This window comes from Pseudorca crassidens, chromosome 6, assembly GCF_039906515.1.
Source record: "Pseudorca crassidens isolate mPseCra1 chromosome 6, mPseCra1.hap1, whole genome shotgun sequence".
Taxonomy (NCBI): domain Eukaryota; kingdom Metazoa; phylum Chordata; class Mammalia; order Artiodactyla; family Delphinidae; genus Pseudorca; species Pseudorca crassidens.
Genome location: NC_090301.1, coordinates 58,914,275 through 59,202,632, shown reverse-complemented (window position 1 = coordinate 59,202,632; position 288,358 = coordinate 58,914,275). Strand labels below are relative to the sequence as shown.

The 288,358-nt window shown below is 42.6% G+C and overlaps 1 long non-coding RNA gene across 1 annotated transcript; it reads left to right on the top strand.

The window, feature by feature from the left end:
• The first annotated feature begins 127,653 nt into the window (after window positions 1–127,653).
• LOC137225844 (uncharacterized) lies at window positions 127,654–135,518 on the top strand. The gene is made up of 3 exons (XR_010944056.1): window positions 127,654–128,087; window positions 133,890–134,000; window positions 135,254–135,518. It is a non-coding gene; the product is annotated as an uncharacterized lncRNA (long non-coding RNA).
• The last annotated feature ends 152,840 nt before the right edge of the window (window positions 135,519–288,358 follow it).

Below are 288,358 nucleotides of genomic sequence, written 5' to 3'. Positions count from 1 at the left end.
ACAGGAGGAGGCAATATTCCTTTCTCTTTGTATTTGGTTTATAAACCGCACTAGTCCTGTGGCTACTTCTGTGTGTTTTTATCTGTCCGCTTTACTTAATCGATGGGTTAGCTGCATGCATGGTTCTCTGTGCTTTCCATGTGCAAAACTGCAAGGATCTTGTTTTTTTTTTTTTTTTTTTTTTTTGTGGCACGCAGGCCTCTCATTGTTGTGGCCTCTCCCGTTGCGGAGCACAGGCTCCGGACGCACAGGTTCAGCGGCCATGGCTCACGGGCCCAGCTTCTCCGCGGCATGTGGGATCTTCCCAGACCGGGGCAGGAACCCGTGTCCCCCGCATCGGCAGGCGGACTCCCAACCACTGTGCCACCAGGGAAGCCCAAGGGTCTTGTTTTGATTTAGTTTACGTAATGAATGAATTTTAATTGTTGAGGACATTTATCCGGAATCTTAACAGGGATTCCACAGATTGCAAGGACGTACAGGCTTCTCTGAGCAACAGCAGGAACCATAATGCCTGCTGGTGGTGGTTAGGGACTGGCGTTGATGAAACAGTGCAAGTTAGAAAGCATACAGCCAGAGGTTTTGCTAAAAGAGCTGTAAGGAACAGTGGTTGAAATATCGGGTCCTCTGGGACGAAAGGGCCTTTCTGCTCTTTCCCCAGATCCCTGCCTCTCCTTCTCTTGGAAGTAGAAATGGTATTACCATGAATGCCTTTCCTTGGAGATATTGGTGAGGTGAATCAGAAGGAAGATGGGGAAACGGGGGTTTGTGATATGTTACTGGACATCCATCTTGCGCATGCCCATCTGCAAGTCCTTGTTCAGCAATGTTGAAAGAATCCAGCAGATACTGGTTGAGCACCTACTATGTGCCAGGTGCTTATTCTCACCAAGTGGAAGGTCTTCTCTTCCAAGCTCTGGTGCAAATTCAGCCTCCTTTCTGGAGCCTTCACTGGTATTTGCAGCCTTTACTGATAGCTGTCAAGTGCTAAACGGTTTTGGTTGGCTCACGCAGCTTAGCACTCGTTATATCCTGCCTTGTTGCTGTAGTTTTATATGAATTCCTAACTAGGATGTAAGCTTCATGAGAGCAGGGACTACATCCTAACACTCTTTTCCTTGCCCATGGTACCTCTATAAATACAGCTCGCCAAATCACAGCAAATCACAGCAGAATCTGGGGAATCCTTCAGACAACAGGTCTCTGCACCTCAGAGTATTAAAACGTGTTTTTGAGCCAATGGTGTATGTTGCGTGTTAAGTACTCATAACTATCTGTTTTGTCTACTCTCTTTGTTTCAGTGGGTTTTTGTTAGTTTCCGAATTAGAGGGTCCGATTTGGGGTTTACTTCTCAGTATTGGTTGTTGATAACGTTGTGCACTAACATTTGTTGAACTCTGCAGAATTAAGTGCCTTTCTGGGTGGTCTGAATTCATCTCCAAAGGCAACTTCCACTGATGTGGTCTTTTCCCTGGCTTTCTGTTTTACAAGTTTGTGGCTAATTATGAGGGTTTCAGTCAGTTTGATGACCACAGATGGCACCAACGCTCCAGATGGCCCAGAAGGGGATTTGTGGGGCTGTGCGGTCTGGGCTCCTTCAGAGAGACCCGCAGGGAGATGAGCAATGCGATTGTGGGCGTTTGTCTCTGCCTTTCACACATCTCTCCTCCTGGCATCGTTGCCCACCTTCTGGAGCCATTCCCTCTACCTACTCTGGAACCCAATTTTTTTTTTTTTAATTTATTTTTGGCTGCGTTGGGTCTTCGTTGCTGCGCGTGGGCTTCCTCTAGTTGCGGCGAGTGGGGGTTACTCTTCATTGTGTTGCACGGGCTTCTCATTGCGGTGGCTTCTCTTGTTGCGGAGCACAGGCTCCAGGCGCGTGGGCTCAGTAGTTGTGGCTCGCAGGCTCTAGAGCGCAGGCTCAGTAGTTGTGGTGCACGGGCTTAGTTGCTCCATGGCATGTGGGATCTTCCTGGACCAGGGCTCGAACCTGTGTCCCCTGCGTTGGCAGGCGGATTCTTAACCACTGCGCCACCAGGGAAGTCCCTAGAACCCAACTTAGGTGTTCCCTGCTCTAGGGTTATTGCCTAAGTAGGGTGGGGGCTGATGAGCCTTTACAGCGGGGTCCCTTCCAAGTGTGCACTTGCATGAAAAGTCGATCTGGAATATCCAGAAGCCTTTCACAAAGCCTAACTCGACTGGTCTTTCCCAATTACCCTAATTTGTAACCTTTGCACAGTAGCTTTTAGAGTCCACAGAATGCTTCCATGCAGAGTCAGCTGTGCTGTAAACATCCAGGTGAAGTGAGGGGAGTGGTGGAGAGGCCGAGGGCAGGTGACTGACACAAAGAGGGAGGAAGAGGTGGCGGGGCTGGAACCGGGTTCTTCTGACCCTCCCCTGCCCTGTGTTTTGCCTTGTATTATGGTTATTGGCAGATACGTCTCTTATCCGCAGAGCCTGTAGTAAGATGTAGAGGACAAGTATGCAGTCTGCAAATCTGGGGCTAACAGTCGGCCTGCCCCCTCACACGCCAGTGGGCAGTAATGATGGTGATAATAACAGCTCCCATGATTCGGTACTCACCATGTACAAGGAATTGTACACATTTCACCTCGTTGTCTTAGTGTATTTGGGCTGCTAATGCCAGAGACTTGCTAACACCCTGCTAACAAACATTCATTCCTCACAGTTCTGGAGGCCGGGAAGTCGAAGTTCAGGGCAGTAGCAGCTTTGGTGTCTGGTGAGAGAATCTGTTTCCTGGTTCATAGACTGCTGCCTTCTCGCTGTGTCCTCACATGGCAGAAGCGGGGAGAGAGCTCTCTGGGGTCTCTTTTAAAGGGCACTAATCTCATTCACGAGGCTCTACCCTCATGACCTCATCACCTCCCAAAGGCCCCACTTCCAACTACCATCATATTGGGGATTAGGATTTAACATCTGAATTTAGGGGGGACACAGACATTCAGTCTGGAGCACTCATTTCCTACTCATGACAGCCTGAGAGGCATATATTCTTCTTTTATTTTTTGGCTGTGCCGTGCAGCCTGCAGGATCCCGACCAGTGATCAAACCTGGGCCCTCAGCGGCGAGAGCATGGAGTCCCAACCACTGGACCTCCAGGGAATTCCCGAGGCCTATATTCTTATCCTGTTCTACAGCGGAGATTAGAGCAAGGGTTCACGGTCACTTACTGATGCTGCTAGGATTGAAAGCCATGTTTTGTCTGTTTTTAGTCAGTGATTATTTATGGTTTCTGCATTGGTTGTTGAGAGGTTTAAATAAGATAAATAGCATGGTGCAAGCCTGACCCACAGTAAGCTCACAATAAACACTAGGTCTTTCTCTCCTTTCCCTTGAGTCTAGGGACCTAATCACCCCACCCTCTAACCCCTGCCAGATAGATAGTCCGTATGGTATAGTGCCATAATATCAACTTGTATAAGTTGATTCTCAGTAAAGGTTCATTGAGTTAAATGGAAATCAAAGCTGAGAATGAGGAAATCCTTTTGCTTTTCTAAGCAGGTGGAGGAAATATATGAAGACCCAAGCAACCATATTGCAAAGGTTGCTGGCATCTATGCTGGAGCATAATGACGCCAGAGTTGTGGCTTTGGTCCCCAAACTCCATCTCTGGTTCTTCACCCATCTCTCTGGCTTCTCTTTCTCTGTTCACCTTCCTGTTACGCAGTTATATTCCCAACACCCACTCAGCTTGGAGCCGAGGTGTGGACCTCATACGTAACGCATCTTGCACTGAATTCATTATTCCCTCATCCCGCTTAGCTGCTTTTCTTTTTAAGCTTATTCGTATCATTTCAGGTAATGATGGTTTTATTGTAAAAATACATACGTGAGAGCTGAAAAAACAAAAACAAAACCGGGCTTCAGGGGAAGAGAAACCACAGTGGGTCAGAATCCCAGAGCAGCTCTGGGAACATAAACAGCAGGATGTGGGATACTTTTAGTCTGGTCCCCACTGCTGACCTTACTCAGCTATCCTCCAGGGTCTGCCAGACTCTGTACTTGTTGCTGAGTGGCTGGTCCACCCTACATGCTGTGCATCCTTTTCTCTTTACCTCATCGCTTCTGTTAACCTTCCTCTTCCTCGCCTTGACTATAGAGTTTGCTCCTGCGTAGCTTTGGCTTGCCTTGCCCCCTCACAGCCCGACTCTAGCTCCTGGAAGTGCTGTGCATCCTGCCATCGTCAGCTCCCCCCTGCTTGTTGCCCCTGAATCCTACTGAATCATTCTCTCAGTACTTTTGCAGTTCAGATTGGAGAGAACCTGATTGCCAAGCACATCCTTTCTTGTCAGACCACCTTACTGGTTATTGACCAGTACATATGGATTTGCTTGAGTCGGATCCAATCCAATCAGCTGTGGCCAAGGGTAGGACCCCTGGGCTGCCTTTCTTCAAGGGTGTTTCTACAACCCAAATTCTCATGCTAAGTGAAAAAGCCAGTTGTAAAGGATCGTATACTGTATGATTCCACTTTTATGAAATGTCTAAAATAGAAAAATCTATAGAAACAGAAAGTAGATGAGTGATTGCCTAGGGCTGGGGGTGGGTAAGGAATTGGAAGATGATGGTTAAGGGGTGTGGTGTTTCTTTTGGGGTGATGAAAATGTTTTAAAATTGATTGTAGTGATGGTTGCAAAATTCTGTGCATGCACTAAAAGCCATTAAAGTGTACACTTTATTTATTTTTATTACCTTTTTTAGCTCAAAGGTTTTTAAAAATATCTTTATGGTAGTTGCTTAGGAGTCTTTTTCTTTTTTAAGTGAACATCCATCATCTCATATAAACATAATATTAAAGAAATAGAAAAATTTTTTCCTTGTGATGAGAACTCAGGATTTACTCTTAACAACTTTTGTACATAACATACAGCAGTGTTCCTTATATTGATCACATTGTACATGACATCCCTAGTACTTATTTATCTTATACTAACTGGAAGTTTGTACCTTTTGACCACCTTCATCCAATCTCCCCTCCCCTCACCCGCTGCCTCTGGTAACCACAAATCTGACCTTTTTTTCCTCTGAGTTTGTTTCTCTGTTTTTGAATTATAATTCACCTATAACACTGTGTTAGTTCCTGGTATACAAAATAGTGGTTTGATATTTCTATACGTTTCAAAATGATCACCATGATATCTAGTTATCGTTTAAAGTGCACACTTTAAATGGGTAAACTGTATGGTAAGTGAATTATATCTGAATAAAGGTGCTTTTTTAAAAAAAGTGTTTGTGGGGAGTGGGAAAGGTAAGCTGGGACAAAGTGACAGAGTGGCATGGACAGATATACACTACCAAATATAAAATCGGTAGCTAGTGGGAAGGAGCCACATAGCACAGGGAGATCAGCTCGGTGCTTTGTGACCACCTAGAGGGGTGGGTTACGGAGGGTGGGACGGAGGGATACGCAAGAGGGAGGAGATATGGGGATATATGTATATGCATAATTGATTCACTTGGTTATACAGCAGAAACTAACACACCATTGTAAAGCAATTATACTCCAATAAAGATGTTTTAAAAAATAAATAAATAAAATAAAAGATAAATAAAAAGTGTTTGGTGGGTAGTTTTCCATAGGAGGGGCTGAGGACATGGAAGGTACCATATCCTTCTTGTTGATTCTAATAAATGCCACACTCTCTACCCATTTTGCCAAATCCAAGCTCTGGAATTTATCCTGACATCTTCAACTCTTTCAGTTCACGGCTTACCTCCTTCCCTGATTCCAGCTCTTAGTGCAGGAGTTGGGCCTCAGTTTGGGTCAAGTGCCGCTCCTCTGTGCCCCAGAAGCATCTCGTACATGAGCATCTCTTTTATTATTCCATATCGTACTTGGTACCACACCAGCAAGTCTCTGGGGGTCTTTCAGCATTCCTAGCATGCTGCCTGATGCGCTAGGTACCTAAGAAGGTTTCTTGCGTGGATGGGATGGACGGATGGAATGGTTGCATGGGATAGAAGGAGGGAAAGGGCCAGTTATCGTCTCTGCCCATGACCACTGCCTTAGTAGTCCTACCAGTCACCTAAGACATGTGCGCCAATGGGAGAGTGGCTGCAGGATGGGTAGAGGCGTGCAGCCCCACCATTGTCATCTACCCAAGAATCCAAAACACAGATGTTGTCGATGCAGATTAGCCCATTTCTGTCAGAGCAGTTATCTGGGGCAACTGGCAAACTTCCAAGGACTCGGTCTCCACTCACTGTGATTTGTGTTGAGTTTCCAACGTTCTCTGGGGCATGATACGCTCCTTGGGGTGAGGGCAGACCCAGCACTAGCAACGCATTATAGACCCGATGTTTCCAGTCATTCCTGTGCCAAGCCCATTGGCTGGAAGCTTTGGGGCAGGGTGGAAAGGCAGGAGGGTGGGAGGAGAAGGAGGGGCGGGGGAATGGCCGCCTCAGAAAACAACGATTGATTGGAAATATGACATGTCTTATTGATAAAAGCAAAGGCTCGATGGAAGGAAGCAGTTTGGTATAGCGCACTATTTGAAAAAATCATGTGCGTCTGCTTGGCACAATATACAACATAATGACAGCAATCTTCCCTGTTTGTATCTATTCATCTGATTATACAGAGTAACAATTCTTTTAGTTACACATTTATTTACCCAGGGATTTTTTTAATGGATAATAAGTTAGTAAATCAGATAGCATGTGTTCTGGATAATACTTTAGTAAACTGTCTACCACACAAGACAGTGGCAATTCACATTTTATATAATATCCAACGTTCCATTAATACACAGCACAATGTGAGGCTATGAGCAGCTCTTCAAGAAGGACAAAGCGGATTTTAATGATTATTTAATACTGTTTGATCTAGACACATATTATGTTGAAAAGCTACAGATTTCAGTCCCGCAGTGCACCACAGATGTAACGAGGAATGCGGATTTATTTGAAGTAGAATCCAGTGGCCTTCTTTTTTTTACGGTACGCGGGCCTCTCACTGCTGTGGCCTCTCCCGCTACGGAGCGCAGGCTCCGGACGCGCAGGCTCAGCGGCCATGGCTCACGGGCCCAGCCGCTCCGCAGCATGTGGGATCTTCCCAGACCGGGGCACGAACCCGCGTCCCCTGCATCGGCAGGCGGACTCTCAACCACTGCGCCACCAGGGAAGCCCCAGTGGCCTTCTTTTGATGCAGTTGCCATCACTGTTTGTGCTGAAGTTTCCTGTCTTTGCCTCAAGGATACATTCTGGTTTTTTCTAAGTGGTGAAAATCCAAACTTGAACCCCCAAACATACATTGTTCCGTGGCAAAATAATGAACACTAAGGAAGAGTGGAGAGTATTTAATTTAGGCCAATGAAATATGATAATAAAAATAAGAATAATTCTTCCCCTCTTTCTGAAGTGAACACAGAAGTGAACAAAATTCCTGGTCCTTTCTAGAATGTCGAGTGGGCAGAAGTCTGCTGAAGACGAAGATGGAAAAAGAGCAGCGCTAAGGAGAAGGGCTTGTGGCTTTTTCCTGCTCACACACCCCTGGGTGGGGCTGTCAGGAGAATGAAGCTGCAGCACGCACTTGCAAACGTTCACTCCCTCTGTGCCTCCTGACAGAGCTCATGGGGCATCTCCAGGTCATTAAGAGGAGGTCTGTTGTGGACAGATATACATAATATATATACATAATATAATATAATATGTTGTGGACATATATACATAATACCACATTATGTATCGTATTTTAAAGAAAATGCCTTGCGTCAGATTCCCATTGCTCCACACGTTTGTAGGGTATCCCTGGAAATGGACACCCGAACCTTTACGACTCAGCAAGTCATCCAACAGGGAGCCTCCGGGCTGCTTCAAGGAGTCATTTCCTAAAGGGGGGAAAATCTACACATTATATCTGCGGCGATATAGTCAACAGCAGACCTTTCTGTTCCTCCTATGGTGTGGCATGGGACAGTGTTACTGCCTATGGATATGGTGTTCACACTTGCCTTGTTTTTGAACAGTCCCGCCAGACAAGCTCCTGAGCCAGGGACTCCACAGCTTCAACAAGCCAGTTCCTTGGGACAGAATGAAAAGACATTGGCTATGTGAGCTACTTTCTTGAAATAATTCAGCAAAATTAGATTTGTTTCAGAGTAGGACGAAATTTGAAGAGACCTGGCATTAATGAGGATCTCTTATTTACCAAGCATATTCCACATATTTTATCATCTAAGAGTTACAGTGGCTTTATAAAGTAGGTCTTATCATCCCCTTTTCCAGACAGGAAAACAAGATTCAAATTTGCACAGTTAATGAGGGGCAGGGCCAGTCTCTGCGCCCAGCACTAGCTGGCTTCAGAGCCTTTGTGGATTCTCTTTGTGCCTCAAACTGGGTTCCACAGTCCTATCCTCTGGGAGTTAAAAATACACCAATGCGGGCTTCCCTGGTGGCGCAGTGGCTGAGAGTCCGCCTGCCGATGCAGGGGACACGGGTTCGTGCTCCAGTCGGGGAAGATCCCACATGCCGCGGAGCGGCTGGGCCCGTGAGCCATGGCCGCTGAGCCTGTGCGTCCGGAGCCTGTGCTCCGCAACGGGAGAGGCCACAGCAGTGAGAGGCACGCGTACTGCAAAAAAAAAAAAAAACCAATGCTCCTGTTCCACACCCAGAAATTCTGAAGAAATTGGTCTGGGCTGGGGCCAGGGCATCAATATTTTTAAGAAACTCACCCAGCAATTCTACCAAGATGCTAGGGTTAGAAACCACTGGGTTACATCATACCACCCACCAACTTACATCCTCATGATGTCACATACATTTACCTGAATCACATGGATCACAGGTGACAAAGGTCATGCAATCTGTAATGGGGGACAGACAAGAAAAAAAGTGGATGTCCCTGGACACAATTATCAATCCATTCTATGAACGTCCCACACATTAGGCATTCCACAGGGAGATTTCAGACCGTACTGACCTCTTTTTTCCATGCCAATTCAACAAGCACCTTGAGATGTTTTAAATAAGTTCATCGAGCTATATATATTCTGCTGGTGGTTGTATTGTACCAAACCTATTCAAGGAACTCAAGAAAGGAAATGATCAAATTAAGCTGTATCTTTGACCACAGGCTCAAACATTGGTGTACAAGTTTAAAACTTAGACTTCCCCCATGGTTAATTGTTGTTCTTCAATTTCATGATCTCAGAGCTCTTGGTTGGATTTTTGTTTGTTTAATAACTGGAATCTAGCTATGTGCCTGGCAAGTTGTTGTGGTGCCACAGATGTTCATTCTGTGGGTGAGAAACAGTGAAATGTAAAGCATATTAAATGTGGACTTATTCTTGAATCAAAACTAACTTCTTCATGGAACTTTTTGCTTTTTTTGGTATTATAGGTACTTTCTTTTCACACATTAATACCATTACTTTCCCCCAAGGCTCTGGGGGCTATCTATAAGGCACAACAATCCTCCAAAACCCTCCCCCAAAACAAAAACAACCCACTCATAATCTGGAAGTTAAATTATGTAAGCAATATGGTTGTGATTAGAAATATTAATGCTTATTGGAGGAAATGCCCCAAAATGCTAACAATGACCATACTTGTTGATTAAAGGTAGAGGTCAAAACTATCCAAACTAGGGCTTCTCTGGTGGTGCAGTGGTTAAGAATCTGCCTGCCAGTGCAGGGGACACGGGTTCGAGCCCTGGTCCGGGAAGATCCCACATGCCGCGGAGCAACTAAGCCTGTGCGCCACAACTACTAAGCCTGCGCTCTAGAGCCTCCAAGCCACAACTACTGAGCCTGCGTGCTACAACTACTGAAGCCCGTGCACCTAGAGCCTGTGCTCTGCAACAAGAGAAGCCACCACAATGAGAAGCCTGTGCACCGCAACGAAGAGTAGCCCCTGCTCACCACAACTAGAGAAAGCCTGTGTGCAACAACAAAGACCCAACACAGCCAGAAAAAACAAAATAATAATAAAATAAAATAAAAAAACCTAGGGCTTCCCTGGTGGTGCAGTGGTTGAGAATCTGCCTGCCAATTCAGGGGACACGGGTTCGAGCCCTGGTCTGGGAAGATCCCACATGCCGTGGAGCAACTAGACCCATGAGCCACAACTACTGAGCCTGCGCATCTGGAGCCTGTGCCCCGCAACAAGAGAGGCCGCGATAGTGAAAGGCCCGTGCACCGCGATGAAGAGTTGCCCCCGCTTGCCGCAACTAGAGCAAGCCCTCGCATGAAACGAACACCCAACACAGCCAAAAATAAATTTTAAAAAACCCCCAAAAACTATCCAAACTAAATTCAAACGCTCTTTTGAGATTTTAAAAACTGTTGATATCTGTAGTCCTAGTTATCATTTTCTTCCAAGACAATGGCTCTGGGTCATTCAGGAGACCCAGAGCCATTCCTTCCTTCCTTCCTTCTTTTTTCTTTTTTTAAAAGTGTGTATCTTACTTCAATGACCTGCTCTAATAAAAACTTTTTATTTTAAACATATGGGAATAGAGATTAAAACACTAGCAATTTTTGCTGAAAGTCCTTCAAAATGACCAAATATACACTTCCAAAGCTTTCTTGGACTTGAATGTCTTTGAGCTACTCTGTATATTTACCTGATTCCAGATTTCATTGAAGAGATGAAGCATTCTGTATGGTTTACCAAGAAGACGATAAGCGAAAATAGGAGGCTTAATTCTTGCAAAAAGTTTTCAACCTCCTTGATTAGGAAAACAGACGCTGCAGCCAGAATGCCTATGGTTGATCCTGGCAAGTCATGGTTGATCCTGGCAAGTCATTCACCTCATTTGCCTCAATTTCTCCATCTGCAAAATAGGACTAATATTTGCTAACTTCCCTATGGAGTTGCATGTAGAGTGCTTAGAACACTACCTGGCACATGTTAAGTGCTTAATACATGATAGATATTATTATTATTATTTTAGATGGAATAGACACTTAGATCAATGGCAGAGCTAGTAAAATTGTGCAAAGTCTAATGCGGACTAACATAGGATTATGTTTTAAAAAAAGATTTTCTCTTTTTGTTGAGTTTTTCTAAGCAAGGAGGGGGCTCCCGGGAGGCAGGAAGTGGGGAGTGGAGAGTAGCAGAGGACTATTTCCTTGCTTTGCTTCAGTGCCACACAAAAACTTGGTTGTTTTGTTTTATGCCTGGATGCTGCCCTGGGAACTTCAACAGATATTAAAGAACAAGTTCAGAATTATGTTCTGGTGACCAGCAGTTTACTCTCCTGGCCAGGGCCACAGGCCAGGATTTTAGCGAGAAACCATACTCTGAGCCTGGACTTAGAAAACATGAAGCTTTTAACACAGGGGGACGGAAGGGTTGCAGCACATTTTCTTCCCTTCCTCCCTCCTTTCTTCCCTCCTCCTTTCTTTCCTTTTTCTTTCTTTCTCATTCTCTCTTAAAAAATGATCAATTCTAAAAAAGAAAAAAAAAATCCCCTTGAATAAACTTACCTGTTTTCCAACTGATCAATACAAAGTGTCAAATACAAACAGAGTAAGTTACGGGATTTGTCTGACGGTGGGTCCAGTGGGCATCCCTGGTCAGGGAACTAGATCCCACATGCCAAAACTAAAGATCCCACGTGCTGCAACTAAGACCTGGCACAGCCAAATAAATAAATAAATTAAAAAAAAAAAGAGTAAGTGCTTTTAAAAAAAAGTAAGTTCATTAAAAAGTAACTAAAGGGTTAATTATGTTGCTAATGTAGCAAATAGCATACACTACTCAATATTGGTGTTCTGCTGCATATGTACTAGTACTGTGGAGGCCTTTCTGGGAGATGTTCCCTGACTGTGCACAGACCCAGGTTTCTCCCCCCTGCTCCCACTCTGGTTTCCTTCTCCTCCCCCTAGTCCCCAGAGAGCTCTTCTTCACCCTGCTGGGGGCAAGGGTGTGCTGAGGGGAGAAGTTCCTGGTTCTTTTGCCAGGGGCTTCTCACCCTGCCCCAGCTTGGAGGGCCCTTAAGAGACCCTGGGCTCTGAAAGAATGCATTGCTTACATATGTACCAGCTTTAATTTAACTACTGTATTTGATTTACAACACTCTTTCTAGCAAAATTAAATATTAGAATAAAAATGTTCAAAAAGACCCCTCAATTCTTCTTTTTATAACTTGGACCACATTTTGAGTGCATGCAGTTAACTACAAGGCATTCTTCCCTTGGCCATAAATTCAGATGTCTTGTCTTCATTATAGAACAGTCCCATGCAAGCCCCAAATTGCTCGTGTTTCACTTTTATGTTTTTCGATTCACTTAGTATATTATTCTTAAATCATCGATTCAGATTCTTTTCTAAGTTTCCTTTAATTTTTGCCTCTACACCTTGGCATCCCCTCTGCCTTAAAGCTAATAGTTGTTTTCCCCTTAAAGAAGCACAGTAAGACTAAATCATCTAGTTTCTGCATATATCCCCCCGCCATTATGGGTTGTTCTTTGAGTGTCTTCCAGTCTTGGACTTGCCGCCTACCATAAGATAAAGAAACTTAAATGTCATTGCCTATGTTCGTGTAAGAGGACTGGTAAATCTGATTAGTCACAATTAAGTTATCAGACCAGGAACTCAGAAAAAGAGGTTAAGAATGTTGGATGAAATCCTTTTTTATTAGAATATAGATTTTTGGGTCTGGATGGGTCTCAGAAATACATTAGGTTTGACTAGACATTTTCTGGATGAAGAAACCAAAGACACAGAGGGTTACTTTTCTTGGTCAAGCGCTAACACAACTAGTTAAGCCTCCTGGACACCTCCTAGTATAGCACTTTCCTCCATTCACTCACTCATTCATATCTCCCTCCCTTCCTTTCCACAGTGTTTATTCTTGCCTACTATATACTTGTTTCATAATAAACAAGGGCCCATCTATTTTTGGAATAAAAAACCTGGGCAACAGATGGTCTGACAAGTAGGAGAGTCCCAAATAGATGCACAGAAACAGAATGTTTGAAATAGGAACTACCCTGGAAAATGTGATTTGTGTGGTCACTGTCACTAGCATAATGTTCTCATTATAACACATACCACCCCGCTTTTACTGTGATGCTATAGAATCCTAATCCAAGACAAGGCAAGAAGAACCAAAGGGTAACAAGAAAGTACACACACACTTTCAGACCCATACATAGAGATGGAGCTGCCTCAGATGGAGTTCAACATACAATTAGCACACTGACATTTTGGCAAAATTTCCAGGCATTTCCATAAATCCTTTTTAGATTCTTCTTCCCTCCAGCTCAGCAAGACAGTCACATTTTTCCGGGCCTCAGACACACAATAGCATCCAAATGATATTTAAGAACAAGCCCCCAGCATGACCAGGGAGACTCAACCAGCCTGGGAGAAGGGAAGGGCACCATATGCCGGGTGCTCTTTGTGTATGGCCTTGCTGCCATTTTCCAGCTGCCTTTGCCTCTTTAGTTTACTTTAGGAGACAAGAGCCCGACCGAAACGTACAAAGGGGATTTAGGATTAAGCATCATCTTCTCTCTCTCTAACCTGTAACGTCTTTCATCCTAACAAAGGTGGGAGGAGCCGCTGAGAAGGACGGGGCTACCCGAGGAGGTTGAAGAGGAAGCTAGGCGACAGTGGGGGAAGGGGACAGAGCCACCTTTTTAAACTTGCTGTCCCTCTGCTCTCAGTTTTTCTTCATCACACAGAAGCGCCATCTGTTCACAGACGTGCTGCGCGTCCATTTGGTTTCCATTCAGTAACAGCTTATGTAGGAAGCAGATTATGAAGTGAGCAAACATGTCACTGGCTGGACGAGGGCTGTACTTTGTTCACGTCCCTTAAAACTTTACAGAAACAGGGCAGCAGCGAGCTCTGCGCAGTCCTGACTGCTTCCCGGCCCTGGTGCGCGGGCCTGGATTACACCGCCTGCCTTTGATTAGCCCTTTTATGCGAAAGCCTCTCAGTGTTGATGAGTTTCATTTATACTATATTTTAAAGTACCCTGAAATGATGTTTTTCCAATGTTTACCATTAAAAAAAATTAGTGTGCTAACCTAACAGGAGCATAAACAATTTGAGAACAGGAAATTTACTACCTCTTTCTGTACTCCCTTTTCTCTGGTTAACTAGAGTCAGCTCTATAATACACTGACATTTTGGCAAAAGTTGCAGGCATTTTCTTAATTATGTAGACTTATTTGATTATGCTTTTAAAACTAACAAGTGGAATCAATCAGAGGTGGCTGTAGACATCAAAATATCACCTTTTGCTATCTCAAAAAAAGATATACTGTCTTTGACCTTTTTAAGCATCCTTGGAGAAATGACCCAGATCCCATGATCTTCACAGTGGGGCCTGGTACCTCCCAGTTATGTGACTCTGTTATGCAAGAACCCCTCACAAATCATCCCATAGCGCTGATATATTCAAGATGACATCCCCAAATATCACTGGACGTTTTAGTCATTTAACACTTTTAGATTATAAATAATGCTGGATCAACATCTATGAGCATGAAGCATCTTCTATTTTTAGAATTATTTTCTTAGACTACATGGTGGGAATTGGAATCACAGAATCAAATTTGTGCCATTTTGAATTTAATCTTCAAACTCTACCCCTTAAGAAAAGTTTAGTGTTCTGAGTAGGGATATAAGGATCAGGACCACTAATTCATCATTGCATTTAAACATTTTCACCCAAACTGTTGAATAGCGTTGTCATATCACTTAACTAGAGTTTTCATCTGTCAAACAAAATTTAATGTTTATTTACTTGAAACACTTTTTTTTTTTTTTTTTTTTTTAAGTGGTACGCAGGCCTCTCACTGTTGTGGCCTCTCCCGTTGCGGAGCACAGGCTCCGGACGCGCAGGCTCAGCGGCCATGGCTCACGGGCCCAGCCGCTCCGCGGCATGTGGGATCTCCCCGGACCGGGGCAGGAACCCGTGTCCCCCGCATCGGCAGGCGGACTCCCAACCACTGCGCCACCAGGGAAGCCCATACTTGAAACACCCTTAAAGTCCAGAAATAAGAATTGCTATTCTACTTATTCCTAATTTTCCTTAGGAACTCAATGAACATTTGAACACTGGTAGAAAATGTGAGTGAGTAGATTAGATTAACTTAAAACTTGGTGTGTTATTCTGGCATTATAATACATTTTGTACATACCATATGTTGCTTAGGCATCAAATAACAGAAGTGCAATAAAGAAATGTCAGATTGTCAACTCTAAATATCACGGATTATTAACTATCCACTGATTTTTTTTAAACAGTCAAATTTAACTCTGGTATAATTTTTGATCCAATTTCATACTTTCCTTGAAAATTTTTAGTGCATTTTTAAAATGTAAATTAAATTGGTGAAGGAGAAAATCTCAGACTGTCCATTTTAAATTGAAATAGCCATGTCGGTTTCAAGAGTTATTTTAAGTGAACTACCTGTGATATGCAAACTGTTTCTTGGGTTAATGCCCCAAATTGCCTTGTTTTAATAATGTCCACTTCCTGGCTAATAACTTCTTTTTTATCACTCTTGAACATAAACATTCTTTTGTTTGAAGAGAGCTTTTATTTTTCACTCAAAATTATCAGCACATAAAATACGTGCCTAGGACAACAATAGTGAAAAATTCCAGCAGCCGGGCCTGACCACAAACATGCTGCTCTGTCACTGGGTCTCAGTTCCTGTGTGTGCTGCGGGCACAAGAATTCGCTCTGACAATCGATTGATAAGCATAAAAATCCTTTCACTTCTCACAGAATGGCCTTGGCCGTTCCAATGTAAAGCTTATACTCATTCACGTAGTAGCTCCTAATTATCAGACTGAAGATGGTCCCTGGGAAGGACTGTGAACCTTCGTTAAACCTTGTATGATCCACAACTCAGCTTTTCTTGGTTCTGCTCTAATTTCTTTTGATTTCTGAGTCCACGCTAGTGTGCATGACTGAGATAGGGTTACATAGAGCTGGGTGAGTTGTGAGAAAAAGTTTGGAATATTGTCTGTATTGGGTAAGGGGGTGTAGACACTTTTCAACCATTCCTGCCAAAGGGTTACAGTGCTTAAGCACAGGAGGGCATCAGATGTGTCCCTTGAAAGTCTTGTCTGTATCACCTCCTTTCTCTGGTCTGTGCATGTGCACATTCCCAAGAGCATTCTCTTATTTCTGTCCCCTTGCAAAAGCTAAAGGCCAAAACCAAAACAATTCCCCAGAGAATTAAAGGTGATCGTAAACCAACTCGTCTTTATACTTCTTGTCTTTACTTAACTTCTTCTCCTCATCTGTACACTTTCCAGGTGTCATAGTAACAGACAGAAGAGATGAGATAGCAAGACAGGAGCTCCTCTCACCCCTGCCCTTAAGACAAAAGCATGAGAATTGGTTCTGGGTGACTCTTTTGGTATGTGTGTCCTCTGCAGAGGGGACCTGGGGCTGCTGTCTTGCGTGGAGGCCCCCTTCACTGTTTGCAGTCTCCAATTATCACTTCTACTGTTCCACCTGTGACGAGTCTGGGTGTTATACAGTGGTGTGCCAATATCTCTTTAACAGCCACCTCTTCAGAAAAAAGAAGCCCTGATATGTAGCATTTGCCAATTACCATGGTGTAAATACTCATACCACTGCTGATTTTAAGCTGCCAGTGTGATTTCACTGACACGCAGTTGGGAAGAGATGCAAAATCTACTCTTAGGAGCTAGTGTGAACTGGTTCCAGTGCAATTTCATCTCCCTTCGGACCACGAGCTTTCTCCTTTCATTCAGTGATGAATCCCCTCTTGGGCAGCTCAGATACTTTATCCAGTCTCGACCCCAGGGTCAGCCAGTCTCTCCTTCTTCGACTTTTCTCCATCCTTAGATGCTCCTTGCATGCTTCCTATCTGCCAGACATAGTACAAATCATCGTGGCTTCCATGTCAACTAAGACAGGGTCCCTTTCTCAAGGAGTTTATCATCTAGTGCAGGGGTCCCCAATCCACTGGTCTGTGGCCTGTTAGGAACCGGGCCACACAGCAGGAGGTGAGTGTCGGGTGAGCGAGCGAGGCTTCATCTGTATTTACAGCTGCTCCCCATCGCTCACATTACCACTTGAACTCCACCTCCTGTCAGCATTATGGTGAGTTGTATAATTATTTCATTATATATTACAGTGTAATAGTAATAGAAGTAAAGTGCACAATAAATGTAATGTGCCTGAATCATCCTGAAACCATCCCCAACCCCCATCCATGGAAAAATTGTCTTCCACGAAACCGGCCCCTGATGCCAAAAAGGTTGATCTAGTGGAGGCCAGAGAAGTTACCAGTCTAGCCAGGGATGTTGGTTCAGAGTGTAAATGATGCAGTGATACAGGCAGGCCTAGGGGGTTATGAGATCCCAGAATCATTCACAAACCCCTAGATCTCTTTTACTTTTCTGGAAGTTTGGGAAAACAAGACCCACTAATCACTACATCCATCCTGGACTGGAGAGCATTGCTCGTGAGGGTATCCTGCTGTTCAGCTTCACAGGCAAAGCATCTCCTGTTCCTCTTGGTGACGCCTCCTCTATCCCAGTGGACTGTTTCACCTCCTTGGCCAGTTAGATTGAGGCCAACCAGAGATTCCCACATTTACTCTCCTCTCTATCTCAGGATAATTCCCTCGAATTATCCCTCATTTTTGCTCACAGTCTTAGACAAGGAACTCTCCATTTCACCACACCTATGCCCTCATTTGCCCAGCCTCCCCACACCTCTCAGAACCCCTTATACTCAATGAGCTCTTTTTCTACTTGGCTTTTTCCAGTCTTTTCTTCACCCCTGATTTCTTCCCATAATTCCACAGACCTGTAAGTCACTCCTCCCCTTGCCTCTGCTCTCGTCCTGATTGTGATTCCTGGCTTGGGCTTCCGGAGCGTCTAAACACCTTATGTAACTCGCTGAATCTCAGTCTCCTCATCTGGGAAGTGCCAACACCTCACAGTGCTGTAGTGAGTGAATTAATGAAATAATAATTAAATGAGATAATCAAGTAACGTGTAATTTACTGATCCTTTACTCTTGAAGTTGCAGAATGTTCTTGCAGTGACCAAAGGTAAAGGGCTCTCTCCTTATAAACTCCTTTCTCCGCATGGGGAGATAGGAAGGAGGGAGCCTGAGTACAGAGCCCCACTCCTCCAGTTACCTCCTACCCGCCTGTCCCTTGTTGTGATAATGTGTGTGAGATAAGACAGGAAAGGGCACCTTGAAAACTGTAGAGCCTTAAGCACTGATAGGGTGTCATTGGTAACCCTGTTACAGGGAAAATTCCAGTGTCCTCTGACCTGCCTGCAAAGCCATCCATGCTCTAACTCTGGTTACCTAATTTCACTTCCTCCAGCTGTTTCCCAGAAACAATCCTTACTTCAGCCAAGCTGATGCCCTTCTGTGCCACCAACAGATCTTCTCTCGTGCTCTTTGGAGAATGCCTTTCACTTCCTGGATCGTCTTCTTGTCTAGACCCCTAGGCGTAGATAAAGTCCCAGTTCCAAACCCGTTAGCTCACAATCTGTCTTTCCCTCCTCTAAACAGCAGAGCTGTCCGTCTTATTCCCGTAATTGGACTTTGCTAGATACTGCCTTAGAACAGGGTTTCCCAAAGCGTGTTTCTGGGAATACTGGAGCTACCTGATGAAAAGGAGATCTTTCTCTGAGCCCTTAGTATGGTGATGAGCACCATGAATCTCCAAGAAGGGGATGTAAAATGCAGCACTTACCAAAACATAGTTGACCATAGAACAATTTTTTAAAAATATAGAAAATTAACAAAGACTGTTCTACGTATAGCCTGGGAAACACTATGTTAGAATGTTAAGTTGATGATATATGTTTGGTTATTTGAGGTCACAGATTCCTCGAGGTTAAGATCATAATCTTTATTTTGACCATGATCACCATATTGCCATTTATTAAAAGAAATCTAAGAAGCCGTGGACCATGAACTGAAAGACATTGATTTTGAACTCCAGTTCTTTCTCCTTTGAAAAGGGAGATCATGAACACATTATTTAGCCCCTAATATAGGCTTGATCTTATGAGGATAATAATAACTAGCTAACTGAATTGTTGTGAGGACTAAATAAAATACCACATGTAATGTGCTGAACATAGGGCCTAGAAAATATAAGAAGTTCAGTTAATTTTGTTTTTCTTCTCCTTTCTCTCTCTAGATAGTTCATCTTGATAGATTACCTTGGTCTAAAGCTTTGTTATTATTTGTAAGTAGATTTCTAAGAAAACCCTCTAAAAAAAACCCCTCTAAATCATCCAAATGGCTTTTGAAATTTAATGTTATAAATCTGGTTAACATACGTCAATAATCTTCACTATCAGAAGAAAGAAAAAAAGAGCCGCAATAAAATCAGCGTCATGATTCTTTTGTAACTATGATCTCCACACAGTTAAATTGCAAGCAACTGTCAAATTATTGTTGGTATTGCCTCTAATGTTTTATGTCTTCATGTTTTTCAATTTCTTTTTGTGTACCCATTATCTTTGATTTTTAACAATTTATTTATTTTTTAAAAAAATATATAGGGGGCTTCCCTGGTGGCGCAGTGGTTGAGAGTCCGCCTGCCGATGCAGGGGACACGGGTTCGTGCCCCGGTCCGGGAAGATCCCACATGCCGTGGAGCGGCTGGGCCCGTGAGCCATGGCCGCTGAGCCTGCGCGTCCAGAGCCTGTGCTCCGCAACGGGAGAGGCCACAACAGTGAGAGGTCAGCGTACCGCAAAAAAAAAAAAAAAAAAAAAATATATATATATATATATATATATATATATATATATATATTTATTTATTTATTTAGCTGCACCAGGTCTTAGTTGCAGCATGCAGGATCTTTGTTGCCACATGAGGGATCTTTAGTTGTGGCATAAGAACTCTTAATTGCAGCATGTGGGATCTGGTTTCCTGACCAGAGATCAAACCCAGGGCCCCTGCATTGGGAGTGCAGTCTTAACCACTGGACCACCAGGGAAGTCCCTCAAAACTTTATTTTAAAATAGGCTTTGTATTAGATGAATGTGCCCAACTGTAGGCTAATGTAAATGTTCTGAGCACGCTGAAGGTAGGCTAGACTAGGCTTTGATGCTTGGTAGGTAAGTGTGTTAAATGCATTTTGGACTTACAATATTTTCAATTCACGATGGGTTTACTGGGATGTAACCCCATCATAAGGCGAGGAAGAGTTCTACTTGAAGAAGTGATCAGTAAAATCAGCTGATCTTGTGCAGCTCTTGCTCCTGTGAAATAGATCAGTGTGTTAAAGTTGTGTGTTAAGCCCATTGGACAGGTCTGGCAACTGAGGCTCCAAAGAGTTAAAAGGCTTGCTGAAGATTATAGGACCAAGGAGAGTGGTAGTGGGGCCTGTCTCCAAAGTGCTGCTCTTTCAAGTGGCATTTTTCTCCCTAAACACTCAGTGAGGCAGATATTGAACACATTAAGTCTGGTGTTAAAACAGGAACGTAAAGCCTTAGATTGGTATGTGTATTAGTTTGCTAGAACTGCCATAACAAAATGCCATAGAATAGGTGGCTTAGAGAGAGGAATGTATTTCCTCGCAGTTCTGGAGGCTGGAAGTTGATGACCAAGATGTCGGTAGGTTTGGTTTCTCCTGAGGCCTCTCTCCTTGGCTTGCAGATGGCCACCTTCTTGCTGTGACCTTTCGTTTGTACACACGTATCCCTGGTGTGTGTTTCTCTTCCTATAAGGACACCAGTTATACTGGATGAGGGTCCTGCACTTATTACCTTATTTAAGCTTAATTACCTCTTTAATGGTCCCAATCTCCAAATATAGTCACTTTCTAAGATACTGGGGGTTAGGACTTCAGTGTATGAATTTTGAGGGGGCACAATTCAGTCTGTAGCAGCATGGGAAAAGGAGAATCAAAAACCTAAAAAAAAAAAAGAAAGAAAGAACTGTATTACTTTTATGACATTCATTGGAGAAACTAAGCCATAGTAGTTGTTGTAATGTGTGAAGACAGCTGGACACTCTCTGGGGTGAGGAGAACCTTCCAGCCAGCAAATCCTTCTTTACTCCTCTTTGGAGATGGAGGAGGGTAGAATCTGGAAACCCAACTCAAGGGATTTGCTTTGCACTTCCTGAGCCAGTGGAAGAAAGAAGCATTCTCCTTGACCCACCTGAAATTGCGTGCACGTGATGTCACTTGGGTGGTGTCTTCTGTCGCTCACTTTCCCCTTTACAGGCTTAAACTCAAAACTTTCTCTTCCCAGCCTCCCTCCCCACTCCGTATTGTAGCTAATGTGCCATTGTTGTCACACTCAGCATCATACAACAAAGTGGATGGTGTGGAGATGGACTCTGTGGTGCTCACAATGGACTCCCCCCTCCCAGGACCCAGAGTGTGCTGCTGCTGACTCCCAGCTGAGTTTTTCCTAGGGAATTACTCCCGGCCATGGTTATGCCCCCTGCCTGGAGGCTGTCCACCTCCCATGGTTGGTCAAGGAGAGGAAAAGGGTCATGGGCCCAGCAGCCCAAGTCTGCCCTAGAGCTCCGTGTAATTGTCTTAGGCTGCTACTGTATTGCAGTTCAATTTCCCTCCCTGTCCATCACTTCTTCTTAGGTGGTTGCTTCTGAGGTTAGTCTCTCCAAAACCTCTTGCATGCAAATCTCAGAGTCTTAAGGTCTGTTTCCCAGAGAATCTGATACTACTAGCACCTTTACTACTGAGAAAGCTGGTATTGGAAATAGAACCTATAGCTGCAGGGTTTAGAGGGCATTGTCTGTGCTCCTACCCGTCGCGGTGCTGGACCACAAGCCTGCTCCGTGGAAATCACAGAAAGTAGGAACAGAGCAGAAATTGTGCTTCCTGGGCGGCAGCTTGCTCCTGAGGGTGACGGGAGGCCTCGTTCCTTGTCCCAGATGCATCGATGAGTACATCACTCCATCTTCCCAGGGGAGGAGTGAATTGGAGAGGAGTGCCCAGGAATACTATGCTAGGTGGCTTGCTACACGTGGAAGAAGACATACGGAGCGGGGAAAAGTTCTCTCTCTAACAGATGGCAATCTCCCTTTTGAGACTGTGTCTCTTTCTTGGGAATTCAGTCCTTCAAAAATCAATCTCACAGGGCTTCCCTGGTGGCGCAGTGGTTGAGAGTCCGCCTGCCGATGCAGGGGACACGGGTTCGTGCCCCGGTCCGGGAAGATCCCACATGCCGCGGAGCGGCTAGGCCCATGAGCCATGGCCGCTGAGCCTGCGCGTCCAGAGCCTGTGCTCCGCAACGGGAGAGGCCACCACAGTGAGAGGCCCGCGTATCGCAAAAAAAAAAAAAAAAAGAAAAAAGAAACAGCAGTTGGGGACTTCCTTCGTGGTCCAGTGGTTAAGACTCCACGCTTCCAGTGCAGGGGGCCCGGGTTCGATCTCTGGTCAGGGAACTAGATCCCACGTGCTGCAACTAAGACCTGGCACAGCCAGATAAATAAAAACAAACAAAAACAGCAATTGGTGGGACTTGTGTTCTTCCTTGTGTGGATGGTCCAGCATTTTGACCCCTCCTTTTCCAAATGCCAGGAGGCCCCTCAGTCATTGTCACAAATAAAGAATGTCAGTATAGTTAAGTTCTAAAATATTAACTGCAAATGAATCTTTCAGATTCTTGAGATGCTTATCATTATTTGCTATTAAAAATGTTTGCCTCTCATTATTGTAAAAGTAATATACGCTCATTACAGAAAAGTTCAAAAGGATGGAGAAATAAAAATATCCCATTCTTCCACCCTCTCAAAGTTAACCACTTTAACACCTTGATGCATGTGATTCCACTTTTCAACCCACATATATATAAATAAAAATAGTATTGTGCTATTTGTTCTGCTTTGTAGTCTGTGTTTTCTCCTATGAATGTATCGTAAACAGCTCTCTACTGCTGATAAAGACATTTCTCCAACATTATTTTTGATGACTGGCAGATTATTTTATTGTCTAAATATACTATGATTTATTTTCTTAATCCCCTATTGCTGGAACTTTTGGTTGCCTTCCATGTTTATGATTATTAATAGTGCTGCCAAGAACCCCCTTGTTACATCTTTTCATAATCCTTCATTGTTTTCTTATGATAAACTCCTAGAGTGGAATGTGCATTTTAGGATCTTTTCACACTGACAAATGCCCTACCCCATAGCCTTCAATCTGGGTTGTTTTCATAGCTTTCCTTGCGGCCATTATTCAATCAATAGGTGCCATTGATAGACTTCAGTGGATGAAATCTCCTAGTTCTTTACTGTGATTATTCCTCGGAAATGACCTGTTTTGTCATTTAAGGACCACCCCGAAAAAATTGAGGTACAAAGACAAAAGAAATTTTTTAAACGTCAAGAAAAGTAAAAAAAATCCCTTAGAGACCCTCAGAGGTGTGCCGTAGAATCAATGTGGCTGATCGTTATGTCTCTTTATTTTATTTTTTTAAATTTATTTTTTATTGAAAAATCTAGAGCTCAGGCTCAGTAGTTGTGGCACACGGGCTTAGTTGCTCCGCGGCATGTGGGATCTTCCGGGACCAGGGCTTGAACCCGTGTCCCCTGCATTGACAAGCGGGTTCTTAACCACTGCACCACCAGGGAAGCCCTAAATTCGTATTTTTCCTAAAGGAAACAATCTGCAGAAGCATAGGTCTCATGAAAAGCCACATCCAACTGATATTATTGAAAAAGACTCTTAACTTCCCAGTCGGAATCCTGTGCATTCTGGTCTTTCCCAAGGACAGCTAGAATACTTGCTTTACATTTGCACATCTCTGAGTGATGGGTCTAGAAGCATGTGGAGATAGTACGAGAAAAGAGGCCTTATTACCCATTAGTCTATGCCAACGATTCCCCAAAAATTTCTGTGAATCAAGTAAATGTGAAATACTGGGTAAAACAAGATTTTTTTCAAATCAAATTTGTTTTAAGACTTTTGATTTGCTCTGTCCATTATCATCTTTTAGGGAAAGTAAAATGTGTTTCGCAAACTTTTTGACCATTAATTTTTTTCCCCACAAAGAGCTACTTCTCTAGAATTCTAGTCAAGATTGGATGGATAAAGATGAGACCCTTGCCTTCTTTGATTAAGGACACACAGTTTATATCCCATTACTAAGACAGCTTAGAGTTACATTTCTAGCTTGCCCCAGGGAATAGGAGGAAATCCCAGAAATCCTGTTATCTGGCAGCTTTCACAGCCTGGAACAATCTGTCCCACTCCAGATGACTTGCCCAGTGAGCCCACTGGACACAGCAGACCCAAGCATCCGGGATCTCCAGTTTCCTACCTTGTTCTCTCATTCTTTTCTTTCCTCATCCTGATAGTTCAGGCACGTACATTTGAGAAATTTTCCCCCTCTTACCTGTCACTTCAGAACCTTTCTTAATGGTTCACTGCATTAAAAAACTTTTTTTTCCAGAAGGCCTTTGAAGGACCACTGTGCCTACTACTTAACACTTGAGATTTGATCTTTTGGGATAAGGCAGTGACTGTGTAATGCCTGGGTTCCGGTGACGATCACACAGTAATTTATTAGTAGTCAATGATTCATTCATGCAAAATACAAACATATAAACATAGTCATACTACAAATGTTAATATATAATACCTGCTTCAGGATTCCCTCAATCATCCTACATCTTCAGATGATGAATCTTGTGTAGTGGCCATAGACTCTTCCTTTCTGGGTGAAAGGTAAACACTGGACCCTATAGGTCAAGTTAATTCTATGTCAGGAAGGCATGTGGTACTCAAAGTGCAATTTCTAATCCTAGCTGCTTTACTTTAACCTTTTGGAGACCTGCAGACTGACCTATCCTCAAGAAATATGGATGAAGGAGTAATGTGAGAGAACCAATCTGTACTAATAAAACATTGGGGTGTAGTGTCCCAGTTTCCTCTAGTAAATGTGTGCTCACACATGTCCTCTCATTTATCACATGTATTTTACTTAAAGGTGTGGGGAAACAAGATATCTACTGAGTGGGATGTATTTGTCTCAGTAGACCCCACGGGACAAAATGAAAGTCCAGCTGACCACTCATCCGTCAGGTTGTCGATCTTCTCTGTCACAATGTTGAAGGGTCCCATCTATGGTCTTGTTCTGTGGTGGGATTAAAGAGGAAGAGCTGTTGTGAGGAAGAAAGAGAGAGAAAAGTTGCAGGAAAGTCGGTGAATAGATTTCCCCTGGAGTAAATTAGCTGTTTACACAAACACTTTGATCTGCTCTTATTGAGTCAACTTGAATGAGAACTAATTTTTGGGGGGTCTTGAATTTATAAAGCTCACCCATGAGGAAATAGAACAATGGAGATTTTTTTTTTTTTTTTTGCGGTACGCGGGCCTCTCCCTGTTGTGGCCTCTCCCATTGCGGAGCACAGGCTCCGGACGTGCAGGCTCAGCGGCCATGGCTCACGGTCCCAGCCACTCCGCGGCACGTGGGATCCTCCCGGACCAGGGTACGAACCCACGTCCCCTGCATCGGCAGGCGGACTCTCAACCACTGCGCCACCGGGGAAGCCCAACAATGGGGACTTTATTTCACTTACTGGTCATTTCCCTAGTGACATTATTTCTAAAACTTGCCAATGACAGAAACCTAGTTAGAATAAGAGAGTTTGGCCTCCTCTGTCAGAACGAAACAGGAAGTGTCAGGAAAGCAAGGGGATGGGGATTTCCCCACTGCTGAAGATAAAGAATGCAGCACATTTAAGGTTGTTTAGTATTAGTAGCAATCTTTTTTTTTTTTGGTGCTTTATCAAAACTGTTATACAGCACTTAACACATTGCATTAAAATCTTTTATTTGCAGTCTTCAGACAGATTTGTGAACAACTGGGTCTCACCAAAAGACTTAATGTAGAAATTTATAGGTCTAGAAAAACCTCCAGTTTTCTGTCCCATGGACTGTGAAGTCTCTCAGTACCATGGAGATGCACCCACAAGAGACCTGTGGCTGAACACAGTACGTGGCAAGGAGGCAACAATGAAAAGAATATGATCCCCGTATCGGTAACAAAGCAACCTGACTAATGGTTACTTACATCAATAGAGGTTTGCTTTTCTCACATAGCAACGTGAATGGATGCTGGATGTTGGTTCAGCAGCTCAGTAGATATCTGGGATGCCCAGCCTCTCCTTCACTGTGGCAAGATGGCTGCTGCAGCACCAGCCATGAAATCCACATTCAAGGTGATGCCTGGGTAAGGTAGTGCAATTGTTGCCCCTAGTACTTATCCATTCATTCATTCCCTCATTCAGCAACTATTGACTGAGCCCCGGCTATGTGCCGATACTAAACTAGGCAAAGGGCATAGAAAGATGCTGAAGAAAAGGAGTAGAAAGAGGAACATCATATGTTCCTGTTCTTTTTATCAGGTCAGCAAATGCCTTCCTAGGAGCATTTCCCTTATGTTTCATGGCTATGGAATGGGTACATCCTGCCCTCTCCCCGGTTCAATCACTGGCAAAGAGTAGTTGGAAGATAGCAGGCTTACACCAGTCACAATTCATTTTCTGAGGCTAGGGGAGGGGCTGTTCTTCCCTAAGAACATGTAGCAATCATAATTCCTGAATTTTATCTGCAAATGTTGCCCCTAGTACCCATTCATTCATTCATTTATTCAACAAATACTTATTGAACACCTGCTAGGTACCAGATACAAGTTAGGTACTGGGGATAGAGAGATGCATAAGAGTTTCAGTTTTCTATAAAATAAAAACAATGCAAATGAATGTCTTGTAATGTAATGTGATAAGATGAATTAAGGTGATATTAGGAGTGGAGAAAAGCCCAGAAAGAGTTATGAATTTTTCAAGCACAGAATAGAGGGAGAGATTGAGATAAATGAAGACTTCCTAGAAAAGGGGATATTACAGCAGGCCCTTGGGGGTAAATGGGATTCCACAGAGCATAGACAGTTTGAAGGTAGAAGAGAGGTAGTGAGGGACTCAGGATGCTCTGAGCTAGTTGCAGTGATCGTGGGGTTTTCTGAGTCTTTATTTCCCCATGGAATTCAATCTTTTGCCTGAGTTTGTAGGTTGACAGTTCATACCACTGGTTCAAGGAGTGTGAAGCAAAGACTAGAGGGTAAAGGGGAAGGCTGACTTTACTTTGGAGTCTTCTCTCTGGACCAATAAAAAGGCTTCTATTAACAAAGTTGTAATCTCTTTAACCTTTCTCTTGTCCTGCCAAACTAAGAGACAGGAGAGTTAAAGTTCTCCATTTGGCACAGAAAAATCAAACCTTTTAAAGAATCAGAAGGGGGGGGCACCATTCGCCTCCTACATTTCTAACCTGTCACCCTCACTTCAGTAACTTTGTGGGCCTAGCAAAGCACATAAGGAGCTCAGTCTGTCTATACAGAGAGCTTTCCAGCTGCAGGCTCCACTGCTCACAAGAAACAGGAAGGCCTAAGGTTTCCCATCATATTCATGAGGGGGCTTCAGGGTAAGAAAAGGCCCAGGATCTGTCTACATTTTAGGGAAGTCCAAACAGTGCCAGACGAAGGCTTCCAAGTTCCCCCAACTGCTGCTCCACAAAGGACCTGGTTGGTCTTCTTTCGAAGCCTAATCCTTCTGTCAGTAGCGGTTAGGGATCTGAGCACACACTGCTTCAGAAGCACTGGGTTATACCAGCCCTTTTCTGAATTAGTCCATCCGCAAGCCCTTTAGAAAGCATGGGGTTATGACATCTGACCTTAGAGAAACCAAGTGACATCTGACCTTAGAGAAACCAACTCTACGTGACTCTATTTTGGGTCTGACTAATGAAAATCTTCTTTTGAGGGAGAAGAAGGATCTCTAGTTTTAGGATGTATCTGAGGGCCTAGGAAAAGATTAACTCTGACAGTCTTACTTTGACCTAAAGATGTAGCTTTAAAATATTCTTGATTTCTTTAAAAGGTAAATTAAAGGTGGTTTTGAGGAGCACCTTGAATTGGAGTCAATATTGGGTACTGTGGCCTGGTAGAATGATGCCACAGCTCAAAATCCCCACATGGCTTTCCTTGGGCTAAAAGAAAGGATGTCAAGTTCACCAGGATGGTCCTCAGCATCAGAGGTTATAGATGTCTGGCAACCTGGTGGGCAGGAGATTTCCTTGGAGACCAGAGAATCCAGAGGCACCAACTCTTCTCTCCAGCACAAGTCTGCATGAGGCCACATTCTCCTCCAGTGAACCCAGTTATCGTCATGGAAATTCAGCTGATAATAATAAGGGAGACAGAAAGAAGACCGGGCAGACTGAGAGACTGAAAATACGTCTTCCTTGAGAGAGTGAACAGTATTTAAAGGGATTTTAATGGTAGGATCAGACTAAGTTTTGAATGACATAAAACAAGAAGTTATTTTCCCCACCAACCATAAAGTGTGAGCTCAAAAGGAAGATAAGCTAGAGACAAAAGGACAAAATTATACTCCCTTCGCACAGTTGAGTTACCGCGTGAGTTACATTTGCAAACATGATACAAAAAGATGAACAAAATTCTATACAATTCCAAAATCTCCAGATCTAGTTTCCAAATTTTAAATAGGAAAACTGAGAATAACAGTGAAAGAACGTTAGTAGAAATCCAGTTTTATAAATCATAGACAATGAAGAACATTCTCTATTATAAAAATATTTTTATATAAGTTAAGCTATTTCATACCCTAAATAATTTTTTCCATTTTACTGTTTAATTATATATTTGGCATATTATTGAGTATTTTAAAATAAATTTTAAATTTCAGAATAGTTTTATATTTGCAAAATAGTTGCAAAGCTAGTACAGAGGGATCCCATATGCCCCTCATCATTTCCCCCATTATTCACATCTTACATTAGTGTGGTGCGTTTGTCATAACTAATGAACTGATACTGATACATTATTGTTATTAAATAAAGTCTATACTCTCTTCAGACTTCCTTACTTTTTACTTAATGTCTTTTTTCTCTTACAGTATATTATTTAGCGTGTCTTATTACATTTAGTGATCATGTCTCCTTAGGTTCCTCTAGACTATGATAGTTTTTCAGGTGGTTTTCCTTGTTTTTGATGACTTTGACAGTTTTAAGGAGTACGGTCAGGTATTTTATAGAATGCCCCTCAATTTGGGTTTGTCTGATGTCTTTCTCATGATTAGACTGGGGTTATAAGTTTTTTTGGAGAGGAGGGAAGACACAGGAAAAGCACCATTCTCATCACACCATATCAAGGACACATAATTTCAACATGACTTATCACTGCTGCTGCTGACCTTGGTCGTTGGGCTGAGGAAGTGTTTGTCAAGTTCCTCTACAGGTGTGTTATCCTTTCCTCTTCTTTGAGTACTGCACTCTTTGGGAAGGACTGTTTTTTCATAATCATTCTCTTGGGTGTTGTCTCACTCTCGTCATTTTATATCTCCTCTCTCTCTCAGTAGGAAGCTGGCATTCCGTGTAGGAATAAGAGAAATATTTGCCTTCTATGCTCTTTTACTTAGAAGTTATAGAAAAGTAAAGACAAGCTTTTTGTCACTTGCTAGAGGGTAATAGAAACAATTAGTTTCCATTTAGAGAAGTTCCTTTTTAGAGAAATATTTTAAAAATTTCTCTGTATATATAATAGGACATGTGGAATTTATTATAAAGGCTGGTAATTGGATCACCGTGAGGGTAGGTATTAATGGAAGTGCCAGTGGACCAGGTGATGAGGTCGTTACATCTCTCTACAAGAGTGTGGCCTTTCAGGACAGTGCTGGGGGATGTTTTATTGTGCTTTATCATTATTTGAGCATCCCTATAAACTAATGTTTCCACTTTTCCAAGAACCAACTGTAAGACCTTAAGTCAAACCATTTCACCTTTTTCAACCCTCAGTTCCACATTGTCATACAGGGAGGCTATTACCTGTGTTACCAACCTTAGTGCATCTTTGACAGATGATTGTGAAATTTGTGTGTAAGGCTGCATTGAAAAGCATAATGCAGGTGTACAATCCCTTAGCCACAATTCTGAAATTAAATTTTTTTCTAAAAACTGGATGTTATTTCATAACTCTCTTGGCAGCAAAACATGGCCTGACCTGATATGAGGCTATTGACACCTTTTATCTCACTTAGTACAAACATTTATACATTTAGCTGCATAAATGTGAATGTGTTTCATTATGGAGTGCTGCGCAGACTCCAGGGGGATATTATATATGACACACATATTCAATTATAAGTCTAAATTCCTAACATTTCTGAAACACATCTTGTGCAAAAGGGTTCAGATAAGCGACTGCAAATCTCTAAGTCTGGTATAATTATTATTTCCTTGTCATTAAGTAGGACCTTTCTCAAACTTTTCTCAAACCTCAGCTACTTACTTTTCTTCTTACACTGTAGAGAGAGTCACAGCAAACTCATTTATCACACTTTCATTTATGGTATAGTCTGAAAATTCTTAAATGACAAAGCTAAGAGGTGTATGGGAAATGTTCTAGATTATCAGATGGGTACTTTTCTGCTAGGGTGAACCAGGGCCCAGAGCCTATATAGAGAAGGTCAGTCAGCAGTAGAGCGCTGTCCAGCTAAGTCAAAAAGTCATCTGACACCACTCTCACATTCTGCCTCCTAGGGTGCACAGCCTCCGTTGCTCTCCTTTGTGATTAAATCCATTGGATGGTACATTTTATTTTATTATTTTATTTTTCTTTTGGACACGCTACGTGGCTTGTGGGGTCTTAGGACCCCAGCCAGGGTTCGAACCTGGGTCCTTGGCCGTGAAAGCGTGCAGTCCTATCTGCCGGACTGCCAGGGAATTCCCTGGTGGTACATTTTAAATTGAACACTTGCTGTGTTTTAAAAATACTACTCTTCCTTATCTATGGAATTTCTCTCTCAGCCCTATCACTTTGTTTAAGCAGAAGAATTTTTGTGCTTGTACATGTGAAAACAGTATGTAAATTTTTGGCTGGTTCATTACTATCTGGAGGCAAAATTTTTTTTTCCAGTTATTTGGTTAATTTCACCTGTTGATAGCCAGGGAAGCGTTATACATATATTTAAACCCTATGTAAAGAACTATCTTAATTAAATGCAATGCATCCCTTAGAACTTCAATGAGCTGTAAAATCAGCTCTTTAACTTCAAATGCCCGATAACTAATTTCACATGATATGCTAGCAACAGGCAGCTGTAAAGTTGAAACCTAAATAGAGTCCTAGAAGCAGATAGAGACATGTTGCTTTCTTAAAAAAATCTTTCCATCTTCATTCTCAACTTTATATGGCAAACTGGGTATGATTTGACCTTTGAATTTTATTCCTCTTGTTTTGTATTCTAGGTGGCCCCGGTTACAAATAACAGAAGCATGAAAGAGGCTACACTGATTAATAATTTGTGCCTTCCAGGGAACAAATGTATCAAAATGTGGCTGGAAATCTAAAGGCCACAGCAGACCTATTAGCACTGTGTGGTCACAGGAAGATTGATTGGAACTAACTCTATGAGTTATGTATAGAACATTATCCTTGAGAGTTACATGTGTGTCCTAAATATTATGCTTTGTTCCAGTTTATTGGCTTGGATTCTACTTGTGAGACTAGAACAGACTGCTGTTTTCTGGGGCGGGGGGCGTTAACTATTCCATTCTGCCCTGATGAAGCAGGGAAATACATAGCACTGTATTTTCTGAAACTTTTACCTACATCTTAGTACCCATTGCTTGAGTCTCTAAGGGGCCTTTGAATATTCAGAAATTGCCAAAGGACAAGGTAGAAATCACATAGGCGAGAGTGGCTGATTGGTTCCAGACAGTTCTCCAATCAACAACATCTAGCTGGAAACAAAACTCCTTCCCAAATATTTCTGGCCAACGTTTGGGTCAAGAGTAGAATTTTCATTTTTCACAGGTCACTTTTTTTTTTTTTTATAAACTCAGGTATTCCAGCCAGAGATGTTTTCGAAAGTATAATGTACTGTCTGTCATCGAAAAAGATGACGCTGGTGACCCTGTACCAGGAGGGCGTGCTCTTTGAGTCACTTTTGATGTGGTGAAGAGCGTCGTTTTTCTGATGTGTCCTCATATTCTCTTTCCATTGTCCTTGACCTACTGGAGACCGGGGCACGCAAAATGACACTGGGACTCTTTGAAGAGGTTCCTGGGGTGGAGGCATGGGTGATTCTTGAGAAATAAAAGGATGTTCAAGGAAGAAAAATTCAGAAGAAACCGCCGTTAGTAAGGAGCTGCCAGATCATGTTTAAAATCTTTATCACCTTTCCTCATCCAAGTATTAAAGATTTGGGCTTCCCTGGTGGCGCAGTGGTTGAGAGTCCGCCTGCCGATGCAGGGGACACGGGTTCGTGCCCCGGTCCGGGAAGATCCCACATGCCGCGGAGCGGCTGGGCCGGTGAGCCATGGCCGCTGAGCCTGCGCGTCCGGAGCCTGTGCTCCGCAGCGGGAGAGGCCACAACAGTGAGAGGCCCGCGTATCGCAAAAAGAAAAGATTATCCTACATCTTAAACCTATCTTTGGTCACTACGAAGAGTCCCTTTTGCATTTTGCTAAAGGCACCCTATTTTCCTTCATACATTTGTTACTCCTTCATACTGGAAACTGGAGGGTGAGGCAAAATGAATTCAGACAGGAGCTGGAGAAAGCTGAGAGTCCACAGAAGCAACAGGTGCTTTCTGCCTCTGAGCTGCTCATCTTCCCCTCATAGGTTTGCACTTAGGGGAATGTTCTGTGCAAACCTAGGGGCAGAATAATAATACAAGCTGATTTGTATCTGTCTTTAAATCTGGTGTTAAAACCACCCATAAATCTGATGTTAAGGATAAAGAGGAAAGTTACACTCCTCCCTGTACCTTCTACAGAATGTGCTCCCTTCTGAAATACAGAAGCTATATCTTAAAATATAAGGGTGGGATCCCTGTACTTAAGATGGGGCATAACTTGCATATATGTTGTACATATTTGCTTAGACTGCATGCTAAGATTAAGTGGCTTTAACTCCATGTTTGTAAAATAAAATTAGACATTAATACTGCAGCCAACTGCAAACTTCAATATCAGAAAAGATTAATAAAAGCACAGCCAACTTTTAAATAAGTTAGTTTGATTATATCACCACAAAAGACCTTCACACAGAAAGAAAAACAAATCTGGCTAATTTGACAGGAGTGATTTAAAATGGGGAGTTGCTAAAAATAATATAGATTTCTCCCAAATGAGAAAGAAAAGTGTTCAAAAGCTATATTTAGGTAACCATTTGAAAAGTAGTGTTAGGGTATTTTTTTAAATACTGAAGAAAAAACCCGCTTTTTTACGGAAAGAATTGGAAATCCTAAGTTTCCTGTGAGCAGTCTTGTCATTTAAAAAAGACCACACACACACACACACACTCATCTGCTCCAGCCAATTACTGTTCCCATCCACTTTCAGCAGAAGAGGACATTAGATCATAAGCACGAGCAGCAGCTTTTTGGCTCGGTCACCACAGTGAAACGCTGGTGGTGAAGGATGTCATGGGGACACGTTTCTGGACTTTGCAGAGATCAGTGTGGGTAGCAGTTCCTAGAGAGCTCTGGTTTGCTTCTAGGTCAAAATCCTCGTGCAGCTCTGATCATTCCTCTTTTTTTTTTTTTTTTTTTTTTGCGGTATGTGGGCCTCTCACTGTTGTGGCCTCTCCCGTTGCGGAGCACAGGCTCCGGACGCGCAGGCTCAATGGCCATGGCTCACGGGCCCAGCCGCATTTGGGATCTTCCCGGACCAGGGCACAAACCCGTGTCCCCTGCATCGGCAGGTGGACTCTCAACCACTGCGCCACCAGGGAAGCCCTGATCATTCCTGTTGTTTCAAACCTTGTGTAATTTGGAAAACCCTCGTGGGCTTAAGGGCAATAATGATGTATTGTTTGCTAAGGGCACTCAAAATCAATAAGAGAGAATCACTGTCTTCATTGTATCAGTTTCCTAAGACTGTAGCGGCTTAGAACCACAGAATTTATTGTCTCACAGTTCTGGAGGCCAAGTCCCACATCGAGCTGTCAGCGGGGCTATGCATCCTCAGAAGGTGCTAGAGAAGGGTCTGTTCTCGGGCCCTCTCCAAGCTTCTGGTGGTTCCTATAACTTCTTCTGGTTGTGCCTATAACTTCACCCATGGCCTTCGTTCTGTGTGTGTGTCCCTGTGTCCAAATTTCCCCTTTTTATAAGGACACTGATCATATTGGATTAGGGGCCCACCCTATTCCTAATATGAGCTCATCTTACTTTTCTAGTTATATCTGCAATGACTCTATTTCCAATTAAGGTCACATTCTGAGGTGCTTGGGGTTAGGACTTCAACACGTGCATTTGGTGTGTGCGTGGTGGACACAGTTCAACCCATAACACTCATTGAATAGGTTTCCTGCATGTTTAACCTCCATTCTAACCCCTGCTGCCGGATGGGGTTGTTTCTAGCTTTTCCAAGGGAAAAACACCCCCAAGAAAATGATCCTGTGCAGAGGGAAGGCAGGTGAGAAACTTATCTGCTAGTGAATTTTCAACTCGAGTTTGAAATCATCTTCCTTCTTGGAGAGTGCAGACTGAGACAACGATGAAGACTTTCAAATCTGTAATGTCAGTCTTGTCAGCAGAGGAAATATGCGTCACTGCCCTTCCAACTTGATCATTTCATGGGCTTTCACTGTGATTTCACGGCTTCTGTAGTCAATTACCAGTCAACTATCGAAAGGGAAATAAAGTGTTATTTTGCCTTATTCTTGACGTGGCTGTAGGAGACTAGAGAAATAACCACTTGCAGAGGGAACATTCAGAATTTAGTGGACCAGGATTACTACCTAGAAGGAAACGGGGATAAAAGCAACTCACTCGGAGGGCAGAGAAAGTCCTGCTGGAGGGTGGAATGTTCCATGGCCTCTTCCATCCACGGTGGCAATTTCTTCACTCTGGTGACATCATCTAAGTTCAAAGTGGTACAGACCAACCCCTTCTCTTCAGGACTTTCCAAATTCATTCTCCTCTATGAAGAGTTTACTTTCTCCTTCTCTGATAACTGGCAAAATCATTTAAAGTGATCTGGAACCAGGTTTCAAATACTCATTGAGGATTTGAAAGCTGATGGGCAAAATCATTTAAGGTTTCTGGTAAAATTTATACCTCTTATCTCCTACTCTTGGACAAATGGCCAAAAATAAGGAGAGTGGAAGAAAGTGGCTACAGAGAAAACCAAAAATAGAAGCAAAAAGTAATCAAATTAGAGAGATCATATTAGGAAGATAAGGGCAAAAGGACTATGAGTAGGGGCAGGGAGTTAATAGCAGGAGTAAAAAAAAAAAAACGTGGGCTTCCCTGGTGGCGCAGTGGTTTAGAGTCCGCCTGCCGATGCAGGGGACGTGGGTTCGCGCTCCGGTCTGGGAAGATCCCACATGCTGCGGAGCGGCTGGGCCCGTGAGCCATGGCCGCTGAGCCTGTGCGCCCGAAGCCTGTGCTCCACAACGGGAGAGGCCACAGCAGTGAGAGGCCCGCGTACCAAAAAAAAAAAAAAAAAAAAATGTTAGAAAACAGAAACGTGTTACTGAATAAGAGATTATTCAGTTTAAAAACTGTAACCAAAACAAAAAGTAGTTGTCATTTCCCAAGTCTTCGCTCACCCTGAAGTCACTCACTGTAATCAAATCTCCAAGGACTATGAATAAAGGGCAGTCCCAGTATCTCCAGCAATGAACGCATGACCTCTGATCCAGAACGTCGATCCATAATCCAGACTCTGCTAATGTTGGGAGTGTGGGCGTGCCTTTCCACAAAGACAAACACATCAATTTATCTCATAATTCCAAGGACTCTGTAGTCCCTCCAACGGACATTTTCATCTGTGTCGTTGGATCCCTAAGAATAGGGGTGGCCAGCGAGATCCAGTTGACTTGCTTTCTAGTTTCTTTATTTTCATTTGGAGGCTCTGGGGAAGAACACGCTTCCAGACTTGTCTAGGTTGTTGGCAGAATTCAGTTCCTTGTGGCTCTAGAAATGTGGTCCTTTTTGCCTTCCCGGCCATCAGCCGGAAGCTGCTTTCAGCCCCTGGAGAGTGCCCACACTCCCTGCCCCTTGGCCCCCTTCATCATCGAAGTCAGCAATGGAGAACTTTTCCATGTTGAGTTCCCCTTTTTCTTCCAATCTCTGACCTTCTCCTTTCTTGCAACCAACCAGAGAAAATCCTCTTCTTTTAAAGGACTCATATAATTAGGTCAGCCCCACCAGGATAATCTCCCTATTTTAAGGTCAACTGGTTTGGGACCTTAATTACATCAGCAAAACCCTCTCACTGCAGTGTTTGATTGAATAACTGGGAGAAGGCGTGTGCATGTCAAGGGCTGGGAAAGTTGAGAGACCATCTTAGAACTCTGCCTGCCACAGGACACTTCCTGCACTGAATTTTAGTGGTATTTCTGCTGAAACAGTAACAAGCCAATTTGCTATGTGTATAGACGTATATCTCTAAGTAGCAGAAGGCTGCTGGGAAATTGCATGATATGTTTGTCAAGATTGCTACAGTATTTTTAAAAATCATCTTACCACTTACAAAAATAGTTCTTAACACCTTTTCATCAACAGGGTGGCTTTAAAACCAGAGATGTAGTGGATCTCCAGGGTTGAGGGAGCCAATGGCGGTCACTGTAGGGCGGCCAGTTCTTAGAAGGAATTGTAGGACTTTGTGTGGCTATCAGGTCAGCTCCTTTCAGTTGGCTGATTGAATAGGCAGCTAAAGTGATCGTTTTGCTCTTTAGTCTGAATTTTGTAGCAAGAACATAAACTTGTATCGAGGCTTCACTTTTGCTAGCATAATAGTGAATTTTCGACATAGAAACTGAAATAAATAAATAAAAAGCTCCTTACAAAATATTTTGGAAAATATTGCGAATCACAAAGACCAAAATAAAAAGACCTATAATCACATCATCCAGACTCAGCTACTGTTAAGGTTTCGGCTTTTTGTCTCAGTCTTTTTTCTCTCCCTATACATAAACGTATGTATTAGTCAGGATCCAATCAGGATGCAGAAGCCACATAGTAATTTGAACAGGGAAAATTTATTATAAAGAACTATTAACTATGACATAGGCATAATTAGGAATGTGAAAAGAACACTCTGAGGAATACCCTAGGGCTCAGAAAGAGCGTCCAAGGGAGGAACAACTTCAAAGGGGGGCCCTCTTCCCAAGACAGATGGAGACCTTGCTGGAAATGAGGATGTGTCTGCAGCCCCACTGGATGGGGATGGTCTTTGGGCTGCCTGAGCCAGGACTGGTCCACAGCTGCCGGGCAAGCAGGAAACATACCTCTGCAGGACAGGCGTTCAGAGGCAGTCAGGACAGCGAGAATCAGCTTGCTGGCAGCGTGGGGTGATGGTGATGGTGGTCTCACCTGGAGGGCTGCTGCAAGTGCTCACTGGCTAGGGAGGGGCTAAGTGCTTGCTGAGGGACTGCACGCTCTGGGTGTGTGGCTGGCACAGAGGCCTCTGCCAGCGGTGTAGGAGCAAGAAGAGAAACAGGGAAGCATCTGAACCGAGAGAGGAAGCTTCTTCCTCCTGCATTGTCTCTCCGCTCCCTCTAGTAAGAAACCTAACATCATACTCTCTGCAAAGGAAAAATGTGTGAAGGGTCCAGCCCATCAAGGCAGAAGAGGTAATGAAGGTGGATTTGGAGCTGAGAGGCAATATATTGCCAAGCTGAGATCACAACATAGATCTCATTTTGTAACTTGCTTTGTTTGCTTAAAAACATACTAAAAACATTTTCCCATATGATAAAAATAGTCTTCTACAACGTAATTTTTAATGGGTATGTGATGTTCCACATTGTGGGTGACCCATAACTTATATTTAGGCAATACCCAGTTTGGGGACATTGAGGTTATGTTTAACCTATAGTGATTGTAAACAGTGCTGCAATAAATGTTCTATAGTAAGTCAATTCTTTAGGATGAAGTCCTAGCAGTGGGATTTCTGGGTCAAAGAGTATATGCACTCTTCATAGTTTTGATGCACACTCTGAAATTTTGCTCGAAAAAGATAACAGTATGTTTTAAAGGATTACATATTAGTAAAATTTCTGCATTTCATTTTTAATGTGTTCTAATTTTAAAAACATGCTAATTAAGTGAATCTCATGATGATAATGAAATAGTCTTGGATAAAACAGTTTTTATAACAACACTTAATAATGAGAAATACCGAAGACTTATTTAAGACGATAATGAAGTGGCTATTAGTACAGTACCAAAGAGAAAGAAATGCTCAGAACTTACAAATGAAGACCTTGATTATTCCAAACATAAATTTCAAACTGTAAACACTGAACTTATTGTAACCCACCATTTTTGTATTTTACAAAGGAAGAGACAGAAATTTAACAGTCTACTACAAAAGCTTTATATATATATAAATTAAAAAATATATTTTATATATAAATACATATATTTTAAATGTGTTTTAACTTTCATTTTTAAAGCATATTTCCTTTTTAAAATTAATTAACCAATTAATTTTTTTGTATTTTTTTCTGTGCTGAGCAGCATGCAGGATGGTTCCCTGACCAGGGATTGAACCCGGGCCTCAGCAGTGAAAGTGCCAAATCCTAACCACTAGGCCACCAGGGAACTCCCAAGGATTGCTTTTCTTAAAAAAAATCAGTGATAATTAGATTTCTAGTCTTCAGCCAGAAAAATACAATGGAAAAAAAATACCTAGGAAGAAAAGAGATACGAAATGAAGAAGGAAGGAAAGAAGAAAGGAAGGGAAGCAGGGAAGGAAGGAAGGAAGAATGAAAGAGAGTAAAAAAAGAAGGAAAGAAAGAGAACAAGAGATCAGGAAGATTAGAAAAAAAAGGCAGGGTGCAGTCACTATGGAAAACAGAATGGAAATTCCTCAAAAAATTAAAAATAGAAATACCATATGACCCAGCAATCTCACTTCTGGGTGTATATCCAAAGGAAATGAAAACAGAATATGGAAGGGATATCTGTACTTGAATGTTCACTGCAGTATTATTCACAGTAGCCAAGACATGGAAACAGCCTGAGTGTCCATCAATGGATACATATATATGTATATATATATAAAATATATTTATATACAAAATGTGATATTATGTAGCCATGGGAAAGAAAGAAATGCTGTTATTTGTGACTACATGGATAGACCTTGAGGGTATTTTGCTAAGGGAAATAAGCCAGACAGAGAAAGACAAATATTGTGTGGTATCACTTATATCTGGAATCAAAAAAAAAAGAAGTCAAACTCATCAAATCGGAGAGTAGAAAAGTGCTGCCAGGGAAGAGGGGTGGGGGAATAGGAAAAGGTTGGTAAAAGGGGACCAACTTTCAGCTGTAAGGTAAATAAGATCTGAGGATATAATGTAAAATATGGTAACTATAGTTGAGAACATGGTATTGTATAAATGAAATTTACAAGAGGCTAGAACTTAAATGTTCTCCAAAAAGAAAAAAAAAATAATTGAGATGATGGATATGTTAATTAATTTGATGGGGGAATCCTCTCACAATGTACATGTATATCAAATCACCATGATGTATGCTTACAGTTGTATCTTACAGTTGTATTTGTCAGTTATACCTCAATAAAGCTGAAATTTAAAAATTTTTTTAAAAAGAGGCAGGGAATTCCCTGGTGGTCCAGTGGTTAGGACTCGGCACTTTCACTGCTGGGGCCCTGGTTCAATCCCTGGTCGGGAACTAAGATCCCGCAAGCCTGTGTGGCAGAAAAAAAAAAAAAAGGCAGGAAGGAGAGAGTAATGAAGAAAAGAAGGAAAGCTAGAAGGAAAGAAAACATGAAAGAGTACAAAAACAGAACACAGGCAAAGAAAAGAAAAGATAAACAAGTTTAAGAGAACTCCATCTCTGGGATGGTAATATTTAGTCGGCTAAATATCAAAACATTTTAAGTCAAGGAATACACAGCTTAAGAAAGACATGCTTTCAGGAAATAAGCCTTAATTGCTCAATTTGCCAGAGTAGTGGAGATGGCAGTGTTTTTTTGGCACTTATGTGGTTGGGCCCTGTCCTCATGAAAGTTAACTGCAGAAGTGCACATACTTCTGCACTGCTACACTGTCTCCAGTGATTTTATTTGTTATTAAATGCTGCAAAATAAGTGGCACATGTATCTCAAGAAAGCTTTGGAGTCCACACAAGAAGTATTTCCACCAGGGGGTGGGAGAATTTACGTGCTGATGGGTTAGTTATGGCAACCTGGTTTCTCAACAGGTGGTATGCAGGCCTGGTTTGCAAAGGAGCCGGCACAATGTCAAGGCTGTTGAGGGGAGTCAGGTCTTCCCACAGGCGTCCTGCATCCCAGTCCTGGTAGAAAGGTTTCGGGAGGCCACAGATTCATTATGTCAGAAAGCGTAGAGCAGAAGACATGGAAAACATTGGGAGGTGCAACACTCTCTGGGTTTAGGATATAGTTATTGCCTTAAGCTTGTTCCGACAAATACTTTTTTGGCACAAAAAGCTCCATGAAATGGGGTGAAAGTAAGTCAGAAGGGCTCAGGCACGGATGTTCCTTCAGAATATGGGGTTCACACTACTCTTTGGAAAAAAAATCCATTGCTACTCCTCTACTGTTTCTCTGATCTATTTGGGAGCTGGCGAATTGATTTGATAAAACAGTGATAGATTTGTCAGATTAAGATAGTAATTTACTTCCATTAATTTGAGAGACATCAGCGTCTCACAGTGAGAAGAACTATGGCTACCCTGGTGGGATACATTTAAATTCATTACATTTCCCCGCTTTCATCTGAGACACTGAGACTTTTTCTTCTCAGCCGATAAATCCTTTCAATTTTTACTTCAAATGGCACTAAACAAGCACTCATCAATTTATATTTTAAATTCTCCTAACAATATCCAGTTGGATAAATCTGTTTAATTAGTGGTGGGTTGATGCTTTCTTGGCTCTCTGCAAGTCCAGTTACCAGAATAAAAGAAAAGGCATGGAAAGCCGCTGGTTGGGAAAACATGCCTCCTAGGATGGCGGGGAACAAGAAGAGACATTCTCCCAACAAATGTTAACCCAGGGAAAAAAAATTTGAATATATACAAAAGATTAAATTAACAATAGATGAATGGCAAATGAGAAAGCTGCCAGTGACCAGACTTTCTCAGGAGCCAACCTTTAACAATATGGATTATTTCGGATAATTCATGGTTTGCCACCCTTTATTCTTTGTCTCCTCTGTAATATCCAGGGCACATCTTAGATAATTAGGGCATTATCATATTCCTTAACTAAGTCAGACAAATTGCCTTGTGCTTCCTGGTAGACCAACCTAGGGCTCTGTCATTAGCCTCGTCTAGTTGTTCCAAATAACGTCTTTGCCTTTTTTTTTTTACCGCATCAACTTTATTTGTCAATACTCAAGCAAGAGAGACTGTTCCCTTTCCTGTCGGGCTGCGTGAATACACCAGTCACTAGGTAACCTTACAGTTAATCCAGGCCACAGCATGGTAAAATGTAAGAAAATGTAAAGGTCAAAAACATGTTTCTATTATGAAAAAAATGAATGATAATGACATAATTTTTTCAGCTCATCAGGCTCTTTGCTAAGTGCTGCTGTTATTGCCAGATCAGTAGTGTATAACAAAGAAGTGCTTTCTGTAGCCTGCTTCATTAGTCTGCCCTGTAGGACCTCACCTCCAGACCTTTCACTAATCTGTTGGCCAGCTCAATTGTCTTGTTAGTTCTATTCACTTCTTCCTGACAGCGGATTTTCTCAGCTGTAGCCCTCGCAGAGGCCGTGGTTAAGGCAGCCAGGTTTGTGTCTAGTTCCTTTAAATAAAAACAGTGAGAGACAACTTTGGATGTTGTCAGAACAAGGGAAAAGGTCGCCTCTGACTTATTTTATATTGCAGAAAGTTAAATTATACAGTGTGCCCCAGAAGTAAACCCGACCACGGACGGGAGGCTGTGCCGGTTCACACAATGAGAAGGTGCAGTAGGGAAAAATGGAAGAAAAGAACATTCAGCAGTTTATGTAATTTTTGTTGTTTGTTCAGAACAGCACCGCGGGGGCGGCGGGGTGGGGGGGAGAAAAGGAAACGTACACACAGATTCAAAATCCTGGGGGAAATGGAGAATGCCATTTTCTAGACAAATTACCTGAAGTCATGAAGATTTAATACAATTGATTCACGTGTACCGTTAGTGCCAATAACACACTTAATACAAAATGTCCCCAAACATTTTGCATTGAGAGCTGACGGCAAGATAAAACCCAGGGGAAGCTTTTAAGGTGGGATGGGAAGAGCTGTGAGGAATCGGACAGCTCATGCGGAGGGAGCTGGGGCTGGGGAGCTGGGGTATCACCAGGAAGAGCAGAATTTCCAGCTGAGGGTGTAATGGAGAAAGGGAGATGGGGAGACAGGGGGTCCCATGGAGCTGACTGCACTGGGAGGCAGAGCTCACCGAGAATAAGTGGAAATAACAGGTAGGAAAATGAAGGTTGTGAGCATAGTGTGTTCAAGAGACTTGGCTGGTTTTTTGCAGGATGTGGATGGTGCGAGGAGGGAGATTTGGAGGAGAAAAGGCAACGTTCAAAAAGAATCACGGTTCAAGTAGCAAAAGAACTGTGTGTGTGTATGTGTGTGTGTGATTTGCTCTTCTCTTTCAGCAAGTCATCTACTCACCGAATGTTTGGGAAGAACTTCCAGGGAGACAGGGAGATGGCTGATGCTCTGCACAGCATGTGGGGAAGGCATTTATAGTGGCAAAGGAGAAAGCTCATGGCATTGTGTAGAATTTTGTTCATGATAGTTTTATGAAAAAACGTTAACCCTGGAAATAATTAGTAAGAACCATGAAAACTCTCTTTGGATGTGTAACATATATGAGAATCTCAAAGTTCCTTTGGTATGACTACCTGTTACATTATCAGTCTTTTTTTAAATTTTTTTATTTTTTTGCGGTACGCGGGCCTCTCACTGTTGTGGCCTCTCCCGTTGCGGAGCACAGGCTCCGGACGCGCAGGCTCAGCGGCCATGGCTCACGGGCCCAGCCGCTCCGCGGCACGTGGGATCCTCCCGGACCGGGGCACAAACCCATGTCCCCTGCATCGGCAGGCGGACTCTCAGCCACTGCGCCACCAGGGAAGCCCAGTCTGTTTTATACTTAGGAAAACTGAGGCCAACAACCTGACGGGAAATGGGAAAAAACTGTTTACAGAACCTTAGGGAAGACCCTCAGTCAGTATTTCTTGGGCCTGTGGAATTCTTTCTCAGACCGCCCTGATTTAGTCACCACTTAAAATTCCTCAAGCCAGTGAAGCAACCCCCCTCCAACCTTCTGAGTTTTCTTCTCCTCTCCCTTCTTCCCAAACAGCTGGCTCATAGCTGTCCGCCTGCAAAACCAATGTAGACCATTAAACTGAACTAGGAGGAAAGACCAGATACGGCAAGGTCTACCTCATGTCTACCTCATGTCCATCTGCATTAATGATAACACAAATGGCGAAGTGGGCAATCTTTCATCAAGAAGAACATTATCGGGCTTCCCTGGTGGCGCAGTGGTTGAGAGCCTGCCTGCCGATGCAGGGGACACGGGTTCGTGCCCTGGTCTGGGAGGATCCCACATGCCGCGGAGCAACTGGGCCCGTGAGCCATGGCCGCTGAGCCTGCGCGTCTGGAGCCTGTGCTCCACAGCAGGAGAGGCCACAGCAGTGAGAGGCCTGCGTACCGCAAAAAAAAAAAAAAAAAAAAAAAAAAAGAACATTATCCCTTAGTTTCTAGAGCCCTCTGATTAATAATTTATTAGGCAAACGGTACTGTATTAGTTTGCTAGGGCTGCTATAACAAAGTTCCACAAACTGGGTGGCTTAAACAGCAGATGTTTATTGTCTCCTACTTCTCAAGACTAAGCCCAAGATCAAGTTGAGGGCAGGATTGGTTCCTTCTAAGGGCCAGGAGGGGGAATCTCCATGCCGCTCTCCTAGCTTCTGGGGGTTTGCTGGCCGTCCTCGGTGTTCCTTGGCTCATCCCCGAGGTCTGCTTTCATCTTCCCGTGGCATTCTCCCTGTGTGAATGTCTGCACATTTCCCATTTCTGTAAGGACACCAGTAATATTTGGCATCCTGCTTTTAAACCTGATTAACTCTCTAAAGACCCTATCTCCAAATTCAGTCACAGTCTGAGATGCTAAGAGTTAGCTCCTCAACATATGAATCTGCGGGGCACACAATTCAACCAGTAGCCGCTGCGAAGTGCCAGACACTGTGCTATGAACTTGAAGGGGAGGGGTGGTACCAAGATGAATAAGGTATGGCCCCTGACCTGACCCACTCGCAATTTAGTGAGAGAGGCGGGTTGATATGCAAACGAAGGCAAATAGAAAAGGGAATTTATAGCCAACTGCAGCCATGCTGAGCCTGAGGGGCTGCGGAGGCCAGGCCCTTTGTTTCTGGGGAGGGGAGGGAGGAGTGCCGTGCCCCAGGCTTTTACTCAAACTCTCCCTTTATTCATCCTGTATTATAATTATATATTTCTCATCCGTCTCCCCCAGGAGACCGTGAACTTCCACAGGAGAGAAGCTTGACTCATCTCAGAGGCCCCGGCACCCAGCACATGGCCCAGCGTGTAGCTGGTACATAGTCGGCCTCTGCTGAATGATCACCTATTTGCAACGCTTAGGAAAGAGAGGGGAAGACAGAAAACGAGAAAGAAAGGCAGACTAGACAAGGGGAAGGAAAAGACAGGGGAGGAAAAGCAGAAGCACTGTGATTCTTCACAGCTCTAAGTTCACTCATTCATTGGATAATTATGGCCTTACAGGGTTAGCCACTAGGTGCTACGCCAGGAACTGGGAAGGTGGAGATGAAGGATATAGTGTCTGTCCTCAAGATGCCCCCAGTGTAGATGGTGTTGGGAGGGGGGGTGCACAAGGAGGAGGTAACAGATGAAAGGACGACCAATGAGCAGATCGATTTTTACTGCACAGTGACCCGGGGGAGGGGCAGAGGGCAGCTCACCAGGCCTGCAGGGGTGGCGGTGTTTTGACAACTGAAGGTTTGCCAAACAAGAGTGATGGATGGAAAGCAAAGGAACGATAGTAAGAAAACTATGGATGTTGGATTTGTAAAGTTTTTTTTTTACATTTTATTGGAGTATAGTTGATTTACAGTGTTGCATTACTTCCTGCTGTACAGCAAAGTGAATCAGTTATACATATACAGATATCCACTCCTTTTAGATTCTTTTCCCATACAGGTCACTACAGAGTACTGAGCAGAGTTCCCTGTGCTATACAGTAGGTCCTTATTAGTTATCTATTTTATATATAGTAGCGTGTATATGTCAATCCAGCTCTCCCATTTATCCCTCTCCCTCTTCCCCCTGGTAACCATAAGATCGTTAGAGAAAAGTTTTTAAAATTTAGCTCTTTCAGTTTTTATTTTCGTATCTGAAACTAGCTGGACTTTGCACAGTGCTTCTTGAGGTATAGATCTGGTTGTCTCTAGAATATTTACAGAGGTAACTGAGATATTTGAGGTTGGCCAAGGCATATAGGATTCAGCCACCTGGGCAGTTTCTTAAGGTTTGATATTGTTCATCTTATCAGAAGGAAAAGGTTTATAGTTTTATTTTGGAAACTAACTTTTTTTTTTTTTTCTGGATTCATGTGGGTTTTTGTTAGTGAAGCAATGACTCACTCACTCCACTCCAGGGTCTGTATCCCCCAGTGCATGTTAGACACCGGATGTGTGGAGCTAGGTGCCTACACTCCCTATGTAGATAGCAGCATCAAGGGCTCATATCACTGTGTTTCCTTTAGAAGGATTGGAGACTTCAAGCTGGCATGGTTTTCTTTTAGGTCCTCTTTTCTGAGTCTGTTTTGTTTGACTAGAGTCTTTCCGGAAACTCTGAAAAGAAGTGCTAAACAGATAAAAGATAATGTTATTCTTCCTGCATTTTTCCATGTGGCTGATAACGAGACATACCCCTTCTCTTACAGGATGTGCATATCAATGTGATTAATATGAAAAAAAACTTAAAGTGTCCAAACCCCTTTCTTTTCCAGCCTCTCTCTCTTGTTTTCCTTCCTTCTTACTTTTTTTTTTTTTTTTTAAAGCATTGCCCTTTACAAAACAAGGGGAGACTCAGCATAGCTCCCGTGCCCGTGACCCAGTGGTGTCACATCACTGTGGCAATTGCTGTCCAGGGCGGGAATGCAGAGCAGCTGTAATTGTGCAACGCCTTATTGCTGGTGCATGTCAATCAGAACCTATGAATTGAGAAAAATTTGCTCTGTTCATTCTGTTAAATGATGTATCCAATTAAACCTGTTAGAATTCATGATCTTCAGTCAAGGTTAAATGAAAGTAGTTACTCCTGTCAGCTAGGTGATTAAATGCTGCCTACATCAGGCACATTTATGTGCAAAATTAAAATTTTGGTTTGAAGCATGAATCTTTATGCATGCCAGTTAATTATCTTGCGGTTCCTCCACTTATTAAATGCCCACTGCATTTCTTCTTAATCATCAGCTTCCTTTCAAAACTTATTTCATACTTCACATTACACCAGATTTCAATGTTTAAATGAAATGCCTTACCAATGAAAACTTCCTCTTTTTGAGGGCTTAGCTGTACTATGCTACTGAAAATAATCATTATTAACATTTTCTCATTATTACGTACAAGTATGTGTAGAAGCCAGGTTGACTGATGCCAAGGCACTCTGGAAGTGATCCCTGTTCAGACTCCACCAAGGCTTGGTTCTAACCTGGGTTCAGCTTCCTGCATGTCCTCTTACCTCAGCTACTGCAGGCTGCCAGTGTGCAAAGCATCTTGCTGAATGTAGGGTCTTGTTTCTTTCTCCTTTCTGGTCTACTTTGAGTAGACACAAAATGAGCACAAATGTAATCGTGAAATGAATTACTGCTCTACATCAAAAGTACATTAGAAATCTGTGGGGATGGGGTAGAGAATACGGCCTCTTCCTTTTTAAAAAATAAAAAGAGACCTCACCACCTCAGGTCTCAGGCATACACAAATGTTGCCTCTTCTGTTAGGTTTTAAAATGAATGAAAAATACAGTAGAAATGACACGATTCCATAGTACCTGTGGTTCCCAAATATAGCATTGTGGGAGCAGTAGGATACCACCAAAACCATTTCACACTATTAAAATCTACCTTTGGGGACTGTTATTTGTTTATTTTTCCCAAGAAAGACTCAATAATAGTTGCACAGACTTAAAAATTTTGCACCACACTTTCCTTTACTGATGTTATTATTAATTTCAGATGTTAATTTCTCTCCTCCTGAGGCAGATGATACGCTTATAAACTTTTAAAGTTAAAAATAAATTCCTACTACTTAATTACTTCACAGTAACTAATACCAACGAAGTCAATGTTACTGAAATCAATTTCCATTGTATTTATTCTCTGTGTCATGTTTCATAGTTTCTCAGTCTTTTCTACCCACAAAGAGCCACAAGAAAGATGTTTTTAAAGATCAAAGATATAAGTTCTCAATTTAGTTGTTGCAAGTATTTAAATAAAAATACTTCCCCTACTAGAAAGTTATGAAATGTTCTTCTTAAATGAACCTGAAAGGGGCTGATTTCCATGAGAATGAAAATAGATTTATTAACAAATGGAATGGAAGAAGTATCTTTCACTGAATAGTATTAGCGAATTAACCAGTGTTTAGTGGCGCTGAGCAACCACCTACATGGGAACGTGGGAGAAACTCATTTTTACTGCAAATGTGCCCTCAGACACGCCCCACGTCAATATCAACACCCTGTTATCCTTCTTGATTTTACAGCTTTCCATAATACATACCGCTATTCAATGTCCACTTTTTTTTTTTTAAAGGAACTCTAGCACCAGTGGGTTGAAGAAGTGATGAAACTCGAACACAAGCAAATGTCAGTCCTTCATTTGTTGCAAAAACCAGCCTCATCTGAGTGACGTGAGTGGACTGACCCAGACCTTGGGGGGTGGGGAGTGGGCTCTCTGTGTGGCAGGGGCAGTGATGGGGCCTGAGAGTGCGAGGTCACCTTAGGACCCTCTCGTGTCCGCAAGGCTGATCCCAGCCTTCAGAGAGGGGCAGGTGTAGATGGTGGCTTCTCACCCCGTTAATCCCCTTGCATCGGATCCTCGTTCACTCTGCGCGTCTGCTCTTCAGTAGCCGCTGTTCGGATCCCTCAGTTTTTTGCTGTGGAATCCACCCCTTGGGGCAGATCTCACTGTACTCAGATAAGTCCTGATAGATCATGGGAACTAGAGTCAGGCTTGAGCCAGGCAGGGGGTCCTGGAGGTACCCGCTCATAAGGGCTTTTTAAACATAATGGAAATGTGAGGGGGTGGAGAACGCTGAATTTAGGGTACATTTCTGGGAGAATAATGCACATAGTTAGAAGGAATCTCTTGCTGTTCTGTACCCTTAGGGTAGGGGAAAGGTTTGGAGAGATCTCCCGTGCAGAGGGTGCTTGAGTAACATGGTAATTGCAGTGCACCTGAGGTGGGGAGTTCCAGCTAAACTCCAGGCTGTGGCTTTACTCGGGGGCTGTCCCTGTGTCCTCTTAAGCTCTTCACCTGTTCAGGGCTCATCTTTTTTTCCACTACATGAATGCTGAAGATTCTTTAATGAATACTTATTTAAAGTGGTCCCAAATGATTACCCGGGGTGCCCACAGATCTCATTCTGGCTCCGAGGAGGCTGTTATGTGGGATCCAGTAAAGAAAGGTGGGAGTGAGAACTCTTCTGGGTCCTATGTTGAGGGCTAAGAGGCTGAGGGAGGATGCCTAGCACTGGTAGGTAAAAAACAAAGCCTGAGGACGAAGCGAACAGCAGGTGAAGAGCAGAGTAAGCAAGTACCCCTTTGAGTTAATTCTTAGCAACTGGTCTCTTTTTGTGTGACCATACGTGTGTTTTATGGGTTAGATGCCAGAAAAGCAGCATCTTTCCTGGGTCCTTTTTCTTTCCTTTCCTTTCTTTCTTTTAAAAAAAAAGTCATTTAGAAACAGGAACAATTTTCTGTTCAAATGGTCGCTGTCCCTAAGTGGCTTAAAAACTCCCAGTGGGAAGGACAACAGCCCTCTCAGAGGCAGAGTGGCCTCTGTCTGTGAGAAATTTTCACCTCTGGGTATGCTTTCCTGGCTTGCTTTATAGCTAGCTTTGCAACTTGGAGATGTAACGTAGCTTGAAAACCACTGTGTGTTTAGCCCGGCTTTGTCAGCCCACCTAGCAACAGATTGGGTTGTTTTGTAGCCCCGCTGCTTGCCCAGGTCACAGGATACCATGGCAAGTAGAAGGACTGGGTCCGATTTAATCAAAGGCTTTTGATTACACAAAGCTTAGAGCCTCGTTCCGACAGGGAAGCCTCTTCTGGGACAGGGAAAGAAGGGGTTTGGTGTGTAGCAGACACACTGGTTTAAAGCTCCATGCAGAGAGATTGATTCCCCTCAATCGGCCTGGCAGCAGCCTTCGCAGACCACCACCGTGGCAGATGCTCATACTGGGAAAGGCAGGAAACCGGAGGAAGGACCCCCGCTTCCTCTCAGGGCACTGCTGTCCGGAGTTTGGGGTCTGCTGCAAGCAAAGTCTCAGGCTGCCGCCATCCGTCCAGTTAACCTCCAGTCGGGGGTGAATTAAACAAGAATAGGTGGCATCACACTTCGGGCTGGTTTGCAGGTTGGCAGGGACAGGCTGGCTCACCACTTTATTCTGTGCGTCAGAAGAGGGAGAAATTCAAAGACATGCTCTGGTATTAGAGAGATGGATGTTTTCACGTTGTCATCTTCCTGACCTGAGGTTGGAAAGGTGATTTGACTAATAGGTGCCTCCCCTACTTAAAACAGAGATGAAAATATTTTCTACTTTTCAGTCTCTCAGGGTATAAATAGGATGACATCTCCAAAATAAAAACACCAAAGACTTGGTCCTAGAGACTGTCATACGGAGTGAAGTAAGTCAGAAACAGAAAAACAAATACCGTATGCTAACACATATATATGGAATCTAAAAAAAAAAAAAAAAAAGTTCTGAAGAACCTAGGGGCAGGACAGGAATAAAGACGCAGGCGTAGAGAATGGACTTGAGGACATGGGGAGGGGGAAGGGTAAGTTGGGATGAAGTGAGAGAGTGGCATGGACATATATACACTACCAAATGTAAAACAGATAGCTAGTGGGAAGCAGCCACATAGCACAGGGAGATCAGCTCGGTGCTTTGTGTCCACCTAGAGGGGTGGGATAGGGAGGGTGGGAGAGAGATGCAAGAGGGAGGAGATACGGGGGTATATGTATACATATAGCTGATTCACTTTGTTACACAGCAGAAACTAACACACCGTTGTAAAGCAATTATACTCCAATAAAGATTTTAAACAAAACAATAAAAACCCACCAAAAATGCCTTTATTGATCTGTGGTGAATAATTTTCCAGTGAAACAGAAATTTCCTTTGAACGCAATTGGAAAAGGAAAAGTCAAGTCCACACATAACAAAGCAGACATTGTAAAAGCTTGTAACTTTCTCTGGTGGTCTTCGATTCCTCTCATGAGCTCATGGGAACCTGCAATGATATTGGTGTGTGGGGTTATGTAGCTGGTGGGCAGATAAGACAGGCACGCGTCATCTTTATTCCTGTGTAAGGACGTTCTTAGTGCTCTTGAATTCGCCGTATTCGGGGGTGCTAGATATATGGAGACACAGAGAATAGCTGAATGTGAATTTGGTGAAATATTTTATACTTTATGTATTTTATATTTTATATTTTAAATATTTTATATCATAAAGATATTTACTAAAAATCCCCCCTCATTTAAAATGCTTACACTATGACAGGACCAACATCCAAATCTGCATTAAAGCTAAGGAAAAATACAGAAGGTCGCTTAAATTTTCTTAGGTTTTTTTCTTTTTTAATTGAAGTATAGTTGATTTACAATATTGTGTTAGTTTCAGGTGTACAGCAAAGCGATTCAGATATATATATAAAATAATACATACATGTATTTTTTCAGACTATTTTTCATTATAGGTTATTGCAGAATATTGAATATAGCTCCCTGTGCTATACAGTAAATCATTGTTTCTTATTTATTTTATGTGTAGTATTTTTTAATCTGTTAATTCCATACTCCTAAGTTATCCCTCCCCACCTCCCTTTCACCTTTGGTAACCATAAGTTTGTTTTCTGTCTGTGAGTCTGCTTCTGTTTTGCATATAGATTCATTTGTATTATTTTTTAGATTCCACATATAAGTGATATCATATGATATTTGTCTTTCTCTGTCTGTCTTATTTCTCTAAGTATGATAATCTCTAGGTCCATCCATGTTGCTGCAAATGGCACTATGTCATTCTTTTCTTATGGCTGAGTAACATTCCATTGTATAGATACTGCATCTTCTTAAACCAGTTGTCTCTTGATGGGCCCTTGCGTTTTCCCCATGTCTTGGCTCTTGTAAATAGTGCTGCTATGGACATTGGGGTGCATGTATCTTTTCAAATTAGAGTTTTCATCTTTTGGGGATATGTGCCAGGAGTGGGATTGCTGGGTCATATGGTAGTTCTATATTATTTATTTATTCTTCTGGCCGTGCGGTGCAACATGTGGGATCTTAGTTCCGCAACCAGGGATTGAATCTCTACCTGCCTCTTTGGAAATGTGGAGTCTTAATCACTGGACCACCAGGGAAGTCCCAGTCCTCAGGCATTTTTAAAGGCTTTTCAGCCAATATGGCCAGGCATGCCCCAGGGTAAGGGAGAACCAGTGTTTTAATCCAGTCTATAGTGGTTCCATATGTTCAAACAAAATCAGCATTGGATAACTGTTTGGAAAATAAATTGAGAAAAGAAGAAAAGGCAGAGAGCTGTTTTAAAGGAATGGATGAATATCAATACAGTAGCTAATAAACGCTAGGAAGGATTAAGAATCAACTTCAGGGCTATTAGAGAAGTGTTTAAAGAGCTGGGTGACATACTCAGTTGCTGATGCAGATTCCTCTTTTTCCACATAGTACTGTGACCGGGGTATCGGGGACTGGCATTTCCCTGTCCCGCATCCGCTCACGCCCATTTAGGCCCTTACACAGGAGGGCTTTCTTAGACCCCAGGGGAGGGGTGGTGAGGCTCAAAATCTTAGCCACAAGACCTAAGCCAAGGTCAGGGTATGAAACGGGAAATGTTTGAGAGAATACATGGAAGTGTGTGTGAGTGTGTGTGCACATGCACGCGTGTGACAGGCCCTCAGATAGATGACACGTCTGAGAGTAGAAGAACGCTGCTCCCTTCTGTTCTCTGGGCCCCATGGGGAGCAGCACAGAGCTGCCCGTGGAGCCCCACGGACCACGGTTACACTTTTACTACTGTGGAGCATGTGGGTAACGGGGCCTGAGCGGACACTGGAGCAGTGCAATACTTCGCTGCATGGCCCACCATGGCGTGGGTGTGATGACAAGAGTGGGCTGGCCTGGAGGTCCCCTGTAGCTGGTGTGAGGAGAGGCCAGCCAAGGATATGGGCTGTGTGGCTGGAGGCCCGGTAGGAGTATCACCACCCTGGGAGATACCAGCACGTGGAGGTGAAGATAACTGGGAACCAGGTAGGATACATCCATTTCTGAAGATGCCGAGGTAAGGTGGGCAGATGCAGGTTGAGGACCAGATGCCTCCCCTGGATGCCGTGATGCTACGTACTCCTGGGAACAGAGATGACAAGCCTCCTCTGGGAGAAAGGGAGATCCTAAATGGACCCGATTTACCCTGAATCAATTAGGCAAACCCTGATTTAATTATAAATTTGGAAACATTTTCCATTAGAGAGCAAAATGAAGGTTTGAGTTTCTTTGGAGATAGAAATATAGTTTAGTTATAGGAAAGTAAAGAGAGTTACAGTTTTTGAAAACCTAAATTGTGGATTAAGAAACAGACCTATTTCAATACCAAATAACTAGATTCTGAGACACATACAAATGCTTGACTGAATTTTAAAGTTGGATATTTGGAGTGGAGGAGACACAACCAAATGCTTGACTCTCCTCTGAAAACCTTTGGTATACCTGACTAGTAGAGCCTCAAAATTGTAATGTGTATAAAGCCCAAGTTTATCTCTCATTGTTTCTTGAACCCTAAATTTAAAAATCCATTTATTTGCTAAAATATCCATTGAACAGTTATTGTGTGCAGGTATTTGTCTAGATATGGGGAGTTATTTAAATTGCCTTCGCTGACCTCCAAGAGCTTAAGGTTTACTGTTTTACAAATAGTGTATAGATATTTCACTCAGCACATTTATGTCATTATTTATTTATTCATTTTTTTGCGGTACGCGGGCCTCTCACTGCCGTGGCCTCTCCTGTTGCGGAGCACAGGCTCCAGATGCGCAGGCCCAGTGGCCATAGCTCACAGGCCCAGCCGCTCCGCGGCATGTGGGATCCTCCTGGACCGGGGCACGAACCCGCATCCCCTGCATCGGCAGGCGGACTTTCAACCACTGCGCCACCAGGGAAGCCCCACATTTATTTCATTAGAGTGATATTAAAGCAAAATGATAAAAGTGATCTTTAAATATAATAAAATTCAGAGCCTTAGCTTAGACATCATGCATATTCAATGTACTATCATTAAATGAAGTTCCTCAGGAACCACGAAGATGAACGGCAGCACAGCAAGAGTAAGTGCACAAGCTAAGCTGCCTGGGCTTGGATCCCTGAGCCATCACCCACTAGCTGTGTGGTTTGGGGCAAGTTACTTAACCTCTCTGTCTTTCCATTTCCTCAGCTGTGAAATAGGAATACTAACAGTACCTACCCCATAGGGATGGTTATGAGGATGAAATGAGCTGTCATATACGTAGCACATTTTACAGGGTCTGGTGGAGAGAACGGTAGATATACATAGGTATTTTTGTGTTTAGTTATAAATGTGTGTGTGTTTTTTTTAACATCTTTATTGGAGTATAATTGCTTTACAATGGTGTGTTAGTTTCTGCTGTATAACAAAGTGAATCAGCTATACATATACATATATTCCCATATCTCTTCCTTCTTGCATCTTCCTCCCTCCCCCCTCCCTATCCTACCCCTCTAGGTGGTCACAAAGCACTGAGCTGACCTCCCTGTGCTATGCGGCTGCTTCCCAGTAGCTATCTATTTTACGTTTTGTAGTGTATATATGTCCATGCCACTCTCTCACTTTGTCCCAGCTTACCCTTCCCCCTCCCCGTGTCCTCAAGTCCATTCTCTAGTAGGTCTGCATCTTTACTCCCGTCCTGCTCCTAGGTTCTTCATGACTTTTTTTTTTTTTTAAGATTCCATATATATGTGTTAGCATACGGTATTTGTTTTTCTCTTTCCGACTTACTTCACTCTGTATGACACACTCTAGGTCCATCCACCTCACTACAAATAACTCAATTTTGTTTCTTTTTATGGCTGAGTAATATTCCATTGTATATATGTGCCACATCTTCTTTATCCATTCATCTGTCGATGGACACTTAGGTTGCTTCCATGTCCTGGCTATTGTAAATAGTGCTGTAGTGAACATTGTGATACGTGACTCTTTTTGAATTATGGTTTTCTCAGGGTATATGCCCAGTAGTGGGATTGCTAGGACGTATGGTAGTTCTATTTTTAGTTTTTTAAGGAACCTCCATACTGTTCTCCATAGTGGCTGTATCAATTTACATTCCCACCAACAGTGCAAGAGGGTTCCCTTTTCTCCACACCCTCTCCAGCATTTGTTGTTTGTAGATTTTTTGATGATGCTCATTCTAACCGGTGTGAGGTGAAACCTCATTGTAGTTTTGATTTAATGCTTGTAGCTTTGATTTAATGTTTTTAAAAAATGCTCTTTTTTTGCCAAAACCTAACAAACAATTCTATTCAGTTGCTGCTGTAGTGCGGAATATAAGAAAATCTCTTTCATAAGTTTAAACATTTAATTCAGCAAGTGAATGACATTAATCTTATACATTAAAAAATAGGATGGATCAGACAGTCCCTGTAATATTGTTTTTGCAGTTACTACAGCCAACATGAAGTCTCTCAGTGTGGGAACTACCACCAACATTAAGAAACATACATGTATAAAATACTTGAAAAATGAAGCACCAGATTTGGTTAAATATATGTCGTTTTGAACTGGCTGTGTGATACGAGGGAGCCGGTTGATAAAGGACAGGAGAAATGCTAAATATGTGTCGTGACAAACAGTGAAAAATTAAGGTTTGTAACTAACATTAATTACATTCTAGTAAGATGAATAGGCTGCTCATCATTAATGAGAACATACACCTTTGTCTAAGTTTCACATCCACCTGTGATGAATGTGCTAATGGGGATAAAATACATCATAGTAACATTTGAATTAACAGCACACTAATAGGTTGACATATGAGTATGAATAAAGCATTTAATCATATAAACTATACCACACCCAAGAGCAAATTTTTCTATATTGTCTATATCATATCCAAGTGAATGTAGAAAGCATTCGGGTCTTATTTTAAACAATATATTTAGGATACTGTCCGTATTGGGTAATGTTCTAGAAAAAAACATTGACTTAACTACATTCCAGAGAACTTAATTAAGGTGAATAAAAAGACTCTTCAGTCTAACTGATGAGATAAAGGGAATTCAAACACTGTATGTATTTCTCAAGCTATAATGTGTGTCTAATCTTTTAACTTAGATTCCTAGTGTATGTGCTGCTGATAAAATGTTATCAATCTAATACCAGACATAATATGTACTGAGTGAAATCAGGCTTCTGTTTCGAGGAGAGTTCTATGAAAAGTCAAATATATCCTTTTTGTTGATACTTGGTATCATTTCTATAGCAGTTGAATAGGACCTCATAAAGAAGGCAGTGCCACGTTATTTTGATGGATGTCAGATTCCTAATATATTAAGTAATATTATTTAAAGCCTCACCCACTGTGATTAAGTATTCTTGGAGGAGAGCAATTATGCATATATCACAACAATGGGGATAACAAGCGTACGTTTGTAAGCTAAATCCATCCCAGTTAGAGAAAATATATATGCTGTGTGATATTTTCAAGGAAATCCCAAGATCATGTATAAACTGCTCTAGTCCTTATACCTACATAAAAGTTGGGAGTTGAAAAACAATTCGATTGTATTATAATAATAATAACTAGAAGCCTTTTGAAAGATATTGTAAATCATCAACAGTTGATTCAATCACTGAGCTCCTAGGTGCCAGGTGAGATGGCAGTGCTCAGACAAACCTGTGGACACCAAGAACAAGATTCTGGCTCTCAGGGACTAGTTGTGGGGAGACAGAAGTACCAGCAAGTGTGCTGAAGACCTCAGCTACTGGCATAAGCTGGGTAGATCCTAGTATTGAGGAACCTATGGGGCTGATGTGTGGGGAGTGCTTGGCGGTAGGGTAATCACTTACCAAGGGAAAGGAAGATATTCTGGCAAAAAAAAAAACCAAACAAACCATCATGAGAGAAAGGGAGAATTTGAGGCTGTCACTCAGTTTTTCCTTCTTGCCAGCTCCCACAGACATATGCCCACTGGGCTGAAAAAAGACCAGTATTAAAAGTGGTTCTCTATAATGTGTTGAACCATAGGACCACGACAGTGTAGTCTGTGAAACAGAGCGCATCCGAAGTGCTTCGGGGGACTCATTGAAGTATGGAATGGGTAGAGTGGAAAATTGAATATGATAATCAAGTTTACACAAATAATTACCATGAATATGTTGCAGTAACAGAGGTAAATATGAAATGCTATGGAAGGGCTTCCCTGGTTGCGCAGTGGTTAAGAACCCGCCTGCCAATGCAGGGGACACGGGCTCGAGCCCTGTTCCGGGAAGATCCCACACGCCGCAGAGCAACTAAGCCCGTGCACCACAACTACTGAGCCTGTGCTCTAGAGCCTGCGAGTCACAACTACTGAGCCCGTGTGCCACAGCTACTGAAGCCCGCACACCTAGAGCCCGTGCTCCGCAACAAGAGAAGCCACCGCAATGAGAGCCTGCGCACCGCAATGATGAGTAGCCCCCGCCCTCTGCGACTAGAGAAAGTCTGTGTGCAGCAACGAAGACCCAACGCAGCCAAAAATAAATAAATAAAATAAATAAATTTATAAAATAATTTAAAGAAAAGAAATGCTATGGAGAGAGAAAAGAGAACAAAAAGAATCCTGTCCTTAACATTTGTAGATATTTTCACAAAAGAGGTAATGTGTTGCTCTTGAAAAAAGAATACGAGTTTTTCAGGTAGAGCAGAGGAGCAGAAAAATGCCTGGTAACGGAAGAGAAGGCACAAAGCCAAGGCATGGGAGTCAGAGAAGGGCACAGAGCGCGATGTGGCTGAGATACAGGCTGCATGAGGGTGTGAAAAAAGGAAATCCTTTTAGGAGCCAAATCCAAGAGAAGGAGAGCAAGATGGGATCCAGGGCATAAATTTCCCAGGGCATGTGACTACAGATATAGGCAAGTGTGTGGACTGGAAGGTGGGAAGTTGAAATGGTTTTCATCTGATTGCATCTATATTTCTCTATGAAATATACGACAAGGTCTTCAGCTGAGAGTTGAGGCGGAGGGGATGTTGGAGATTTGAGAATTGAAGAGAAAGTGCATAATAGTCATCTTGGGAGTAGGTTAATGAATTTACTAGGGAAGTTTAGTTGTCAGAGAGTGCTGAGTGCTTGTTGAAGATTTTGGTCATACATTTGAAATGGTTCCTAATAGCATGGTTGTGAGATTTTCGCCATCAACGTTCAGCTGCTTGGGTACAGGGATATAGCAAGCAGTTAGTTGAGTTTAAGAAGACTTGGATTATGGTTTTCTCAGGGTATATGCCCAGTAGTGGGATTGCTGGGTAGTATGGTAGTTCTATTTTTAGTTTATTAAGGAACCTCCATACTGTTCTCCATAGTGGCTGTATCAATTTACATTCCCACCAACAGTGCAAGAGGGTTCCTTTTTCTCCACACCCTCTCCAGCATTTATTGTTTGTAGATTTTAAAAAAAATTTGGCTGCTTTTGGGTCTTCATTGCTGCACACAGTCTTTCTCTAGTTGCAGTGAGCGGGGGCTACTCTTCGTTGTGGTGCGCGGGCTTCTCATTGCGGTGGCTTCTCTTGTTGTGGAGCATGGACTCTAGGCGCATGGACTTCAGTAGTTGTGGCACGTGGCCTCTAGAGCGCAGGCTCAGTAGTTGTGGTGCAGGGGATAATGGTGGTGAGGGGTGAGGGGCAGATCTCATGGAGCCTCCTCGTACCAGAATGTGGAGGGCTTTGTAGGTCATTGCAAAGGTTTGGCTTTTATCTTGAGTAAGATAGGAAACCATTGGATGGTTTGGAGCAGAGATGAGACTTACCCTTAAAAGGATCACTATGCCTGCTGTGTTGAGAGGATACAGAAGGGGACAAGGACAGAGGGAGGGAGAACAGCTGGGAAGTTAGGGTAATAATCCCGGTGAAAGATAGTAGTGGCTTGGATCTGGGTGGTAGTGTTGGAGATGATGAAGAGTGGTCATAATATGGATATATCATAAAAGTAGAACAAAAAGGGTTTGCCAGTGGGCTGGATGTGGGATGTGAGAGACAGAGAGGAGTCAAGGGAGACTCTAAGAATTTTGGACTAAACCACTGAAAGGTTGGAATGGGTATTTACTCAGGTGGAGAAAACTGAGAAAGAATCCAGTGTGGTTGAAGATCAGATTTTGGTTTTGACTATGTCAGTGTTGAGATATGGAACAAGCAGTTGGGTATATAGGACTAGAGTTCAGAATTCTGAACTCTAATTCAGTTCTCTTTTATACAGAAGATAAAAATTTGGAAGTTATCCCAAGCCATGAGACTGTATGAGGTCCCTGAGAGAATGTGTGTGGATAGAGGAGAGAAGAGGCTGAATAATCCGAGGGGCATTCCAATGCTTAGAGTCAGTGAGATAAGGAAGAACCAGCAAAGGTTACTGAGAAGAAGTGTCCAGCAATGTAGGAGGAAAATAAGGAGAGTGTGGTGTCTGGGAGACAAGGGTTGTAGTTACTGGCAATGACAAGGTCTAGGGTATGATGATGTAAGTGATTGAGGTGAGGTGGAGGGAAAGAACTTTGGAGCTAAGGAGGGCCGGGTGCTGAGCATCAGGATGTTGGATGACTCCTGGTCTGATGATAGGATTGTGGTGGAGAGGTAGGTAGTGCCCCGTGTGTTGACATCACCTGTGACTCCACTGACCAGGAGGCAGGGAGATGACTTCAGAGGTGGTAAAGTTTGATGATTCGCTTCCAAAAAGCTAGGATTTTTGAATGAGGAAGGACAGACATCTGAGACGTTGCAAAGGGGAGCCAGGAGAACGACTGCTCCTCCCCCTGGCCTTGAGGTACTTGAGGAATAGGAGAGACACAGTCTTCAGCTGAGAGGGCAGTGGGAAGTAGCATCCTGAGGGTACAGCCTGGCTTCCTTTAGCAGGAAGATACATTTAGAAGAGGAAGAAGATGTAGGTCAGTTTGCTGATGACAGTCAGCGCCTAAGAGCACAGCAGAAGGGTTTGGGAGGAGAGGAGGGTTTGGGTTTGGGGTTAGGTTGCGGAATAGCTATATGGTGAGGGATGATCTGTTGGTGACCAAGGCGAAGGTGTGTGCTGTGGGGCAGATTGCTGGTGTGTGGGTGGGGATGGTGGCTGTGAGGCATTTGGGGGTTGGTGCAGAGCAGTACAGGGCAAGAGGTCCAGCCTGAGGCTGGAGATGTTATAGCAGCCAAGAAGACAAAATGATTGAAGACCAGCGTGGGGCTGGTCACAGCCGGATGGGTAGTGTGCTGGAGAGTAGGGTAAATCTCTCTAGGATGGCTAATTATAATAATGCTATAGTCATCACAGTTGAGGGAAATTTATCAGCAACTAGGCCAAAGACCGAATAAAGTTTATCTGCAAGTGGGCCAAAGACTGATGAATTACTTTTCATCTCAACCCACTGACTATACTAATAAGTGTTGACAAACAAACACCAAACTTTTGCTGATAAAATGAACAGATGTTAGGGAAATCTGGAAAAGAAAGAGGTGAGCCTTCTATGAACTCCAGGAAATGGCCAAATCATCCTTTTTTTAAAATTAATTAATTAATTACTTAATTTTTGTCTGCATTGGGTCTTTGTTGCTGTGCGCAGGCTTTCTCTAGTTGCGGCGAGTGGGGGCTACTCTTTGTTGCGGTGCGTGGGCTTCTCACTGCGGTAGCTTCTCTCGTTGTGGAGCACAGGCTCTAGGTATGCGGGTTTCAGTAGTTGTGGCATGTGGGCTCAGTAGTTGTGGCTCGCAGGCTTAGTTGCTCTGCGGCATGTGGGATCTTCCCGGACCAGGGTTCGAACCTGTGTCCCCTGCATTGGCAGGCAGATTCTTAACCACTGAGCCACACAGGGAAGTCCCCAAATCATTCTTATATTTGGGAATGTGGAGTAAGAAGTCAGGGCACAAGGAGTCATTACCATAAACCCTGCTTGGGAAGCTTTGGCTGCCCCAAATCCACCCTTTTATGGAATGCGTGGATCTAAAAGTTGCAGATGATTTTCCTGTGCCATTAATTTGTTATTATTTTTTATGAGAATGAAAATCACTGTGATTCATAGTGAAATACTGACACATATGTTTCCACATACAAACCCACACTATAATCTGGCCGAATAACCACAGGCACAACCTCATTTGATGCATAAAAGAGTTGTTTTGAGGATGGAATGAGATAATGCGTTATCTCAAGAGCTGTCGCTAAGACTGTAATGAACATTTCCATATTACTTTCTTGCATCTTCAAATAGAACAAATGGCTTAATGACTTGAAGTGAGTCAGTTTAAGAAATTAGTGTCTTTCCCACTAACCATGGATTTCTCAGGGACGAATGTTCATCTTCGTATCTTCAGTGCCTAGGATAGTGCCTGGCACACAGTAGGCATTCAGTGAACGTTTCTTGGAATGACGTGGAGTCCTGTTCCCTGAGCATTGCTACAACTATTTCCCATGTTCACTTTCCAGTTAAGTTCCCAAACAAGTTAGGGAGGGATCCTACAGCAAATGAAACATACGTTTTACCAATTCCATTCATGAAAGAAAATCATCTTGGACATATGTCTTCCGTGAATTAGTGTTTAATGATCCAACATCTGAGCCAACATGCAAGCAAAAGCTCCAGTCTACACATAGTAATCTGATTAAATATAAAAATATTTTGTTGTGCTGACTTCTGTGTTGTTAGGAACATAAATACATATGGTGGGGGCTTCCCTGGTGGCGCAGTGGTTGAGAGTCCGCCTGCCGATGCAGGGGACATGGGTTCGTGCCCCGGTCCGGGAAGATCCCACATACCGTGGAGTGGCTGGGCCTGTGAGCCATGGCCGCTGAGCCTGCACGTCCGGAGGCCACAACAGTGAGAGGCCCGCATACCCCAAAAAAACAAAACAAACAAACAAACAAAACAACCATATGGTGTGGCTCACATGATATAGGGAGAGCAATGGTTAAATGGTAAGGCTCTTGGCTGCCCTAATGAGATTATGGATGGGGGGTGTGGGCCAGGAGGTGCTCATTGCGTGAAAGGTAATAACACTTCTGTTCAGAATCATAGGGCATCCATTTCAGCTCAGATTTCACTCTGGAAGTTCTTCTTCCAGGCAACTGTAGAGCACATACATTCAGAGAGAATGCTTAGAGAGAGAAGAAAGTTCCAAGCCCAAAGCAACAGGAAAAGAAGTCCTTCCTAGGGCAGTAACTGGCAGCAACGTCTAGCAAAGAGCATGCTATAGACTGAATGTTTCATCTCCCCAAAATGCATATGTTGAAACCTAATACCCAATGTGATGGTATTTGGAGGTGGGGCATATGGGAGGTGATTAGGTCAAGAGGGTAAAGCCTTCATGCATGGAATTAGTGCCCTTAAGAGGCCCCAGAGAGCTCCCTCGCCCCTTCGCCATCTGAGGATGCAGTGAAAAGACAGCCAACCGTGAACCAAGAAGTGGTCCCTCATCAGCGTCAAATCTGCTGATTGCTTGATCTTGGACTTCTCAGCCTCCAGAACTGTGAGAAATAAACGTTTGTTGTTTGTAAGCCACCCAGTCTATGGTATTCTTTTATAGCAGCCCAAACAGACTAAGACAGAGTATTAGAGCAAATCATATGCTTTAAGTGTAGTTGATAAATAGATGTCCTTTACTTGGACTTGAAGCCACTGCAGTCAGAGACTGAGAATTTCCTTCAGATCCTAATAGGGCTGTGGTGTAAGGGAACCTCAGGGCTGAGAGCAGCACTGGATGCCTAAGAGCGCTTCAAGGGAGCCTGATTTAATAGAGGCCTCAGTTGGTGACCACCTAGAGGGGTGGGATAGGGAGGGTGGGAGGGAGGGAGACGCAAGAGGGAAGAGATATGGGAACATATGTATATGTATAACTGATTCACTTTGTTATAAAGCAGAAACTAGCACACCATTGTAAAGCAATTATACTCCAACAAAGATGTTAAAAAAAAGAAGAAAACAAAAATAGAGGCCTCAGGACAGGACCAGACAAGAGTATTTCACAGATGCCAAGGATTTCCATTCATCTCTGGTGAGGAGGAACAGGGAACAACGATTAAAATCCCACCATTGAGTCTTGCTGATACACTTGGGCACAAAAGTTAATTGTTTATAGTTCTTATTTTAAGATTGTATCAGTCATTTCCCAAAAATCCTATTCTTTTATTTTTTTCCCTAAAATTTTCAGTTAAAGAACTCTATCAGATCATGTAGGAGAATGTGCTTAGGCTTAGGAGATAGATGCTGAACTATATAGAGGTGAAATGTCAGGATTTTTGCAGATTACTTCCAAGTCATGCACATACATTGAGGAAGCAAGTATGATCACTATCTTTTGAACTGTAACTCTCTTCTTCAAGCTTTTTTTAAAAAATAAATTTATTTATTTATTTATTTATTTATTTATTTATGGCTGCATTGGGTCCTCACTGCTACACATGGGCTTTCTCTAGTTGTGGCGAGCGGAGGCTACTCTTCGTTGCGGTGCATAGGCTTCTCATTGCGTTGGCTTCTCTTGTTGCGGAGCATGGGCTCTAGGCACGCGGGCTTCAGTAGTTGTGGCATGCGGGCTTCAGTAGTTGTGGCATGCGGGCTTCAGTAGTTGTGGCTCGCGGGCTGTAGAGTGCAGGCTCAGTAGTTGTGGCACACGGGCTTAGTTGGTCCACAGCATGCGGGATCTTCCCGCACCAGGGCTCGAACCCGTGTCCCCTGCATTGGCAGGTGGATTCTGAACCACTGCGCCACCAGGGAAGCCCGGGAGCTGAAGAGTTTTTGATTGAAGAATATGAAGAACAATGATTGCTGTGTTGGGCTTATATATTTTGTTTGCAAAATAATGGGTTTTAGGTTAAACTGAGGCAGATGTGCAAATGTTCTGGTGAAGTCCATGCCACCTACCCTCCCCCCCGCCCAACCGACAGCAAACCATAAAGAGTCTGATGATAGTTGTCTCCGGCATCAGTAATTGTAACAAGGGCCTGGAATATCAATCAAAGGAAAGACAAGCATTTTGATAGCATTAATCAGAGCTGGCTTCCTCCTGCAAATCATGCCAAAGCTCTTGGATTGCCGCCTGTTCCCATTGTTTTCTGTCTGGTGGTTTGGATGCAGATCCTTTTCCCCTTCCCTACTGTGGTCATAATGAAATTGGGGAATTAACTCGGAGCAGAGTCGTGCTAGTTTGGATGTGAAGGTAAACACAAATGGAGAAAGTTCAAATTATTAAGAAGAACAAACAGCCCTTGTTACTAAACATTAGCTGGCAGACGCGATAGACATGTACAATGGGCAGAAATCACAGATGATTTCCCGTACTGGCCAAAAGGAGAGATGGTCACAGGCTACAAGGCCTGTGTATGATACCCCCCTACACAGAGATTTTAGGTCTCTCCCTTTTCAGCAGCCAAGCCAAAATATCTAGTCTCGAGATTTTGAACAATAGTCTGCCATCACTCGTAAAAAGAGATTAAGGGAAACTATATGCTTGAATTTCTTCAGTTATCATCCTGAATTGTGCTGTGCAGCCGTAGAGATGCTGTAGGGACTGATTCAGTCTTTGTGCTTCGCTTTATTGCTGGATGGGTCTTCTTTCAGATACGCAATATATACAGGTCTGTTTATTTATCTGAGGTCCCACTTGGACAAATTACAAATGATAGTCAAGAGCATGGCTAGAAAGTTCAAACATTTCAAGATTGGAATTTTCCAAAAGAAGAAATGGCTTTAAATATCACTTGAATTCAAGTAAGGACATAATTTTATGTTAAGAGGAGGAAATGAAGTAATGGGGATAAGTTTTCAAAGGCTCACATGTCCGTGAAAGAAGATGGGTTAGAATAGAAAAATCTGCCCACTAAGTTGGTACCTTCACTCTGTCTCTGTCAAAATGCTACTTGCCTTGGCTCGATTCAAAGAGGATGATAAAGAGTCCATGAACCCGAGAAGCAAGAGCAGCACCTTTTACTCCCCCTCCCCTCACATCAAGTATAGTATATACAAAAAGTTCTAATATTATATACCTTACCACGGGATTAAAACCACTGAAACAGAAAAAAAAATCCATCTACCATAAGCACATGTATGCATATTTATGTATACCTACACAAAGCCAAAATAAATGGTTGAAAAATGAGAGATTCAAACAACTGGCTGATTTGTCTAAATGCTGTCAAACAATCATTTTGATTAATATTTTTTTCACTGAATTGACTGATTTTTTTTTTTTAGTGACTAGAATGAACTGCGACATTGTATAGACATCTCATAAATGGAATTGCTACAGCTCTTTGGAAAATTAATTGGTCAGCTTCTGCCATAATGGATAACACCTATGTCAGAGACATCTCACGTAAACAAATGATTATCCTGTATAGCATAAGGTGACTAATTAATTTTCCAGGGAACTCCAAGTCCTAGAAACTATTGTTAACTAGTGGTAAGTGGAAATGTGTTTGAGTTTCAAGTGTTTGAGTTTCTTATGTCTTTTATTTCATAAGAAGGGGCTCCTTTTCTCTAAATGCTAATAAATAATTGCTTTTGAGACAGAGTCTGAATTGAGCCCTTTCTCATGACTTTGCTTGTTGTTCTTTTCTGCACTAATAGAAGCCACTCTTTAGCTATGAAACACACACACACACACACACACACATTCTGGATTGACTTTAGAAAGGATAATTAAGTCGTTATGAAAAAAATACTGCCCCCAAATTATATTTACCTTAATTTGAAAAAGATAAGGAAAGTACAGAGGAAAACTAAAGAAGAGGTAGAAATGGCTAATTGGGTTTATAGTCCATAGTGATCATTATATGTAATCTTGTCTTCCTAAGGAATTGTAGGTTAAAAAAATTAACACGGCTCATGTATTAATATTAATGTTTTCTCTTCATGAGCCTCCCCGTCTCAGGACCCACATGGCTCCATCCTGACCAAGCTTTCACTGTCCTATTTGGGCAATCAGTGCCTGCATGTCTTTGTTTCTCTGATGAGGTTCTGTTTTCTGAATGGCAAGTTTAGACTTTAAATCTTCCACCTGAATTATTACAAGAGAGCTTTGGTAATTAAGTTCTAACAAGATTTAAATGATATTAGAAACAGTCAGTTAAAAGGAAACACAGCCTTGGGCTTTGTTGTAAATTTGTATAATTATTTTTAGTCCTCTAGAGGATGCATAATTATGTTTCTGTATTTATAAAAATAGTGCCTCTGCAGCACCAAAATGAATTTTACAGTATGCTGATTTGCATATTAATGATATTCTTTGTATATCAAAATTTCTTTGGCTGGAAAAAAAAAGATTTTCCAGGAAATTTTCAAAGTAACCCTGAGGAGCGTAAAGTCTCTCGATATGTACGTCTGTCAAAACCACTGCTCAGGAAGAAAGTTTGATAGTCTAAGAAAAAAAGAAACTTAAGAAAGCAGACCTATAACACTAAACCTCAAATTTAATTTGATCTTCACTTGGAAAGGGGTGCAGTGGCCTAGCCAGGAATAATAGTCAATAACATTGATTACTTATTATTGGCTAAGGGAGATCTAGTCAGTTCACATGATTCATGCAATGATCGTATGAGGTAGATACTATTATTTTTCCCATTTAAAAGATGGGAAACTGAGGCACAGAGAGACTAGGTTAATGGCTTAAGGACACATAGCCAGTATTTTAACCTAGGCAGGTTGATGCTAGGGCTTTAACGATTACACTGTATTGTCTTCCGAACAGAAGCGTAAGGAAGCACTAAGGGCCTCTTTCCGTTCTGATGGAGAAAACGTTTTCCTATGAAACACACACAAGACTGCCTTTGCCTCCTTCACACTGGGTCCACGTGCAAAGTTGGAAACACCACACATTTCAGGACTATGTGCCCACTTTTTCCTGCATGCATTTTCGTACCTGTTTTACAAGGAAGTACTCTCTCTACACCAGCTTTTAAGCTACTCCAGAGTAGGAGCTGTATTCATTGTTTCCTTTGCTGCTTTTCCTGCACTTAGCATTCAGAGTTAGAAGGGCTGCTCATTAAAATGAAATCAGGGAGTGAGTCTGTGTTTGTCCATTCAGGCTGCTGTAAGAAAAATACCACAGACTGGGTGGCTTAAACAACTAACATTTATTTCTCATAGTTCTGGAGGCTGGGAAGTCCAAGATCAAGGTACCAGAAGACTCCATGTCTGGTGAGAACACGTTTCCTGGCTCCTAGATGGCCATATTCTTGATGTGTCCTCACAGGGTGGAGTGGTGAGGAAGCTCTCCGAGGTCTCTTTTCTAAGGGCATGAATCCCATTCATGGGGGCTCCACCCTCAGGATCTCACCATCTCCCAAAGTCCCCACCTCCTGATAACATCCTATTAGGGATTAGATTTCAACATATGAATTTTGGGAGGACACAAACATTCAGTCCATAGCAGAGTCTCAGGGAACATCTGAGATCTTTCTTCTGTTAGATTAGTTATTTTTCAAATTGTGGTAAAATACACATAACATATAACTTACCATTTAGCCGTATTTAAGTATACTGTTTAGTGTCATTAAGTGCATTTACATTGCTGTGCAACCGTCACCACCATCTATCTCCAGAACCTCTTCATCTTTCCAAACTGAACCACCGTAAAAGAACTACTCCCCCCCGCCACCTCCAGCCCCTAACGACCACCATTCTACTTTCTGTCTCAATGAATTTGACTACTTAAGGTACCTCACAGAAGCGAATGGTGAGTTTTAAATCAAAGGTAACTTTTACTTGAGAGCCAATCTGGAATATTTTAATGCAGGAGAGTATGCTTCTGTTCTCTTATGTTCAGACCATGAACAGGAAGTGGTTGGAGCTAGGAAGGGTCCGAAGGTGGGTCTGAGCCGTGTGGGTGGGGTGTTGCCCACTTTGTAGGTTGAGGGGGCAGCATGTGGGAGCAGTGGGTGATCTGTGGCTTTTCTGAAGGCTCCTTTGGGGGAGAGATGCCCAGTGGATCAGGGCTCCCTGACTGCAGTACTCACCAGCATTGACCTGCTTGGAGAGACACATGTTCTAGCAATGGGTAAAGGGAAGGGGCATGTTCACCTAAGACGGACCTTGGGTCATCATTTGTACATGTAATAATGTGACTCTGGGTAAAATTTTATTCAACAATTAAAAAAAATTATTTGAGGAGGAAAATATAGAAAGGAACTGGGATAAGTGTGGTGGTATCCCACAGGCACCCAACTGTAGCCCATTAATCTGGACTTTGGGAAAGACAGAGAAGTTGGCTGTAGCTCAGGGCTGGACCACACCCCTGTGGGAGTGGAAGGAGTTTCCTCTCTAGGGAATGGTTGCTCCATTCATCTGAAAAGAGGCTAATCCTGAGGTTAAAAGTGAATCCTCAAGAAGGCTGAGGAGCCTCAGGTAGTTCACAGGAAGACGAACCTTCTTCTCTCTAAGGCCAGGGCTCAGTTTGGTCTCTCCCAAAGGCAGGGAGAGGCCTGGAGTTTTCTGGCCTTAGTGGGTCGATTGGGAATCAATTGGGGTTGAGGCAGTGAGAGGGCCTCTTAGAGACCCCGGGGTGGATCCGAGGGGCGTTGAAATGTTCTCTGAGTTGGAACTTCCCTTTCATTAATCGTTTTCATAAACTTCTGTAAATTTAGCCCAGACAAAGCTTATGGCCTGGTCTCTGCAGTGCCCTAGGCAATTGGGAGAGAGCCGGCCCAAACTGAGAGTAGAAGTGTCAGGGAGAGAGCCATTCCCACGCCTCCCTCATCAGAGCAGAAGTAGTGGTGATAGCCTAGGCCGTGGAGAGCAGGGCTATGGACAACCGATGGTTAGAATGGAGGCCAGACGGGGAGGCCAACGTGGAGGGCTCCAAGGGGCCTCTTTCTCACACAGTGAGGCTGCAGCCCAGGGCCCTGCTAGGAATAGCTGGGAAGTGCTTCCCGAGGGCTAAGCTGCAGCGTGATAGCTGTCAGGGCGAACCGTTATGATCTGGGTTTGCATATATTCCCCCATTTAATGCTCCTGACAAAACAGTGAGTTGGTTGGTTTATTGCTACTTTACAGGTGAGCATAACACTATTTAAAGAGGTCACTTCCCCAAAGTTATAGCTTCAAATGGCAGAGCAAGAATCTTAACCCAGGTCTAACTTCAAATCCAGGTTCTTTCCACTGTCACCCTGCTGCTTCCAGGATTAAGAAGGAAGCTGTGCATCATGTATCTACCCTACTAACTTTTCAGGTTGAGGTGAGAACAAGAGAACGGGTTTCTGAGGAATCTAAGGTTCTACCACATTTCTGTGGAGCTATACAGCCTTAGCCCAGAAGGGACCGCTCATAGCCATCATTTAGCCCAACCCCTTCATGTCTGCGGGATAGAGGCTGGCCAGAGTCACCCAGGGCTGGTTGCAGAACCGGAACCAGAACTCTACTCCTACGTCCTAATCCATGCCCTTTTGTTATGTAATAAAAGAAGAGCGTTCAATATTGGTTTCCTCTGTCTTTGAGAAACAAAGTTGATCTTTGACGTCTTCCCTTTCTGTTATCAACACCCCATATACACAAGGCACCTCTGCAGCATCCTGCTTTCAGCTGGTTGTCATTTAACATCTAAAAGGAGATCAGCTACTAAGAGAGAGGTTAGCTTATAATACTCTTAACCCTTCAAGTTCTCTTTATAGGGACCTTTGCCTTTCAATTGGAGGCTATTAAGATTTTCTGAATCCAAGAATATATATTTTATGATGAGAGAATTACAAGCAGTAGAGCAGTCTATTTGGGGCCCGGTTCCTCCTACAATTGTATCCATCAATCTGCATCTAAGGTTGCTAATAGGGAGCAGGAAGGCCTTTGTTCAAGTCGCTAATTTGCTACTTACATGGTCTTAGGAAAGTTACACAACCTCTCTCAGTCTCAGCGCTCTGCTCTGTAAAAAATCGTATTAACAACATTTACCTCAGGGTAGTGAGAATTATATGAATGTGTTAGGTAAAGTGCCTAAAATCACTGCTTAATAAATGTTATATCCCTTTCTCTTCTCTCTCAGAGCCTCTGTGAAGGCCCTTTGTGAAGAGCTGTGCCGACTGCAAACCCATTTTTTAACCTAGTTCCAGCTGTATCTTTCTCTGCATGACATTTTATTTCTTATTTGCACAGGAGGAAATAGTCTAGGGTTAGACAGATGGCCTGGTTTACGGCTTAATTATACTGTCCCCGAGTGTGCATTCCTGAGGCTCTACCGCTAGGGTGACCACCCGGCCTAGTTTGCCCAGCACTGAGGGGTTTCTAGGACAAGAACTTGCCATGCTAAACCTGGGAACGTCTCAGGCAAACTGGGACAGACTGCTCACCCCACCTAGTATAGCTATGTCAAAGATGTAGCCTTCACTGCTTTTCTAAGATAAGTACCCCGGGCTCCCATACTTCTTTTCTTGGTGGGGAGGTAAGAACGGTGATAATTCTGTGCTTGTGTAAACACGGGGGACTTTATTCCAACTGGCAGGTATGGGGAGAATAAACCTCAAACAAAATTGCTGGCTGGACATTTTAATTCCATCAGGGTGCCAAAAATTTTATCATGGATGTTCTACTTATGGAAATCATCATCATCATTATTTTTTGGCCATGTAGAGAGTAGGAAAGAACGAAGGATTTCTGAATCGAACGTTTCTGTACTATTTGGCTAGCTTTCCTTTTTATGCAAAATTAAACCTTTGTTGTTAAATAGATAGGATTCTAATCCTTGGGGAAATGTGAATCAAAACTACGAGATTGCCACCTCACACCTATGAGGATGGATACTGTAAAAAAACAAACAGAAAATCACAAGTGTGGAGAAGATGTGGGGAAAATGGAACCCTGTGCACTGTTGGTGGGAGTGTAAAATGGTACAGCTGCTGTGAAAAACAGAAAGGCAGTCCCTCCAAAAATTAAAAAGAGGATTACCATGTGATCTGGTAATTCCACTTCTGGGTATATGCCCAAAGGAACTGAAAGCAGTTCAGTTAAAGTCCCCCACTATTATTGTGTTACTGTCGATTTCCTCTTTTCTAGCTGTTAGCAGTTGCCTTATGTATTGAGGTGCTCCTGTGTTGGGTGCATATATATATTTAATTGTTATATCTTCTTCTTGGATTGATCCCTTGATTATTATGTAGTGTCCTGCCTTGTCTCTTGTAACATTCTTTATTTTAAAGTCTATTTTATCTGATATGAGGATTGCTACTCCAGCTTTCTTTTGATTTCCATTTGCACGTACAAATGTCTTGAAGAGACATTTGTACACCCACATTCATAGCAGGTTTATTCACAATAGCTAAAACGTGGAAGCAACTCAAGCGTCCATCGACGGACGAATGGATAAGCAAAACGTGGTACACATGTGCGACGGAATGTTACTCAGCCTCAGAAAGGAAGGACGTTCTGACACGTGCTACAGCATGGATGAACCTTGAGGACATTATGCTAAGTGCAGTCAGTCAGTCGCAAAAAAGACAAATACTGTAGGATTACCCTTTTATGAGGTACTAGGAGCAGTGAGATTCATAGACGGAAAGTAGAATGGTGATTTCCGGGAGCTGCAGGTGGAGGGAGTATTTAATGGCTACAGAGTTTCAGGTGGGGAAGACGAAACAGTTCGGGAGATGGATGGTGGTGATGGTTGTATAACATCGTGAATTTTTTAATATCATTGAACCGTGAACTTAAAAATGGTTAAGCTGGTAAATGTTATGTTATGTGCATTTTTCCACAATGAAAAAAGAAGAAATAGATAGGACTGTAAGATTACCAAAAGCCTTCCATTGCCTGTGCTGCCTCCTCCAATTCTAAGCGGCCGCCTCTTTTTGGCCACTACCATTGTGAATACATCTTTCATATTTTGCAGACGGGCAGATTTAGGTGCAAAGGGGTCCGTCTTGTGCCATTGGAGTCACAGCCAGGAAAATAGCTTTGAAAGATACTGGAGGAACAGAGGAATTGCTTATATATATGTGGCCTCTTTAGAAATGAGAGAGAAAACTATCTGAGAATCAACGGTTTGGAGTTTTTATAACTCGTTTTCAAATCTTATCATTTCCGGGTCAGTTCCGTCTTCAGACAGGCCAGTCCTGGTCAGGCTGGGTAAATAGGAGAGTGTGACTGAGGGGCAGCTCTACTTTCCTAGGTGTTTTGGGTCAGTGATTCAGGTAACTTCATTTGTGCTCTTGAGCACCAAGGCAGTGAAGGTACTGATTGTAAGTGTTCACTTGAGGAACAGAAAGCAAACTGGAAGTAGATGATTTCAGCAAATTCTCAGCAGTCAATATTTAAACAGTTCCTTTTTACACATCCCCTACTGGTGCCCTGATGTTGGACCAGCAGCCTATATCATTTGCTGAGTTGAAAGAAAGACTTGTGTAAAGACAATTCCAATCATCAACAATAAAGATTAAGATACATAAAATGCTGTCAGGAGGCTTCCCTGGTGGCGCAGTGGTTGAGAGTCCGCCTGCCGATGCAGGGGACACGGGTTCGTGCCCCGGTCCGGGAAGATCCCACATGCCGCGGAGCGGCTGGGCCCGTGAGCCATGGCCGCTGAGCCTGCGCGTCCGGAGCCTGTGCTCTGCAACGGGAGAGGCCACAACAGTGAGAGGCCCGCGTACAGCAAAAAAAAAAAAAAAAAAAAAAAAAAAATTGCTGTTGGGGATGACTTGGATTGTTCAGAAATACATTACTAAGAAACTGATGTCCTGAGTTGATCAATAACAGCAATATATGTGAATGCTTCTGTACCCCCTTATTAAAACCACTGAGTTGGGTCTTGGGAAAACAATCTATTTCAAACCACTCAATAACAGAAAAGTCTTTCTCAGCCCCGAGTAGGTCTCTGTCAAGTCTGCATGACGCTCCATGCGCCCCAGGACTATCTCTATTCTGGACAGTGCCATCTTGGAGTACTAGATCGTGGATGTCCTAGGCGTGGGTAATGCATTGCTCTGATGTGTCAGAACAACAGCTGGCTCGGTTTCTCTGTGCTGAGAGCACAGCTGACTGCTGTGATGGATGACATGCGCGCACAGCCTATCGCTGTAATACATCAAGACGCAGCACTGATCTGAAAGTGAATTAGTCAAAAGATGGAGTTCCTGCAAGTTCCGAACCCAAGAAGAGGAATCCTGTTTAATTATAGAATGAAAGACAAAGTAGCTGGCATGAGGTTTAGCGACTGTCAAATGCAGGGCTATTTCTAAGATATAATTCACATGAAGTGCTCAGCTCTCCCAGATGAGGTTTGATCATTGCTCTGTTTCTCAAGGTGTGATTCACATCCTCCATCAGCACACCGCCCCTGCCGAAGCAGCTGGACCACAGCTGGGACATATTTTTTCCATGCACCTTTATAGAGATTTTCTAAATCCAGCCCCACTATAAACAATCAGACTCCCTCTGTCCAAAGTGCAAGTATTCTTTCCATCTCTTTCTCTGCCCTGTACCCCTTTGCTCCAAATCCACACAGAACAGAATGAAACTATAAAATGATAAAATTTGTACCACTCTGCCTCACATGAGGTGGTTGAGCCCTTTGACATTCATTCATTCAATTATTCATTCAGTAAGTATTGATTGAGCATTGAACTTGTTAAGATATTTCAACTGTATATAATAATTAAAAACAAAAAACTGCAGTGGTTAAAAAATAAGGTCATTTTTTAGCTCACATAATGAGATGTCCGGAAAGGGCAGTTCCAGGGTGGAATAATGGATTGGCTCAGTGACACTGTTGAAGGTCCAGGTTTTTTTCCATCTTTATATTCTACCATCTGGTTTTTGTCTTTAGGCCTTTACCTTCATGGTTGCAAGATGGCTGCTGCAGTTCCAGCCATCACATGTAGACATAACAACATTGATCCAAGGAAGAGACAGGAGGGACATTCTCTCACATTCCTAAGAGTGAGGAAAGTTTTTTTTCAGAAGCCCACATCAGACTTCCCTTCAAGCCTCATTGGCCATAATTATGTCCTTTTACCGTGTCCAAATCATCACTAGTAAGGAGAATGAGACTATAATAAATGGAGGCTAGGTAGAGCCTATCCTCATTGAAGGCCATGAATGCTTGGCAGTGGGTGAATAAAATTGAGGTTTTGAAGCAAGGAAGAAGAAGGGTGAGCATTTGATGTTTGGAGGGTGATTTATGGTGTCAGCTACAGACTTCTAGCTCTGAAGACCAGGGGAAGCCTTTCCTATGATACTTGGGAGCCTCCAGAGGGCAGGTTGTGGTGGACAGAGTGACGCTCCACCCAGATCCCCCTTCAGAAATAAAAACCCTATTCCATCAGCTTCTGGACAGTCCCAGCGGTCATCTCCTTGCAGAAGAAAACGCTCTTGCTCAAGGTCATGCTCTTTCCAGGGTCACCCTCTATCTAGTACTGATCAACACAAGGATAGAAAGTCCTGGCCCCCTGGTTCCACTTGGGACAACTCTGAAGGGTCGTCCCAGCTTCAGGCCTCCTGGTGACAAGGACTTCCTTGTGTCTGCATCCTAGCTCAATGTCTGCTGCCCACTCCTGCGTCCTCTATCCACATGTGTCGATGCCAAGAACATACTGCTTGCTGATGTCCATGTCACAGTCTGCTTTCTGGGAAATCGGCAACACACGGTTCCTGACTTTAACTCTCCCTTCAGACTCTGTAACGTGGAACTACCCAGAGAGATGGCTGCTTTTCCACGCCAGACACTCAGAAATTTGGAGCTTCGCAAATAGGTAGATGAGTCCTGGATCCACTGAAGATTCTAATCTGCTAAGAAGACTCTCTCCCACCCCCAATAGTAACAATTTCTAATTCGCTTTAGCTTCCTGAGGAGGTATAAGATGTGAGAACATATTTGAGTTCGGATTGGTCAGCTGTATTTCTGCTGTTGTTATGAGCTGAAGTGGATCCACGAATAAGATATTGCCGACGTGCTCTGGGCCTTGCTGCTCAGAGCAGTGTCCACGGACTTACAGCATCCACATCACCGATGTCACCGGGCAGATAGTCAGAAATGCAGAATCCAGGCTACAGCCCTGGACCCTCTGAATCAGAATCTGCAATTTCAAAAGGTGAGTCATACGCACTACTTTACCTGCAAGAGAGGATGAGTACAGCCTTTTTTCTCTAGGTGGCCATGAGCCGATCAAAAATTAGAGGTACTATTATGTTGAGAAAGAAAGGGAAAAGTCTTATTGAGGGGCGGAGAGCAGCCACACCCGGTGCATTTCACAATAATAAGGCGGAAAAGAAACGACCGAAAGGGAAAAGAAAAGCACATCGTTCTCACCCCACAGCTCCTCTCCTCCAATAGCTCCTAACTAGGACCCAAATCTGGGTGACAAGCTTTGCTTTCATTTTGAGTCCAGATAAATTCCTCGGCAGAATTCATTCCTTTTTGTATTTAGAATGATGGAAAACCCCTACTCTTCAAACACAATGTTAACATCAAAGTAAGATTATTTCTAAACGGTAAGAGTGAAAAATTCCCAAGAGACAGGACAGGATGCTCTTCAAACTGAATTGGTGGTCAGTGAGGTTGGTTGAGAATTGGAAGGCCACTGCCACCTCTTCCTCTTTTAATGGCTCTCAGGGGGAGAGAAATGGAAATGAATGTTCTTCCAAGATCACACGTAAGCGATGAGCTTGTGGCAAGACCAACAGACGCCATTCTGGAGTTCCAAGACTCTAAAGTTTGGGAAGGGTTTGTGGTCTGTATAAACGCCTTATAGGTCCTGGTGAGAGACTTTCTAGGGAATGGCCATTTGGGGACTCTGACACTTGCCCGCAAGCAAGTGAAGGCGGCAGGATGAACACAGAGGTTCTAAAGAAGCTATTGACAGTTGGCTTTGAGACAGATGTCACTGGCATTGCTGTGCACAACAGGAAGGATGATACAACACCACATGGTTAACAGCCAGTGGGGCCTGAATCACTAAGGGGCCTTGCACTCACTTCATAGAGATGAACAAAAGCTCTCCCTGTAAGTAATGCAGATTTAGCTGTGAACGATACGTGGTGTGTCTTGCGCCGCGGCAACGCATTGCCTTATTGTTGTTGGAGATTTTACCGGGGAGATGAAGCAGGGAGAGAAACAAAAGAGATACAGAATGAGTATTCGAGTTTTTATGTTTGGCTCATAAAGACACGGCACACATGGGTCAAGCATGGAGGTATGCAAAGTAAGGATAAAGACACGGGGTTATTGGTGGGGAGGGAGAGAAGATGGTAATTACTGAAGCTATTTCATCTTCTTGGGCTATCTTTTAGGGCACCATTATGAATACTAAATGAATTTCTATGATACCCATAGTTTTCCCCTCTTCTCGTCAGTTTATATTTTATAAATCAGGGGACTTGTGAAGGATAAATATTGTACCAATGTAAAAAAGCAGTTATCGTGGAAACAGCAGAAAAAAACTGCAGGTCATTTGAGGAATTTCCAGGGGAATGATAGAAATGGGTTGCCCCTGAGCATTTAATCATACCTCTTGTTTATTTCTCATCACTGAGCGGCATCTTGACCTAAGAGTGAGTCCTGCTTATGTGACTATTTTGGGATCTCGTCTCAGCCCTTCCTGTCTTTCCAAGGTCCAAGGCACTTAAACAATTTAACATAAAGACCCTTGGAAGATGGAGGTGGGGCACTACTACTCCGGCTTCCATAGAAGAGAGGCTGATAAAATTGACACAAATGGTCCCAAAGCTTCTCCATCTCTTTTTACCCCTTTCCCTCCTCCCATACTTAAAGGGCACTGCCACGTGTCAGATACCCGGGAGATGGCGTCGAATAAGCTGTCGTTCACGTCCTCAGCATGCTCAGTCAGATGGAGAACACAGACCTATAAACAAACAAATTACAATATACTGAGCGACGGGTGGAAGGAACCACGTACAGAATGTTCTGAAAGCACAGAGGATGGACAGAATGACGGAACTAACTGTCCATGGGAGTGACCTTTGGCAGAATGTTCAAGTCCAAGTAGGAATTTTCTGGGTAACTAAAAGAGTGAGAGGCCCCTTCTGGGAAGAAGGAACAGCAAGAGAAAAGGTTTAGAGGCTTGAAATAGCAAGATGTATTTAGGGAGCAACAAATGGGTCAGTGTGAACCCAGGCAGGACATGAATGGAAGTTGAAGATGAGGCTGAAAAGGGACCTTCATACTCTGCTAAGGAATCTGGGTTTTTTTGTTTTGGTTGCGCAGCTTGTAGGATCTTAGTTCCCTGACCAGGGATTGAACCCGGGCCTCTGCAATGGAAGCGCACAGTCCTAACCACTGGACCGCCAGGGAAGTCCCTTGTTTTTTTAATCTTACATATGCTAGGGTTTGGGTGGAGGCAGATGGTCGGGCTGACAGGGTCAGTGGCTGGATGAGGCTGCTGCCTGCTTCTCATCTCCTCCCACTGCGGAGCTCAGCAAACCATAGCAGGGCAACCTTGAGGACAGAGAGGTGTGAGAGTGGCCAACAGTTTGGAGCTCTAGAGAGAGAAGTCCAAACTGGGAACTGGTAGGTGGCCGCTGGGCTGGTGACCCAGAGGGCAGCTGCTGTGTACATCATTCAGGGTCCAGCAGGAAGTGGAATCCATTCCAGAAGGTTCAGGTGAAGAGATTTATATGAAGGGACTACCTCGGAGGTGTGGGCAGGCAAGGGATATTGAAGCCCTCAGAGCCTACAGGAACTACTCCTTGGGTTGAGGAGATGAGAGAAGGACACCATTGCCAGAGCCCAGTGAGGGCAGAGGCCTCCCAGAGGGGCTGGGGAGGATCATAGTTACCGCCAGAAGTGTGATCCGGAGATCTGACTCCCAGGATGGAAATGGGGGAGGGAAAAATCTACCTCTCTTTTCTCCAGGGCTTTGACCTCCTGCTGGTACCTCCACTGGGCATCACCCAGTCAGAACTGTTTGATAAGGAAGTCCAGGTGATGGAGTTCCTAGGGTCCTCCTCCGAGAGCCCAGAGAAGGGCAAAGAAGGGTGAGGAAGGAGCTGGGTAGGGACTGGTAGAGAATAGCCAGTTCATTGTGTATCTGCTCTTCCCTCCAAGACCGCAGGGATGAGAAATTGAATCTGATACTCATCATGGCCCTTTTCTTCTGTTGTCGATTAATCCCGTATAATATCTGTTTTACATCTTTTTGTTTGACCGATCTCTTTGAGAATCTGATGAAAACAATAGGCCCTCTCACCATTAAAAAGAAATCACATATGGATGACATTTGCATTCAATTTATACACCCTCTAGGGCCTTATTACTCAAAGGGTGATCCATAGACCAGCAGAAACAGCCTCGCTTGACACCTTAGAATGCAGGCTCTCGGGCCCCGTCCCAAGCCTCCTGAGTCAGAGTCTGCATGTTAACAAAATTCCCAGGTGATTTATATGCCCATTACAGTTTGAGAAGCACTGCTCTAGAAGCCCATGGAACCCAGCTTCATCATGGCTGGTTGCATAGACATGGATATGTTGGTTAGAATGTAGATTCAGCTGCAAATAAAAGAAAACCCAATCAAACAGCAGCTTAAACAAAAGAGAGGAGTTATTTTGGTCATGTCACATGAAATCTAGAGATGCATCCGTGCAGGACTGGTGTCATGATTGCCTCACTCTCCATATCTGTTTCTACTCGGCCATCCTCAGTGTGTGGCTTTTTTCCTCATGGCTGTCACACGGGTCCTAGAACTCCAGACTTCATCTTTGCATTCTAGGCAAAGGGCAAAAGGGTGAATGAAATAGGCAAACCAATGAGTCCTTGTCAAGGTAATTTCCAGAGCTACCTCCCAGAAACTTCCACTGGCTGTAATTCAATATAACTGACTCTGGCTGCAAGAGAACCTGCAAGGGTGAGTTTGTTTTTAACCCTCAAATGAAATTGGGGTTACGTTAGCCAGAAAGAAGGAGAAGATTGATATTGAGGAGGCAGTTATCCAAATCTGTCATTGTCATTGTATGTAATAGCGAAAATGATTAGTTCTGAAAATCTCTCTCATTCCATCCCTCACCACTGAAGAGAACCTGTTACACGTGTTCTGCTCTTTGGAATCTCACTTTGTAAAATCTCGTGAATTTGGAACTTCTTAGCAGAGGGCTAAATAGAATTATAGAAATAGAAAAGTGGGAGATAAAATTAAAAACGAATCAATTTGGGTTTGGGTTACTCATTATTGGTAGTAATTTCTTTAGGTATTAGAACTGAAATATACTTTCGACCCATTGAGAAATAACTGCCTAAGTATACCTGAGAAGACAAAGAATACCTTAGATTTCTTAAAGAAATTGTGCCTAAATTTCATTTGTGTGGACACTTGCTCTTCTGGAAAGAAGGGCTACAGCTTTCAATATACCTCGTTAAGTTAAAAACCACTGATGTAGAATTATTATTCACAAGCAAATGACATCCTAATTCCATGTCTGTGTAACTGGGTTGTTAACGCAGGTATTTTCAGAGTTCTGCTGGCTCATTCAGGCTCATTCATACTACTTGAAATGAACAAAACTGTAATTTTAAAAATTCTGTATTTAATATTCTTCACTACTTCAGACAGGGTTTTTCCACTTAATCTAAATTAGTGATTTTTACTGGATTCAAGTAGCCAACATTCCTAGGATTTTTGAACTGTCTGCCCTAGTATGTATTATCTTAAATATCACCCAGCTAAAGACAACTGAATTCTAAGGAGGCATGAGACTTGGATTAATGTTCTGGGTTCCAAAAAAAAAAATTTCTCGCAGAATGCTATCAGAATACCTGCAGTCTTTTATGGGTCTCTGTTCAGGGACCTTTGAGAGTAGTTAGGGTCTCGTTTGGAAGGCTTTTCTTCTCCTGGAGTCAGAGCTCCCAGGAGAACACAAGGGGAGTGTTGAGCATGAGACCTCAAGCTTAGCTGACAGACACTGTCAGAATGGAACTCTGCAGCCAGGACTTAAAACGAGCTGCAGACCATCGGGTCTTGGAGCTGCAAGGACCAGTCATTACAATCTCATCAGACTTTGGGCAACAGATGTGTTCTGAGATATGTGTGGATTGTTATCTTTCTGTGGTTTACGTTGTCATCTTCTCTGACTAGGAATCTGGAGGAACATTTGATTGGGTGACTGCATCTGGGCTTGTAGTCTCTGTCCATTCATTCAGCCAACTCCACACCAACTATATTGTTTTCTCTCTACTTGAGACTTGTAGGAGGAGTAGAAGATAACAGGAGGAGCAGGAAATGGTTCCTGCCTTCAAGAGATACATGTATACGTAACTGGTCATAATAGGAAGCATACACCACATGCTAAAGATTTTGCAGATCTTGAGTTTTTCCACACTCCTGTGCAAACCTGCTTTGATGCTGAATATGTAGAATACAAAGCTGTGAGATTTTGATTTAGCTTTCTAGTGTATGGATATGTTGGAAAGAAATAGCCAGTATTTAATCCCCATTAGTAACAGCTAGTTTTAAAGAATCTGTACCAAGTATTTACCAAGGTATCTTTTCAAATCTAAGTAAGTTGTCAGCACCAAGTTTGTGCAGCCCTTGGTAAATCTACAGTCTCAATGCCTGTTCAACTGTGCCTGGACAACTGGATTACAATTTTTGAGAACTATACTCTTTTGCTTCTATAAAAGCCACTTCTTGTATTGGCTGAAACATACCCATTTCCACAAGTCAGTATATGCTCCTCAGGATTATTAAGACCCACGTGATGAGTATTAATACTCACGTAACATCTTCACCACACTTTTGGGAAGAGCCATTCTAACTACAGGGGCTGCCATGTTACATGCTCTTCAGACTTTCGGGCTTGATCCGTCCTATTTCCAAGGCGTCTGTAATGTTATTGGCATGTTAATTATTACAGCAAATGATAAAATGTGCAAAATGGTACCCCCCTTCTTAATGACATAAATAAATGAAGCAATTAATTTTACACAATAAAAACAAGCAATACAATAACTTACAAATTTGGAGTTTCTTCATTATTACATCAAATTGCAAAATGGAAACATGTAATTTCAAAAGGCTCATAAGTAAAAATGGAAACACAGCTGATGCCGCGTCAGCTTGTGGGCTGCAAAATAATGTGGGGCTTGCAGAGTGTGGAACAGTCAACGTCTTTTAGATACATCAGGCCACATACGATTCAGAAACTACCTAAATCTTCCTAGAACTGAACCATTCCAGTGATCCAAGCCATCTGTGCACTGTAATAAAAAAGAAAACAAAAAAAACCCACATTTTTTTTCTTGCTTTTCCGTCATATTATTAGTTTGGAATTCCAGCAGCTACTTTGCTTAGGGCCTTCATCTCCATTTATCTGCAGTTGCAGAAGCTGGAAGCCTATGATTGATCTTGTAACTTCAATATCTAGAGAGAGATAAGTAGGGAAGCAAATTTCCCAGAAGGCCTGACAACAGTTTTTAAGATGAAATGCGTATACAGCAAGCCTGAGATCCTATAGTGCCCACCATCTTCAAAACCGTCAGTTTCAGGGCTGACGTTGGGTTCTGAGTGTTTGTTTTGGTGAGCGAGAAAGTAACACATATTTTCTTTGACATCTTGTGCAATTTTGCCAGTATTCAGGGCACACTCCCTATTTTGCATGGAGAATATATTTGCACAGTTGTCGGAATGATGGACAGCGAGGCGAGTGACAGGATGGAGCGCTGATCTTTGCTTGTTATTACATACAATAGCCTGGTAGGAATCGTGAAGTGTTGGTGAGACAAACTGTGTCCCATTCTGGAACATATTAAGTTTGTCTCCAGGACACACATGACTTCGCTAGGGTGTCGAACCTCATTCATAATAGATGCTAATCTTTTCAGGGCTGACTGATGACAGCACTTCCTGCCCTTCACGGAATTAGAGCTGGGTTTTATCAAAGGACTCAAACTGCCTGCTAATTAGACTAATTCCCTTCATCATGAATTATTTATTTCCATTGGTAACCGATCACTGTGACATTAATGGGTTCTGCTCAACTTGGTTTCATACTAATACACACTAGGAGTTAAATGTTTAAAAATTCCTGATACTTTCACTCCATGTCAAGTGTATCTTTGGCTAACATTTGACAGATTTGATGAAGCCTCAATGGTTATGTTTTAGTTACAAATAAAATGGGACAAAGTTGCAGATTTGGTTTAGATGGGAAAACAAATCCATTTCTTGCTCTGCTCAGGTGTCTCCTGACTTAGCTGGAACAGGCCTTCTCATTCTAGGGCATGCATGCCACCTGTGCTGCGTAGTATTTTATCAAGGTCGAAACTTAATAAAAGGTCGAGCCTTGATAAAAGTGCTGGGGACCCTCTTTAGGGTAACAATATTTCAAAGTTGAGCTGGACAGAATGTCATCTAGTAAAATTGAAGTGATGCTTGACTCAATTATTGATAACCTTGATAAACTCAAGAGTGCGATATCTTGTTTACCCACCCGTAAAATGCACAATGCGCTTTTAAAAAATAGTTTATAGGTCAAGTCCAATGGTCCACTTGTCTGAGGTTGTATAGATCAGTGTGTCTCCAAGTACAATCCAGGCACCACCTATATCCTGGAAGCGTTTGTGAAAATGCAGATTCTTGGGCCATATACAAGGCCTGTTAGCTAGAATCTCTGAGAATGGGATCCCAGAATTTGCATTATTAACAAGCACCTCATGTGATCTTTTAAAAGTATGAGGATCATTGACATCAATTATGATGAAAACCCTATAAATAATCAATATTATTTCAGAAATACTGAATCATCTCGTCAAACAGGAACAGGACACGGCTTGACAAGGTTAGTATTGGCATCTGGAATTGGCTTCTGCAGCGGTTTCATCAACACACATAAACCGTACATCAGTTCTACTAACTGATAAGGCAGATAGTTAGGTCTGTGAATGGTATGCTGGGCATCACATCTTCACTCAGAGGACACGCATGAATCAGGTGTCAAAGCAGAGGCGTAAACAGTCACCGTTTGGCAGGGTAGCGCCTATCAGGTGGGAAGCCTTGCTGTGTGCACACGGTGAGGCACGTGTTTGTGCTAGGTAGTTTAGCTATTAACTATTGCATTTTGGAAAGTAGTAAAAGAAAAAGTAAAAAGAAGACAGTATAGTGAGTGGCAACTAGAGATGAGGGGACAAACACTGAACAAAGGCATTATGGAGTCCACGTGCAGTGAGGCAAAACTGCAAATAACAGGTTCTGTTAAAAGCAGCTGCAGTTCCAAACCGAACGTTGGTTTCACGTGACAGGTCAAAGATGCGTGGTCTCACATCACGTGTACCTGTGTGAGCAGAAAACAATGCCTTCAACAGAGTCAGAGTTAAATATAAGAAGCAATATATTGTGCACGCTCATTAACCCCCTAGTAAATTCTATCATACTTTTAATTTGAAGCATGAGTAATCTGTTCTTTCAGATTTTCTAATGAAGTGGTACTATTGCATCATATGAGTATTTTAATCCTCAAAGACATGAGATCTATGTAACTGAGAAAGCCAGGTTATATGGATTTGGTTTTTAGCTATGCAGCACACTGTACTGTTGTTGTTAGGAATTCATACATTAGACAGATATTTGTGAAGTACTTTCTAGGTTCTAGGTACTTACATCTGATAAAACTAGGCTTACAAAAATATACATGGTGAGATTATGGATTCATGAAGAGTTTATAGATGTTTTCTGAACTATTTATGAGTGCAAGTGACTCATTCTACCTGAAACCACAGATTATATATATATATATATATATATATATTTATTGGCCGCACTGTGCGGCTGTGCAACCTTAGTTCCCCAACCAGGGACTGAACCCCAGCCCCAGCAATGAAATCACCAAGTCCTAACCACTGGACCACCAGGGAATTCTCAGTATTTTTCTACTTAAGAAGAAGTTGGGAAATGTAAGGCTACCAGTGCAGTGGAGAAATATTTTTTATTTTGTTTTGTTTTCTTATGGAAACACCTAGATGACTTCAGCTTTATATTTCTCTCTCTCTCTCTCTTTCTCCCTCTCACACACACACACACGCACACACTTACATACATGTCCATGAACCTTGAATTTTATTTCACTGCCTTACATCTCTCCTTACATCCCTGTGGTTTTTCCTTCATTTCATTGATCTGCACTTGTTCTCTTACTAAATTGTTTCCTCTTTCCTCTGCTTCCCTTTCATCTCCTCTTACAAGTCACATTGCTGCTGGAGTGACGTAAACTTGAGAAGTTCATCCATGAGTTAATATTTGGTAATTTGAACAGATCCTACCCTCAAACCTTCTACAAAACATAGTATCAATTAACAAATCCCAGGAATGAAGATATTACAGAAAAAAAAAAAAAGACGTGGGAGTTCTGGCGAGGGATAACAAAGTGTCTCATGCAATGCTGGCCTGTTTGCTTCATGTTGGTTCTCACATAACCGGAGGAGATGAGCTATTGAGACTTCTTAAAAATATTTTATTGTGCACATACGACGCTTAACAAATACTTATTAAAATTGAACCAAAGTTTCCAATGGCTTCAGCAGATCATGTTTCAGCCTCTCCTTGTCTATATCTGGAGATTCTGCCTGACCCTCAAGGAACTCTTTTATTACTTTTTTTTTTTTTTTTTGCGGTACGCGGGCCTCTCACTGCCATGGCCTCTCCCGTTGCGGCGCACAGGCTCCGGAAGCACAGGCCCAGAGGCCATGGCTCACGGGCCCAGCCGCTCCGCGGCATGTGGGATCTTCCCGGACCGGGGCACGAACCCGTGTCCCCTGCATCGGCAGGTGGACTCTCAACCACTGCGCCACCAGGGAAGCCCCTTTTCACTAATTTTTATTGGAATTCTGTGTTTTGTTTTGTTTTGTTTCCAGAGAACAAAGGTCATCTCATGAAAGCAGTTGATACATTTTAGCCCTTTTTCCTTGGGCAGGACTAGAAGGAAGGTGAGACGGGTTTGGAATCCAGGAGAAGGACATGGATTAATGTTACAGGGCAAGTACAATAGAAGGTTTAATTGTTTAGGGGGCAGCCGTGGTGTGGTAGCCAGAGTGGACTCAGAATAGCCAGACCCATCTTTGTCTCTTACTTTCTATAAGATATTTGACAAATTACTTATAACTCTGAGCTGTGGTTTCCTTATTTATAAAATAAAAATATATACCTTGTATAAATATCCAAAGCACAATAGGCATTCACAAACACACATTTATCCATATAATTTCATCTCATTTACTTAATGAAATAATACATGTACAAAGCCTATTATTCCAAAGACATAGTAAGTGCACAATAAACAGGAGCTGCCATCACTGTTTCCAAAATCATGGTAATGGTTTAAAATAATGAATCCTGGTCTGTGAGCACAGAGCGCCTTCTGTAGAAGGAGGGATTCTGAAACAATCTGAGGGGGCTCTTTTATTTATATTTTTTTGTCTGCATCGAGTCTTTGTTGCTGTGTGCCGGCTTTCTCTAGCTGTGGCGAGCAGGGGCCACTCTTCGTTGTGGTGCGTGGGCTTCTCATTGTGGTGGCTTCTCTTGTTGTGGAACACGGGCTCTTGGTGCATGGGCTTCAGTAGTGTGGCACGCTGCCTCAGTAGTTGTGGCACGTTGGTTCAGTAGTTGTGGTGCAGGGGCTTAGTTGCTCCATGGCATGTAGGATCTTCCCAGACCAGAGCTCGAACCCGTGTCCCCTGCATTGGCAGGTGAATTCTTAACCACTGCGCCACCAGGGAAGTCCCTGACGGGGCTCTTTTAAAGCTTTTGTTTAGGATAGAGGTAGGGAAGAGAAATAATTTAAAACTCTTTAAGAAAAACTACAAGATATTCTACACTGTTTTCATAGGCAACCTGATCACACCTGGATTTTCTGGGAGAAGTAACTTCTTTATAGTGTTCTTTGCGTTCTGTGGTTTTAATAGAAAATCTGTTTTCTCTTAAAAGCAGCTGCTCCTCTGCTCCTATGTAATGGTGTCCCCTGAAGATAAACCCACCATTTAGAGCTCTCTATACGTTCTGTAGCCTGCATACGCTTTCTAAATATAGCAACCCAATGATTACTTAATTTAGCTAGAAACGGCAGATTGTTGACAAAGAATCCCTGCTGGGTTCCAATACCTTGAAATGCAGCTTTTATAAAGCAAATCATATCTGAAGAAAGGACTAAAAATGCCATTTCCTTCATATAGTGACATAATATTTAGCTCTGTCATGGAAGTATAATTGCCTTATTTTTACAATGTTCGTATTCATTGATAAATATAGATTACCTGGAACAAGTCAGAATTGCTGCAGGGGACAAAGCAGTTGCAAAGAGGGGAGCTTTTAGACGAGGAAACTATGTCATGCTCAGACACACCATCTGTTCTCCAACAGTTGTTTACTCAAATGACATAGATTCAGTTCCTATATAGGATCAGTTGGTTCCATACATCAACCAGAGATGAGAAGGGTCCTGCAAATATAAATCTTGCTGCCATTTTGCTCCTTGGTCGTAGTGTATGGAGGGAGTGGTAGGTATTAGAATTAACGTGGCCCTTACCTGCTCTTACCTATAGGAAGAGTATCTGCTCCCCTATGTCTCTTTCCTCCTGGACTTAGCCTTTGACTTTGATGAGAGCGTGCATCATCCCTCAAGAGCATGGGAACATAGTAGAGTGAAATGAACCCAACTCCGGCTGTTTAAGCAAAAATGGAATTGATTGGCTGATAGAACTGAATAGTCCAGGTGTTCAGTCAAAGCCATCCGTGTCTCTCTCCATCTCTCACGTCTGCTTTCCTCATAGGTGGTTCCTCCACGTGGATACAAGATGCCCATGGGTAGGACTCTTACAGCTTGGGGTCCTAAAGTTTAAACAGACATTGTAAATTGCCTGATTGGACCAAGGCAGATAATTAAAGAGCTATGTGCTCCGACTAAAGAGTGTGTGTTTTGTCCCCTAGAGCTGCTTTTGCTGAACAGGGCTTTGAGGTTATACCATCAGCTACGTTGACATGTTTTCCAGAATTTGTTCTTAGAGGCTCTCTGTAGCACAGTATCCCTTTAATAAATTACTGCAGGAGAAAGTTTTCTCAGGAAAACTATTCTTTCCTATGTAACTATTTTTGTTTCTTTTTTTAAAAAAAAATCTGCTGGACTTTGTGGTAAGTTTCTTTCTTTGCTTTGGTTAATTTGAGAGGTCAGAGGCAAATTTGTTGTCAGCCTAAAGCAACTGCATAGGATGTTATGAAGTCATTTTATATATTAACTTTACCCTATATTTATTTTATTTTCCTATCATTACTTTTATATTGTTTGATTTCATCTATTTACTTAACCTTATTTATCCTACATACTATTAAAGCCACCTCAAATCATTTTTGGAAGTAAGGCATAAATAAATAAATTTATTATTAAGGCAATATACCTGACACTCATTTAAAAGACTTTAAAAATACCTTGTGTGCACAGACTGACCCTGCAGGAATGTTTTCTTGGCTCTCTCGGTGGCTCTTCTCACAGATACCTCAGTGTAAAACTAAGGAGCTCTGTATCATGAATTGTTTTAACCAGCTGACCGGTAAATGCTCACTCGGCGCCTCTAGAAGCAGAAGGGCAAATTCGAGTTTGTGTAGGAAGTTGTCCTGATCCTGGCCAAACTCTTGTGTGACCAAGCCCTCTTCTTGGCAGTGGCCAGAATACATCGTTAGGTCCGATGACCCTAGGGAAGCTGGGGTGTTCTGGTGTCTCCTCCCCTCCACATAGTTGGGACATTGTTCAGTAAATACCAAGGACTCTAGAATTCAAATCCCAACCTAAAATTGTGTGCATAGGTTCCTGGAAGCGTTTTAAAGTCCCTAGGAATTAGGGTTATTTAGGAGTGGCCCCAACATTTCATTTTGTACTGTTGGAGATGAAATCTAGGGATTTGCATGGCAAGTAGCTAAACATCTATGGGGTGACACAATTTTGTCTTGGTCACTGTATCCATTAGCTTTTAGTTGTATATAAGAGAAATCTAACTCAAATCAGCTTAAAAAATGGAAAGGAATTTATTGGCAGAAAAATCCAGAGGCAGGGAGAATTTTATGCGAGAACTGATCCGGAAGCTCAACAATGTCACCCGTGTCATCCTGTCTGTTTTCTCTCTCCTCCTTGCGCTGTGTCAGCTTCTTTTTTTTTTTTTTTTTTTTTTTTTTTTGCGGTACGCGGGCCTCTCACTGTTGTGGCCTCTCCCGTTGCGGAGCACAGACTCCGGACGCGCAGGCTCAGCGGCCGTGGCTCACGGGCCCCGCTGCTCCGTGGCATGTGGGATCTTCCCGGACCGGGGCACAAACCCGTGTCCCCCGCATCGGCAGGCGGACTCTCAACCACTGCGCCACCAGGGAAGCCCTGTGTCCGCTTCTTTTAAGGCTGGTTCTCCTCATCGCTGCGGAATGGTTGGCAGCAACAACTAGGGTTAGATGGATCTTAATTCTCATCTACGCGGAGAAAGCATCAGCTTTTCCTCCCTATCAGAGCTTCCTTCTGCTTAGACTAACTTGTGTCATATGCTCACCTCTGAATCAATCAGAGGAGAGACGTGATTTAGGCCAATTAGTTTCACCTGGGGAAGGATCAAGGCCACCCAAATTACATAGCTAGAAATTTGGCGGCCCTAGTAGGAGCAAGGGAAGAAAGGAGATGAACTCTTGGAGAGTGGGAGGTGAGGGAAAACAAATAAAAAGCTCACGACCATCACTAGAGTCTTAGGGAAGCACTCTAGTTTGTTTATGGATCCATGAAGACCCTCTAGTGTCTACCTATAGAGTGTTGAAATGGTTCTGACAGGTTGAATTAACGGCATCATTGCTTTTTTTGAACTTCCTGCACAATATTATGCAGGAAGGAAATCTATAGTTAGAATCTGGACAATGTATTTTAGGGGAGTCACAGCAGATTATGTAAAGGGAAAAGGAAAATGGATCTGTTTCACTCATACTAAGTACGTTTAGCTCCTCAGTGAGAAGCCACAGTTAGAAAGACTGGTAACCAGCTAGGAACCAGGCTAGTACCGAGAAGTGGAGGAGAGCTGTGGCATCTGTACTGAGTGTAGACCAGTGGAAGAGATGCACAAAAGACCCTAAAAAAAGCAACATGCATGCTGCCTGGCAGGACCTACTGGACAGTTTCATCAGGCAATAGAATTTAAGGACCCTTAAATTCTAATCACAGCAGCCTGTGATTCAGTAGGTCTGGGACGGCTGTTAGACTTGGGTTTAAGCTGCAGGTATCCCACAGCCTGGAAGTTTCTGTTGGTACAAACAACACAGCCAACGGTAAAAAAAAGCCCTTAAAATAAACCTTCCTTCCATTTCTGTCTGATCACAAAGATCCTGACTGGGCTCAACTTTTGCTTGGGGTATGGAGCCTGGCTTTTTAATCTAAGGATTAAGAAACCCTTAGATTTTGCAAAATCATTTCTATTGAATCTCTCCTTGAGGTCTTTCTGGCTCATAAATAGTTTTGCAATGTATATCACAGCTTCTATATTTGACTAATAGTTTGCACAAATAATAAATTCCTCCAGGAGTAAACAAGCTCATATTTTTGCTGTTTGTAAACTTTATTGCTATTATAAAATCAATGTTTTGCAACCAGAACTCTTACGGATGTAGTGGGGGCTGTCCATAGGCACCGTGGACTTTTCTCCTTTTCGGGGTGATTTTCTTTTCATGTAAAATGTTAGTGTGATTTTATATATGTAATAATCACTCCTCATCATAAATATCTCAAGAGTTAGGCAAGCAGTGGTGTACTAATAATATGCAAAGCAGTGTCTATACTCATGGATGGATGGTCCTTCCCAACACAGACTACAGACCTGGCTGAAATATGGCCATCTCAGGGGTGATAAAGGCTTCAAATATGATGAAGCTTAGAAACGCGTAACCTCTGGTGGAGACTCTTTTCAAACACTTCAGCTTTCTTCCTTGACTCTCAGAATTGTCTAGATTAGAAACTCCCAGAATTACCTTATCCGTTTCCCAGTTTTGTCTTGGGCTGACTCTCATGTGAATCTTTGAGCTGTTCTCTAGTGCAGACATTCTTTTTTCTTTTTTAAAATTGGGGTATAGTTGTTTTACAATGTTGTGTTAGTTTCTACTGTACAGCGAAGTGAATCAGCCATATGTATACATATGTCCCCTCTTTTTTGGATTTCCTTCCCACTGAGGTCACCACAGAGCACTAAGTAGAGTTCCCTGTGCTACACAGCAGTAGTACATACATTCTAAAACACGTCTGTATGTCAGAATTACCTGATATTTTCTTTTTTCTTAGTGATTTAAAACAATCATGTATGGACATGAAAAATAAAATTTCAAACATTACAGAAGGGAACAAAATGAAAAGATAGGTTTCTCTTCCTGCCTGGCCTTATCTCCTAATAATTTTTAAAAATAATTTCTGTTTTATATTCTTTGTCTGGTATTTACCTCCATAATATTCAATAATATGCTTGCAATTTTTTTTGTGTGTGTGTGGTACACGGGCCTCTCACTGTTGTGGCCTCTCCTGTTGCGGAGCACAGCCTCCGGACGCGCAGGCTCAGCGGCCATGGCTCACGGGCCCAGCCGCTCCGCGGCATGTGGGATGTTCCCGGACCGGGGCACAAACCCGTGTCCCCTGCATCAGCAGGCAGACTCTCAACCACTGTGCCACCAGGGAAGCCCAATATGCTTGCACTTTTATTCAAGGTGTTCTTCAAAATATTTAACAAGTGGTAAGGCATATCCACCAACCCATCAAAACTGCTGCCAGTCCATGGTATTGGAACAATTTCCTGGAAACCCCTGCTACATCAGGGATTAACTTTTATTTGCAGGGTTATGGGGAGATCTGAACGGGGTATATTAGTTTCCTGTAGCTGCTGTAAAAAAACGGCCACAAACTTGATGGGTTAAAATAGTGCTTCACAGTTCTGGAGGCCAGAAGTCTGAAACCAAGGTGTCAGTGAGGCCTTACCCCCTCCCAAGGATCTGGAGTAGAATCCTTCCTCGCTCCTTCCACCTTCTGGTGGCTGCAGACGTTCCTTGGCCTGTGGCTGCATCACTCCCATCTCTGCTGCTGTCCTCACATGGCCTTCTTCTCTGTGTCTGACACTTGTCACTGAATTTAGGGCCCGTCCGGATAATCCAGGATGATATCATCTCGAGATTCTTAATTCACTTATTTCTGCAAGAGACCCCTTTCCCAAATAAGGTCACAGGTTCTGGGGGTTAGCATGTGGACATATCTTTTGGGGGGCCACCAGTCAACCCACTATACAGAGGAAGAGAAGGTTGTGAAAATGGCTCTTTGCCAACTAACAAGGAAGCATTGCAATATTTTAACCTATTTATGTTATAAATCTTGCTTTTATTTCTTGATTTATCCACTTTAAATAGTATCTAGTGATCTGGGACAGACTTTCAGACCCATTCAGATCTACTGAATCACCTGAATTTTTAAAATCTGGCTATTCAGATGAGGTTGTCTAACTGAGCACTGCTTTGGGAACTATTGCTTTAGAGCTGTGATTCTGGTTTTTTTTTTTTAATTAATTAATTAATTAATTTTTTTGGCTGTGTTGGGTGTTCGTTTTGTGCGAGGGCTTTCTCTAGTTGCGGCAAGTGGGGGCCACTCTTCATCGCGGTGTGTGGGCTTCTCACTATCGCGGCCTCTCTTGTTGCGGAGCACAGGCTCCAGACGTGCAGGCTCAGTAGTTGTGGCTCATGGGCCTAGTTGCTCCGCAGCATGTGGGATCTTCCCAGACCAGGGCTCGAACCCGTGTCCCCTGAATTGGCAGGCAGATTCTCAACCACTGCGCCACCAGGGAAGCCCTAGAGCTGTGATTCTTAAATCTGGGGAGAAAGGACCAGAATCTCCAAGGTGCACAAGAGAGGGTGATAAAGATGGAAATTTGTCTTGAAAAAGTGTGTTTACCTTTGAGGTTGTCTTATTAATGACATCAAGATTACTTGGTTCTTTCAAAGCCATTAGGGGGGCTTTTTTTTCTAGTTTTCCAAAAGAGGCTGTTTCAGAAGACATTTTCCAAAGAGCCACCAGTCTCACTCGTCCCCAGGTCTACAAAGATATGGCTTTACCCAGAGGTGGCTGGGCAGTCTCAAGCTGCTTTTCTATTTATTTATTTAGTCTCTATTATTGCTTTTCCTTCAAAGACAATTTCTTAAATACACGAAAGAGGCAGAAAGTGAGAGCAACATAAGGTGAGGCTCGCTGAAGCTCACACACTTTACTGTGAATCTGTTGGCTCCCCTTGTGGAGTGGGGCCGCTGCCCAGCCCCCAGCTCCTCCTGCGCCCATGGAAATGCCTCCTTCAGCTTCCTTGCCTCCTGGGCAGGTGCGTGGGTAGTTCCTGGTAACCTGTGCCAGTTCCCTGAAGGCTACCCCACTGTAGGAGTTGGAGGCTTTAAGGCACTGAGAGACTGGCATGGGTTCCCTCTCCTCCTCCAAAACCCCTTCTGTCCTCGCCTCTCTCCCACTTGACGTCATTGTCCCGCTCTGATCGCTGGCCTGCTAACTTCAGGTCCCCCATCAGACACAGGGACAGCAGACTCACATAACTGCTTACCACGCTCCAATGATCAGGCAAGGTCTAATCCCCAAAGCAATGCCTTAAACCACTCATTGTGGTTCCACTTCTAATACTGAATGGGACGTTATTTTATTATTCTGTTTTTCTTTTGTTGGAGGGGATTTATTTTGAGGACTTAACTTCCCTATTATATTTTCAACTAGAACTAGAAGCATGTTGGGGGAAATAGGGATTATTATTTTGTCTTGCTAAGGTGGCCTGTCACACATTCTGAATACCTTGGCGACCTCTCCAGCCCTGCCTCTCTTAGCTCTTGAGGTCCATCTTGACCTCTAGACCCTCAATTCCCTTTCACTGTGTCCATTTCCGGCTTTACTCATCTCCCCACTCAGGCTGGTCGATAGCTTTTGGCATCCCTGGCTTTCTCTGCTCCCACTTCCTTCACTGCCAAGCTTCTTGACATGGCAGCTTGCCCTGGCTGTCTCACTGTTTTCTCTTCTGACATCCTTTTGTCCCATAATCATTTCTCTTGCATTCTGCAAGGTCATAGATATTTCCTAAGCCTAAAACCCAACAGGTCTTTGCTTAGAACTTATCCTCCCTGACTTAGTCACAGAATGTACCATGGCTGCCGCACCTCTACCCAAGAAGCTTGTTTCCCTTCTCTTTCGTGGTATTATATTTCTGCCCCCACGTCTCTAACTGCTCCTGCTCTAACTCACTCTCTACCTTTTCTTTCTTTTTGTTTTTTAAATAAATTTATTTATTTATTTTTGGCTGTGTTGGGTCTTCATTGTGGTGCGCGGGCTTCTCATTGCCATGGCTTCTCTTGTTGCGGAGCATGGGCTCTAGGTGCGTGGGCTTCAGTAGTTGTGGCTCGCGGGCTCAGTAGTTGTGGCTCGCAGGCTCTAGAGCGCAGGCTCAGTAGTTGTGGCGCACGGGCTTAGTTGCTCTGAAGCAGGTGGGATCTTCCTGGACCAGGGCTTGAACCCATGTCCCCTGCATTGGCAGGTGGATTCTCAACCACTGCGCCACCAGGGAAGCCCTCTCTAGCTTTTCTTGTCATGCCTTCAAAGCAGCCATCCCCAAGGGAAGGAGCCTGCTATATGGTTATTTGTGAACTCGCAAGCTAGTCTGCATATATCTTAAAGCAGATATTTTGACTGACTTAACTTTGTAATCTCTCACAATTCTTGAATAATATTTTTATTAAAATTTTCAAATCCTCAAATTTTTAAAGTTAATTATCATGTTCCACCTCCCCCATCCACCTCCCCCCCATAGTGCCTTTCTGGTTTGAATACATAAGCCACTGGGGGAAAATAGCATTCAAAGTACTGTTGCAGAAATTTGCTTTACAGTTGGGTTTCCAGGAATATATCTATTCTTTTAAAGCAGAACTAAAGGAAAACAGTATAAATTAGTTTAAAACTGGTACTAATGCCTAGCTCTTTTTTTTTTTTAATAGAGGTTTTTTTCTCTTTTTATTTATTTATTGGCTGTGTTGGGTCTTCGTTGCTGCACGTGGGCTTTGTCTCGTTGTGGCGAGCAGGGGCTACTCTTCGTTGTGGTGCGCGGGCTTCTCATTGCGGTGGCTTCTCTTGTTGCACAGCACGGGCTCTAGGCGCATGGGCTTCAGTAGTTGTGGCTTGTGGGCTCTAGAGCGCAAGCTCAGTAGCTGTGGCGCACGGGCTTAGTTGCTCCGCGGCATGTGGGATCTTCCCGGAGCAGGGATTGAACCCGTGTTCCCTGAATTGGCAGGCAGATTCTTATCCACTGCACCACCGGGGAAGCCCTGTAGCTCTTTTGAGATAGACTGATGTTCTTTATTTTCTAAACCAACAAACTGTCCTGTCAATTCTGTATCAGTGCTTGAAATCTTACACATTCTTCCAGGTTAAGCTCAAATGAAGCCCCATGGAATCATGGATTCTTTTCTAAAGGCCCCTTAGTTGAAAACTTTCTCGTCTACTTTAAAATGCATACAGATATTCATTATTTTCTCTTTGATGGGCTTCTCACTGTTGTGGCCCCTCCCATTGCGGAGCGCAGGCTCAGCGGCCATGGCTCACGGGACCAGCCGCTCTGCAGCATGTGGGATCTTCCCGGACCGGGGCATGAACCCGTGTCCCCTGCATCGGCAGACGGACTCTCAACCACTGCACCACCAGGGAAGCCCCTAATTTCCTTTTTATTTATTTTTTCTTGTAGAGCTCCCTGTGCTATACAGTATGTTCCCATCAGTTGTCTATTTATACATAGTATCAATAATGTATACGTGTCAATCTCAGTCTCCCAATTCCTCCCTCCCCACCGCTCTTGCCCTTGGTGTCCATTACAGTTCTTTTCATACTTGTCTTGGTAAGTTCCTTGATGTCAAGGTCCCAAAGTCAAAAGTTCACCACCATCACTCTCTCTCTCTTTTTTTTTTTTTTGTTCTCTAGCTTCCTCCTGCTGGCTCTATACATTGTATATCTTAGGTCTTTGATAAGTGTTTTAACATTTAAATCGAATGGACAAATTTAGAAAGACAGGCCTGAAACTGAACCAATGTGGGAGGAGGAGACAACTAACTCTAAGCACAACCCCAAAGCCACCTGCAAAAGATGAAGTGAATCTGAGTGGAATCGATGGCATTTCTTTCCCTTCTTGAGGCTGAACGCTCAAGCACAAAGCTACCGAGGACCCACAAGGATGAGTAACCATGAGAAAAGCTTTAGAATTTCAGCGCGAGGCCTAATTTGGGTGTCTGAATGAAATCTCAGCTATTTCTTGAAATTTCAGTATTTCCTGAACCTGGAAGAAAAGCAGAAAATCATTTGATGAGAAAATTTTTAAAAGATATTTAGAAGTTCTGTTTATAGCCCTAGTTCAAGCCCCAGGAGGCTACTGCCTCCTGCCTTCCCTGCAGCCAGGTCCTTCCAGAATTTGGAACATCAACATAACCAAAGCAAAGAAAGACAATCTATTAACAGCTCTTCGAGGACTCCTTGAAACAAAACAGAACCAAATTCCATCTTTGTTCCCTCTTTGATCAAAAGATTTTCCTTCTTGTTTGAACAGAGGATCATCCGTGTTTCCTTAAAATATGGACATTTTTTTTAAGACTCTTAGGCTGAAGGTCAGTTTGGACTATCAGATGGAGACAGCAAACCAGCTCAGATAAGACTTTCCAAAGCGATCCATCACTGGAATAAAAGCGGAGCAGCAGGTATTGATCCTAATCCTGAGGACAGGTTGAAAGGAGGCGGTAAGGTCACAGCGTCGTGGTTACTCACTTGGGAATATGAAAGAGGTGAGATTGTGATGAAGATGCACTGCACGGGCAACAGGAACCATCACGGACCAGGTGGAAAAGGTGCTTACGAAACACGTCAAGCATGATCTGAAAAGCCCTGTGGGTGCCCTTATGTCACTCAAATCAGGGACCCCAAAATGGAAACTAGCGGGCTTGGATTTTCTTGGCAGAGAAGACAGGACTGATTGTTAACCAGGGTGAGTCAGAGAAGAGGATTACACTCTAAGGCCATGACAGTGATGGCACATTCACGACTCTGGCGCAACCAGATTGCAAGCCTCCTGATAATATGCAGATCATTGTGTTCCAGGCCAATACTCTCTCCTACATTTTGGGGTCTATATCTCCTTTTCTATTGATATTTCTATTGCTCCTACATTTTGGGGTCTATATCTCCTTTTCTATTGATATTTCTATTGCTTGCTCACTAAATTTTAGAGTTTCTACTAGCTCCACTATCCTCACTGTACATGCTTTCCTGGACCATTTTCAGGATTTCCTGGACTCCCCAAACTGTACAAAGCTCAAATCTCAGTACACATACTTGCATATGGAAAAAATGTCGCTTTCTTGATTTTTTTCTATAACTTAATTTGTTTTGCATCACCATTCTACTGAAGCAGCAGAAATGTAATCTCAGGCATTTATTCTCAGTCTAGGGTTTCTGCCACCACAGGCAGACAGCTTTGCCAAGCCAAGGGCCTGCCTGCCCTAAACTCACCCTACAGCCCCTGCCCTCATGGTTGCTGCAGGACGACCCTCTCCAGGGCCACCGACATCCGTATTCCTAAGGCTCCTCTTCCCTCCGCCTTTGATCCCTCAGTGCATCTGGGGCAAATCCTTTCCGGTCTCCATGCTGTTGGGGTAACAGATGGTGGGTGGGGGATGACCCCCTCTCCTTCAACTCTGAAATGCTGAGACTGAAACCTTGATCTCTTTGTGTTCCCTTCAGTATATGGGTTATGGAAATACAAAACCCAAGAAAATGCTCCCAGAATCTCCTTTGAGCCCAGGGCAAAACTCAAATGTGGGAGGGGCAGAGTCGGGCCTAGGGGAGCACATTGGTTAAGGGTTCCAAAGTGGTATCCTGGGCTTCCCTGGTGGCGCAGTGGTTAAGAATCCGCTTGCCAATGCCGGGGATGCGGGTTCGAGCCCTGGTCCGGGAAGATCCCACATGCCTTGGAGCAACTGGGCCCGTGCGTCACAACTACTGAGCCTGCGCTCTAGAGCCTGTGAGCCACAACTACTGAGCCTGCGCGTCTGAAGCCTGTGCTCCCCAACAAGAGAGGCCACGACTGTGAGAGGTCCGCGCACCACGATGAAGAGTGGCCCCCGCTTGCCGCAACTAGAGAAAGCCCTCGCACAGAAACGAAGACCCAGCACAGCCAAAAATAAATAAATTTTAAAAAAAAACAAAAACAAAGTGGTATCCTATAGCAACACCTGCAAAAGCCAACAGTTTGTGAACCCACCCCATGGATCGTTTTTGGTCTCCTGTCACACTGCAGTTCACGTCTTTTCTTATTATTAAGGCCCCCTTGCCTTCTTTTATCTTCACTTTTTTAAACTTTCCTGAGAGAAGCCACCCACTGTCCACCCCTCCAGTCTAATTCTCCTCTTCCTCTTTCTCCCTCCACAAACACTTTCAGTGACTGTATTCATCTTTATTATTGATCAGAATTTGAAATTATAGCCATAGAGGATGTCATTGTTGTTGTTTACTGAAACATTGATAACGAATAAATCTCACATCTCAGGTCCCCTTCCTATCAGACGGCAACGTTCCATACACGGGATTATTCTGGAGACCTGGAGCTTGCTCTCTTTAGGTTGTCCATTTTTTTTAAAGTACATTAAATAACCATTTTTAATAAAGTAGATGTAATAGCCATTTTTAGATTTTTTTATCTTTATAAAGCACTTTTTGTGGTGGTAAAATATACATCACGTAAAATTTACCATTTTAACCATTTTTAAATGTACAATTCAGTGGCATTAAGGATATAACATATTGTTGTTCAACATTTACCACTATCTTCAGAACTTTTTCATCATTCTAAACTGAAACACTGTACCCAGGTATTGTCTAATAACTCCTCATTTACCCCTCCCCAAGCCTCTGGTACCCACTATTCTACTTGCTGTCTCCATGGATTTGACTATTCTATGCACCTCACCTAAGTGGAATCATAAAGCACTTGTCCTTTTGTGTCTACCTTAGTTCACTAAGCATGTTTTTAAGGTTCATCCATGTTGTAGCAGGCTGAATAATATTCCATTGTACACATATACCACATTTTTGCTTATCCACTCTTCTATGTGCATTTAAGTTGTTTCCACCTTTTGGCTATTGTAAATAATTCTGCTATGAACATGGGTGTAAAAATATCTGTTCTCTAGTTCCTGCTTTCAGTTCTTTTCGGTGTATCCCAGGAAATGGAATTGCTGGATCATATGATAATTCCATGTTTAATTTTTTGAGAAACTGCCGTACTGTTTTCCATTGTGTCTGTGCCATTCTACATTCTCACCAGTAATGCACAAGGATTCCAATTTCTCTACATCCTCACCAACACTTCTTATTTTCTGTTTGGTTTTTTTTGTTGTTGTTTTTTATAATAGCCATTCTAATGGATGTGAAATGGTATCTTGTGTTTTTTTTTTTTTTGCGGTACGTGGGCCTCTCACTGTTGTGGCCTCTCCCGTTGTGGAGCACAGGCTCTGGACACGCAGGCTCAGCGGCCATGGCTCACGGGCCCAGCCGCTCCGCGGTATGCGGGATCCCCCCGGACCAGGGCACGAACCCGTGTCCCCTGCATCGGCAGGTGTACTCTCAACCACTGCGCCACCAGGGAAGCCCCGATCTTGTGGTTTTGATTTGCATTTTGTTAATGATAAGTCATCTTGAGCATCTTTTCAGGTGCCTGTTAGCCATTTGCATCTCTTCTCTGGAGAAATGTCTATTCAAGTCCTTTGCCAATTTTTGAAGTGGGTTGTTTATTTTTGTTGTTGTTGAGTTGTAGGAGTTCATTATATATTCTGGATAGCAATTCCTTATCAGCTATATAGTTTGAAAACACTGTCTCCCATTCCATGGGTTGCCTTTTCACTTTCTTTTTTTTTTTTTAACATCTTTATTGGAGTATAATTACTTTACAATGGTGTGTTAATTTCTGCTTTATAACAAAGTGAATCAGCTATACATATACATATCCCCTCCCTCTTGAGTCTCCCCACACCCTCCCTATCCTACCCCTCTAGGTGGTCACAAAGCACCGAGCTGATCTCCCTGGCCTTTTCACTTTCTTGATAGCATCCTTTGATGCACAAAGGTTTTTAATTTTTATGAAATCCATTTTTTTTGTTATTGTTGTTGCCTTTGCTTTCAGTGTCATATCCAAGAAATCGTTGCCTAATCCAAAGTGATGAAGATTTTCTCTTCTTTTCTTCTGAGAATTTTATAGTTTTAGCTCTTATGTTTAGGTCTTTAGATCCATTTTGAGTTAATTTTTCTATATGCCAGAAAGTAAGGATCCAAATCCGTTCTTTTGCATGTGGATATCCAGTTTCCCCAGCCCCTTTTGTTGAAATATTACACACTGTTCTTTCTTAAACAGTATATGGAAGACAGCAAACCTCTTCTTGAGGGCTCTTTGTCACCCTAAGGTCCTTAACTCTTATTCTGTGCTGTATTATAGTGACTGTCTCAGGGCTCTCCTATACTAGTGACCTCACACTACTGGGCTTTATTTGTTCCTCTCTAGGTTTTCATTGCTTTTATTTCTCCTCCTTTGTCATCAAACTGTTTACTGTCAAGATCTTAGCTGTCAAGTCTCCCTTATAACAGTGTGCCCTCCGCATTTGTTTCTGTAGACTAACAAGCCCGAGACCCAAACTTAATAAGAATTGTATATAAACTTAAAGTCAGTATTCCCTGAGGAAGGATCTAGTGGACTCATTAACAGAGTAAAGGAAATGATCTTTAGTTAAAGGACTTTATGAGAGCTTTTGACTTTGCTAAAAGATCACTGGCATTTATGCTGAAGTCTTCATCTTTGTCTGATGTCTACATAATCAGGCATGACTCACAGGTGTACTGATAAATGTTTAAAAGCCAGCTTTCAGGGTGGGGAGAGGGAAAGCTTCATTTTATAGTGGTTGCTGATTTCCATGGTGTAAATACTCCCAGTGTAGCCAATTTCAAGCTACCAGTTCAGTGATGTAACTGAATGTAGAGATGGGAAGAGATATACAGTAGTGCATCATTAGATAGTATTTTCACCATATAGATACAACAGTCATAAATAACTCCAAGAGCAGAGTTAATAACGAAATGTAGCAAAATAATTAGAATATGATGCATTTTGAGTATTTATTACATTTATTACCTTATTTTAAATATAATTCTTTCAAATGTAAGTTTATACACTTTAATTCTTAATAAAAACCATTTAACAAGCAGCTCACAAACCTCCTGAAAATTTAACAGTCAGCTCTTGTGAGCTGGGACAAGCCAGCTGCAGCACACTTTTGGCATCACTCAACTATTTTGCACTGAGGATAATAAAATCATAAAGTTTATTATCCCCAGAATTTGCACAGACTCAAAATGTTAATGAAGCTTTTAAAGGTTCAGATTAATTAATAAGTGACATGCATGACCAGTTACTAATGGAAACAGGAATATTTGGATGGTATTCTGCAGAATATTAGATAGCTAAAAATTTCTGGGTTCTTACTTTGTGCCAGGCACTATGATAATTTCTTTATTGTCAATATCTTGTTGAATCCTGATGAAAACCCTTGGGTAAGTGTTATTATTATCTCCACTCTATAGATGAGGAAACTGAGGTTTGGGGAGTTTCGTGTGTTCAGAGACATACCAGGTTTTGAACCCATAGCTGCGTGATTCCATGCATTCAAGAATTATTTATTGAAAGCCCACTGTTTACTAGATGATGAGCAGTAAGGTGGACTGAGAGGAGGGCAAGGTGGCCGGACAGAGATTGAAGGGGACCATGGTGCAAGACGAAGCTACAGGTACCTGAGTGGCTAGACCATGCAGAACCTCCTAGGCCACGTGAAAGAGTTTGGTCTTTATTCAAGAGCATTGAAAGCCACTGAAAGATTTTAATTGTAGGTTGTGAAATGTGTTCAACTCTGCCTTTTGATGGAATTTTCTGTGTGGGGTGGGGCTCAGTGTACATAGGAGACCGGTTAAAAAAGTCACTACGTCATCCTGGCAAGAGAAGATGAAAGCTTGGTCTAGGGTGGTGCTGGCTTTGGTTTCTGCAGCTGGATGCATGGAGGTGCCACTTACTGAGACAGGGAGCAGTGCAAGAGAGTTCGGACATGTTGATTTTGAGGTTTCTGTAAGAGTTTGAAGAAGAGAAGTTAAGTGAGACATTGGACACCAAAGTTGGGGAGATACAAGCCATTCCTTCAGTCTCTGTGCTACACTAATTATGTCATGAGTTGGACCAGATGAATCCTGAAAGCATTTGAGACCTTGGCATTTCATGATGTTACGTTCCCTGACATTTCAGGTAGGCATGAAAGAGAGCTGCTACCTCTTTCCACATGTGTCTCAGTGCGCTACTAGTGGAAAAAGAATCTTTCTTTGGGTGGACTTTGAGATTTATCTCCTGTGGCATTGCTCCATTTTTATTTGACCATTACAGAATGAACTCAGATGTGCTGGCAAAAGTAAATCTTGACTGGCTCACCAGCCCAGTGCAGCTTCTTGAGGAACTGGGCATGGGAAGGACAAGCCTGGCGAAGCAGGAAGGTCATGCAGAGCCAGGCACACCATCACCAGTGGTTCAGACTTGACCTTGTAAACCAGTCCTTAATGCCAAGCATACAGTAGCATCCAGAGCCACTTAATATGGTTGTGGAGAGAAGGGATGGAGGAGGAAAGTGATGGTGAAAAAAGATGCTATTTTTCTTTTGCTTCTCTTTTTCATTTTTTAAAAAATTAACTTTTTTTTTAAAAAAAATACATGCCAATAGTTTTAAAAAATCAATTAACTTTTAAAAGTCTTGTAGTAAAAACGGATCTCTTGCCCATCCTGTCCCCACCTTCAGTCTTATTTCTCAGAGCCTAATACTTTCAACTCTTTTAACTGTTTCTTCTGGAATACACCTCCATATTTCTAAATAGTATGCTTATACAGCTATATCGTCATGTATCCATTTTAATGACAAGAGTGTAGCACTTTTGAGCCAGACTGCCTGTTTTAGAATCCTGACTCTGAACAAACTAGCTGTGTGACCTTGGGCAAAGTACTTGAGCTCTCTGTGTCTCAGTTTCCTATTCTATAAAATAAGGATAACAATAGTCCCAATCTCATATGAATTAATCCTTAGAAAAGTGCCTCACAACATTGTAAATCAACTATACTCCAATAAAAATTAATTAAAGTGAGAGAGTGGCATGGACATATATACACTACCAAACGTAAAATCGATAGCTAGTGGGAAGCAGCTGCATAGCACAGGGAGATCAGCTCGGTGGTTTGTGACCACCTAGAGGGGTGGGATAGGGAGGGTGGGAGGGAGGGAGACGCAAGAGGGAAGAGATATGGGAACATATGTATATGTATAACTGATTCACTTTGTTATAAAGCAGAAACTAACACACCATTGTAAAGCAATTATACTCCAATAAAAATGTTAAAAAAAAAGAAAAAGAAAAAAGATTAATTAAAAAAAAAGAAAAGTGACTAACACTGGCATGTAAATATTTGTAAAATAAATTAATAATAGGAGAGACATTATCTTTTGACTTCCTGTGATGGTGTTTGAGGACCTAGCTCTATTACACCACCGCTGCCATCCAGACGGAGCATCCCTCCCACCCTCTGTGGCAAACATGGTTGTATCACAATTTTTGGCTAAAGCAAGGGTCAGTATTTCCATTATTATGACTATATGCAGATTATCACTGCTGAACCAAATGATATACTACATTTATCTTTCCTTTTTTTATGTAAATTTTTTGTTTATAATAGTGTTAATAGTTTCCTAATTTCCCCACAATCCTTCCTACTCCAAGATGGACTGGTTGGTGTTCTTTAACTTTGTGCATATCAATTGTCCTGGGATGTCTCCAATATCAGGTCCCTTTTTTTGGATCCCAATCCTCTTTCTGGGCCTTTCTCATTTTTCTGGAGCATATCCTTCAGAAGCTTCCCAAGATAGGATGAAAAATAGATTAATCATTTGAGCATGTACATTTGGAAATAGCCTTTGCTTACCTATTATAGACTGAATGTATGTGTTTCCCCATCAAATACATATGTTGAAGTCCAGTGTAGCTATATTTGGAATAGAGAAGTAATTAAGTTGAGGTCATAAGTGTGGGGCCCTGGTCCAGTAAGATTAGTATCCTTATAAGAAAAGACGCCAGAGAGCTCAATTGCCCTCATTTTCTCTGTGTAGTCACAAAGAAGAGAGCATGTGAACACCCAGCAAGGTGGCGGCTGCCTGTAAACAGAGGGAGAGCTGTCACCAGATGCCAATGCTGCTGGCACCTTGATCTTGGACTTCTACCCTTCAGACTGTGAGAAAATATATTTCTGTTGTTGAAGCCACCCAGTCTATGGTGTTTTGTCTGGCAGCCAGACTAATACACTCTCCTGTCTTGCTTGATTGATATTTTGGTAAATATAGAGCTCTAGTTTGAAAAGTCATTTTTCATCAGAACACAGAAGATGATAGCATTTGATTCCCATATCTTTGTATGTGACTTTTTTCTATTTAGAAGCTTTTAGGGACTTCTTTGAGTCTCCTACGTTCTGACATTTTACAACGATGTGGCTTTGACAATTGTGTTCTTCATTCATTCGTCATGCTGAGCACTTGGTGGTTCCTTTTGATCTGGAGACTCATGCCTTTAAGTTCTGGAACTTTTTCATATATCATTTCTTTGAAAATTTTGTTGTCTCCATTTTCTCTAGTCTCTGTTTCCAGGAACTTTATTAATCATGTTAAGAGCTTAGAGATTGATTTTCAATTTCATTTTTCAAAATCATTTCTCTGCTATCCTCCATACCTGTATTTTTTTTTTTTTTTTTTTTGCACTATGCGGGCCTCTCACTGTTGTGGCCTCTCCCGTTGCAGAGCACAGGTTCCGGACGCGCAGGCCCAGCGGCCATGGCTCACGGGCCCAGCTGCTCCGCGGCATGTGGGATCTTCCCGGACCGGGGCACGAACCTGTATCCCCTGCATCGGCAGGTGGACTCTCAACCACTGCGCCACCAGGGAAGCCCCATACCTGTATTTTTTATTTAGGTTTCTAGAAGAAATTAATTTTATAGAACAAAGCTTCTCCTAAATATTTTAATTCCAGGTACTGTATTTTTAATTTCTAATAGGTGTTTCTTGTCCTCTATATTTTTTCTCACAGTATCCTGCATTTGTTTTATGAATACATCATCTTGATCAGAGGTTGGTTTCTTTTCTTTGGTTAAGATTCCTTTGGGAGAAGAGGAACCAAGATGGCAGAGTAGAAGGACGTGCTCTCACTCCCTCCTGTGAGAACACCAGAATCACAACTAGCTACTGGACAGTCATCAACAGGAAGACACTGGAACTCACCAAAAAAGATACCCCACATCCAAAGATAAAGGAGAAGCCACAATGAGACAGTAGGAGAGGCGAAATCACAGTAAAATCAAATCCCATAACTGCTGGGTGGGTGACTCACAGACTGGAGAACACTTATACCACAGAAGTCCACCCACTGGAGTGAAGGTTCTAAGCTGCACGTCAGGCTTCCCAACCTGGGGGTCCGGCAACGGGAGGAAGAATTCCTAGAGAATCAGACTTTGAAGCCTAGTAGGATTTGATTGCAGCACTTCGACAGGACTGGGGGAAAGAGAGACTCCACTCTTGGAGGGCACACACAAAGTAGTGTATGCATAGGGACCCAGGGGAAGGAGCAGTGACCCCAGGGGAGACTGAACCACACCTACCTGCTAGTGTTGGAAGGTCTCCTGCAGAGGCGGCGGGGGCGGGGGGGAGCTGTGGCTCACCTTGGGGACAAGGACACTGGCAGCAGAAGTTCTGGGACGTATGCCTCCGCGTGAGCCCTCCCAGGGTCTGTCATTAGCCCCACCAAAGAGCCCAGGTAGGCTCCAGTGTTGGGTTGCCTCAGGCCAAACAACCAACAGGGAGGCAACCCAGCCCCACCCATCAGCAGCCAAGCGGATTAAAGCTTTACTGAGCTCTGCCCACCAGAGCAACAGTCAGCTCTACCCACCACCAGTCCCTCCCATCAGGAAACTCGCACAGGTCTCTTAGATAGCCTCATCCACCAGAGGGCAGACAGCAGAAGCAAGAAGAACTACAATCCTGCAGCCTGTGGAACAAAAACCACATTCACAGAAAGACAAGACAAGATAAAAAGGCAGAGGGCTATATACCAGATGAAGGAACAAGATAAAATCCCAGAAAAACAACCAAATGAAGTGGAGATAGGCAAACTTCCAGAAAAAGAATTCAGAATAATGATAGTGAAGATGATCCAGGACCTTGGAAAAAGAATGGAGGCAAAGATCGAGAAGATGCAAGAAATGTTTAACAAAGACCTAGAAGAATTAAAGAACAAACAAACAGAGATGAACAATACAATAACTGAAATGAAAACTACACTAGAAGGAATCAATAGCAGAATAATGGAGGCAGAAGAACGGATAAGTGACCTAGAAGACAGAATGGTGGAATTCACTGCTGTGGAACAGAATAAAGAAAAAAGAATGAAAAGAAATGTAGACAGCCTAAGAGACCTCTAGGACACCATTAGATGCAACAACATTCGCATTATAGGGGTCCCAGAAGGAGAAGGGAGAGAGAAAGGGCCAGAGAAAATATTTGAAGAGATTATAGTCGAAAACTTCCCTAATATGGGAAAGGAAATAGCCACCCAAGTCCAGGAAGCGCAGCAAGTCCCATACAGGGTAAACCCAAGGAGAAACACGCCGAGACACATAGTAATCAAATTGGCAAAAATTAAAGACAAATAAAAATTATTGAAAGCATCAAGAGAAAAATGACAAATAACATACAAGGGAACTCCCATAAGGTTAACAGCTGATTTCTCAGCAGAAACTCTACAAGCCAGAAGGGAGTATCATGATATACTTAAAGTGATGAAAGGGAAGAACCTACAACCAAGATTACTCTACCCGGCAAGGATCTCATTCAGATTTGATGGAGAAATCAAAAGCTTAACAGACAAGCAAAAGCTAAGAGAATTCAGCACCACCAAACCAGCTCTACAACAAATGCTAAAGGAATTTCCCTAAGTAGGAAACATAAGAGAAGAAAAGGACCTACAAAAACAAACCCAAAATAATTAAGAAAATGGTCATAGAAACATACATATCGATAATTACCTTAAACATGAATGGATTAAATGCTCCAACCAAAAGACACAGGCTTGCTGAATGGATACAAAAACAAGACCCATATATATGCTGTCTACAAGACACCCACTTCAGACCTAGGGACACATACAGACTGAAAGTGAGGGGATGGAAAAAGATATTCCATGAAAATGGAAATCAAAAGAAAGCTGGAGTAGCAATACTCATATCAGATAAAATAGACTTTAAAATAGAGAATGTTACAAGAGACAAGGAAGGACACTACATAATGATCAAGGGATCAATCCAAGAAGAAGATATAACAATTATAAATATATATGCACCCAACATAGGAGCGCCTCAATACATAAGGCAACTGCTAACAGCTATAAAATAGGAAATCGATGGTAACACAATAATAGTGGGGGACTTTAACACCTCACTTACACCAATGGACAGATCATCCAAAATGAAAATAAATAAGGAAACACAAGCTTTAAATGACACAATAGACCAGATAGATTTAATTGATATTTATAGGACATTCCATCCAAAAACAGCAGATTACACTTTCTTCTCAAGTGCACATGGAACATTCTCCAGGATAGATCACATCTTGGGTCACAAATCAAGCCTCAGTAAATTTAAGACAATTGAAATCATATCAAGCATCATTTCTGACCACAACACTGTGAGATTAGAAATGAATTACAGGGAAAAAAACGTAAAAAATACAAAAACATGGAGGCTAAACAATACCTTACTAAATAACCAAGAGATCACGGAAAAAATCAAAGAGGAAATCAAAAAATACCTAGAGAAAAATGACAGTGAATACACGACGATCCAAAACCTATGGGTTGCAGCAAAAGCAGTTCTAAGAGGGAAGTTTATAGCTATACAAGCCTACCTCAAGAAACAAGAAAAATCTCAAGTAAACAATCTAACCTTACACCTAAAGAACTAGAGAAAAAAGAACAAACAAAACCCAAAGTTAGCAGAAGGAAAGAAATCATAAAGATCAGAGCAGAAATAAATGAAATAGAAACAAGGAAAACAATAGCAAAGATCAATAAAACTAAAAGCTGGTTCTTTGAGAAAATAAACAAAATTGATAAACCATTATCCAGACTCTTCAAGAAAAAGAGGGAGAGGACTCAAATCAATAAAATTAGAAATGAAAAAGGAGAAGTTACAACAGACACTGCAGAAATACAAAGCATCCTAAGAGACTACTACAAGCAACTCTATGCCAATAAAATGGACAACCTGGAAAAAATGGACAAATTCTTAGAAAGGTATAACCTTCCAAGACTGAACCAGGAAGAAATAGAAAATATGAACAGACCAATCACAAGTAATAAAATTGAAACTGTGATTAAAAATCTTCCAACAAACAAAAGTCCAGGACCAGATGGCTTCACAGGTGAATTCTATCAAACATTTAGAGAAGAGCTAACACCCATCCTTCTCAAACTCTTCCAAAAAATTGCAGAGGAAGGAACACTCCCAAACTCATTCTATGAGGTCACTATCACCCTGATACCAAAACCAGACAAAGATACTACAAAAAAAGAAAATTACAGACCAATATCACTGATGAATATAGATGCAAAAATCCTCAACAAAAGACTAGCAAACAGAATCCAACAACACATTAAAAGGTTCATACACCATGATCAAGTGAGATTTATCCCAGAGATGCAAGGATTATTCAATATGCGCAAAGCAATCAATGTGATACACCATAATAACAAACTGAAGAACAAAAACCATATGATCATCTCAATAGATGCAGAGAAAGCTTTTGACAAAATTCAACACCCATTTATGATAAAAACTCTCCAGAAAGTGGGCATAGAGGGAACCTACCTCAACATAATAAAGGCCATATACGACAAACCCACAGCAAATATCATTCTCAATGGTGAAAAATTGAAAGCATTTCCTCTAAGATCAGGAACAAGGCAAAGATATCCACTCTCACCACTATTATTGAACATAGTTTTGGAAGTCCTAGCCATGGCAGAGAAGAAAAAGAAATAAAAGGAATACAAATTGGAAAAGAAGAAGTAAAACTGTCACTGTTTGCAGATGATGTGATACTATACATAGAGAATCCTAAAAATGCCACCAGAAAACTACTAGAGCTAATCAATAAATTTGGTAAAGTTGCAGGATACAAAATTAATGCACAGAAATCTCTTGCATTCCTATACACTAATGATGCAAAATCTGAAAGAGAAATTAAGGAAACACTCCCATTTACCATTGCAACAAAAAGAATAAAATACCTAGGAATAAACCTACCTAGGGAGACAAAAGACCTGTATGCAGAAAACTATAAGACACTGATGAAAGAAATTGAAGATGATATAAACAGATGGAGAGATATACCATGTTCTTGGATTGGAAGAATCAATATTGTGAAAATGACTATACTATCCAAAGCAATCTACAGATTCAATGCAATCCCTATCAAATTACCAATGGCATTTTTTAACAGAACTAGAACATAATATCTTAAAATTTGTATGGAGACACAAAAGACCCCGAATAGCCAAAGCAGTCTTGAGGGAAAAAAACGGAGCTGGAGGAATCAGACTCCCTGACTTCAAACTGTACTACAAAGCTACAGTAATCAAGACAATATGGTTCTGGCACAAAAACAGAAACATAGATCAATGGAACAAGATAGAAAGCCCAGAGATAAACCCACGCACCTATGGTCAACTAATCTATGACAAAGGAGGCAAGGATATACAATGGAGAAAAGACAGTCTCTTCAATAAGTGGTGCTGGGAAAACTGGACAGCTACATGTAAAAGAATGAAATTAGAACAGTCCCTAGCACCATACCCAAAAACAAACTCAAAATGTATTGGAGACCTAAATGTAAGACTGGACAGTATAAAATTCTTAGAGGAAAACAAAGGAAGAACACTCTTTGACATAAATCACAGCAAGATTTTTTTTGATCCACCTCCTAAAGTAATGGAAATAAAAACAAAACTAAACAAATGGGACCTAATGAAACTTAAAATCTTTTGCACAGCAAAGGAAACCATAAAGAAGACAAAAAGACAACCCTCAGAATGGGAGAAAATATTTGCAAACGAATCAACAGGCAAAGGATTAATCTCCAAAATATATAAACAGCTCATGCAGCTCAATATTAAAGAAACAAACAACCCAATCCAAGAATGGGCAGAAGACCTAAATAGACATTTCTCCAAAGAAGACATACAGATGGCCACGAAGCACATGAAAAGCTGCTCAACATCGCTAATTATTAGAGAAATGCAAATCAAAACTACCATGAGGTATCACCTCACAGCAGTTAGAATGGGCATCATCAGAAAATCTACAAACAACAAATGCTGGAGAGGGTGTGGAGAAAAGGGAACCCTCTTGCACTGTTGATTGGAATGAAAATTGATACAGCCACTATGGAAAACAGTATGGAGGTTCCTTAAAAAACTAAAAATAGAATTACCATATGATCCAGCAATCGCACTACTGGGCATATACCCAGAGAAAACCATAATTCAAAAAGACACATGCACCCCAATGTTCACTGCAGAATTATTTACAATAGCCAGGTCATGGAAACAACCTAAATGCCCATCAACAGATGAATGGATAAAGAAGATGTGGTACATATATATGATGGAACATTACACAGCCATAAAAAGGAACGAAACTGGGTCATTTGTTGAGACGTGCATGGATCTAGAGACTGTCATACAGAGTGAAGTAAGTCAGAAAGAGAAAAACAAATATCGTATATTAATGCATGTATGTGGAACCTAGAAAAATGGTACAGATAAACTGGTTTGCAGGGCAGAAGTTGAGAAACAGATGTAGAGAACAAACGTGTGGACACCAAGGGGGGAAAGCCGCTGTGGGTAGGGATGGTGGTGGGATGAATTGGGCGATTGGGATTGACATGTATACACTGATGTGTATGAAATTGATGACTAATAAGAACCTGCTGTATAAAAAAATAAATAAAATAAAATTCAAAATTTCAAAAAACAAAAAATCTAATACAAAAAAAAAAAAAAAGATTCCTTCTGCTCCTCTGTCCCCTGTATTGTCTCTGGCTTCTTTTTTCCATTTGCTTATGTTTGGTCTCTATCCTGCATGCTGAAGATTTTCTTCAAGTGTTTGCTGATCCTTTATTTATATTAAAGACTGAAGCACTGGACAACAGTTTGGAAAGTCTGTGTGTTTGTAAGTGGCGGGTAGGGGGGTGGCCTTGCTGCATGGTGAGTGTCACCATAGGGTGGTTGTGTTATTTATTTATTTTTGGCTGCGTTGGGTCTTTGTTGCTGCGCGCGGGCTTTCTCTAGTTGTGGCGAGTGGGAGCTACTCTTCCTTGCAGTGCGTGGGCTTCTCATTGCAGTGGCTTCTCTTGTTGTGGAGCAGGGGCTCTAGGTGCATGGACTCAGTAGCTGTGGCTTGTGGGCTCTAGAGTGCAGGCTCAGTAGTTGTGGTGCACGGGCTTAGTTGCTCCGCGGCATGTGGGATCTTCCCGGACCGGGGCTTGAACCTGTGTCTCCTGCATTAGGCAAGCGGATTCTTAACCACTGCACCACCAGGGAAGCCCAGGGGGTTGTGCTTTAAGCCAGCCTTTCTACTTGGAGAGTCCTAAATGTCAGATTCTGAGATCTTTTCTCGGAGACCATTCAGTTTTGTCTTCAGTTTTTTTTAAAAAATAGAAGAGTCAGTCCTCCAGTCTCCTGTCTGAGAGACTTGACTGCTGGCATTCATGGAGTAGGACAAGACTGGGGGGCTGTGTCCCACAACTCTGTACATGGATTTTTACTTCATCCCTCTGTTTGAGGTCAAGCCTCACTCCTATCTGCCACTGACCCTAGGGCCTGGATCTGAAGCCACTTTTGTTCAGTTTCTCCAACACGAACCCCAACTCTCCCGTAGCGCTGGGGGGAGGCAGGAAGTTGGATCACTGCTTCTGGTAATCTCTCTGCAGCACTTTTGCTGTTACTTCCTCAGCTCTGCTAAGTCGATTACCAGCTCTCCAACCCAATTGTCATCTTCAAGTAACTTGCTGAAATCTCTTTCACTTTTGTCTCCTCTCTGTCCATGTATGGTAATGCCTTTTATTTCTTTAGTGTTATTTTAGGGACATTTGGGAAGGAAGAGGAGACAAATGCATGTTATAATTCTGCCATATTTAACTAAAAGCCTCTCTCCTTTTTTTTTCTTTCCTGTTTTAAGATTTGTAATCTGTATAAGTAAAAAAAAAAAGGATTACAGCCTACATACTAATTATTAATTAGCAGAATTAGATAACTTCTCATTCATATGAATCACAGTGACCAAAAACAAACCAAAAAATGAAATTGAGGATTTTTCCCCCCTCTAATCCTCCAATTATACCACAATAAAAGATGTTCATTAATTAACCAGACACTGTTATCACAGCATATTTGTAGATAAAACGTCGACAGGGAATGGCTTCTAAGAAGCAAATCCACCTTCAAAAATTTCTTCAAATTCCCCACATATGAGCTTTTCAGTATCTGATATGGCAAAGGCTCGTGATCACTTTAGGCTTTTGTGAGTTTATCTGAGACAAGGTCATTTTGCTCAATGCGATGAGTCCTAATCATAAACATTTCCTTTGATTGAATCATGGTGGTGTGCATTCCTGCTAGTTGGGGGAGGGGGAAGCAGCATTTTTGTTGGTATTTGAAGTGAGGTGCTCATCTGAGGACCCCTGAAAGTGGTAAAGGAGCTGGGGTTGCAGTAAAAAGCTGAAGGTTCCTATGGTGCAGTTCTGGATAAAAGCAAGAAATTAGCTCTCAGCCACACCAAAGGAGCTGAGCACCTCCGAGTAAGCACGCCCATCATTCTGATTGAAGTGGAAGAGTAGAAGGTAAAAGAGCTTCTCCTTGGTATCTGAGTACCAGGCAAGTAAAATAGAAAGGAAAAAGCTTTCAGTGCCTCAAGAGCAGTTAACAAACCCTGAAAAGGAAGAAGTGGGCAAAACTGCACTGCCTGAAAGTTTTATTGAGAAAAAAGAGCAAAGAGCTTTATACACAGGGTGAAGAAATGACGCTCTTGGTTTGTAGAAAAGATAATAATGTGAGTTACAGGAAAGAACTGGTAAGAAAGTAGAACTTACAATTCACAAATTTTATAGAAAGCTACATGTAGCATTCAATACTTTAATAAAACAGAATGGATTTTAAAAAGGAGTAGTTTTAAGATATAGCCAATATAGGAAAGAAATTCCATTCTAACATTGGTAAGAAGATATTCTGAGCTTGGGGAGGAATATTAGGTTTATTTAGCGATGACAAAGTAGACAAGCTAATTCTGTCTAACAGAGACTTGGGCAAGTAAATTCCAGAAAGAGCTGATGACAGGGGTTTTTTTTTTTGTTTTTCTTTTTTTTAAACAGAGTCTTCCTCCACCTTGAGTGCCGTCCTATCAGGCAATGCAAGGAATATTTTATCCTTTGATCTGTTACCACATTTTCACAAAGGCAGATGGCTTGAATGACGGCCACATGCAGAACCGCAGAATCTTACAGCTGGGAGGAGATACAAAGGTCCGTAATGCAGAGTCTGAACCTAAATCCACAGAGCTAAAAATCATAAGTCCTGTACCTTTTCTTAAGATCGAAGATTGCAACCATCCCTTGAACAATGATTTTTCCCCCCTTTTATCAGCCTTATTTAAAGATTGAATGAAATATGTGGGTATAAAATTTTAAACAAATTTGATTTCCCTTTTAATGAAAGTTGTCCTTGAAAAGAATCTCTTTAGCAGACTAAAAACTTATTCAGAGGGTGTTTTGCTTATTCAAAACATTTGTAGGGCTCTAACTTTTAATTGCTTTCAGAAATTTTAGCCAAATCAGCTCTTTTCACTCGATTTTTAAACTTGATCATCCATTTGCCGTTTCCTCTCTCCCGTTCTTTGGGACCGCCCAGTTAGTCCTGTTATTCTGCCCCAAAAACCTTGCTGAGATCTGAATGAGAAGTGGCCCATGTGGATATCCAAGGGAAGCGCATCCCAGTGGAGGGAGCAGCTGGTACAAAGGCTCTCAGGCAAGAACAGAGAGAACGACAAAGTGAAAGGAGTACAATGGGAGGGAGCCGAGAAGGGCAGGCCGGGGCCAAATCATTAGAGCATTAAAAAGTCAGAGGAGGGAGTGTTTGGGTGCAACATGTTCTGGCTTCTATGTTAAAAAGTCGCTGGAATTTGAAAGCAACGATGATGTTCTTCCATAGGTGAATGGATTAGCAAACTGTATCTGTTCTTACAATGAAATACTATTCAGTGATAAAAAGGAATGAGCTATCAAGTCATGAAAAGACATAGAGAAACCTTAAGTACATACAGCTAAGTGAATGAAGCCAGTCTGAGAAAGCAACATGCTGTATGATTCCCACTACGTGACATGCTAGAAAAGACCAAACTATGGAGGCAGTAAAAAGATCAGTGGGGGCTTCCCTGGTGGCGCAGTGGTTGAGAGTCCGCCTGCCGATGCGGGGGACACAGGTTCGTGTCCCGGTCCGGGAGGATCCCACATGCCACTGAGCAGCTGGGCCCGTGAGCCATGGCCGCTGAGCCTGCGCGTCCGGAGCCTGTGCTCCGCAATGGGAGAGACCATGACAGTGAGAGGCCCGCGTACAGAAAAAAAAAAAAAAAAAGAAAAGATCAGTGGTTGCAAAGGGTTCAGGGAAGTGAGGGAGGGATGAGTATTTATTTACAGGGATTTTTAGGGCAGTGAAATTATTCTGTATGGTATTGTAATGGTAATATACATCATTACACATCTATCAAAACCCACAGACTATGCGATATGAGTGAACCTTAATGTAAAGTATGGACTTTAGTTGATAGTAATGTATCAATATTGGTTCATCAGTTGTAACAATGGTACCATGCTAATGCAAGATATTAATAATAATAGGGGACACTGAGTCAGGGATGGTGGTGGTGGTGGTGAGGAGGTATAGGGGAATTCTCTGTACTTCTCAATTTTTCTGTAAGTCTAAAACTCCTCAAAAAAATAAAGTCTATTAATTAATTTCTTTACGTCACTGGAGTTGATATTTAAAAACTGGATGGTAGAGGGCAGAGTGATTGCAGGAAGATCTGTCCGGAACCTATGGCTGCAGGCCAGGAGAGGCATAGGTGGCCTGGACTTTGGGACCGAGTGGGGAGAAGGGAGGAGATGGGGAGAATGGACAGATCTAGAATGTGTTCTGGAAATTATCTTAACAGGACTTAACGGATGGCCTGGATATGAGAGGGAAAGAAAGACAGGACATGGGGTTTAAGCGACTGAGTGAATGAATGGTCCTACAATTTACGGAGAGGGGGAAGCGAGAAAGGCCTGCCAGACGCACCCGTGCAGATGGGGTGGGTGGGCGGTTAGATATACAATTTTGGAGTTCTGGGGCGAGGTCAGGATGAAGATGGAGATCTGGTTGTTGTCAGAATCTGGAAGATGTCCAACCTCACAGGACTGGATAAACTCAACTAGGAAGTGAGTGTACCTAAGGGGGGAGCAAACACTAACTGCTGAGCAGCTCAGCACCAGAAGGGAGCTCAGACAGGAGCTGACAAAGAAAGCTGAGAGGGAGCCTCCAGGAGGTGGGAGAAATCCAGAAGCCTGTGGTGGCAGCAAGCCGAGGGAAGAATTCTTCACGCACTGCAGGGAGAGGTACAAGCACCAATGCGGATGAAACACCCCTTCAAACAGCAGGCTCCCACTGTCCCGGGTCAGTTCTGATTCTTCAACCAAGGGACGAACATGCGTCTCTTCCGGGAACCAAAGCCTCGCCCTTGGGTCCTCACATCTAGTGCCCCTCTTTGGGAGTCACACAGCACGTCGGTTTAGAGCAGGGGAGGGCCAAGTACAGCCCCTGGACCCAATTGTTTTTATACAGCCCGCACGCCAAGAGTGGTTTTTATATTATTTCATAGTTGGAAAAGAATCAGAGGAAGAATATTTTGTGGCATGTGAAAATTATAATTCAAAAGTCAGTGTCTATAAGTAAAGTTTTTATTAAAACAAGCCACGCTCATTTGATTGCTATTATTTTCTGACCACTTTTGCATTACAAAGGCCGAGTTGAGCACATGGGACAGAGACTGTATGACCTGCAAAGCCTAGGGTATTTACTCCCTGTCCCTTTACAGAAAACGTTTTCTGGCCCCCAATTTAGAGTACAAAAATCTCATTACCGGGCTTCCCTGGTGGTGCAGTGGTTGAGAGTCCGCCTGCCGATGCAGGGGACACGGTTTCGTACCCCGGTCCGGGAAGATCCCACATGCCGCGGAGTGGCTGGGCCCGTGAGCCATGGCCACTGAACCTGCACGCGTCCGGAGCCTGTGCTCCGCAACGGGAGAGGCCACCACAGTGAGAGGCCCGCATACCGCAACAACAACAACAAGAAAAAATCTCATTACCATGTGTGAGGACTGGCATGACACAAACTTATCTGTCCTCATCATGGATTGTCTTGGACACAGCTTAACTTGAAGTCCATGTATATATAATGTGTTTTTGTCACCATATCTGACACATACGCTTGGAGTCCTCATAGGACCATTTCATTCAAACAGTGACTTCTGAACTTCTGCCTCCTGACCTCTCCCCGAGTTTCTTCCCGCACGTCCAACTGCCCACTAGATGTATCCGTCTGAGTCGTCCTTAAGCTCATCATGTACAAAATGGAGCTAGCGACCTTCCCCTGAGAACTTATTTTATGTTATCATTCCTTAGCGTGATAGAACAAAAATACATATTCGGTTTTCCTCCCCTTCCTGACTCAGCTTCAAAAACTCTTGGAATTTCCTGAGTGATGGGAGCGTCTTTTGTTATACCTAATGAGCCCCTTTCAACCACGCCTGAGTTTATGCTAACCAGGTGAGTCCCGGTGGGCCCTGGGGTAGTTTCAAAAGAGGAGCTGGCTACACCAGAAAGAGCACATGATTAGAGGGCTGGAACTTTCAGGACTCCTCTCCCCGCCACCTCCAGGGAAAGAAGAGGTGCTGGAAATTGAGTGGCCAATCATGTAACCAATCGTGCCTACCTAATGAAACCCCAGAAACTCAGAAAAACTCTGAAATGAGGAGACTGGGGGCAGCTTCCTGGTTGGTGAACATACCGCTGTACCAGGAGGATGGTGCACCCCAGCTCCACGGGGGCAGAGGCTCCTACACTCAGGATCTTTCCACATATGCCCTATGTGCCACTTCATCTGACTGTTCATTTGTATCCCTTAAAACAGTCGTTAAGTACCGTACTTTCAGTGAGTTCTGAGTCATTTTAGCAGATTACTGAACATGAATGGGCGGTTGTGGGAACTCTTACATTTGTAGCCAAGTTAGACAGAAGTGTGGGTCACCTGGGGACTCCACTTGTGGCTGGTATCCGAGCCAAGCAGTCTTGGGAGACTGAGCCTTTAACTTTCCGGGTCTGCTCTAACTCTGGATAGCTAGTGTCAGAATTGCATTGAACTGTAGAACATCCAGTTGGTGTCAGAGAATTGGTGTTAGAACCTGCTTAGTCACAGGCTTCACCATCCAGCCAGTCACGCAAGGTAGCAATCTGATGGTTGTTTTAGGCTTGTTTTTTAGTCCATACTCCACATTCAATCACTGAGCGATGCTGTATATGCCTTGACTCTGCCTCTTTACCCATGAGCCTCCATCTCCCTCTTCAGCTTCCACTGCCCTGGTTTAGACCCTCAACAAAACATTCACATGGACCGTGATAGTAACACCCCAATGATCCTCCCTAACACCAGTCTTGCCCCATCTCAATTTTTTTTTTTTTTTGCCGCGCAGCTTGTGGGATCTTAGTTCCCCGACCAGGGATCGAACCCATGCCCTCAACAGTGAAAGCGTGGAATCCTAACCACTGGACCACCAGGGAATTCCCAATACTAGGTTTTAACTAGTGATCTACTGAAAAAATACAGACCCACCAAGTCTTAAAACCATTTAAAGACTGATCCTGCATACAGCAACGATTCTCAAGCCTGATGCACATCACAATCACCTGTGAAGCATTTGAAAAATGCGGATGTCTGGGCTACTCCCTCATTGATTCTGAGATCTAGCTAGGTCCTACCTGAAGGACAACTGGGTAGCTTTTTCCTAGAGTTTTTGGATCAGACACTTTAAGGATTTGTTCTCAAGTATTTGGAATTCATGCTGATGAAAAATTAAATCATGAAATCTTTGAGTTATTTCTGGTCAAAGAGTAAAGTCTTTCATCTCACCATTTAACATTTTATGGGATTTCACCATTCAGGAGTGTTCAAAGTGCACGTATTTTGTGAATCCTCTGCATCCAGTCTCTTTGTTTCTGGATTCAGGCTGCAATTTGATGACTGATCAAAGGTTGCAAAACTTGAGTTCTAGTTTCCAAAACTGACTGCATCTTACCTGGGGTAAATCCTATTACAAGGCAACTTCTTCTTTTTTAAAAAATTTATTTATTTTTGGCTGTGTTGGGTCTTCATTGCTGCACATGGGCTTTCTCTAGTTGCAGTGAGCAGGGTGTACTCTTCGTTGTGGTGCGCAGGCTTCCCATTGCGGTGGCTTCTCGTTGCGGAGCACGGGCTCTAGGCACATGGGCTTCAGTAGTTGTGGCACGCAGGCTCAGTAGTTGTGGCTCGGAGGCTCTAGAGCGCAGGCTCAGTAGTTGTGGCGCACGGGCTTAGTTGCTCCGTGGCATGTGGGATCTTCCCAGACCGGGGCTCAAACCCATGTCCCTTGCATTGGCAGGCGGATTCTTAACCACTGTGCCACCAGGGAAGCCCAAGGAAACTTCTTTTAACTGCCAGAAGAGTTTATGTCTTCAGTAGTGGGAAAGGCTGCTTTCAAGCAGAGAGATCCCTCTTTCAGAACTGGAATGTATGTTCAGGTTTAATGTTAGAAGACTGCAGATGTAGTAGGATTTCAGGCCATTCTTTCAGGGTCGTTGCTGTACAAGATGGGGATAATTTTGTTATATCTCACCCGCATGGATTAACCATTCCTGTAACATCCTAGGTAATTTAAGCACTACTTCTACTATTTTAAAAGAAATCATTCATTTTATCAGCAATGCGCAGGTGATTTGACCTTAAACTTAGGTAATTATAATAATTAAAGAGCTAATGCCACATCCGCAAGCCTGTGCAGACCCTCTCTCATTGCCTATTGTCTAGAAACCATTATCTTGCGCGTAGCTCTCTTTCTGTTCCCTGTTTCTTTGGAGCGCTTCCAAGATCCAGTCTGTTACTATTTAAACTCTCTCTGAATGTTGGTATGTTGGTATTTTTGTGCTCTGCCTTGTACGACTTACGGATTTTTGTTTCCTTCTTGGTGAGATATTTTCCATATCCATTCACAACCATTATTCATTCCACATGCTGCAAATATAATGCCCACCTAATCAATCACCACTTCTGCATTTGAAAGTACAGCCATCCTTTCTTTATTATATTGGGTAAATTAGTCAAATGAGTGTTTTCTAAAACTTGCTGCCTTTTTAGGGCCCTTGGCTCTCAGCCTACTTTTCTCCACTGCCGCCTCCTCCCTTTCTCCTCCTCCTGTTTGCAAACAGTATCTGTTTCCTTTTGTGGTGTTCCGAGTGGATTCTGATCCTCCTGACCGTGTCGCCTGCTTCAACGATCAAGCATCCTTCCTCCGGAGCACTCCCTTTCCGAGAGGGCCGCGCGGGTGGTGCAGAAGCCTTCATCTCCCTCTCCCCGTGACTGAGAAGCGAAGCCCCTTGGAATTAAGCAGTGGAAACTCTCCTCTCGGGCAGGTTTTACTTTTAGAAAGCACGGTGACTGTGCAATCAATATTAATCACGGAAAATTACAAAATGCCTTTGTTGATGGTTTGCTGGAGACAGGGTAGTAAAAAAAAAAAAAAAGAAAGAACGGAGCAGCTTATATACTCAACTCTTCCCTTATCGGTTCTCCCCCAGTCCACATTTCCCTTAATTTCTCTATTTGAGTTTCATTTTGAGAAGGATTCCTTTGTTTTAAGAAAGCAGAGTTCTTTTGTGCCAATCCCAACATTCTTGTCAATTAAGCCTCTTGGAGAGAGAGAGAGAGAGAACGTAGTGAAGCATCTGCTGCCACAAAAAGTCCTGCAGCCAAAGCCTGTTAGAGGGAACTCTGTCTAACTATTGTCCTGGCAAAGCAAATGGCCCTTAGAATCATGATTCTTTCTAATGTATGTGTTTATAAGCAATTAAACTCCAGTTTTAGGGAGGACTCACTAACAGCATACATTACTTTAATAGACATACAGTACTACTTTAAACTGTCTTTGCCATCTGCTCATCATGATTATAAATGCAAAAAGAACATATTTTACATTAGCATCAGAAACTAGTGTGATATTAGGGACTGAAATGCCCATATATGCTCTTTGTACAATACCGAATGCATCTGTGCTATTTTCCCTTTCTTTCCACAATGCAAATCAGAGAAAGAAGATGCTTGTTCCTTGTGGTCTCTTTCCTGACATGGAAGATAATTTTCAGGATGGAAATTCATTAGGAGGGGATTTTGACTTCCTATTCAGGCAAATATGCTTTTAAAACTATATGAGCTGATGTGTCAGGCTCTTGCTGGCCCTATATGGCTATCTTATCTCCTAGCCAATAAGGGGGGAAAGAAAACAATACGCCAAGGGCAGTAAATTACTGTAATCTTCTTTAATGTCCATCTGAGATGCAATGCGTAATATATAATGGGGTAAGTGTTTTTTTTTCTATAAATAAAATTTAAAAGAAGCATGGGATGCACGTGTATTTTTTTTTTTTTTTTTTAAACATCTTTATTGGAGCATAATTGCTTTACAATGGTATGTTAGTTTCAGCTTCACAACAAAATGAATCAGTTATATATATACATATGTTCCCATATCTCTTCCCGCTTGCATCACCCTCCCTCCCACCCTCCCTATCCCACCCCTCCAGGCGGTCACACAGCACCGAGCTGATCTCCCTGTGCTATGCCGCTGCTTCCCACTAGCTATCTACCTTACGTTTGGTAGTGTATACATGTCCATGCCTCTTTATTGCTTTGTCACCGTTTACCCTTCCCCCTCCCCATAGCCTCAAGTCCATTCTCTAGTAAGTCTGTGTCTTTATTCCTGTTTCACCCCTAGGTTTTTCATGACATTTTTTTTTTCTTAAATTCCATATATATGTGTTAGCATATGGTATTTGTCTCTCTCTTTCTGACTTACTTCACTCTGTATGACAGACTCTAGGTCTATCCACCTCATTACAAATAGCTCAATTTCGTCTCTTTTTATGGCTGAGTAATATTCCATTGTATATATGTGCCACATCTTCTTTATCCATTCATCCGATGATGGACACTTAGGTGTATTGGTGGAACACTTAATACAGAGTTGAAAAAGCATCTGGATAGGCATATGCTGTGTTTTTCATCTGCATCTTTATGGTTGGGTGATCTTTCAAGATGGAGAATAATGCCACCATACTGTTGGAGGAAGGAGGAATGAAACACTCAGTTCTATTTTCTCATCTGGGCTGGTCAAAACCACCATTTAAACATATTCATCTCATAAAAAATAATGGAGATGAGTCCATGAGACTCTCCACTAAGAAGGAATTTTAGCCAGTTTAGAAATGTAGGTCAAAGGAAAGGATACTCAGGATGAGTTAAAAGAAGTTCAACAGCAGAGTCTACTTGAAAGAATTTGTCCCCCTCCATAGCGAACTGGATTCATCACTTATTAGAATAACTCAGTTCACACTGAATTTCCAGGTCAACAAATTTAAGAACAGAGGGCAATGACCATTTCCCCGAGCTTATTAGTGTGTTTCTGTCTTGTTTTTCATCCTGGCCATATTGGACAGTACAGAATGACAAAGGCATGTATTATAGGGTGAGAAATGTTACATGCAGGTGAAGATGAATATGTACATGCTCGTTAGTAATGAGTGACTCTAGGCTCTGATCAGTTCTATGAAACCAGGTGAATATCACCAGAGGTGACTGCCCCCAAGCGGGCAGGACGGAGACCTGCAGTGATCACAGAACAGCTGCTGGAGGGGGGAAGACCATTGCTCTTCTCTTTTCTCAGCTCTAGGTTAAAAAACAAGCAAACACCACTTAAAATACAGTACTCCACAAGAAAAATTCTGACATCCTTTGGAATAGCGCAACATTGTAATTCTGTGAAAGACTGCCTCCTGCTTGTAGTAACTGTCGTTCTGTGTAAGGGCTGAACTTTTCGAGTCCCTGCCTCATAAGTGTGTACAACGAGACAAGCCAACTACAAGACCAACGTCCCTAAAGTACCACATTCCCCATGTTACTCCCTGCTCAGAAATTTTCAGTGACATCCACAGCTGACATTTGAAGTTGCTGCTGAAGCTTTTGTGGACAAGATCTGCCAACTTTTCATTCTAACTCCAGGAATTCTCTGGTCCCTCCAGTTTCTCAAGCCTTCCATGCCCCTCGTGGGATCATGAGGGGACTTTTGCATCTCCGGGTTTGCATCTCTTGGGTTTCTATCATTTGCGCTCTCTCAAGCCAAGGGGCCAAGACTAAGAGACTCTGGGTCCTTCCTCACTGGTCTAATTAGTGCTTTAACACTAGGCCTGTCTCCTCCAAATGTCTCTCTTCTCCCCACAGCCACCCCCCCTCCACCAGCCCCATCCTTCTTGAAAGGGCTTTTCTCCTTCCAGGATTTTAGGCACTTCCCCCCCTCCCCCCCCCCCCTCGTGGGTTATTATAGAAACTCTGGTCCTCTAACTTCGGGTCCTTGAAATCCACCAGTCCTTTTTTCCTTCAGCAAAGGTTGGCTCTCACAAACGAAAGCCGGGGCTTTCACAACTTTTGTGTCTGAAACAGGAAGGAAGAAATATTGTCCTTCCTACAAAGCTGGGTTCTGCCCTTCTCTAAAAGAAAGATTACTTCAGCTCCAATGCATGGAGGATCGCAAAGCTGCAAGAATTGGGGGGGAGTAAAGATTACCCGGGGTTACACTTTAAAATAATATTTTACTTCATATGCATTAAGACCCAGTTCAAGTTCCATCTTCACTAATCACACAGATTAAAAGTGATTTCTACCACCTCTAAACTCCTATAGTGTGTAGCCCTCATACAGGGCCTGGAGAGCCTCGCCTGCAGCCGTTTTCTCTCATCTCTCCAAAGAAGACTGTAATCCTATTATCCTTCATCCTGCCTGATGCAGTCAGTTTAATTAGGAGTTACAGAGCAGTAAGCATCGTCTCCTTCCTGATAGACAGCCTCCTGGCATCTCCCTGGGAGTAATCCTGTGTCTCACCTGGTGGTATAATATGCAGGTGATGGTGATAAAGCCAACTGGAAACCTTAGAGGTGAGTCTGTGACTGGCCCAAGTCTTGCCTTTCACACTTGCTCTGCTTTTTGGACTTTAGATGTTTTAAAGTTCAGAGCCACAGCTGTGCCTCACTGTCAGCCAGCCTTATGAACTTGATTTCTGGACACTGAGTAGAATTACTGAAAGGAAAAGATTTAATATTGAGAAAAGTGGACCCCTAATCAATGCAGTCTTCCGATGTCCTCAAATTTGAAATTTGGAAAAATGATTGAATGAAAGAATGTATCACACTGGTCACAAATGCATGTAGTCCTTTCTCCACAAGATTTAATAGTGTCTAATATAGACAGTATAAGTAAAATGTTGGTTAAAATACTTTTGTTTTGTTTTTGGTTTTTTTTGCGGTACGCGGGCCTCTCACTGTTGTGGCCTCTCCCGTTGCGGAGCACAGGCTCCGGACACGCAGGCTCAGCGGCCATGGCTCATGGGCCCAGCCGCCCTGTGGCACGTGGGATCTTCCCGGACCGGGGCACGAACCCGTGTCCCCTGCATCAACAGGCAGACTCTCAACCACTGTGCCACCAGGGAAGCCCTAAAATACTTTTTTAATTAAAAAAAAAAATTCCTGCACCTGGTCAAAAGAAATCGAGCAACACTAAAAATTACATGCAAAAGGCCAATGTCTACCTCATCCTAAATTCCTTTCTAGTTTCTCCTCCAGAGGAACTACTGTTAACGGCTTTTTAAAAATCCTTCCAGAAAATTCTTGTGCATATACAAGGTGCATTTATGTGGGTACATAATATGCATATCTATATAGCCCCCTCTTCCCCCCATAAAAGTAAGCATGCTTTATACAGTGTTATGAACCTTGCTTTATCCACTTAAAAATGAGCTGTACATATAGCTCTATGTACAGCTCTTATTCTTTTTAATGGGTGCTTACGATTGCATTATTTGAATGTTTCATACCTTATTTGACCAATTCTCTATGGAAGAGAATTGGTTAATATAATTGACCTAATGTTTAGGTCAATTAAGTCAATTATATTAACGAGAATTTCTATCATCAAATTTCCTAGGCAAGGCTCATGCTGAGAAGTCAAGGTCTCAGGTTATGCTAAATTTCAGTTGGCTACTCCTCCACACACTTCAACTCTGCAAGACCCTTGGTGGCAGGGGGTGTCACTGGTCCTTCTCTGCGCAGAAGGAAAACATGGTGGAAGTGTAGCTTTTTCTGGGCTAATGAGGAACACAGAGGCTCTCGAGGCCTATGTGGAGCCTTCTTTTGTCTATGTTCCAGTGCTGACTTCATTGGGTTTTAACCCCAGGTCTCTTCTGACCCAGCCCTTGCACTTGTCCAGGCCGGTTGGTTCAGTGTGACCTGCCACCTGTCCTCAGACTCTCCTGATTCTCTGCTCACTACCGAAACCTGTCTTCTCGATCCATTTTGTGGGTTTCACATTTTTGCATCCACAAGTCTGATCTCTAGGAGCTGACCCACTCCTGTCTACTCTAGGCTTCTGGGATCCCCCATTGCCCCCTCCCCTTGGTTGGCCTCTGACTCTCAGACAGCTCCTTCCTCTCAGCCCCTCTTGTTGGCCCCCTCTGCTCTTCCAGCCTGTAGTGTTAGAATGCTCCCAGGCTCTGAAATGAACGATACCTGCTTCTCTACCCACACTCTGACCTGGATGATTATGCCAATCCCACCCTCTAACATGGCTGAGCAAGGAAAACACCCAGGAAGCATCCTCGACACCTCTCTTTTTCTCATATCCAGTTCACTAAGTCCCATCAACTCTACTGCTACCATTCTAGTCGAAACCACATGTGTCTCCACGAGCTGGATTGGGGTGAAAATAAGGAAAAAGAGCAAAAGAACTAGCCCAACTAGCCCAAGGAATAACAATGTGATTAGCATGGAAAATGTGAAAGCTGATGTGTTTCATGAGCTTCTGAGCTTCTAATTTGAACAAAATCCCATTGCTAGCCTTTGTTTCAACTGGGGAGAAAAGGGCAAGTGTTGAAGTGACCATGCAGAGTACATCCAGTCATTGCCTGTTGCTGCCCCCTTCAGTCCCAAGAAGGCGCAGGTCAAAAGGAGTACGAGGCCGGTCTAAGACGGCACTATCCAATATGGCAGCTACTACCACCTGTGGCTGCAGAGCACTTGCAATGTGGCCAGTGCCAATGGAGACGTGCTGTAAGCGTAAAATACAGCCACATTTGAAAGACTTGGGACAACAAGAAAAGAAAAGCATGTGAAATATTTTATTAATAATTTTTAGGGCTTCCCTGGTGGCGCAGTGGTTGAGAGTCCGCCTGCCAATGCAGGGGACACGGGTTCATGCCCCGGTCTGGGAAGATCCCACATGCCGCGGAGCGGCTGGGCCCGTGAGCCATGGCCGCTGAGCCTGCGCGTCCGGAGCCTGTGCTCTGCGGCAGGAGAGGCCACAGCAGTGAGGGGCCCACGTACCGCAAAATATATATATAATAATAATAATAATAATAATAATTTTTAGGTTGATTATATGTTGAAATAAGAATTGGGGATATATTAGGTTAGTATATTATTACTATTCAATCAAAATTAATTTCACCTGTTTCATCTTTTTAAAATTTGGCTATTAGAAAATGTAAATTACATAAGTGGCTTGCATTGTATTTCCATTGGACAGCAGTGGTCTGGAAAGTCTGATGACTGGGGTTTTGAGAATCCAACAGGGTTTTTACATTTTAATGATCTCCTGTCCCCATGAAGACTAATTCCTGAGAAGTTTCCATTGTTCAAGAAATGTTCAAGTAATTGAACTGTATTAAAATAGTCTTCAGGGTCCAGAGCCCTGATGGAGAATGAATTTAATTTCTGGAAAGCTTTCACTCATTTATTCAGGAAGCATCCGTGGAGTGCTTACTATGTGCTCACACATCCAGACAGTGATGCATGTAGAGGTGAAAATGAACATTTCATGACCTCAGGGAGTTTATTACATTGGAGAAATAGATCCATAAGTAAACATCCCAAAGAATGATTTTAATGGAAAGGTGTACAAAGTTGAGGAATGTCCATTTACTTGGAGCCATGATGAAGAAAATAGATGATTAAGCTGGGGTTCAAAAGAAAACATGAATATAAAGTAGTGAAACATCGCTTTGAGTGGTTTATAAACAAGATGGACCAAAAATGTGAGAAATAGCAGCATCATTGTTCGTTTGAATAAGTGTTATCACTTAGCCTGCTAACATGACCACTTGGAAAGGGACAACGTTTCTTTTACGTTTTATGTATTAGCATGCTAGTAAAAATAAAATCCTGGGGCTTCCCTGGTGACGCAGCGGTTGGGAGTCCGCCTGCCGATGCAGGGGACACGGGTTCGTGCCCCGATCCGGGAAGATCCCACATGCCGCGGAGCGGCTGGGCCCGTGAGCCATGGCCACTGGGCCTGCGCGTCCGGAGCCTGTGCTCCGCAACGGGAGAGGCCACAACAGTGAGAGGCCCGCGTACCACAAAAAAAATAAATAAATAAAATAAAATCCTATATGTGTCTGGCTCCCAGTGCTTCCTCTCAGTCCAGCATTCCCGTGAACAGCTAGGCTGGTTCTGGGTAGGTGGGAGGCGTGGCCAGGGATAAGCTTGAGGAGACAGCTTCCAGGGCCTGGGAGCATCTTGTATGGAATCCTTAGTGGGCTGGAATGGGAAACAGCGATGACTGTCTCTGTACCTGCTCATTCTCCTTAGGGAAGTATAGGGATGATATCAAGTGTCCTCTCATCTAGGCCACTGTAATCTGTCCTATTAGACAGTTAGGACATTTCTCTTATCCCAAAACCCAGTGTGTTCACAAAGGAATGGATGCCTACTGTGCACCTCATAATCGGTTCTATTTAAATGAAATTTTTTTTTTTTTTTTTTTTGGCGGTACGCAGGCCTCACACTGTTGTGGTCTCTCCCATTGCGGAGCACAGGCTCCAGACGCACAGGCTCAGTGGCCATGGCTCATGGGCCTAGCCACTCCGCGGCATGTGGGATCTTCCCGGACCGGGGCACGAACCCGTGTCCCCTGCATCGGCAGGCAGACTCTCAACCACTGCGCCACCAGGGAAGCCCTATTTAAATGAAAATGTTTTGAAAAAAGAATGACCTTGGTGGTTAAGACAGACCAGGAAATCCGTAGGAGACACACCATAATGGAGGGCTCGGATCAGTTGGGGAAGGGTGAGCAGAACCAAGCTTCACGGCCCCGAATTACAGACTCGTCTGATTGATGTATGGTCACACACAAACATTTTCTCACACTGGTAAATGGTGACAACATCGTACAGAGAGTGACTGGTCAACTCCAGTGCAAACCATTAACCACATTAGAGAAAATAGCTCTGGAGAGGTATCGCTCCACAGTTTTTAACTTCAGAAGATGTCATGAGAAGAGCCACAAATTATTATTGCTGACAATTTGTACAATTTGTCCCTGGTGAAATGTGTGTGTCCCTACACTGCACTATTTTACATAACAATATGAAATATTAAAAGGGAAAAACGTTTTGTAATAAACAGCAGTTTTGCTGATTGCAGCTGATTATGTTAAGCGGCTTGTACTGTGGGTGTCAGAGGAGACTTAATAGCTCCTATAACTAATCTCCACAGCTGACCTCTCCCCTCCACTGATGAAGCCTATTCAAAAACCTGCTGCCCTTTCTCATTTTCAGATCTTATATTTCTGAACTGTTTTGATCATGCATATATCTGCTAAAGTTGGGTTCATGATTCGTGTGTGTGTGTGTGTGTGTGTGTGTGTGTTTTAAAAAATATATAATGCATGAAGAAAGATTCCTACCAGGGCTGTCTCATCTATTATTAAAAACAAAACAAAACTACACAAACACTAAAAACATGCATATTTGCAACATTCTTATCAGATACCAAAATGTCATTAATTACAGGTAAAGACCATTACCCAGTCTGAGAGAACCTCTGTGAAGGAATACGGTGCTGAAATTTTTTCCTCCAACTTTAAACTAAAGGGCAGGGATGTCTTCCTGGGGAAGAATGTCGTCTTGGTCATTTCATCACCCTCGATGGCTGGTAATTAGAAGCAAAGTGCTATTCAATCATAAAGCTATTTCATTTTTCTGATAAAAGTTTTTATTTAAATGGGATTTCATAGAGCACATTTCAGAGTATGGAGAACTCCTCCATCAGTAGGTACAGATAAATATGTAAGTGCATATGTGTAAAGTGTCTCTAGTTCACAGTTTGCTCTTCCTCTTTTCCCCACATTCAGAGATGTTTACAAAACCACAGGGGAAATGTAGAGGAGGTGGGAAAAGCAGAGCTTTGAAAGAGAGAGATCTTTCTACCCCAGATTATGCAAATGAAGCCATCCCAGGAAAATAAAATAAAGACAAAAGAGGGAGGGGGAAATGGACAATCCAAAAAAGTAAAGTGTATGAATGCGATTTGCTAGGGAAAGGGTTGGATTCCGTACAACAAGGTCACAAAAAGGTACAGCTTTCTATGAGGCAAATACTGGCTGAAGCCGGCTGATAAATATTTCCTGTAGGATTTGAAGCAGGTTGCCACCAGCAAAACGAAAATCCCTAGGGGGCAGTACATAATTAACAATTTGAAGATGTGGCCGTGTGTCATGTCTCAAAGGGAGCCAGGCAAACTTACCCCAAAAAACACAAAACCCGAGTTCCCCTATAATCTCAGGATTCCCGTATAAACAAACGTAGGCTTTTCCCCAGAGGCCGGGAAAGCTCCTTTACTCTCGGCTGGCAAATGTTTCCTGACTAATGGTGTCATTTTCCTGTGATTTTATATCAGCATCACCAAACCTGTTCCTCTAGTCTGAGGGAAAGACCCAGCTTGTTTAGAAAAGCAAAGGAATCTTTTTTTTTTTTCTCTATTAACAAAGAAATGAATAAAATCAGGACTCAGAGGACCAAGCCATTGAGAAGGGGTGCCTGTCTGAGTGTTTGAAGACTTATAAACAGTGACTTTTTCTTAAACACTCGAGCTGCGATTACATTGGACCCATGAATGAAAACAAAAGCTCAGAAGACAGTTAAGGGCACCAGGAAAGAAGTCATAAAGAGGTTTTGGTGTGGTTTTAGAATTTCTTTGGTTTGTTTCAAGACGGGTTGGATTTTGGAGGGAGGAAGAGGTTAATTAATTGCCGGAGAGAAAGGATAGACAAAAGAAACACTCAACTTTTTATCTCGGGGTGGCACTGGCATCCATTGAGAGAAATCAGCAGCGTTTTCCTAGAGCCTACATCCAGGGCGGCGCCCGTTTTGTGTTTGCTCTGCTCCCGAGATTTAGAAGCATTCTGGACCACTGCTCTGAGCCCCAGGTCTGGGGAAGGGAGATCTGGGCGACGTTCCCAGCTCTGACACAGAAACCATGTGTTCCCTGGGAAGTTTCTGAGCTTCTCTGTGTCTTGGTTGCTTCGATTGCAAACTGAGTTCAGATCACTTGCCACCTGCCTACCTAATCAGAATACTGTGAGGGTTAATGAGATTGCATTTGCAAAGTGATTGCCTCATCATATAACTCCAAAGTATTATTATTCATCATAAAGACACAGCTGCAATATTGTATATTGTTACATACCAGACGCTATGCTTCTATTTTTAGCAACTTTGAAATGAGGGTGTCTTAGAATGATACAGTGGAAGGGTCCTCGCCATTTTACCTGCCCCAGACTCTATTCCGGGGCAGGTGAAGGTCTAACCACCCAAGAGGGCTGGCTGTTTATATTTAGTCTCATCTCTACATCTAAAGGCAGAAAGTCTTCCGTTCTCCCTCAGAGGAAATTCCAATGTTGTCATCCTGCTGGTTGAGAGTTATTGCTTAAGTCTGAATTCTCCCTTGTGTTTTAACTGCAATCAGCTTTTTCTTTGATTAATATGTGTTTTGGTCTCCCTCACTTAGTACTCTTGGCGGGCAGAAACCATGTCCTACTTGTATTCTTGGATTCTGTGGTCCTAGCCCTCTGGAAGATCAGGCTGGAGGAGAACATAAATCCAGGAGTTCTGGGCTAAGGGATGGTGTGACTGTGGTGGGTGGGTGTGCCCAAATTTAAAAAGCAAGGTGCACTTGAACCTTCTTTTCCTTGGACATTTCAAAAAGCTCTGTTGGTTGCTTCCAGGTGTTTTGTGCTCTTTGATGCAGAGATTAATGAATGATTCAATCAAATTTCCCTAGTTATCTGTGCTATCTGGTCTATAATTACTATATTAATTCATCTCCACCTCCCAGCCCCCATCTGTTTAAAGATGAATACAGCATTTGCTCATACTTCCACTCAAAAGGAACTTTTGTCCTCCATAGTCTTAAAAAAAAAAAAAATCTGGGAGCTCAAAGGCTCTGTCTGCTCGTCATTAGAGCTGGCTCCCCTGTATCCAGCCAGTGTTTACAGATTCTCAGGAAACTTTTTAGGCCCCTGGTCTCATCCAGTTTTATTTTTCTAATACAGTTGAGTCTTCATTGGTCTACAGATCACACCTGATATCTTTAAAACATTAGACCCAAGACGCTAATGACCACCTCTGCCTTTCATGGTCCTCTCCAACAGTCCTTCCCCTAGTGGAGGCCGGCTTAGGCCTCCTCTCCAACAGCTCTTGGTCGTGGCCTGGCTCTGCTGCTATGGAAGCAGTTTCTGTAATACTTGGACCCCAAGCAAGAGGCCTGGGGAGCTGGGCAAAGGATTTGGGCGCAGAATGTTATGGCCTGGGTTTGGTGGGTGTCTTTGTTTGTTTTGGTACCTTCTGCATTTCTTGCTGGTTTCATCTTCCTTTCAGGTGTAGTGTTCCTCATTTCCATTCTTACACACTTGTGCTATTTCTTTATAAACATCTTGAGTGATCTGGCCTAATTTCTTCTAGTTTTTAATGCTTTTTCACTTTCCCTTCAGCTCTTGATGAAGTCCTGAGATTACCCAATTTGTTTCCTTGTTATTTGTCTGGTCTCTACAACTGCTGTGGTTTTTTAGAACCTGCCTAACTATTTGAGTGGCAGTGCTGGATTACTTGGTGTGATAGTAAATTTTGTGTGTCAGCTTGGCTGGGTCATGTTGCCCAGATATCTGGTCAAACACCAGTCTACATGTTGCTGTGAAGGAATTCTTTAAGATGTGATTAACATTTAAATCAGTAGACTTTGAATAAGGCAGATTATCCTCCACAATGTGAGTGGGCCTCATACAATCAGTTGAAGGCCTTCAAAGAAAAGCCTGAGGTCTCCCAGGAGGAGGGCAGTCTGCTTTCAGATTGCCTTGAACTTGAGCTGCAACATCAAATCTTCCCTGGGTCTCCAGCCTGCCCTGAAGACTTCAGACTTGCTAGCCCTCCGTAATCACATGAGCCAGTGCCTTAAACTTTCTCTCTCTCTGAGGCTAGGAGATATCCATACATACATGTACACACTGTTTTGTTTCTCTGGAGAACCCTGATTAATACACATGGTGTCTGAAACTCCCACTTCAGTAAACCTTTCCTAGCCTGAGTATGCTAATTTTTTTCTTCTATATTATCAAGTTCACCTAGTTTTTAAAGCTATTTTGGATTTTTCTTCCTTTTTCTAAGCATCTTGAAAATGATCAATCACCTTGTCATTGTTTCTTCCAAGGATCCAGAATTCTGGAGGTAATCATCGCAACCCACTTATATTTGTGTAGTGCTTCACTTTTACAAAACGCATTCAATCTCACAAAACCATGAGGTAGGTAAGGTAGGTATTACTACAGGCGAAGAAAATAGGGTTTGGGCTTCGTAAGTAACTCACCCAAGTTCACACTGATAATAAGTGGTAGGATTAAAAACAAAACGTATGATCTGGCTCTCTTTTGATAAGATGTAAGCACGTAATTAGTAATTCCCAAGTCCTAAGATTCCAGCTCTTCCACAGGCCTCATTGTGGATCAGCCTGCAGTGATCTACCAGCGGCCATCCCTTCTCTTGGGCTAAAGCTTTTCCGGGCCTGAGTTTTGCTTGAAAACTAGAGTCTGATGAATACTGTCAGGTCTCCCGTCCCGACGTCCTAGCTCACTATCCAGTTTCTCCCCAAGGCTGGAGTGGAGGGAGGCCATAGGCTAAGGAGCTTGAGCTCTATCTTGGGAGGTGAAGGGGTATCACTAAGAGCTTGCACCAGTCTTTCATCTCTCGGGTTTATAACTTCTGTGATCCCAAGGGAAGGTCTACAAATACTGTTCTTTGTTTATACATGCCTCCAATTTTCATCCCAATATTTCAGGAAAAAATAAGGTTGTTCGCTGCTTTCCTTCCTTAAGTCTTTACAAATGTTTAGGGAATTTAACTTGGAATTGCCGAATCTGGGTCAGAGGCTGGTTTGAGTTATTTCCTGATTTCCTGGAGCTGAGTCCTGTGACTGTGTCCTTGGTCTGCCGACCAGCCTTGACCTGCCGGCGAAGATGTGGGGCAGGCACAGGCGACATGCGTCCCTCCTGAGGGTCTGGGGGGGCTTGGAAAAGCTTGTCTTCGTAAAGTCTAGGGCTGCATGTGGGCAGAAAGAGTGCTAACAGGTCATATCACTGGCTTCATTCATAACCCTCCAGACCTGGCAAACCCACCAAAGTTCTGAAAACAACCTCCTCTTGGCTCAGTAAACCTCATTTTCTGCACAGCAAAGCAAAAGTAAACAATTTTGTTCTTCACTTGTCCTTTCTTTTCTATGCAAAGTGAGCCTGGAGAGGAAACCTTTCCTCCCACTGCCGAAGATTCCGACGTCACACCACTAGAGGGGCCACGAGTTCCTGAGTTGCCGGCTCCTTTGCTAAGGCTACTCCATTCACGCCGGCATCAGTGCCTGAGGGACATGGGGACAAGCGGAGATGGATTTCAAATGACTGTCAGACTGTTTTTAATAATATTGTGAAGTACGAATAATACCAAGAGAAATAGCAGCTACTAATTGAATGCTTGCTTAGCACAGGCACAGTACTGAACCTCTGACATGCATTATTTCAACAGGGAGATATTCCTTTTCCAGATCAAGCACAGGAAGTTTAAGTAACGGCCTGAGGACCCACAGCTGTTCGTGGCTGGAGAGAGAACTCTCAGCCTACCTAAAGGCCCCCGGCCTCTACCAGGAGCTGCAGCTGCTGAACGATGATCGCCACTGGGGTGAACCCGGAGAATGAAGCCATTGTGCCCATGGGCTTGTTCTAGTTAGGTCTTTTCTAGAATAGCAGCGGCTCTAGGTCAGGGATTCTAGGCACTCAGTATATCCAAGGTCACCCCAGAGTGGGCCCAAACTTCCTGAGCCCTGAGGTTTTCTTGTTCTGATCTCTGGGCCTCCCAGGCCACAGAATGTCTCTGAAACTCATGGCTGCAGAGCTCTCCCAAGTTCGCCTCAGCAATGCTCTCAGACGGCATTTCCCACATCCTCTTTACCCTGGGGATGTACATCTAGGGCTGATTAGGGGTGAGAGTGTGGGAGGGGTAGGGGGAGAAACAGCCAGGCCAGGTAAGGAATTGCTTCTTAATCGCCTTTCCCTTCTTTTCTGTTGACCTCTGTCATTGCCCTTAACTCTGGTGCAACAAGATGTCCAGGATCCACCAGCCTAGACCTCTTGGGAGACTGGTCAGCTCTGAATGGCTAGCACAGGGGCCATTCCAGATTGCAAGGCAAATAAACACTACCCAGGCATCAACGCACAGCCAGCAAGTGTGCCCTCCTTGGGCACAATCAAATGCAATCTGTGACGTGAGGTGGGAAGATGTACAATTAGGTGAGGTCTGCTCCCACACCCTTAGTGCTACTGTTGCAGTGACACTTGGGTGGGTGGGTGGAGGGATGCAACGCTAATCTCAGAACCAAAGCAATTGGTGCTGCACCCTGAACCCAGCTCACTCCCCACCAAGCACCCAATTCAGAGTGCTCCCTGGCTGAGGCTTTATATGCGAAGCCCTGCCCGGAGGTACTGGTAAAAGGGGAGGGGAAACTGGTAAAAGGGGAGGGGAAAATTGGAGACCTACAGCCATTGGGATCTGAAGAAAACCAGAGGCTCGCTCAGGAACCAGGTGATTCATCACTGGAACATCAGCCTTTGCTTTGCTCTTGGGAGTCCTGTAGGCACTGATGGAGCCACTGATGGATCAAGTGAGGGACACAATGAAAGGAAAATGAGCACAGGACAGACACGGCTCTCTGCTCTTTCAGCTCTTTGTACTTCAGCTGGAGTGTCTGCATCTCTCAGAGCTCTCTACCGTGCCAGGAGGTGTGCCAGGCCTTCCGTCTAGGTCAAGGGTTTGTTGAACACATTTTTATCTCCTCTTGCATGTATGACTACTGTGAGAGGGGAACCTTGTGTCTGTGATTTTTAGGTTTAAAATGCAAGTGAGTCATTATATTTCTTAGATCCTTAGATTGCGTTGGCTTTGGGAAACGCATTTTAAAATTTCAGGATGAGTTTTGGAGTGGTTTCTGGGGGTATTATCCTTTTCGCCTATGTGATATGAAGCTTTTCTACTCTTCAGAGCCTACATTCAGAACTCAGTGTGGAGAAACACACACCCCGTCCACAACCCATCCCACCCCATCCAGGGAGGTTTCCTGTGGAATAACAAAGTGCCCAAAGTCAAGTTGCAGGCAAGGTGGGACTGTGAAACCGGGAAGTTGGAGGTTACCACTTGCCCCATCGTTTGCGGTACCAATGTGATTGGGCTGCAGGTAGCGCCAGCGTGGCCAAGAAGTTACCACAGCATATTACCCACAAGTCACGAATAATGCCACCTTTTTAAGGGCTATTTGAAAGACATCTGACAAATGTAGCCCCTTCCATTCCCAGTAGGAGGATGTTCCCATAAGAAACTTAAGAATTTAGCTGATAAAACAGCTAGAGAAAATAATTAAGTAAAATCATTCTTTTTATTCCTTTGCAGATGTGCAATTCAAAGTCAGGGTTTCCCCAAATGTGGTCTGTGGGTCACCTGCAGCAGAATCACCTGGGATTCTTCTGGGTCTCACTCCAGTTGGAAAGCAGAACCTTGGAGGTGAGTCTGGAGTATGGCAGGTAATAGTTCCCTCAGATGATCCTGGGATATCACAAAGGCTGAGAACCCCCAGGAGGAAGTAATCACCTCACAGCCTCACAAAACCTGCTACTGGGTTGATGTCATTTTCTTCCTGACTTGACATAGATAAAGGTAGAGTCACTCATCTTAGTTAATTCCATTCATCAAGCATTTATTGTGCAACATCGATGTGCTGTCAGGGATACAAGGAAGAGCAGGGCCCAGTTCTTGTCCTCACTCATCTTGTAATGGAGTCAGAAGGACCAGACAAATGCACAAATAGATATAAGGCAGAAAACGGTGAGATCTTCCCGCGAGACAGCTCTACCAAGTACCAGCAGTTCAGAGGAGAGAGTGGCCATGTCCTGCAGGGAGAACTAGGAAAGCCAAAGTGTTTGAGATGGGCCGTGAGTGATGGGTAGAATTTCACAAGTGGACATGTTGGGTGTGTTGGGATTCTGGGAAGAGGGAACGATGTGAGGAAAGATGGAGGGGCGGGATGCTCAGGGACCACCAATGAGTGAGTTTGACCTAGAAAGCTAGTTTAGAACCATTTCATGACTGTCTGAAATCCTGGGTAGATACATTTTTTTATTGAAATAATTCACATGTTATAAAATTCGTCCTTTTAAAGTGTGCAATTCAGGGGTTTTAGTATATTCACAGAGTTGTGCAACCATGAACGTTATCTAATTTCAGAACATTTTCATCACCCCAAAAAGAGCTCCCACACCTACTAGCAGCCACCCCCATCCTCCCCTCCTCCGGCCCCTGGCAGCCACTAATCTACTTTCCGTCTGTATGGACTGGGCAGATGAATTTGTACATAATTAAATAGAGAGTAGGGAGCTACTAATTATTTTAATTGAGGTACAATTTGCATATAGTGAAATGCACAGATCTTAAGTGTACAATTCAGTGAGTTCTGACAAATGTATATACTTATCTTACTAATTCCTCCAAATACAGATGTTTTCATCACCCTAGAAAGTTCTCTGTTGTCCCTTCTAGCTAAGCCCTACTCCGTAAGCAACCATGGTACTGATTTCTATCATCATAACTTAGTTTTGTGTTTTCTTAAACTTCATGTAAATGGAACCACACGGTATGGACACGCTTTTGTGTCTGGCTTCTTCTGCTCAAAATAATATTTTGAAATTCATTCCTGTTGTTGGTGTGTCAGTAGTTCATTGGTTTTATTTTGTTTTGTTTTTTGTTTTTGCGGTACGCAGGCCTCTCACTGTTGTGGCCTCTCCCGTTGTGGAGCACAGGCTCTGGACGTGCAGGCTCAGCGACCGTGGCTCACGGACCCAGCCGCTCCGCGGCATGTGGGATCTTCCCGGACCGGGGCACGAACCCGTGTCCCCTGCATCGGCAGGCGGACTCTCAACCACTGCGCCACCAGGGAAGCACAGTTCATTGTTTTTTAATGCTAAAAGTCATGACTATACCACGTTTTGTTTATCCATGCTTCTGTCGACGGACATATGAGTTGTATCCAGTTTATAAACAACTGTAAACAAATTGTTCGTAAAAAAAAGAGGAAAAAAGTTTCTCTTTGGAGGGATATATGCTTTCGTTTTTTGGTGGGGAGGGTTAATACCTAGGAGTGGGATTGTAGATTAGGGAGCTAATGATTTTTTTAGTGCGAGAATGTGATCCCACCAGAAGTGAACTTTAAGAAAATAGACGCAGCAGCAGCAGGGAGGAAGAATTAGGGGTGGAAGTTAGGAAAAGCAGAATGGATGACATCCTTCATTACTGGGAGTCAGAATATAAGCACCTTGGAGAATGAATGGGTATGTGTGGACGGTGGAAACAGAAGTTTTAATGACTGCTCCTCGGATATTTACCCTCCAAGGCGTCCTTAGGGTCCAGGCAGTCCGACTGGCAGAATGATACACTTATTCTTGTTTCCGAGAAAGATAAAGGTTTTGGTTTCAGACAAGGAGATAGATCACTGTCCCCAAAAGCCCATTTCCCTGATAATCTGAGTGCCTGGCTTGGAGTATCAGTTGAATGAATGAACTGCTAGCAATCATTTGTTACTTGGGAGGAAGGAAAGGGCATCGGGGAGAGTGGGTGGGCTGAGGCGGAAGCTCACACACCAGAAATTAGCCCACTTGCTGGACTGGTTGATTAGATTAGTTACTTGGGTAATGAGGTGGAGAATTTTATTCACCAGAAATTCTCCTCCAGAATTGCTCCCAAGAAAATCAGTCAGAGAATGCCCCGTGATTCTCCCTCCCTTCCCCCAACCCCTGGGGAATCTCATGGAACTCCCAGACATGTTTATTCAAAGAGGATATTTATGGGCACTAGAGGCGCAGTAAGGCTGTTGAATTAGAATTTAGGAAATGTGGGTGGTTTTTTTCCCAGATGCTATACTGATTGTGAACAACTTTTTTTTTTCTTTTAATATTTATTTATTTGGCTGCGTGGGGTCTTAGTTGTGGCATGCAGGATCTTTAGCTGAGGCTTGTGGGATCTAGTTCCCTGACCAGGGATCAAACCCCAGCCCCCTGCATTGGGAGTGTGGAGTCTTAGCCACTGGACCACCAGGGAAGTCCCTGATCGTGAACAACGTTAACGACTTATTACTTAGTTTCCTTATCTGTGAAATGGGAATAATAATAGCATTGGTTTCATTTCCCTTGTAAATAAGCAAATTATGAAAATCAAAAGAGACCGTACATGCTAAAATACTTTGAAAAAGGTATGCTCCCCATTTCCAACCAAATAACCAAACAACCTACAAAAGTTCTCAGCTCAGCTTTCAAGGTTTCCTGGGCCCCAGTGATGTAAATTGCTTCTAGTTTATTCTCCCGCTACTCCAGCCGTGGCCGGCACAGGTCCTATGCTTGCCCACAGCCAGGCTCTGCATTTGCCTCTGCTTGACTGTCCTCCTCCCCGTCCTGGTCCCATGAAATCCTTCCCGAGGTCTGTCACTCACACTAACTCCTTCATAGAGTCTCCTATGACACCCTTTTATTCTGCTTGGGTGCCCCAGATTACAGCAGAAGTCACCCGTCCTGGAGATTTCAATAAAACTGACTCAAGCCAATCCCGTGGGAAGCGCCACATCCTCCTGTCCATCTACAACTTCCTGGCGAATTACAGACTCCTGGACACCCCTGGCTCCAAGTTGCTGCTCTCCCTGAATTATAAAATCCTCTGTCTCACCTTCTGTGGCTCTTTCTTCTCCCAGTAGATATGGGACTCACCTCACCCTCCTTTTTTATAATTCCCAACACACAAAGCACTCAGAGGGGGAGGCATTTGGTGTCATGTTTACTAGGGAATTGGGACAAAAGGGGGAGGTTTATATGCCCGCAAACTCTACGCTATAATAATAAATCTTACACAGCCTCAGTCTTAAAAGTTCTTTGGTTACCCTGCTGTAAGAATATCTCATGCGCTGCTTTCCTCCACAGGGAAAGCCACTGCCATTTGGCCTGCCCCCTCTCTCCCTCTTTCTTCCCCATTCCTTCTCTTCTTGATTCTCCTTTTCTCACCCCCAAATTCCTTTAGCCAGTACTTTGTCTCCTTCTAAACTTCAGCTTTGGGACCTCACCTTCACCCCTGGAAGAGCACATCAGATTTTCTTCTAAAGAGAATTTCCTCTTTAAATATATTTGCCACCTCATAAAATATTTTTTTCTCCCTGTTATGTTCACTAAAGCTATTTATGATTATGTCTTACAGCCCCTACTGGGTTATATGCTCCTTCATGGCATTGTTTATTTCTGATCCATATTTTAAAAAATTTCTCCAGAGTGTAAACCCAGTGCTCTGCATGCAGTAGACACTCAAGTGTTGAATGAATGAGTGAGGGAGTGACTGACTGATTGAATGAATGAATGCTGGTATCTTCTATGTAACTCCAGAAAAAGCAGGGTGAAGGAACAGAAGCACTACGTTTCCATGTTGGGGTATTAATAAGTTTCAGTCACCACCAGAATAGAGCAACGCGGGGTACAGAGAGTCCCTCTGGACGGAGCTCATCTTGACCCCGGTGAGCAGGTGAACGCTGGGCCGGGGTCCATGCAGGCTTTGTGTTGTCCCTGTTCCCTGGGGAATGAGTATGCAGCACTGATTCTTTTCAAAGATGCTGCTGACCTCCGGTTGAATGGTAACAATTTATGACCATTACCAATGAGAACTAGAAGTGCTCCTTTGACCCACGGGATTTGTCCTCTCCGTCCCATTTGTAACCCTTCAGATCAGATTTCCTTCAGTGAAATCAGAGTTGTCACAAGGAGTACAAATTCAGGGCAGAATCACAAAAGCCCTTATACCTACTGATTGGAAACATGAAACGTGTATTTTATTATATATTAAAAAAACACCTCTGCCATTCATCCTATAAAAAAGGGAGAAAGAGAAAGAAGTCTATGGCTTGAACATCAGTGAAAGAGACTCTACAACAAAGAATGTGCCTTTGAAATTGTTGTTGAATTCTGCCGTTCTTTAGATCCTGAAAGTAAAAAACTGTTTGTAGAACTTTATAGTCCGCTACAGAGTTCATTCAAGAGGTGCATGATCTTACTAAATCTTCACGAGAAGCCTATACGGGAAGAATCATCACTATTCCCATTCTAAAGACGAGGGACCTGAGACCAACAGAGGCCAGTTTTCTCAATGTCACATCCCTAGCAGGTGGCAGAGCTGCAACCGGAAGCCTGTCTTCTGGCTCCAAATCTTCTTTGCTTTCCATCATGCCGTGCCACCTTGCCTGCAAGATAACTGTCCAGACCTGTCCACACACTGCACATCAGAGTTCTGGGACCTAAAAACCTAAAAGGATCCCGCTACCTTAAGAAAATACATAAAATCATTGGCTTAATGAGTGATGCAAATGGGCTCCGTTACCAGCGATATAGTTATATTCCTAAGAGTAAGTCACTGTATCATTTTGCTCTGCTGTATCCCAGTTTTGACCCATTACTTAGAATGAGTCAATCTGGAGTATGTAGCACCTGGTCCAAGAGAAACATACAGGGTTTCAGAAAGCTGAAAGAGAAAAAACATAAGTGTATGCTTTCTCTCGGGCTCTGCGAACTTCTTCCCCGGCTCACTTTGTTGTAAAGGTCCGCAGAGCGTATGGTTAAGATTCTATGTTTCGGAGTCTGGTTGGCGTGGGTGTGTGTCCTGAATCTAGCACCAACTTTGGGCAAGGTACTAACTTCTCCAGGCTTTAGTTTCCTTTTCCTCATCTGCAAAATGGGAACACATCAGTTGGGTTCCTTGGTCGCAAGTGACAGAAACAGACTCACTTATGCCAAAAAGGGAAATTGACTAAATGATCTTAGTTCTCTTGCAGAATCAAAGGGAAAGTTGAGGGATCAGGGCCTTGCAAAGAATAGAAACTCTACAGGTCTGAATGGCAGAAGAAACAGACGTTCTTGTCAGCACTCTGATGTCAGAATGACTCCACCCTAGCCATTTTCCATGCTGGTGACATTCAGGGCAGGCTTGAGTCATGTGGCCACACCTGGGTAGAGAGGAGGGGTGGGGACCTTGACTGACAGTTCCTCCAGAACCGTGTGGAATGGTGCAGGGGGAGTTACTCAAAGAAAAATTGGAGTGCTGTTTTGAACAAAGGGGAAGGCAAAATCAAGATTTACTACAGGAATAAAAAAATAGTACTTCATAGGGGCTTTTTTAGGATTAAAAGATACAATAAATTTAAAATGCTTAGCACGATATCTGGCACAGTAGGTTCTTGATGAATATTTGGTGTTGTTGGAATGGAACAGAAGTGAGTTGAGAAGGAATGTGAAATAATCCAAGGAGAAAAATAAATCAAAAGAGAAAAGGATTCAACAAGTGGCTTGGCAGGGCAAGGTAGAGACCTCCTTCTCCCCCGATACCATGACGACCCCTAAAATACCATGAAATCTGTGATGAATGCCTTTAATTATTGGAACATTGTATGTTGTATAAAGAATGCTAAGTACAGAGGCACCAGTAAATTCAAACAACCAGAGACTCTTTCACTGACTAAACTGAATAACAGATACATAGACACATCTGTATAGAAAGCAAATGGCAATAAAAGTGAGGTATAGGTGATTCATTTTCAGAAAATTCAGTTTTAACCATCTAAGGAAGAGAATGAGTATTTTATAATTATTATGATGGAATCATTTAAAGATTACAGTAAGATGATTTTCACTTTTTCCTCTGTAACATGAATGAAATGTATTGGCAATTAACAATTATACTCTGCTATTTCTGCATACCACACTAACTGCAATGAACATTAATATTTATGTGTTACCCACACTGTTACTGACTGGGCCAGATTTGGTCCCTAGTTTCTCATTTCTCTATTCTTAGAGACATAAATGGGACTTTAAGTGAGTATCTGAAGGCACATTTTCAACTGCTGTAGTTTATCATTCTTATAGTTTATATCCTGAAAGATTGATAACCATGCCAAATCAGCCCTCACTCTGGGAACGGTCTTAAACAAGTGCCAAATGTATCTGAACAATCAGTCACCTTAATGGTGAAAACGTGGCTCTATTATTTCTAAAATCACAAATTAAGATTTTGAACAAAACAATGATATCTATCCATCTATCGATCTATCAATCTATCATCATCATCATCGTCCATCCAATCAAATGGACACAGCTTCAGACATTTACCCTACTACTGCTTGATGTGATACTGGAGAATGTAGACCTCTTAGGGTTCTCAAATCTGCTTGTAATTCTAGACATTGCTCTAGAATCTTTGTACAAAAGAAGCAGTGTGTCCCTTTTGTGGAGCTTTTCCTGCAAAGTACCCCATGCTGCTGCTATCAGAACTTGCCTTTTGGGATTAAGAAATGCCTACAACATTTAAAATCATCCCAGACTTCAGAAACATATTTTGCACCCATTTCCCCCTCATTTATAAGGAAAATGATGTGGAAAAGTTTTAAAACCTCTACTTTTTTTTAGAAAACAATCTTTGAATGGACCCACTGAGTGGAGAACCTCTTTTTAATTTTTTTTGAAGATGAGTATTGTTGACTTGAAATGCTTTTCATTAGTGATATCATATGACATCCCTCTAAATTAGTAAGTTGTGTCATTATATTTGGGAGAGGCAGGACCCAAAAATGTAGCTTTCAAGAGAGCCAAAAACAAAGGAAGATAGGGTCATTTGTTATTTAAACTATACTATGTATCCTTTGCACTTATATCTGAAGTGGAGAGAATTTTCAAAAGCTTATACTTTTGAAAGCTTATCAGTTGCTTTCAAATGAATTTGTACTTGAATGATGATCTTTCTTGGGGTCCACAACACACTTGCTGTATGGGACATTTACATGTGCATAGTATTCTTAGACTAAGGTTTCCACAGCATCAAACTCATTGCACTGCTCCAGTGCATCTCTTAGAATTTGGGTCTGCCTCTCCCAATCAGATACCGAAAAGAAATGAGGCATCATGGGCAAAGTGGTGGCAAATTAGTGGTTTGTAGATAAATACATGCTCATCAGTACCTGAAAGTAATAACATATGAGGTAAGCAAACCGTAAATCAAACTCTTTAACCCTTTATTTAAGATTTTGCATGTATAGTTAATTTTTCTTGTGAACCAACTTTTTTTCTCGTGTATGGAGAATAAATACATAAAATATCTCAAAATAAATAAAATATAAAATTTCATCTATCTTTTAAAAAAACAGGAAAGTATCTGAGGGGATATAATATTCCCTCTGAAGAATCATGGTGCTTTCTTTTTTTTTTTTTTTTTTTGCGGTACGCGGGCCTCTCACTGCCGTGGCCTCTCCCGCTGCGGAGCACAGGCTCCGGACGCGCAGGCTCAGCGGCCATGGCTCATGGGCCCAGCCGTTCCGCGGCATGTGGGATCTTCCTGGACCGGGGCACGAACCCGTGTCCCCTGCATCGGCAGGCGGACTCTCAACCACTGCACCGCCAGGGAAGCCCCATGGTGCTTTCTTTAATGAAGCCTGCGCCCTAACATTTTCAGTGTTCCGTACCCTCTGGCCCTATTCATAGGAAGTAAATATGTTCCCTTTCTCTTTCGCAACTTTAACATTTGATTACATCTTTAGAAAAAAGGTAGCACTGAATATGTGCTCTATTGTACTACCGTTATGTGGTGATTGATTATTCTAAGAAAAGTTTATACCAGAACAATATAAAATAGAACCAGGGCAAGAAAGGAGAATTTCAGGACTCCAACCATTGTTTCCCAAACTTGAGTTATGTTCAGACTTGTACAAAATAATTTTTAGATGATCATCAAAGTGAAAATGTAAAATTTTAAAGTTCTTTCAGAATTTCTAGACCCTATAGACTTCAGCTTGTTAAAGACTGATTTAAACTGTTCCAGGTGGATAGAGTGATTCTTAGCATTAGCCTTATTTTTTCCCCCTGGAAGCGTCACAAGAATATCTAGGTAACCCATTCTGAAGTGAAAGTATTCTTACAGTCTGGAGCTCGCCTTTGAATCCTCATATTGCAATGTCTTTCCTTTGAATAAGTATAGTTTTCATCCTCTAGTTAGTAAACTATTCATGTATTCTAAGATAATAATTAGGTTTCCTCAGGTTTGTCAGGGAATATGCATCGTATCCCATAATCTTATTTAGGGTTCCATTCTTTTTATTGAAAACAAATCTCTACCTGTTTCACTGAAACTCTCTCCCTACTTTCCACTTCCCACCTTCCGAGTTGAAGACCTCTAAACTAGACACAAGTCTAACCCTCGGGCCAGCCACGGTCCAGCCGACTGTGAAGCAACCCACAAGCAGTCTTAGAATGTTCTTTACTGCCTATTCTTTTAATGGGGAAAAGTGAGTCCGCAAGATATATCTGTGAAGAATCAATAAGTGCTACATTAAAATGAGCCCATTGCTCTTATCTGCAAGATTGTCTCAATAGTTGTGGATGGTTCCTGGAGCCTGGATAAAGCTGTTCGTAGGGTGTCGCTGGGCAAGGCACCCCAGAACCCTGCCTCATGCATTCTCTGCGATCCCATTGTCATTTTTATTTGCATAATTGGCCTTTTCTGAACAGCTTCTTCCCTTAGTCTGGTTATGAAAGGGTGCTTCATAGAAGCTAATGATTGCTTGATTCATGAAAACCTGGTTGCTTGGCCTTCTTCACTTGCATATTTAATGACTGACAGAGCAGAGGACTTTATATAATGAGGCAGTGTTATTGCCTGAGAAACATGGATCACTCTCCTCCCTGACTCTTTGTGTAACTCTTTCACGTTGGTTGGAAATGTCATCCCCTGTTTCTTTCATATGCTCGCCTGTTCTCTTCAGCTGGATATCGGTGGTCCTACCCTTCCTCCCTGTGCCTGCCAGTGGGGACACGTGTCTCTGTTCCACGAGCCGTGTTCTTGCCAGCGTCTGCATTTCTAAGTGCTGTGAGGCCGACAACCACGCTTACCACCCTCTGGGCCCCTGTGCCGTGCCTAACCGCCATGGAGCAGCCCCTGGGGTTGACTCTCCTCGTGCAGTGAGGCAGCATTTGAGACAGAGGACATGTTCCTAGATGAGCAACCTAGGAAACTCTTTAACCCCTCAAGCTAGCATAACTTCAGCCTCATCACATTCTGGACTTTTAACACTGGTTTCAGATTCCTGCCAGTGTCCCTAACAGCCAAAATAAGGATTTCTGATGTTCCTGTATTATTCTCCTCCTATTATGTAGAATCATTAATATTGCTTAGTTATGCTCAATGTTCAAAGCACTCTGTGTATGTGTGTGTGTGTCAGTGTGACTAAAATAAGTTTCAGTACACGTAACCTAGTATCATCATCTCTGTGTTCAAGGGCCGGCTCAAGCGTTCCTTGGGAAAACACGCAACTTGGAAAAACCTGAGTTAAATCGTTAACTTTGCGGTCAGGGTATCTGGACCTGAATCGTGGCTCCACCGCTTACTGGCTCTGTGGCCTTGGCCGAGCTTCTCAGCGCCTTCTCTGGTCACTGAGTAGATGACCCCGACCAGGGAGGATTATATGAGATGATCTCATCAAGCTCTGAGAGCAGTGTTTGTCTGGGGAAGCACTCAGTGATGTGGGTCATTACCAGCTGTGATTCTTCTGTCTTCTTAGGAAACATTGATTTCTGTATCAGACGAGTGACTTACACAGGCTTACGTAGAAAAAAATTTGTTTTTCAGAAGGGAAAGAGCCTTGGAATAAGTGCCTCACATGGAGGTTTCCTCGTGGAGATCCTGTTGCTTGTCGGGTGCCGCCCTGTATTCATAGCCCTAAAGACTGACTTCCAGCTCACCCCACAGCTGACCAGGGCAGAATGAACAGGACAGCTGTTCAGAGGTGAAATCTGTGTCAGATTCCTTTGCAGAAACAGTTTTTTTCCAAAAAGATACAGCAGTGGTTTTTGAAATACACAGCAAGTCTTGCTTCTCACTCTGGGCAGGGTTTCCACTTAACTGGAAACTGAAATTTTCTCTATCAATAGCGTGCTTTGCAGCTGCCATTTTCTGGCTCCCGGTGGGTCCACATCTCATCCAGACGTAAAACCACCGGGCCAATTTCTGGCCTGGGAGGGCTGTTCCAGAGCGTGAGGGTACTTGTTCTTTTAAGGGTGGCTGCCACTTGAGTGCAAGTTCATTGTTCAAAACCCCAGCTGCACTTCATTAGAGTAATGACCGCAGACCAAGAGGAAGGCTGCCTGCCAAAGGTGACTCAGAGGAGAGTGAGATGCTGCTCGGAGAGAATGCAGTTTCACAGAGGGCTGCTTAACCTGGACCCTGGCTTTCCTGGGCCCAGGAGGGGAATTTGATTTTCAAGTACTGTGATTGTTTTCACAGGCCCATAGAGGGGATCTCTGTCAGAGACTAATCATTGTCATAACATTTGAGTGGCCACGTAATTCCGTTCAGTTCTGCAAATAACCAATGGTGTCAATTATGCATAGGACATGGAGCTGGGTCTTGAGGGAATTCAGAGAAACAAGACGTGGTTCAAGCCCTCTAGTAGCTTACAATTTAGTACAGAGCCCAAGACAAGTATAATCACCAATTATTCAAACAGACAGTCGTTGGTTTCGTCTTATGTACCTGGAAATGGGCCAGACTAGGGAAAGCAGGCGCATCAGGCCAAGTCTCTGCCCTCAAAGAATGAAGTAAGATATGAGCCACAGGGCTTCCTTTCATCGTTTTAACCTCTTTATTTTGAAATAATTTGGAACTCAGAGAAAAGATGGAAAAAGAGTACAACCTGTGTGCCCTTTACCCAGATTTCCGATTCTTAAGATTGGAAATAGTTGCTTTATCATTCTTGTCCTGTTATTTACGTATATGTACGTATATAATTTTTAATTTTTATTTATGTGATTTTAATATGTATGTGTTATATATATAAAACATATATATGTTTTTTCTTCTTTCCCACATAAATCAATTGAGGATAAGTTGAAAACTTAAATAGTTCACTGTGTATTTCCTAAAAGAGAAGAACACTCTCCTACCTGATCACAGAACAAGCATCAAAATCAGGAAATTAATATCAATGTAATAGTTTAATCTCTAGGACCTCAATTGTCTCAATAAATGGTCTTTATAGCAGGAAAAAAATTCCTTTTCTGGTCCATTATCCAATCCAGGATACCACATTACATTCGGTTGTCATGTTTTTTTAACCTATCTTGTTCAGTTTCCTAATTCTGGAACACTTCCTCAGTCTTTTCTTGTCTTTTGTGACCTTGGTGTTTTTGAAGCATACTGGGCAGTTATTTTGTAGCATGTTCCTCAATTTGAGTTTGTGGCTTCTTCCCGATTAGCTTTATGTTATGCATTTTTGGCAGGAATATCGCCGAAGTGACATGGGTCCTCATTATATCATGGTAGAAAGGATACGATATCACTGTGTCTGATCACTGGTCATGTGAACTCTGGTCGTTTGGTGATGGTGGTGTTTGCCAGGTTTCTCCAGTGCAAAGTTATTATTTCTTACTTTGTAATTAATAAATATCTTATGGGATACTGCTTTGAAATCATGTTAATATCCTATCCCTCCACAAACTCTCAGCTTATTTTATCATCCTTAGATGATTCTTGCCTGAATAAAATATTACTTGATAGCTGCCAAACTATGATTTTTCTAATTTCATCATTACTTCTACCTTCATTAGTTGGCTTTCTACTGAAACGAAGCGCTTTCCCTTTTCCCTCATTTATATATTCACTCACTTGTTTATTCCTATCAGCAAGAGCCATGGATTTCCATTTCATTCAATGGATCATAGTCCTTCCATCATTACTTAAATTGTTGCTCAAACCGTCCCATATCTGGCTAGTGAGAGCGCCTTTAAGCTGGTTGCTGTGTGATTTTTAACAGGTCCCCTTATCTTTCTGAGACTTCCTTACTTTCTCGAACAGCAAAGTGTTCCAGACCGATCTTGAACTTTGCCTGCCTCAGTCATTTCTCCAAAGAGCTCTGGTTGCCCTGAGTGGAGAACGGTATTTAGAAACCCAGATCTGGGCACTAGGTACGCTCGTTGAATCTAAGCCTTCTCAGTGGACAGATCTAAGAAATGTATGCATGCTTATGCATATGTATACACACATCTGTATATATGTCTGCATCTATGTAAATATATTAAAAGTCATGAATTCACACCAATAATTTCTATTCCAATCCAACACCACAGGGCCCATTTTAGTTTTTACTCTTTCCATGTTTATAACCCCTCTCTTGAGGGAAGAAGCCTGCTTCCATTATCTATTCATATATTCATCTGCTTATGACAGCAATCTCTGGGCCCATCTACTCTGCTCTGCCTCTGCAGACCCTCTGAATCTCACCGGCCTCCTAGGCTCTGACTACTTCCTCGGTTCCAGCCCCAGTGGCCCTGTCACTCCAAGCTAAGGGAAGGGAACTAATAAATATGTTTTAAAGAAAAGGAAAAAAAGGGAAGGGCAGAGAAGAGGAGGAGGAATCACAGTTGCTCTGGTCTGAATGTTTGTCCCCCCATCATTCACGTTTCCACTCTAATGCCGAATGTGGTGTTAGGAGGTATGGCCTTTGGGAGGTGATTAGGTCATGTGAGTGGAGCCTCATGAATGCGATTAGTGTTCTTATAAAAAAGATCCCGGGGGAATTCCCTGGCAGTCCAGTGATTTGGACTTTCACTGCCGAGGGCGTGGCAGTTCCCTGGTCAGGGAACTAAGATCCCACGTGGCACAGCAAGGGAAAAAAGAAAAAAAAGATCCCAGGCCCACTTCCCCCTTCCATCATGTGAGGACACAGAGAGAAGGCACTGTGAACCAGAAAGTGGGCCTTTGCCAGGCATCAAACCTGTGGGCACCATGATCTTGGACTTTCAGCCTCCAGAACTGTGAAAAATAAGCGTTTGTTGTTTATAAGCCAAACAGTCTATAGTATTTTAGTTATAGCTGCCTGAATGCACTGAGACAATAGTCTAAATAGGAAAGATAATTGTCCAAAATTTATTCCACACTCCATCAGTTCCTCTTTTATCCATAGACTCAATTATTAGATTTCATTGTTTGGAGATTTAATGTTTAATATTTTAAAACCCAGAAAATTATTGTACTATTTTAATAGTAAGTTTTATAAAATATTTTTGAATTCAAATTCAAAGCAAATAATGTATATAATACCTTAAAATAACACCTGTATTTTTCTCATAAAAAAGTCTTGCCTATAGGAAATTCACATTTTTCTTCTTTCTCATCCTGATTTGTTTTACTGGTTCTTTCCTAACGACTGGTGTCAGGACACATGTCTCGTGTGCTTTGAGTAAAAGAAGTGATGACGAGGAGTATTGCCTCCTCCACCTCTGAGTCAGGAGGTGTGTATATGCGTGTGTGTGTGTATGCATGCCACATGCATACTAGGGTTAGTCAAGGGATAACGTGGCAGAATGACCATGTATCCACGTACCATCATGAAATAATAGATATTCCATCACTGCTTTTTTCCCACTCCTTTCCCTTTCCAGTATATTTTCAATGGGCTGGCTTTATCCAGGAGAAATCATAGATAGTTGTCTCTGAGCAAAAAAAATAATAATATCTGATGAAAATAAAATTTATGAAAATTTCAGAAAGATGTTACAATTGTACAAAAAACCATATTATTATTGTTTGAAATAAGCATGAGTGTGTATTGGATATGTTAGTGACTGATTCATTTTAACAAGATGTCCAGTTTTCTTTCGTTCATCCTAAGAACGGGGACTGCTCCTGGGTGGGGCTGGCTACCTCCCAGCAAGGCTTAGAGAGAATGAGTCACACCATCTGGAGAGAGAGAGATGTTTGGGGATTACAGTCTTTGTATAGCAACGGGAGAAGGGCCCCTTCCTTCCTTCCTTACCCAAAGCCAAAGAAATGGGGCCTCACTAACATCTCGTAAAGATCAGGGGTATCTATGAAAAGACGAGACTGGTACTTCATCCCTTGATTGGCTGACTACTTAGCTACCAGATTTGCTGATCTGCCCCATCATACCAGAGCAGAGGGAAAAAGAATCTGTAACTGTTGGCCATGCTCCAGTTTGATAGCTGCCAAACTATGATTTTTCTAATTTCATCATTACTTCTACCTTCATTAGTTGGCTTTCTACTGAAACGAAGTGCTTTCCCTTTTCCCTCGTTTATATATTCACTCACTTGTTTATTCCTATCAGCAAGAAATGTATGCATGCTTATGGATGAGCATAAAAGATGGGTGCCTCACTTGCCTGGGGGCCTGAGAGTTTGCCACACATTGGAGCTGATCTTGGGAGCTACGGTGTTGTTGGGATCACTGCCTCATAGAGGGCAGGGAGGTGCGCACATCAGGAAATGCAGCTTGAGACCCCCTTTTTGGAATCAGCTGGTGGATCTGACTAAATATGGCAAGGGTGATACTCGGGCTAGTTAGCCACATGAGCCCTCGCCAGGGGCCACATGCAAGCTACCACCTGTCCACCCTTAACCCAAGACAATGGGCTGGAACAGCAGTTGTGGCCAACCAAGTGGAGGATGGAGGCAGGACAATTAAAGAAGGAGACATCTCTGATTTTCATGCCTGCCTCACCTCCCCCCACAAACACACCTGGCGTCTAAAAGAAAGAGGAAGAGGGGCTGAGAGTCAGGCACTCACCCCACCCCCGCCACCCCATACAGTTTTACCCTGTGCTTAGGAAAGAGAAGGAGATGATTTTAAATCAAATTTGGAGTTGAAGTTGCATAAGAACAGGACTGGAAGAAGATTGTTTTTGTTTTAATAACCAAAAAAAGGCTAAAAGTATATGCGATCTAGCCCAGTAGTCATTAGGGGAGTCCTTACCCAACAGTAAAAGGGAGGGGGGTACGGTGAACATAGTACAGTTGGTGTCAATTCTTATAAAATAAAATTCTTTAATGTTCATAAGCCAAAGAGTTGAAATTTCTCAATAAACCGTTAACATGGACATCTGTTAAAAATGTTATTTCAGAGTGCTGATCTGGCTTGCGAAAGGGTTTCCAAAATGCATCGAATCCAGATATCTGCTATTAGATGCAAGAAACAGGTTAGAAACCAAGCACGATGGGAATGGAGAGGAGGGGGAGGTGACTTCCACAAGGAGACTCCTCCGGGCTCTGCTGGGAAAGTTGCCAGATTGAGCCCTGATGAACTGCCGGCTTCCACTCACTCTGACCAGTGTAGAAAGGAAATTCCTCAACTTCCTTCCTGAAGTTCAACCCAGTTCTGTACTTATTCTTTCCCCTACCCCTAGAACACACTTCTTGCACTGACTAAGAACTGACACTTATTGGCCTTAGTTTGCTGGTTGGAATGGAAGACGGCAGGGCTGGCTCTCTCTGGCTCTGTTGTTAGAGAGTTGCTCACTGCAGTCTCTGCATGCATCTGGGATAATATAAAGAATTAGAGCTACAGGGTGTGTTTTTTTATGTGCATACCCTTGAACATACTTCATTTTTGGGGAGAGGGAAAGGAGTTTGGGACTTAAGAGTTGGACAAATGTGAAATAAAATTCTAACTCTTCCAATCCCTAGAAAGACCTGTTAAGTTCTTTGAGCCTCAGTGTCTTTATGCAGGAACATGAGATAACGAGATTGCGGTAACAGAATTACTGGGAAGCTTAAGTGAGGGGATATATCTCAATGCCTAGCACTGCCTGCCAGCTTGAGCACCTCAATAAACACACGTTCTTTCCAACCCTTCCGCACACCCAGCATCTGGTGGGCACAACAGAAGGTGCTCGGTAATTACTTTCTAGCCTGAGTTCTAGCCCTGTCTCAGGGTTGCCGGGCACAATAATCCATTCCAACAAGCTTGAGTGAAAAGGGGGTTTATGGTAAGAACCCAGGAGAACCCCACGCACTGGTTTACTGCGAGTGGCTCTTGGTTTGTAAACACCCCAGCCCCCAGCCCCACTTTGCTCCCGCTGGTAACAGATGCTGGTATATGCGACCCTGTCTTATGAGGATGCTCACTCCCACTCAGATTCTGCACGACTTTGCACTTCAGTGCCCCAAAGCTAGCCTGGTCCATGTTTCAGTTCTCCCATTTCAAACTTCGTGGACAGAGACTCTTCTTGTTCAGATTTAGTCAGGATTTTGTCTCTAATCCAAGCAAGTTTGGTCAGAGTTGTAAACCTTCCAGCTGGGCCTACCTCAACGCAAGACTGCGGGGGAGAGAAAATTGCTGTAGTGAAGGGTGTGCTCGGCCGGGATAGAACTCTCATCGCCCACACAGTCACTGTGATTGAATGGGATTCATTCTTCATTCTATAACTAAGGAGACCACTCAGAGGGTGAGCCTCCTCAGCTCATACTATGAAAAAACATCATGTATACATTTTATAATCATTTAAAATTTTCTACTTAAAAAACATTTATCATTTACTATGTGCCCGGGACTATTGCAAGAGTTCTACAAATACTAACTCATTCAATCTTATAACCGGCTGAATGACCCCGAATTTCACAAATGTTATTAAAGGCACAGAGAGGTGGAGTGATTTGCCCAAGGACACACAGCTAGTTGGCAGCAGAGCCAAGATTTGAACTCAGGCAGTTTGGTGTGCAGAGTCCACACTCCAGACCACGATATGATGCTGCAGCTCACACTAAGGCAGCCAACAAACGCTTTGAGAGACTGCCTCTCAGCCCAACGATGCCAGCATATTTACTTATGGCCTAATGACTTGAGGGTATTACAATGTGTGACCATCGTCTTCAGCACATGCAGAGGTGACACACTGGAGGCTGATGCCCACCCCCCACTTGTCTTTTATCCTTGTCTCCGTCAATGGCTGTTGGTGGGAGCTCTGCCTCTCACTTCATATCACCTTGAAAGGGTTACACATGCTAATGGTTCGGTTTTACCCTCGTGTTTCTAAAGCCCTTTCACCTCAGGAACATTTTCCATTTTCTAACAACACTTTAAATTCCATTTCTATTACTTGAACATCAGGCACAATTATGCCGTTTTGAGTTTCTTCTTTGCAATTAATGCAATCATATGACGCATCACTAATGCCAACCAGGAGTCTTATCGCAAAATAGTGTAAATTATCATATTTCTACATACATTGCAAATGTCTTATCAACATTTTAATCCTGTATATATTTTTGTTAAAAAACACTCTCTGTGCTGGATTTCTGAAACTGTTACTAACAGCCAAACTAGATCAGTTTACATGGCTGCCTCTTTCACAGAGGGAAAGTCTGATGGAAACTGGCAACTTAAATCAGGTTGCATGAGACTTCTTAGCCAATCAAAGGAGCTCTTTGAGCTGCCAAAATTGTTCATAAGACTATAAGCCCATTTTTTTGTATAGCTATATATAAATATATAGATAAACAGATGTGTAATATCTATAAGGCCATTTTTCATGTAGATAATATTATATATCAATGTATAGATATGTACAATGAATTATTTTATATGCTAGTTCTGGTACTTAGTAATCAGAATATTGGGTTAATTCTTTAGACAATGATCTGTAAAAGGCATTGGTCAAAAGTGGCCCAAGTACCTCAGATCACTGATCGTGCTTTGGTTTGATTTGTTCCAGAGAATCAGTGTAATTTTAACTTGGGTAAGTCACAATTCCTCTACTTCAACTCTTCTGTTCTACTAAATAAGGATAAAAATATCTCCCTAGGTACAAGGTGGTGGAGAAAGTGACACCGATGTATCGGGTCCTTCCTTCACATTCAGCTCTGTCTCAGTGTCCTCTCTTATTTTTTTGGTGTCTCTCTTCCCTCTGATGAGACACCCCTTCCTTAACTCTGATCTTACATGTAGCTGGGTGATCCAGCAAACACTTAATGGATGGGGTAACCTGCTGAACACTTAACTTGTGATTTACTATTTCCCATTTTGCAAGAAGATACCAGAAATTACCTCCTGCTCAGCCTTTGGACTACAAACTCACAGGCAAGAATGGAAGGTATTTCCCAGTATCTTCCCCTCCCCTCCTCAAGCAGGAAGGGTAAACAGGACTTTTTGTTTCTAATGTTGAAGCCCTTCCTGTAAGCCACTGAGCTCTCTTCTATTATTGTAGAAAGGGTCCGCAAAACATGGGTTTGGTTCAGAAAATAAGAAGGGGGAAAAGGAGGAGGGGGAAAGAAAGGAGAGCGGGCTCTGAGCCTGCTGGCTAAGTCATATGGGAATCATTTCCAGGATTGTTACATGGTCTAGGATGTGCTGGGGCTCATGGACCAGGAAAGGATTTCTGAGGGGACATCAGGCAAATGTCCCAGGGGCACTGGTCAGACAAGTGGAAGCATCCCAGCACTGAAGCCAGGAATTCTGTCCCATTGTGTGAGTAGGATTCTTGCCGTCCCTTTACTGGAGGGTCTTTGTCTACTATCCTTCTAGTCACAAGGGTATAGGTCCCTACATTTCAAGATCCCACTGGAAAATTTCCTACTTGCACAATAACAAGTACCCCGGGCAGGGCCAGCTTCATGAATGTACCACTTGTACAGGACCCACAGCTCAGAAGGGTCCCATACTTGGTGTAATGCCCTGCTGTCACCATCTTGAAATTCTTTATAATAGTTTTATCTTTGGGCTTGTGTTCTGTTAAGTGAAGTCCAGTGTGCCAGGCAGCATGTGTGGGAACAGAGAAGATATCTCAATATGCACGTCCACTGTTCACTGATGCCCAGTTCACATGTAGCACCCGCGATGTTCCACGAGCACGGAATTTCGAAGACCCATGGGGCATGAGACTCAAAAGAAGAGTACAAAGTAAGAGAGTTACATCTGTGACTGAGTAAAATGGAGGTGCTGCCATCCCTAAGACACTACACTTTCTATTTGAATCAGAGCTTGCTTCCAACAGAGAAAGAAGGAAATGGTATCCTAAGAAACACAAGTGGTATTCTATCTCCATGCCACTTCCCTGCATTAGATAACCACTTAACGCTGAAAATGATGATGTTGAAGGAAAGAGAAAGATAGGGCAACACGTAATTCTTTTTCCTTTCAGTCCTTCCTTACTCGTTCTGCAAGCTGAAGATAGAAAGTATTGGTAGAATGTGCGTGTATCAAGAAAGAAGCAAAATAAAAAGCGTTCAGGTCGTTTTTTGCAGCATTTCCACTGCTCTGATAAGAAAGAAATACATATGCATGTATGAAATACAAATTGTGCCATTTTAATGATTCCACATGCAAGTTAAACATTCTTATATTTGCATTTAAAAGTGGAAATGCACAATATAAATATGAACAGTAAAATTCATGCCAATAATTTGGAATTTTAATTTTTCTTTCCTTAGACTGACAAAAACACCATAACAAATCAAGAGAAAGAGGCCATAGAAGAAAGGAAAAATCTTTATATTTGAGCATTCTTAACAGCATTTTTATTTTGAACCGGACTGCACAAATTATGGACAAGGAACCCTGCATTTTCATTTACACTGTGACCTGCAAATTATGTAGCCATCTCTGACCCTAGAGTCCCTCCAAGGCACCCCACTGGGTTGGGAGGGACGTGAGTACTGGTATTTGGGGGACAGGCTGGCATGCCAGGGCACTCTGAATTGGGGTCAGAGGGAAGTAGACACAGACCCCTGCTAAAAGGGCAAGTCTTCCTTACCAAGAGAAAGGATTTGAACAAGACAGGGAACTTGATAGAGTGAATGGGATGGAGATTCAAGGATATTTACCCAGGGCCAAAAATGACCATGGTGAGGGATTTGTGCTCTTGAAGACTTGTGAATTACCAGCCTAGGCTGCAAGGTTAAGGTTTTGATGCTGAAGCTGCTATGTCTCCCCAAGTCAGAGCTGATCGGAAGTTTGGACAACATCTGATGCTGGTGTGAAGGCTTGCTCAGGCCTAGGAAAACCAGAGCATTGTGGGCTGGGAGGGATCTCTCTGGGGATTACCTAGCCCAGCCTTTTCTCTTATACACTGGGAGACCATGACTCTGAGTATAATGTGGAGGAAACCAAAGCTCTACCTAGTTTTCTTTCTTTTTTTAAAAAAATAAATAAATTTATTTATTTTTATTTTCGGCTGTGTTGGGTCTTTGTTGCTGCGTGCGGGCTTTCTCTAGCTGTGGCCAGCAGGGGCTCCTCTTCGTTGCAGTGCGCGGGCTTCTCATTGTGGTGGATTCTCTTGTTGTGGAGCCCGGGCTCTAGAGCGCAGGCTCAGTAGTTGTGGCGCGCAGGCTTAGTTGCTGGGCGGCATGTGGGATCTTTCCAGACCGGGGCTTGAACCCATGTCCCCTGCATTGGCAGGCGGATTCTTAACCACTGAGCTCTTTACCCAGTTTTCTTTCTAAGTAGTTGTGCAAACTTGGGCAAGCCACCTACTCATTCCAAGTCTCTATTTTCTTAACTTTAAATTGAAGAGGTTAAATTAGAAGTCCTCAAAGGAGACTGGTCTATTTTGAAGAGCCTAATATTTAAATGTGTCACACTGACCCCAGGTATTTGTATTCATTTAAGTCTTACTCTAAATGGCATATTATGCCGTTGAAATTGGACATGAATATCTATGCTGCTTCTTTATTAAACTCTTCTTTAAGATAAAAGGCGTACTTGATAGGATTGTGTGCTGAGAGTTCTGAAACTTTGTGCTCTATTTCATGGAAAAACCCAGATATTACCCAAGTTCAGTTTGTGGTATTTTGTCTGTAATTTGTGTAGCTCTATAGGACCAAATAATGAAAAACTGTGAACCAACCCTATAAACTTAAACTTATAAGTTATATTTTATGCAGATGATATTTATATTTATTATTATGCTTTCTTAAGTCAGGAGAAGAGGAAACCATTAACTAATTTCCACAGGAAGTGGGGTGATGGTAGTGATTTTGGTCAAATACCAGCAGCATTAGGGATTCTGTTGGTCTCTTTGGGAAACCTAATAACGAACTTTATAGACCATTCATCAGATGTGCCACGGTGGGGGCGAAGGATCAGGGCTGGAATGGAAGGCTAATTTGTGTCATCGGCCAATTAATAACTATCACTTTTAGGGTCAAAAAAGAAGGAAATGGGCTGGAGGTGTGGAGGAGCTTTGTCAGAGGTTGAATTGGTACTTCTGAGGTGCCCATCTTTGTCCCTGGCCGACAAATAACACTTCGGGCAGTATGTCATGAGCCTTGACCCTTTGTCTCAGTTTGGGATTTGGTTTTGCCCTGCGGTCATGGCTTTTTTTTTTTTTTTTTTTTCCGGTATGCGGGCCCCTCACTGTTGTGGCCTCTCCCGTTGTGGAGCACAGGCTCCGGATGCGCAGGCTCAGCGGCCATGGCTCACGGGCCCAGCCGCTCTGCAGCACATGGGATCTTCCCGGACCGGGGCACGAACCCGTGTCCCCTGCATCGGCAGGCGGACTCTCAACCACTGCGCCACCAGGGAAGCCCGGTCATGGCTTTTTGAACTGGAAGACTCCTGATTTATTTGGAAGCTGTGGCTCTGTCTCTTTCTGCATGTGCATAACCACACCTTGACCCAGCTGTGGTTTCCAACAAGGTTGAACCAGTGCACCCAGAGCTGACAGAATGATCATCTTTACAGTCCTTGCAAACCCTAGACATAGAAATGTATAAATGTGAAGTTCCCCACCTTTATTATCCTTCTCTAATGGCTTTTCTCATGGCAAAAATAATTGGCAAACGTTTAATTTTTCTATTTAAGTTCTTTTTTTAAAAAAAAGTAAAATCAAGATTTAAAGTATGCAATGATCTGGTGCACAGTGGTTTATAACGCACATATGAGTTAATTTTCAAAAGTGGTCTTGAATGTTAGTACTCATTACACTGTACAGATTAAAAGCCGTACTCAATGAAGAAATTATCCCCATCTGATATTTGTGTTTTAAATTCCCAAACATTTTTCTTTCTTTTTTTTTCTTCTTTTTGTAAAAATAAGATCTGGACCATCCACTAGGATTAGCAGATTGAGCTTCATGATTGGAAGGAGACACCAGAAAGACAAAGACCATAGGGCATCTAGAAGAGGCGAAGTTGCGGGCACTGTGGTCTGTCTGCGAGGGGCGATGGAGGGTCACAGCTTCCTCACCATCACCTCCTGACCTAGACTCCCTGTCAACCCCCTGCAGCCTTTGTTCCGGGACTCGTCCACAAACTTTTTCTTGCACCTGCTCAGTGTTGACTTCTTGTCCTGCTGCTAAGCTGACCTGGGGTTTTGCCCTGACTGCTCCGAACCCTGCCCCCTTTTTTTTTTTTTAAACTCTGGACACTGCTTTAGCATCAAGCCCTCAGCTCCACCAGCCTCCAGGACTGGCTTGTTACTAGTTTGGGTTTCACTCAGTTCTTGCCTGTTCTGTGATATTCTAGTTGCTAGAACTGGAGAGAGTCTCCATTTTTCTCTCCACTGATAGCCTTTCCTTCTCAAATCATGGATAATGGTGTTAGTGGCAGTAGGGAATATTGCAGGAAAACATTGTGTTTGGTTTCCTGGACTCATTCTCCCTGGAACACACTTCTTAGATGAGCTTTAATTGCTGGGAGAAATTCCTTTTTTTACCCTATAAAGCTCTCATAAGTCTGCTATACTATGGTTTCATTTAAAAATGAGTTTTCATTGGCTCTACTGTGAAATGAGTGAAGGTTAGAGGCAAATCAAGGAGTTCTAAAGAAATAAATAAATAAACCAATGAAAAAGACACTGTACTAAGTACAGAAATGTTGCGCTATTAAAGCTACAATTAAGTTAAATATATATATGATATTATGTGTCTGTTTTGTCAAATATTATAAATCAAAAACATAGTTGAATTTAATAGGTATTGGCAGGAAATTCTCCTTTTTTTATGAATCGCTGTTTGTATAAGTATGAAAATAGATCAGTATCTCTCAGAGTGGAAAAGGTATATTTATGATCCATTATAGTATTTAAGAGCATGGTGTCAGGAGTTGAAACCCTGGGTTCTGAACCTGGCTCTGCCACTTATTAGCCATGGGCCTTGGGCAAATGTCCCCAATTGGAAAATGGATATAGTAGCAGTACTGACCTCGCAGGGCTGTTATGAGTTTTAAATGAATTAATGTATAAAGTGCTTAGTTCTATGCCGTGCATATAGTAATTACTTAATAAATATCAACTATCACCATCATTATTATTAAATATGGGATGAAAAAGAATATAGAGAAACTCTGGAAGAGTTTTTTTTAAAGTAATGGGAAGGTTTTGGGAGATGAAGAAGAGGAAAACATCAGAGTAAAATGGAAGAAATAGATGTATTTCTATTTGGTTTCCGAAGTTCACAGATAATTTCAAAGATTGAAATTATTTAAAGTATTTTCCTCTGGCCCAGCATAGAGTGCTGTCACACTCACTGGGCATCTTACTCTATGAAGATTAGAATTACTATCAAGTTGGTATTAAACCAAGCAAATGAGCCTGACCCAGCAGCCAGACATTGATTTTCAATATCTTCATGTTCTAAAAAAAGCCCCCTAATTTATGGTAATTTAATATGTGCATGGTGCTTCAGATATTCTATTAAACCAGTGAAGTCAAAACCCTAAAGTTTCAAGCATTCTCAGATATCAGTTGCATCAGCCAGCCTAGGGCAGTGGCTGAGAGGTGGAGGAGGGAGGGAAAGAAAAAGAAGAGAATACTTTATAATAGGGGGCTATCATTTCCTTTGTCATATTTTGGTTTCTTTAAATTTGTTCAGTTACATTTAAGTCCCCAAGAGCCACAAAAATTACGTCGAACAATAGCAAGGATTTGTGAAAAGATTCCTTAGATAACATTTGAAAACCACAAGCAGCCCTTGAACCTTTTTGCATCCAGTACATGACAGGCTTTGTGAGCTGCAGCCACCTGCAAGAGTTCTAAAATAGATGCTTTCAAAACAGAGAATTCTCAGAATTGCTGTGTTAATATCATTCTCTTAATTACTTGACATCTGACCTAAGTAGCGGTAACAAGATGATTTCACCCAAAGTGAAAGGGACGGTTGAGGCCGTCATTCACATATTTTTTGGCCACAAAAAAAGAAGAAAAGCACGGCTGTTGAGGAAAAAACATCTTATGGTATCAGACAGATTGTCTACCCAGCTGAAGTTCACTAAATAATTACTTAATCCACCACTTCACTTTTCCTTTGTATAACGGCTTAGATTTTCAACAATACGAAGAATTTACTTACCATTTATATTTACCATTTGGGGTGAGAAGACGATAGTTTGGGTAGGGGGTGTGGAATCTTCAAAGGAAAATGTATATTATAGTGATTTTGTTTATTGAGATTTTTTAAAGCGTGAAACAAAACATATAGAAATAAATATTGGTTTAAAAAAAAACACTTAGAAGCCCTGAGGCGGAGAAAAACTCCAAATAATGGAAACTTCATTAGAAGGTAGAAATTATAAGTCTGAAATTCAAGTTAAATCAGTAACTTCTACTAATCCAACCGAGGTGCCCTATGAGGGTCACATCCCATCTGCTTATTCTCCAGCCCAAGACAAGATTTTATTTCCTATTTGTCTTTCTCTTTTTTCAAACTGTCAACACTGCAAAGCCATACAGCTGTGGGTAAAGCAGCTGTGTGATATTCTGCCTTCCACATCGTCAACCAAATTGTCTGCTCAGTTTTTCTTTATTACTGGTACTGATGGGATAGAATGCCAAGGGCTGAGGGCTGACTTATGTCCATTAACTCTGTGTTTCTCAGGTCCTCTCTTTGGGACCTCTCTTTTCGCTAATCTTTCCCTCCCTCATATTCTTTTTGCCTTTTGTCTCTGCCTTTTTTTTTTTTTCTGAGTTTTAGAAAGATCATGTTCATGATACAGTTTTGATTCCTGATTATTTCCTTAATAAGTAGCAATAAGTTACTGTAACGATGCACTTAAATATTCCCCTTCCTTTTTTGGATGGCTGTGTAGTACTACTGCATGGAAGAATCACACTCCATTTAACTATTTTCATACTTAACCATGAACAATTGCATGATGACTAACTATATACAAATCTTTATCTTCATCTCTGATTCTTTTCATCAGGATGCCTAGAAGTGGCATCGCTGGGTGAAAGGCTATGTGTTTTTAAAAGGTTTCTGATGCATTATGTCAAACTGCTTTCCTTTCTGGGTCTATGAGTGTAGGAGAGTCCAAGCCATTTTTAGTACATCCCGAGTGGGAGAGAAATGTGCCTTCTTTCTCTTCTTGGTGTGATACATGGGCTACGTCAGACCTCAGAGCAGCCTTTGCCAGCCGTACTTGGCGTAAGCATCCTCCAGGGTGTTTGTTACCAGTATGGATGTCTGGTGCCCTCGCCTAGAGATTGGACTCAGATTCTGCACGTTAGCGGGCTCCCTGGGCCATACTTACAGCAGGGACACAGGAGAGATGCTCCCTGAGAGGTGGAGTGAGAGGTGGAGTGAGTGGAGTGGGGAGAGGAATAGCAAAGGGTATAAGGCGCTTCGGCTTGTGCCTCTGAGGCAGAAACTTTGAACGAAGTATTGGGATGGTGTTTGTTTCAGGGTTCTGTAAGGCCGGACCCAAAGTGATGCTGGGAGGGAGAAGAGGTGTGGTGAGAAAAGGGGTGATGTTGAAGGTCGGCATGAAAGAAGGGCAAGGTCAATGTGAGGTAATAGTGCGGGAAGGCTTCCTGGAGGAGGTGAGCCGAGCTGGCTGACAGCTTGCCTAAGGATTATTCTCCAGTTGTTAAGAGTTCGCACATTTGAAATTTCTCCAACACTGCAAATTCTTATTTTGGGCAAAGGCTGTGTGTGTGCGTGTGTGCATATTCCCATATATGTATACACATGAATACATTTGCTTTGCCCTAATATCTCATATGTATAAATTGTATGCCTTCAGTAGATAAGAAATACATGAATACATTTCTCCTATAAAACCTTAAAGCATTGCAGATAAGTCTAAAATTATCTTTAGCTATAATTACCCAACATATACCTCCCACCCCCTGAAGTGACCACTGCCATCAGCTAGGTATATATTTATATACTAGCAGAACTTTTTCTGTACACTTACATCCACACATATGCCTGTATAAAGTATACAGAATAGTTGTAGTGTGGGCACACTGTTTTGCAACTCGCGGGGGAAGAGGGGTGGTGCGGCAGCATTTTGGCCCATTCTAACTTATTTTAGTGTTTTTTGGATTTCAAATTAATTTTAGTTTTTGCATCTTTATTGGAGTATAATTGCCTCACAATGTTGTGTTAGTTTCTGCTTTATAACAAAGTGAATCAGCTATAGGTATACATATATATCCCCATATCCCCTCCCTCTTGCGTCTCTCTCCCCGTCTCCCTATCCCACTCCTCTAGGTGGCACAAAGCACCGAGCTGATCTCCCTGTGCTATGCAGCTGCTTCCCACTAGCCATCTATTTTACATTTGGTAGTGTATATATGTCCATGCCACTCTCTCACTTCGTCCCAGCTTACCCTCCCCTCCACCCCCCGCCCCCAGGTCCTCAAGTCTGTTCTCTGCGTCTGCATCTTTTTTCCAATTAATTTTTACCTGCACAGTTAATATGACAGTGCGGTCTCCTTATAAATAAATTTTTATAAAAGAAAGAAGTTGCAGATAAAGCCACATTTTTCTTTGCCCGTCTCCTCAATCCTGCTCCCCTCTTCTCCTTTCTAGAGGTAAATCCTGTCATCACTTTGGAGGGCATCCTTGACAATGGTTGTATTTTATACCTTCTCTGTATCTCCCTTAATTCCTCAACATCTAACTGAAATCGTTGCAGTTGTAGAGTCTTAGAACCAAAAGGACATTTTACAGATTATCTGGTCTTGCCTTTCATTGTATAGATATAGAAATAATAATGGATCAAATGCCTGGTCTCAGGTCTCACTAATTCCCTCTGCCTTGGTTTTTATGACCCTTAGCCAGTGTGCTCCTCACTTTACCAGTTCGTGTTACTTCTAGCAATTTCCACGCTTACTGTTTAAATGGAAAACATCCTTAGTAGCAACTTCATTTGCAAGGAGTCTGTGAAATTCTCTCTTTTACCAAGATGTAGGCTTTGGGGAGGAAAGAATTGGACCACCAATGTCAAGTCTGAGCTATGTCAGGAGCTGTGCTTCCTGTGACTTAAGTAGCTGAGGGCATCGGGAAGAGTATGGCCCGTTAGTTTGACTTCTGATACTGTGGGTGAAGGGAGGCCTTGGCCCCAACTCTCTGAATCCCTCAGTGGGGCAAGATTTTCATTTTGAGGCCAACCGTTTGAAGACCAGCTCCCACCTTTTGGTTTTCTAACGATGTCAGAGGCAGAAAGAGCACAGCTTGACTCTTGAATTCCAGGTTTAGTCCATTGCAGGGATAAGCAGAAAGAAAGAAAGAAAGAAAGAAAAGAACAGAAAGAAAAGGGAAAAAACCCCTCTGGCTCACAAAGTAAGAGTCTTTGAAATGAAAGTTGTACAGAGAGTAAAGGTGAAGGCCACAATGCCATCTCTAGAGCCACGATTCAGACCACAAGGGCACTCCCACTCTGCAACGGACGGTCAAGAGATCTCATGTTCCTTAAGTAACACGTGCCTCAAGAATCAGCGGGAGGCACCTGCACCGCCCCTACCTGAAGATGCCCATTTACAGAAAAACTTCCAGCCGTGGGATTCATACCAGGGACACGCTGGCAATTGTGAGTTTCTTTTCAAATCGGCCTCTGTCTGTCATACCTATGTAGTTACAAAATCAAAAGGGGTAATAAAGTGCAATTGTATATTCACAGTTTGATATTTCTATTGACAGAGCTCACACAAAAAACACCGTTTCAGGAAACTCTGATTCTGTGTCCCTCTACGAAAGGCACTGAAAAGCTCTCCTGTGCTGGAAATCCCCACCCAACAATCTCTCTAATTCTGAATCTATAAAGTGGCCCCATTGAGGTTCAAAGGTGTCAAATTGGGCCTCCTCTCCCCAGGTTCTGTTTGTGATTTTAAAGAATCCCTCTGATGGTGAGGTAAAAAGGAAACCACCGAGACCAAACCACAACTGACTTAAAAATCCCAGCTCCTCGGTAGAGAAGAGCAGTTAACCCAAGCATCACCATACCCTGGAGGGGGACTGGAGCCGCTGCTCCCTCTGAGGCCTTGGGCAGACCAGGAACGACCCTCATGTCTGCCCCACGAACCTCTCCTCACCCACAGGAGTCCGTATCAACCCTGAATAGCTCTCTGGTTTTCAAGATGTCAATATATTTCACCGCCATGGAAATATTCTTCAGGGCCTCCTAGAAAACCATCATGCAGGTGCCTCTAATTTTTAGAGATTTTTTTCTTGGGAAAGAGGTGTGTGTGCTTGGTTGGATTCAAAACCAGCAAGTCTGTTCTTATAACAGTGTATGGGACTAGGCTTACGCAAGAGCAGAGCACATCTGAATGCAAAAATTAAATGGAGGAATGGGAGGAGGGGAACAGGTGCTCTTTTATAAAGGCTAAATTCCATATTTACCAAACTGATTTGCATGAGGCATATTTTCAATGAAAATATTGCTACTCATTTTGCTGCATTTGTGCAACAGAAACATAAGGATGGAGCAGAAGAGGGATGCGGTTCTCAAGCTGTCTTCTTGTACCTACCCTTCAGCCAACAGTTAAATGGCACTTTTGGGAGATTAGCTCTTAGAACTTCTGGCCTCCCACTGCCCAGAGAGCAGAACTTCGGGTTTCCCCTAACCCCAGGGTACAGCCTCAGAGTCAAGAGTTAGAAGCGAATCTAGAAGGGATGGTGAGAGGTCATTCACTCCATTGACCTTCACCAAGTGAGAACACCTAAATTATCTCAAGACAAGAGTTCTATTCTAAGTTAATTCCATGCGTTCTCTTAGTAATCCAAGCCAGTGTTAGGTCTTAGGACCAAGAATGTCTTCCTCTGCTTTAAATATTTTACTTATGCTTTACTTCCTCTTCATGTAAACCCCAAATGAAAAAGTGCTGTCAGCCACATAGGTTATCTTACTTACATTCTTAAATCAACCGTATGACATGGGTACTATTACATCCCCATTTTACAGATAAAGAAACTGAGGCAGAGAGCCATGAAGAAACTGGGAGGAGGTCACCCAGCATGGTAGACCCAAGATTTAAATCCATGCATCTGACTCCCAAGTCTATGATGGTTCACTTCACCACCACAAGATGCTACCTGGCAATTTCAGGTATGATCAACTGCAGGTATGGAGTTACTGAGAATGCACTAAGGAAGCTTCAGAGAAATGGAACCCAGCCAGAAATGAGAGGTAGAAGTTGGAATAAAGTAAGATGAGCAATTGGCTGATGGTAGATGCTGGAGCAATGGCTGGCACAGTGCCCATGCAAATAGACACAGGCTTGCTTACAGGTGGGCCGGTGCTGAGCAGGTTCCAATGAACAAGGCAGTTCCTTGGGTATTTATAATCCGTGTTCCCCAGAGTGGGTTCCAATAGGGCATATCCAATAGACTTGTCTCACTGGGGGACTCCCCTGGGTCACTATGAAGTTTCTACTTATCTTTGAGAGTTTGCTCTGAAAAGATCTTGTAGAGCATCTTGCAGAGAAGTGAAGTTTCCAGAATGCTTCACTCTTCCTTTGCTGGAATCAGACAAACTTAGAACCAGTTCAGGTTTCCTGTGGATCTGCTCCTTAGGGAAGATCCTAAGGAAATCGTCCTGGACTTCCTTCTCCTTAGGGACCCAAAGTCTTCAGATACAGCCTCAATTTTCAGGAGGAGGGTAGAGACCACACCTGCTGATGCTGGAGAGAGCGCCCAAGGCAATGCCTCTTCCTGGCCTGCAGCCGATGTGAAAACACACAAGATTGCTGCACGCACACCCTGGAAGAAGCTGACAGCCTCAGTGTTGGTGTCTGAGACCAAAGAGAGTGTTTACTCCTCACTGCTCAACGGGTTTGGAGTAAGCAGCTCTTCTTTCCCAATGACTATTGAATCATCTGGTTTACCCTACACTTCCCTGTAAATAGTTGTGCAAACTCCATACTGGGTTGCATTTGCTTAGGTAAATGTCTTATTTCATCCTACACCTTGGCCGTCCAGCATTTCTCTTTATATAAGTACCCAAGCTTCAAATGAGTGAAACAGACATTAGGCAGAATCAGAGCTTTCAAGACCACCATACACTGGCCTCTCACACTCCCCATGAAGGTCCTTGGACCCGCAGTAGATTACCCTCTAGGATTTCCATACTGAATCTGTCTCCACCTGAGGAAGACTATTGGGAAAATGGTCTATGTTTAGAAATTAACGTCTCAAGGAAGATTTAATCCCTCACTGGGGAAAAACCAAGCAGATAAAATCTGGGTTCTCCAACTCTCCATGATCTATGGCAAACACAATTTTAATTCTTTCTATAAAATTTGTTATTTGAAAAAAGTAGTACTTCAAGTGGTGGATACACAATTCTTCAGTCTCTGAAGAGAGTCCCTTGTTCTCTCCAGCCTGCCTCAAAGGGACCCTAATTTCCATGACCTACATAGCACAGGTTGTGATCTGTTTTTACTGTTGTTATCTGATGGTTTGTCTGTTTGTTTCTTAGTGAAGGGCTGGTGGGTAGAGGACGATCATATGTCCAAATAAAAATTTTGAAGACTGAAACACAATTCAAGTGTCTCCCTCCCAGTGACCCTCAGGCACTAGTTCATCATGGCAAAGGCAAGCCCAGTTTTCACATTGGTCCTTTGGGAGAGAGTCTCTGCATGTATTAGTGTATGATGTGTGTATATGCACAGAGATAAATGTTTTACACTAATGGAAGCATACTCTACACACTTCAGCATAATGGTAAAGAGCACATGCTCTGGACTCTGCAGTTGGTGTCTGAATCCTGGCTCTGCTGTATGACTTTGGGCAAGTTACTTAACCTCTCTGAGTCTCAGTTTCCTCATCACTGAAACTGGGATATTAATAGTGCCTACTACATATGATTTAATGATTAAATTAATTAATTAATAGATGTGGAGGATTTAGAACAGTGCCTGCAACATAAATAGTAAACTTTTTTTGGTTTATCACTTAACTACAGATCTTAGAACTTCTATATTTGTTTAGAAGTGGCTCTTTGTTTCTAGTGGCTGAATAGTGTTCTATTGTATGAAAATACAAAAATGTATTTAACTAGTATTTAATTAATTTTTATTTAACTTTTATGTAATATTTATTTAAATTTACTCAATTTTTATTTACATTTTATTTACTATGTAACTAATATTTGAACAATATTTAACTCCTGATGGTCATTTAGATTGTTTCCAGTCATCTGCTATTATAAACAGTGCTACAACAATTAATCACTGTACCTACATCCTAAAAGGAAAAAGAATTCCTAAGAGTATAATTGCTGAGTCTATTTTGCACAAGCTGACCTTCAAAAACTTTCTTTTAACTTATATTCTCAGAAACAATGTCCAGGGCTCTTGCCTGTGACACTTCTCAATCTTAACCAATCCAAGAGGTGAAAAACGGTCTCCTGGAGTTTACATTTCTTTTACAAGGAGTGAAACTGGGCATTTTTCAAGCACCACGCCCATTTTCCTATGGGGTTGTCTGTCTTTTTCTCATTGAGCAGTCTGTTTTTTCAACCAGAGATCTTTTCTGAGAGCGACTGGATCTGCCTCCTGGTTGATCTCACTTAAAGTCTCATTAGCCTGTGCAGAAAGGTTTCCACTCTGGTAATTTTATTCAGAATGTTCACAGTACAAATTTGATCCCTGCAAGGATCCATTAGCACTCATGCAACCTGATCTACTGTGCTGGGGAATGAGAGTTTATTGCATCATAAAAGTCTACCCTTCACTTGTGTTAGGCAATTATTGACATTTTTATGAGCTCTTCCTAACTAAGGTTATCAACAAATAACACACAATTCTTGACAGGGCTAATTCTAGATTGATGTGACTTATTTGATGAACCAACCCCATAAAGAAGCTCTTGGCCCAACGGCCTGATTGTTTAAGGAGAGAAGGGAGATTCCAACTCTGAGTTATTAAGTTAGATTCCAACAGTGAAAAATAATCAGGTGGGTTAGCCTTCTGAGAGTAGGTCCCTACTGGTCAAGGGCATGGACGAATCACTATGATCACTCTGCACCTAGGTTGTTATAAAACTATGAATCCCTCCATTGCCTTTTTGATCTGCCGTAGAAGAGGCCAAGTTGGCAAAGGTCCTTTCTGATGGTTTCTATAGTTTAATGTTTATCAGAATCAACCAGGAAGCTACACTTTTCAACAGACTTACAGGTGATTCTGAAGCAGGTGGTCAGAAGACACACTGGGAAACTCAGCTCGCAAAAGCCATGCTGGATTACTGAATCAAAGTATCAAGGGACATGGCCCAGGAACCTCCATTTTTATAGGCACACCTGCTCATTCTCAGGCCCCCTGAAGTAGAAGTTCTCCCTGTGCTAGGGAGCACCCCTATGCCATGTTATTGCCAAGAAGAGGCTGACAGTGTTGGAAGAATATTTTGGAATGCGTCCTCCAAAACTGTTGAATTGTTGGTGGTGACTGGAAGAGAATTTAAAGTTTTCCTCTTCCACACACCTACTCTTAGCATCTGTTTTACCTGCTCCCACCCCATGAAATAATAAAGTGAGTGAGGGACAAGTAATCTGTCCACAAGGGGAACAATGGGAAAAGGAGAACAGTGAGGGGCTTCTCCCCGAGATGTCCCTCTCTGATGTCTTACCCTCAATTGGGAACACACAGCCTGACACCTGTCTGAGTAGGTGTTTCCTGACACTCCTGTATTTATCTAAGCTGTCTCGCACCTGAAAAAGAGACCCCCTTTTGAGAATCATCCTGTAAGAATAACAGCTAACACTGAATTATACCAGATGCAGTGCTAGGTGCTTTTACACATATTATTACAACAATCCTAGGAGATAGTATTGTTATTATTCCCATTTTACAGAAGAGAAAATGGAGACTCGGGGAGGTTGAGCAACTTGGCACATGTCACACAGCAGGTAAGTGACAAAAAGGATTCAATCCTGGTAGTCTGACTTGAGTCCCTACCCCTCATTACTCAGGGCGTGTTGCCCACAAGTAGTTTCTGATCCTCACCAGGTACATCTTAGAACTGTTCCTCATGCTGATCAGGCAGCATGATCTAGTAGAGCAGGAAGAGTTCAAAAATCAAGAAAACTCTGGAATGCCAGGACTTCCCTGGTGGCACAGTGGTTAAGAATCCGCCTGCCCAATCTATGGAATGGGTAAAAATATTTGTAAACCATATATCTGATAAGGGGTTAATGCCCAAAATACATAAGGAACTCAACAGCAAAAACCCAAACAATCTGATTTAAAAATGGGCAAAAAAGGTGAATAGACATTTTTTCCAAAGAAGACATGCAAATGGCCAACAAGTACATGAAAAGGAGCTCTATATCACTAACCATCAGGGATAGCAAATCAAAACCACAACGAGATAGTATCTCACATCTGTTAGCATGACTATTCTCAAAAAGACAAAAGATAACAAATGCTGACAAGGATGTGTAGAAAAGGAAATCTGGTGCACTGTTGATGGGAATGTAAATTGGTATCGCCACCGTTGGAAAAGTATAGAGGGTTCTCAAAAAATTAAAAATACAACTATAATATGATTCAGCAATCCTACTGATGGATATATATTGAAAGGAAATGAAATCACAATCTCAAAGATATATCTGCACCTCCGTGTTTACTATAGCATTCTTCACAACAGTCAAGACATTGAAATAACCTAAGGGTCCATTGACAGATGAATGGATAAAGAAAATGAGGTATATTTGTAGAATGGAATATTATTCATCCTTATAAAAGAAGGAAATCCTGCCATTTGTGACAACACGGATGGACCATGAAGACATTTTGCTAAATGAAATAAGTCAGAGAGAGAAAGACAAATGCTTTATGAACTCACATGTAGAATCTAAAAATATCAGACTCATAGAAACAGAAAGTAGTATGGTGGTTGCCAGGGGCTGAGGGATGGGGAATATGGGAGATGCTGGTCACACAGTACAAGCTTTCAGTTAGAAGATGAACAAATTCTGGGGATCTAAGGTACTGTATGGTGACTCTAGTTAACATTAGTGTATTGTACACTAGGAAGTTGCTATGAGAGCACAGTTTTAACATTCTCATGTTAACAACAACAACAGCAACAAAGGTAATTATGTGAGATGAGGAATGTTTTAATCTTATTGTGGTACATATTTCACAATATATATGTGTATCAAACGATCACATTGTACACTTTAAACATACACAATATTATGTCAATTATATTTCAATAAAGCTGGAAAAAAGTGAAAAAAAAAAAAGAATCCGCCTGCCAGAGCAGAGGATACGGGTTCAATCCCTGGTCCGGGAAGATCCCACATGCCTCGGAGCAGTGAAGCCCATGCGCCACAACTACTGAGCCTGCGCTCTAGAGCCCGCAAGCCACAACTACTGAAGTCGGTGCGCCTAGAGCCCATGCTCCACAACGAGAGAAGCCACTGCAATGAGAAGCCCGTGCACTGCAACGAAGACCCAATGTAGCCAAAAATAAATAAATAAAAAATATGCATGTATATAAAAAAACCTCTGGAATGCCTCTGACACGGAAACCTTGCGTAAATCAATTTCTTTTACTACCTCCTTCTAACCATATATAAGGAATACTGATGGTATTGTTATAATATTTGTAAAACTGTTTGGTTTGTATAACTGTACGTGCATGTGCAAATATAATATGACAACAGTCTACAGTGTGCCTGGCTGAGGGATCAACCCAAAGGGTAGTAGAGATCTCTTGCAGCCAGCTCAGAATGCCACCAGGGCACTGAGATGATCATGAGGGTGGGATGCAGGAGATTTGCTTCCTGTCTCACCTCTGCCCGTGTGTGTGTGACTTGGACTATTAGGCCACATCTCTGGAACTCATTTTCTCAACTGTAAAATGAGAAGAACCAATTAAACCAATTGTTTAAAAGTTTTTAAACATAAAAAATAATGCCTAATATATTCCTATTATTAAAAAAAGTCCAAACAATGTGGCTCAAGTAAAAGCCTCCATTGACTCCCACCCAATCCCACTGATCCCTTGAGTGGAACTCTGTAAACAATATGGTGCAATATGGCACGTGATTCCACTCACTTTCACCATGCACGTTCCTTTGCAAGTGTATAGATTCTTCAGTTGTTATTTTACATGTGACATCCGATCGGTAGTTCTTATTCATTTTTTTTTTAGATTTTAAGAACCCAGCGAAAGCTAAATATCTTCTCCCCTCCCCTAAAATGTACACGTACACTTTTTTTTTTTTTTTTTTGCGGTACGCGGGCCTCTCACTGTTGTGGCCTCTCCCGTCGCGGAGCACAGGCTCCGGACGCGCAGGCTCAGCGGCCATGGCTCACGGGCCCAGCCGCTCCGCGGCATGTGGGATCTTCCCAGACCGGGGCACGAACCCGTGTCCCCTGCATCGGCAGGCGGACTCTCAACCACTGCGCCACCAGGGAAGCCCACGCGTACACATTTTGAATAGAAGATCGTCAAGAATATTCATGGACCCCTTGAACCTCATCCATGGATTCCCTACACATGCGTTCCAGATTAAGAGACCTGGACTAGAAGATTCCAAGGGCTTTTAGTTCAAAATTATGTCTATAATTTTAAGTACAGGGCCATTCTGTGTTTCTAAACTTTCCATGTCAACCTTTCCCCACACTGTGCCTTTCCATACAACATTTGCTTTATTTAAATAAAATTTTATTTTTATCAAACTTACATGCACACAGTTTTAAAAATCATATGAGCAAAACTCGTAATGGAAAAAAAATTCTTCTCCAACTTCAAATCATGCTCCCCAGAGGCAACCTCTTTCCTGTCTTTCAGTTGTTTCTTCTGGGATTTTCTCCATGTTTCTGAATAATATGCTTATAACTGGTTTACTGAAAAGGCTCAACTAGATGACGTACAAACAGAAAATGACTTTATTTTTCTCCAGCCAAAGCCTTTGCTCTTTCCCAGCCTTAATGCCATCTCAGGCATATCCCCTAGTGTGTAATTATAATTTAGACATCATAATTTTCTGGGGAAGTCAGTCTAGACCTACTTGTATGTGTCAATCAAATCTGGGTTAAAATGTCTCCCTTCTCTCAGCTCAGGTCTGGGGGCCGTGTAGGGACGAAGATGAGGCCGGTGTGCTGGTCAGGGTTGAACACCCCTCTGATGCAGTAGTTCCTTTCTTTGCCTGCTGCTTGGCTCGCCTGAGAAGCCCAAAGTAACCCAGTGGTAGTCACAGCTCCAAGGTTCCTGGAACCTTAATGCTCCCTGGCACCAGCGTGGTTGAGAACAGAACTGACTGATGTTCACGGAAGAGTCACACTGTCCACTTGGTTGTTGAACGCCTCCCCTGTGATGGGTGCTTTTTGGTGAATACAAAGAGCCCATAGATACATCCACATACCCCTTCCCCAGTACTCCCTGTCTCTGATATTGCAGTCTTATTCATTACAGGCCACTGGCTAGGAGTCCCTTTCTAACGTCTCATAGGAAGAGATCAGCCACATGTACTGCTCGAAGCTCTGGACGCTGGGAGGGCATCCCTTCACCACTGCCCTTCAGAACCGCCTCTGAGTGAGGCTGCGATGCCGGAGAAGTCTATTCTGAGCCGCACAAACATATAATGTCAACTCATCAGGAATCTGGCTTGAGTTCTTTCCTCTTCCTTCATTTGGCCAAAGGGGTTCCCGAGAGCACATGGGTGTGAGTTGAGGATGATGTTTTGGTGCAACAAGGTAAGTAATATGGGAATCTGGGCCATGTTTCCATGCAATTTACTTGTGCCTGGGTTAGATCCTGAAAGTACCATTTCTGTTGTTTTTTTTTTTAATTGAAGTATAATTGATCTGCAATGTTGTATTAGTTTTATCATTTTTGTTTTACAATGGATTACTGCTGTGCTCCATTTTCCATGCCATCTTTCATGAATTCTCCCAATTATTAGTTTTATTAAACATCATAACATGGGACAAATACACTTGTGGAAAATTTATGCAAGAAGTTTATGCAAGAGAAAACACCTAGACTAAATACTCTCTGTGAAAACTGTAATATAGGACTGGCAAGTTCTGGGCAATTTCAGCCTGCAAAGCACATTCAATTATTCCTCAGCCACAGATAATTTGCCTGTTTTCATAAATGGATGTGGAAGCTTGGAGTGCACGAGCTTCTGTGTTTCTTCTCCAGCATTTCCTCGAACTTCATGCATACACTCGAATGTGGACTCAAGCAAGAATTTGCTCTCTGGTTACATCAAACCACAGTCCCTTATCCAGCTATGTCTGTGAAAGCCACTGACCTGGCCATAGCTTTATGTTGTTTCACCTACTCTCTCCCAAAGACAGGAACATAGTAAGAGTGAGAGTTCCAGGTCACCTCCCCAGTGTTGCCCAAGAGAGAACTGGAACTTTCAGTGGAGGCTCCAAGCTTGTGTCTCTGTTCTACTCATTGCTAATTCTCTCTTGAGCAGAGAGACAATTTCCTTTTCCAAATGGGTCCTCCCTGAGCCCATTGCTTCTCATCAAAGGTACATCACTTGTATTACCTCTATGGTACATGTTTCTAGTACAATCATATTACAAGTATTGTAAACATTTGCCCCAGTGATCACATTATAAAGAGATGTTGCTTTTTAGTTCTTAAGAAGCAGAAAGCCAGCATGTGAGATATTTCCAGATAATTCTTGCTCTTAATACTTCTTTTCTTCTGCTCTGACTTGGGACACTGAGTGGTGATTATAATTGCTCTATAACACAATGGAATGGATTATTATAGCAGAAGAAAATGTTCCAAAGGAGCGCTTAAATCCGTCAAAGCCTCCCTTGGCCAAGGTTGCTAACGTAAATGAAGAACTGTTAACAATGTATTCTCTTTCATTTGTTAAATGTCATTCTTGACCTTTTATTGTTTCACATTTTGAAAGGAAATTATGGTAAAATTGTCTGAGCTACCCTCCTCTGGATCCAAAGTGTATTTAGTTCTATACCTTGGGTTTGCCCTGAGCTGAAGCTGTCTATACAATCCAGATCCTCTTTCCACAGGGAGCCTGCCAGAACATTTCCAGGGGCAGCAGGTGAGTTTAAGGCCCCCATGAATCCATTCATATTATTACTGAATCCGTAATGGACTCTGGTGTGAGCTTGTTCTGTTCAGAGTCCATATAACTCTTATTAGGGCCTAATACTGTGTGCCTTTCCTGCCACGTTCACGGATCCTTTGTTAGACTTTTAATATATAACAGTAATACAATTGATAAGAATAAGAAAAGAGCAAACAAGATGATAAGAGAGGCAGAAATAGGTCCTATGAGAGTGTCTATGGAATTATAGGCTTTATCCTGAAGAAGAGGTAAAAATCTGAATGGCCATGCTGGTCAGTGAGGCTTCCTGGAGAAGCAGGGCTTAGGAGGGTCTCTGAATGAAGGATAGGAATCAGAAATGGAGGCAAACTGGGCCTTCTATGTAAGGGAGACAGTGGGAGCAAGTGCGTGGGGGCTGGAATGCTGTGGTTTTGTGTGGAGGGAGTAGACCCGCAGCACCGGAGTAGAGATTTTGTGAAGGAAGAAGTGAGAGAGGAGCTTGCGCAGATGGATGGATTTGGGCAGTGTGTCGAGTCCTAGAATGAGGACATGGATCTACTGATGGGGTATAGTTTGCTGGAGTTAAGAGCACCGGATGCTGGAAGGCTAGCCAGGCATCAAGGCCGTAGTAACTGGAATAGAAAGAAAGAAGTAGCCTGAGCATCAGTGGGGTGGGCAATTTACAGTTCTCCATGACCCACGCTCCCTCACTTTATAGACTGTTCCAACCTCATTCCAGTGGCCACAGGGATTGGCTCCAGGACGATAGGCATAGGACATAAACAGAGCCAATCAAAACTTTAGTTTGGAGTGGGAGGAATGGAGGCACAGAGCTGTCTGATGTTGACCGCCGTCTTCAGCACCTGGGAACTCTCTCTGCAGCAGGTGGGGATGAGGCCAACCCACCGGCCGAGGCAGAGTCCAGAGATGAGGGAGTGAGGAGAGACCTGACAACCTAACGACCTCGTTTGGGTTCCTGGACCCAGTTGTGCCATTCTAGTTTTCCAAGCTACATAAGTCAATAGATTCTGACACTTACCGTTAAAAGAGTCCAAATTAATACAGATATTAATTTTTAAGTGTCAACAGGATTATTGGAGTATGGAGAAAATGAGGAGTCAACAACTCTGACATTTTTATTTGGGTAGCCAGGTGTATTGAGCATAGTGGCTAGCGTGCACTTGTATCCAGTTTTGGTGAATGAATGAATGAATGAATGAAGCAGGACAAAGGGAAAGTGTCAGAGTACTGATATTGCTTTCAAATATAGGATGCTTAATTTAAAAAAAATACGTATTTTATGAGTAAATTCTGTTTAATCCGTACCATACAATTACATCTCTCCACTGCTATGAAATTGGTAGCGATTAGAGGAGAAAGAAACTTCTCACAGTGAAGGAAAACAGGGAGGAAGAAAATGAGGGGTATATGAAATGTCTGTGGCAAAAACACAACTTTTCCTTATTTACAGCCCTAGAAAAATAAATGAAAGTATATTCCAGCGCCATTAAAAGATGGTGCCGCATCATGTAATGTGTGATCATTTATTGGGTGGGCCAAAATGTTTGTTTGTTTTTTTTTTCCGTAAGATGGCTCTAGTAGCGCTTTGTTGTCTTTAACGTCATTTGAAACAATTTTGTTAGATTGTATTGTGACAGCTGTCATATCAGCGTGCATTTTAAAAAGAACATCAAAATTGGAGAATTTTTGTGTAGTCATTTTAATATTGAATATGGAAGAAAAAAAGCAACATTTTTGGAATATTGTGCTTTATTATTTCCAGAAAGGTAAAAACGCAACTGAAACGCAAAAAAAAGATTTGTGCAGTGTATGGAGAAGGTGCTGTGACTCATTGAACGTGTCAGAAGTGGTTTGCGGGCTTCCCTGGTGGCGCAGCGGTTGAGAGTCCGCCTGCCGATGCAGGGGATGCGGGTTCGTGCCCCGGTCCGGGAGGATCCCACATGCCGTGGAGCGGCTGGGCCCGTGAGCCATGGCCGCTGAGCCTGCGCGTCCGGAGCCTGTGCTCCGCAATGGGAGAGGCCACAACAGTGAAGAGGCCCACATACCACACACAAAAAAAAAAGTGGTTTGCGAATTTTCATGCTAGAGATTTCTCTCTGAATAATGCTCCATGGTCGGGTAGACCAGTTGAAATTGATAGTGATCAAACTAAGACATTAATTGAGAACAATCAATGTTATACCACGTGGGAGATAGCCGACATACTCAAAATATCCAGATCAAGTGCTGAAAATCATTTACAACAGTTTGGTTATGTTCATCGCTTTGATGTTTGGGTTCCACATAAGTTAAGCAAATAATTCCTTCTTGACCATATTTCCGCATGAGACTCTCTACTTAAATGTAACGAAAACGTTGCGTTTTTAAAACAAATTGTGATGGGTGATGAAAAGTGGATACTGTACAACAATGTGGAACAGAAGAGATCGTGGGGCAAGAGAAATGAACCACCACCAACCACACCAAAGGCTGGTCTTCATCCAAAGAAGGTGATGCTGTGTATATGGTGGGATTGGAAGGGAGTCCTCTATTATGAGCTCCTTCCAGAAAACAAAACGATTAATTCCAACAAGTACTGCTCCCAATTAGCCCAACTGAAAGCGGCACTCGACTAAAAGCGTCCAGAATTAGTCAACAGAACACGCGGAATCTTCCATCAGGATAACGCAAGACCACATGTTTTTTGATGGCCAGGCAAAAACTGTTACAGCTTGGCTGGGAAGTTCTGATTCATCCACTATATTCACCAGACGTTGCACCTTCAGATTTCCATTTATTTCGGTCTTTACAAAATTCTGTTAATGGAAAAAATTTCAATACCCTAGAAGACTGTAAAAGGCACCTGGAACAGTTCTTTGCTCAAAAAGATATAAAGTTTTGGGAAGATGGAATTATGAAGTTGCCTGAAAAATGGCAGAAGGTAGTGGGACAAAAGGGTGAATATGTTGTTCAATAAGTTCTTAGTGAAAATGAAAAATGTGTCTTTTATTTTTACTTAAAAACCGAAGGCACTTTTTGGCCACCCCAATACATTAGCACAGTGTTCTAGTCTTCTGCTAAAGTTAGTAAACTGCTTGACGGCCTCTTCTTCAGAAGATTGCTTTCATTTCTTGATGTGTTCAAGACTTAAGTTGGGCTCTCGCAGCAGAAGCAAGAAGGATGCGGCTCTACGAGAAGAGGAGGGCTTCACAGGCCAAGCGGGGATGTTACCATGCACGCCAAGCACACATCCCACACCCTCTCTTACAGTGTATCATTGACACTCTTTCCAGAAGTATGATTCATGTCCCCTCTCCATGAACTTGGGCAGGCTTTTGATTTGGTCATAACCAACAGAGTGAAGGTGACTGTGTGTGATTTCTGAGGCTAGGTTGTAGAAAACAGGCAGCTTCTGCCTCATTCCTTGAATACTGACACATGGAAGCAGTCCAACTGCCCCAAGGTCACCGTGCTGTGAGGAAGCCCAACTAGTCCACAAGGAGAGAGCACATGAAGAAGCCTAAGACCACAAGAGTAGGGAGAGAAATGCTTGGCCAGCCTCTGGCTGTTCCAGACACCCCACTGGAAGTGGGTGACTCCAGCCACTGTCTGATTGCAACTGTAGGAAAGAACTGCTGGATCAAGCCCTTCCTGAATTCCTGACCCATAGAAACCATGGGGTAATTTGTTGTTTAACAATAATAACCAGACTGTTATGTAGTCATTGGAAGGGGTTTTTAGCTATTACCAGATCTTCTGATATCCTGGAAAATTTCAGACCCAGATCTACTTTACTAATTCACAAATGGATCCTCCCTTGGCATAATTGACTTTGTCTGCTCCCAAGAGCAGATGCGTAGAATATCACATAGACCATTTGAGCTGCCTCTACTATGGTAGTCTGCCTCTGAAAAGAGACATAAAAACATAGCTTATACCTCCATTGAAAGATACAGTCTATGCAATTAGCAGAGCTCAAATACTAATGTAAATCACCTAGATTTGTTCTTAATTATTCCTCTAACAAAGACAGAAAAAAATGAATTATTTATCATGTTAGCTTTAACCACTGGAAATGTAAAATTGTTACATATATACCAAGGTAAGGCTTGTTACAGTCTTAATTTCCCAATAACAATGGAAAATTTTGTCAGTGCACAGATTAGGCACTGAATAAATGTTCCAGTAAGATTACACTATGTAGCTTTTGTAACTCAATGTGGTGGAATGTTGCATTTTCCTGCCACTGAAAATAGAGTAAAATGCAGTTATTAGAATTACTGCAAAATCTATACGCACATTTTCAAATATAAATGGCATACTATAAACATAAATCATTCAACTATAGTGTGATTACGGTGAAATAATACAACATGGACATAAATGAAGAGAAATGATGTTGAACTGCCTTTCCAGTTACACGATTTAAAATTCTACCATGAAGATCAGAATTGTAATTGGAAAACTGAGTAAATACTGTGGCAGTAGTTTTAACCTGAGAAAAGCACCAATTTCTTTAAAGCTGAAATTGTAGACATACATTCCTATTCATCTCACCAGGTACTTCTTTTGCACTGTCATATCACAAGCAGAAATGAGGTAGGATGTTAGCTTAAATCACAGATAAAATTTAATCTGGCGAGGTGGTTAAAACGAAAAAGAAGCAACGGTTTTGTTTGAAAGGCTCCAAATAAGAAGCAAAATATAGAGGTCCCATAATGTACCATTATCTATATCAGCCCACAGGAAAGCAAGAGGCACTGGTGGCTCACACGTCAAATACATAGACTTTCTACATTGTTCAAAATGAGTGAACTTTGTACCCTCAGCTGCACTCCAGCTGTCTGACCTCACAAGGGCAACAGAGAACAAGGGGGTGAAATGTAGCACTAGGAAGGTGTGAAAATTGCTTCTCGTCCGAAGCAGGAAACCAGCAGCGCCTGTCCATTGATTCCAACAAGACCATTGATGGAGTCGCCAAAGCTGTACCCGACAGTGGGTAGTGATCAAAATTCAGGATCAGGGATGTGGGGAGAGGAGAGACAGAAAAACCAAGAAAAGGGCTCAAAGCAGTTTTGTAACCCTCACGTTCTTGCTGATAAAGAGCAAGAGGGTTACATAGCCATAAAGAACCCTGACAAGACTTCCAGAACTTCTAGAACAGTTCATCTCAACTGTATCAATGTATCAATGCCAATGCCCCTCCTTATGATGAATTTCGTGTAATTTCTCCCCTTTTATTATCTTGAAAGGAAATGCTGCTGACCTAGACACAGAATTTTTTTTAAAGACCTTGAAATGGCCTAAGTATAATACAAAAGCAGAAGAAAAGGCAAGCAATATATGATAACCTGAGGTGTATTTCAACGTATAGATGCTCAGCTCCAAATACTGCTATCAGCTACATGTGGCATCACCGTGAGCGTGAAAGCAGCAAACACAGCCAGGCGTGGAGTGGTGAGTTGTTGCACCGGCACATTCAGTACCAGGAGCTGTCTTTTGTCATTGGTGGTGCGATTTTCCAAAATTGGGAGCAACTTTTGGTCAGGTTCCAGATGAAACAAAGTGCATCCTTTCCTTGATTTACACAATATTCCAGAAAAATAGAGCATTACTGAAACTATGGAAAGGACTTCATGTTTATCTATAAAAGAGTTTTTTTTAAAAAAGAAGGTGAGTTCTAGTCTCAGGTAATCATGAATGTGTTTTTCACTTGTGTGAATGTCCAGTGGGGGGATTTCTGCCAGTTAAGCAGGAGGTGAGGCAATTTTTCACCATATAGGGCTAAGCATCCTGCCCCCCACTCTCATTAAGTGTCAGTAGAATTCCTGCCATGATTTGGACAGTTCATTAGTCCCCACGAATTTCCAAAACACCACTGATTTAGATGAATCAGAGCTCTGGCTTTCATTTAGATGGGATCACACTCTCCCAATGAATGAGAGTCTATCTTGCTGGTTTTGGAGAAGGGAGAACTGGTACGTAAGAGGAAGGACAGGAGCCCAAATACTGGAGACTTTGAGGGTGGGTGGGGAGGGGCTGAGTCACCCAGCAGAGAGTCCTGCCGGAGTCTGCTGGGCTTGGGATGGAATTCTGTCTCCACAAAGCTGTGAGTTGGGAAGGCAGAATAGAGATGTCTCAGGCATGCCCAAGTTTCTCTCTTTATAATAGAGTTAAGAATGTTCATAAAAAGCCATCCAAGGTTGTTCTTTCTGAACCATCCAAGTTGCCTTGGGAATGCACGCCATGGCAAAACCCAGACGAGGGAATGAACAATACCGTTTATAAGTATCCAATACCCTCCTGTCCTCTGTCTCTGACGCTGTCACAGTTGGGATGCGCAGTTTTTCCCTCAGAGTAGCTCTGCTTACAGCAGAGAGAAAAAGGTTCCTAATCGGGCTTATTTTTCCAGGGAGTCAGGATGGTTCCCTTCTGGCACTGTTCTCATTTCTTCATCCTTTCGGGAAAATCTTTGCTTTTTCATGAACCGTGTTAGATTCTTAGCATGGATGCAGTTGTTAAAAAAAAAAACTCTTTTCCACACACAAAAAACAAAAGGGTGGGTTCTATGTCACTGAGTCCAAAGGTGTCCCCATAAGTCCCCCATGAACAGTCGCCATGAGAGTTCCCTTCCAGGGCTGGGAGCCAGGCAGGTCCCTGTCTGGAGCTGGAGGCTGGCCTGGCCATGTGTGGAGCAAGCCCAGCACCTTCTGCCACCAGGCACGATTTGGTGATGGGGGCTGTCTGGCTGCCCCCCCACCGCCCCGCCACAAGAAGTAACAGCACAGTTGTCAGCACAGCCACCGACCAAGTGCCTGTGCAGGTGAAGGTGTACGCTGGGCCCTGCTTGACCACAAATCCCAGCACTAAGGCAGACCCAACAGCAGCCCTGTCCTCCCATGTCCATTCTGGGTTATTCTGTGAGAGTAAGTCTTGCTTCCTTCTCCCTCAGCTTCTCCTCCTTCCTCTCCTGAGTGACCATCAACCCAGCAGTGGGAATGCAGTGGTCCTCCACATTCCCCATACAGGCCAGGCCTCTCGAGCAGAATTTCCCTCCTATTAAACCCAGGAACACCTTACTCCAAATGAGCTTCCCCCCTCATTCAATGCCAATTTTTTTGTGTGCCTCTCTGCAAAAATCTTTCTAATCTTACCACATGTACAATGGTATTTGCTCCTTTCTGATGGGGTATGATCAAAAGTTGGACTCCTTACTGAGAACACATCTGAGTTCTGTGAAGCAGTTGCCCACAGACCCTGCAGCGCTTGGGACCATGTAATGGTCCCCCTACTGCTAGGGGCCACTGGCTCTACCACGCTCATCACTTTTCCTCCCTTGGATGGCTTCGCATGCAACATTACCATGGCCTTGGCCACCCTTTCTTGAGAGAACACCAGTTTCTTGGCCTCCACAGAGAACTCTGAAGTTTGACTTATGGTTGGTGCCCAGAACGTGCTTAGGCTTTAGGAGATTCTGTCTGGGCAGATGGAACAGAGATGAGGGTCTTTGATTAGACTGAGCATATCTGCCAACATCCTCTGTTACCCTTCTAGGAAAAACGTCAGTATTTGAATAAATTGTCGGTCTATGGACAGCCACGTCTGTCTGACTCCAAAGGCAGCTCTTACCCGTCCTCCTTGTCTCCTGACCCACTCCATGCTGTGGCTCCACTGCACTAACTGTTCCAGAAGCTCATACTCCCAAAGGGTGCACATGCCTTGCAATTAAGAATAAGGAAAAAATATATGTATATATAACTGGATCACTTTGCTGTGTACCAGAACCTAACGCAACATTGTAAATCAACTATACTCCAATAAAACAATTTTTAAAAATTAAAAAAAAGAATAAGGAAAATACATTAGATGTTTTCCCATCAATTGTTATAGAAGTATATAAAGCAAGGACCTACTATCTTTTTTTTTTTTTTACAGAATTTTTTTTTAATTAATTAATTTATTTTTGGCCTCATTGGGTCTTCATTGCTGCATGCGGGCTTTCTAGTTGTGGTGAGTGGGGGCTACTCTTCGTTGTGCTGCACGGGTTTCTCATTGAAGTAGCTTCTCTTATGGCGGAGCACGGGCTGTAGGTGTGCAGACTTCAGTAGTTGTGGCACGTGGGCTCAGTAGTTGTGGCTCATGGGCTCTAGAGCACAGGCTCAGTAGTTGTGGCGCACGGGCTTAGTTGCTCCGCAGCATGTGGGATCTTCCCGGACCAGGGCTTGAACCTGTGTCCCCTGCATTGGCAGGCAGATTCTTAACCACTGCACCACCAGGGAAGTCCCCAGGACCCACTATCTTTTAATTATAATCACTAAAGCAATTTAAAATCTTACAAAGCCTCTCTCATAAGTACAGAATATTTTTGTGATTTTTAAAAAAGAAGGTAGAAATTAGCCTTGCATTGCCACGTTGTCGTTTGCTTGTGGTCTTCAAAATTCAGTTTCAGTTGGGGTTGCTTGTGAGTGAGGCTCCATCATTAATCTTTCATTCCCGGGCCACGTTTCTTCCCTTGGTGACTCTTGATCTCCTCTTTTTGTAACAGCTGCCAGGAATTCAGTCCTTCCCCCAGCTGGGAGAGAGGCATGAGCCTCTTGTAGACTTCTGTCTCACTCAGAGAGTTACAATGTGAAGTTTAGTCATAGCACATGTTGGGGACAGGACAGAGTCATGAAAAAAAAAACCAAACAAAAAAACCCCCCCAAAACAAAAAGCCACCATCACTCCAAGCCAGCCTGCTTCTGATGCACCAAACAGTCTCTGTCATGCTCCAGGGTCTTGCTGACTCTACAAGTATCCGTCACCCTGCTATTTTCCCATAGTGGTGACAGTTTTCTTTAGCTGAGCCGTAAAGCTTGAACTTGGAAAGGAGAACTGTGGGAGAGTAGTCACCAGTGAGCAAACACCAGCCGGGGACAGCAGGATCTTGAATCAAGTTTGCTACGTTTCTGGAGGTCATGAAAGCAGGCTGAATAAAGTCATATTTTCAATCTACATGGCCTTCCCTTCCTTTTCTGAGAAAACATAAACTATAGGATTTTATAAGAAAATGCTGTGGACAAAAAAAAATCAAAAAAAAGAGTAAGAGGAGATAAGTGAGCTGTAGGAACAAATGAGCAAGGAAATTAGTAAAATAAACAAAAATACATAAACTTTCTGGAGGGCGGTTTGACAAAATGTACAGAATTCATCAGAGATGTGTATAGCTTCGATCCCAAATACCCTCTTCTAGGAATTTCTCTTACAAAAGTAATTAGAGAAGTTTATAAACCTTTAGCTTCAGAACATTTGGCCTAACATTGTATGTAATGACAGAAAAATTGGAGACAATATAAACATTCAATAATATAAGATTGGTTTAGAAAGTCCTGGCCTGTCTAAATGGTGGAATGCTATGCAGCCATTTAAAATAATACTGTTGATGTTCTTTACTGATGTCAAAATAAGTTATTTAAATATTTTAGAGTAAAAAAACGTCAGGTTTCAAAAACAGTGTGTAGGAAATTCTGCTCTGGCCAAGAAGGAGTTAGCAAGAACCAAACTGAACCTCCTGCCAGAAACAACCAAAAAATGGACAAAATATATGAACAATTTTTAAGATACTGTACATTAGTCAACCGAGGACAGTGATTTCCCAGAAATGGGAAATAAGTGAGGTGAGCCCTACTACTGTCTTAGTTTACCACCTTGACAGGGTTTCCAGAGCACAGTACAAGGAGAGAAAACCTAGTCAGAGACCACTGGGTTCCCCGAGTGGCAGAGATGGAAGAGAGAGTACAAGGACGTTAAGATGGCTAGAGTTTTCAGGAAAGAGCACCTGAAAGGAGAGAGCTACACAGAAAATTCTGGAAATATGCAGAAGGTCAGTGTTGAGTATTCAGCTGATCGGGGCATGCATGTGAAGAAGCTGAGGGAGAGGGAAAGAACTACTCACAAGGGTTAGAGAGAACCATACTTGATACACAAACAGGGCCAGGAATAATGCCCATTTTCACTAGACAGACTAAAAAGAAAAAAACAAACCCTCCTGATTCACAGGGCCTTGGGTAGAGTATACAAAATGGCCAATAATTAGCCCTAGACAGAGCACTACCCTAGTCCTGCATGATAAACCTTAAAAGCAAGACCCAAAAGGATCAAACTGTTCCAAGTAAGTTAGCTACATCACAAAGTTCAATATTATTTATAGGAATACTCAGCAGGTAAATTCACAATGTCTGGCATCCAGTCAGAATTACCAGGGATGAAAAGAAGAAAGAAAGTACAACTTGTAATGAGGAGAAAAATCAGTCAATCAAAACTGACCCAGAACTGGCACAGATGTTAGAATTGGTAGAAAAGAACACTAAAAGAGTTATTATAATTGTGTCCCATATGTTCAAAAAGTAAGTAGAGACATGGAAGATATAAAAAAAAAAGACCCCATTCAATCTTTAGGGGATTAAATATACAATGTCTAAGATTTTTTTTTAACCCACTGGATGGATTAATGACAGATTATATATTACATAAGAAAGGAATGGTAAACAGCAATAGAAATTATCAAAAATAAAACAGAGTGAAAAGGGAATGTTACAGATATGAACAGAGCCTTGGTGAGCTGTGGAACAACTTCAAGCAGACCAATATACATGTAAGTGGAAGCCCTAAAGGAGAGGAGAGAGAGAGATGGGTAAAAAAAAAAAAAATATATATATATATATATATATATATATATATATATATTTGAAGAAATAGTGGCCAGAAGGTGTTCAACTTTGATGAAAGCTCTACACACAGGGATTCAAGAAATTCAATAAACCCAAGCACTCAAAGAAACAAGAACAACATCAAGTCATATCATAATCAAATTGCTCAAAATCAGTGATAAAAAGAAAATCTTAAAGGAAGCCAGAAAAAAAAAAGACATGTTACACACAGAGGAACAAAGATAGGGATGACAGAAGATTTCCTGCAGAAGAAATTCAAGCAAGAAAACAGTGGATCTTTGAAGTATTGAGAGAAAAAGACTGCCCATTTGTATCCTATATACAGCAATATCTTTCAAAAATGAAAACAAAAGCATTTTCAGACATAAAATAGCTGAAAGAATTCATTACTAGCAGACCACATTATAAGGAATGTTAAAAAAAAAGTCTTTCAGGCAAAGGGAAAATGATTCCAGATGGAAATGTGGATCTAGACAAAGCAATGAAGAGGACCAGATATGGTAACTAGAATATATAAGGTATTTTTCTTAATATTTAAATCTCTTTAAAAGAACTTTTAAAGATAATTGACTGTTTAAACAGAAACAATAACAATATAGTGGGGGGGGAATATAACACATGTAAAAGTAAAATGTGTACCAACAAGAGCGCAAAGGTCAGGAGAGGAGAAATAGAAGTACTTGATTATAGGTTTTTATACTGTACATTAAATGGTTTAATATCACGTAAAGGTAGACTGTGATAAGTTAAAGATGTATACTATAAACACTAAAGCAAACAATAAAATAAAAAAAACAGAAAGTTATAGCTAATAAGCCAATGAAGGTGATGAGATATAATCACAAAAATATCGATTAATCAACAAAAAGGCTGGCAAAGAGGAAAGGGAAAACAACACATGAGACAAACAAAAGGAATAGCAAGATGATAGATTTAAACCTAATCTCATCAACAGTCACATAAAATGCAAATGGTCTCAATTCCCCAATTAAAAGGCAGAGATTGTTAGAATGTGTTTTAAAAGCAAGATTCAACTTTATGTTGTCTACAGGAAATGCATTTTAAATATAAAAATACGAATGGGTTAAAAGTTAAAGAATGGAAAAATATACCATGCTAACATCATTCAAATGAAAGCTGAAATGCCTATATTTAATGTCAGACAATGTAGATTTCAGAGCAAAAAATATTACCAGGGATAAAAAAGGGCATTTAATAATAATAAAGTATTCATTAAAAGGACATAACAATTCTAAATGTTTATGTCCTTAATCACATTTCTGCAAAACACATGAAGCAAAAATTGAAATGGCTTCAAGGAGAAATAGACAAATCTTAAAACATAGTCAGATATTTCAACTCCCTTCTCTCAATAATCGATAGAACAAGTAGACAGGAAATAAGTAAGGATATAGAATATTTGAACAACACTATCAACCAACTTGACCTAATTGACATTTAGAGAGCATTCCACCCAACAGCAGCAAAATACACATTCTTTTCAAGTATATATATGGAACATTTATAAATATAGACCATATTCTGGGTTATAAATAAGTATTACTTAAGACATTTAAAGGGATATAAGTCATACAAGTTTTGTTCTCTGACTATGGTGGAATTAAATTAGAAATCAGTAATGAAAAGATTTCTGGGAAATCTCCAAATATTTGGAAAATAATATATTTCTAAATAATCCATGGGTCAAAGAAGTAATCAAAGGGAAATTATAAAATATTTTGGACTAAATGAAAACAAAAACATAATATATCAGAATTTGTAGCATATTGCTAAATCAGTACTTTGAGGGTAATTTATTGAACTAAATGCCTATGTTGGAGAAGAAAAAAAGGTCTCAAATCAATAATTTCAGCTTCTAGCTTTAGAAACTCTAAATGGAACAGCAAATTAAACCCAAAGTAAGAAGAAGAAAAGAAATAGTAAAGACTGGAGCAGAAAAAAAATAGAAAACAGAAAAACAATAGGAAAAAACAATGAAACTAAAAGCTGGCTCTTTGAAAAGATCAATAAAATTGATAAGCTCTAGCCAGAATGTTCAGAGAGAAAAGAGAGTAAAGACACAAATTACCAAACTCAGAAATGAGACTTCACTACAGATCCTATTAAAAGGATAGTAAGGGAATATTGTGAATAACTTCATGCCAATAAATTCAACAGTTCAGAAGAAATGGACAAATTTCTTGGAAGACACAAAAAACCAAAGTTCCCACAAGAAGAAATACATAACCTGAATAACCCTGTATCTATTAAAGACATTGAATTTGGAGTTTAAAATCTTCCAACAAAGTAAACTCTAGGCCCAGATTGCTTTACTGGTGAATTCTACCAAATATTTAAAGAAGATATAATAACAATTCTATGCAAACTTCCAGATAACTGAAAAGAAGATGAAACTTCCAAGCACATCCTATGAGACCAGCATTACCCTGATACCAAAATCAGACAAAAACATTATAGGCAAATAAACCTCATTAACATAGATACAAAATTTTTAAAGAAAAATATAGCAAGTCAAATTTGACAATATATAAACATGATAATATATCATGACCCAGGCATGAAAATCAATCAATGTAATTTACAATATAAACAAACAGTAAAAGAAAAGACCCTAAGATCATCTCAATAATGTAGACAAGCATTTGACAAAATCTACCACCAATTTCTAAGGAAAACTCTCAGGAAACTAGGAATAAAAGTTAACTTCCTCAACCTAATAAAGGGCATCTGTGAAGAACCAACAGTAAACATCATATTTAATTGTAAAAGACTGAGTGCCTTCCTCCTAAGATCAGGAACAAGTCAAGGATATCCACCCTCACTATTTCTGTTCAACAGTGTACTGGATATTCTAGCCAGTGCAGTATGGCAAGAAAAAGAAACAAAAGGCATCCAGATTAGAAAGATAGATGTCTTTGTAGACAACATAATCATCTGTATAGAATATAATTAAATCTATAAGAGAGGCTACTAGAACTAATACGTGAGTTTAGCATGGTTGCAGGATACAAATATACAAATCTATATACAAAAATCTACTATATACTATGCACCAGCAATTAGAAATTGATTTTTTTAAAAAAACCACCATTTATAACGGACTAACAGTTAATCTGACAAAATATATGAAAGATCTGTGCACTAAAAACTGCAAAAACACTGAGAGAGATTTTAAAAGACCTAAATAAATTGAGTCAGATGCCACATTCATGGGTCAGAAGACTCAATATCATTAAGATGTTAATTCTCCTCAAATTTATCTAAAGATTCAAAGTAATCCCAGTCAAAATCCCAGCAGGCTCCGCAACGGGAGAGGCCACAACAGTGAGAGGCCCGTGTACCAAAATAACCTAAAGAGGAAACAAAGCAAATGTCCTTCAGAAGTAAAAGAATAAACAAACTGTAGTATATCCACACAATAGGATTCTACGCAGCAATGAAAAGGAATAAACTGATCGTGCTACAACGTGGGAGAATCTCAAGATAGTTCTGCTGAGTGAAAGAAGCCGGAAAAGAAGGGTACATAGTGCATGATACTATTTATATAATATTCAAGAGAATTTAAACGAATCCATAGTGACAGAAAGCAGATCTGTTATTGCCTGAAATTGGACCTGTGGGAGAGGAGGCAGGATGGAGGGATTACAGTGAGCATGAGAAACCATAGGGGTGATGGATTGGTTCACTGTCTTAATTGCGATGGTTTCACAAGTATATACACAAGTCGACACATTAAATTGTACACTTTAAAAAAATTTTTTTATTGGAGTATAGTTGCTTTACAATGTTATTAGTTTCTACTGTACAGCAAAGTGAATCAGCTATATGTATATTTTAAAATGTGCAATTTATGATATGTCGATTATTCATCAATAAAGCTGTTAAAATAGTATAGCCTTATTTTGGTAAAAATATCTAGGTTGGGAGAGGATGTATATACACTGAAAGACTGAAACACAGCTTATTTTTCTTTTCTCTCCTTTTCCCCCTTCTTCCTCCTCCTCTTTCTCTTCTTCTTTTGCTTATTTACAATTTATGATTTTCCAAAAATGACGTGGTACATGTGTAACCAAGCAAAAAAAAAAAAAAAAAAAAACAAAAAGTGAACAATGTGCAGCAAAGGAACCAGAGAGATGAAGAAGAAAAGCTGTGAATTTTGTTAACAAAATCAGAAAAAAGCACAGGAGACGCCATTTGGAGGAATTATAAACAAGATCTTCTTTTAGAACAAAGATTTTTAGAAAAATTCATCAGGAACAAAAAGTTTAAGGATCAACTTTATGGACTTTCATGCACACCAACTTGTTAGAAATTTCCAAGGCAGTTTGACCAGATTATCACAGTTTCAGAAATATGTACATAAATAAATAATTATGGTTGGTTATTTTCCAAGCAGCAACTTCAGCACAATATGCAGAAGGAGAAAACAAGCCCACTGGTGGCTGAAGGTTTGGAAAGAACAAAATTATTTTCTACATAGTGATGAATTTCCAGTTAAGAGAGGATGGATGGTCTAGGTCAGATTTATTGCCAATGGCAATTCTGAAAGACAGTTTTCTGTTTTTGGAAGAATTAGCCATTGCATTATGACAGTTGACATACTTAGTGACCTAGATAATTTTCTGGAATCAAAAGAATTGTGCAAATGACATTTTTGTGTTAGAGCTGATAACTAGTGAAACAATGACAACGAAGTACTAGAATATCAAATGTTTTACTACGTCCCAAAGCCCTCAGAGGAAGCATCACTCCAAAGCAGGATGCTCCAACTGTCTGCTATTTTATAAAATACACAGTAGATGACACTGCTGATTGGCTGGGGAAAGAGAGGGGGCATTATAGCTCAGTAGTCATGTCCATAGTCTTGGGACTCAGACAACGCAAACTGAGACCCCAAACTCTACCCCTATCTTTGTGGTCGTGGGCATTTTATTTTTTCATCAGCCCAATAAGAATTCCAACAGTTAGTTGTAGGATGTTATGAAGATGAAATGAGATAATACATGAAAGGCACTTATGTTTAAAATGTCATACTTACAATAATGTCCTTGATATATTTGAGAATGTTTCGGTTCATTCCTAAATGAAAACTAAAATAATAAATTAGACTAATAGAATGTCAGAGTTGAAGAAATCTTAGAGTCTATGGTCCAGTTCCCCAAAGTGAGGCCTGGGGAATTTAAACTGAGACAGAGCCTGATAGCTCTCCCTGCTTAAAGTGTGTCCCATTACAGAGCACAGTTGCTTGATAATGCTCATCTGGATTCACTGTAAGTTCTTCAGCAGCTCATAAGCTTCTACTGAGCAGTGATTAGGATGTTTTAAGCAAGTACAAAATGGTCAGCAGAGGCCAGCTCACCGGGGTGCTTGAAAAGTATTACCTGGTGATGGGAATTACATGACAATGTAGAGACAAGGAGAGAGACTGGTTCCAGAAGCTCCCCAGAGTGAAAATGAATCCTGTTCTCCCTCGCTCTGCTCTCGCTCTTACACACACACACACACACACACACACAGTCTATTCCTCTTTGTCTTCTTTGCCTGGCTCAATAAGCATTTATGCAGCAAAACCAACTCATTCTCATACTAGAATGTCCAGAAATATAATTTACCCTTAAAATAAACTTTATGTAAGGTTACATTATTTCAGATTTACTGAGTGTCTATACCTAGCCTAAGATACTTGCTTAGCACATTGTTTATAAGACAGAAATCAAGTCCTTAACTACACCACCCCCTTTCATGGCAGCTTGGTTCTAATTCCTATTCTGCTTGGATTTGAACTTCAACAGATTCAATCCCAGCATGCACTGGAATATAGGGCAGTGGAGACCAAATGGCAGAAAGACACTCTTCCAGCTTTTCCTGAGTGATGTCTCTACGGTGTGGCTTCATGATTGTTTTTAAAGCAAATTCTATTCAACTTAAAACCATGCACCAAAATGTGTTCCAAACACAAATATACATTATTTTCAGACTCTCAACAATTTGAGGCCATTCCATACACATCCACTCCTCTCTCCACTACTTAAAAATGATCCAAACCGGACTCACGGTCTTTCTACAAAATCCTCTTTTGTTTGTTCCAAATTCTGCCTTGTCTTCCTACTGTATTTTCACAGATAATGGAAAACAAAGTGACAGTGACATGAGGAGGGTCCGGCTCTACATAGGAAGCTAATCGAATCCTCCCAAGGCAGTTGCCAAGAGCATCCTGACCCTTTCTGGGATTCTTCAATATTGCGATGAAAAGTGCAAATTGTACTTCAAATATGTCTTCACTCTAAGTGCATTGGGTCATTTCCGTTAACAATGTGAACGTGCTCTCATTATCATGTTCAACTTGATTAGTGTATGGTCTAACATTTAAAAGCGCTCTTCAGATAAAAGAATGTATAAATGCATGATTGGTTCCTAATAAATTGAGCAACCCCTTAATGAACTGTGAGCCATCTAGAGAGGAACTATTACTATCACACAGAAATGGCAAACCAGACAAAAATAGAGTGTGTGTGTGTGTGTGTGTGTGTGTGTCTGTGTAGGGAGAGAAGACAGACGATCTTTCTCCATCTTCCATGATACACTGCTAACTTCATTGAAAAAATAACTAAGAGAATTCAAGGCAACCAGAGAAATTAGTTCATTTAGGAGCCAAATATAAACAAAGATCATCTTTTGGCAAATGTTCAGCGTGGCTGACCTAGCACAGCTAAAAACGAAATTCAGAGGGGTGTGTGGAGAAATCTCTTGAACAAGCTTTCTTACTGTTTTCTTCGAGGTAAGCTAGAGCTGATATAGGATGTAAGATTTTCTTAGTCATTTAAGATAAATTCTGTCCCACCCCTCTCTATTCCCATTTCTCTTTCTTTTCTTTTTTGGTTTGGCTTTTACTTCCTAAACATGTATTTTATAGTGTTAGAATAAGCCACGGCACTGGCCAAGTGGTCTGTTCACAGAGTTTAAAACTAGTAGTTTGGTATCTTATTTGTGAAATATATCTTACATTTACTCCTGTTAGGAACCTAAACATTTTCAGAAGAATGAGGCAGCGTGCCTCTTCTCTGAACTTTATTTCTAACTCGTATCAGACAAACACTGGTGAAATTTAAATGTGAGCTTGAAGAGTTTACATATTACTTGGCAGCAGGCTCAGCCATGAGAAATTTAAGCACGGTGCAGACCAGCATCACCAAATGTTTACTTGGTGCTGAGTAAGCACAAGAGGAATACAAACAGCTACGAGCCAGGGTACCTCGTCGTGAACAGGCAGCACTCGCCAAGTGCCATGTGCGTGCTACAGGCAACGCACCTGAGAGGGGAGGGCTCATCAGAGGCAGGATGCTGGGGGGAAGGGCTCAAAGAAGAGATGACACTTGAGTTTGGCCTTAAAGGATGTGACTGGACCAAGATAAATCCAGTGAGGGACAGAGGACATTGGGGCAGGAGGCCCCAACTGGGAGAGAACACTATGTGTCTGGGGCCTGGAGGAGTGCAATTAAGGCTGCCGGGACATTCCATGGAAGGGAACACGAGAAGCTGAGGACCATGAAACTGCCTAAGAATGGGAAAGTATCAAAGGCTTCAGAGGAAGGCAGTGACTCCTGCAGAGACAGACGGCTCTGGCCTGGTGTGTAGGCCAGGTTGTAAGGGGAGAGTATGGCAAGCAGAAGGTCCAGCAGAAAGTTGTCTGAAGAAGGGCAGGCACGTGTGAGTAACAAAGGAAGGACAGTAGTGAGGATAAGCAGTCTGGAGGCAAGGATGCTCTGGGTGAGGGGTCTTACCCCATGTCGCAGCTTTTACAAAGATGGAGATATAGGTAACTCCTGTTTGCTTTCCTTAAAATGAGACGTGGATACTCCTATATCAAGAACTGGGTCTGTGTTGTCTCCTCTTGGCCTGGGCAGAATGTTGTAACTGCTTCAACCAATAGGATAAGGGGAAGTGATGCAGCCTGACTCATGCAGCTGATGCTAGGTCATAAAAGCCTCCAAGCCTCTCCCTCCATCTCTCTCTCTCTCTCTCTCTCTCTCTCTCACACACACACACACACACACACACACACACACACACACACACACACACACACACGGGAACCCTGAGCCAGCAGATGCGAATGCTGGAGAGATTGCATAGGGAGAGCACAGAGAGAGATGCTTAAGGAGCCCCAGGCTTTCAAGCCTGTATATAGCCATGAACTCGTCCAGCTGAGACACCACACATCATGAATCAGAGATAAGCATCCCGTCTGGGCTGTGTTCTGACCTACAGAATCCATGAGCCTAAGAAATGGTCATTTTATGGCACTCACTACGTTTTGGGGTAACTTGTTCCAAAGCTATAGCATCTGTCAGCATCCCATCTCTTGACTGTAAATCCACCAAGCATACCTTATCCTTCCACAGCCCTTACTCCAGTGGCCAGATTTTTTCTGTGAAGGACCAGAGAGTACATATTTTAGGCTTTGCATCTATTCTGTCATTCTTGTATAAAAGCAGCCATAGACGATACCTAAATGAATGAGCCTGGCTGTATTCCAATAAAACTTTATATACAAAAACAAGCAGTGGCTGAATTTGGCCTGGGAGCCTAGAGGGATGACCCCTATCCTGTACTTAGACATCATCAGTACTATGTCTCAGGATCATAGCAGTTTAGGTCGGTCCTGCAGGCTGTACCAAGAGGACAGGGATGGTACATGGGGCCTGTGCCCAAGAGCATGCCACGTGAACCAGAGTGAACAAAAGGTCTGGGCTGACATATTTTCCCACCCTTTACCCCTATCCATTGAACAACCCTAACCATTTCCACCACCATGGTAGTTAGGTCCTCAGAACTAGCCTAAGCTGGAGTCCTTCCTTCTCCTTCTTCCTATTTTACTTGGTTCTTAATTGCTCCATATTGACTGAGTTTAACACTGTAATCCTGAGGGTTTTCCCACTAGCTCAAAGTACAACTGATTTGTAAAACCCAGCTCCCTGTTACTAAGTGCTCGGAATTCATTTCAGAAGCCAAAAGGGTGCTCTTCACCCATGATACATGGAACTCAAGGATGGTCAAGAATGCATCCCATAGTCCAATTCCTATTCCTTGAAATGCCAACAGCTGTGAGCCGCAGAAAGTGACAAGTAGACAGGAGAGTACAATGGGCCTGTGCTTTTGTTCTGCCTCCTGAGAGCCGAGTTGCTGTTGGGTCCTTGATACCTTTAAGTGCTGATTTTGCAATGATGGTGAAGTAAGCGGTACTGAGTTCACAAGTTCACATCACAGGATCCGCCGAGAAAGAGGCCTTAATGAGAGACAGAAGGACTATAAGCTAACCAGAAAATTCGCCTCTCCTTCCTCCTGGTTTTACAGGATTCTCTAATAAGGGGATAACTTGGAGAAAAAGGAGAGAAACTCAACTAAGTGTAACAGCAGGAGTCCCTCCAGCAATCTTCTAAGCAGCTTCCTGAGAAGGCCTCCAGCCATTCAGCAGAGCCTGGGAAGGCTTAATGAGAGCAGCCTCACATGTGGGACCTGTACACAGCCGCTCCGATGCCGGCTGCCGTGGGCCTTTGCCCTCCCAAAGTCAGCGGGCCACTCACAGAAAGCAGGACAGGAGGAATTCTCAGTGACTACTCTCAGCCCCGACCCAGCTGTTACTATATTATATTATGATATAATGTAAACATATAAAATAAAAAGACCTTAGAGGAAAACCATATATATATATGGTTTTATAATGGGGTCACGGAAATGTAGGTAGTAAAGTGTGCTAGGAACTTGTGATTTCGCTTCTAAGATAAATGGAAAGTGAGAATGGAATTATGAAGAAACCTTTTGTTTCATCCAGTCCAAAAAAAAAAAAAAAACCAAACATGGCAATCGTCAGCACAGGTTGTTTAGAGGGAAGATATGTCATCCTGAGAAGATAAGACAAATGCCTTTCAGACTGACCTAACGGACTCTTGGGCATCACAGCGAGTTAGAAATTTGGCAAGCTCAAACGGCCAAAGTAGGGATGGTTTGGGGATCTTTGAACGGAGAATATCCTTTCTTCCTCCTTCACCTGTCCCCTAACTTATGACAGCTTTATAAGGAAGCAGGACAGCAACTGCAGTGAACTCTCACCTCAGGCCTCAGAGGAACCGCCATATGCTTTCAGAAAGCACTTGATGAAACAGCTGTTTTTGTGAGAGCTAGCTCAAACCTTCTGGGAAAACTGTTTAAAAGAGGCACTTTGATTTATACAAGGTAGCAGAGTGAATTTCTGTCCTGAAATACCACAGAAAGGCTTTCCACAGAATCAGAGAATACTTTCCAATGCAGAGTGCCAGGTGGCGAGTGGAATGGCTGGTTCAGAGATCCTAGCCTGGGCCCAGCCATGTGACCAGGGGTGAGCCATTGAACCCTCAGTCTTCTCGTCTGCAAAATGGGTCTAGTAAACCAATGTAGCTCCTTCAGTTGTTGTGAGTAAAGTCCAAATGAGATCAAATACGAGAAGACCTGAAGTGCTTTGCAAAGTTATTACTTTTGTGACATTCTGTACATCTGTAAGCAAAATTCAATAGGGAGAGAGAAAGAGAATGCAGATGATCTGGTGACCAAAGTGTTTTTATTATTAAGCATTGATATAGCACTTTCATTTTCAGAGAGCATAACAATCTTTTCCCCTGAGTTACTTCGACAGGTTAACATCTCATTTACTGACCTTGGAGCAATTACCAGTGTCAAAACATGGCAGAAAGGGTAAAAGTTCAGAAAAGCAGTAGTGCAGCTATTTCCTTCCTGGATGCACGTGGATGTCGTCAGCCATCAGGAAATCGCTTCCCTCCTCCCCCTTACCCCCCACCCCAACTTATCTAAACTAGCGGCAACATAAAATAGAACCCAAGACGAAATTTTAACTACAAACTACACATATTTCTCTTTTCTTTATCACAAAAGGAGGCTAGGAACTTAAAACTCAAGACTTCTTACGAAATCTACCTGCCAAAGTCCTGATTTTCCTAAACGGCACAGAAAAAGCCAAATTCTTGGGCTTTGCCCTGGGAAAGGGAGATAGACCTTCTGGAGCTCCACCCTGTGCCCTAATCATAGCTATATGCTCAGGGCCAGCTGGTGAAGGGCTGCAGGTCAAATACTGATCCTCTAATCTCTGATCCCTTAAAACAAACTCATCCTGCAATTGCTGATATCTTAAAAACAAATAAAGCTTTGGTGGTGCTTTCTATTGCTGGAGATGGAGGCTTAAACTGAGGGCCAGGATGCATTTATCTTCAGGGAGTAAAACACGAACAAAAGGAAACATTTCAATGGACTAGGCAAATGTCGGGCCAAAATCCTATTCTGAAATGGAGACATTTGGGGCCCTGTGTTGAAAGCTTGGTTTTGGCTGTGGCTGAGTTATACAGCAAGGCTGGTTTACTTCTGCCCTTTTGCCCTCCCCTGGGCTGGGTCCTGAGAGCAAAGCGGGGGCCTGGTCCTAGGGTGGGGAGAACATGGACAAAGGCCCTCACAAAGGTGGCGGGCCAGGGTGCCGAGGAGGAAGGACAGACGGATGTGGAGGAACAAGAGTGGCCACAAGGCCTCGTCGTGGAGGGTTATGGCTGGTGCACTCTAGGAAGGAGTTCCAGCTTGTATTGAGGTTTTTGGGGTTTTTTTTTTGCAGTACGCGGGCCTCTCACTGTTGTGGCCTCTCCCGTTGCGGAGCACAGGCTCCGGACGCACAGGCTCAGCGGCCATGGCTCACGGGCATGTGGGATCTTCCCGGACCTGGGCACGAACCCGTGTGCCCTGCATCGGCAGGCGGCCTCTCAACCACTGCGCCACCAGGGAAGCCCTCATATTGAGTTTTAAGTTTGTTTTTTTCTCATTGTAAATGCCATCTGTAAACTCGTCAATTTTATTGTGTATTAGGTATCCTGGCACGTGAGAGAATGGTCCTATCAGCAGTGCTTTGGGAAGTCCGGGAGGGGGAAAGACTTAGCAGAAAATAACCATGTATCTTTGTGGAGCAGGTTGGGGCTTAGGATCCAGAATGGGGGCAGGAAACATCAGAAGCACAGAGCTAAGGATGCCACATTGAAGGAGACCCTAGGGAACATCTTACCCCTCCCCTCCCCCACACCACAGATAAGAAAACTGGCCCAGAGGCCTTCATTCACTTCCCCAGGTTTGATGAAAAGTTCCCATCTGCTGTTTATATATTTGGGCTGGAATTCCCCTGCCAACCCCTCCCCCCGCACTTATCCAAGAAAAGGTTGGAATTTCTCATTCTGTTTCTCTGCACCCACCTTCACTCGCCCAACACCAAATTGCTGAAATATATTGACTAGAAGCCACGTCAAAACCATAAGTATCCAAACAAGAACAGTGGCTCGTTGAGACTAGGCCGACTCTCATTTAGGTTTGTGCTGGGTTTTTTTTTCCTCCTCTTTTCCTCAGAGTTTCTCTATCCTAACAGGCTCTTTTCAGTGATGGCCCGTGACATTTTCTTAGCTGCTTAGTCTGCCTACAGTCTTTCGAAAGATGTAGTTATTGCCTTACCCCACTCAGCAAACATTTATTGAAAGCTTGCTGTATGTGCCAGGCATTGTTCTAGACACTGGCTATGTGGTGATGGAAGGGAAGACCCTACCCTCCTGGGGTGCACACTAGAGGTTTGCTGCCTCTTCCAACTTGGGGAACAGTCCTCAATGGAATAGCACAGTCTTTATTTTCGACTAGACTCTGAAAGCATGTTAACACTCAGAAATCTAGCCATAATCAGTGGTAAACAATTCTATTTCATTCAAGCTCTGTTGATTCTTTGTACTCTTTCCTTTATTTTGTCTTTTTTTTTTTATTGCGGTACGCGGGCCTCTCACTGTTGTGGCCTCTCCCGCTGCAGAGCACAGGCTCAGCGGCCATGGCTCACAGGCCCAGCCGCTCCGCGGCATGTGGGATCCTCCCGGACTGGGGCACGAACCCGTGTCCCCTGCATCGGCAGGCGGACTCCCAACCACTGCGCCACCAGGGAAGCCCCTAATTCATCATTTTTAATCAGTGCATTCTTTGTCTGTATCCTCCAGCTCCTACACCCCCAAGTAGCTCAGAAAGTACCTTTAAAATGCACATAATATTGAAAACCTTCAAGAAATTTAAGTACAGCTCTCTTTCCCATTTAGCATTCTGATGCCAAGTCAAAAGGAAGTTCATCAATGCCAAGTGCAGATAACTTGGAAGTGTTTTTAGAGGTTAGGTCTCTACCACACCAAGATGCCTCATCATTCTGAAAATACAGGCTGAGTTAAGGATCTCTTAAGGAAAATGAGGAAAACCTGGGAAGCCAGTTGAATTGATACCTTGAAGTGGAGAACTACCATGCATGGCCCCCCTAATACTTCTGCAGAGCCCCAGGTTGACAGGAAGTCACCGCAGTGTGGTGCAAAGGCAAAAGCCAAGGAGACCCACCCCTGTGTCTTCTTTTCCCTTTTAAGGCCTTGACAAGGAGAGAAAACAGAACTGCCAGCACATCAAATCTTTCCAGGGTCATACTAGTGGAATTGGCTGGAGTCTTGGAAATATAAAGGCTTGCCAGCTCCAGGGCCTGGTATAAATCCACAATTGCAAATACTGTTGGGACCAGAACATCCATAAGTCAATTATAACCATCTAAATCCATAAGATTAACCATGTCACTTGCTTGTGACTTCGGGCATTAAAAAAAAGATGAGATGAACACATGAAAAGAAGCAAGCAAAGGTGTATTCTGGAGACACATACTACTCTCCAAGACAGGCCAAAAGTTTTCCTTAATCAACAGTAATACATTTCAGTGAATGATATTGAAACAAAGGCTGCTGGTTTACAACTGTGATGAATAAGTTCCCCAAATGGCAAGAATTTCCATGCATGTTCCAAGGCAACTTTTCCCAGCCCAAGTGACTCACCAAGGTCCAGGATGCATTACCTAGAGTGACTTCATTCTTTCCAGCCACAGTGAAACTGCTGTTTCCCCTCTGTGTTTGCTCACTTTTTGAATCATAGCATGAACTGACAATAGAATCATGTCAAACAAAATCCCAACATCAAGACGAAGTTTTCTGAAGGATGTGCCTGTATCCACTCAGCCTCTTGCAATGGAGATGCATGCATACCCACTGCACTTAAAACATGAAAACTTGTATTGTTTTTTAGCAAATCTGTGAATAGAAGGCTCACTTTCTGCTTTGATTTCCTTAAACTTCACGTGTTTAAGAAGGATAAAAAGCACGTTAGGAGGATGGCAAAGCAGAACCACCACAGTATCCTAGCTCTGTCGGTCCTATTCAACTCTTTTTTTTTTTTTCCTCTTCAGTGAGCTTTGCATAAAGCTTACCCAAACCCACACGGATTTCTATAATATCCAAAAAGAATGACAATGAGTGATGTGATGTAGGTGGAAACTGCCTGAAGAAACCTAAATTGTAACAGGAAAAAAAAATCGACATTTTAGATTTTAAATGTTACACAGTTTTTATAAAGCTTCAGTCAATTTATTTTATTTATTCTAATGAAGAGCATTACAACTGCTTTACTGCGCTGAAGCAAGCATTGATCACATCATTAATCACACCTTGTGAATAGCCACAAATCAAGTTCTAACAGCAAGTACTGAATCAGGAGCAATGAAGCATAAACTCCTTCACAATTTATGATCTCTCCAATTGCATCTTTTCAACCATTAAATTGCAAGATACCATAAATTTTTATCTTCTTCACTTCAGTCACATTATTGATTCTGCCGTGTGAAATATAGAAGCGCCGTAAATCTCGGCTATTGAATTAAATTTAAAGTCCCGACTTCAGGAAAGAAACCCGACCCACCGCCATGGCTGTTAATTTACACTGAGGAACAAACGATAGAAACATTAAAATTTAAATGGACAACGGGGATTTCTAAAAGCCATAGTACTGTCAATCCTAGTCCTTGCCAACCTTGAGGGCTTTTTTTACATTATTATTATGAATTCAAAATTTAAAATGTTAAACAAAAAAGAATCAAAAACTTGGGCTTCCCTGATGGCGCAGTGGTTGAGAGTCCGCCTGCCGATGCAGGGGACACGGGTTCCTGCCCCGGTCTGGGAAGATCCCACATGCCGCGGAGCGGCTGGGCCCGTGAGCCATGGCCGCTGGGGCTGCGTGTCTGGAGCCTGTGCTCCGCAACGGGAGAGGCCACAACAGTGAGACGCCCGCGTACTGAAAAAAAAAAAAAAAAAAAAAAACTTAAAAAGTAGAAAGTGGATTGTTCATAAGAACAGATCATAGAAAACTTCCTCAGTGGGAATGGCTGCCAATACTGGATATTTTAAAAAGCAGGACGATGATATTCCCCCCCCCCATCCCATGGGATAGGTCCAAATGAATCCACGTGCCCTGCATCCCACTCAGGACTCCTCTGGCTAAAGTGGTGATCCCACAGGAGGCACCGACAGTCCCTAGGCAGGTGTGCTTGTCTCCATTTACCACCCGGACTCCTCATGCATTTGCTGCCCTGCTGCCCCTCCCTGTGTCCCAGGATGCTGCCCCTGCAGGCTGCCTTACAAGGCCCTCTTGCTGTCTGGCTTCCTGTTGGGCTTGGCCCGTGGGAAGGACCAGCAGAATGGCACAGGGCGGAGTGAGAGAGAGCTTGGAGGAAGAGTCCCCCACTCCCTCCCTGCTTTGATGCCAGAGTTTGGCAGCGGTAGGATCCCTCCCTGACTAGAGCTCCTCTGTGTGTGTGTGTGTGTGTGTGTGTGTGTGTGTGTGTGTGTGTGTGTGTGTGTGTGTGTGTGTAGGGGATGGTAACCCTCCTCGGTGCAAGTTCTCACAGAGCTCCACTAACACTCTTCCTCCCTCTGCCCCTTCAGGCGTGGGGTTAGGAAAGACTCTTCCAGGTGTTTCTCTCCAGGTGCCTCAGAGTCCATTAAGGTACCCTTAACCCGCCCATAGCTCCGTAAAGAGGCCCTTCATTACAGTCTCTTTATAACATCTGAATGCATTCTGCTGCCTGCTGGAACCTTGACTGCTACAAGCAGGGCACAGGGAAGATCTTAAAAGCTCCAGAAAACAGCAGATAGCAGCCCAGCCTTGCAGTAAAAGCCAGAGATATCACACCCCCAAAATGATGAAAACTCTAAGTAAACCCAGACCACATACAGATCAAGAAATGCCAATTATGTTTCGGCAGATAGCCGACCCTGGCTATTATGAAGCTCGTGCGTTGCACCCAGAAGTGAGACACATGAGATCATGACAAGAGGCTTTTTTCACCAGCCACCAGGCAAGCTGAGATCTAGCCACGGAGCATAAGGGGGAGGTTGCTGAGCAGTGGCTGCACTAGAGGAAGAAGTAGGGGCTCGCTTTCATGCACACAGTGTCCTAACGCAGACGGAGGCCATCCAGGGTCCACTGCGATGTTCAGGGGTGGGACTCAGCAGGCATAAGCAGTCCACTAGCCTGTGCTCGCAGGATCCGAAATAACCCTATGGTGTGTGAGTTGTGATCTGAGGAAGCCCCGAATGGCCTCTAGCCTTATCTACTTCCCAATGAATTATCATACTTCCTGCATGAATTTTCTATGTCCTTCAAGGTACTCCCAAATCTCAGACCCAGCTGCTTCCCTCTGGCAGGGTGAGACAGCTAAGAATAACAGTAATTCAAAAATACTATTCTATGATGACTTCCCATGATCCAACAAATACTCCTCCTCCCCCCCCCCCCGTAACTGGCCAAAGACTTGGAACGGAATACGCTAATTTCTCCAACCAAATGACAATCCCATGAGATAGAGGGATTGAGTGTCTCTCTCCATCTAAGGCTGTGCCAGAGGTCAGAACATCCCTGAGGGCCAGCAAAGCCATTCTGGGACCAATTGGTCCCAACCTACCAGTAGAATCCAGGCAGGTCCAGGCTAAACAAGATTTCTGGGATTATCCTCCATTTGATTGAAAGTCACGTGACCAGTGGAAGAACAAAGAACGACACCTGAATCATCTGTCAGACATGTGTTCTGAACCTGGAGCTTCCTGCTCCAAAGTGACTGAACCCCCTTCAGTCTATCACAGTAATGCCTCCAATGCCTCCAATATCAGAATGGCAATTCTTGGGACTTCCCTGGTGGCGCAGTGGTTAGGAATCCGCCTGCCAATGCAGGGGACATGGGTTCGAGCCCTGGTCCGGGAAGATCCCACATGCCCGTGTGCAACTAAGCCCGTGTGCCACAACTACTGAGCCTGCACTCTAGAGCCCGCGAGCCACAACTACTGAGCCCGCGTGCCACAACTACTGAAGCCTAGAGCCTGTGTTGCACAACAAGAGAAGCCATTGCAATGAGAAGCCCGCGCACCACAACAAAGAGTAGCCCCTGCTTGCCGCAACTAGAGAAAGCCCACGTGCGGCAACGAAGACCCAACGCAGCCAAAAATAAATAAATAAATTTATAAATCAGTAAATTTATAAAAAAAAAAGAATGGCAATTCTTGATATTCAGACGAAATAACTAAGACTCTGGAAGAGGTGATGAACTGATGATTCTCAGGCCCTTCACAAACATCTTATTGGTAAAATAATAATTATGCACATGGCTCAAAATTCAAAATATATAAAAGAAGATAAGGTAAAAGCTTTCCCTCCCACCCTATCTTTCAGCCATCCAGTTTCCTTCCCAGAGGCAACCAGTGCTGCTAGTTTATCTATAAGTCTATATATGTACCTATCTGTTTATCCATCTACCTAGATGGAGATATATGTATGCATATGTGTATACTTTCAGAACTATTCTATTCATATATAAACAAATGAATAATATGTATATACATATATTCTCCCCCCTCCTTTACATAAATGGTAGCATGTCATACAGACTGCACGGCATTTAACGTTTTTCATTTAATACGTCATGAAGCACATAAAGATTTCCCTTGCTGCTCTTCAAGGCTCCAGAGTAGTTACATAAGATGGACCATAATTTATTGAATCGGTCTACTGTTGAGGAACATTTAGGTTGTTTCTAATCGCTTGCTATGCCAAACAAGACTACGGTAATAAAATTACGCTTGTCTTTGCACAAACAGCATAGCAGTTTTAAAAAATTGATCCAACATTTTTTTAAAATCCAATCTCACGTGAAAAGTGGATTTGAAGCTTCTCTTGAAAAATGTAAGATTTGGCAGAAGGGAACTCCCACTCCCACATGGCAACAGGCAGCTAGAGCTGAGCAGTGGACGCCGCTTTGGAAGAGTTGTGTGCTCTCCAGTTTGTCGTCTCTTCCATGCACTTTTGCGTGGCCTGCCTGGTCCCTGTGTGCATTTAAAATCCTGTCCACCTTAGACTGTGGTAAGGATTAAATGAGATAATGAAGTTAAAGCACCTGGCCCCTGTGAGTGGTGGAGACCTCTCAGGGAAATGAGATACTTATTAAAGGGCTATTCCCGTCCATTCTCCTTCCCCTTCCTTGCATCTGTGAATCCTGGTTCTTCAGACTCTCTCTAATCTCATAAGAAAGTAAACTCCATGAAGACACAGACTTTATTTTGTTCACCACCACGATTCCAGTACCTCGAAGTGCACAGGGCGTATGAAATGAATGAGTGAGTAAATGGATGAATAAAAGACAGCGCCAAGAAATAAGCTATTCCTCAACTATATACCTGTTTCTCAGAGCTTTCTTGTTTTCATTCATTTTCCATAGTTTTCCATTTACTTGCCCAATCCAAGCTTTTCCGTTTTGTCAATTACATAAACATTTTCCCAAGTTCTTTAGTATTTACCTTCTATTCCTTATCTTTTGAATTACCGTTACTATTCTGACTGCAAATTCTTTCGGTTGCTTTCAATCGTTTCAACCTCATGGTTTCAAACCAGAAGAAATCAGTTTAATTTTTTTTATGTGGTCCCCAAAGCCATAAATCTAATTTTAAATTCCCAAACAGCCCTAACATCTTTGAAATGTTAATAACCCTATAAAAATATTCACATTAGTCCAAATTACATGATTAATGTGGCATCATCCCCAGGAACATTTAAATGACTTTAAACACAGGACTTTGTGACATTTGCTATGTGACACAAGTTCCTTCTTAGAAAATGAAGAAGGTGAAGAATGTTACCTGATTCACGTAGTTTTGATATAAACACCACAGACTTTACCAGTCCATAGTTATTTTCCAGCTTGCTCTGTTATACAATGAATGGAATGCCATGGTTGTAGGAGCTTTAACGTTTGCGAAGTGCTGGTTCCACATCACCCTGGCTCATTTGCTCTTCTCTGCAACCCATGAGGGAGTGGGTCAGGATGTTGGAGATGGTTTGAGTGAGTTACAGATGATCAAACTATCTTAAACTAACATGAACAATTGTTGGGGAGAGACAGGTATCTCACCACTTGAGGACAGGAATCTCACCACTTGAGGACAGGAATCTCACCACTTGAGGACAGGAACTGTGGCTCCACGCCAACAGGAACTGAGAAACTGCAAAATCATTGGGAACCGAGACATCTGCTCCATTGCCTCTCAGTGAGGCCACAGTCTCTCCTCTCAGCTTCTCTCTGTGCACCTGTTCCCCGACTTCGTCTCAACCTGCAGGGGCTTTCTTTGTTTTCCCTATGCATAGAAGACAGCTGCCCTCCAGTTTCTGATTGGTCCACCTTGGGTCAGATGTCCCTCTCAGTCAAACACGAGATAGGAACAAGACACTACTCACCACGTTTTATTCTTTGACATTGCAGCTACATGAACCAAGGGCAGCTTGCATGTGACTGTGAGTTACCGAAGCCATCCAGACAACCTTGAGCATAGAGGGGGGGTTGCAGGGGAGAGGTGTGGGTATCTCTTGGCTCCAGTAAAGGAAGGGTGGCTCCACCCCTGATTTGTTCTGAGTGACTCACCCACAGCCGGGGAGCCCCGTGCCGTCACCTAACGTGGGAGGCCCGTGCTAAATGAAAACGCAGCATTCCTTGTTCAACAACTATGAAGAATTCAAGATGCCGACAGCAGAACTGTCCGAGACTAGGGCCCTTCTAAGCCCAGGTCCCATGAAGCCAGCTCTGCATGGAAGGTAGACCCTTGAGAAGGGAGGAGGACATAGGTCACTAAGCACTCCCAAAGGTCTCTATCTTAAGCAAGTGCTGATACTTTAACCATTTTATAGGTTTATTGTGTTTAGGTGACTTGCCCAGGGCTATAGAGGTAGCAAGTAGACTTCTGACCTAGATCTCTTCCACCCCAACCATATTCTTTTCATTTTACCACATTCCCTTTTCCACAACTTGGCACATCATAGGCACTCGGGACACAGAAATTTCCAGAGCAGAAAAAAATGATAAAATATTTATGGATAGGCTGCTAACATCTCCATTCTCTGGTATGATGTCTGTCCATTTAAAAGCCACCAAATTTCAGTAGAAATTGAATTCTAAATACAAGCACATCCTCACCATCACTGTAATTTTACCATAACTATCCTATCATAATTCCTGGAATTCTTTCTGAACCCCAGACAGAGTGTCAAATTGACACTCACTTTCCAGGAATCATCAGATTTTTAGACATTGAATATTACTGTCAGTTCCTCTCCCATCAAGGCATGTGATAATTCTCCCCAAATGTGCTGCCCCTACCTTTTTACTTTTAATAAATGTAATTGAATTGGTCCTGGGCAGGAGCTTCTAGCCTTGGGTTGCCGTGTGGAGTTTTTTTTTTTTTTTTTTTTTTTTGGTCCAGAGGGCACATTTCTTGTTCTGGGGTCAATGAAATAATCAAAACCTAGTCCCTGGGGAGGAAATTTTATGGTTCTCATTTATTTGATCCACAATCTACTAAACTCCATGCCATAGTCAATCAGCAGCAAAATGAAGAAGGAGAGAACAGCTAGTTTGCTCTAGATAAGGTAAAATCCATTGGATCCTGGGATGGTTGAGTTAGAAATAGATTGATTAAACCTAAGCTGGGGGCTCACAGTGCTTCAATGAAAATGCTCAGGAGTTGGGAGCTCACTCATTTATTTTGCCCACAAACAGAAGCTGCCTTTTGAATGGACAAGATGAATCCTAGTTAACCAGGTTTCCAACCCAGGCAATGGTGGAGATTGACAGGCTCGCATTGCCAGAAAAGAACAGCAGGAAGGTAATGAAGGGACAGCACTTTAGAAGCGACGGGCCAAGGTTCACAGGGAGAAAGCGCGTGTTCAGAGGTGCCCACCACCGCCTCGCAGACACCCAGGGCCATCTCCTCGGTGACCCACCCCTCTCAGCCCTCACATCACTGGGCTGGCCCATCAATTGATCTCTAATGCCTGCCTTGGTTAATGTAATTGGAATGTCAAAGAATAAAATGTGGTTAGTTACGCGTTATTCTCTTTCTCATAAAACTCACCCTTGGACAGAGGGAACCAGCCTTTGATGAGGTCTGTCACGGGGCTTCCAGAGAGCACTTATTTCTACATGTTCTCCAGGAGACATTTGAAGCGTTGGCGACTCCAAGTTGAGCATGAATTTAAATGAGTGGTACAGTGTCAGCAGGTTCTCAGACAATTGTATGACCAGGGGCTCTAAGAATTTTCTTGCCAGCCCATAGGGATAGTCACCACCCAAGGAATCCTCTCCGTCCTCGCTGTCCCACCAGTTCCCGCCACCTAACATGGAGGTAGCAGTGGGGATGGAGGGACTTTCTTTCCAGGGTTTGCCTGGGGACACAATACTCCCTACCCCAGTGTCGCTGTGATTTGAGGCCTTATGGTACTCTCATATTTGCATTGGAGCTCTGATCCGCGGTCTCCAGGAGGGCGGGGACCATGTCCATTTACTTACGGCTACAGGGCCAGGGCCCAGCTCAGTGCCTGACACACTGTAGGTGCTAATAAATGTTTGTTGAGTCATTAAATGGATCTGTAAAATTTTAAGGGGAACATTCTGTGAAGAGAGATCTAAGCTAGCAGGACAGGTGTGAAATTGGTGTTATAGATACTACCCCTCAGGTAAGAAGATAGGAAAAAGGTGCGTTAGTTTTGCTAGATTTTTTTTTTTTTAAATGATCATAGGTTCACTGGTCAGGGTAGTGAGATGGAACAGAAGCTAAAGCAGGGGCAGCCTGGGGATGGTCTGATGCAGAGTGTACAAATGAAAAGCGTTTAGAAATGGCCAAAATATGGGCCAAACAGCCATTGATTCTCCCTTGACCATCCTCCTGGTCAAGGGAGACCATCCTCCTGCCTTCAGGTAGGGCCACATCTAAGACACTCCGTGAGGTGAGAGCTTGTTTGGAAGAGAGCCAGAGAGGGGCCTCTAGGCGTCAGCATGGCCCCTGGGAAGCCCTGGCCAGCAGCACGCTAGCATGCCTGTAGGTGGAGGACCTTCAGGTTCAAGTACAATCAGACAAAGTGTCTCTGTAGGAGACCCTCCTCTGCCATCGAGAGAGGCAGAATCCAAATTCAAGGGCAGGTGGCCTACCCCACTTTACCTCTACTACAGATTCTTTTTGTGTGTATATTTCGAGCTATTTGCTATTAGAAAACCCATAAAGACACTCTAAATTCATTTTTCTTCAAAAGTAGTTGTAGCCTCTTGCTAAGAACAATTTGAGCATGAAATGGTTTTTCTGTCTAGTTTAAGCTGCTTCTGCAAGTCACCAAAGTTGGAGTGGGCTGCAAGCATGTCAAAATGAATCCTCCCATTCATACTGAATAGGCCTGGAAAATGCCCTGAGAGACAGCAACTGCCTATTAAACATGATAGAGAGGTGCTCTGTCCAGCAGAAAATGGACAGGGATGAGAGGAATAGGAACTCCCATGAGCAAACAGTGAGTGTTTGCAGAGTGAAAGCACCCTCAATATATAATGAAGCAGGCACACCCACTAGGGGAAAACGTTCAAAAGTAAGTAATAAATATCTCAAACTCATCGTATATTGATTTTACATAAATATCATTGATGCATGTTGAGTATAATTATTTTTACCACTTTTTTTTACCCCCAGAATTAAGCCAATTCTACCCCATAAGGCTTTTGATACCAAAAAATGACATATGGGGGAGATTTGAAGACCAAGTGGAGTTTTATGTTAAGAGATTCCCCCCCCTCCCACATTTTTAATTCTCTTTGAATGCAGTCACTTACCTGATCCTGGAAGGCCCAGACACTTGCAAATGCAAAATAGGTTTCACACAGTGCAGGAGGAGAGTCTGGGGGAGTATTCTGGGCTGTCAGGAGACAATCCAGTAATGAGCACAAAGTCTTCAATAAAGACAAACAATAAAAGGGCTGTATTGAAATTACTGCAGCCTTGCATAATAGCTGAGCTGCAAAGATACTGCAGAAATGTTAATGAGTACAATAATTCTCTGAACTTGGAGTGTTTTTGTTTAAAAGATTTTAATTAACCAGAAAATGAGCATTAATCCCGGCAACTTGAAAAATAACAACATGCTATCTTTTTGCTACAAGCAAAAAGGTAAGAAAAAGAACAAGAGAATGTTATCTGGGGAAATAAGCCCTTTGAAAGATGAACAATTCAGAGCACTAGCTAGAGTATATAGCGTGGCCACTTCTAAACGGTCAATTTACAATGGCTTGTTACATTTGACATTTCTACCCTTACATTCTTGGGAATCCAGTTCTATTCCATGCCCTGGTTTCCCAAGTTAAATAGAGTGAACGAAATTTTCAGTCATCTAGAATTTATATTCTGAAAAACTTACTCTTTGTTGGGAAATCCAAAGAACCAACCAGCATCCGCTGCCTGCAGCCTCTCCAAAAATATCAGAGAAGTGCGCAAACGCTACAAAGAGGTCAATGGCGACATTTTTACCTATAAATGTCTCTGCAAAGGACATGCTACCACACCAACTTTCCTACTGCTGCTCAAAACAATAATTGTAATTTGTATCCACTACATGAGCTATAGTTTCCAACAGAAGAGAGCCTGGGTTTATTACATGAATAACAGAAGCAGACCTCAAAACATGAAATTGATTGTCCTAAAGCTTTCCATTAGCAACCAGGCGCCTGCAAAATGCAGGCATTGAAAAGGCAAAGTTCTTTTATAAGAAATTCTCCAAAATGCTCCCACACCATTTTTTCTTAGATTGACCCTCGAGATACAGATTTCAAAGCTCTATGGCTGTAATTTCTATTGTCGTTGGCAATCACATGATAGCTAGAGTTAGGATCATAGAGCCTCAAACTGAGCGCGTCCAACATTTGACTTTGCAACCTGCACCTTGCCCTCAACTCCTTCCCTTGGGCGGTGCACCGTGAGTGCCATGGCCTTCCAAGCTGGAAGTTATCTTAGACTATCTCACAAAACCTTGTCAATTCTACTCCAGAAATGTCTCCTGAATTTGCTCCTTCCCACTTGTCCCTCAGTTCAGGCATCCAGCCCTTCTCTCACTCACAAAAATTCCAATAATCTTCCAGTTCTTCCCACTGTCTTGATTCCATTTGTCTCCAGTCTCTTCCTCCTAAGAAATAGTTAACAAAACTCTCACGCTTAAAAATGCCCCCTGCCCACCAAACAAAGTCCACAGCACTCAACATGCCCTTTAAAATCTTGCCCTATTTTTATCTTCTGCCCCTTACTACAAATAATCCATGTTTGGGACACACTGAATTTCTTAATATTTCTCATGTCCAACCGTGTTCTTTCACAACTTCAGTCACTATGCAAGTTGTGGGTTTTTGGCTTGTTTTTGTTGTTGTTTTGTGCAAAATTGTCCTTTGGTTGTGCAAGAGAAACCCCTGTCTAGGTCCCTATGCTTTAGGGGGGTCTTGCTCTGACCCTCTCCTCTGGCCACCCTTCTCCAACAGGCAGGCAGTCCATGGGACCAAGGTTATATGCCTGCACAGGGGCTGCACTTCCCCTTCTAGACCACACTCCCAGTGACCAGGGCTCCAGTGTTGCCCGTCCAAAAGACCCAAGCCTGCCTCTAGGGCCGGTGTGGGTCTCTTCCTATACGCATCCTTCAGAGCTCAGTCCAAACCACGCGGCTGACCACTCCTAAGCCTGAGGGTGGCCAGGAGGCGGCTGTCTGCAGAGGGGCTGGGGTAAAACCCAAGTGTCCACACGTGGCACATGAAGACCTTGTAATACAGGATAGAGCTGGAGGGTGGGAACAGAAGGAAAGAGGCTCCCAGGAAGGAGCACAGGTGACAGGGACCAGCTCACCTCATGCCTTTACATTCCAGCATGGAACCCCTAAGAGGGCTAGAATTCAAAATTTGAATTTGGTTTTCCCAGTCATCGTAAAAGTAAATCTATCACGGGAGTGGAGTGGATTATATTTTCTTTAACAGTTTACTAGCTTGATTTATAACTTGTGAGTATTGGCATATATGGCATTTGGGCCTCGGTACTCCCGTTCTGGACCCTGTGGTAAACATTAGGGGCAGGCCTGCTCTTCCATCCTGCTGTTATCTCCTTCCTGCTAATGTCTGTCTGGTGAACTCTTATTCACCCATCAAAATCCACTGCAAATAGATGAACTCCTTCTTCTTCTCCCTCTCCCTCTCCCTCTCCTTCTCCTTCTTCAGTAGAGTTAGGGAACTGGAATGCAGCTGAACCTAGGCCTGGAGCCAGGAGGTGGGGTGCTATCAGGTCCCCAGGTGTCATGCTCAGCCATCTTCCATCAGCTTTATCTGACACTCATCCACATGGTGGAAGATGGCCATGCCACACTTAGGAAATGAAAATCAGGTGGGCTAGATGATCTAGTTTCCTCTCAAAAACGTATACGTACAAGGTGTGTGAGTTTTCTCTCTCTGAAATTTTGATATTTCTTCCACTCAAGAGGCCAGCCCCAAGAGAGGCTAATTTCATAATGCCAACTCCAAATTCCCAGGGAAGGGACTCAGATAACGGCAGGAACAGATACCATGTCCTTCTGAGGTAAGATGATACCCTGAGATATGAACCCCCTCTTGTACCCTTGTCTTTCCCTTATTCAGTCCGGAGCGTTCGTTGCCTTGGAGACTGGGGGGCAAGGAGAGAAAAGGCTGTTGAGTTTCAAAAGGCTTGGCTTCCACTTCCTAGAGCCCAGCTGCTGAGGCGACTCCGAACTTGGTGAATGTGTTTGGATGCAGGACAAGGTCCCATGCACCCCTGGGAACACACACCCTCAAGTGAGTTAGATCTGCTATTCCCTGTTGACATACCATTGTCTAGGCTGAGCCTCATGGAAAGAGTAGAAACCACAACGGTTTAGAGCTGAACCCAGAGCAGGCAGGGCCTGGGTGCCATTCATTCCGAAGTGGAGCCTTCAGCAGTGGTGAGACCCAGAGTGGCCCACCCCTGAGGGCGTCATGGCGCTGGAGAAGAAGAGCAGAAATGGTGCAGCAGCGTCTCTAGGCAGATGGGCCTGGGGGAGCTGTGCTCAACGTCATGCAAGCAGTGGATGGTTTCCTGTGTGCCAGAGGGAGGGTCCCTGAAGGAGCCTAGAAAACCTCCTGGGTGTGAAGGCGCCGTTGTGGACACAAACGAGGGTGACCCAGGGGAAACTGGCAAGGACTGACAGTCTTGGGTGATGACAAGGAAGGGAAGAAAGCAGCCAAGACCGTCTGCTGACGTTAACCCCCAAGCTTAGCTTTGAGGAAAGAGGGGGGATCTCTGACATGACTGCCACACGGTCAGATGGAGGTTTGGAAGACAGATGCATGTTTTAGGATTATTATTTTAAAAAGAAAATGTTTTTTGCTTGATTGTGATATATTCCCTAGTCAAGCTGTCCCAGAAAATAAATGTGATGCCTGCCTCAGAATTTGCCTTTTCCCCACCAACTTAAACCTGTGTGCTCCAGAGGGGATTTCAGCCATCATGAGGAGCCTTTGCCCCAAAAAGTTAAACCTTCGAGCTCCCTCAGAGGCACATCGCCTGTAAGGAGAGCTAAGCAGGCACCCGTCTGGGAGGACACAGAGCTCTGAGCTCCGCTGCAGAGTCAGAGTGGCAAGGAGGATCCGAGCCGGACAGCGTGTCCAGGGCTGCTCTGTGGAACTGGCAGCTGTCCTGCAGCATCAAGTCCCGAACAGAATCGACTAAACATATCTCAGGGACATCGTACAGACTTGCAAAACACCCCATGAAAACACATGAAAATCAGTGTACAGATGACCTGTTTCTGTTTTCTCTCAAATTATACTTAAATAAAACATCTGAGGATTTCCTCTTTCTGGCTATTTTTCATCTGTAGCAGTTACTGAATTTGAATCAATGCTTTCTATTAATTAATTTATTTATTTTTGCTGTGTTGGGTCTTCGTTTCTGTGCGAGGGCTTTCTCTAGTTGCGGCGAGCGGGGGCCACTCTTCATCGCGGTGCGGGGGCCTCTCACTATCGCGGCCTCTCGTTGCGGAGCACAGGCTCCGGACACGCAGGCTCAGTAGTTGTGGCTCACAGGTCTAGTTGCTCCGCGGCATGTGGGATCCTCCCAGACCAGGGCTCGAACCCGTGTCCCCTGCATTGGCAGGCGGACTCTAAACCACTACGCCACGAGGGAAGCCCTGAATCAATGCTTTTTAAAAAATTAGGTAGGTTATGGCGATGAAGGTCTCTCTGCTCGTAAACTTCGTCATTGCCACGCTTTCATAAAAGAACATCTGAAGTCACTGTTTCATTGAATGAATGATATCATCAGGTTAATTCTCAAAGTTGCCAAAGACTTCCATGGTATTCCTGTTGTCTGCCATGATTTCTGTGGATTGGACTGGAAGTGGCAAACCGTGTTACCTCTGCTCGGAGCACCACCAGCAAGAGGGCTCCAGCAGAGCAGACTTTTGATTTGTTTTGTTTTTCTAGTTCAATGAGAACTTAATAATCTATTTTTTTCTCCTTCCTTTGAAGACTTCAGGAGAGAAAGGGTCATTGCTCAACATGAGGGACAAATTTGTACCGTCATAGGCGAGGGCAGGAGACGAATTGTACGGTTCTGGAGGGATCTGACAGATTGGGATATGAGCATGAAAGCACACTCACCTCTCCCGTGCACCACCCTTTCCCCAGGCTTCCTGGAAGGGCAACCACTGTCAGTTCACACAACAGCCATGAGCATCGGCAGAACAATAGATTTTGATTAGAAAAACACTAATGCCAGATCTATTTGTTAATTGTAGACTCTTAACAATTTCTGTCAAATGTGGGATTCTTTTTTTAAATTTCAGAGATGTAATCACAGCCTCCTGAAATTCGGTGCGAACCCTATCCATTCAGGCTTTTGTTTGCCTAATGTGTGGAGGGTTGGGGGGGGAGGCACCATGAGAGGAACATAATAGAGTAGTTCTCTTTCCAAGGGCACTTGAGAAAGCGTGTTGAGCTTACAGTTTTAATCATGAAGGACTAAAGATAACCAACTGAAAAGTTTTTGATCAAGATGTTTACACTTTCAATTTAAGCCCTGGAATTGAGAGAGCAAAACACACGCAGAAGCCATGACTTTTATTCATTTACACGGAATCTGAGTGTTTACCTAGTGTCTCAGAATTTTCACATATCTATTGCCTACCGCTAAAATGTAGAAAGGATAAGAAAACCATTCAAATGAAGAGAAAAGAGGAAAAATAAAAACCATGAGAGAAAAGAATTCTTTGGGGAGGGGAGGTTGTTTGGGGTGATCTACTCTGAGGAAACAAGAAAATTAAACTAAATATCAATTTTAAAATGTATCATAAAACAAGAACACTGAACAGCCACTGAACAGGGAGTACAACAGGGTGCAGTAGAGTCATTCTGATTTATCACCGTGAGGCAGTGGGAATTATCTCAGCTCAACTTGTGGTTAAGAACCTGCCGAGAGGCAAACATGTCTGCGCGTATCTGACAAATTGTTGGGGCAGCCCTGCCTGAAGTTTTTTTGCCTAAAAAGTGAGGAGGGGAGCATTTCGGGTAACACCTCATCCTTAGAGGAGGATCCAGGCACATTGAGCCTGACCCAGTGACAAAGAGGGAGGGTATGTGAAAATGAACACAGCTCTAAGTCTGTGAGTTGGATTTGTCTTCTACTCTTGCCCCACGTTTGTCTCATGGTTGGATCCTCATAGGACATAGGGCAGAGGGAGTATGAGATGTTTGCAAAGAACGTCTATGGGAAAATTTACGTAAGCACGTGTGGCACAAGCAATTCTCCTTGGGAATCCCTCCCACAGCAAACACAAGAGAGAAAGTTCTCCTGTCTTGCCGCCTGAACACCAAGCACCTTTATTATTCTAGAGGGACCTGGTATTCCCATTGGGGTGGAGACTCATTGCCTGGAGACACCCAGTGGAGGGAGAACCCCTCGCCTGCCCAGACTAGCTTCAGAGCACTTACAAAGACACCCCCTGGGGACTCTCAAAAATACCTAGTGATGAATGTCACTTGCAAGAGACTGAGACAAGGGGATCAAAAGCCAATGAAATATTTATTGCATACTCGTTTCCTTTTCGGTTGACTGTAATGTTTAGGTAGGTTAATTGGTGTCATCATTCTAACATCTTGCTATATCTCATTGTTGATTAAGGATATAAACTCTGACTGTAAACACTTTTTAATAGCATACAGTATTTGAATTTTGGTCACAGAGCTGTCTTCCTCAGTTACGTATTCTGATGCTTCTAACTATGAAAGGGCCTGAACAAATACAGGTTTTAATGCACTTTAAAATGGTTTACATTTATATTCAATTTGGGGGAGTTAATTTTTCATCCCATGCCAGTTATTTATTGCTGCTTAACACTCCAAACTTAGTGGATTAAACTACACAAATATTGAAATGTCTAAAATTTTAAAACTGACTATACTAAGTGTTGTCAAGGAATTAGAGCAATTAGAATTCTCATTTTTCCCACTGCTACAGGGAATGTAAAATGGTATAACCACTTTGAAAAGCAGTGTAAGACAGTTGGTAATTCCTTAAAATATTAAACATACACTGCCATGTGATCCAGCCATTCTATTCCTACCTATTTACTCAAGAGAAATGAAAGTATACAGCCATGCAAAGAACTATGAATGTTCATAGCAGCTTTAGTTTTTAATCAGCAAAAACTGGAAACAATGTCCAACCACAAGTGAATGATTAAAGAATTTGTGGTATATTCATACAATAGACTACTACTCAAGTAATAAAAATAAAAAGGGGGCTTCCCTGGTGGCGCAGTGGTTGAGAGTCCGCCTGCCGATGCAGGGGACACAGGTTTGTGCCCCTGTCCGGGAGGATCCCACATGCCACAGAGCAACTGGGCCCGTGAGCCATGGCCACTGGGCCTGCACGTCTGGAGCCTGTGCCCCGCAACAGGAGAGGCCACAACAGTGAGAGGCCCACTTACTGCAAAAAAAAAAAAAAAAAAGGAAAGGGGAAACAGACGCTACCTCTTGATAAGGAGTAGCAAAGTCTGGTAGGGCATGTGGAATGGGAATTATTATTGAAGCTATTTTTTGGAAAGTATGATCTACCACAGTCCAATTTCTGGCCCAATAATTCACATTCCTCCTACATTCAAAATGCACCCTCTCCTTCTCCAAGACCCTCAAAGTCTTATCCCATGATGGTATTAGGCTCAGGCTTGAGGTCCAGGATCTCACCTTCTAAAGCAAATCCATGGAAAACAGTTTCCTAAGAAGTTAAGATTCTTCAAAAGTTAAATGTACACCTACTATATGATCCAGTCTTTCCAATTCTAGATATTTACCCAAGAGAAATGAAAGCACATGGCCGAAGAGAGGAAGCCCTTTGGCTGAAGTTCCTCAAGTCCAGCTCCCCATGTGAAATGTCTCTTGATCTTAAAACCCATGAATTTCAGAGAAAGTTATTTACACCATACACACCCAACACATAATGGTAGGACAGATATAATATATATATAAACACTCTTGTTCAAAAAGAAAGAAAACGGAGTCACACAGAAATCATTGCTCCAAAGTAATTCTGAAATCCAGTTGGGCGCATTTTGCCAGTTCCTTGATCAGAGTTCAGTTCTACTTCCTGTGTAAAATTTGCCAAAGCTCTTAACTCTACCCTCTGGGCTCCTGATTCTATACTCTGAATTATCCTTACTTTACTTTTCAATCAAATATAGCCAACATTTGTTAAAAATATTTTCTGCCAGTTTTTCTTTCGTCTTTGCTTATTGCATTTTCTGTCGGGCAAAAGTTTTGCTTTTCAGTAATGCAGTCAATTGTACCCATGTTTTCTTTCGATTGCAAAGAGAAACAAATGATTTTAACTGTAAATAAATTGGATAACATGACTACATAGGGAAAAAATAGTAAACTCAGTATTTGGCTACACATCTTTAACAGAATGTATGGCTGTCAATGGTAATGGTGCATTAATCTTGAGATGATTTCATATGCATACCATAGGAAAGAGCAAATGAATTACTATATTTAAGGAGGAGGAGAAGGGGAAGGGGAAGAGGAGGGAGAATGCTTTTCCTAACTCGCTAGGTTTTCCACTGTCAGCCCCTCCCACCGGAACCGTGGTAATCCAGTCAAAATCCATAAAAAAGCAAGAGCTGTGCACCGACATACAGAATGGAGATTTAAGGAAATTCTGTCACCATCTTCACTTTGGGGAGATGTGCCTGGGAATAAAATGAGGACCCCCAACAATGAGATAGCACTAAAACACTCTCTCATCTCTAAAAGGACTTTTTATTTACACTTCCTCTTTGCAAAGGGGAAAGGTAAGGTAGTTAAAATTTTGAGAGTAGCTCGCATGTACTTTTCTTACATTATGCAATTTAACCCTCGGAACAACTTTGTGGGAAAAAAAAAGTTTTCAATCCACCATTTCAGTGAAAAGCCAGAGACTCAAAAAGATAACACAACTGAGATATTGAGCATTTTCTATTTTTTCATTTAATCCTCATGATAATCCTATGAAGGATCACTATTACTATGTCCATTTTCCATATGTGAAAGCTGAGGTAGATAAACGTTAAGTAACTTGCCCAAGGTTTTACGATTAAGTTATGAAGCTAGAATTTGTACCTCAGCAGTCTGGCTACAGAGCCAATGCTTTTATCTCTGCCCTTTAAAGGGGGTCAGACACAGGATTCAACCTGAAGGGGCTCACATTGGCAAAACTGGGGATAACTGGGCATCAAATAAATGATAGCAAAGGATTATAACCCACTGAATAAAATTGGGATTCATGAATCCATACAAATTAGAGAGAAAGAGAAGAGACAGAAGGATGGACAGGAGGATGTAGAGGGAGTGTCTTTAATATGTATTATATAGTTATATATATATAATATTAGAAAGCCAACTAATAAATGTACAAGGAATGATAGAAATGTCACCATTTTAGGTGAAAATCATGAATGGATGCTAAAATTCATGGATAGAAGTTTGAGGAGCATCAGGGTGTTTAGATAGTCTCAAAGTATCCCACCACAATACTTACTAATTACAAAGAGAAAAATGTTACATTTACAGTACAGAAACCTAGCAGCTAGCATCTTAACAAATGCTTGAAATTAACATCAGCAATAACAGGACAAATGGACATAGGGTGGCTCCTTATATAATTCACTGAAAAAAACACAGCATCGTTTCTGTTATATTCCTGCCAAAGATTTACAACCTGAATCTTATCATGAGGAAACTTCAGACAAACCCAAACTGAGGCACGTTCTATAAAATATCTTGTCTGTACTCTTAAAGAATAGCAATGTCATGAAAGACTGAGGGTTTTAAGACTAAAGAGACATGACAATGAACACAATGCGTGGGCCAAAATTTTCTTTTGCTCTGAAGGACAGTTTGGAGGCAAGCAGTATAATCTATACAAGGTTAATAGATGAGATAAGAGCATTATACCAATATCAATTTCCCGACTTTGGTAATTACACTGTGGTTATGTAAAAGAATGTCCTTTTTTAAGGAAACACACTGAAGTGATTAGGAGTAAAGGAGCATCTGCGTGTGTGTGTGTGTGTGTGTGTGTGTGTGTGTGTGTGTGGAGAGAGAGAGAGGGAGGGAAGGAGGGAGGGAAAGTACAAATGTGGTAAAATTGTTAGCACTTGGGAAATCTGGGTAAAGGGAATTCTTCTATATTATTCTTGCAGCTTTTCTGTAAGTTTGAAATTATGTCAAAATAAAAAAGAAGAAAGTAAGAAAAAGGTATCAAAGCCGGAATCCAAATTCAGACCCTCTGTGTCTGAGGACTCTTTCTGCCACAAGTGACAGGAAATCCAATTCAAACCAGCTCAAGCAAAGTAAATAAACCCAAATGTTATGCGTCCATGTAGCTGACAAGTCCCAGGGAAGGGATGGCCTCAGGCACAGCTTGTGCCAAAATTCAAACAATTTTGAATTGTTTTCAAATCAAAACAGTTCAGGACTTAGTTTCTCCATCTCTCAGCCCAGCCTTCTGCGATGTTGGCTTCATTTTCAGCCTCTACCTGATGGACACTAGCAATTCCAGGCTCATATCTTTTTGGCTTTTGATTCAGTTGAAAAGAAAAAGGGCTCTCTCACCAGTACCAGAAAAAGTCTTTTATTGTATCTCACTGGCTCTGACTGAGTCACACATCTGGTTCCAGAAGCAATCTCAGTGGTCAGTTCCTCTGATTTTGGTCATGCTGCATCGTAAGCTCATCCCTGGAGTCAGGGATGGAGTCGACTCCATTCAAAGTATATGTACTGAGAGTGGGAATGGGATTGGTTCCCCCAAGGAAAATAAAGGTAACCTTACCACAGGATGGGCACATGGATTCTGGAAGCACAAACACTAGGCTCCCACAGACACCACACTTTCTATGGCTGTGTAACAAGCCCCTCCAAAACTCAGTGGCATGAGGCAGCAACAATCATTTATTTGCACAGACCTTTGCAATGTGGTCAAGGCTCAGCAGGGATGGCTCACCTCTGCCCCACGTGTTGTCAGCTGGGGGGGCTTGCCTGGGAATGGAGGGTCCATTTTCAGGGTGGCTCCTTCACATGAATGGCAATTTGGTGCTGGACATCAGCTGGGACCACAGCTCTCCTCCATGTGGGCCTCCTGCACGGCTGCTTGGGCTTCCTCATAGCATGGAGGCTGGGGTTCAAGAGGAAGAAGCAGAAGTTGTCTGTCATCTGAAAGGTTAGCATCACTTCCCCCATACCATGTTGATTAAAGTAGTCATAGGCCCAGAACAGATTTAAGGGGGTGGAGAAATAGAATCCACCTCTCCTTGGGCAAAATGACAAAGAATTTGCAGCTGTCTTTAATCTACTACAGATACCCTCTGTCTCATTCCATAATCTCACAACTACCAGAGTAAAAATTAGAGTTCCAGCGTCTTAAAGCTTTGCCCTCACAACTGCATATCCTGACTCCCCACTAAACTCTGAGGGGCCTCTTGCTAAACATTGAAGAGCAACCCTATCCTCTGGTCACTAAAGCAGGGGATGCAACTCAAGTGTCTACAGAAGTCAGGCAGGAAACCTATGTAAGTGAAGTGGACGGGGGCATTGGCAATTTGAACACGTAAGAATATTCTTCTACTCCACACACATAAAAATGCATTCTATCATTTCTGGGAACGTACAGCCCTGTTCATCTTCTGTTTTCTCACTTTCAGTAAAGATTGAGTACAGATATATATTGTTCTACCATAAGAAAAAACTCATGCAGGCACATAGAAAAATGACATTTAACTCTAGATATCGACAGAGTTGATGCCTTCTAAGGGGACAGCTGCTACTCAGCTCTGGTCAAGCACTGCCAAGTAGAGTTCAGGCCCTCTATGACCCAAATTTTCCATTTTCCAAGAGAAGTTGAAACTTCGGAGTTTTATACGAAATCCTATTTTTAGATGTTGGCTTATCTTTTTGAAAACACTGTGAAGGTCAAACAAAACATCCTGAGGCAAGTTCAGCCAGTAGATCACCACTTTGTGACTAAAAGTATTAAAAAGAATTTAGCATTCATTGTCAAGCACTTACAAACTTAAAAAGAAACTAAGAAAATCATTTTACTTTCCTAAGCCAATGCTTCAGAGCATAATTAAATCGAGTAGTTCATTACATATGAAATAGTGTGGATTATTTCATATCTTAGACATATTTCCAGCACCACCTATAGTACATTAAAAACAGCCTTAAATCCTTTAATACTCCTCCCATCTAGAGGTGGGATCTGATTCCCCCTCCTTGAGTATGATGATTTGCTTGTAACCAACAGAATGTGGCAGAGATGGTACTGATGACTTCTGAGGCCAGGTCCAGGGAAGCCTTGCAGTTCCTACCTTGGCCTCTTGAACATCCTCTCTCTGGACACTCCCTCTCTGGATATTCCCCGTTGGGATCCAGCTGCTATGCTGTGACAAGCCCGCGGCACGTAGAGGCACCACGTACGGACACCCTGGTCAGCAGCTTGGCTGAGCTCCCAGCCAACAGCCAGCACGAGCTGCCGCCACAAGAGGGGTCTCCCTGAACATCCTTCCTTCCCAGTTACGCCTTTAGAGCTCTGTGGCGCCAGACGACAGCTCATTGCAGCTGAATGAAGACCCCAGAAGGGAACTGCCCGGGGAGTCTCTTGGGAATTTTGGACCTAAAAAATTAAAAAGAGGAAAAAGTGGCTGTGTTACAGTGCTAAATTCTGGGGTTGTTCATTACCCAGCAACAGATAAGAGGATACTACCTTAATGTAGTTGATCAGGAAAGTCAAACTTCTCAGGCCTAAGAAAACTTGTCTGCTGCTAGCACTCTTTCCACTTAATATTCTTTCTTATTGCCACTGTTATGAAGGCTTATAGATTATTTTTTAAAGAATAAAATGTCTGAATCTTTGCACTTAAAATAAAATATCTGATATTAATGTCTGATTCTTTTTTTTTCTGCCCTGATTTCCTGTTGTGGTGGTGAAAACATGAGGAATAGCTGTAAGAAGTCAGCAAAAGAATTACCAGAAATGTTTGTTCTCTTGTTTCTTTATGGCATATACTATGGATTTCTAAACAACATACTTGATGGAGGGTAAGCAGACTTTCAAGATGAAAAAGGATAAGTAAAACTCTTCTAGAAGGATTTGGAGACTGTAATCAAAAGTACTCAAAATAAAAGGATGGCTAATTATCTCATTAGTAAAATTATGAACTAAAGATGCAATTTAAAAATTAAATATATAAATGCTCCCAGTTAGGCATCATACACGTAGGATAAAGAAAAGTTTCATGTCTGCCTGGAGGGCAACATAAAGGAACCCAAGTTTTCACATATGGTGCCCAGAGAGGGCAGGTTTGATAGTATGTGTTTTTAGAAGAATAATCTATACCCATTTGCTATTTTGCAACGCCCTATACCTTAGTTTATAAGTTCAAATAATAGGAAGGTAGGAGAAAAGATCATTTAGGGAACAGAAAAGTAAATACTTAACAAATCTACTAGACCCTTCGTCCACTTCCATTTTTAAAAGAACAAAGAAATGACACATATATTTATACTCTTGGAATGAGGGAAAGATAAAACTTCAGAAATGAAAGTGTCAACTAGGAAGCTCTGATTGTTCTGCAGAAGTCCCTATACCCAGTGAACAAAAACTCTTCTCTCCAGCTGGGCTCACACAATCCAGTCTTCGAGTAAAAATGCCCAGTCACTGCATTTCCTTAAGAAGGGCCACCTGAATGAGTCAAAGTAACTCTTGTGATAACAGGACAAGATTTTCTTTTAAAGAATAATGTTCTAAAATGGGAGGATGAATTACCTTGCTTAAGAGTATGAGAAACTGGTCATAAATGGGGAAAAGTGTGGGTCTGGTGATTTTTGACTTTGACTCTGCAGGGGAAACACAACCTAGAGGAAGCCCAGAGCCAAGTGGGAATGTCGGCCACTTCCAGCGCTTAGCAGTGGGGAGGCATTGTAGGAAAGCCAGCCTCGGCCACATCAGTAACCTCAGACCTCTGCTTTGCAGAAGGAACGCCTGTCTCCTGCAACCACCCGTCTTATACGAATTACATTGGCCCTGTTCACATCTCACAGCCTTGTGAGGGTCACTGCAAAGCTAATGGCTCCTGATCTGGAGCAGGGAGAGACTCGGGCCCTGTCAGTCACGGGAAAGGAAGGAAGGAAGGAAAAAAAGGCACCGATTCCAGCAAAACTGACCCACCTTGGTCTCCGTGGCTTATTTTCGGCTTCCTGACTGGTTTGACTCAGGGGAAAACAAACAAACAAACAAACCCCCAAAAGCTGTTTTGAAGGAGAGCAGGTATCCCTAGAAAGCTTATTAAGGAAGAGGCCACATTTCACGTTAGAATAGTGTATACCAGCGGCCATGGAAAGACGCGGAAAATCTTTTACCTGCTCTGTAGGTAGGAAGTGAGGCAAGTGGACGCCTTGACTGGGAAATTCGTATTCCTCTTTCAAAGAGCAAGATTCGGTGTTCTTCATTCATGTTAATCTGAGAGCAGAAAGCTAGTCTTTAAAGGAGCTTTACAGCGAGAACCGCCTGATGCCATGCAGCTCCTGCAAAGAATCCTCTTGTTGAAAACTTCAAGAGCAGGTGCAGCATAAGCCCTGCCCCAATGTATCCAATAACCACAACTGGCTGACTAATGAAAAGCAAGCAGATCAAGAACGAGCAGAGGTTCCCCGTAGGGTGCAAATAAGGACGCATGAGAGGGATGGATGGTGACAGAGCACACAACCTCCCTGGCAAGGTACTCAAACTGGACTGTAGCAACCCTATCACTGTGAGGGCTTCTGGGCCACGGATTCACGTGGCCAACACTGGCCTTGTAAGTGGTTTTCACACCCTTCTTGTCCTGTTTCCTGCAGCATTCTCCCAGCTCACCATCTCCCAGAACTTCATTGAACATATAAGAGGATCTGGTGCAATGGTTCTCAAGGGGTCTGGAACTGCCCCACAGGCGATGTTTTGGAAATTTGTGGGTGTGCTTTTGATTGTCAAAATAATTACTGGGGGGGTTACTGCATACCTTTAGTGGGCAGGGCCGCAGAGGCTGGATGTCCTGCAATGCATAAGCACTCCCAAACAACAAAGAATCATCCTCCCAGCTGCCTCCTTCAGGGCTTTCAAGTGATCCACTGCACATCATATACGTGAGCACCATCTTATTTTAAAGCCTAGAAATTTCTTCCATTTTACATATAAACACAGAAGATTCTTTTGCGCTTTGCGTGATTTTATTATGCTCTGAATTCTCCAGTTGATGGTGGCAAGATTATTCTTAGCTTTGTTGGAGACTTTACCAAGAGTAGTGACTGTTGCAGAATGTCAGTTCATGACCATAAGGCTGCTCTAGGTATCTGAGCCTGTGACACAGTACTCCTGGGTCACCTGCTGCTCTAGGTATCTGAGCCTGTGACACAGTACTCCTGGGTCACCTGCTGCTCTAGGTATCTGAGACTCTGACACAGTACTCCTGGGTCACCTGCTGCTCTAGGTATCTGAGCCTGTGACACAGTACTCCTGGGTCACCTGCTGCTCTAGGTATCTGAGCCTGTGACACAGTACTCCTGGGTCACCTGCTGCTCTAGGTATCTGAGACTCTGACACAGTACTCCTGGGTCACCTGCTGCTCTAGGTATCTGAGCCTGTGACACAGTACTCCTGGGTCACCTGCTGCTCTAGGTATCTGAGCCTGTGACACAGTACTCCTGGGTCACCTGCTGCTCTAGGTATCTGAGCCTGTGACACAGTACTCCTGGGTCACCTGCTGCTCTAGGTATCTGAGCCTGTGACACAGTACTCCTGGGTCACCTGCTGCTCTAGGTATCTGAGCCTGTGACACAGTACTCCTGGGTCACCTGCTGCTCTAGGTATCTGAGACTCTGACACAGTACTCCTGGGTCACCTGCTGCTCTAGGTATCTGAGCCTGTGACACAGTACTCCTGGGTCACCTGCTGCTCTAGGTATCTGAGCCTGTGACACAGTACTCCTGGGTCACCTGCTGCTCTAGGTATCTGAGACTCTGACACAGTACTCCTGGGTCACCTGCTGCTCTAGGTATCTGAGACTCTGACACAGTACTCCTGGGTCACCTGCTGCTCTAGGTATCTGAGCCTGTGACACAGTACTCCTGGGTCACCTGCTGCTCTAGGTATCTGAGCCTGTGACACAGTACTCCTGGGTCACCTGCTGCTCTAGGTATCTGAGACTCTGACACAGTACTCCTGGGTCACCTGCTGCTCTAGGTATCTGAGACTCTGACACAGTACTCCTGGGTCACCTGCTGCTCTAGGTATCTGAGCCTGTGACACAGTACTCCTGGGTCACCTGCTGCTCTAGGTATCTGAGCCTGTGACACAGTACTCCTGGGTCACCTGCTGCTCTAGGTATCTGAGCCTGTGACACAGTACTCCTGGGTCACCTGCTGCTCTAGGTATCTGAGCCTGTGACACAGTACTCCTGGGTCACCTGCTGCTCTAGGTATCTGAGCCTGTGACACAGTACTCCTGGGTCACCTGCTTCTGTAGCTGCTGCACACTAGGTCTGGATTCTTATGCCATTGCTCACAAGCACTTACATATTAAAATAACGAATAGTTTAAATGTCTTTTATTTCTCTTTTATATTATAACTGGGCATTCTATGTTTTAAAAAAATTCCTATGAAGTAGATTATATTACCTATGAATGTCATGACTGGACAGGAAAGAGTGTTAACAAAATGTTCTGGAGCACAGGGTCTGTCAGCACTGAGAAACTCTGCTATAATGAGCTGGAGCGTCTAGAAGTTAGTAATTTTTCATTTACTGACTCAAGTACTCTCCTCCTCCTACCTATTCTCAATAAAATGCTAAGGAGGAAAGAAGAGAGAGGGGCGCTAAAAGATTATCACCCACAGAGAAAAGGCCCATGGAGACGCTTCTGCAGTCCCAGGAACCCTACAGCAGCTTCATTTAGTTTGTAGCATTTTTTCATCTAGGGCCTGATTTAACTAGTATTTGCTCTCTTTTCTCCTAGAATCCTCTCCACCCTCTCCCTGTTCACTGGTGATCATTTCTTATCTTTCTTTTTTCAATTGTGTAATTTTGGTCGTGTTCATTTAAAGTTCTGAACCCGGTACCCAAATTCTTTGGAAGAAGGATGCTATATGAATGTCTGTCAAAAGCAAACACGTTTATAGTTAACCCATGAATAAAATATTCATAAATTCTAACTGTCCCTATTTGGAAAAGAAACTTGCAGATTATTAAATTTCTTCAACATTAGGGGCCTAAATTTCTTTTAGCTGATGAACTGCTTCCTTAAGGTCCCAGTTTCATTTACTTTAGACCTAACATATAGATGTGCCCTAAGATTCTCTTTATAGTGTCTCAGACTTCTAATTTAAAACTGGTAGACCATTTCCCAGGCATATCCAGAATCTGACCGATTCTGAATCAAGAACATTTCCAGAATCAAAATATTTCCAAATTTTAAAGAGCTTACATCTGAAGCAGCATAATCAGAAAAAGATTCAATTCAAACCCAAGAGGTACTTTTTTATTATATAGAATAAAGAGCGGGCTATGTAGTGTATATTTGCACAGTGCTGTAGAACAGGTGTTTCCCATAAGCATATAAGCCGTGCATCCGGAACAGTGACACAGCCGTGATGTCCCCGACACATATCTGTGTGTTGTGGTTTAGACCCCTGACTTCACCAACCAGCCTTCAGAAGCCCAGCAGCTCACATGTCAGCAAACACAACACAGTATATGGACTCAGTCTCAGGTATTGCAGTGGCGTCATCTTTAAAATGGGTGACTATAAAAAATATTCCTTGTTTGCCTGCGTCTTGGGTTTAGACTCTGAGATTAAAATATTTAATCATAATTACATTTTAAAATATAAGAAGTAAAACACCAAGGAGCCAAGCCGAGGTCAGGAAGGCAGCGGACCTATCTCTATACCTGTGAAGTCAAGCAAGCGCACCAGGTGAGAAACACCAAGGCAGGCAGACATTTTACTTACATACAGCGGAAGCAGGTCTCAGGCACAGTACTGGTTAAACTAGTCAAGAGAAGGTTTGGGATTTTTTTTTTTTTTTAGAAACAATTAGGTACTTGTCTTCAACACATACACTCACACACACAATCGAAAGTATTAGTACAGAGTAATGGAATGTTCATATCCTTTAAAGAGAAATCTAAAGTAAAATAAACATACACATCTTTACCCCCCCCCCCCCCCCCCCGCAAGGCATAGGCAACCTTCTTGGAGACGGGATCTGGATTCAAGGAGGTAGCAGAGTCAGCAGTGCCTGGAAAGGGGAGCCAGCTAGGGGAGACTGAACCCGGAAGCCCCTCCTATCCACTGGCTCCACAGCCTGAGGGTCCCTCTTGGACTGTCTAAGGAGCCCAAGGAACCGGGCGTGCTGTGATCCTTTGCAGGCCCCTGTGGCTGTGGGAGAGTGTACAACACTATTTAAGCATCCTGGTATTCTCTAGTTTCGAAATGAGTTGATAATGGGGAGTGGGGAGGTGGGGGAAGGGAAGCAGGAATGAGGGAGGGAACAGAGACAAAGAAAGAAGATGTACACAGGCCAGCCACTCTTACTTATCTAAGGAGTGCAATATGTACTTTTCCCTAATTTTGGTTTTTATCACACTCGCATTACTAGATCCATTATTCATATAGATGCCAACTCTGAACACAATCAAAGTTGCTTTCTGGCAGGGGCTAATTTGAAAGAGTAATCATGCTAGTGGGGTTTCTAAAACGTGCATCAGTACTTATAAAGCACTAAAACACTAGACTGTTTAAAAATATTTATCTTACTAGTTCTAGATTTTTTATTGACATGACAAAAATCTCTCTGTGATTGGACAGTAGAATAGCTATAAAAACATGATTCTATTTGTAAGTGTAATATATGTATATAATATGTAATATATATAATATACAGAATATACTATAAGTATATACATTATAATTACATAATATAAATATATTACATAGTTTTGTTAAGCATAATAGGTGCATGTTATCTATATGTTTATACACATATATATTACACTTATAATTATCTTCTTATTCAATTATATCCTTATGCAAACCAGCATTCCTGAGTCATTATTTCTCCAGTGTAATTTTCATGTATATTTCCTTGCTCTCTCTCTCTCTCTCTCTCTCTAAGGAAGGCAGCTTGCCAATAGCTGACAGGCCTGGTGCTTTGCAAGTGCTGGGAGATGCTATTAATCCTAAAGGATTTCATTCTAGATGATACAAGGGATCTATTGTCATGGAATTTAGTAACAGCAGTTAGTAGTAGTGGTAGCAGTAGTAGGAGTGGTAGCAGTAGTAGGAGTAACAGCAGTAGCATTTTAGAATGAGGCATCTGCTTATTATAAACTCTTTGGTTTACTTGCCTTTCAAAACTCAGATTTATGATTGCAGAGTCTAAAGTAGGTGACATTGTGAATGATGCATTATTGTTGATTTTGAGGCAGATCCTGAAAGCCATTTTCATCAAGTTGTACGGAGAGTGCAAAATGAGCCAGCATGTTCAAACCCAGTTAGCCAGTCAAATATAAGCATACTCCAGAAAATAAATTTTAAGTCTCTCAGATACCACATGTGGAATCTAAAAAAAAAAAAAAAAAAAAAGCTTCTGAAGAACCTAGGGGCAGGACAGGAATAAAGACGCAGATGTAGAGAGTGGACTTGAGGACATGGGGAGAGGGAAGGGTAAGCTGGGATGAAGTGAGAGAGTGGCATGGACATATATACACTACCAAATGTAAAATAGATAGCTAGTGGGAAGCAGCTGCATAGCACAGGGAGATCAGCTCGGTGCTTTGTGACCACCTACAGGGGTGGGTTACGGAGGGTGGGAGGGAGACGCAAGAGGGAGGAGATATGGGGATATATGTATATGTAAGCTGATTCACTTTGCTATACAGTAGAAACTAACGCAACATCGTAAAGCAATTATACTCCAATAAAGATGTTAAGAAACAAATAAAACCTCTCAGATAAAAATTAAGCTAACACTGAGTTATGCAATTATTATTATGTCTAGTATATTTATAAGTAGCAGCACAAATTGTACGTTAAGAAAGTAATAACAAACATGACTGAGGGGAACAGGTAATAAAATAAGAAATTTAGAGGTTGCAAACCCAAATGCTTGCAAGGGCAGGCAGGTAATAGCAATAAGTACAGGCTGGTAAAAGACAATGTGAACGGTAGGGTTGTGAAAACCAGACGGCGTGTTCCTTGTCTGATAACATTCTACAACATAAAAACAAACACTGTGAGTCCCCAAAAATCTGCAGATGAAATTCATGTCTGAGATTTGCCTCAAAGTAATCCAGGGCAAAGTGGGAAGAGGTAGAGGCAAGGAAGGATTATAGATGAAACAAGATTAGGTTTAAGCTGATAGTTCTTGAGGCTGGTGATGGGCACCTAGACTTCATTTTACTATTCTTCTTATTCCTGTGTAGATTCAAATGTTTCCACAAATAAAATGTAAAAACCATTTTCAAATACTCAAAAATGAGGTCCATAAGGTTGCTAATTTTCCGTCTCAGTTATAATTGAAAAAACACAAAATAATGACTTTAGCATCTAGTACCTGATCACAAGAATGAAGACAAATAGTAAAGTCACTGTTGCCATTAATAAGAGTGCCCCAAAGCCAGTAGGATCATGTGAGGTAGGTATGGGTGGTTTTTATGTCTTTAGTATTTATTCATAATTATATAACAAATTCAAAGCATGGGAGAACTGAGCCCTAAAATGTAATGTTCAGATACTCCCAGGTGCATGCGCGCGCGCGCGCACACACACACATACAGACACACACACACGCACTCACATCTCACTTACTCAGCAGCATCAAGCGGATGCTGAGACGCCCTGTTCAATGAATTACTCCTTAGCAGGTGAACAGCTTTATACTGTCCTCTTCGCATGACAGTTGAATTCCCAGAAGTCGGGATTAGGACTCTTTCATCTCCAGACTCCTGGAACGCAGTAGCTACGTAACAAATATTTGTTGAATTAATTAACAAAACAGCCTTCGTGCCTTGGGAACATCATCTTGACAACTCACAGCAAGTCTATGTGTTGAAAATGAGTAAGATGAAATTATTGGGATAATTTAGAAAAACTTTAGCAAAATGTGAAATGTAGTGAACAATAGGAAAACAACTGTATTTCCCCAGTTTAAAAATAAAATAAAATGTGATTCTAAATATATTCAGTAAATCACTTTTTCTGGAATTGACTTAAAAGCTGCCCTAATGCATTCCATCCCCCATTTCCCAAGGCTATCACACTCTCTGGGACTAGAATCACAACAGAGAATTTTCCAGTCAAGGGCCAGAGACTTACATAACAGGCAAGTTTGACCACAGAAGTACAGCCATGGGAGCTCTTCCCTCCAAGAGGCTCCTTGAACTCGTGAGTGTCCTGGAGCCCTGAGGGAACTGTCCTCAAAGGATGACCCAGCAATGTGGGGTGGATGCATTTTGGTCATGGGCAGAGTTTTGCTCCACTCTTAGGGTTAATTGGAGGTAGGCAGGTGAGGTGCCTAAGTACAGGTGGAGGAAAGTGCCCACCACATGAAGACAGCACGGTTAGCCAGAGAAGCCTGTGATCCAGCACAACTCCTGAGCCCCCAAACTGGGCTCCCTACATTTAGCTGGGCGGATGCAAGAGAGAGATGCCAGTTAAATAAAATGAAACCCAACTCAGGAGGTAATTCAAAATATTGTCCCCATCACGAGCAGGTCACTTATTCATATGCTGATACATCATGCCCCTTTCTCCACCCTTAGAAAATACTAAAGCCAGTCCCTTGCACAGAAAACACACATGTCACAGAGTCATTTCCCTCTGTGACTGTCACTAGAAATGCTCTCCTTTCCACTTCTTGGATCAGCCTGATTTGATGACAGCACAAATGACAGAATAATTCAGTTGTGACAGGAGTACCACAAGGGGACACACTTGTCAATGGGCCCATCTGTCTGCTGTCATTCTCCATCCCCTCAAATGCTTAAGAGATTGTCCTGCTACTGAAAATGTTATAAGCAGACAGAGTTACACCCATGCATCCCCATTCCAAATGGGGTGAAGGAAGGTCGTGAATAATAGATGGTGCATTCGTAGAAAAAACAGTCACAGCAGAGCAAGAGATGAATCTAGAACTTCCAACTCTCTCGGTAATTGTAGCCTCTCCTCTTTCTTATGCTCTAGAATTCCACTAAGACAATAAGAAACTATAATGTCTTGTACTTATTTCTTGAATGTTTAGTGAGTGCCTACCGTATAGATAGCAATGGGCTGGAGATTAGAGGGAACACAAAGCAATAAAATTCATAATTTCTGCCCTCAATAAATTTAACAGCTAGTTAAGAAAAGCTGCACACCGGGCTTCCCTGGTGGCGCAGTGGTTGAGAGTCCACCTGCTGATGCAGGGGACACGGGTTCGTGCCCCGGTCCGGGAAGATCCCACATGCCGCGGAGTGGCTGGGCCCGTGAGCCATGGCCGCTGAGCCTGCGCGTCCGGAGCCTGTGTTCCGCAACGGGAGAGGCCATGACAGTGAGAGGCCCGCATACCGCAAAAAAAAAAAAAAAGAAAAGCTGCACACCAATAAAAAGTTCAGTTATAAAATGATACAAGTCCTAACTGATCACATAGTCCCATGAGTTCCATTTTATAATTTAGAATCAAATGAGTAGAACAGATCCCAGATATTGCAAGTTGACTACTATTGACACCCCAAATACTACCTCTGGGAAATGCAGCGGAGAAGTGGCGTCTCCCAGTCTGGCCCCCCATGGCTCTGTTTCTTATGTGTGTCTGGTCTCCTCAGCCAGGCTGTGAGGTCTCTGGGGGAAGCCTCTTATCTCCTGCACATTACATAGATTTCTTAATGCCCAGCGCATTGTTGGGTGACCAGTAGAACCAGGTAGAGACTCTCCTCACGGATCCCACTGTGTTCTCTTATTTACCTCCTGGTATTCCCTCCCATAGAGCTTAACACACTCTACTGTGGCCATTTAGATTGGTCCCTGTTAAAATGTAAGTTCTCTGGGTAGGAGTTGGGTCTTTCTTTCTTATCACTCTGTTCCCAGTGGCCATCCGGGTACAGTCACTGAAAGAAGGTACAGCTGTTACAACTTTGCTCAGACAATCAGCAATGTAACTAGGGAATCTGAGAATTTGTAAAATAGTACCAAGATACAGTTATACAAAAAATTAAAGGGAATGGATAGAAAAGGATAAAAAGGAGAAAATTCTAACTTACATCACAATTTTATAGGTCATATTATTGCCCATACATATTTTTCTCCTGACTACCCAAGGCTGTCCCTGTTTTAACTGCCATCTGAAAAGCCATGGGCCAAAAAGACCATCTTCCATGTTGTGATCAACCTGCAGCAGCACTAGATGCAGGACTTAGGCGGATCTTTGAGTGATTTCAATCACTAGTCTACGAGCAGCTTCTGCACACACCCTCTGAGCTGGCCCTTTTTGGGGCTCTGCCCAAATACATTGATGCACCCCCCGTGGAAACACTCAGATGCCATCCAATCTGATACGGAGCCACAGGCATCCTGGTAAAATCACGAATGTCTCAATCCTTGTGGCTCACCCAGGAGACAAAATACAAAAGAGCAGAAGGTGGGAGATGCCCGCATAGTTCCATGGATGTGCAGAGATCTATACCATTACATATGCTGGGCCGCCAGCCCGATGAGACCACTGACCAGCCTACACATTCTTTGTTTTGTCATCACCGGCTGTTTTGTGGTCTCAACATAGCCAAAGGTGTTGAGAAGGGACTAAGACAGGCCTGGGTCACGTGGGGGAGAAGTAAATTCAGAACTTGGCTTAGGAGTGAGCAGGTGAAGAAGACAAAGGTCCACATATGGCTTCTGCCTTTGCTCCTCTTCATCATGTCACACTGAGTCTACAGACACACACATGCACACAGCGTGCCAAGGCAGACCTCATAGTGCCAGGTCTGGATTCCAAACAGCTGGAGCAGAAAGCAGCAGTTGGCAGGAGCAGACAATAACGAGAGACACAGTATTGAGTCCAGATTGACACTCAGAGTTCTTGGCATGACCACACTGCAACCCTTTTTCAGGAGAACTGGCAAACTTCCAGGCCTCCCCAGCCCTTCTCCAAATGGCAAATCCTAGACCGTCTAGGATAAAGAAAAACTTAATAGGTAAAGCCATTTGCCTCTGACTGTTTTCCAGCTATATCAAATTATACTTGTTAGACTAGGTTTCAAAATGAAATGTGTTTGCATGTTAATAAGAACAATGGCATGAAAGTAATAAGACCCATTTCCTCATATGTTGTAACTTGAAGAGACCTTGGACATAATTACTCTAATGTTCTCGTGTTATCATTGAGGAAAATGAGTCCCAGAGAAGTTATATGACTTGATGGAGGTCACACTGAGAGTTAGTGGCAGAGTTCCTGCCCTGACTTCCAGGTAGCTTGCTTTATTTCCTGCCATGCTGCCCTTGTGATTCATTTCACATCCATCGTTAGCTCCCTGCAAGATCATAATATCAAATTATGATTTTGCCATGTCTTATTCATAGCTAAAGCAACATCCTGTGCTTTCACAAATAGAGTTGCATGTTCTGACCCGGCTTCAGGATAAAGAAAGATGGTCTGGGTGGTGGTGGGAAACAGTGATGACTTGAGTGGTCAGGAGGCAAGAGAGCAATGACTTCCTCAGTAATTTTCTTTTGCCGAAAATCAAACACTAAGTCTCTGTTGATGGTGGTTGAGTTGATGACGTTGTAGTTTAGGATGACTGGGTTTAAATTCTGGGTTTACCACTTAATAGTGGCGTGATCTTGGGCAGGTTCTTTACTCTTTCTAGACCTCAGTTTCTGTATCCGTAAAACAGGAATGAAAATAGCATCTCCTTCACTGAGTTCTTATAAGGATTAAATGAAATGAGGCACTAAAGATGCTTAGCACATGTCAGTTGCTCTTGTATACCTAATGAGTTTAATCTTTCATTTTTCTTTGATTCTGGTTTTTAACGTAGTCATACAACCCATCCGTTCACTCATATATCAACTCTGGACATTATCAAATTTGCTTTCTGGAGGTAGCTGATATGAACTATCAGTCTTACTGGTGGAGTTTCTAAACGTGTATCAACACTTATAAGGGCATCTAAAATACTAGGCTCTTTAAAAAATAATCTGTTACTATTTCAATTAAGGTTAGCTGTTCTCCTCAACATCATCATCATCATCTTCTTCAACATCACCATCATCATCATCCTCAATATCATCATCATTTCTCAACATCATCATCATCTTCTTCAACATCACCATCATCATCATCCTCAATATCATCATCATTTCTCAACATCATCATCATCTTCTTCAACATCACCATCATCATCATCCTCAATATCATCATCATTTCTCAACATCATCATCATCTTCTTCAACATCACCATCATCATCATCCTCAATATCATCATCATTTCTCAACATCATCATCATCTTCTTCAACATCACCATCATCATCATCCTCAATATCATCATCATTTCTCAACATCATCATCATCTTCTTCAACATCACCATCATCATCATCCTCAATATCATCATCATTTCTCAACATCATCATCATCTTCTTCAACATCACCATCATCATCATCCTCAATATCATCATCATTCTCAGCATCATCATCATCTTCTTCTTCCTCAATACCATCATCTACCAAGTGACCAGAACAATCTAGAGGAAATCCACCTTGATGATAAGGTTTGGCATTTTTACAGAGCAGGAAGACATAAACCTGCATCGTTTCTGGTAGTAGACATGGCAAGGACACTGAAGATCAGAGCAGTGAGCATTTCGTCTTCTAAGTTAGCAAAGCGGAAGCATTTCCAGATATTAGAATTGTCTCAACTTCTACTCTCCCAGGAGATTCCACTTGTTGCTTCTAAAAGTAGGCCTTCTCTCTCTGAAAAGTTCCTGGAGCAGACATTATCCCCTCTTTTTTCTTCACCTCAAAGCTTCTCACTTGTATTTTCACATGGAAAGTACACAGTTGTAGGCTGACTCTTTTCAGATCATAATTCTACCAACCACCCTGGTTCTTGAAATGGCAGATTCATGGCCAACAGACCCAAGCCTGCCTCGCTCTCAATCTCTCTCTCTCTGTCTCTCTCTATCTCTGTGTCTCTGTCTCTCTCTCTTTCTCACTCTGATGCTTATCAAAATAGCTTTTGCTTCTACAAAAAAAAAAGAAAGCCAAAATTCCACAGTCTTTAAATATAGTAACAATGTTTTTAAAATGTGAAAAGAAATAAATCTGGGTAAAGCAATTAAAACTGACCTTTTAATTATTAAAAAAATGATAAGAGAAAAAAACTATTTAAAAATTTTAAAAAACCTCAAGTAATTTCTTTTCAAATTTTACTTTTATTCTTATTTAAATGGTATTAGTCACAGAAAACTTAGACTTAAAATATCTTAGCATAATCTTAGTGATGGAAATATTTATACCAAACACCTTGCCTATATTATTATTTCTTAAATTCCATTCTTTAAAATAATAGACGAACTGCTTATTCCAATTCAAGGTACTATACTTTTCAGTGTTACCCCTTCAATCTGTTATCTCCAGAACACAAATTGTTTCCTTTTTTGTTGTATGAGTTTTACTGATTCAGCTTCAACCTGATCTCAGGACCTAAGCCAATTTTCCTAAATTTATCTTGCGCTTGTTAGCAATTTGGATTTGTATCTGACAGAGGCTAAACAGGGCTTAGAATATTAATTTAAACTCATGCTAAAAATGTAATAAAAACCTTGGGTTTTGAACGTAAAGGCTGCAGCATTTCCATAACAATATGCAAAAGGCTCTGCTTTTAATAAATGTACCAGGGTGAAGTTAATCCAGAAAATAAAGTTCTTTCTCCCTCTCTCTCCCTCTAATGTCTTGATACATGAACTAGTGATACTTACTTCAAGCACAATTCCCAGCCTACTTAAAACAAAAGCCCTGGGCAGCACACTGTGATACCAAGGCTAACAGCTGTCAGCTAGTAAAGGCATTTGCCAGATGTTGGAGCCCAGAGGTGTCCAACAGCAGTGATCATTACAGCCTTCAATCACCCCATTTAGAATTTACAACAAACTGAGCAGAAAGCTATTATTTCCACCTTTAGTGTAAAGTTTTCCTCAGGCTGCAAGTGGAGTTCGGCAACGGACGGATGCACCACCTGCTCCAAGTTCACATTGCTCTTTGCATGGAACTTGCACCCATAGAAATAAGTCCCAGATAAAGTCCAGAAATACTGAGATGTTATTCACTCTTATTTGAGGGAATATCAAGATCCCTAAGGGTTCTTGATCATGGCTGGAAAAAGGACTTACGTTGTAATTAAATGAAACAATAACAAATCATAATATAAGGCATAAAATGAACAAACATTATGAATTAATCATACTCAGACAATTACAACCCATATGGCTTGTTAAACTCAATCTGCTACCGGTAGTGACATCAGATGCATACTGCATATTTGATGCTGCAGCTCTTTCTCCCCCCAGGATATAATTACTTAATTTTGTGAATGAGCAAATGAGATATACAGGCAACGTGTCCACCATTTGGTATCCTCTCTAGTCTCCCTTAATGGTTCGAAGGATGCCTTCCATACACAGCTCAGAAGCCTTCTGCATTCCTTTCCTTAGAGACACTGGTTCCTTTGTAGACAAACGCCCATCTTCCTCCCACTCCATTCTAACTTTTCCCTCTTCTCTACTTCAAGGTACTTATAGCAAGAAGTTAGGAGAGCCGACTTTCTGCACACCTTAACAGGGAGGGGAGAATGTCTCCTGTGTAATTTGACACCACGGTCAAATTGACACCAGTTCTCTGGAGAAAGCCTTGCTTTTTCTATAATAAAATCAGGGATGTGACTTAGAAGACCTGATGACTTCCCCGCGTACCAAGGTCACTGCTGGGAACAGCAATAATATCTACCCGTGCAGAAATGTTGTGAGAACGAAATGAGACATGCTCCGTGAAAGGCCTAAGCCAGGCTAGTCAGTGTTCACTAAAGGGGTAGTGAGCTTCCATCCTAGAAACACCACGGGGAGTTTGATTGTTCAGAGAAATTATAAAAACAAAAAACAACTAAGGAGCTGCTGAGAATGTTCTTACTTTGGAAGGACACAGGTTATCAACCCCCTTGGGCAGTGAAAATGACACTACAAAAATTAAGGGCTGGGCTTCCCTGGTGAAGAAGTGGTTGAGAGTCAGCCTGCCGATGCAGGGGACACGGGTTCGTGCCCCGGTCCGGGAAGATCCCACAGGCCGCGGAGCGGCTGGGCCCGTGAGCCATGGCCGCTGAGCCTGCGCGTCCGGAGCCTGTGCTCCGCAGCGGGAGAGGCCACAGCAGTGAGAGGCCCGCGTACCGAAAAAAAAAAAAATTAGGGGCTGAACCAGTCTCAGGCCCGGCCTAGAGGTTTGGTGTATCACAGAATCACCACGTTATCCACCAGCAGGTAAAGCCGAGGGAATTCCACTGGCATGTGGGCTCAGAAACTGGGGACAAAGCCCTGACCAGCTGCACCTACCCCAGCCACTCTTGCAGACCAGCTGCAGAGGCAACAGATGCATGAGGGCAGCTGAAGGTGACCATCAGTGGAAGAGTCAGCGGGGGGCTCTCAGCCTCCTACCTCGGAGGCCAAACTTGTCCACACATCCCCACTTGCCCTGATCTGAGCAGCCGGTTCTAGCATCTGTGCCCAACTACAGGTGCAAGATCTGCTGTCCGATTGAGAGAGGTAGAACGAACCATGAGCCACCCTGACTCCAAAGGGGCCCGCAGAATCAGTCTCTATGAATAAGCCTTAATTAAGCAATTTTCACACTATCACAGAAAGTAGACATGTGAAGCCTGTTTCACCATTTATCCTCTTATAATCAGGTACTCTGAGTATGCTATAATACGTCGGACAGAAAAACAATCCCCAGATTAGCTCTTTGCACAAACTTCAAGTACAGAAACTATCTTGCTGTATTCTAATTAGTTGTTTACAGGTGTCAGGGAGCCCCGAGGCTTTCTGAGTTAAATCAAGCCCAGATTCTGCACTGTTGATGATGGAGGGAGGACCCCTCTTGGAAGGGAGCCACAGCCCATAGACTTAATTCCTGTGTGTTCTGAGGTTCACATGCCCCCAGAGGTCCTTTGCAATTCTTGCTTTACCTCCAGCCCACCCTTTCAAGAATGCTCTGAGGCACAGCTGAGACCCACTTAAATGAGAACATTTAACCATAATTTTGTTATGTACTTGGGGAGAACAAAAAGGAAAGCAAGAGAGATTGGGTATCTTAGAGCCTGGGTATGAATCCTGGCTGCCCCTTTGTATACCTGGAGCAGGTGACAGCCCCTTCGATCCTCATGTATGATATGTAGGCAATAGTATACCTACCTCATTTTGTTGTGAGGATTAAATGAAAAAAAAAAAAAAAGGAAAAGGCTTAGCGTACATTCTGGCACATGGTAGGACTTTTAAAAAAGTTAGCTGTACTCTGTGGGTTTTTTGTTTATTTTCTGCCTTATAAAGTACAGCTTTTTCCTCTTATTCACCCTGATCCAAGCTGCCATCACTTCTTTTTTTTTTTTTTTTTTTGCGGTACGCGGGCCTCTCACTGCTGTGGCCTCTCCCGTTGCGGAGCACAGGCTCCGGACGCGCAGGCTCAGCGGCCATGGCTCACGGGCCCAGCCGCTCCGCGGCACGTGGGATCTTCCCCGACCGGGGCACGAACCCGTGTCCTCTGCATCGGCAGGCGGACTCTTAACCACTGCACCACCAGGGAAGCCCTGCCATCACTTCTTGCCTGGATTATCACAGTTGCCCTAAACTATTCTCTGTCTTCTCGCTTTGCCCACCACCTGTAGTCTATGCTCAACACAGCAGCTATAGTGATTGTATTCATTTCCTAACGCTGCTGTAACTAATTACCACAAACTTAGGAGCTTAAAACAATACAAATGTATTATCCTACAGTTCTGGAGTTTGGATGCCCCAAATGGAGCCCATTGGTTTATTTTTTTAATTTAATTTTTATTTTATATTGGGGTTCAGTTGATTTACAATGTTGTATTAGTTTTAGGTGTATATCAAAGTGGTTGTTATACGTATACATATATCCATTCTTTTTCAGATTCTTTTCCTATATAGGTTATTACAGATTACTGAGCAGAGTTCCCTGTGCTATACAGTCAGAAGGTCCTTGTTGATTATCTATTTTATATATAGGAGTGTGTATATGTTAATCCCAACCTCCTAATTTATCCCTCACCCTGACTTTTCCCCTTTGGTAGCCATAAGTTTTTTTGTTTTTAAAATTTTCTCATTTTTTTCTTTTTCTTTTTGGCCACACTGCATGACATGCAGAATCTTAGTCCACAGACCAGGGATCAAACCTGTGCCCCCGGCAGTGGAAATGCAGAGTCCTAACCACTGGACCCCCAGGGAATTCCCGGTAACCATAAGTTTGTTTTCGAAGTCTGTGAGTCTGTTTCTGTTTTGTAAATAAGTTCATTTGTATCATCTTTTTAGATTCCACATATAAGTGGTATCATATGATATCTGTCTTTCTCTGTCTGACTTACTTCACTAAGTATGATAATCTCTAGGTCCATCCATGTTGCTGCAAATGGCATTATTTCATTTTTTTATGGCTGAGTAATATTCCATTGTATATATGTATCACATCTTCTTTACCCATTCCTCTGTCGATAGACATTTAGGTTGCTCCCATGTCTTCGTTAATGTAAAAAGTGCTGCAATGAACATTAGGGTGCATGTATCTTTTCGAATTATGGTTTTCTCCAGACATATGCCCAGGAGTGGGATTGCTGGATCATATGGTAGTTCTGTGGTGGGGTGGGGTCTGCCAGCCTTGCAGACCTAAATGTAAGACCAGACACTATAAAACTCTTAGAGGAAAACATAGGCAGAACACTCTTTGACATAAATTGCAGCAATATCTTTTTGGATCCACCTCCTTGAGTAATGAAAATAAAAATAAATAAATGGGACCTAATTAAACTTAAAAGCTTTTGCACAGCAAAGGAAACCATAAACAAAACAAAAAGACAACCCACAGAATGGGAGAAAATATTTGCAAATGAAGAGACTGACAAGGGATTAATCTCCAAAATATACAAACAGTTCATGCAGTTCAATATCAAAAAAACAAACAACCCAGTCAAAAAATGGGCAGAAGATCTAAATAGACATTCTCCAAAGAAGACATACAGATCGCCAAAAAGCACATGAAAAGATAGTCAACATCACTAATAATTAGAGAAATGCAAATCAAAACTACAATGAGGGGCTTCCCTGGTGGCGCAGTGGTTGGGAGTCTGCCTGCCGATGAGGGGGACAGGGGTTTGTGCCCCGGTCCGGGAAGATCCCACATGCCACGGAGCGGCTGGGCCCGTGAGCCATGGCCACTGAGCCTGCGCGTCCGGAGCCTGTGCTCCACAACGGGAGAGGCCACAGTGGTGAGAGGCCCGCGTACCGCCAAAAAAAAAAAAAAAAAACACTACAATGAGGTATCACCTCACACCAGTCAGAATGGCCATCATCAAAAAGTCTACAAATAACAAATGCTGGAGAGGGTGTGGAGAAAAGGGAACTCTCCTACAATGTTGGTGAGAATGTAAATTGACAACCACTATGGAGAACAGTATGGAAGTTCCTTAAAAAACTAAAAATAGAACTCCCATTGGTTTAAAATCAAGGTGTCAACAGAGCTGTGTTCCTTCTGGAGGCTCTCAGGAGGAGCGCACTTTATTGCCTTTCCCAGCATCTAGAGCCCACCCCAGCCTCATCCCACCCCCTGCACTCCTTGGCTTATGGCCTCCTTCCTCCATTCTCAAAGCCAGCAATAGTGGGCTGAGTCCCCACACCGCCGCCCCTCTGGCTTTTCCTTGCCTGTCTCCTTCTTCTACTTATAAGGACGCTTGTGATTATACTGGGCCCATCCAGATAATTCAGGATAATCTCCCCATCTCAAGGCTACCTGATTAGCAACCTTAATCCTATCTGCAACCTTAATTCCCCTTTACCATGCAATATAGTCACAGGTTCTGCAGACTACATCATGGACATCTTTGGGGGCCATTATTCTGCCTTGCACAATGATTGTGTTAAAACATAAGTCTGATCATGCCACTCTCTGCCCAAAGCTCCCCACTCAGAATATAAACCACAGTCCTACATGGCCCACCAGACAACGTGCTCCACCCATTTCCTCTCTGGCCTGCTCTCCTACTGCTCTCTCCCTCTCTCCCTCTGCTCTAGCCACACTGGCTTCTTGACCTTCACAGGTTAAATGGACATCCCATGCAAGCAGCACTTGGGGTTTTGGTACTTGAAAAAAGCACATCACACACAAAAAAGGATATCCAAAGTGCAAACAAGCATATGAAAATGCACTCAACTTCATTAAGTCATTCGGGAAATGCTCATTAAAACTGTAATACAGTGCTACTATATGTGCTCCAGAATGGCGAAATTTGAAAAAGATGGAAAATACCAAGTGTTGACAAGGATGTGGAGCAATGGGAACCTCAGACACAGTTGTTAGGAGTCTAACTTGGTATGACTACTTTGGAAAAACTGTTTAGCAGCTTCTACTAAAGCTGAACATATTCCGTGGCCTAGGAATTTCACACTATATTTAATTGCTTATTAATCTGCATTTCCCACAGAGCGTGAAGGCAAGCATTATGTCTGATGCACAATGATTCCTTGAACAGTGCCCAGCGCACAGTAGGCACTCAATGAATCCTTGCTAAATGACTGAGTGAAGGCATCTCCGAGCACCTTTCATGACCCATGGCGAGACCCTTGGAGGTTCATCCACCTACCCCATGCAGTTACATTGCTTCCATTCCAGCCTCTGAGGTTCTGGATTCGATGTTTGTGAATAACTGATCCGATTTCCTTACCACATGCCTTCCTCCCCAACTACTAAGCCAACAAAAACGCTGGTCACTCGGGAGTTTACCTAGAGCTTGCATGGCTTCCAAACATAGCCCAGGCCTCACCAAAGAGCTGAGTGGGAGACTGAGTGAGTGAAGTTCACAGTGAAAGCCACAGTGGAGTGCCGCCTGTGCTTCAGACACTCTGACCCCTTCCTCTATCCCAGAGACTTCTAGAAGTCTCCAGATGGCGTCTCCCTGTGACATGCAGTGCCGCCATTTTCTGAGTCTGTTCTGCTCAGCTCCTGTCAGTGCCAGGGCTCTGCTGTCACTAAGCCCCTTCTTGCCAGGTGCCCCCGCTGCCCCCCGGGGCACTGCTGTCATCAGCGGCGCCCTGCAGGTTCCCAGGCAGCACACAAGCACCATATTCTCTGCGGTTTTCAAGTCACTAAAGTCTCTCCTCGCTCCAGCAATAGTGGTGTGTTGCTCCCCCCCATTTGTGCTATACTTTGTCCCTTGGTCCCCAAAAGAAAATTACTCCTGTGACATCTGCCTCTAGCATCCATCTCCTTAAGGTTCAGGCACACGTTATTCTGTGTACCATCTTCCCAATCTCCTCCCCCTGGCCCTACTTCTTCACACAACCGCTACAAAAACCCTAGTCACACGAGCTAATATTTATTCTGTGCCAGAATAAATAAATGTATTCAGAACTCTTCTAAAGGCCTTGCACGTTTTTAATCAGCTAATCATCAGCACAGCCCTATGAGATAGGTACTATTATAATCTCCATTCAACAGATGAGGACACTGAGGCATGGAAAGATTTAGAAACTTGTCTGCAGCCATGCACTCAGGAAGTACCAGCATCAGAATTAAAGCCCAAGCAAACCTGTGTATATCAACTCTTGGCCTGTTCACCCTCACCCGTCAATAACAGCAATGGAAAAAGAAGGAAAGTCAACGTTGATCTAGTGTTCACTAAGGATTAGGCTGTACTCTAAGCACTGTATATCTATTGTCTTATTTGAATCTGTCAGTAACTAACAACTGTTAGGATCTTTTCTGTAGAGATGAAGAATCTGATCTGTGGAGAAAAGCTGAGTAAATTGCCAAGGCCGCACAGTCCTTAAGTGCTAGAGTCCGATTTCAGTCACAGGTACTGTGACTCTGGAACCCACCACTGTAACCTCTGTGCCATGTGACTTTTGCCTCTGGAGGGCCACAGCAGTGGCAGAGGGTGCAGGGGAGGTGATGGTGGAGCTCCAGGAATGACTGAATATATCTGATTCCCATTCGTGGACGTGGCTTCGGCTCCAGTTGGGAGCCACGCTACGCCAGGATATGTACCGTATTAATACAACAAAATGTTATTTTTCTCCATGTTGCCATGACAATTACAACCTTTAAGTGCTCTTAAAAGTCTCTAAAGATCACCAAGCCATATTTCTTTTCTGCCTTTGAAAAAGTAAGAATGAATACCAGAGCTAAGAGTGTAGTTCGACTATCAAATTTGCAAAAAATAAAAGAGGCAGAAGGCTACCCTTTGCCTCCCCATCGGCATTGTGCCCTGATTCCACAGACCATAGCTTCTGCCATGATTAGTCCAAGGGAAACGGAATACCTTTCCAGACTGAACACATGCACCTTATTTAGAATTCTCAAGGAAGAGAATGATTTCCTGTTCACTTCCCTGCACTCAGGAGGAGGCCACAACATGCTTTTCCTGTCGCTTGGATAGCTGGTCACGTAATCATCTGAGCCGTCATGTTCAATGCAAATAGTAATCCTTGCAACTAGATATGTTTTGATGTTTGCTACAATCCTACTGATAAGATACTGGCAGAGCTCTTTAATAAACTTGTTAAGAGGCAGGGTTTCACGAGGGGTCACACCTGTCAACTGCTAAGAAGGCAATTGTCAACAAAATGCATAGAGACAGATAAACTTCCTGGCAAATATCTTGGAATGCAAAAATTTTCATGGGAAAATTTCCCATGAAATCTTGACTCTTGGAATTACAAAAACGGTCACAGTTTTTGTCATTTCTACTATACTTCCATATAGTAGAAAACGGCGAGCGTTTATAAGAGGAAATGCTAAACTCTGGATGCTCTATAGATGCCAGTAGAAGTATAAATAACTAGATGAGACTATTTTGTTGTTATATAACATTCACACTATACTTAATGGCTGAAGAAATGTTCTAATCTACACTCTCTTTCAAAGTAAAATATTTGAAATAGTGGACTGGGATATGGCCCATTGCTTAGAGAACATTCTTTAAACTGTGAACCATTTGGGGCCCAGAAAATTTCTAAGAATCTTTATTTCCACACCCCTACTCTTCCCCCTTAGCTTCTGTGTCTCTCTTTTCTATACAGGTATTGTGTACACTATGAACAGCATACATTGATTTTTTAAACTTTGTAATTGAAAAATGAAGAGGAAAAATATCAAATAATTATGAGCTTATGGGTGAAAAAAAAGAATTTTACCTCCATAACCTTTCAGAATGAATAGTTCATTCTAGGTACCTACATTCAGGCACCTACAAACAGCCCTCTCCTCTATTGCTACGTAGAGATGTAGTCTTCGTGCAAAGTCCATTCTTGACATACAGGATTTTGGCCCAGGGATTATTTCACCATTCTCTTAATGATATCACAGGTACTACTGATGAAGCAACTTCAGTGGCCAATGCTTAAAAACAATGGACTATTACTCTGAAAACTTTCAATTAAAGGAAAAACTTAAGCCTTTATTCTGTCTTTGTTATATGAACTATGTTTCAGAGTAACCAATTAGTGCTAGTTGATGAGGGAAATCTTTTTTAAAGAAGAATTCCAGTTAATACACAGTAAAGACAAAACTATAAAATCATCATTTTGTAACTCAACGTAATAATTGATTCAGTCAACAAACAGCAATGGATGCTAATAATGAAGGACCAATGAAGAAGCAGATATTTGTGGCTGATTACTTCTACTTATAAGAGGAAAACCACAACATTATAATGGAAGGGTCTGCTGACACCAGCTGAACCCATTGATCAATCTTGGCATTTTGAAATACACAGATATGTGTTCTCCTGACATGATGCAATATGAGGTAAAACCCAAAACCCTTCACCCAAATATATTAAAGCTTTTATAAATAAAAGAAAACAAAAGACAGGAACAAACCCAATGGCATAATGAGGAAGACAGCAGACAAATCCAGAATGTGTACAATTCTACAGGACAACCAAGCTGTTTAAGGCAATGGCATGAATTAGATGGCAGTGGTTTTCTCTCAGTTTTTGATTTAAAGAGACTTAAAAGATATGCAGCCTAATACAACATGTGGACGTTTTTGGATCCCTATTTGAACAAAACAACTACTAAAAAAATTGAGAAGACAATTGGGCAAACTTGAATGTGGATAGGATATTGAATGATACAAAGGAATTATTGCTGGAGAGCCATGAAGGCCTAATGTTTATATAAGAAAATGTCTTATTTGTATGGAGAGGTATACTGAAGTATTTGAGAGTGAAGTCACAATGTTTGGAATTTAGACTATATCAGCAGAAAAGAAGACTGGTAAATCAAACATAGCAAAATGTGAACAACTGCTAAGTGACGGATATGTGAGGATTCATTATCTCATCATTCTCCTTATATATCTTTGAACTTTTTATAATGAAAAGTTTTCAAATTAGACTAAATTCCACCTTCATCTCTGGAGGTTGACGGAATAAATACTGCTAGAATAAAATCTTTGGTATAAAATGAGAAAGGTGATTCTTAGGCGCAGCTTTACTGCTGACCCCAAAATTCCACGTGCAAAGAATCTTTTCTGCCTTTGAAGTTTGTTAATGATATTGATATGAACACTACTAAAATGGACTCATAAAATTTATAGATATCCCTGAAATATGTTGGGTTTTTTTTGTTTGTTTGTTTGTTTTTTGCGGTACGCGGGCCTCTCACTGCTGTGGCCTCTCCCGTCGCGGAGCACAGGCTCCGGACACGCAGGCTCAGCGGCCATGGCTCACGGGCCCAGCCGCTCCGCGGCATGTGGGATCTTCCCGGACCGGGGCACGAACCCGTGTCCCCTGCATCGGCACGCGGACTCTCAACCACTGCGCTGCCAGGGAAGCCCTGTATGATTTTTTTGATTCAGAGTTTTTAAAAAGAATAATGTCCCCTCTAGTTGACCATCTGATCGTCAGTAAAATGAAAAATGCACTCTTAATGGGCCATTAGAAAAAATTTTAATTATATTAAATTCTCACTAAAAAAAAAAAATTAAGCGTTAAGTTTCTCTGAAAGTTTAATGCTTCCCACATATCAGGGATTCAGGATTAATAGTTATAAGTTTGTCCGCGGTAGCTTTCAACGCTGTAGTTTCTCCTAAAAATTTTAAGCTAGGGACAAGAATGATTTGCCAGCTAGGTGATCAGTTTTTTCTGTTTTTGAAAAGAGGTGAATGAAGGAAGTTATAAAAACTTTATTTTATGGGGCTTCCCTGGTGGCGCAGTGGTTGAGAGTCCATCTGCTGATGCAAGGGGCACGGGTTCGTGCCCCGGTCCGGGAAGATCCCACATGCTGCGGAGCGGCTGTGCCCGTGAGCCATGGATGCTGAGCCTGCGCATCCGGAGCCTGTGCTCCACAACAGTACTGGCCACAACAGTGAGAGGCCCGCGTACCGCGAAAAAAAAAAGAAAAAAACCCAAAAACTTTATTTTATGAAACATGCTTTTATAATTAAATGCATGATAACTGATTTCATCATCTGCTCAAGTATTAATTACATATTTCAAGCTAAATCTAATTGCAATAATCCTTACAGCCCTCCTTGGACCTAGGCAATGTTGAGCTAAGTCTTGGTCTTGATTTTAGGAAACAGCGTGATTGACAATTACCTTCCTTTGCCTTAGCTTGTCTCTGAAATACCAGTAAAAATGTCTACCCTGACATACAGTCCAGAGACACAGTGGGGAGAGGGGATGATAGATCATATCCTTTGTACCGTTGGGAAGAAATTCCCTTTATGAAGTGAAAGAAAAATAGGACTGAAAATCAATATGAAGAATTAGGCATTCCACAAAGTAATTTTTAATCAATTCGCGCAATTTATGGTACATAATAAAACAAATATAATTAGCCTGCTTTGCTACAGAACTGCCACGAGTTGCTACTAGTTCTGGATGTACAGATTTATCGTCATCCACAAAAAGGTAGTTCTTGACGTAAAGCAGAACAGAGCTGGAATCTTATGACCATCTGAACAGATTTCTTTCCAGTTTCGGGCTGCGGATGAATGAAAAATGTCATGAAGAACCTAGGGGTAAGACAGGAATAAAGACACAGACCTACTAGAGAATGGACTTGAGGATATGGGGAGGGGGAAGGGTAAGCTGTGACAAAGTGAGAGAGTGGCATGGACATATATACACTACCAAATGTAAAATAGATAGCTAGTGGGAAGCTGCTGCATAGCACAGGGAGATCAGCTCGGTGCTTTGTGACCACCTAGAGGGGTGGGATAGGGAGGGTGGGAGGGAGGGAGGGAGACGCAAGAGGGAAGAGATATGGGAACATATGTATATGTATAACTGATTCACTTTGTTATAAAGCAGAAACTAACACACCATTGTAAAGCAATTATACTCCAATAAAGGTGTTAAAAAAGAAAAAAAAAAAGGCAAATTTCTGTTTGATCAAGATTCTTCTGGCACAAGTAATAGAGACCCGCTCAAACAAGCTAAGGCACAATGGTGGGGGAAGAGGGATTATCATAAGAAACAAGTGAGATGGACCCCGGGGCAGAAAATGGAGTGGGGCCCCATAACAGACCCGGACCAGGAATCAGAACGCTGTCCAGAGTCAAGGTCCACCTTCCATCTAGAATGCAAGCTTCTAGGGAGATAGATTGTTGTCCTGACAGCATAGTATCCCCAGTGTCTAAACAGTACCTAACCAGAGTAGGAGCTCACATCATTGTTGGGTAAACAAATGGATTTCCACTCCCTCTCCCCTCTCCCCTCTTCCCTCTCCCCTTTTCCTCTCCCTCTCTCAGCCTAAATGGCCTTTCATCCCTGCCTCTCCCTGCACTCCTGTCATAATTAATTCTCTTTTTCTCCATAGATTGCCTTTTGATGCTTCTGTATACAGAGCCAAGCATGGCCACACTCACAGTTCCTGAATTTACATATCTTTATTTAAAGCAATTGCAGAAACAGAGTAGCTCTCTCAGGATCAATTCCAAATTCCCAGGGGAAAAAAAATCTGAGTGATCCAGCTTAGGTCAGGTGTCTATTCCTGTCGAATTGACTATGCCAGGGGAGTGGTCATGGTCAACATAATATAAACATGTCTTCTGGGTCCATCCTCATGGGTGGATGAGGGCAGTCCTTAGAAAGAGAGGTCATGGCCAGGACAATGAATCTTACATCAAATTAGCAGATGTTAGAGATCGCGAGATGTTTAGCCTTGTCCGGTCAATGCTACAACCTCATCAACACGTACGCTACAGCTGTCATTGGGTCCCCCACTCCCACAGGGCACACTTCCAGCTCTGCCCTTATAAGGCAGGGACTTCAGCTAATCTGTTCATGCTGATCCCCAGTGCTCAGAATAGTGTTTGGTAAATAGTAGGCAATTGATAGACATTTGTTCAATGAATGTTGGATAGTGTCTTAGTCAGTTGGGGCTGCTATAACTAATTACTCCAGGCTGAAAGGCTTAAACAACAAACATTTATTTCTCACAGTTCCAGAGGCTTAGAAGTTCAAGATCAAGTGTGTCTGGTGAGTACTCACTTTCCCAGTTGGCAGGTGGCCATCTTCTCCTCGTATCTTCACAGGTTGAAGAGCAGAGAGCAAGAAGCAAGCTCTCTTTTATCTCTTCTTGTAAGGTCATTAACCTCATTCATGAGGGCTCTATTCTCATGACCTAATTACCACCCAAAGACCCCACCTTCTAATACCATCATGTGGGGTTAAGTTAGGATTTCAACATGAGTTTGCAGGTGACGCAAACATTCAGTCCATAAGAGATAGTATAACAAGCAGATGCAACCTACCTTAACTTACTGCCCTGTGTGTGCTCATATGCATACACAGACACTGACACACACCTACAGCTCATTGACAACCACAGTCACCCTTCCTGACAATCTCAGAGGGGTTGACCTGGCAAAGTTGATCCTGTACCTGCTCAAGGCCAATCCATAACTTGTCCTCATAACCCTAGACCCCCTGCTCTCCTAGGTCTTGGCCCATTGTTTATTCCCTCTCTGCCTTCTCCCTTGCTCTCGCTTCTCCCTAACTTTCCCTCAGTCTATAAAACACATTCACATCTCTCCCACCCTAAATCCGCCCTGGCTGGGAGTAGTCCCAGAGCCGCTTGCCCTGTAAGAGTCACCACATTTCGCTTTTCCTTTACACATTTACGCACCGTTCAACTGGACGTGGATATTTTTTGTAATTTAAACTGCCCCTACCCCGCCAAATGTACAGACAGAAATCTTTACCACATGGGTCCTGTTCTTCAAGGAGCTTCTCCTGACTCGTGCTGGCCAGCTAAGCATCCCACAGGCCCTGGTGTACGTCTAGAGCTGCACTGGCCACGTGATAGAAAATCATCTGCATACATGTCTATCTCCCTCCAAACTGTCAGCTCTTAGTGGACAGGAGCCATGACTTTTCAAATCTTTGATTCTTTAGGTCTTTGAAGACATCTGATGGTAGTAGAATTCCACTAAGGGTGTGTTGAAATCAGTTTCAACAATTTCTGTCAAATAAAGGAGAGGTACGTTTATATATTATTGGCCAGTCTTAACACTACATTACATAGCAAAATAGAAACTGCACAAATAAGTGAAAACTTGCAGTAAATAAGTTGTCTGAGTGAAAAACTCTGTGTGTCGGCCCTGATTTATAAAGTAATTGACCAGTCACTTATCCCTGCAAGGAATTTGCTGGTATTTATTATAGTTGCAATTTTTAAGGCAGTAACTCAAGCAAAAGAATCATCAAGGACTCTTCCTTTTCAGGCCTTTACACAGAATATGGGATGAATAAAGCTGAAATTCTGTACTCCTATAGAACAGAGTTTGACCACAGGCAATTCTCTTTCCTCAAAGATTGTATTTTGAAGATAGACTTCTGACATGAATCATTTTTCTTTTATCTCTGACTTGTTTTGTAGAGTGCCCTGAATGATGGTGTTAATGGCCCTCCATAGGAAACACCTCCAGAGAAGAAGGGTGGAATTCATCCACACAACACCATGGTCTGTGCAGTCATTCCCCATTCATGGATGTGGAATGAAGGACAGAGAGAATGAGCAGGAACCCCTGCTAAGACCCAGGGTTCATAATAGTGAAACTGAATTCTCCCTCCAAATGAAAACACCACAGAATTGTGATGATTTTTTTTATATCAAATCTACCCAATCTATGACTTGAAATCAAAACATTCTTGGGAAGAAATCTGCAAGTCTATCCCTGGAGTTAGGGCAGAGCAGATGCTACTGCATGTACTTAAAAACTTTAGCAGGGGGCTTCCCTGGTGGCTCAGTGGTTGGGAGTCCGCCTGCCGATGCAGGGGATGCGGGTTCGTGCCCCGGTCCGGGAAGATCCCACATGCCGCGGAGCGGCTGGGCCCGTGAGCCGTGGCCGCTGAGCCTGCGGGTCCGGAGCCTGTGCTCTGCAATGGGAGAGGCCAAAAAAAAAAAAAACTTTAGCAGAAGAATTAAAGAAATGCAGGCAGAATCCCAAATGGAACTCTCCTTTCTAGCCTGTATGTAAATTTAGGGATGGGGTGAAATAGAGTATTATATTCACTTGGGAATCTGAGAATATCTGCTCCAGGTGGGTGCCCATGTTCTACGAGTTTAGGAGTTAAAGAAAGAATGAAATGGTATCATTTAGAGCAGGTTCAAGCCAATGAAACATTTTCAGGTCTAATGATTCTTCACTACTCAGAGGGCGTAAGTCATATCAGGACTGTTCTTTTCCATGACACACGTCCCTTCACCAATTTATTATCCATTTAGACTGCACACCAACTCCTTCCAAAGGACTTACAGTAGCTCTGTACAATTGGAATGCTTTTTCCTGTTCTAATCAGTACTCGGCCCCATAGCTTCCTTCCTTCATGGAAGCCACAGCCTTGGGCTTTAGAGGTGAGCCAGCTGAATTGGCAAGAGCCCATCCTTCCACTGCGTTCACGTACCACAGCCATTTGCATTTTTCTAATTTTGGATTCCTGCTTCAATAGACACATAGGACATTCTTGAAGGTATCTTGGCAACCCATCCCCATATTCATGCATGAAGGTGCCTTGTCCCAGGTTGACTGATCCACTCAACTAGATTACACAATGTTGGGTGACCATGGGATTTGCTGACTGTGTTCAACTCAGTGCAGCTATTGGAGTTTTTAAACATCTCAAGTTACATGAAGCATATGTTAGAATAAATCGACTGCCTTCTGCTGCTAGGTTTTGGCTCTGCTTCCAGAGAACTTCTGAGGGGGAAAATGGAATAGGCACTCAGTATGCAAGATCCTTTTCTCTTAACTGGACTTGAAACAGAGAAAACAAGGAAGTTGAACCTGACCCTGGTCCTCTGTGGTCTGGCATGCCAGAATATGAAAGGGAAAGGAAGCAAAGAGGAAAGAGTAGCACTAATAGAAAATTCTCTGTGGGACTGGAATGTGATTACAAGGGTTTCTACTTTAAAAAGTACTCTCCCATGTGTTCTTTGATTCTTGTACTAAGGAGGGAAGCGAGCCATTACAACAGAAGCTCAAACCTGCAATGCAAACATCTGTATAATAAGGTGACTCTAAGTTGTCTATCTCATTCAGGGTGAGTCAGGCAGCATCCTGGGCTCCTTCTGCCATACACCTGTGCGCCCACTGATTCACATACGAGCTGAGGGGCTGGCGAGTTCAGGCAAATACAGCGACATCTGATGGTGTGAAATGCTGAGGACCTGGCCCAGGGGTAGAGGGTGGAGGATCCACAGTGCAAGGAAAACAAGAGGGTCCCCTGGAAAATTGTTTGGCATAAGCGAAGAAGGTGTCTGCATGATAAGTGAGACTCAGCCAGTGGCCTGAGGCTGGAGAAGTCTAGCAGCCCTGAGCACTCAGTAGAGGGTCTCGTGGCCCCAGGTCTTATTCAGGCTCTAGGCAACTTGTATTTGGCCTGGAGAGAAAGTGGCTCTAAATCAATTCAGTTTTCAGTTCCAGGCTCTGCAAATTCTTGGGCTACAGAGTTGTAACATTTTGGGGTTCAGTCGGCCTGAATTCGAACTTCCAGGAGGGTGCAACACAGATGGAGCGTTCTCCTCTCGTCATAGTCTTTAAGTAGCAGGACTGACAGTGACCATGACCAGCTCAAAGCACCCCAATCACTGCTTCCTAGCTGAGGTACTAACCTTGTCATCTTTTCCTGGAAGGCAGGGAGTTATGGAAGGCTGGGGCAGGGTTCTTGGCCTTCCCCACTTGGGAAAGGATTATATCACAGGGGACCAGAAGCCGTGTGGCCAGGTGGCTATCAACCATCTCAGTAAAAAAAGAGCCAAGAGCATTCCTGGGACTACCCAGAAAAGCATCAAGTCCAAAGGACAAAAGGTGTCAGGAAGCAAAGCCAGGAGAGGCTCAGAGCTTGATGGAATCAAGTTTGAGGGACCAGAAAGGGGAGCAGTCCTAGGACACTGCAGTATGGCAAGGGTCCATTGGGTCAGGGAGCCGCCCGAGGCCAGACACCCCCATGTACCCTAGGCTTACCAAACGACATGCTCCTTTCTCTGTTTTGAATGCTGTCTCCCACCTGTCCGTCTAAGGACTCACACCAAACAGTGCCTAACTGTTATCCCACACTACCACTGAACCTGACACAGACCTCTGATGTGCAATTATCACTGTGCATTTTATTTTTATTTAATTTATTTAAACTAAAAAAACAAAACACGAAAACACTTCATCCATTTCTCCCACACCCCACTCCCGCCTCTAGCAACAACCAACCCATTCTAGGAGCCTGGTGGCATATTAGTAACCTGGCTGGTCCTCCCAATTCCCATAACACTGAACTACTTGGTGTCAAAGACTTTGTCTTGCCATTTTTTAAATCTTAGCACTCAATCAAGCCCTGGCATGTGAAGACTCTCAAGAATGAATGAATGACTGGAAATGTGATAGATGGCACAAGCATATCTAATTTAACGCTCTCCCCTAAATCCCACTAAAACTACAGCAAAGAGATTTAAAGTGAACAAACAAACAAAAACAGATAAACCTACAAGGACAGGGAAAATAAAGGGGAGACAATAAAAATAAAAGGTGGGAAGCTGGGAAACAGACGGACAAGCGGTGTCTGACTTAGCAGATCTGAAAAGCTGAATTCTAAGTCAGCAGTGATGAAAGCCAAGAACCCACCCGATCCACACAGTCAAGTGTTCAAAAGGCTCATAACTCTATGGCATCAGATACCCTTGGAAGTGGGGTGAAGGGGCAGATTAGTGAAAAGCTGTGTGAGGAGCGGTTAGATCCCAGTGTCCCCTCTTTTCTATAGGCTCCTGGACAGCCACTCTCCCCAGGCCCAGCAGATGCCTGGGAGGTTAGTCTCTCAAGAGAGTAAAATAAAGGGTCTCTAGACTTGAAGCCCCAGGCACAGTGGACGAGGGTGCATCAAATGGAACACTCTGAATGCAGAGACCCTTCTCTATTTATGCATACACACATCCAATCACATTTATCCAGATTATAGATAATCTCTGATGGCTGCAAAATCCTAACTATAATCAACACATCTCTCAATATTTCAGTCAGTCCCCAACATCCAAGCTCACCTTGCCAGGCTTAATAGATTATTAACTGAGATTTATGTTCTACCAATATCTGGGATGTTTCCAAAGGCATTGAACGTGACCTTTATATTTTCCGATGAGTTCCTGTATGTCCATGAAAAAGGTCCTAACTATCTAAGGAAGAATTACTGCAGTGTAAGCGCACTTCCCAATACAAATCTTGGTCTTTGGATCTTATTTAAGTCTTCAACATAGTTCCACAGGTCAAAAAGCAACAACAAACAGTAACTGCAACTCATGACTGTAGGAACATAAATTATAACATTCTTAAAATCAAATATGCCGCCTTCGTGTCAAACTACAACCATCATTTTATTTTAAAAGTCCATTTTTGTGGATTAAAAACTGTGTCGTCAGCCAATTACGGGTATATTTCTTATGTTCTAAGAAAAAAATATCGATAAGAGGGTCATTTTGCTCTTTAGTTTTTTCATAGACTTGGACTAAATCACGGCAATTAGTGTAACGGAAATGTTTAGAGCAATCTCTGATGGCAGTTCCACTAATGTAATGATTTAGCTCAAGCCCAGTAAGACATGAACATGTATCATCAAGTGAATTGGAATCAAAAGCAAAACAAGTTTTTCTTACAGTAATTCAACATACATCATCTCATCAGCAATGCCAACTATAAAATTAAGGATATACAATTAGTCAATCAGACACTTCCTGAATTAATTAATTAAGCAAAGAAAATCAGCAAGCAAGGACAGGACTACATCTAACAACATACTTACACCTCTTGGAGCAATCCCCTCCGTTAATTTTTATCTATCCCAATAAATCCCAGGACTAAATCTTCCCCATATGGTTTTAGTGATCAGGACACCTCCCAGATCGGCCTTTGCAGAATTCTTAAGTTAGTAGCCACCACTTTGGTATCTCATAAACTCACCCTCCAAGAGGTCACATAGCTTTGTTTCTACATTTGAGAATTATTTGTTTCGTCGTCTGCCTGACAAAGCTACGCCCATAATAATCCTCAAGGGTTCATTCAACAGTTGCCACTAGAACTATGCTTAAACACAGGGTTAAACGTATTCCTCCACTGGTAGGAATAAGAAGAAATTCAGTTACCTCGAGGCTTAGATTTCAAGACAAGGAGTATTACTGGAAATAGAGAAGAACATTTTATAACGATAAGAGAAGAATTATAAAATGTCAATGGTGGAGTCTAGGTGGTAGGTATTGGGTTGGCCAAAAAGTGCCTTCGGTTTTTAAGCAAAACTAAAAGACACATTCTTCATTTTCACCAAGAACTTTATTGAACAACGTATTCACCCTTTGTTCCACTATTTTCTGCCATTTTTCAGACGACTTCATAATTCCATCTTCCCGAAACTTTTTCTCTTTTTGAGCAAAGAACTGTTCCAGATGCCTTTTACAGTCTTCCAGGGAATTGAAATTTTTTCCATTAAGAGAATTTTGTAAAGACTGAAATAAATGGAAATCTGAAGGTGCAATGTCTGGTGAATACGGTGGATGAATCAGAACTTCCCAGCCAAGCTGTAACAGTTTTGGCCTGGTCATCAAAGAAACATGCAGTCCTGAATTATCTTGATGGAAGATTATGTGTTTTCTGTTCACTAATTCCAGACACCTTTTGTCAAGTGCCGCTTTCAGTTGGTCTAACTGGGAGCAGTACTTGAAATTAATCGTTTGGCTTTCCGGAAGGAGCTCATAATAGAGGACTCCCTTACAATCCTACCATATACACAACATCACCTTCTCTGGATGAAGACTGGCCTTTCTTGTGGTGGTGGTGGTTCATTTCACTTGCTCCACAATCTCTTCAGTTCCACATTATTGTATAGTATCCATTTTTCATAGCCCATCAAAACTTGTTTTAAAAACAGAACGTTTTCATTACATTTCAGTAGACAATTGCATGTGGAAATATGGTCAAGAAGGGTTTTTTCGCCTAACTTATGTGGAACGCAAACATCAAAACGAGGAACATAACCAAGCTGGTGCAAATGATTTTCAACACTTGATTTGGACATATTGAGTCTGTTGGCTATCTCCCGCATGGTATAACATTGATTGTTCTCAATTAATGTCTCGATTTGATTGCTATCAACTTCAACTGGTCTACCTGACCATGGTGCAATGTTCAGTGAGAAATCTCCAGCACAAAACTTCGCAAACCACTTTTGACACGTTCGATCAGTCCCAGTACCTTCTCCATACACTGCACAAATCTTCTTTTGCATTTCAGTGGCGTTTTTGCCTTTCTGGAAATAATAAAGCATAATATGCCAAAAATGTTGCTTTTTTTCCTGCCATCTTCAATATTGAAATGGCTACAAAATTCACCAATTTTGATAAGTTTCTTTTTTTAATGCATGCTGATATCAAAATACAATCTAACAAAATTGTTTTGAATGAAGTTAAAGACAACTAAGTGCTACTAGAGCCATCTTACGGAAGAAATGAATGTACCTTTTGGCCAACCCAATGTATGAGTGTTCACTGTGAAATTCTTTTAACTTTTCTATACACTTGAAAATTTTCAAAATATAATATTGGAAAATATGTGGAATTAAAATGTATGACAACAACAGCACAAGACAGAAGGTGTTAAATAAAGTTAAAGTGTTCTCAAGTCTTTCCACGGCCAAGGAAACCATAGAGTAAAATTCACAGTAGAATCAAATAAGTCAGAAATTCATATCGTAATTGCTAAGGTAAGCGCTAACAGAGTAACAGAAGCTATATAGCAAGCTAGTTGGCCGGCAGACGGGGGCTGGAATAATAACTTCTCAATCACTCTCAGTGAAAGTAAGAAAGGAAAGAGAAAGAATCTAAAACCACTAAGTTAAATAGCAAACATATAGTAATATGGTAGATATAGCCCAAGTATATCAATATTTATTTTAAAATAACTAAATACTCCAAAGGAAGGAAAAAGTTGACTACACTCAATTTTTTAAGTCCTTATGCTGCTTATAAAAGACATACCTTAAATATAAGGACACACAATGGTTAAAAGAAAAAAAATGGAAAAGTGTATACTACATAAACAATAGTCAAAAGGATCGGTGTAGGTGGTTGAGACCATCGGAAAGGCATGGGTGTCTGAACCCACTGAAGGCCTCTGTATAAGCTTTTAAGATCCTGACTGGTGGGGTGGGGGTGGGGTGGAGATCTACTTGTAACCACCAAGACAAGCCTTGGGAATTTGGACCTCAGTTCTAGCAGGTTCTGAGCCAACAGCAGCTCTCTCTTCCTGCACCAACAGGACCTGACCTCAGAATCTCTCCTGGACCCTGTTTCTGGAAACCCGGCTTCTCCCTGTTCACCCTGTTCCTACTGCCAGCAGTAAGATGCACAGGTTCGGATGGAATAAATCATGAGGACCACAGTGGGATGAAGTGTGAATAGAAGATGAGGAGCTAGGGACACCGTGGGGCTTGCTGCTTTGGCCTGGTGGCAGGCCTGAGCCTCCGAGGTGGGAGAGCCAAGTTCAGGACACCGGACCACCAGAGAACTCCCTGCACCACGTAATATCAATCGGCAAGAGCTCTCCCAGAGATCTCCATCTCAACGCTAAGACCCAGCTCCACCCAACGGCCAGCAAGCTCCGGTGCTGGATGCCCCATGCCAAACAACTAGCAAGACAGGAGCACAACCCCACCCATTAGCAGAGAGGCTGCCTAAAGTCATACTAAGTTCACTGACACCCCAAAACACACCACTGGACGTGGCAGTGCCCACCAGAAAGACAAGATCCAGCCCCACCCACCAGAATACAGGCACCAGTCCCCTCCACCAGGAAGCTTACACAACCCACTGAACCATAAAAGAAACGAAATTGAGTTATTTGTAGTGAGGTGGATGGACCTAGAGTCTGTCATACAAAGTGAAGTTAAGTCAGAAAGAGAAATACAAATACCGTATGCTAACACATATATATGGAATCTAAGAAAAAAAAAGGTCATGAAGAACCCAGGGGTAAGACAGGAATAAAGACACAGACCTACTAGAGAATGGATTTGAGGATATGGGGAGGGGGAAGGGTAAGCTGTGACAAAGTGAGAGAGTGGCATGGACATATATACACTACCAAACGTATGGTAGATAGCTAATGGGAAGCAGCTGCATAGCACAGGGAGATCAGCTCAGTGCTTTGTGACCACCTAAAGGGGTGGGATAGGGAGGGTGGGAGGGAGGGAGACGCGAGGGGGAAGGGATATGGGAACATATGTGTGTGTGTGACTGATTCACTTTGTTATGAAGCAGAAACTAGCACACCATTGTAAAGCAATTATACTCCAATAAAGATGTAAAAAAAAAAAAAAGTGGTGCTGAGAAAACTGGACTGCTACATGTAAAAGAATGAAATAGGAATATTTCCTAACACCATACACAAAAATAATCTCAAAATGGATTAAAGACCTAAAGGTAAGGCCAGACACTATAAAACTCTTAGAGGAAAACATAGGCAGAACACTTTATGACATAAATCATACCAAGATTCTTTTTGACCCACCTCCTAGAAAAATGGAAATAAAAACAAAAATAAACAAATGGGACCTAATGAAACTTAAAAGCTTTTGCACACCAAAGGACACCATAAACAAGATGAAAAGAAAACCCTCAGAATGGGAGAAAATATTTGCAAGTGAAGCAACTGACAAAGGATTAATCTCCAAAATATATAAGCAGCTCGTGCAGCTCCATGTCAAAAAAACAAACAACCCAATCCAAAAATGGGCAGAAGACCTAAATAGACCTTTCTCCATAGAAGATATACAGATTGCCAACAAACACATGAAAGGATGCTGAACATCACTAATTATCAGAGAAATACAAATCAAAACTACAATGAGGTATCACTTCACACTGGTCAGAATGGCCATCATCAAAAAAATCTATAAACAATAAATGTTGGAGAAGGTGTGGAGAAAAGGAACCCTCTTGCACTGCTGGTGGGAATGTAAATAGATACAGCCACTATGGAGAACAGGATGGAAGTTCCTTAAAAAACTAAAAATAGAACTATCACATGACCCCGCAATCCCAGTACTGGGCATATACCCTGAGAAAACCATAATTCAAAAAGAGTCATGTACCACTATGTTCATTGCAGCACTATTTACAATAGCCGGGACATGGAAGCAACCCTAAGTGTCCATCAACAGATGAATGGATAGAGAAGATGTGGCACATATGTACAATGGAATATTAGTCAGCCATAAAAAGAAATGAAGTTGAGTTATTTGTAATGAGGTGGTTGGACCTAGAGTCTGTCATACAGAGTGACGTTAAGTCAGAAAGAGAAAAACAAATATGGTATGTTAGCACAAATATATGGAATCTAAAAAAAAAAGGTTCTGATGAACCTAGGGGCAGAACAGGAATAAAGATACAGACATAGAGAATGGACACGAGGACACGGGGAGTGGGACGGGCAAGCTGGGACAAAGTAAGAGACTAGCATTGACATATATACACTGCCAAATGTAAAATAGATAGCTAGTGGGAAGCAGCTGCATAGCACAGGGAGATCAGCTCGGTGCTTTGTGACCACCTAGAGGGGTGGGAAAGGGAGGGTAGAAGGGAGATGCAAGAGGGAGGGGATATGGGGATATATGTAAACATATAGCTGATTCACTCTGTTATACAGCAGAAGCTAACACAACGTTGTAAAGCAATTATACTCCAATAAAGATGTTAAAAAAAAAAAAAAAGGATTGGTGTAGGGAAGTCCTTAATGGTCCAGTGGTTAGGACTCTACTCTTTCACTGCCAAGCGTGCGGGCTCGATCCCTGGATGGGGAAATAAGATCCTGCAAGCTGTGTGGCACAGCCAAAAAATTAAAATAACAACGCATACAATGTTCAGACATGAAAACAGGATTAAGAGTTTTTAAAAAAGGATTGGTGTAACTATACTTATATCAGACCAAGCAGATGTTAATACAATAAGCATTAATAGCAATAAAGAAGGTCATTTCATAATTATAAAAGGATTAATTCACCAGAAAGATACAACTTAAAATTTTACGCATCAAAATATGTAACGTGAGAAATGGCAGTACTAAAGAGGAATAGACAAATTTACAATTACAGTGAGAAATTTTAGCAAGCCTCTCTCTGGAGCTAACAGAAGAAACAAACAAACAGTAAGGATATGGAGAACTAAAACAACATGATTAAACATGAGCTGACGATATAGAGAGCAGTGCAGCCAACAACTACAAAATTCACATACTTTTCTATTGCACGTGAAGCATTCACTAAAATTTACATTTGCCTGGCTATAAGCATATCCAAATAATTTTGAGAAGATTGAAATTATACACACCATGTTTTCTAACTGCAGTGGAATTAACCTAGAAATCAATCACAAAAAGATTAATTTTAAAATCCTCAAATGTTTAGAAATTAGGCAAAACACTTCTAAAAATGCTGTGGATCAAAGGAGAAATCACAGTGAACTTAGAAACTATTTTGAATCGAATGATAGCAAAAGTATAACATACCAAAATTTCTGAGTTGCAGTTAACATTTACTTCCATGAAGAATTATATCGCAACTTATTATAATGCAACAATTATCAAGACAGAGAATTGTGTGCAAGGATAAATGGACCAATGGAATATACTTGAGTCCAGAAACAGATCTGCACATAACCAATTACTTGATTTATGACAAAAGTGCCCCAGTGCAGTGGGGGAAAGGATAGTCCTTTCGTTAATGGTACATGGTCAGTGGGAAATCCATATGGAAAAACAAACTATTATTTATTCCTACCTCACATACACAAAAATAAATTTCAGATGGATTATAGAGTTAAATATAAAAATTAAATAATAAAGCTAAATAATAAAGTTTAATCTAGGAAACAGCATAATAGAATACCTTCATGATCTTGGTGTAGACGCTGTGCTGGACATGAACAAAAAGCAAAAATTAAAAAGAGAAAGACTGAATCGTACTGTACACAAATTATTAGTGACACAAGAAATGTTGATGCTATATTGTGAAAAACTGGTTATAAAACTATAACGTCATTATAATCCTAATTTTAAAAAGTATATTTATACTGTGTTATATATGTGCAAGCAACAAAGGCTAATCACCAAAATGTGAATAGTGGTGATCTCTACATGAATGACAGGTTGGGTAATTTTTATTTTCTTCTTTATATTTTTTCTGTATTTCCAATTTTCCTTACATTGACATATATCATTTTTATAATCGCTCAAAATAATATTTAATTCCTGTTACGGTCTGAATGTTGCATCCCCCCAAAATTCCTCTGTTGATATCACCCAATGTGATGTATCAGTAGGTGGAGGTTTAAGAGGTACTTAAGTCCTGAGAGTGGAGCTGTCATGAAGGCTCCAAAGGAGCCTCCAGAAAGCCTCCAGAGAAATTCCCTCCTCCCTTCTAACATGTGTTCCTGCTATGTCCACAGCAAGAAGGAATCCTCTGTGAACCAGGAAGAGGGCCCTCACTAGAAGGTAATCACGCTGACACCTTGATCTTGGACTTCCCAACCTCCAGAACTGTGAAAAATAAATTTCTGTTGTTATAAGCTAATGATCTGTGGTATTTTGTGGGATTTTGTTACAGCAGCCTAAACAGTTGAAGACAATCCCCTTTTTAAAGAGTAACAATTTTACCTACCTAAAAGTGTGAGGTATTAATCTGATAAAATCTGAGACAAGGATTTACTGCTGAATGAACACATGACCAAGTAACAACAAACAGTTTGGCATTTAGATTAGGAAACTAATCCATACAGTTTTTTTAAATTAAGAAGATTTTCAGTTTAATTTAATAAATGAGAATCATTCTTTAATTAGCATAGTTTCCAAAGGAAATCTACATTTCATCATAAAGACAGAACAAAACGTCCAGGTTTTCATCATCCAGGAGCAAGTGGAAACTCTAGTGCTTTTCTAGTGGAAAGCACTAGAATCTGGCAATGTGACAGAGTGTTACATTCTATAGCAAGAAGTGCTCATGAAAAGTGGGGAGATCTGGTTCCATTCCAGGTTCTGACCCCAACTGCAAAACACTTAGCCTCAGACACGGTGACAGCATTTTCTGACAGGACTGTGGTACCAGAACTGGTGACAGAGAGAGGAGCAGAGTTGGAGGACTGAGTGAACAGAAGTGTCTCTGGGGATGATCTGGGGAAAGATGGGCAAAGGAAATGCCCTCTGGCAGGAACTGGAAAAGACCAGTGAGAGCAAAGAAAGTCGGGGGAACTTCCCTGGTAGCGCAGTAGTTAAGAATCTACCTGCCAGTGCAGGGGACACGGGTTCTATCCCTGGTTCTGGAAGATCCCACTTGCCACGGAGCAACTAAGCCTCATGCACCACAACTACTGAGCCTGTGCTCTAGAGCCCGCGAGCCACAACTACTGAGACTGCGCGCCTAGAGCCCGTGCTCGGCAACAAGAGAAGCCACCACAATGAGAAGCCCATGCACCGCAATGAAGAGTAGCCCCCGCTCGCCGCAACTAGAGAAAGCCAGCGCGCAGCAACGAAGACCCAACGCAGCCAAAAATAAAATAAATAAATAAATAATAAAAAGAAAATAAGAAAATCAGGGAATGCCAGGAAATGAACTGAATCCTGGTTCCTCACAAGGGAATACACTGGGGCGGGGGGGGTGGGGGTGGGGGTGGGGTTAATGTGAAGCCACAGATGGCTAACAGCAGATTTAGAGAAGTTACAGAATTTACCCAAGGTCACACAGTTGGTAAATAACTGAGCTGAGATCTGAACAAAGCCCGTGATCTCCCCGCTGCCAAACACCTCCCAGGACACAGAGAAGGGTGAGCCAGAGGTCCCTCTTCCTCCACTCTGTGCTGCCATGACACCAAACACAAATCTGAAGCCTCCGCGTCTACAGCATTCCTCTTCCAGCACTCCGACTGCCAAAATCCCAGAAGAAAACATGATTAAACATTTTCCCAACCAGGTCTTTGTAAAAAGAGGGGGGAAAAAAGAAGGAAAACCAAGGCACTGTTAGCATGTGTAATCAATGTAATAAGAGTCGTGGTTGAAGACTCTGCTCTCAAGAAACAGAGGGGCCTCCAATTTGCACAACATGGAGTGGGTCTGGGGCCGTAGGAGAGGCCTCATTCAGTGTGTGTTTATGTCCTCAGACGTTGTACAACATGCAGCCTTACAAATGAATAAATAAGTTGAAATAATGCAAGAGTACATACGGAATAGTTCTCAAATATTTGCTTATTCTCAAAACATGCAACATGCAGATAAGGGAAGAGAAAAGAAAGAAGGGATGACAATTTATCTTGTCAGGGTACCTGCTGGATACAGGTACTCTGTGAGTTTGCTGCCTAAGTAGGGAAGTGACCATGTCCAAAGTCCTTGCAGGTCACTTTCCCGGAAGTATTAAAGGAAGTTCAGAGCTGACAAGAGCTCTCTGCATTGAGGACAAATGGCCAGGATGTCTATTCTCAGACCCCTGCTAGATCCTCCACACTTGAGGACCACAGCACGGAAGGACTGTAGGATATTTATTGTCTCAATCCGAAAACATCGCCTTCCTCCACATGGCACAATTAGTTCCTGGACCTTGTGTCACTACCTGGCTTTTAATACTTTTCTTTTCAACTATATTTGGTTTTATTTCTCAAGCTTGTAGCTTTCTGAATTAATCAAGTGATAATTACCTTTTTAGTTGATATTTTCCTTTGTTTTTTGAAAATAAATTACACTTAACTGCATAAGTGATAAGTACATTCTTGTATTTATTATGCCAGATAATATACATAATAATACCCCAAATACAATGTCCTCCTTGACTACCAGCCCTATCCCACTGTCACTATCACCACTGACCCAATATTATTCCCCTCTCCAGAGGTAAAACACTATAATCAATCTTATATGTACCTTTCCAGATCTTTTGAAATATATCTAAAAGATATATGTGTCCATAAATATGCAATTATATGGTGAAATCTTTTACACAAGTGCTGTCATGCCATGTATATTGTTCTTAAACCTGCTTCATTCACTTAAAATCTGTCTTGGAAGTCTTTCCCTGGCAGGATACCCAGATCTACTTCATTCCTGTTAGCTGCTGTGTGGTTAAAACTGCTGCATAGCCTGTGGTATCCTAGTTTATGTAACCACTCCCCGACTGCTTTCAATTTTCACTATCACAAACAATGCAGTAATGAACGTTCTTGTATGTAAAACTCTGGACACATGTCCGAGTCTTTCTTCGGGACCAATGTCTTTAAGTGACACTTCTGTAAATTATAACAGCTTCAATAAAATTATTTTCCCCCAACGCCATACCAATTCACACCCTCACCAATCATAAACGAGAGGGTATGTTTTCCCCAATCTTCACTACCACTGGACATTACTGGATTTCCAGGAAACCCAATGGGCAATTTCATTTCCCTGAGTGAAGAAGTGTAAGGTCAGGCAGTAATTTTCAAATGTCTGTTTTCTTTGCAGTTTCCTGTATTTTATGCTCTTTCTTTGATAGCTTTGTTTTTTCCAATTAAATCCATGGTCCATCTGGAGTTTATTTTAACTGCCTACTTTGGTATGAGGAAAAACCCTAATTTTATTCATTTTTTCCAAATGGAAAGTCAGTGATCTGCCCATAATTTATTGAAGATTCCCTTTTTTCCACAGTGATTTAAAATTCCATCTGAAATCTGTATGAATCTCCATTTATCATGGGCTAGTTTCAGAATTCCCTATTCTCTTCCACTAATCTATTATTAAGCCAGGCATTGTTTTAATTACCAAGGCTTAATTGTACATTTAATGCCCAAGAGGGTGACATGGGATGTTTTGTACATTTTCTTTTCCAGATAAATTTCAGAACTAGCTTGACAAATTTCTCAAGAAAATTCCATTAAGATTTATCTAGGTTCCCTTTTCTCTCATTTAATAAAGTTTTATAGTTTACTTCCTATAAACCTTACATAATTCTTGGTGGATTCCTTTCTAAGTCTTTTGTTTGTTTGCTTTATTTTTTGGCTGGGCACATATATTTGAAGTCACATCTGATGCGACTTCACTGCACTGCCAATTAACTACTACCTTAACCACAATGCAAATAAAACCATCAATTTTGCTAGACAGTCTCCAAAATTCACTCAGTCATCATTAAATTACTGCAGGTCATGCTGTTCAGTTTCCTGAGTCTACATTTCGCAATTAATTTGGTCTGTGAACAGATAATGGAATAATCCATGAGAACATTACTAAAGCTTCTTGACTGTGATAAGTGACTGACAGACCTGCTTCAAGAACTTTCCTGTCCCAAACCCCTTCTGTACCAGGCCCTCCACCCTGTTTCAACCAAAGCAGCAATGCTTTTGCTATTTCATACACGAGGGTTCTACATACAATTTCATTTGAAAGCGAACTCCCCACTGAAAAAAACTTTTTTTGTTTTGAAAATCACTGTGTTGTGGTATGAAACTCGGGAGACAATGGACCATTTGTTCAAGGTTGGAACACATTCCAGCTGCTCCCTAAAGGAACTGCTGGCTGGGCCTGCAGAAATCCCTGGACCCACTTCCTTGTAGGTTTGTGCTCTACAACGTACCATGTCTCCTCAGACTGCTAAACTGTCTTCAACCACCATCTCTGTTCTCTTAGTTGCCAAAGTCAGAAGATCTGCCTTCATTCAGCAATACAGAGCTTCGGCATTCTGAGCCTTGGTCAGTGAGTCCAGTCTTTTCTCCAGCACCTCCCAAAGGTTGGCTGCAACTAATGATATTTAGAAAAGACAGTCTAAGGGCTGTATGATCTACATACTTATAAAGGACCCTCAAGTTCTATCCTCAGGTGGAACTGGACAGCCAGCAGGATAAATGTCTGGACCTTTTGAATTCAGCTCTTAGAGAAATCACTTTTGCTCACCTAAATATTGTGCTCTTGTTTTTTTTTTTTTTTTGCGGTACGCGGGCCTCTCACTGTTGCGGCCTCTCCCATTGCGGAGCACAGGCTCCGGACGCGCAGGCTCAGCGGCCATGGCTCACGGGCCTAGCCGCTCTGCGGCATGTGGGATCTTCCCAGACCGGGGCACGAACCCGTGTCCCCTGCACTGGCAGGCGGACTCTCAATCACTGAGCCACCAGGGAAGCACCTGTGCTCTTGTTTTGATTTAAGGTCATTCCAAGAATCATGAATGAATGGATAAATGAGTGAATGAATGAACAATCAGATTTAAAGAGAATCAATTTGCAAAGCAGGAAACTATAGTTTTGTCACTGTAGGCAGCTTTATTTAATTTTAAGTCAAGTACTGCAAAATATGCTATTTAAAAGTCTGTTAGAAAAGGAACTAATTAACTTAGCCTCTTCTCAATTCAGTTAAATTCTGCACAGTCAAAATAAAGTATAATTATCAGAAACACCTCAGTATTAGCTGGAAATTTTAAGTCAAGAACTGCAAAATATACGTTCAACATAGAAGTTGTTCTCAAATTAAGCAGTATTTCTGTCTTTAACAATCCAAGATGCTAAAACTTCAAAATGGGTGTTCACTACAGAGGGCTTGCTTTGTGCTTAATGAATGATTTCGCCAATTTTATGGATTGTTTAAAATTCTGAATCTTGTAATGTAGATGTAATGAAAATTTCAGGATAGATTTACTTGACACCTTAGACCTTTACATTGAACAACGGCATTTTAAAACTAAGTCATAATAATGGGTGTATGATCTGATGGCTACAGGAGCTGTCCATTTCTTTCGCCATAGAAATGAGCCAGAATAGATTTTACTATTCACTTAACATGTTTTTTTAAAAAATGTATTTCCTGGCACTCCTTACTCCACTCTGATTGAAAAGGTTATTTCCTTACACACACAAAAGGGAAAGAAAGGGGGGAGGGGTGGAGAGAGAAAAGGAAGCAAGTCCCTTCAACAATATAAAGATTGTATCGAGCTTCCCTGGTGGCGCAGTGGTTGAGAATCTGCCTGCCAATGCAGGGGACACGGGTTCGAGCCCTGGTCTGGGAGGATCCCACATGTCACGGAGCAACTAGGCCCGTGAGCCACAACTACTGAGCCTGCGTGTCTGGAGCCTGTGCTCCGCAACAAGAGAGGCCAGCGATAGTGAGAGGTCCACGCACCACGATGAAGAGTGGCCCCCGCTCACCGCAACTGCAGAAAGCCCTTGCACAGAAACGAAGACCCAACACAGCAAAAATAAATAAATTAATTAATAAACTCCTACCCCCAACATCTTAAAAAAAAAAAGATTGTATCATCCTCAGGGATGCTCTACAGACCATATGTTTAAATGGGATTTCTGTATCATTATCATATATACTATATCATTATTATACTATTCTAACAATGGTAGAACCGTTGGCTAGGTTTATTTCCCAGAACTTTCTCTGGGTGAGAGAGGCTCTGCTCTCCACGTCATTTCCAGTAAGCTGCGCCATGTGTGATTCTGCACTATCTTACAACACCTCTGTTTCAGCCCACTTAGGGGGAGTGGTGGCAGAGGGGGCAGGTATTATTGTGTTTGTGCAGCTCTCTGGGTACTAAACCAAGACTGGGTGAACTTTTGATTTGTTATTATGCATGGTCCTCCAGATTGTTTTCTAAGGATGATGGATACATTTTTAATATTGCATTATCTTAGCATTAAGTTTTATCAGGCTATGAAGAAGGAATTTTCCTCTCTAGAGCAATACAAGTTTTATAGGGACAATTTTGTATTTTCCACTCAGTTCGGAGAGCTAACACCTAACCATTTCTGATATATAGTTCGTCTTGACATCTTTCAGGGCACACATAACGCAACAGAGAAGCCCAAGGTTCTTGGTATTCAGCCTCTCCTTTCCCAGAAGTGCACCACGAGTGAACCACCTACTCGTGGTTGGGTGAAGGCACAGCACAAGGGACACATAAATCAATAGGCATGGGTGGTTTTTTGTGTTTTGTTTTTACATTTATTTTTGATTACTTTGGGTTTTTGTTGATGCATGCGGGCTTTCTCTAGTTGCGGCGAGCGGAGGCTACTCTTCGTTGTAGTGCGCAGGCTTCTCATTGCGGTGGCTTCTCTTGTTGCCGAGAACGGGCTCTAGAAGCATGGGCTTCAGTAGTTGTGGCACGTGGGCTCCATAGTTGTGGTGCACGGCCTTAGTTGCTCTGCAGCATGTGGGATCTTCCTGGACCAGGGCTCGAACCTGTGTCCCCTGCATTGGCAGGCGGATTCTTAACCACTGCGTCACCAGGGAAACCTGGCAGGGGGGGTTTAAGACATCTCGTGTGGAAAATAGATTAGCAGCTATGTTTACTGTAATTTTTGCGTCAGTGTTTGCCAGGGGGATTTATGGAACGTGCTAGAAAGAAAACCCTTCCTAACACATGGCTGAGGGCACGGACACTCATCTGGTCGTGAACATTCCCTGACTCTGATGGAGGACAGAGGACAGTTCCGGGTAGAAGAGAGGTCAGACATCAATGAGAGCCCTGCGGGAAGCCTTGCTCCAGCTCCTCTAGGGCTGGAGTATCACTGAGAGAGACAGAGCAGGTAGAGAGGGGCCCTGAAATTTGCCCACATGTGGCATCAGGCATTTTGTTTTCAAAGTGTATTAAAAACAGAAATTAACTAACTTTGAGGCCCTGAGGAAACGAAGTCAAGCGTCGCAGGATTTTTTTCAAGGTATAATGATGAATCGGTAACAGAGTCAGACTTCTGACTTACATCATGGAAAGCACCTGAGCCCACTTCAGTTCTGAAACCCAGTCAGTTCAGCAAATCTTTGAGATGCCTTAGTCTGCCCTCTCTTTTGGTAGATTGGGGAACTGAGACTTAGGGGTCAAACGACGTGCCTCAAGTCTCCCAGCTAATGAGTGGTTGGGTGAGATAAGAATCTGGGTTTTCCCTGACGTCTGTGAACCTCTCTCTACACCCAAGGTAGAGTTGAACATTGCCTCTTTCTGTGGTCCCTGCTCCTTGCACACATGCCAGGTATGGTCACTGTCACACTGAATTTGCAACTGCTTCTCTGTCGCCCTAGACCACAAGCCTCTAGAGGACAGGGACGTGTTTCCTCCACCTGTTGCTTCCAGCTCCTGGCATAACACCCTAACCCATGGTGTAGTATAAAGTAATGCTACTAATAACAGCAGCTAGCTTTACCTGAGCCCCTAGTTTATGTCAGGCCTGTGCTGCTCCCTTAATGCATTACCTCATTTGGTCCCTACAATATCCTTGGAGGCAAGTACTAAAAAATTGTTGGTCCCACCTAACAAATTCAGAAATTGAGGCTCAGAGGGGCAGCATGCCAGCCGAGCCTGGACTCCTTCTCGGATCCGTCTGGCCACTCATCAACATTTGTTCAGTGAGTGAACGAGTGAATGGGCCTGGTGTCAGGCCCCTGCACTTATCCCCATGTTAGCTTTGCCATTTCATGTGTCTGGACTGAAAATAAAAGCCATTGGCTCCTTTCATTCCTCCAGCATAAAGTGGAAGGTTATGCATGTGGAAAGAGTAAGACTGCGGAAGCTTGTCAGGGCCTCCCGGTGATTGTGGGATCACTGGATCACTTCCACTGTCTGAGGTTCTCAATGTAATTAGATATGATTAAATGCCACAACAGGGTTACAAAAGTAACAGCATAGTTTCAATGTTCGGTCTTGGCCATGTAGCCCTATGACTATGTGTAGCCCCCTTTGAGGATAATGTCAAAATGTAAATTTCCAGACCCTTTGTCAATGTGAGCCCCGGACCAAAAGGTCTTCTGACCCATCCTGTGATCAGTCCCCATTAATCCTAAAACCACTCACCCCAGTTCTTTTGTGGAGTTGTATTGAAACTCTTTGCTATTGTTCCAGTAAAGGATTTACTGTACAAAGTACCTTACAATCACTAACTATACCGAGTGGTTATTTCTGCCACTGAATGTCATTGAGGCAACAAAAGAAAATACCTTTCTATCAGATAAAGTGACCCTCTACCCTTTTGACAAACTAGACATACAGGTGGTTGTCTCAGCAATAAAGGCATAATGAATATGCTCAACTGCCTTCTCACGGGTACAGAGGATGGCATAGGGGACCGCTCTGGGGGGGTTGCAGTGCCGTAGCCACACACCACACGCCCTCCTGAGCATCTGGAGAGGCGCCATTCAAGTCAGTATGTGCGGAATTTAAGCACTTACTACTCTACGGAGAAAAGCCTTCAAGAGGCAATTGCTATATTGACTCCTAGTTGAACTTAGAATTATGCAGCAATGCCAAGACTTTCTCTGCAGGTCAGTAAAGAATGTCTGAATTACCTTTTTATTCATTATTATTTGAAAAAATTATTTGTTGTCCACATTTTCACTCTGGGTTTAACAGCTGGTGCTGAACTAAGTATCAGACATGCTAAGTCTCATCTCAATTGTAACTAAATTGAATAAATGTGATTAAGGCACTTACCTCTTCTCTGAAAACTGCAATATTTTCCACCTATAATTCTTCAGAAGTATAACCACTATAAAGACAAACTGTGACGTGTCAGTCTCTCATCCATGTCTAGCAAAGAACTGAAACACGCCATCCAGGTCTGATAGTACCGGTTCTAACCCACATAGTACAGTTAACCTTCACTTCCTAGGGCAGGACAACTGAGCACTGACCCGTCCACAGAGGTGTCTTTTCTTAGGCAAACTTGAGCAACATTTTGCTCAATCTACCCCAGTGTATGAAGGAGCACTCCATCCTCAAATCATATATTTATTCATTCAGCAAATATAAATGAGCACCTACAATGTGCCAGGTATATCAGAAATGTGTTACTCGTGCTCTGAATTGAGGCTAGTAATGCACTTTCCCATAGAAATATTGTCACTGACATTATCACTCTTTAACTCGGGCAAGCAGGGGGCCTTGCCCAGAACCTGGGACTCAGGGGTTTATGTTCTTTTGAGTCCCTCCTGGTGCCTGGGACGGTCCAAAACTGGCAGTGCCAACTGGACAGGTACTCTGAGCCTGGACCAGGACCTGTGTGTGCCCCAGTCTACATTTCCCACCTTCTGAGGGCTCCTCAAAACTCTACTGCTTTTGCCCATTGTGGGGTCTACCAGATGCCCCGAGGAGCTCCAGAACTCACACCTACAAGGGTCATCCCAGGGTGCCCTAGCTTTCCCTGGTTCTCAGAGGGAAGCCCGGCAAATGTATAGTCTCTGCTGGCCAGTATGGCTTTTTTCCCCACATGATCAGATAAGCCTGCCCCTCAGGATAGCACTGACACTCTGAACTTTGTATAACACAAATTGCTTATACAGACAGGTGCCCCACAAAACCTGGGACTCCTTCATACCCCAGGGGCAGGTCTGGTCACTGAGTCCCTTAAATGTTATAAAAGCAGATTAGGTACTCCTGAAAAGGAGTTAAAATTTCAGTTTATATCTTAATTTGGGCTTAAATTTATGAGCTAAAGAAATTCTTGTGGACAAACTTAGGAACCTGCCCTATATAAAATTTTTGGTATAGGGAACTGCTTTCTGGCCACCAAACAACTAATTTTCAAATGGAGTTTTGGAACCCAATCCATCCTAAATTAGAGACTTTCTGTATCACTCTACGCATATACTGTAGAATTCACTTATAAAGACAGTCAATTGCTCCATGAGATTCCCACTGTAAATCCTTTTGGAAACAACGCAAAGGAAACACCACGTGCATGTTTCTGTGTCTTATTCATGTGATTCATCCTGAAGCCTCAGAACACCTAATGCAAAACACTGCCCATAGTGGACACTCAACAAATATTTACTGATGAGCATTGTTAAGTAGACAGTCTTCATTTTGTATTTTCCTTCAAATAACCAATGTTTATGGGAGCTTCAAAACCAATTGAGTTGAGTCCTTTTATGAAGAAAATGAAATGAGGAAGTTCTTACATAACACATGAGAATATTTTCCTCAAGAAATTCTTCTGGCTTCATGACCTTGTCAGAACTGCCAATGTTTTCCTTGTAGCTCAACAACAATAACAAAAATGACACAGCCATCCATAGCACTAAAAATGATTTTAAAAAATAAAACCAAACAAAGGGAAAATGACATACAAATCTCCTGAAAAGGATTCCAAAACTCTCTCACTCAGGGAAAGATTCTTTCCATCTCAGTCTCTGTCTTCTTTGTCTTTGTTTTTGTCTGTCTGTGTCTCACATACACTCACAACACGAACACACACACACACACACACACACACACACCACTTCCATCAGCCGGGAAGCAAGACAGTGTGGGTGTACGGTTTAGGTCACCGCGAGCGCAGTGAAAATAGCCAGCCACTTCCAAAACAGGCATGTGCTAATGTGAAAAGAGGGAGCCATTTCCTGAGCCAAAGAGAAATTGAATTGCTGGCTCACTTAACTGGATCTTTCAGTCACAACGTTAACAAGTGAGTAATTTTCGTACTCAGTGAAAAAACCAACATTGAAAGAATGCTGTGGCATATATTTGCCATTTATGCAAATATCTATTAAGACCGTCTAGCAAATGTGTTGGATCTCCTATGTGTTAAGTGTCAATGATTATAAAACATCACTAGAGTTAACAATATTACATGGTTTCCATGAAGTAAATGAACTCTACCTTTCTTGACAGTTCCACGACATCATTTAAGTAGACTCTTTCCAAACCAACGTTTACGATCTATTTTTTTTTAATGTATTACACATGCTGGTAACAAATCAACCCCACCCACCCACCCAAAACAGCTGAAATGCACCTCTGAGTTCAACACCTCTCCTTGGGGGTTTCTGCAGGTCAGTGTTCTCACGGTTCCGCTGAAAAATACCTACCAGCTCCTCTTCTCCATGTCAGCAGATGGACAGGTTGCCACTGTCTGGTGTCCTCACACAGCAAGTGCACCTTGCTGTTCACAGAGATGTGACCTAAAACGTTGTATGTTAACTTCATCTTTGTGGAGTACATCATATTTATACGCACCAAGATAAGTTTTTAGAAAAAATTTTATTGGAGTATAGTTGATTTACAATGTTGTGTTAGTTTCGGGTGTACAACAAAGTGAATCAGTTATACATATACAGATATCTACTCTCTTTTAGATTCTTTTCCCATATAGGTCATTACAGAATATTGAGTAGAGTTCCCTGTGCTTCACAGTAGGTCCTTATTGGTTATCTATTTTGTATATAGTAGTGTGTATGTATCAATCCCAATCTCCCTGAACGCACCGAGAGAACCTGATACTCTATTTAAACATATCCTCTGCTGAATAACCATTGCTTGCTTCATATGTCTTTTTATATAAATATAGAATTAAGGTATCAAATTGTCCTAAAGAAAAAGAAATTGAATTTGAATTCTAAAGCATATAATCTGAGAGTTCTTTCACTGGGAATTCTGGCTCTCACTTATTTTCATACGAAGGGGTAAACTGTGGGTCAGTGTCCTAGTTTGCTGGATTTAATGATCGTCAAGATCGGGCTTGTGTCTCACCTCCACTGGTGTCATCCCCAGTCTTCAATAGTAGAGCATTGTTCTCACAGACAAAAGGCATTGAGACAAAAGCCACTGAGGTGTCACTCCAGAAACGATTTCCAAATAACGGCCAGGACTAACTTGCTGCCCCAGCTGGCAGAGAACACCCACTCTGAGCATCACCTACCTTTCACCTTCGGTGGAGAAGGAACCAGCCTGTGAGAGAATGAGCAGACTCACGCCCAGGTATTCACGCTTCCACTGCAAACGGACCTTGTAAAGACGGTCTCATTCCTGGACGGTTCCTCCTCTTCAGCCACTCTCAGGTTATTCCCACCTGAAATCGTATTCCAGCATTCCACCCAGTCCCTCAGGAGGACAACCCTCCCTTCAGAGTCCCCATCTGCTTCGTTCTCTCTGTGCCATAGCTTCAAAGATTCCTCTGGTCCCACCTCCAAGATTTTCACTGCATCTTCATTTTTCATTTCTGCGCTGGCATAATTTCCAAGAATCTTCTTCCAGATACATCAATTCTAAGCAACGAGGAACCTTCAAGAGCTGATAATAATGCTGCAAAGCAGGGAGCTGCAAACGTATTTTTGATCTTCATTAGATCTACAACTCCAGAAATGTAGTGAATTCTCTAAAACAGGTACTTTCATTTCAGGGTAACACGAAGAAAAATATAACGAGTGGTGCTTTGGACCGAACTGTGTCCCCCCAAATTTATATGTGCAAGCACTAATCCTCCGACTCCCACCATATAAGGACACAACAAGACAGTGTCATGTCCAAGCCGGAAAGAGAACTCACCAGAACTCAGTCATTCTGGCACCCTGATCTCAGACTTCCAGCCTCCAGAACTGTGAGAAAATAAATTTCTGTTATTTGAGCCACCCAGCCTCTGGTATTTTGTTACGGCAGCCAGAAGCTGACTAGTACTAGCGGCTTTGATTAAATTGTCCCTAAAATCCTTTCCAGCTCCAGATTCTTTGAACTTATGTGTCTTTCATAAAAATGTTTATGCTGGTGTGGGTAGTGATGAGTGAGCGGGTACGGCCGGTGGGGAGTGGAACTGTTAGGGTCAGAGATCCGAAAAATAGTGAAGTAAGTGACAAACTATCAAAACTCTCAAAAGGTAGTAAAACCCTGTCCTGAGACTTATCTGATGCAAATTCTATCTTGATCTCCTCAAATATGAGTTAACACTATTCCCACTTTCGGATTGACCGGCCAGACTTTGATGCTTGAGTTCTAGAATGTGAGTGGAACACATACGATATTGATAAACCAAACAAAATTGTGGAATCTGCTTCAGGTATGGTGTAAAATATAAAATTCACTTTCACAACATACTCTGATTAGGTAAGCTATTAAGACTGACCAAGACTTTGTGAGAGGATACTATTTCAGCTTGAGATAAGAGTAGAAGTAGATTGCTTTGATTTCAAGACATGGAAATTAAGCTGAATGCCTTTACATGCCAGGGCTAGTGTCTCATCTGTTCTGGAAATTTTCCCTATCCTCTCCTCTTGGCCTCACCCTGTGCACAGACCCACACAGACACTCTCTCTGTCACACCCCCAAACTACTCACACATAAGAATATCTGGCTCTATAGAGAGAGAAGGTAGATTAGTGATTGCTTCAAGCAGAGGAGGGGTGATGAGCATAGGAAATAATAGCTAAAAAAGGTGGAGGTAATGAACTTTTTGAGGTGATGAACTATTCTCCACTGGAGTCTGGTAATGGTTGCACATATCTGTGAATATGCTAAAAACCACTGAATTGTATTCTTTAAAATGGGCGAATTGTATGATATAAAAATACAGTTCAATTACAACTGAATTAAACTCAATAAAGCTGTTGTTGAAATATATATCTGGGTTAAAGCTGAAAGTCCACTTTGGAGGACAGTGGACAGGATGGAAGGTAGGGTAGAGAAGGAATAACAGAGCTGAAGTCAAGCCTTGTGGCCTAGACTGGACAGTAAGGAAACACAGGGTCATGGCTGTGGTCTCCTCATTGAACCACCCTCTTTGGAGGTCCAGGTCACAGCAGCAGGGTCATGGAAGTTTCTTCCACCTCATGCCGAGTGAAAATTCCTTCCCCGTCCTCCCCCAGACAACTGAATCTTTGTCGGGGGCCTGACTTAGGAAGGACTCTGATTAGCATAAAGGATCATACAGGTGGAGGAAGAGGAGTGAGTCATGTCTTAGAAAGCTGGGGTTGTTAAGCAGGCTGCAGGGCCCTGGGCTGGCCGCTCCAGCAGGAACATATTAACATGCAGATCTGGCAGAACGGTTTCCCCTCAGCCTTGCAACACACCTCCTGCCTGATTCCTATCCAAAATTCTAATTAATAGGAATTCATATTTTCACACAGCTCTGGCAGTTTGAATATGCAAGTGCCTATTCAATGCTCCAAAGACCCTAAGCACCCTTTCAATGCACGTGGCTCCCTCTACAAGGGCTCCTGAAATGCGGGCGCTGTCTCCTTCACTGTCACCATCCTAAGAGCGTGGCAGCTGCACTCCCCAAAGCCAGCAAAGTGGGTTCTGTGCACAGAAGACATGCCTCAGCTCCCATCCACCATCTGCCTGGTTGGTGGGTGTGCAGCCTCAGCTCAGACAGACAGCTGCCCCTGACAATGGGGGAAACAGCAGCACTTCCTCCGCGCCTTTGGCAACAAGAAAAAAAAATTCTGCAGAAAGAATACGTAAAATTGCTGCAAATTTTGGATGCAACTGCTATTATGCCTCCTCACAGCTAAATGATCACACTCAGTAGGATGGGTTCTGTTTAGCAACTGTAACAATTAGGCACATTTATACAGAATAAGACACTAACAAGGCTAAAAGACTATTGTCCTGGACAAAGGGTTCCTCTCATAGGCTCTTCCATATAATAAATGATACCTTTAAAAAAAATGCTCTTTCAAAACCTTCTTTTAAGGAAAATGACTGTCACTAATTATTTTGTTGTGAGCACAAATAAAAATTACCTTCTTCAAAAATTCTAACTCGAAATAAATTAGTCAAAAAGATGTACTCAATTAATTCCCTATTAAGGGCGTTGTAAAATCTAAGTGATGGTTCTTGGGAGCCGCCTAGTAAAGTTAGGCGGCTCCAGGGAAACATTTATCACTTGGCTAAGTAATTAGAGTATTTACTTAGAAAACTTCTATAAGTTAAAAAAAGACTCAAGAATTATCTATACAAGTCAAGTCTCTGAAGAAAAGGGAAAATACACACAAATAGAACTACAAAGAACATATCTCTTTTAAGGAAAGAAGCACCCAGGTTGTCAAATGTGTCTTATTTGAGTCCCTGCACAGTTATCCCTCAGCTGCCCAAGCTCAGGTGTCCCCTTCCTGATCACCCCACAATTTCATCAATGCGCAACTGCTTCAGTGATGTGCACAGAGTTGTGAACGTTAGTTCTTTAGTTAAAATAACTCAGATTTTTCTGGACAAAGCACCTCCTAGAAGAAATGTCACATAATCTAAAATGGGAAACTTTGGGGGGATTGCTCAGTGACAGATTATCCAAATCAGTTAGAATTATGCTCAATTGTGGGTAAGAAGAAACTCTTTAGGATTCACAACTAACAATGGCTTAAACAGTATAGAAGCTTATTTCTCTTGCATGTAAAAGAATATGGCTTCATGTCATTGGCAGGGAGCTGGCCTCCTCTTACTAAGCTGCTGCTATAATATCGTCAACATGTCCCACCTCATAGTGCAAGATGGCTGCTCAGACTCCAGCCATCTTATCTCCATTACAGCCAGCCAAAGGAGGAAGGGAAGAAGAACATGACCATTCCCTTTAAGGCCACCCCCTGGAAGCTGCACACAACATTCCACTGACCAGACTTCAGTGGTCCTAGTAACTGCAACAAGGGCTAGAAAATGCAGTCTTTATTCTAGGCATCCATGTGCCTAGAATAAAGAAAGGATATTGGGAAACAAATAGCTGTCCCTCTCACAGCATCTGAGAAGCAAACTGCTGCTAACCATGAGGCCCCACCCTGCAATAACTTAGGGCTTCATTATTATTGCTGGACGCGTGGTTCAGCAGAAATTGAAGGGTAAAGGTCTCCTGCAGTCAACACACTAACAGCAGTATCCCCCCAGACCAGGGAGGTGCAAACTCTCTGTGAAGGCCTGGATAGGAAGTGTCTTACGCGCTGCGGGCCATACAATCTCTGCTTCAACTATTCAACTCTGCCGTCATAGCACAAAAGAAGCCATAGAAGGGCTTCCCTGGTGGCGCAGTGGTTGAGAGTCCGCCTGCCGAGGCAGGGGACACGGGTTCGTGCCCCGGTCCGGGAAGATCCCACATGCCGCGGAGTGGCTGGGCCTGTGAGCCACGGCTGCTGAGCCTGCGCATCCGGAACCTGTGCTCTGCGACAGGAGAGGCCACAACAGTGACAGGCCCGCGTACTACAAAAAAAAAAAAGAAGCCATAGAAGATGCATAAACACATGGGTGCTGCTGTGTTCCAGTCAAACTTTACCAAAAATGCCAACAACTGCTCCAGACCACTGGTCTCCTTACAACTACTGATTCTGTACCTCTACAAAAAATGTTTGAGCAACTCATTTATTTATGTTTATTTATGAAACATATATGTAATACTGTACTAACATATGTACGTGGAATCAAAGGGGGAGGTTTAAAATATGTAAGTAGAACTTCCTTATATTTTCTTCCCATGCCCCAAAGGACTGTCTTGTACACCCCACTTAGGGTGACCACACTGGTCAGTCTGACATTTGCAGGTGCTGTTTACTGAGCGCCACTGTGTGCCAACATTCTGCCTGGACCTCAGGACACAACGACTGATTAACCATATCCCTGACCTAAGGGAGCTGGAGTCCTAGGAAAAGGGGAGAGATATTTAGGCGAACACTGTGATGCTCTGTCCAGATTTCTCTTACAGGAAGAGCTGGTGCAGCAAAGGTCAGGAGTGCTGTGGACAGATAGGGACCCGCGCCCAGGGCCTGCTCAGCAGTGGGGAGCCTCACCCACACCCAGTGACTGATTGCTGTGTGGGTACAAAGGCCATCTCCAGAGCGCCCTTGGGGTCAGCCAAGCTGTCCCTGGCCTGCCTGGGCCTGCCCTCTCCCTCTGCCCACTCAAGCTTCCTCTTCCCTTCTTGCCAAAAGCACTGATGCCGAGGGGACTCCGCCGTGTTAACATGTCCGTGACAGACATATAACAACAGTGTACCGAAGTCTTTCAAGTGCATTCTGTTAGAATTTAGGGAGGGCACAGATGATGGCTGCTCCCTTTGGCCTGAGGCACCTCAGTCTACTTGTATGTATCGCGGGGGAGGCAAGGAGAATGGGTGTGGCAGAGGGAAAGTCATTTTTTAAAACTTCTTCGGGATGGTGTAGCCTCAAACCAAGTCTTAAACAATCCCTGGTGTTTGCCAGGATGGGGAGAGAAAGAGAAGAGCATTCCTGGCAAAGGAAGAAGCATGAGCACCAACTGACAAAACCACATGGTACGTTTGGAGGACCTGCAAATTTATGTTATGTCTAGATCACAAATAACTAAAGTAACAGAGGCCAGCTGATGGTGTTTCTAATGACATTCTAATGAGTTTGGACTGTATGCCCCAGGTTCTTGCTACTAGTAGTGTGTTCCCTGGACCAGTACCAGCAGCATCACCTGAGAGCTCATTCCAACTGCAGAAACTCAAGCCCCATCCCCAGACCTACTGAATCAGAATCTGCATTTTAACAAGCTCCCCAGGTGATCTGTGAGCACATAATATAATTTGAGTAGCATGGCTCTAGGCGACTGACCCCTAAAGTGTAGTGCACAAAACCATCTACTAGGGGTGTGGGAAGAAAATAGTGAAATATCTATTATATTAATCTTATCTCATCCTTTAAAACATCTATTTTGGCATATTTATATCCTATATAATGTATCAGTACAACACTACCTGCATATAATTTATAAATAAATACATACATAGATCAGAAGTGCATGCTCAGAAACATTTGGAGACACCCCACACACTCTCCGGGCAACAGGAAGGCACTGAAGGCTTTTATGCTGAGAGGGTCATGACCAGAGTTACTGCTCAACAGATTACCTGGAAGCCAGTGGCATGGTAAGCTGACTGGAGGAGGGCAAGACAGGAGGTGGGGAGATCTGTTAGGTTGGGTTTTTCTAGATTTTTGGTTAGGAAAGATTTTTTTTAGACTATTTTAAAAAGCAGGTTTTAGGTTCACAGCAAAATTGAGAGGGAGATACAGAGATTTTCCATATATCCCCTGCCCCAAATGCATAACCTTCCCCGTTATCCACATCACTCCTCAGAGTGGTACGTTTGTTACGACTGACAAACACATCATTATCACTTAGAGTCCATAGTTTACGTTAGGGTTCACTATTGGTGTTGTACATTCCATGGGTTTGGACAAATGTGTAATGACATGTATCCATTATTATAATGTCATACAGAGTATTTTTCACTACCCTAAAATCCTCTGTGCTCTGCCTATTCATCCCTCACCCCACCTCCCAACACCCTGAAACCACTGATCATTTTTCTGTCTCCATAATTTCTCCTTTTCCAGAACGTCATGTAGTTGGAATCATACAGTGTGTAGCCTTTTCAGATTGGTAAAATGCACTTAAGTTTCTTTCATGGCTTGATAACTCATTTCTTTTTAGCACTAAATAATATTCCATGTCTGGATGTATCACAGTTTATTGATCCATTCGTCTACTGAAGGACATCTTGGTTGCTTCCAAGTTTTGGTAATTATGAATAAAGCTGCTATAAACATTCGTGTGCGGGCTTTTGTGTGGATATAAGTTTTCAGCTCCTCTGGGTAAATACCAAGGAGCACGATTGCTGGATCATATGGTAAAAGTATGTTTAGTTTTGTAAGAAATTGCCAGACTGTCTTTCAAAGTGGCTGTACTATTTTGCATTTCCACCAGCAATGTAGGAGAATTCCTGTTGTTCCACATCTTTGTCAGCATTTGGTGTTATCGGTGTGCCCGATTTTGGCCATTCTAATAGGTGTGTAGCGCTATCTCATTCTTATTTTAATTTGCATTTCCCTGATAACATATGATGTGGAGACCTTTTCGTATGCTTATTTGCCATCTGTACATCTTCTTTGGTGAGTTGTCTGCTAAGGTCTTTGGCCCTTTTTTTTTTTTTTTCTTTTGTGGTACGCGGGCCTCTCACTGTTGTGGCCTCTCCCGTTGCAGAGCACAGGCTCCGGATGCGCAGGCTCAGCGGCCATGGCTCACGGGCCCAGCCGCTCCGCGGCATGTGGGATCTTCCCGGACCGGGGCACGATCCTGTGTCCCCTGCCTCGGCAGGCGGACTCTCAACCACTGCGCCACCAGGGAAGCCCTGGCCCATTTTTTAATCAGGTTGTTTTTCTTATTGTCGAGTTTTAAGATTTCTTTGAATATTTTGAATAATAGTCCTTCATCAGATGTGTCTTTTGCAAATATTTTCTCCCAGTCTATGGTTTGTTTTCTCATTCTCTTGACATTGTCTTTCACAGAGCAGAAGTTTTTCATTTTAATGAAGCCATCTTATCGATTATTTCTTTCATAGATCAGGTCTCTGGTGTTGTATCTAAAAAGTCATCACCATACCAAAGGCCATGTAAGTTTTCTCCTATGTTATTTTCTGAGAGTTTTATAATTTTGCATTTTACATTTAGATCAGTGATCCATTTCGTGTTAATTTTTGTGAAGGGTATAAGTTTTGTGTCCAGATTCATTTTTTTGCATGTGGATGTCTGGTTGTCCCAACACCATATTTGAAAGACTACCTTTGCTCCACTGAATTGCCTTTGATCCTTGTCAGGATCACTGACTATATTTATGGGGGTCTGTTTCTGGGTTTTCAGTTCTGTTCCCTTGACCTGTTTGTCTAGTCTTTCACCAATACTACATTTCTTGATTATGATAGCTTTAAAGTGTCTCAAAGTTCAGTAATGTTAGCTTTCCAACTTTGTTCTTCTCCTTCAATATTGTGTTGGCTACTCTGGGTCTTCTGAATCTCCATATAAACTTCAGAATCAGTTTGTTACTATCCATAAAATAACTTGCTGGGATTTTGAAAGGGATTGATTTAATCTATAAATCAATTTGGGAAGAGGTAACATCCTGACCATATTGAGTCTTTCTATGCATGAACATGGAATATCTCTCCATTTATTTAGTTCTTTGATTTCATTCTTCAGAGTTTTGTAGTTTTACTCATATAGATCTTGTACATATTTTGTTAGATTTATATCTAGGTATTTTATTTTGGAAGGTGCTAATGTAAATGGTACAAATGGTACAAATGGTACAAATTCCATTGTTCATTGTTTGGCTTCTGTATATAAACCTGGTATTCTGCAACCTTGTTATAATTGCTTATTAGTTCCAGGAGATTTTTTTTTGTCAATTCTTTAGGCATAATGATTAACATAGGTAATCATGTCACTTGCAAACAAAGACTATTTTATTACTTCCTTCCCAATAAGTACATTTTTTATTTCCTTTCTTCACTTTATTGTATTAGCAAGGACTTCCGGTATGATACTAAAAAGCTGTGGTAAGAGGAAACATCCTTGCTTTGTACCTGATCTTTTTTTTTAATTTATTTTTTGGCTCTGTTGGGTCTTCACTGTGGTGCACAGGCTTCTCATTTCAGTGGCTTCTCTTGTTGCGGAGCACGGGCTCTAGGCGTGTGGGCTTCAGTAGTTGTGGCTTGCGGGCTCTAGAGCACAGGCTCAGTAGTTGTGGCGCATGGGCTTGGCTGCTCCGCGGCATGTGGGATCTTCCCGGACCAGGGCTCGAACCTGTGTCCCCTGCATTGGCAGGCGGATTCTTAACCCCTGGGCCACCAGGGAAGTCCCTGTACCTGATCTTCATGGGGAAACTAAGTCTCTCACCATCAAGTGTGATGTCAGCTGTAGGTTTTTTTGTAGATAGCTCCTCAACTTTATTAAGTTGAGAAATTTCCCCTCTATTCCTAGTTTACTGAGACCTGTTAGGTTTTTACATACAACAACTAGAATTGAAAACCTGTCCCACGTGAAGGGAAAGGAGTCTTCAGACTCTCAACGTTCATTTGGAGAAAGAAGTCTATGTCAGGAGAGCCTCGGTGCTCTTTAATGGACAGGGAGCCTCCCATGGGAACTGTGGGACTTCTTTCAAGCGAGCTAGATCACAGCAAGTTACCAGGTTTCCCTCAGAAATCTGCTTCAAAACTTCGATTTGCCTAAGAGTCAAGGACAGAGTACTGACCTGATTGCTTCACTCCATCGTGGCTGTGTGTTTTTGCACCATAACTTCACCATCTCCCTTCTCACTTCTCCTGGAGGTTATTCCTGACCTGAGAGAGCTCTCTAACGCTCCTGGCCATAGATCAATAGCTGCCACAGGCAGTGAGAAACACCCCATGAAGCAGTCCCAGAGCTCAAATCTCTGCCCCTAGCTCCTCCCTCTTTGTAGAAGCTCAAACACATTCAAAGATGAATCTACTCCCATTACTTAGATTAAGGGGACCAAGGAACTGTGTTTCTTACCAGTTTCTTGCCCCATCCCATATGCCAGCCACCACATGTTGCTTTCGAATATTCTAAATGTTCCTAGGCTAAAGCCAAAGATTAATCTAAACAGGGTGATAACCAGTATGGCCCAGACCCCCACCGACTGGAACGGATACTAGCCTGGCTGGGACAGAGCCTGGCAACCCCCGGTTAAGGCAGGCATTAGTCCTTTGGCTGCTGGATGGCAGAGCAGTCTGGAGACCTACGGGAGGGACCTGAGGGGGCTGGACTTTTACCAACTTTTTACCAACAAGTGAGCAAATATTTCAATGTTGTAACAACCAGTACAGCCATTCTGGTGTATACCGGTTTGAATGAGGGGCCTAAGTAGATGGATAACATTTGGCTGTTTTACTAAAGTTTTTCCCCATCTTCTCTCTTATGCATGAGTCAGAAGGTGCCCCGGACTACAACCCACTGGGAGCTTTGCTCCCTGGAGAGATTACTAAAGAAACTAAACACGCACATAACTGCAGAACCTTTCTTAGAAGTGTTATCTGAGCAAAACAGCGCTATCTTAAAAATCATAATGCCACCCTCACCATACTCTAAAGATCGTGACTCCAGCTAGCACTGAATAAATGTACATTTTTTTCATCCTAATTGTTTTCAGACCACCGACTAGAATTACAGCATGAAAAGGCCGCTGTCATGTTCAGTATACATTTTTAATAGACATCTTTAAACATTTAGACAAAATATTATTTTTAAACGGCAATTCTTTAACTGGTAAATGTAATTATCTAACTTTAAAGGAAAAAAAAAAAGCTGACAATCAAAATATTCTGTCACTGCTTTACCGAAGCACCTAAAATATCTTTTCAGCAAATGAAATGATTCTTTATTTTATGCTTTTAAAAATGCATTAGGGTAATTGCTCTGCAACAAATCACCTTCTCTGCTCCAAGCTCGACTGCCACATCCCTCACGTGTCCATCAACTGTGCACACTGTCATGATCTGATGATCGCCTGGGGTGAATCCCCCAACAGCATGTTTATAAGAGTATTCAGTTGAGCAATCTGCAAAATAATTATATTTCAATGGAGATATTATGCTGTGAAAAAAATCTATTTTATGTCAAATGCTAAATGAAGCAGTTATAGATCCAAGGCACATTTATTGGTGCTTCTAATCAAAGCAAATAACTTTTGCAAGCTGATCATTCCATTGTTTTCTTGCAATTTTAATTTGCTTCCTTAATAACAAAAATATACTTTTCAACCAGCAGTCGTCACTTTACTTCTGAATGAACAAAACGCTAGATCTTTTTTTTTTAAACAATTCCTGCTTTACCATCTCCATATGGTTGGAATCTATTTTCCCAAAGTCCTACGGTTAAAAAAGAAAATTGTACAGAAGTTAGTCTCCTTACAAAGGTTGTCTCAAAGTCCACATTTTCCTTAAGTCCAAAGGGGGACTAAGGGACCTTTAACCCTATCTGTTGGTGGCAGAAGAGTTGAGGAACTTTTGCTCCGATGCACTTCATTTGTTCCTTTGTAAAGTTGAAGGTTCAAACCCGAGAAGGTTCTTTGTAGGCTTCAACTTGAATGCATCCTGCTTTCTTTCAACATGCAGTCATCACCACCGCAACAGCGAGAGCCCCGAGCTTACCTCTTAGGACCAGATTTCAAACCATGCATTTGTATTTCCAGAAAATGTTGAGTACATAAAGAAATCACTCTTTTCAGCTTCAAAATGTAATAAAAAGCCATAGACTTTCACCATACCTCAGCAAGCCTGACCACAAACACTGTGACATAGAGTATTGATGAATTTCTCATGAGAATAATAGTTCACATTTCCCGAAGGCTCACGATGTGCCAGGTCCTCCTTTAAGTGCTCTTAAGGCTCCCCTCTTCTAATACTCACAACAATCCTATGACATATAGTCTCTGAGTAGCCCATTTCACAGATGGGGAAGCTAAGGCTAGAGAGATAAAGTAACTTGCCCAACGATCTAGCCAGTTTTCCTAGATGTCCTCTGTCAGTGCTCAACAGATGTCGACCCACAGCCCCACACCTGCTTAAGAAAGTCTTCTCCCACAAAAAAACATTTAAAGTCCTTACCCACATCCCAATGGTCCACCAAATCTGAGTACTGGTCAAAGTCACTTGAACAGCCAAGTCCACCACATAATGAAGATGCAGGGAATGGAGGTCCCAGGACCTCGGGGTATCCTTTTCTCTAAGGCTCAACAAGCACTAGCCCGAGAGAAAGTTCTTCCCTCCTCCTCCCTCTTTCAACCTTATTTGCAGAAAAGACCCATTTGAAATCCTATCCAAACCTCACAGTAGGATTTCCCTTTCTACTATCTGCCTGTTTTCAAGCAGGAAGTGTGACTAATCACAACACTGTGATCGGAAGAGCTTACAGAGGGCTCTTGGCCTGGCTCTGATTACACCGCACTCCTCAGCGCCAGTCAGCCGCTGCCCCAGGAGGATGCTCCGTCTCCATTTCACCCCCAAACCTGGCACGAAGGCCCCAGAAGGGGGAGAGGGCGCCTCCCAGCTTCTGGCCGCCCCAGGACAAAGCCGTTGACGGTGCCGCTTGCTCTACCCTCTCCACCTCCCGTTCCTGCCCTCCAGCCACCCTGCTCTACGCGCTTGTCATCAGGAAGCCTGTGCCATCTATAAGGGACTGATTATTACTGCCGAGAAATAGTAGTGATATGTACTCAGAACTGAGCAAGTTAAAAAAAAAAAAAAAAAGAGGGCAATGATTTACTCCAGGGGAAAAAAGGTAGTTTGAGGAAAAATGATTGTTACACTTATTGACTAGATAGTGAACAACATTCACTCAGTCCTAACGATGTAAACACGAATATTAATTGAACAAAAATTGCGATATGTAAGGGTTGAAGGTGAGAAGGGAGGGAGGTAAAGTAGAGAGCTAAATCGTCATCTACCGCAAGAGAAAGTCAAGCGGAAAGGACTAAAGCGTGAAGTAACAGTGTGAGCACAGGATCTGGAAATAAGGGGGTAAATACCGGAAGAAACCGTTTAAAAAATTGAAAGTGGTCGCCTCTGGAAGAAAAGATTCGAGGTGGGAGGAAGAAGGCAGAGGCCTTCTGCTCTTTATTATAAGCCTTTCTCCTTGGTTAACTATGTGCATGTATTGCCTTAATAAACTTCCCTGGTGGCGCAGTGGTTGAGAGTCCGCCTGCCATTGCAGGGGACGCGGGTTCGTGCCCCGGTCCGGGAGGATCCCACATGCCGCGGCGCGGCTGGGCCCGTGAGCCATGGCCGCTGAGCCTGCGCGTCCGGAGCCTGTACTCCGCAACGGGAGAGGCCACAACAGTGAGAGGCCCTCGTACCGCAAAAAAAAAAACAAAAAAAAAACAAAAAAAAAAAACACATAAGTTAAGTTAAAGGTACAATCAAATGAGATACTGTTTGTAAATGACTCCGGCGCCTGGAACACAGCGAGCACACACTAAGGCTGATAGCGCAGCTGCTCCTGCACTGTCCCTGCTCCGCTGCCAGCCCGTGGGCAGAATCTCCCGCTGCCCGTGCCACATCTTGTGTTCGTACTACGGATGATGACTGCATTTGGGGTTCGGTCTCAGGCTTCCCCTCCACTTCCATCACGCTGCCTTCCTGCTGCTGCCGGCTTCTGGCTTTCCTGTCTGCTGCTCCCTCCGTCTAGAAGGCTTGCCTCCCAGATGTTCTCACCTACTCACCCTTCAGTCCCTCTCAAAGTCACCCTCCAACAGAGGCCCTCCCCCGCCATCCTAGCTAAAATAGCACTTCTGATCCTCTTTCGTCTCTCCCCTCGCCCTACCGAATCTCATTAAGTATCCATTCACCTACCCATTCCCTCTCTCTCATAGGAATATCAGCTTCCAAAGGGCAAGGACTGTCTTCACTGATGTGTCCCCAGCACTGGAACCAGGCCTAGTAGGTATTTAAGTGGATAGAAGGCTGAATGGGTGGGAAGATGGGTGAAAAAATAAATGAAAGCTGGTTTGGAGGTTCTAGCAGGAGCTCCCCTGACTGAAGAACGGTCCACCTCTATCAGAGGAGGTCATCCTTGTAGACTGGGCATGTGGGAGGGACACACGCAGAGCAGTGAGGAAGCGGACACCGCCTAGCCAACCAGATCAGCCTCACGTCCGCTGAGTGAGCAAACGAATGCTCTCAGGCTATGAAAGGGTCTCAGCCTATGGCTTGTGCAGTCCTTGCGTTAAGATGACTTCCAGGTGGACCCACGTTGTTTCCAGAGATTGCTGCCTCTGTCCTTATCTCTGCTTTACCCATCAAAGCCTGCCATGCCCATTCCTTCCCCTCCTGCCTCGTCACATTTCTTCCAACTGCAGGTCTCCATCTCTCAGGAAGAAACCTACTTGGAGCTTCTTCAATTGATGAGGTCAAAACATATTTTGCATAGTCAGATAGCTTTCGTAAGTTCTGGACATCAGGTTTCCAAGAGCACAGAACAAGGACAGCTACTAGGGTGACATAATAATGAATGCAAATGCACTTGACAGAGAAAAAGCCCCAGGAAATTGCACTGTTGTCTGTCTGATTTGTACTCATGGGATTTTAATTTTTGGAGGTAACAGAGTGGCAACACAGAGAGGCAGTGCCACCGAAAGATTTTTATCACTTACATCTCCCGAGAGGCACACCGCGTCTTGCAGCACCGCGCACAGTGAGGAAACAGAAGGAGGCTCGAGGGGAAAGCCCAGGCCAGGGCCTTTGCTGTGTTTTCCACAGGAAAGGCAGAGCAGGGTAAACAGCTTGAAGGATTTGCTAGTTTGAACTCTGTGGGTGGTCTCTGGTCTATCGGGGTGGTCTCTAGCTGTCTGGGACCTGGTCTGGGGGACTTAGGGCAGGAAGAATATTGGCTTGATATGTGAGAATTAGGTGATAAGGAGGGTCAGAGCATGGGCTCTGGATTGATGGAGAGATAAACTGTGGCCCTGCAATTAATGGATGCCAAATAGACAGCCGTGGAATCTAAGAAACAGTCAGAACATCTGCACCCATAATATTAACAGGTCTTTCCTTTACTTGGCCAAAGGTAGATACTGCAGCTAAGGAGAGAGTGGGCGACTGGCAGGTTCTAGACTCACCTGTCTCCTGAAGAAGTCTTCAAAAATGTGCTTTGCGCCGTCTACTGATTTCTGTCAGCACCAAAAATTATCTTTAAAAAACATGTAGTGTCATTAACCAATCAAAATCTTTAACAATTCACATCTCTACAATTCTTTTAACAAAAACCAGATATACTACTGTAACTTGTAAGATTCAGAAACTTCCAGTAGATAGCAAGGAAAGGTAAAAAAATCCAAACTCAGATGCTCTTGAGAAATTGGTAGGCTTTTATTTTACCAGTAACATTAGAAACATCCATTCTAGAATCAGAAAAAATACTTTTCTCAAGTTAATAAAAATCAATAACCTCAAATCATAAAGAGGCGATTGGACCCCTCTCTAATTCACACACCACATCGATATGGATTGTGAAATTGAAAAAAAAGTTGACTTATCATGATTTGGTTTAAAGATGAATGTAAATCCCCCCACCCCTGATGATGTTAAAATATTGTTAGGAAAAGCTTAATATCTCCACGATCAAGGATCTCTGTTCTTGGTGGTATCAGCAACGTTCAGAAACTTCCACCGAACCTTTCTTCTATCCCAGTGTAACTTCCCATCTTTGAAAAACGATGCCAAATAAACCAACATGCATTTATGTACTGTGAGTGCCTTGAAGGTTGTGCATCTTTTGGTCCTTATCTAGGAGACACAGCAGAGCCACACGATCCTAAGCTTTGGACCAAGTAACATGTATGAAATGATGAGAGAAAAATTAAGAATTTAACTGGGTTGAACCAACTAAATCAGGGACCAGGTGGGCTACAATACCACAACAAAATTTCACAGAGAAAGAAGTCTCAGGGACTCCCCTGGCAATCCAGCCGTTAAGACTCTGTACTTCCACTGCAGGGGGCACGGGTTTGACCCCTGGTCGGGGAATTGAGATCCCACATGCCGCGCGGTGCGGCCAAAAAGAAAAGGAAAAAAAAGTCTCAGACCGGGACTCAGTGACTGGGTAGGCCCGAGGGAAGTGGAGGACAAACCTGTCATTTTCCCAGGTGCATAAAAGGATGACTGAAGGGAGAGGGACAGAAGCCAGAATGCAGTGAGTCAGACGAAGTGTTGGCTTATATGGTCATAGGGAGCTACAGAGGGATTTAGATGGAAGGAATGGCTTATTAAAAGCAGTATTTGGGGGCAGATGGTGTGAGGTGTGTGCCATTGCACAGGAGGCTCTTAGAAGAATCCAGGCATAAGACCGTAGGCCACAGGGAAAAGGACAACCCCTGGAGATATTTTAAAGAGAGAAATGGCCCAGTATTCTAAGTGAGGGGGGCAAAACCATGTGGAGGTTAAGAGCATGGGCCAGGGCCAAAGGAAAAAAAAAGAGGGGGAATTCCCTGGCTGTCCAGTGGTTTGGACTTGGTACTTCCACTGCCAGGGCCCAGGTTCAATCCCTGGTGGGGAAGATACTGCAAGCCTCATGCGCCGGCCAGGGGTTTCTGGAGACCTGTCCCTCCACTTATGACTGAATGACCTTGGGCACACTGGTGAGTTCTTTCACCTGAGACATGGAACAATGATGTCTGCCTGCCAAGGACTGTTGTGAGGGTTAAAGGCCCAGAAACATGTTAGCACAGTGTCTGGGGCATAGTGTCCAATAAATGGACAATAGTATTTTTGATTATTTAAATTTTAAAATTATTATTAAGAGAGCAGACTCACTGATCATTTCCACATTTCCAACCGAGGGGTACCACAGACAGAACTGGGAGAGAAAGGCTCCATGGGGAGGTGAGCAGCAAGTCCCAATGACCTGAGACAAGCTGACTTCAGTGGAGAGCGAGCATTCTGGTGGAGGTCCCTACAAAATTAAAACCCAGCAGTTCCTATCTAAGCACACAAATAAAATTCAGAAATGAAAGGTGCTCTTCAGGAAACAAAATCTTAGGGAACTTGCTAAATTTTACTTCCAAAGCCTGTTTCTTGTAAGACTTTGCTGAAAAGAAAACTAACAATTCTTTGGAAAGCATATACTTTGTTCAGTGATTAAAAAAAAAAAAAAAAGAAAACAAACAAAACATGAAGGGCACTCAGAGTTAAAAAACAGAGAAAGAAAAGTTTCTGAAATTTGATCAATTGGTCCTGAAATTGACCATACTTAGAACAAACAATTGAATGATTTCTATTTTTTCTGCATGTGTTTCTCCATCTCTGGCCTTCTATAATAAAAGTTTGCAATAGTCAATTCTCAATTAACTTTGTTAATGGAGAGGAGCGGTGACATAGATAAAAACAAACTACAGATAACACAAAAATGATTTACTGCCACTCATAGGTGCCGCTCAACCCCCAGCCTCCCGTCTTCTCAAAGCCCTCCAATCAGCGCCTTCAGACCCACAGTGTGTGGTGTCAGAAGGAGACTGTGGGTCACACAGATAATCTACTCAAGGGTAATGGATTTGACTACAATTTAGCATTGATTAATTATAGTGTCCAATTTTAATTCAGTGTTATTCGCTAACTAATTAGATAAGGTTTTTCTATGTCCTATTTTTGGCACAGAAAATTCTAAGCATAGGTACTTTAAAATTAGCAGCGCTGTTGAGATTTAATAACTATTTATCTCCAACCTCACAATGAACACTGTGCAAAGGTCAGGAGAACTAGGTTCTTCCTGGTCCTACCTGTGACAGGGGCTTTGCAACACCAGCTAATACATTCACTTCTCTAAACTGTTTCCTCATTTATAAAGTGGGGTTGGACAAGATGGATGTCTGAGGTTGCCTCCAGGGCTACCATTCTTGTCGAGGTCATCCTTATGATGCAAACCTTGTTTTCAACATGTTTGCCCTAGGACCTGTACTCTTAAATTTATGGCAGTGGTTCTTATCCAGGGGCAATTTTCCTCCCAGGAAACACGTGGCAATGTCTGGAAACATTTTTAGTGTCAGGACTGGGAGGGAGAAGGTGATACTGGCATCTACTGCGTAAGAAGCCAGCGACGCTGCTAAACACTGTATCAGTACAAGGCTCAGGACAGTCCTCTACAGCAAAGAATCATCTTGTCCAGAATGTTAACAGTGCCGAGGTTGAAAAACCCTAATACATAGGAAGGTATTCTGACATAGGTCAGTGGTCTAGGAATTGCCCTGTTTTGGAAGAGGAACAGAAGTTTAAATTATAGGATAATAGAATATTAAATTGGAACTGACTACTGAAACACCAATGATGCTATAAATATGAAATTCCAAAGTGAGCTACCACATCCCCTCATGGAAATTTCAAACAGCATTATTAAAAG